We start from the raw sequence: 231685 nt of genomic DNA, 5'->3' as shown, positions 1-231685 counted from the left end.
TAACCCTGTTTAAATACAGTGATCTTTATATCACAGAAAAATACACAAAATAAATATATAAAAAGATAAAGATGAAAAATTATTACACAAATAAAGCTGCAACGATAAGTGACCAAAATTAAGCGCGAAAGACCATGAATTATGATAGTTTTGTGTCATGAAAAATGTTTACATCTCTTTGTGTTTTGGTTAATTGCATTTAATTTTAAACATGATTACATGAGCAATACAATAATTTCATATATAATAGTGTATCTGTAACAACGAGTGTGTTTTTTGTATCAAATACTTTTACTTTATTATTTTAAAAAGCTACATTTGCAGTACAGGCATATATACACCTTGCATAGATAGATAGATAAAACATTTTAGGTGAAGAAGAATAAAAAGTAAGAGTGCAAATTGCATTAATATGTGCTCTATAAATCTAAGAACCAGCTGCAAGAAGGTGTAATACAGAAATATGTGTTTGGCGTATTATGTTTGACATAGCGCAAGCAGTTAATAATGTATAAATTAATTTAACACTGCATCTCTTAATTTTAACTTTCATAATAATTTTAACATTTTCAGATATTCTGGCTTCATTGCTTCAATTAATGGCATTTTCCAGATCAAACAGACCCTCACCTACATAAATCTAAATATTGGAGTGGAGGGCCCACTCCTGAAGACCTTCTATGACTCTGTGGTGGCCTCAGCCATCTTTTACGGTGTGGTCTGCTGGGGTGGCAACATCTCTGCCGGGGACAGGAAGAGACTGAACAGGCTGATCAGAAGGGCCAGCTCTGTTCTAGGATGCCCTCTGGACCCAGTGGAGGTGGTGAGTGACAGGAGAATGGCGGCTAAGCTGTCATCACTGCTGGACAACATCTCCCACCCCATGCAGGAAACTGACAGCACTGAGCCGCTCCTTCAGTGGCAGGCTGCGGCACCCACGGTGTGGGACGGAGAGATTTCGCAGGTCTTTCCTCCCCACTGCTGTCAGACTCCACAACAAAGACTTCAACTGATCAAACACACACATGTGCAATAATACTAAGTGCAATATTCTTTTTCTGACATAGTTGTATTTTTACTCAGTTCTATAAAGCATTTGCATTCTATTTTTATCCTATTGTATATTTTATTCTATTTATTCTACTGTATATAGTATTTTATTTTATTCTATTCTGTACAGTTGTGTACAGTATTTTATTCTTATTGTATTCTAATTTTGCTATATAACTTTTGCACTGTCCACTTCCTGCTGTGACAAAACAAATTTCCCACGTGTGGGACTAATAAAGGTTATCTTATCTTATCTTATATACTAAAGTCTACAGTTAACAGGGATTTTTGCAGACCTTAACCAGCTGTTGCCTGTGGCTCATTGAGGGAAAGCATGGCCTCAACAAGTTGAAACAAGGGAAAGACTTTTATAACTCCTTTAAACGAGCGTGGGAAATGATGCTTGCACTCAGTCAGCTGTGTCATGGATCATGTAGTTACCCATAGCCACGGCGTCCAAATGGAGAAGGCATGCTAAAAATGCACAACACAAGAAATAAATGAGTATGATTTGAACATTTCTGTTTGGTTTCCACTTAGTGGAGGACTCAAGCTTTCAGACACAGCCTGAGGTGTGACTGTTGGCAGCGAATCTAGGAAGAAGAACTGAACAAAATTATTCATTTACCCTCATATTTTATTTTATTTTTAAAAAGTAATATTCTGAATTAAACTGTTAAATATTTATTACTTTTATTATTATTATTTATTTGGAAGCATAGCTGTAAAAAATTAAAATGATTAATTATTTATTTATATTGTTATTCTTTACATTGCCCTTTTAAAAATGTATTTATTTTTAATATACACACTTCAGTGATCTAACTAATTCTAATTTTAACTAAAACAACTAGTTTCCACTTATTAATAAATTTATATACACATTAATGTGCACAATTTATGAGCCACTGCTTATATCCATATATTTTGCTTCCATGGAGCCAGACTGTCTTGTAATTTTTAGAATTAGTTCTCTAGGCTTTCTGGAGGTCTTTCATTTTCCCTTTGGCTGCTTTTTATTTTTAGGGTCTGGGTTGCTAACATAACTACTATGTCATGGTTTGGTGCTGTATTTCAGCCAGTGGTGTTGGGGATCTTTTTAAAACTGATGGAATTATGAATGCAGAAAACTACCATCAGATTTTGATGTCCTCCATGCCATCTATAAAGCATCTGATTGGCAATGGCTTCATTTTGCAATCATCCCAAAACACTGCCCATGCAGTAAAAGTGTACCTGGATAGAAAAACACACAATGCAACTCTATCAGTCATACACTGGCCTCCTGGAAGCACAGACCTCAATTTTACTGAAGGAATAGCAGAGGTTCTGCTTCCTGAGAGTACTGAAAAAACAACACCCTATAGTCAAGGAGCTGCTGGTGTCCTTCTATAGATGGTCTGTTGAGAGTGTATTGACATATTGCATCCCAGTGGGGTTTGTCAGCTGCACTGCTCAAGAAAAGACAGCGCTCCAGAGGGTCATCAGCACAGCACAGAAGATCATCAGCTGTACTCTTCTCTCCTAGAGGAGCTCTAAGGTCCCACTGCCACAGTAAAGCCCACGGCATCCTGAAGGACACATCCCACCCAGCACATCACCTTTTCCAGCTGTTAGCGTCAGGAAGGCAGTACATGATAATAAAAGCTGAAACAAACAGACTGAAAAACAGCACATATCCTGGGATAAAAAACAATAAATTAGCATTTGTATGTCCCCTTTTCACTAACCTGTGCACTCTACAATCTGCACAATCAACTATGACTCAGGTAGATACACACACACACACACACACACACACACACACATACACACACACACACACACATGTATATTTGTACACATTTATATTTTTATACTGTATTTATTAGAAACTCTTATTTTAGTTGTTTTTTTTTTTTTTTGAATGGTCAGAGTGCTTTTGCAATGAATGGGACAGCGTATAATTCTGATGCGCTTTTGGCAGAATCATAATAAAAGATCCAGGTTTTCTGATTAGTGAAGCAGTGTGGCATCATCATGACAAAGAACAGAAGAAAAACCAACCAGCATCCAAAGATGAACTTAGAAAGTCCTTAAAGAAGATTGGGGAACTGTTCCTGCAAACTACTTTAAAAAAAAGTATTAAAAGCTTGCCTAGAGTTCAGATTGTTTAAAGAATTAAGAAGGTCAGATCAAATATCAACTTTTAAGCTTGCAAGAATTGTACAAGCTCTTTTCTCTTGTATGTGATATTTACATGTATGTTTGCAAATGTTTAAAAAAAACACCTGCACCTATTCCCATTTTCTATGGAAAATATAAAGAAATGAGCAGTGGATCCAGACGCTTGCTCAGCACTGAGCACAAGTACTGATAGTAGATTCATAAAAAATAAGTATTTTAGTTACGTTTATATAAAGTATGAAAAATAGTGCTTTTAGAAAGATGTCAGAAATTATGGAAGTGTGTTTTCACCACAGTTTTTTTGATAAGTGATTTTTTTGTTGTTGCCATTTTTAAGTCTAAATTTTGAGTTAAGAACTTTAAATGTCTGAGTTTTTTGTAAGTTTTGAGTTATTTTCTCTACATTTGGAGTTAGTAAGCCCCAGACAACCCTAATCTTAATCACTAACCCTAACTTTGAATTATTAAGTTGAAATGTCGAGATAATAAGATCTTGAGTAATTTTGATGTGGTAAAAAAAAATGTCAGTGGTGAAAAAAAAATGCTTCCATAAAAAATGTATTTTCAGTTTGACCATACCTACCACACAACAACAACAGTCAAGCAGCATTTATTTGACTGACTGAGATGTAAATAAAACTTTATTGTGCCTGACAACTACCTTTCAAAAAAACTGTTTAAGAATGGAGTTTTAAAGAATTATATATAATCATTATTTCAGTTATCTCAGGAAAGTACCACATCCACAGAGGCAAATTTACCCGCTTTAAACTTTTACTCATAATATTTAAGCAAACTGAGCATTACATTAAAACAACTTGCTGTTTAATTATAAAGAGGAAAAAAAAAACCGCTGGCTTTTCAAAGCCCCTCCCTCTTTACGTGCTACCCTGCACGACGCGGTGACGTACAAACTTGACGCGACAGGGGTGGGGCTTATGACTTTGCGAAATGGAGATAGGAGCTCCCGGTGAACACAGTCCTCTGTGTTGGAAGAATTTGTTGCCAAATCGAGCAGAAATATCGACAAACGAAACCAGCAACGTCGACCACAGCCGGCCGGGCGAGACCACAGCAGCCAACGTATGAAAGTAAGCACCTGCTAGCTGGAGTTAGCCCTTCAGCTGGTGTTTGTTTGTTAGCCACCTTGTTGAAAAGTGCAATTAGTCAGGCCAGGAAACTAAACGAAACACGTTGTTATTAAGTCTTCACCTCTTCCAGGTGGCTGCTCATATGTGGTTGTTTTCGATTGTTATCAACCTGGTTCCAGAAATGCCAGCTAAAGCAGAGAAAAACACATTTACGCGGTGTTTCTGGTGGAGAAGTAGCTGTTAAAAGTGTCTGTAACAGTGAAAGGAGGAGAGGTTTTAGATTTAAAGTGATTGTCCATGTTTTGAGACTCTAGCTATGTACATGTACATGTACATCATCCTGGCTTTTTTAAATTGGGTTTTTTTTTTTGCTGAACTCACGCCTCCTGCTTGTGTGTTATTTATAGTTTATTTGCTAGTGCACTTTATAAGAGGAATCAATATTTAAGACTGGCCACAAAACCACCATTACATGGGGAAATTTTTGTAGGCTAAGAAAATTAAGGGTATGTTCTTTGTCACATATTGTCTGAGTTTTGCGTGAAAACCCCCGTGTACATATTGTTTACAATAAGGAAGCACTGATTGGCAAATTCTGAGGTGATATCAATACTAAATTCGACCAATAACCAATTTCGTGGTGGATATTGGTCCTGATATCCAGCTGATATTTGGATGCCGTCATAGTTTACACTTTGTGGTGAGTATCAATACCCTTTTTTAGTTTCTTTGAACTTCCACAAGACTCAAAACACGTGGACACTTTTGGGTGTTATGTCATTTTCAAACTGGTTTTAGGAACTGGTAGAAGAAACCAGTCAGTAAAAGTTAAATTAAAGAATTGGACTGACAGTGGTTTAACCAACTTCCAGTATTTGGTTACTGATAACAGGGAAGCTTGCAAAGCAGGAAACGGACTAAACAACATACTTTCAGGCCTGTGAGGTGTTCTATGAAGCACATTCAACATAGCTGGGGTTTCCTTGTGTCAACAAAAACCTGAAACCCCAGTTGGCGATAACGGGTGTCATGATGGTGATTATCAACGTTATTGGTTAACTCGGGCTGTCTGTTCTCTCACGTAAACAGCAGGGTGTTATTTCTGCACAAATTGGACCGACTGTGTATGGCCTATTAAAAATAAAATAAAATACAAAAGGTAACACTGGTGCTGCAAATTGGTCATGCATTAATTTCTAACATGACAGCTCCACATTGACACTGCAGCTGGTTAAACTGGATCACTTTAAACCTTTAGCTCCAGCACTGCCATGTAGCCTGACAAAGAAGACGTGCAAGTCTCTTTGGTTTCTGATTAGATCAAAGTGAGATCAGTTGTTTTGATTGAAAATTATGGGTGTACTATTATCTGCAGTTCCATCAGTGTAAAATGCACGTGGCAGCTATATTAAGAGCAAGCAGGAAAAGATTTTATGCACTTTCTGCATCAGCAACTGAATAGAAATGCTGCTGTCACATATCTGCACAGCTTCCTTTGGGCTTGTTAGTAAGATGCAGCTCAGCAGATTGCATTTATGTATTCCCTCAGTGGAGAATCTGTATCACTCTTAGATCGTACTGTAAATTAAAAGAATCAGTGAAAATGTGGTGCAGCTCGTTTTAAACCAGTTAATGTATTCATTTCTTTGTCAGGGTAAAAATAGAGCAGAAAACTGTGACTTTAAGCTTACATGTTAATCTCACTTCACACATGCTCCCCTCTGTGGAAGAGTGGCTGCGGGCAACTCGTGGTAAATAGAAGTGTGTGTGTTTGCGAGAGTGACTCAGTTAGGTTGAGCTGCCCAGCTTCTCTTTCAGAGGGTGATTCATGAGCTCATGACGCCACTGGTGAAACTTTCTCAATGTTCAGAAGGTTTTGACACAGCTGATCTGATTGTTTGCTCCTCTCTTTGCAGTGCAGCACTTGGTAGGATGATCAGTAATCACGAAGAAGATGTAAGTACCTTTCCTCTCTCTCTCTTATTCAAATGTTTTAATTTTTAACACAAGTTCTGCTTTTGGTGAACGGTAAAGGGAACTTTTTACACACGTTCACTCCAGCCTTTAGCTAAACTGGAGAACAATAGACTCTACTGATGGGTAAAAGCCTCTGTAAAAAACAAAGTTGCTCAGAAGAGGCCTGTGTCGTGCCAACAGTGTGGTGGTTTCACAATAATGACACAACAGACATGCAAACAGCACTGCTGACACGCTCTGTGTGTCTGTCTTTCAGGAGTTTGTGGCAGTGCGGGTTCAAGATCCCCGCATTCAGAACGAAGGCTCCTGGAACTCCTATGTGGATTATAAAATATTCCTGCATGTGAGTAAGAAAATTAACCAGCAGCAGAAATGTTTGGTCACAGCTTCTGTGGGTGGTAAAAGATTTTCATTCAGGTTAAAGTTTTGGACCCAAAAAAAACCCACCTGAAGAGAACACGCACAGTTCTGGGAGATCACAAGATTTTCTTTCCACACTTTAATTGTTGTAGTGATTATAGTTCAGATAACAGATGAGCATTACAAGTAGTTTTATGTCAGCATACGTCTCCGTTTGACTGTTAACACATTAAAAAAATGAATTGGTGTTTTGATAATCATTTATAAGCAGAAATGTGTAGTTTAAACCAGGTTATATCAACTAATTAAACCAGAGTCATAATTCAAACTGAGTGTGTGTTTAAGCACTGCTGCCTCAGAACAGGAAAGTTGTTGGTTTGAATCCATTGGTCCTTGTTGCCGGTAATAGGTTGTACCCGTTGGGTGTTGGACTTCACTGGACTTCCTTTTTTTCACTAATTCGGATTAAAATTTTATGGAAAGGATTTCTGGGTGTAGCCAAGTTGCAGCTATGAGAATTGGCACCTCCAAGTTTCCACTGCAGGTCAGAGATAAGTTGTTGCTGCAAGTGGCTCCCTTAGAGCTAGGGTTAGGAGCTCGGTCATTTGAGAAGGACTCAGAATATCGCGGATACGCCACCATATTGAAAGGAGCCAGGTAAGGTGGTGCACGGTCTCACTAGGATGCCTCCTGGGTGCTGGTGTCCTATGATGAAGAGGCAAACTCAACACATGCTTGAGTCCTCCCGGAGGGGCCCAGGGGATTTGGAGGTTTTGGCTTCACTGCATGCATGCATGCCTGCATGGATGGGTGGAGTACTGCAAACTAACTGTTTGCAGTGATTACAGTGCAGATAAAATGCAAAAAATACACAGACTTGAATGTTAAATAGTCTGTGACACATAAACACATTTCTCCCTGAAACAACTCACTTGAGGATTTCCTCAAGTGTTTAACAGATAAGAGTATAAAAGAGTCAGGGCTTTACCGCTCCTTTAATGTTTTTTTAGGGGGAAGGAGAGTTGATGTTGTTATGGAGACACCAGCCGTGCCGAGGAATGCTGTTTCAGCAGCAAGGCTTCATGCCTGGGCGGATTTCCTCTGTGTGTCTGTGTTTGTGGGAGCTGAGTCATGATATTGGCTAAAACTATGCAACCTCACATGATCTTACATGGGTTGGTTTGTTGTCGACGTGTTATTGTGTTGCATAGGTGAGACAGTTTCCTCAAAAAGACTTTTTTTAGGACAACAGTTAGCACTTTTATTGCCTCTTACTTCACATTAACTATAAATCTGTCCAACATTTAACTGCTTCAGCTCTCTCTGTGTGTCTAAATCTAACCAGGGGTTTTCCTGCATGTAAACATTTTTGCGACCCACCAGAGAGGTTCTGACTTTCCAACAAACGGAAATCACAAGTGCTGTGCATTTTTCTATAAATGGGGTTTAATTTAAGTAGACGCTTAAAATACTTTCCAAGTGGCTGAAAGTAAAAGCGAATGCACAGATCTCTGTAAATTTAAGTGGACAAAGTGGATTCTTTGTCCTAATTTCATGCAGGCCAGCTGTGCTTACATGTGTAGTCACCATTGTGAACCAGGGAAAACCCCGCTCAACTATTAGTTTTAAGGTCCCAAGGGGTTTCCTGGCTGTTAACTCTGGAAAGTGTGAGGACTTTACATGTGTTAAACACAACCTTTATCTGTAGAAGGCCAATATAGAGGATACATAATGGGGAGATGCATTGTGTATCATAATGCATCTCCCCATTATGTATGGGAAGTACTGCTAAAGATCTGGACTTCTTAAAGATGATCTTTAAGAAGTCCAGATCTTTAGCAGCACTTTTGCTCGCCTGTTGGTTGAAATTTAAAAATTTTAGCCCATTGATTGCCCTCGGCGTTTTATATCAGAATCAGCATACTTTATTATTCCCTAAGGAAATTATGTGGGTTACAGTTGCTCCAGTACAGTAACAGTAACAGACTCGATTATTTAACAATACAATGTTACAGATTTACACATTTAAGAAATAGCACAATATATACAAATCGCTCGATAATAAATATCAAGGACTGACAGAGGTGATTAGAATATACCAGGACACAGGAGTTGGTAGATTGCTTATTAATGAATGAATTAATAATAAATTATTAAGACAAACACATTATTCTTTAACTAATTTGGATTAAAAAAGGACCAAAGTTAAAATATTATTTTACCACAATACCTTTTTTTGTTTTTCTTTTTCATTTTCCATGACCTTTGTAATCCTACCTGCCTCACCAAAGCGTGCTGTGGGATCAGATGTCAGGACCTTGTAGTGCTTCCTTTCTTCTTTCTCTAAACTTGTAGTTTTGACATTGTTTGCTTGTAATTCAATTTTATTTTACATCTTAAAAAGCGTGAATTTGGATTCTATTTGTTATTTCTTAAAAACAAAACAAAACATGGACCTCATTGTTATGTAGACATGACTAGAAAGTGTCACATGTTACTGGAACAAATCAGACATGTGATAACTTCATGAGCTCAGCAGCAGTTTCACCAGCTGAAACATGAGTCACTAAAGTCACAGCATGAGTGTGATCATCAGTAGCATGAGTTTGCTGAAAACCTGGCCTGGTTCATAACCCAGCCACTGGCCAAAAAATACCTGACTCTTTATTATGCTTTTTAGGCTTTTTAGGCAGGAGTAAATGGAATATTTGGGGATTTTCTTTTTCTGTTTTGAAAGAATCTGCATTTCGTGTAGTTTTGAATATTTCTGGCACAGAGAACAACCCCTTCTATTGGCGTCAGGCTATTGTGGCTTTTGATTTTAATTATAATATGAAAAAATCCCTCGGAATATCACCAACTTTCTCATTTTTAATACTTTTATGTTTTTTTTCCTCAGACCAACAGTAAAGCCTTCACAGCCAAGACATCCTGTGTGCGGCGGCGTTACAGTGAGTTTGTGTGGCTCAAGAAGAAGCTGCAGAAGAACGCCGGTTTGGTGTAAGTCAGCTGGTCGAGTTTTGTTCTGTTCTTTGGTCCTCATAGAGATTCAAGATTCAAGAGCTTTATTGTTAATACAGCAGTATACACAGTATACAGTGTACCCAAATTCTGTTTCACCCCAAGCCCCCCACGGTGCATTTATAAGTATATAAAAGATATATCTCCGAGAGATATAAAACTAGAAATTATAAAATAAATAAAGTTCTAAATTTCGGTAAAATTAAGAGATTAAAAAGGTACTAATTACTAACTATACAATACTATAATGATAACTATACAATATTAACTGTACGATAAACAAAGACAGGACAGAGACAATACAAAGTGGAATGTGCAGTGGTATTGAATACCGGGTTCAAGTTATTGTCAGGATATTATAGACGAGACATGACAAAGACAGAGATGAAAGCAGGTCGCCACCCAGGGTTTATTAATCCCAAAATAACAATCAGGCAAAGATGGTTTGATTCAACAGCCTCAGCTTCACAGCTTAAAAGATGGATTAAAAAAAAGATGGATTTCCAGGATGCTTAAAATAAAAATATTTGTGTTGTGCTTTACACAAACCCCCCTTCTCCAATACAAGATGTACAAACCTTAATTAGAGAAATGGACATGGAAACGACGTAGATGACTTATTTGGGACTTTTTCAAAACACAAAAAAGCAAAGTCAAAGTCTGGAGAAACAAAGAACAACAAAACTTAAACATTTTTGTTTAAATGTCTGTTAGTGATCTAAGGCTGTCTTTTACAAAGATGAATTGTGTCTCATCTAGTAGAGGGATCCCTGAACCAGGACTCCATTTAGCTCTGTGAAGCATGTTCCTCCTTTTCTCCGACTGTACACTCACTGGATTTGCATGTTTCCTGTGATCGCCCAAAGCCATGTGTGGCAGGTTAACTGGTGATTCTGATTAGAGGGTTAGGCCTGTGATAGACTGGAGTCCTATCCGGGGTGTACCTGCCTTTTTCTCTGTGATAGCCGGATACGCTTCAGCCAACGTTAGTGGTTAAATGGTTAAGAAAATAAATGGATGTACATTAGCTGCTCTGTGTGGAGCATTTAGCAGCTAAGAGCCAGATATTTACTGAAACAAAATTAAAATGGGACTGAACAGGAAACTCATCTGCTTTAACGTGATTCTACTCCGCTCATTTCCATCTCCGTGTTTTTATTGTTGGACTTTATGAGAGAAGCTTTGTGTGATTCACAGATGTGTCTGAAACATCCTTCTTTAATCTCAGGTTTCTTCAGTGATGACACACAGAACCAACCAGGAAAAAAAAAAAGTGCGACTGAGTGCTTTGGTTCACTGGGATTGCTTATAGAAATAGTGACCTCAAATATGAGGATCCACCTCTGGAACAGTGTTTCTATGACAGATTTAACCTAATAATCTCCACAGACATGGATAATTATTATTATTTATCCTTACAGACCAGTCCCAGATCTTCCAGGGAAATCCTTCTTCTCCTTCAACAATGAGGACTTTTTGGAGAAGAGAAGAAAGGGACTTCAGATTTTCTTGGACAAGTCAGTTCTCCTTCTAAAATCAGTATTTGATCGTCTAAAGAAGCATTTTCTAATCTTGTTCTACCTCTGTCATGTTTTTCTTTTGGTTTTTGTAGAGTGGTGCACATGACCGTCTGTCTGTCCGACAGCCAGCTCCACCTTTTCCTACAGACCCAGCTGCCAGTCGGTCACATCCAGGACTGTGTCCAAGGCCACACCCCTTACTCCGTGACAGATGCCATCCTCACGTATGCCTCGTCCAATCAGGGGCTAGCTCAGGCACAGGAGGACGATTTGATCAAGGAGCCATGTTTGACCATTTCTTACGAATCAATGGAAAGGTATGTGAAAAAGATCGGAACTACCTACAGAGATGATTATGCATACGGGTGTATTGCAAACAGCAACCAATGTCAAAGGCTAAAAACAATGGCTGCAGTACCTCTAATGCCCACTTGAGGCTCACAATCTAATAGACTTCCATGTTAAAACCTGAGAGTAGATATAACATGTCTACATGTTTTCAGCCTCAGGTAATTTCATTCTTCATAGTTTCTCATAGTTTAATATTTAAAGTGTTTAACGTGTATTACAGCTTAAAGTTACAAACTGCTGGTGTTGTGTCATTATTGGAGAATAATGTTCATCGTTTATATAATGTCCATCATTTATATACAGTCTATGACTGTGAACAATAGACTATATGTATATTTACCAACTGAGACATTTGAAGCCTCAACATTAGCATTTAGCAGTTACCTTGTTGTTGTTGTTGTTGTTGTTGCTTTTTAAGCCAGCAGCATCCATATTTGCACAAGAGGATTGAATTTTAAGTTTTCCTAAATAACCGATAAAAATCTAGAATTTCACTTACCAAAAGTCACAAACGTATTAGCTCAATTAACCACAAGGCAGGCAATATTAACAGATCACTTTAAAACTACTCCAAAAGGCACAAATACTACAAATATGGTGGAGAAGGCCAGGTGAAGTCTAGAAGTTTCCAAATCGATGAGTTTTTTTGTATTAGACCATAAATATGTTTTTTTCCTGTAGTAAAGTTGGGCATTTTAACAAGGGGTTCTGTGGTGGACTGACTCATTTGCGGCTAGCCTCAAGTGACCATAAGAGGAACTGCAGTTTTTTTAGCCCTACATGTTGCTGCTTGTTCTTAATTCGGCTGAATGTTGGGGGTTATATAGAGCAGTTTCTTTTTTATCTTGTTTAATACATTAAAAAAAAGATGTAAATTGTTGGGATTGGATGATTGATTTTGTTGATGATTACTTCTCCATTCTGGAGTTTTTGTGCTAAGGTGAGCTAACCAGCGTAGTCTCCATATTCTAGAGCTTTTCCTTACACCTCTCCCCTTTAGTAGCTTTCAGATTGAACGTATCAGCTCCTCATTAAATGTATAAAATGTTTAAACTGAAAAATTTCTAAACCCTTGTCCCCGTTTTCCTCCACAGCCCGGCTCCTCATCAACCTTGCCAGCAACCTAATGAGACCATCAGCTCGGAGCTCGTCTCATGTGGTGACGCTGACCCTCTAGAAGGTTTACTGGAGGTCCATGATCAGCACCACAGGAAGAAATGCTCAGTAAAGATTTCCCAGAAGAGCAACCATCTTGAGGCGGTTCTTGAGGTGGTTCCTGAGGACAGCGGCCTGTCAGAGGCGACCTTTTATCTGGGGGACAGTCCAGAGAGTCTTAGCTCTGCTGAGCAGATCCAGCAGAGGTTACAGACTCCAGTGGAGGTGTACTCGTTCACGGGGATCGGCTTTGAGGACAGCGTGATCGAGGGGGAGATTGTTTTACCTCCAGGTGAAGAAGAAAAGGTGGAGCTGCAGGAGAGTAATGAGGATGCTTATAAAGGAAAAGTCAACTGTGAGCCTGAAAAATGTGATGATTCTGAGAAGATTTTAGATTTTAAGGAAAATAACTGTGATGAACACATTTTAGGAAGTGATGCCAGATCTCAGGAAGCTATGGAAGACATCTGTACTGAGAATCCTGTCATCTCTGAGGTTAATGAGGTTCATGTTCTAGAAGTCAACACCGACGACCAAACAAGTGACAAAGCAGGAGGTAACGAGGAAACGCCGCTCGAGTCAGAAATCAGTGACGAGGCCCACATGGTTAACGGTGTATCTGCGGCGGAACAGGATGGTGATGATCCTGAAGACACACAGGAAGTGGATTTTGCTGGCAACAAAGATGAAAGTGACGAGGGCGACACGGTCAGCTCCTCACTGCCATCTTCCAACGAGAGCATCGTGAAGGTCAGTGACGAGGAAAGCGTTTGTGAGGAGGCTGACGACTCGATCCAGGTTGCAAACGAGTTTGTGAAGACTCCTCCTAAAGACGCCACTCGCTGGTCAGATGTGGAGGCCTCCAGCAGGAACATCATGGACCTGCAGGTGAACGGATATCCTGAGGAAAAACGGCACCTTTCTGCCCAGGAGGACGATGACCTGCAGTACACCCTCAGTGACCTGAGTAAATCTGCAGACCTTAACTCTCCTGTAACTGCAGGAGATCTAACTGAAAATGGAGATTTTAGTATCTTAGCAACCAGCCACGCTCGTGGATTGGGTGACGGTAGATGTACTGAGGAGGAGGCCCCACTCTCATCCTCAGAGGAGACTCAGGAGGTGGAGGTGCATTAGTTAAGAGTCTTCCTCTAATATAGATCCACTGAATCACACCCTCTGTTCCAAACTCTGCCCATCGTACATAGCGTCTTCATATCGTCTTCATATCGTCAGGGTTACGAGACATACCTCACACTCTCAGTCATGTAGGTATAACACTTCCAAAACAGCATGAATCTAACATTAGAATTTGTCTGTTATGGATCTGATTTCCCTCCTGACTGCTTCACTTCTCCATTTGGCTTCAGTGAACAGCAGAAGGTGCTCGAGTTAAGTTTAGGTTCATACTCTGAGCCCTTTCAGTAAGGAAACAGCTGGGGCTGAATTTTGGCAAAAAATATACACCCAAATTAAAGGATAAGTTCACATTCCTTCATGTCTGTATTGAAACTTAGTGGAATTTGTGTTCATACTGACCACCAAGAGACGTTTTCCTGATGTAATTAAAGAAATAAACAACCAAAAATGCTAACATAAGGTCAGGGTTTTTCTTGCATATGAAAAAAATAGTGCCCACTAATTTGGTTTTGGCTTTCTACTAAAGCAAAATCACCAGAACTGTGACTGTCTTTCTTTTTGTAAGTTAAAGCATGTTAACACGGAGTCTTTGCACTGACTTTGTGATCCCTGAGGCCCATTTTGAGCCTAGAAAAACCCTGGAGGGGGTTAACTTGCAAACACAACACTGCTTCCTACAGTGGACAGGTAGAGTGGAAATTCAGCACTTAAAAGATTAATGTGAAAAACCTTTATTTAAATCTCTTTGAAAAAGGGATCTCTAAATTCTTTCAAGACAGACATTGAACAAAGTGAACGTTTCTCTAAATCTAGAGTTCCTCATCACATTTCCTCGTCACAAATGAGACCTAACCGCTCTTTAAATATGCTTCCCTTGCTGTTAAATAGTTGTTATACCCGGCTTGTATTAATTCTTCACAGCTTTCACCGTGCTGGTCACTAACGCATGATGATACTCGGGCTGTGAACAAGCGTAGACGTAGTTCACTCCTCGTACACACGTCTCTGATCATGCGTTAAACTGGTATTTATTACTGAAGGATGAGAGGGGAAACGACTCACTTAAATCAACCTGTGAAATGCACACGGGCTCCTGTTTGAACTTCTGATCTGTAACAATGTGATTCCTGTTTTGTGTTTATAGAGCTTCATGAAGTAGAAATGGATGCCTTGCACCTTTACGGCCATGTCATGGTTTTACACTAAGAGTTTTTACTTATAATTTATACACTCCATTCAGGCAAGATGAGCACAGCTTATTTTTACGAATAGTTTACTCTTCCTCACATGTGTGAGCTTTAACTCCAGCGGGCCTTTTTCCACAGCAGACACCTGTAAAACGCAGGCGTATCAACTGAGATTCATCCGAAAGGAGGACCTGCCCTGCATGAAATGTAGCCATGATTAACACACCTGTGTGTTTTTCTCTCTTTACAACTCAGAGTGTGTCTGAAAATACTCATTACTCTGTATGCACTGGATTTTATGATAGATTTTCCATCTATCTGCATGTAAAGAGTATTAGTGCACGCTACACAATGCACTTAAAATACAGCAGTTTTGTATTTTCTAATTTGTTTTTATTTTAATTTTCTTTCCTTTTCAGCTCAGTTTGTTGATTTCCAGAGTGGGTTTGAAAATGTTTACTTTTACTTCAGTTTTTATTAGCGTCAGTGTTGATTTTAGATTTCTTAAATATTAAAATATAGAGGATATTTGTCATGGGTCAACATTTCAGAATATCAAGACAGGTTTTACAGTACAAACTTTCCCCTTTTGAGGCAGATAGACATCCTAAACCTCAAACAAAACAAAAAATGTACCAGACAAACACTGAAATTAAAGTAATTTTATTTTTATTTTTATTTGTTTCATTTTAATCATCATCATTATCAATATAATTTCAGTTAGTCTTGATTTTATTACAGAGTTTTAGTTAAAACTAACAGTCTTGGGTTAATCATAGAATATGAATATAGAATTTTATTTATATAAATTAATATTTATATTTATTTTACTTAACCTCAATTTAAAGAAAAAAGGAAGCAAACCTAATCTGGAAGCTAAAAATAAATTACAGTAAAAACTAAATAAAAATACAAAAGTACAATAACTCAGTTATCATTAATCAGTTATATCAAAAATTTTAAGCTTACGCCTGTTTGACCACTGTGAAGCGTCCAGTGCGATGGTGCCGTCGTCCTCTGGTGGTAATGAATGAGTTCAGACACATCCTGAATGCCTGCTGTGGAAATTCTGGTCGTCTTGCCTGTAACCTGTCTGCAGCTTGGCAGCAACGTTGTTCCCACAACGCTTCTGCTTCTTTTACGCTGCATTTAAAAGGGACCCGCAGGTTCTATTTGTGAGGTTTCGCACAGAAACCAGACTTTATTTTTAATAAGCTGTTTGCATCAAAGCTGTGGAGGGATTTTAACGTTTCACTGGTTTTGTTCCTGGAAATAACTACAGGGGTTTATTTAGAGTTTTGTTTAAATACAGATGTCGGAGAGTATGAGGGTAATTTGAGTGACTGTATCCATGTACATGTGCACATGATAATTTTATTTTATTTCAATAAAACCTTCTCCTCTTTACTGTCACGTCATTTTATTAAACAGCTTTTAACACGACTCAAGACATTGAAGCAAGCCTGCCACCTAGTGGCTCAAAATAAACAGTTTTAATAATCCCCTTTTATTTACAACAGAAACAAAAGCACACAATATTTTACTTTTAGTATTTCTGAGCAGAGTTTACATTAAAATATTTTACATTACTGTTTTTTATGTCAGTTATGAGGAAATTATTTATAAACTAACAACGTTCTATTTTCAGATTTATCCAGTGGATTGATAAATGTATGCATGCACAGTTCTTAATCACTCAAAGTGCAGCTAATGGTGCTTTTAATTATTGATGTGTCTGTCATTTTATTTGAATTAACACATTCACTGTTTACTTTAGAAAATTCAGAAAAGTGCCAAACAGTGGTTGAGACTTCTTATAAAGATAAAGAAAATGAGAAATCTCACATTTAGGACGATTGATCATTTATCAAAACTGATTAACAGACTAATTACTCCAGCTCCAGTGTGCACTTTGATTTTTTTAAACAGGCTTTTATTAATGGCTTATAGTGTAGAAGAGTAAGTACAGCTGCAGCAGGCTTAGGTGATAATATAATAATTTACATTGGTATAAAAGGGGAATAATTTTGAAATGCCAAAAGCTTATCTGACAGATGTGTCAGGGTAATTCATGGCAGGACGTGCCGGCAGCCGCAGCGCTGTGAAGAAAAAGAAACGCTATCAGAGAAACACGCATTAATAATTCAGTGTTCATTTTAAGCTGCACCTATCTGACTGTATTAGGGAATCATTTTCTTAAATAGGACAACTGACGCTGTAATCATGCCTCTGTTGCATATATTTATCCTCGCCCATTGCCCATTGCAGCACTCGGATTGCTTTATGCAGTACTTCTTCCAGCCAGCAGATGCCATAAATGGCAGGTCAACGACTGCATATACCTCAGTGGCAATCTGGATGAGTACCAGGGGGACCGTTTCTGTGTATTAGGCCACAGTAATGGTCCATAATGCTGATGATAAGAGAGTGCCTCGGTACCTGTTGGAGCTCAGAGGATGTAGGCAGGCTGCAGGAAGTCCTTGGGGACGATGCCCACGGTGCCGTTTAGCTCGCCGACCCACCACCCGTGAATGTTGTACTCCTGGGCCCCAAAAAAAGAAGAAACAGAGCGGTGAGGCTCAAAGAGCATCTAGGAACAGGTAAACGAAGCGGGATCAGGCATAAAACCTGCACTTTGATACTGATACTGATTTGACACACCACTGAACACAAGAGGAGACATTTGAATTATTTTAACACAGAAACTCAGAGAAAAACTATCAGGTTACAAATGCTTAAAGTCAACTCTGGCGCAGGAAATCCAGGCGAGCGTCGATCCCGTCCACAAAGAGCCATGCGCGGCACTCCTAATGGACACTTTTTGTGTATTAGCCTCCAGGGTTTTCATTAAAAAATGAGGCAAACGGTAAACAAGGCTATCGAGACAGCGAGTGTCTACAATAAAACAGCTTTTTTTAACCGCTCCAAAGCCATCGCCACAGCTGGCCCGTTTCCCCAGACTAATTATAACGAGGGTTCATTTCTGTACTGTGATTAAAAAAACAACACAAAAAAGACGGATTATTTCACGTGCATGTTCAGAGAAAATATAAATGCTGGTTGAAGGTGACCGATTAAATCCACTGTGCCTTAAAAAAAAAATCCCATAAACACGAGTTTTTTTTCATTACTTATGATTACAGCATTTATTTACAATTAGGACATTTCAGAAGCGTAATAATGGGGACTTAAAAAAAACAAAAACAAGCTAAGAACAAATAATAAATATCGATCTGAAGGATGTATTGTGACTGAAAGAAAACCATCTGAGTCTTTGTGCAGATAAGAAACCCCAGAAATGCTCTGATTTTTCATCTGCTGAACAGAAAGAAAACATCCTAGAAGAAAAACCCTAAAAATATAATGTAGGCAAATTTATTTGAGGCTAAAATTTGGCTTTAAAAAAATTAATAAATAGAGGTTGAACTTATGCTTTGGTTATCATGGGGGAAATCTACTAGAATCTCTATGAAAACAGGGAATTTTTGTGTATGTGTTTATTTGTAGCTGAAAGAATCGCAGTTAATCAATGAATCAAATGTAAGTAAGTTAATTGATATACACTTATACAGGGAACACAGCAGTTTACACTGCTTCCAGACCTGTACATTGAAATAATGAAGCTTTTCATTCAGTCTGCTTCAAGCATTTAAGGAACATGACTGAACCACTGCATGTTGATCTGATCACAGCAGCTGGGCTATGAGCAGATCTGTACTGGATCAATATTTGGAAAGCGATTGGCTTGGCAGAGGGGGCACAAGCCACCCTGCTGGAGCAGATACCCCAGTGCCACTCATCTCTCCTCTTTTTCAGACCCGACACGATTGTGCGGACAGTTTATCACACACATGCAGACACATATGTAAAATAAATTGGTGGGGTTTTTTCCGCTGAGTGCATGCTTCAGATTCAGGTTCTGGTTCACGCGCACTCTGTTGACATGATGAAAGGCATCGTGTAGGAGGTTTAGCCGATCATCCGGACCTGACACCTCTCTGCAGCCAGAGGAATGAGGCCTGCAGCTAATGAGCGGTGTTTGGACAGCGAGGATGGATGAACCGCTTAGACGGTAATAAACCACAAGGCTCAAGTGTTCTAACAGCACAAACAGGTACCCACAATAAGCAGATTGTCCACCCTGGCCTCATCGTTTTCCCCCTGCAAACCTCTCTGACAGCTCTGACTGGGATGCTCCAGTGTGCTTGGCTCTCTGACAAACTGACAGTTCGCTGTGTCTGAGCTCATAACGAAGGGGAAAGTTAGGGCCGAAATGGCCTTTTTATGCTCCCCATAAGACCGTGCAGGGAAAAGCCCGGTTGCGGAAAGCTGGCTCCGGTTCCCATTCGGAGAACGTGAGGAGAGGAGGAGGAGAGGGCAGACAGACGGACGGTGGGGGGAGGCATCGGAGAGAGGGAGCGAAACAGTTTTTCTCTCCCTTGGGGGCGTCGCAGCACTATTCCACCAACCGTAGTGACAGAGAGTTTTATTTATCTCCGCGGCCCATCTGTGCAGTCGGTCTCAAATTCTCCCTGAGAAAGGTCTTTTGGATTATCAGCGTCGCCATTTTAATACAACTGCTACATCACGGAGTGGGTGCCAATGGCGGTGGAAGTCTGTCAGGCGTGCAGAGTCCATCTTCCTCACACTTGAAATGGGTTCATCCAGAGTACACCTGCTGTAATAGGGACATTCCAAAAGGCTTGCAGACTAAATTATCCAAATGACAAAAACTAGGCTAACACCTCAATGCCCCCACCCCCCAACCCCCACCCTTCTGTTTGTTTTCCTCTGGTTTTTTTGGCTTTCAGGCCGTGAAACTCACAAACGGGGCACAGATAAACGTTTGCTTGGGCTCGCTGCGGGACTAAAATGGAAGATGTTCCCTGTGAGGGGGAGAAATAAGGTTTCCCTGAGGGGTCTGACTTCTGGGAAACGTGTGCTGAGGTGACACGTATCCGAGGCTGTGTTTCCTGCAACCTGGACGCAGATTGAAGGGGGAGGAGAGGTGGTGGTGGTGGTGGGGGGCAAACAGCGCCGTGTCGTGGCGGCTGCGGCGCGTTGACTCGCTGACCTCCCGGTGACTCCTCCACCAAGAGGAGCGGTGGGGTGGCGGTGGGGGAGAACGGGTGTGGGCGGGGCTGGCACTGAGAGTGGGTTGCCATGACAACACCTGCAGTGTACCGGCGCGATCGTTTATTTACCACTCAGGGGGCTGGCTAATGGTGGCATTCTGATAGGCCCATCGCTCACGGCTCCCCGACCCGCAGGACAGATTGACAGCTACCCCGAGCCTCGAAGCGGGGAGAAGGTGAGTCGAGGTTGGCTGGATGTGGCGAGCGAGAGAGACAGACAGAGGGCGATGGGCGAAGGCAGGTGTCGTGTCACGCCACCATTATCCACCTAAACAAAACACATCTTTAATATTCGTGTCAGGTAAGAAAAAAAAATCACCTTTTTCACGTGTAAAAATCTGCACGGATCCTGACCACATGTTTTCCTAACACACACGAAACACACACACACACACACGTGCAATCCCAAATGCATACAAACTAGGGGGAGTGCTAATAAGCCTGACACATGAGGCATCTTTCCTCGGCCACCAGCTGACTGAGGCAGGCCTTGGGCATGATGGAGCGCAGGAAGTCTCTCATTGCCCTGCCGCTGAACCCGCCGCCTGGGTGTTACAATCTCTCCCTCCCGCCCTCCTTCCCCATTTCCAACCCCCTCCTCCACCTCCTCTTTTTCCTCTCTTCCACGTCTCTCCTGTAGCAACCTTTCCGCCTGCATCCTCTCTGTTTTTATTCCCCGCTCTCCTCCACATGCACTGCAGCTCTCTGCAGTTCTTCCATCACTGCTGACCCTAATAAAGAAACATGGACACCTCAGCCAGGCACAAGCACACCATCTGTAACCTGTTATCAGGTTAGCAAGCCCTCCTCGCCGCTCACACAGGTACACTTCACAACTGATAACACCTGAAACTTCAGGGGAGAATGATCTTCTCTCTTTTTTGATGGGGTGGGGAGGCCGAAATCTACTCGGAAACACGGATGATAACTCGGCTTAACCAGAGATGGAAATGGCTACTTGGTGTCCATTTTTTTCCAAGTGGGCTTTTAATTAAATCAGCGAATTGGCTTCAAATTGGAAACATGACAGAGCATGAGAACGTTTGAAAATATCTCAGGGACGATGAGATTTAATAAAAAGAAAACCTACTCGCTCCTTTCTAATGCACGCCTGGGATTACAGATAGCTCCTTAACTTAATAGCAATTTAAAGTGGATTTGTGTATGCCACTGAGTGTCTGTAATGATGGCTGTTTACGCCGCCCCTCATTTATAATAATTAAGCAGAATGGATTGGGGGGTGGGCTGCTCGGACGCTGTTCTGGGCTATTGGCTTGGGCTGAATAATGACCTACTGTAGTTGACCGGGGGATGACCGCTGCCTCCTGCATGACCCCAAACCCCAGACTCACCCCCTGCTACTTTGGGTGGTAAATAGGATGTCTCTGCCTGTCTATAGCGTCTTGGTGTCTATGGCCACAATAGCAGCTAGGGGTCTTTAAATGGCTGTGTGACAGCGAGAAGGAGAAAGAGAGAGGGGGGGGGGGTGGACAGGGTTCACACAAAAGAATAAAGGGATCCCCTCCTCTTTGTCTCCCTGGCTTGACTTTTCCCATCTGATTATTTGACCACTTTTCCTTTTCTTCACTTGCTTTCAGTTGGTGTGACCTGCACGCAGAGGGCCAAAAGAGAACATGAAGGCAACATGACGAAAAGCTGTCCCAGCTAGCAGGGAACAAACATGGAATATATAATTTAAATTGTGAATATCCGAGCTTGAGTTTTACGTGATTATACCCCTCAACAAGTACATCTGTAAGAGCGTAAATCAGCTTTCAGTGGTTGTAAAAGTTTTCATTAAAAAAAGCGACCAAAAACAACCACAAGGTGTCAGTGGTGTCCACGTTCTCATTGTCTCTAACAAGCTGAACACTTTGGCCAAATGTGCAGTGACGCTTTTCTTTGGGAGCCGCACCAGATTGGCTGGCCGGCCGCCCTCTCTCTGGATTTTGGTTGGACGGGATGGAGGAAGAGAGGTGGTGGTGGCGGCAGCAGCAGCAGCAGCAGGGGCAGCACTTGCCAGAGTTTTAAGGACCCTGGATGGGTTTGTGCCATAAATCTCTTCCCACTCCATCCCGCCGTTCTCCATGAGTGCCTGTGGGAATACAGGAATGTGACAGCTGACCTGTAGAGCCCACGTCTTTTGATTGTGGATCCATAAATTAGAGGGCAAGAATGCACCTTATGGCTTTAGAGACAAAGCACTACAGGTACTACATGTGTCAGCGGGAAGTGGAACAATAAATTTAACACATTTTAAATCCTACTACAAATAATATCCCTTTGCATGACGCCGGCGAGGCGATGATGCCGTTACAGCGCTCCTGATGTGGCTGAAACATCTTTGCAATTTAAATCTAAAATTGGAGAGTGTGATACTGCAAAAAAAAAAGAACTGCGCTCACCCGTATTTGTCATCACACACTAAAATGCCAGCGTAAAGCCATAATGTGCATCAGAAAAATGCAAGCTCTCAGAAATGAAATGCCAGAGCAAAAAAAATAAAAAAATAAAAAATCACATGATGGATTTCAGCGTGCGTTTCTACCTCATGTTTCAGCGGGCTGAGCATCGGCGGAGGGCAGAGTTAGGCATCGCTGAAACCAGGCGGCACGGTCTGCGAGATTAATTCTGTTGAACTAATGGGATTCATATGAGTTGTGAGGTTTCTAATTTATTTACTTTGTCAGTGATACACACACACACAGAGCAACACACAAGAAGGAGGAAAAACACAAATACAGTAAAAATGCTCCCACTTTACAGTAAGTGAGAGATCAATAATGATGGATGAGGGCCTTTTATACAATCGGCATGTTCTCCTCAGTTCACAGCCATATGACACCACGCCTGTGGCTATCCCATTCTGCACTTCAGCAGTCAATCACATCGCAGCTTTAAAAATAACAGTTTGTTAGCACCATTGATTTAGCACTTAGAGCGTGTCCTTATTACCTTGTAATTATGGTCAGTGTTGACATAACAGCACAGACAACCAGGCCTCCCACCCTCTGAGAGAATTTATGGGCCCTGGTTTTATTACGGCCATTTCGTGTGGCTGGGTCCCCCGTTAAGCGACGGGCTTGAGTTCTAGCCAAGGGCCCGTATTTCACTCATCGAGGTCAGGGTCCTTAGGAATTCCCCCCGTAAAACTGAATGCCGCTGGGGGTCTGCGTGTACATACAGAAGACACAGGGAAGCCCTCCCCGAGGGCTCGTTAAAATGAATAGGCGATTACAGGCTATAATCCAAATAATGCTATTCATGAAGGGAATGTGATGCTATTAGGACGCAGAATGGGACATGGGTGGAGTCGTGTCGTCACAGTAAACCAAACATTCGGAAGTCGTGCGGGCATCACCTTTAAATAATTTACAATGCTCGCTTGAAGTCCATTAGGAGGTAGTTAGGGCGCTCTCTCGTGGTCCGTCACCGTGTTATGACTCCAGCGTCCAGTTTGACAAAACAAGAGTAATCTCTGTCATTAAGATTGTGAGATACAACAGCAAACTCCTGCCTCCAACCTGGACTTAGTTTGCCTTTAAGGTCTTTGGCGAGGCAGTAATCTGATGCATACAGTGAAAAGTAATAACGGCGAGCGGGGCTGAGGCCATCTGAGGCGGATCTGGAGCCCAGAGCCAGGACCCCTTTGTCTCCCCGAGTACAGTGCTTTTGTCATCGCCGTGAAAAATGGATGTGGCTGTTTTGACATTTCCCCCTATCAAGCAGCACACGCAGACAGACGAGCCTGGCATCTCATTAATCTGCCACTGCCAAAAGAACCGCAATTATAAGTCCATCTTCTGCAAGGGGCATTTTTCACCTGTGCTTTATCTGTTGTTATAAAGAGGAGGCTCATATTCCTTCAACACAAGCTGACATAATTTATACATCAAAATCCAAAACCCTGACCCCTTTGAAAGGATTGTTGCACTGAAATTGTTGCACAAAAAAGGACAAATACTTAAAATTCACCGCCATCTACTGGTGATTAAAGATGCAAGAAATCACGACACTGAATACATAATTTCCTCATCTCTATCTCATAATTACTTACAAAAGAAAAAAAAAGAGTTCCTTCTTCCTGCCTCTCCTCTTCAGATAATTTAGTCTAAACACAGAACATGATGATTCAATTTGAAACCGACCAATAGCAACAGTGTGGAGACAAGTCCCTGCACGCAGCAGAGTAAAAGTAGCCAAATTACAAGCCATCGATTTCCAGTAGGATGTCTTTTTCCTGGTAGATACTCCGCATGTAACTACACGATGGCCATAAAACACAAGGAAATAGATTGAGGGAAAAGAGCTGAGATGCAGGATGGCTTCACCTGCAGTTTCACGTCAGACAGAAAAGGAAGAGCCTCGCATGGCTGCCTACTCAATTAACCCCTGTGATAGAGGCGCCGTAATGAACAACAGCACCATTACGCAGCGCCCGAATGGCACTTCACCCTAGTGGCCCGCGAACAGACAGCACCGCTGTTGGTGCTTCTCTGCTGCACCGAGATGCTAACGGACAAATCTAGATGCTGGAGATATCAGCATGTTCAGAAAGTAAATGAGGACGAGGTGATTACTGGAGTTGATGTTGTTTAACCCTTAAATAATTGCACGTTTTACACGTCTGCATCCTATCCTAAACTACTGTAATTGACCCTGTAATTATATCTACGAGTCAAGCGCGCAACTGGGGACGGATTTCCATTAGGGACGCTCGAGGGGAAAAACAAAGAGTTGTGAGAAAAGCCTAAATAAGCCCTTGGATTATTTTGTGCTGATGGCGATGCTGACCTTGCTGATGATGTAGATGAGATCTCCTCTCTCGAAGGTCAGTTCGTCTGACTCGTCGCCCTGGCAATCCCACAAACCCTGGTAGTAGTTGGAATAATCTGAGGACCAAACTGAAAGGAAGCACAGGGAACACGTTTAAATAGACGCAGGACGTAGATGCAGGGAAACTTTAGGCTGGAATAAATAAGTTACTAGACGGAGGCGGAAACCTTGTTTGCTGCTCTTCTCGTCGCTCTCATCACCTGGATTTCCAAGTTCTTCATCTAAAGAAACAAAAAAAGCAGAACAAGAGCATTTATTACAGGTGCAGAAGTAGGATTACTCATAATCACAATTACTTTGGTCAATGCTGAAATCATGATTTAATCATTCAATTCAATTCAATTCAATTTTATTTATATAGCGCCAAATCACTACAGCAATCGCCTCAAGGCGCTTTATATTGTACAGTAATCAAAGAAAATACTTGTCTTTTTAACCCTCACGTAACAAAAATATGACATTCTTTATTAGTGTATATTATACCTGTATGAATTCCTTTATCTATGAAGACATTTTACAAATTAATTGTAATTAATTCTGTTTTATAAGATTTTTTTTTTTGCTGAAAGAAGTTCAGAGATTGCAGTTCCACCTACTCTTCATGCCACGTTTGTCTGGTTTAGATGGATCTAATTATCAGTAATAATCAGGTAATAGCGTCATATTAACAAAAGCTATATGTGGCTGTATTAGTCTGTATGTAACTAAGTATGTATGTAACATTTGTCTGTTTTAGATGGGATGTATTAGCTGAAACACACACTGTCCAAATATCCCTGAAAGGCTGTCCACATGCATATCTGCACTGGCTGGTGAAACCCCAAGTACTCCGGGTTATCTCTGAATCTTGTTCTAGGCCATTAGCCGTGGAAAACATGACAGTGTAGGGGAAAGTTACACTAAAATCAAAGCTTATAATATTAAAAATCACCAGAGAAGAAACTTCCATTAACAATTACTGTAAAATGGAAAATTGCAGGAGAGGTAGATTACAGAATTACAGTAGCAAACATTTTAAATGAATAAAATATCACAACAGTGCATTAAAATACACGACTGACCCCACTCAGCCACTTGAATTATAACTTCAACCAAAAACTAAATAAATTAATGCAAAACTGAACCAAGTCTTTGCAGAGGCAGATGTGCTGAAAGGCAAAACCAAAGAATCAGTGTTAAACATTTTATATTGCTCAGCTTGTTTTATTAATTGCTTGAAGCCAAAATTGATATTTAAATTAAAAATTCGAGTGTGCAGCCCTACCCAGAACCTAAATATTTTAATTTCAGTGTCTAAAAGAAATAAATTAAATTTTTAATAATAATAAAAGGCATTACCTGCTGGTGGCCTGACTTTAACAACTATAGTTTATAAATAATTTATATTTGTCCCACGTGTTAACGAGAAATGAACAGCAAAGAAATGATGATAGAGGCAGACAAACAGAAAAATTAATAAAGTGGATCATTTGCAAATCCCTGATGAATCTCAGCATGACACAAGCTGTTAATTCTTCTTTAACTAGGATGAACTCTGGCGTGAGGATCAGCCTGTTAAACCACAGGCGGGAAATGTTAAAGAAGAAGAGGTTTTTCTTTAAGCCACGCGGAGGCGGACATGTCATTGACTGCGGGGCGTGGCACCCGGTGGTCTGAGAGGTGACACGGTGATATGCCTGCCCTCTGTCTCCCACATCCATCCTCCACACAAGCCGGCTGACAGCCACGCCACAACCCAGCAACACTATCCACCTTCCAGCACAGGCTGCACCTCTGCTTCCAGGAAGAGCAGGAAACACGACACACACACACACAAACAGACACACACCGTGTGTCCAGCTTGAATGTAAAAAGTTTAGTTTATGTATACATGAGGGATGCCTTTGTCTTTCCCCGTTGCTTTCGTTTCTTCAAACAGATAATCACGGCTTTCTTTAAAAAAAAAAAAAATTAAATAAATTTTTAAAAAGTACAAACTGCCGCACTTTGTTCCTACACCAAATGATCCACATGATAAAAAAATGAGATTTTAAATGTGCTCGCAGCGGGTCCAAACATTTGTTTGGTGCTCTTCGACTGCGAGCATCGTTCCATCGAGAGGCCACCGCTATGGGCCAACGGTTTCTATATCAAAGTGATTTAATTTTCCAGTCAATAAAATCAGTCATCAGCATCAGAGCCAATACCAGCCGCTGCTCTGCATTCTGCCTGCAACTGAGTTTTGCTGCGACAAAACTGACATCGCCTAAAAATGGATGCTGCAGTCAAGGATGCCATTTTGCAAGTTTGCAAGTAGACAGACTTCACTGCCATCAGCACTCAAAACATATCAGAAGGAAACTATCGAATAGGACATTTTGAAACTTCCTTTGCATTCCAATTTAGGGACACAAGTGTCTGGAGGTCCCTTTTAAAACTTTATCGGTAGTAGCATGTTACGACAGTGGTGACAGCGTGAGCTGGGAGCCTGGTGGCTCAGCGGTTAGCACTAACAGGGTTTTCTCCAGGGGCGCCCTTTCTCTCCTGCCTCACAGGAGACAGTTTATCCTCTCCACCCAGGACACTCTTCCTCTCTTCCTGGTTAAAGTCACTAAAATGTTCCTAATCTATTATAACTATTTTAGTGTCTTTACCTTGCAATGTGAACCACCTTGAGGCGACTGTTGTGGTGATTTGGCGCTATATATATAGAATAGAATTGAATTAAAACATTTAAAAAAACTGAGGTTACTGCAACAGCAAGCATGCGAGTAGGCAAAACTTGTAAAATCTCTTATCAGTTCTGCACAGACAAGCCTGAAGAGCCTACGGATCCAAAAGCTGCCTCTGCATAAACATTTTAAGAATTAAATTACTAAACTGAAGCTGAAAAGTGTTCAGACCTGCCACTAACATTAGCACCACGAACACCGGCTGGTGGTTACACGTTGCTCAGGTTGAGTGGTTATACATCAGTTTATTCGGTCGCAGACGGCATTTTCTAAACCAAAGTGCAGCAGAACAGCGCTGGTTTTATGTCGTTTAATAACTTTCATCACACAAAAAGAGAACCATGCCTCCATCTGCTGGAGCTGCAGCCCTGGCCACATTAGAACAAATAACGTGACTAGAAATGAAAAAAACTATTTTTTTTAGAGTCATCTCTGGCTTTTTTGCTTTTATTAGGCAGCAAGAGATGACAGGAAGGTGGGGAGACAGTATCAAACCCGAGCGCCTTGATTAACAAAAGCTACATCTAGCTGTATTAGTCTGTATGTAACAAAGGGTAATCCTCATGCTTTGAAGCTTGGTTTAATCAAATATTACAATAAATATACAAGAATGGTTACAAAACTGTATTATTAAATTATTATTAAGCCATCCTTAAATGTGTTTCCTTATTATTACATTCAGAAAGGAGGTTACGAGATTGTTTCTGTTTGTTCTGCTTTTGTTTTTTTAGCAGGACTACTTGGAGAGGATTTGAGGTGGGTCTTTGCTCAACTGAGAAATTATGACATTAATGATTAACTTCTAGAGTCAGTGGGAATCCAGATTTGGATGTGGTGGTAAAGAAAATGGAAATTTGGGGTCATGCCCTCACAAATGCATCCAACATCAGAAACTAATCCAGATACAGATCTTTCTGGATGCAGGGACTTAATTCATGCCATTGTGCAGAGGCAGTTTTCACCCTCCTTTTGTTTTTGCCTCCTTCTATCCCGAAATATAGATTTCAGTTTCATATTATCTGTTGATGATACCAAGCTAGGTTATTACTGTGGTTTTACCGTAATTATTATCACTCTTAACCCTCTATCATGTTATTTCTAAGCTGTAATATTTTATTGTTCTGTTTTAGATAGTTGCTTTAATTTACTGTTAAACAGCAGTATTTTTAAATCATACACAGCTTTTGCAGCTGTCACAATAATTTGTTTATTTTAAGGTCCGGGGGGAAAAAACCCCTAAAAGTAAACGTGTGCTATATGAAGACATTTTTTACTAATTAGCAATGTAAGGAATAAATGCTTCTATTTGCAGAGATAGAAAGGTTCCTAAATGCAAACATGGCAGCTGATCAGTGAAAATTACTCCCAAATTGAGTTATTGAACAGTCTGTAATCACTGTGTAAAAGCTGAGCAGAGGGAGGTGCAGCATGACTGATAAGCGAAGGGGTGAGAAAGTGAACGAAAGAGCCCGTCATTCGATATGCCATCTGTGGTCAGGGTCGGTACCTCTTCCCAGATGGCTCTGAACGCCGGCGTGACAGTTTGAAGACTGATTCCCCTCTCACCAGTGATTTTGGCAAAGGTAATGTACTCACTGAGTGAAACTGAATCTTGATGTATCTTATCTAATAGAACGAGTGATGGACGACGGCCCTGAGAAGATCGGATCACCCCCTTTTGTCCTTCTTGGGATCTTGTAGCCATGGGACTCTCTCTCACACACACACACACACACACACACACACAGTCATGGGGTCTCGTCGGTCAAACTCTAATTTCTATTAAAGATGTGACATTAAGAGCTTCAGATCTATTTTAAGCTCTGCAAGATGCAGTTTTTACTTCCTTTCATCTAAATTGCTGTTGCCAGGCAATTTTAGCCAAAACTCTTGCTTAGTGGATTGAACTGTGGGCCATTTGTTGCCTGGCAACATTAGCTAATTGGACGGTCTATGACAGAGCATCCGAAACTAGCCAGCTCTCGCTGATTTCAACAACATAACTTGTTCAGAGAGATAAGGAGGGAGCAGATTTGGAGTAGGTGTAAGTGAATCTTCCTCTTCCTGTCCTGCAGCAGCCACCCCGGTGCTGACAAGCTTATTAGTGTTGCTTGATTTAAAATGAGCGATCAGTCTGGAGGAACCTGGCAACACAAATTTCACAGCAGGGAAAGATGGCAGATATTTCATGTTGCAAAAATCCCCCAGGGTTTGAGCGTCTGTCTGACTGAGTATCATGAGGGGTTGTGTGTGTGCGTCACTCCTCTGTTTATTTATCTGCGCAAGTGTATGTCCAACCACATCCTCATACCTGGCAGCTCCTCGTAGATATCTTCTTCCTCGTCATCCTCCTCCCCTATCTCCTGTCCTCTGGCTACTCCTCCTCCCCGGGAGGCCGGGGTCGGCCGAGTCGGGGTTTCGTTGACCACCCCTCGATGTCATCGTAGGTATCCTCGTCCTCCTCCTCCTCCTCCTCGTCATCGACGGGGATGAAGTTGGAGCTGAGATCTACGAGGGAAGGGGAAACAATGTGACAGAAAGTGTTAGCGTCACAGCGTGGCACAAAAGACAGAGACATGCATTAAGGGCTAAAGTAAGAGAAATGTCCGTCACGTCCTCGCTGCACAACGGGGCCGAGACACGTGCCAAACAGCAGCGGTGACAAACACTGGTGCCCCCGACACACGCTGCAAACAGTTATCATGCTCATTAGCTGTTAGCCTTTATATTTTTTTTCAACTGAGCAATAAATTATTGTTAAAACGCCAGAAAAAAAAGCGTTTATAATTTCCATTTTGTCTGACAGCTCAGACCTAGAGGAAAAGGATAAGACACAAAGGGGAAAGCACATTTGAAAGGTCAGATCTAGCAGATGTTAATAAGTTATCGGTTGTTGTTGATTTTCACTTTATAATTTTCCACAATCCAATAAGAAGCCTCTCCCTCTCACATCATCCCCATGGTTCCTGCTTACCATCTGTTTATCATATTCATTCTGGGTTGTCCTACAGATGAAGGCGCATCCCATCTAACTGCATCTTTTGTTGCATTTCATACGCCCCCCCTCTCTCTCTCTTTCTCTGTCCTTGCATTTAAGGCAAAACGTTCTGGAAAGCGTGCCGATGCACTCAGATGAATTTGAAGGTGAAGAGGATAAATAATCATTTGCATGTTCTGTTTTTTTGTAGTAAAAAAAAAAGGGGGGGTGGGAGGAAGTAAGACAAACTGCAGAGTGTCCGTTACTTCCCGCAAATCAGTGGCCCGGCCCGAGCCCATTTTAGAGTAGACGAGGCACGACTGCTCGCTCAGATGGAGGAGCTGTCTCATTGCAGGCGACTGGCCATTGCAACACAGGGTATCAGGTCCTCTGCCGTACACCAGCAGCCAAGCAGAAATCAATGTCACTGGAGGATAACCAGAACATCTACCAATCAATTTCCTGTAAGTTGGAATTCGGTAGGAGGGTTAGGGGAGGAGTGGAGGAGAACCAGAGCTACACGATGGTGCACATGACATGCTGGGTGACATGTCGAATGAGGTGATTCAGGACTCTTGTGTTCGGCCGTGTAGTTAGTGATGGATGGGGCGGTTTTCGTATGAGTCAGAGATGACAAAGAACTCCCTTGCACTTCTGACCTTTCTGCCCCTCGAAAACACAAGAAAACTTTAGTACAAAAGAACATTTTTTAGAACATTTATACTGCTTTAACTGTATTTTCCACTTAACCTATGTGACTTTTAAAAAGCCAAGTCAATTTTATTTATATATAGCAATATATATTTGTCTTATGAATGGGCTATCATTGAACAGTGCAGAGAGAAAAGAGGAAAACAAAGCAGGGAGTGGTTTTCCATAATGAGTCATATGCAATAAGTCAGAAAAAGTAAAAAAAAAAAAAGAAAAAGAGAGAGAGAAGCTGGCTTACCTCTAAGTACAAAATTGATTTGGTCCACCCATTCTCTGGCCTCTTGAGGGCTGCTGGCAGTGAACTGGAAGGAGAGAGCGGCAATAATAATACTGTGATTATCATTTAAACGTGCATTTATGTGCCTGGATTTTTATTCATTTTTATTTCTAGCCATGTAAGAGGAGAGAAACAGAAAGAACAGATATTGCTCTCTTTTAAAAAGCTGTGAAATGTTTAAAAAATCTGAATCTAACTTATTTATTAAAAAATGAAACGACTGGGAAAACAAAAACGCATTCCACGTGTACATTTATCAAACTATGTCACAAAAAACAGATTCAACCCAAACACAGACTGAAAACCAGGCTGAAGCTGGGGCGACATTCTTGAATTCAAACTTAGAAACTTTAAGGTCTGCGCGATAATAACAGGTTAAAAAAAAACCTAAATAGTTTAAATCTCCAAATAAGACAACGTGAGTAAGACTTTAAAGACAGACTACACACAAGGAGAGAAGGGTAATAAGAAACAGGTAATCAGACACTAACGAGGGCAACAAACAAGAACAAAGGAAGGAAGTAAAACTACAGAAAATCACCTGAATATCTAACCTTCAAAATAAAACAGGAAATAAACTGAAAGAGATTTAGAGATGATGTGACCGATGGGAATATAGGAGGCAGAAGAAGGAAAAACAAGAACTGAGGATTACAATAAAAACCTAATAAACAGAACCAGGGATACAACAACCACGGCAATAAAAAAGCAAAAAAACCAAAATTGTATTAGTCTAGATAATCTGATAATGTTTGAGGCAGCTGTGACTTTAATGGTGAATGCCCAATAATTACAGGGTCAGCAGCTCGATACCTGCCCTCATGAGCAGGTCTCAGCGATTGTTTTAGTGGTCTTAGTGTGCGTGAGAGGATGAATGTCAACCTTTTATACAGGTACAGACAATGTGACGCACAGTGACATTTTACAGAAAAATAAACTTTTCAGAAGTTTGTGGGGGACTAAGTATGCTCTGATGACATCATTTCAGTAAAATGTATTTTCACTGCAGTTTAGTTTTAATTCAGAGACCAAATATGTTTAAGCACCCTTTTACAATCCCCAAAATCTCGATAAAGTGCCAAAAGAATGAATCCTAAGACCCAGAAATTACATTAACATTTTGCTCTTCAAGTTTCCTGAACTCAAAAGTCAATGGGGTCTTTTAAACAAGTTATATGATGGTTGATGGTTAGATGTTTAAAACCAGCTGGTTTGGACATGTGCAGAGGAGGAGGAGTGGATATCCTGGACAAAGGATGGTGGTGACATAAAGTCTTTCAACAGCGGGGTAGTTCATCTATAACCTAACGTTAGCATACGATTGCATTTATGGTGCAAAAATTTAAAATAAAGTTGTTTGCTTTATTTAAGCTTATTTATATAACCTTTTCTTTCCCACTGAGATTCTGAAATAATCCAAAAAACTAATGTTAAAATCCAACCAGCTTATTGTCTAAGGAACCAGGGCAATGCTAATTTTTGGACTGGCCTACAAAAACCTTTGCAAAATCTCTGCAGGACTCCATCAAACTATAGTATATATAATTATATATTCTTTTTTTGGAGCCCTAGAAGACGAGTAAAGAACTGCCAGAAGAAATCATGTCAGCTCTTAATGAGACATGATTTTACTGGAGTTTATTTCTTTAATAATAATAATATAGAGATAATACAGACCTGGAAGGGCCGTTTTCCAGGAGCACTGAGCTCAAAACAGGATTTTCTTTTGGAGTCTTTTCTCAGGTTGGTCACCATCTGTACAGTGTAGTCATTGATATAAAATGAACCCTTCTGCTGTTTATCTGTAGGGGGGAGAGGAGAACACGCAGTGGGATGAAATCCAATTTAAAATTATGCAGCTGTGATGTTTCCACATGGTGGCATTTGAAAACAAACCTTTTTCACTCCCAAAGTAGTAGAATATTGAATTGTTCAGGATGCACCATCTCTTCTGCCACTCTGGTCCAAAGAAGCTGTGGTCTAAGGAAAAAACAAAGCAAAAAAAGGAAATTATTCACAGGAAACCAATTTTTTGTGTGTAAACAGATCAAAAAGCGGGACAAATGAAAGAGAGACTGTTGATAGTCTATCTGTTGTCGTACCTTTTCGTTTCTTTTCCAAGTAACCTTGCTTCAGGATGTTGGTGAGCTCATAGGCTGCAACTGGAGGGATATCCTCATCGTCTGTGAGAGCAACCAGACGTGAAACATCTTGTTATGTCTGTCTAAAATCAATTTATAATCACAAATGAAAAAGAAACAGTTCCTCACATCTGAGAAGCTAAAATCTGCGAATTTCTTTCTTGAAAAATGACTTCAAGCTTTGTTAGCATTTTTTTCCAGTGAATCAGCTAATTGACAAAACAACTAATTGTTTACTCACTAACTCCTTATAAGCTACACATAAACTTCCCTTTTTCCCTCAAGGCACTACACACACATCAGAATATAAAGTCTCTAACCCTGTGGATCAAATACATCCCTGCTAGTCTTTAGGAAACTGGGATCAATACTTCTACAGTGCTGCTGAGCACTGCAGTCCATTCATCTGCTCACATTGCATTTTAATGAGAGGAAACTTCCTGTGGGGATTAAAAACCTCTCGTCAGTGTGCAGAGTCAAAATTTAAACATGACAGGATGATAGTTAGGTTATGATCAATTACCTTTGCAATATCAAACTAAAATAAATACTTGAACCCCAAATATCTACTGAGATGATCAGAAATATAACACTAAACGTGCTTCAGAACACGTTTAATTATGTATGTATTATTTTACATAGTTTAACGCATCATTATCACATCATAAAATATCTAGAAAGCTTCTGTTATTTACATTTACAGCATAGATATTGTAAGCATAGTAATTTTGTTGGCTTCAATTTCTGTTGTTGTTGGACTTATAAGGATCAGTCTGTCAATAAAATCCAGATCACTGCACCGTAAGGAGTAAAACTGGTATATTGTTTGAAGTCGGCACTTTCAACACAAGCTGAAATGAAGACTCGGCGAAGCTGTGTCTTGCTCAGGGTCATTTTAAATCAGTCATGTGATTTGGACATTCACTCCAGAGGGTTAAACAACGTTGAGATTTGACTGGCGAGTGAAAAGTGAAAGGCTGTTTTCTCAGATCCTTGAAAAGACTTTATATCTAAATGTGGTTAAAAAGTGTCAGCATGTAGGAAACATGTTTCCATTGAGACATGCACCACACAATGAGATCAATGAGATACCCATTAGAAACACAGTTTATTTGTAGATATATAAATAGTATAGAGAAATTTTATCTGGTAATTTAAGTCTGATCAGAACCACTCAAACAACTATTTAAGTATTTGAAATAATGTTCCTGTTGCAGGTAAAAAACATGACTAACACTGAATAGTAATCTTTTCAGAACAGTGAGGGTAGCTTTAACATTTCTCTTTGTTATAATGCTGCAGTTATATGAGATAAACACTCCACAGCAGGTTGCCTGAAGAGATGCAATTTAAACCAGCTGCTCCATGTTGAAGTTATTGTTGAACCTGTCAGAAGAAAATCAAAGTATTTTCCCATTTTCTAGCCTTTAGCTGTTAGAGAGGAACTTGACCTTACATCGACCTCATAGACCATCCTCCTCCATGTGTTTCAGTGGGAGTACCTGGCTTTTCTACGTGTCAAAAACAAAGCTCAGCTTCCTCTGAGTTCATTAGTCAACGGGGATTGGAGGAGCAGAGGAAGAGAAGGAGCTCCCTTTTTAGTCTGAAACACAGGAACAATTCAAAGACCATTTACACGAGTCAGTGTGACACCCCCATTCAGAGCAGCGATGACAGGGGGAATGCCTGGAGTCCATCCCCCTCAGAGAGGGCCTGTTTAACTGCTGGGAAAAACCAAACATGTCAACCCACAACTGGCTCCTCTGGGTCAAACAAAGAGCATCCCCCAACGTTAGACAAACAGGAACCTCTGTGTCATTCATAAAAATCACCAACAAGGAGAAAACTAAGTGGGCATTAGCCCAGCTGAATGGCCACTCCTGAACTTGTTATTTGCCATCTATTCACAGCGAGTTTCATCTAAACAACTCAGCTCCAGAGAGCGAAATAGAGCTGTTACTGTTTTATTTATTTGTTTATTCATTTTGCTAGGCCAACATCTCTGAGATTTAAGTTCACCACAAACCTTTGTGTGATCTGATAACCCCTCGTGGCTTCGGCTTGTGGTCCTGACAGATGAGCGGGTCATTCCGGAGCTGAGCCCCAGACACCTCACAGCACTAACACGCTCACATATCATCAGGCTGCCTTTGTGGATGGACTGACCGGTGACACTATAAATACAGAGGTGCTAAGGACTGTTTTGTCAAAGAGAACCTGATTCGGTACATCATAACAAACAGCGGTCATTATGCTCCTCCACCTCATCTATCCGCCGGCAGTCCGTCCATTTTTTTTTTCTGGTCCTGCTTCCCTGTTGCGGCCCACTTCTAATCCCCTCATCTGTCTGCTTCCCTCGCTCTTCATTTATCTGCAAAGTCGGCCCGGCTAATAGAGGTGGAGGTGCAAAATCAACACAGGATCACTCTGATCTACTTGAGTCAATAAACATTACAACATTCGTGCATGCTTAACACTTTAACGCCAGGTGACCTGACCTCCACTTGACTGTCCTTTGCATGCATCGTGAACACGGCTGCAAACATCGACTGCGGCGAAACAATAGCTCAAGATTCATCCACAGGGTAGCGGCACAACCTAAACACCTCTCGCTGTCCAATGCCGCTTGATCCCACCCTAAACATAAGCAGACTCTGATTGGTCCTGAGTTAACAATGCCTCCTTTAATGAGAATTACACACTAACACCTCTTTTGGGTTTTTTTAAGAGGATATTCTGAGGTAATGTTATTTGAAAATGTGTAATTTAGGGTGTTAAAAAAACCTACAAAACCATCATGGTGTTTGAGTTTGAGTACAGGCACAGAGAGACACATTAATGCATCTAATTAAGGCCTCATCAAAATCGCAGACAGACGGCACTCTTTCATAAAAATCATAAATTGCGTTATCAATTATTCAGGGCAATGCCATGACTTCATTTTCATCCCTTTTGCGTTTTAATTAGCACCATCCACAGCTTTGGTATTGACATTAATTTGATGGCAATTTATTGATATTCAGCATAACCTATTTAGCTGAGTGCAATTACCAACAAAGAGAAGCAGATAGATGTGGCGTTAGAGTCGCATCCCGTGTTTTGTAAATCAAGGTGAGGAGTTGCTACTGGCCGCACTAACTGAATCTAACGGCTCTCAGCGGTCATCAGTACGAAAAGATCCGAATGTAAGGAGATAATCAATGGAAATTGACCAGAGATATGTGTTTAATTGATTCCGACAAAGGAACGTTTCTATAAGCTAGCCGACCTGCGTGCCGATAAGTGCTCCATTCTGCTGCCTTCCTGAAATCGTGTTAAAACTCAGAGGGGATACATGAATACATAACAATGCATCCAAGCTGCCAGCGGTTTGCCAAAGCCACAATCTCTCATTTGGTTATTCACACTCTCCCAGCATGGTGTTATGAGCTCAGCAGTTGATCCCGCAAGAAAAGGCTGATTTATGTTAGCATGACCAGAGGGAGTTAATGTATTCTCTCATTAAAATCCACTTTAGTTAGGCTGAAAGTCAATCAAAGCCTGGATAGAGAGTGAATCAAAATGAAGGGAAATGGTCGGGTGGGAGGACTAATACGTTACATTAGATCTAACGGTGGTCATAATGCCACAAAGATGCTATGAAAACACAAAAACGCTCTGAAGATGTTGATGGTGCTCCAGAAGATGGAAAGCAAAGCCAGAGGTCCCCTTAGCGCCTCTTCTCTGAGAGTGCTCGGTGGCAGGGAGCGGCGACGGCAGCGGTGGGACTCGGTCCCAGCAGGGAGACGTGTACTTTCAGAGGCTCCACTCTAACCATTACTGTAAAATGGCCGGTTACATGGAGAGAAACGCCGTGAGATGAGGGGAAAAAGCCTTAAATCGGGCAAAATGCTATTCAGTCTTGTTTTTTTGCACATAAAAACATGCCTTACTTTCACGTGGAAGCAGTGTGTTGTAACTGAGAGTGGGATCTAAAAAACGTTTGGAAAGACGTGGAATTAAAAATTAACTGATAATATTTTTCCCTGTCCATCAATACTGCATGCCTGTGATGTCTAATAATGGCTGCCTTATGTGCCTGCTCTGTCTTTATTTAAGTGAGGGTGTGTGTCATGCGTGGGCTTTATTACTGTAGTCCCTCGTGCTGCAGAGGTTTTACTGTACATCTGTGGCTGTTGCATTTCTAATGGGGATTTTCTTTTCTTTCCATTTCTGGTGTATTTGACTGTGTAAGCTCATAACTGTCATCAATGATTAATTATTCATTTATGTCTGATTGTAAATTACTGGCCAATATAATATCATGAAATAGTGAAAAATGCATCTTTGCTGTTATAAACAACCAGTTCATCAATTATTCTACCGTTATTGGCTTGACTGATTGATCAACTTGTTGATTATTTCTTGACTGTAGATTAAACCCTATGACGTATAACATTAAAAGACAGTATTAAAAACGACCAATAAAATCAGGTGGTGTTTTAGCTTTAAATGTGTCCATTAATGAATAATTGTTTGATCGCTAGCTTGTTTGTTTTAAATCCTTTACATCAATCTGTCTGCAACTAACAAACATTGTCAATACTGATTCATTTGTTGATTATTTGTAGATTTTGCATTAATGCTTTGGGTAATATAAAAAAGCTTCTTACGCTGTCCAAAGATGTAATTTTTGGTTTTTTAACTGAGCAATAAAACCAGGTGGTGTTTCCACTTTAAACATGGCAATTATTTATTAATCTTAAAGCAGCTCGTTTGTTTCTTTAATCCTAACGTTAACCTGCCTGAAACTGACAAATATTGTCAATATTGATTCATTTCTGGTCTACATAATGTCATAAAATACTAAAAATATTTCTTATACAGTCCAGCTTTTCTGCTATAAACAACAAATTAATTTATTAATCAATTTCCAGTCACTGGCTCGTTTTTTTCTTTAAATACTGAACATCAGCCTGTCTGCAACTAATAAATATTGCCATTTATGATTAATTTGGTGATTATTTCTTAACTATAGATTTTCAGACTATAAAATGTTGTAAAACAGGGCAAAATACTTCTTATGTTCTTGAAAAATAACAGTTTTGATATTATAACTTAGTGGTAAAAACCAAATGGTGTTTCAATTCTTACATTTGCTCACTGACTTGTTTGTTTTTCGTCGTAAAAAGATTCTCATACTGTTCTGAATTTCAGTTTCCATACCATTATCATTATTATTATAATTATTATTTACCTCAGACAAGACAGTTAATAAAACAAATATCTGATTACTGACTTGCTTCTTTCCTTTAATCTAATTAACCTGCCTATAACTAAAAAAATATTGATTCACTACTACCGACTCATTTGTTGACTGTTTCTTGCTTGTCGGTTATTACCCTATAAAAAAAGTCATAAAAGAGTGAAAAACGTGTTTTATATTGTATAACAATTATAAAATAATGGGTTTTGCTATTATAAATGGCCAATAAAACCAAGTGACATTTCTGCTTTAAATTGAACAGTTAATTAATTAAAATCTGCTCATTGGTTACTGATCATTTCTTTTTGTTTGTAAAATGTATTTCATTACACAAAAATATTCAATTTTGTTACATATTTTTTATAACTGTGTGTATTTTTCTTTTTCATGCCTCAATGCGAGCTCTTTTACTGGTTTCTGCAAATTCATCTACTTGTATTACAATTAAGAATTGGGCATCTGCTTTTAATCCTTAACATCAGCTTCCCTCCACACTAGACTTTTGCTCAAATCTGGTCATTTTTACACCACCCTGATGTGATTTAATACATCTCATCCCTCACAACAAAATAACAGGAGGTACAGAGACAAAAACCTGCCTGAAAATCCCAGAGTTTACTTGTTATTTTGGGGTAAAACATCTGTCAACATTATTATTGGGATTAATACATATCTGTGCAGTGGTGACCCACCTAGAAGCACAGGTGTAAAATAAGGGCAGAAAGTTGTCATATGTTTCCCTTCTCCTCCGCTCAGTCCTTGAGCAAGAGGTGCTTTCACAGCGCCTTACGATGCAAGAGGTATTGCAGTGAATGCAGCATCAGGGGGGCAGGACCTGACCCCCGGGTGAACTCTGCTGATGAGGTGAAACAGAAGGCAGAGAGAGGCTCCCCGGCCCTGAGGGGGCTGCGGGGAGGAATGCTGCTGATTCCACAGACGAAAGGGAACGAGACCGCAACCTCTTCGATACCGTCCTTGATTAGGAAAAAGGATTCACTCGGTGCACCTTCACCCGCCTGGCGCTCAATCTGCGCACACGCCAGGCTAAATTGATACATTTTTCCTCATTACAGTAGGAGGCCTTTGCAGTACATCCCTCCAGCGAGCCGGCCGTCAGAAGGGAGGAGAGAAACTGAGAGGCACTGAGGTTAAGGGCACAGTGTCTTCCCTGCCCTCCTTCCCTCCCCCTGATTTGATTAGGACTTCAGTCATCGATACATAAACCATGTTTAGAACCTCCTAATGCATGTGTTTGAACCAAAGAAAACACACAGTGCATTATATCACAGCTGTATCACCGTCTAATAATACTTAAAAGGATCAGAAATGTATGCAGGAGTGATTAAGGTTTTCTTTTTTTATATGAGTCAGGTCCGAATAAAAAATCTGACTCGAGATCTGAGCGACAGAACAGAATAAAAACTTTTCTGCAAATATTTAATTGCACTTCTTGACTGATTTCGATTCAGGACATTCGCTTAGGCTGCATCTGCAGAGAGTTATCTACTGTTTCTGTTTTTCTGTAACTGAGAACAAAAAAATATATATTTATGTGCCCGTACGCGGGAATAGATGTTAAGTCATTCTTGGTTTTGCTCCACTCCTACATTCAAACATCACGGGCCGGCCACTGTAAAGACACTAAGGGGCTAAATTTACTATGTGACATCGGCTTCCCCCTGGGCAGCCATAAGCAGCGTCTACAGCGACCCTGAATTTCCCTTTTCTAGATTTACTACCACTATTCAAATGCTTAACTGCAGATACAATGATCCTCTAATCGCTGGGGATGGTTTTCAGCTGCTTCGCTGACAGAGACCAAAAAAAAAAAAGAAAAAGAAAGAAACAGTCGTAAGAATATAAATACCAACAATGGAGGAGTTCGGGCCCACAGAGGAGCCTGCGTCTCTGCGATAAAAATGGGATACAGCGCAATCAACGGCAGAGCCTGGAGGGAAAAACACTCACAAAAAAATCAGCACACTTGCCCTCTGAATGTACAGTTATTGCACCTTTAAAATGCTCCTGTGATCGCCGCTTAAATGCTTTAAATGTAATTTTAAAGAAAGGACCACGATTTTAGAGCAATATCTCACACCAATTACCATTTTATATAACGCACTCCTATTTATAGCCACTGCTGTTAAACACCATGTCAATAAATAAAGTTATATTTTACGATTTTCAATCATAAATCACCGGCAAATCCAGCTGGCAACAGGTGTGACGGAAAAAGGATTCTGTGGAGGAAAATAAGGCCGAACGCTCGTTAAAAAACATCTTAATTAAATTTGATTCGGTGACTTATAATTAAAATAAAAATGTTATTTGGTTTAAATTATTTTAGAGGACCAAATTATTGATTGTTCTAGCTCATGTGGATTCATTTAAATCAAAACAACTGTTCACATTAATTAATAATGAAATTAATACTACTATTTATTAATAATGAGCAGGTTTTTCAAACAAAAACTTTTTTTTAGTTTGATTTATCCTTTAAATTTTGTTGATGACAAGCAAAACTTAACTCTGATATATTAATTATGTTTTAGGGTTTCAGTAATTTAGTTTTTCATAAAGAAGAATGACCCATAAATAAAGATTTCTTTTGAAGGATTTTGGCACTTTTTAAGTATTTAAAAAAATGTTTTGCTGAAGAAAACAGCAAATAATAACAAATATATAAAACAAATAATTAAAGTATCATGGCAGCAGCTAAATGATTCAAATTTATTTAAAACATTAAAAGCTTCTTAAAAACAAAGCCAAGTAATTATATAACTATCAACTAGATTTCTTTCTTTTTAAATCATTTACAAACTTTTTAAAACTTCTTTTTTGCTCTTATCTTTTTGGATTTCTTTATAATATTGTAATATTAAGTAAATAAACCAAAAAAGGAAAGAAAAAGACCAAAAAAGGAAATAAAAAGCTGAAACCACGTCAGTCGAGCTTCATTCGCAGGGAAACGGTAAATCAGCCTCCATGACAGTAACTGCCGCGGAAGTCATTTAAAACTAATTTTTTTGACAATATACAAATGAACTCATAAAAAAATAATATAATATAAAACAGTAAGGATGATCATTATTCAGCGAATGTTTTTGCAGTATTGGTCAAGTTTTAAAATAATGTTTGCCCTCAGTTTTTAACTATTTTTCCAAGCGACAACCAAAATTACACTCAGCATATTAAATTACGCAAAACAGCCTAAAACCGTAAAAATTTATGTTTATTTTACATTTCATAAAAAAGTTTTTATTTTAACTGTGATTAGTACTGGAGGGAATTTATATTTTAAAGTTAACCATTTCTATTCGACTCCTGATTTCTTTCAGATGAGCCAACTCACGGGAAAGGCTGCTGTAACTCAGAGGTGAAAAATTACCATTGTAGATAAGCGATCTTAAAACAGCATACAAGCCCACAGCAGCCCTGTCCCACTTGGCACACGCTCAGAGCGGTGACTTCTCCCAGCCGTGTGGAGAGCTCGGAGTAAAGAGGGATGCATCCTCGACATGCTCGGATAACTCCACAAGGGCAAGTTAATGACCTTAAAGTGCTACATTACAGCAACAATTAAACACAAGGATCCCAGAGGCATCGGGAGCCGCCGTGTCACTGTCTGTGTACAGGCCAACACATCTCTCCCATCCCCATTTATTTCCCTAAGAAATCAGCGGGGCCACCTGGGCTTGGCATTGAAACTTCATTCATCTCCAGAAATGGATTCCAGTGGAGGGCAAAATCAAATTCTCATTTGCAAGGAAGGGGGAGAAAGAGAGGGAGTGAATGCAGGAGGTACCTGGGAACGCTAACCTCTGGGTGAACCCGCCGCATCTGATAGTTTTGCTATTTGTCTGTGACATTGACAGCTCTGGGGGAGATTAGGAGCCACCCTGCCCCGGCTTCCCACTTTGCATTCTGCCTATGCGCCTCTTTACAGATGGACTGCTGCACATTTACCTTCGCCTGTTTTCCCTAGGTTTCAGCACGGCGCCGCCGCACTAGAGGCAACGGAGGGATGTAATTATATGCCGTGCGACAATAAAACAAAGCAAATGAGAGGAGAGCTGCATCACGGGGCTTTCAAACCAGGAGGATGCAGAAAACTACACCGTGCGGCTTTTGGTGGTGGTGGTGGGTGTGGGTGGGTGGGGGTGAAGCCGGAGATGAGAGTGATGGATGCCCTTCGGTTAAATACGTCCAAATCCCCCCTTCAAGCCGCTCTCTTCTTGCCAGGCAGCGTGAGTGAGTGTGTGAGAGAGAGTGTACAAGATTAATAGTGTAAACAGCGAGGGAGAGAGGGAAAGAAAGGCAGCCAGGAGAGAGGGAGAAAGAAAAGACTATCAGCATCTGCAGCAGCACAGTAGCCCTCGGGGAATAGCGTGAACTTTTGAACCCTGATGGCGAGCAGTCGCAGCGATGCACAGAGCCTGCGCCTGCCTCGTAATGTGTGTGTGAGTGTGTGTGTGCTTCTAGAAAAGCACACAGACACCAACTGAAGAAGGAGAGGAAAAGAGAGTGACGGAGAACGAGGAGGAAGAGGGGAGGGTCATTAACATATTCCTCGCTTCCTCGCAAACGAGCAGCCGCTACCCAAATGTCACAAAATCCATACGCCGATGAACGTGGTGAGAAATGAATCTCCGGGAGGATATTCTGACGGACAGACACGGCGTGCGGCTACATCCGAAGAAACTCGGTGTGCTCTGAGACGGCGTGGGCGATTATTCACACGCACAGACGGGTCACGGGTTGGCCAAGCAAAGAGGCCAAAGGTCAAAAGTTCAGTGAGTGGGCAGACGGGCCGACAAACCTGCAAGCAGGTCACGTATGCAGACCCGAAATACTTTCCAGGTGGATTTAAAAGAAAGAAGAGAAACTGCTATGAAGCAGCTCAGCAGCCATATTTCAACATTTACCCACAAACCTCCTCCTTCCCTGTGACTTCATTTCGAACACAGACAAGGGCCAGTTGGCACATTAAACATTGCTGATTAACCCCCTAATGGGGCATCAATCCGTCAGCAGGCATCGCTTTTCTTCTACCTCACAAGCCAAGGGACGGAGCAGGGCATGCTGCACCCTCCTCAAACACACTGCACATTACACAGCTTTTTCCAGCTTCGGCCAAACTGACAGAATTCAGATTTAATATTCTATTTACTGGCACCGTGTAATAATGTTGTTACTGTGCACTTGGCTCCTCGTATTCAAATGAGAAATAGGCGACAGCAGCGAGACATAACTTCAAATTGGTTATCCTACCGCATTCTTGTGCCAGTAATTGGTTTAGGAAATTGGGCCAGCGCAGCGATCGCTAACACGAGTCACCTTCCTTCATTCTTAACACTGGCCATAAGAGCACACCTGCGTTTGCAGCCAAAACTATCAGTTCATTAATCAATTTATCGACTGAAAACAGAAGCTCCTCTTGTTCCAGCTTTCCCATTTCAAGGATATGTTGCTTTTCTTCGTCTAACATGACTGTAGACCTGAAAACTTTAGCTGCCTGATCAAAAAAAAGCTAATTCCCTCCTATTTTTTTTCTTTAGAAAACAAGCTGCAGCCCTTCCTGCCTACATTTCAGATTAAATAATCTTAAAATTTAAAATGTTTATTGCCACACCTGAGATAATGCAGGCTGTACAGCACATGATACTAGAATCATCACAATCACAAAGAAGACAAGGGATACGTATCAAAAGCGCCATCTTTTTCCTGCACGCCTCCTGAAACAAAGCTCTTTCTGCAGTGCTCTGTCATCGCAGCAGCTTCCCAGCAAACATCCCCGAGCGCCCAGCGGTGCTCCCCAATCAAAGAAAAACAAACAGGCGATTTCGACTTCGTAAACTTGACCTGCAAACAGCATGACAGGGCTAAAAGCCCCACATCACACACCGTCTCCTGGGGTCTAAGTGAGTGTGTTAAAGAGATTTTTGCACGCCAGAGGGGGAAATTTTGTGCCTATATTTGTTTATGTATGCATAATGTGCTGGAATGGTGTTTGAGCCTCAAACAGCATCGGGAGAGAGAGAGAGAGAGAAGGGTGGAGGGTGCTGAAGCGGGCAGACGTAGATGGGGTGAGGCTGCAGGCGCGGTCAGGTCACCGGTGCGGTCGGCGGGTGAAACTCAGTTCACATTACCATGCAGACAACCCGGGCTAACAATGGAGGCTCCATCTGTTCCTGTCAGCGATTACAAATCTGGTGTCACCCAGTCCGCTGAAGACAACAGGCCACCGCATCTAATCAAACGGCACAGGCTCCTCCTGCGTGTAGAAGCAGCCATCGACTTCACACTCACTCACTCTCTGGTTAGGGAACACAGAGCAGCGAAGGCAGGCAGTCGATTACCACGGATAATACATCCTCCAAGTCACAAAGTCTCCATTGTGTACAGTAGGATTTAAAAAAAAAAAAAAAAAAAGAACGACACAATTAAACTCAAGAGAGAAGACTCAATTTTCTACCTTCCCTTCTCCTTATCGCTACTCTCTGAATCCAACAAAATTATCATTAATTTTCGATTCCTCTGAATGAAAAGAAAGTTCGAATATCATGGTTAACTGTTCCTCCTAAAATGTGGCTGATTTCATTAAGCGCCGGGGCCATTATTTCCCACAAACACTCCCTCTTCCCTCTTGAAACAGACCGCCCGGCAGAGAAGTGTGAACCATTTCTTTCAGCTGGCAGTGAACAGAGAATGAACTATGAACTCCGCATGCCCTTTTACTGAGGACACAGGCCATTCACTATGCTAACATGGTCGCCGTCCCCCAGCAATAAAAGACAGAGCGCTGCAAGGTGGACATTTGTCTTACAAAGTCAAATGTTATGATTATCGATCTGACAGTACAATGTGTGTGCGTTTTTTGGTTTTTTTAAATCAAAGCAAAATACAAACAGGGGATTAAAAAACTGATTACGGCGATTCGGGATAATTGGCTTCTTCTCACATTCAACACAGACAATGGCGTGACTGCGTTTTCGAGCTTTAACAACTATCGCTTTCTGCAGCAACAGACGGCGCCGTTTGTAGTTTGGTGTGTTACAATTATAGCCTTAAGGGAAAATTTTTTTAAGCATTTCATACTTTGATTTTGTTTGTTTCCCACAAAGCAAATGTCCTCTTGTTTATTGTAAAATGAACAATTTCAAAAAATGAATTATCGCGGTCTTATTGTCGGCTATCTTCGCACCATCTGCCGTGATTTGTTTTCTCTATTTTTCCAAAGTTGCCCAGTAAAGGCGACGGTTACTCTTCTGTGAGCAGAAGAGCTCATTAAGCCGTTTCCAAATAAATAAACGGGGGGATTTGTGCTCGACTTCATCCAGCTGGCATTAAATACCGGTATCGCCAAAATGACTGGAAATATTCCTGTTTCTCGACTGGGAATTTCCACATGCGTCCCTGCTTTATCTCAAGAAAGACGCTAAAACAGCAGCGGAGATGGGCACCTGAGGCAGCAGAGGCAATAATGCCCACCTGCGGCATGTCATGTCAAGGGCTATTAGCTGGCACATAGCGTCAGAAATACAAAAACTCTGAATGGGAGGGAGGCGAATCAGAGAAGGGAAGATAGAAAGAAAGATTGATACAGGGAGAGAGGGATGGAACACTCATGGCCCCTCAGGTACAGTGTTGTATTTCAAACCCGGTTGTGGAAGAATAGAGGGGCTCAGCTTCTATCAATCACTGCATTAGCCTGCAGCTACAAAGCCTCCTCTCTGTGTGGGCAGCCTCAACACCTCCCACAGTACACACGTGCAAGGATCGGGAGCTGAGCTGTGGAGCCGCCACTGGAGGGAGCTCTAGGTCACCATTCAGGCTTTTGTGAGCCACCACAGCCCCCCACCCCCAAGCCGTTTTTTTGCACCAGCATCAGGATGGCCTTACCTGCACACTACCAAGGGAGGAAGAGCAGAGGAAGGAGGAGCTAAAGGAGCCTGGCAGAGAGGTAGGACACCAGCAAGAAGGAAAATTTTACACGTGGTCTATTCTGTTCTAATTAAAAAGGCCAAGCGCCAAAATAGAGAAACCTACGCATCCTGTGGTGAGGTGTAGGTGTGTCAGTGAGGATGGCGGGGGATAGTGTCTTAAAATTGCGTTGTTTCCTGTCACAGTTATTATTAAATCATCTTTAAGATTTCACCGTAGCTGTAAGAACGTAGCTTCGGTCTGTTTGTAGGCTGCAAAGCATTTAAACCATCTTTTTTCAAGTACAGTGTGAAAAAGAGCTACAGCTAGTGATTAAACGTCCACGTGATCCGACATAACAAGTACTGTGTTTAAGTGCAACAAGGCATCAGACATGAGAATGAGAGCCTTATAACTATAAACATCATGAAGTGCTGCTCTCTTCCATCTGCTAAATACTGTATATACTGTATTTGTCACTCAGGGTACCAAAATAACAATGGCAGGATAAAGGTGCTCTTAAAGCACTGTTACACACATAAAGTGGTATCATCTGTGTAAACACTACATTTCAGGGGTTTAGCGCGCAGAACTCCAGGCACTATTCATAAGCAATCTCCGTGGGCCATCCGTATCTCTCGTGCATATTTTTTAAATAAACAATTGAGCTGACGGCTATTTACAACAATGTCTAGTGGTCATTAGGCTAGCCTGTAATGAACTGTCCATATGATGCATTCATGCATAGTTTAAAACTCCACACATTTCTCCATACTTTAGTCTACGATTACTTTATGGTTAAATGAGTTTTGCTTTCGGAGGTCAAACCAGATCTTCAAGGCACACCATAATAATTGTAAGTAATGTAATTATCTTGATAATTGTAAAATTTTAATTAATAGTTCAAACCCATTGATGTTTATATAACTGTAACACTGAAACTGCAGCACCTTGTGGTTGAGCAAGCTTAATAATGGTGTGTTGAAATGAATAAGAATAAATTAGATTTATGATATGTGCAATGAAATGACATAACAGCTATTTTCTGTTACCATTTTTTTAAATGATTAAACACGAAAGTTAGAGATACGGCAGTTTAATGGTGGCTGATATAAACTGGGTGATTTAATAATACATGAAAATGTTTCTGAGAGTGTACACAGGTATGTTGGTGTGCTGCCTGATGGTGTGCTTCATTAGAACTGGCAAAGGCTGAATAAACGACCCCATCGCTACACAAGTAAAGTTTGTCAAATCAAGAGGCATTATCATTGTGATATAAATTATATTTCATCAGCCTGAAACCAACAGGCTTGTACAAAAATGCCCTGCTCACCCCATGGCATACCGCCATGAGAACCATTGGTGCAACATACAATAAAGGATAATGCTGCCTGATGTCAGTGCTGCTAAGCTTTCATTTGGAGATGCACCTGCTGCTGCTTTTCTGGCCGTTTCTGAAATTAAGGGCCATCCGTTTCATGGTTTTAACTTGTGCTCGGTCTAACACAGGCTCGCTGTCTTTACCACCTGCTGTTAGCTAAACCCTTCCTAACCTGGAAGTCGTGCAGCTCACTTTTCTTTTGAAAGAAATTTATTAACAACAGACTTTCCTCAGTTTGCTCCCTCTCCTTTCTTCCTTTTCTTTTTTGACGCTTTCTTGAGGAAAGACATGATTCAAGGTGCACATTTGCATTGGCCACATGAAATAAATTAGCTGCGCTGAAAAAGCGAGTCTGAGCAAACTAAACAATTCTACATCGTTTGTAAAGTGAAAGGTAGAAGTGGCAGCAGCCTCAGCAATATTTTTGTAACCAAAGCCACTCGACTGATTCATTCATGCAACAATTACATAGACACACAAAAACAAACTTCTCATTTCAGGCTTGCTATGACTACTCCCAATAGTCCAAATTTCCCCCGAATACCTGTCACAGATTTGGGTGGAAGATATGATAATGTCAATGTTTATGCTAAATATGGTCAGTAGAAGAGGTCGAAGAATGAATTCTGTGGAACGCCTGCACTCATGACAAAGAAGGGCACAACACAGTGACAACTCCTCTTTACCTTTTGTTTAAAGCAACTTATAGCCTTTTAGCAGAAACACAAATAGTCACATCTATGCTCAGGGTGAAATGTAATACTTTGGTGGTTGTTAAAACGCAGACAAAACACCCTCTGTGAAGGTGTTATGTCTTTATACTATGATCTGTGACCTGTAATGTACACATAAAAAGAGTAGAAAATTAAGGGAAATGCAAAATATAAACATTTTGCATTTTTATTGTTTCTTGAAGAAAACAAAAATAACATATTATTATTCAGTGACTTTACTGGTCAGGTCTAGTTTAGATGAACTTGGGCTGTATGTGGCCCATAAACTAAAGTGAACAGTTTTTTGTTGTTGTTTTGTTTTCTTCTTGCCGTGCACAGAGAAACACACACATCTCTCACAAATTTCTGCAGTGCACCTACAATAGCCCACACAAAGGAGGAACCAGCCATCAGGACTGCTGTTAACTTACAGTCACCCACTCCATCTTCCTGGTAGTCAGACACTACTGAGGCGTCGTCTGAAGGGGCCGAGCGACCCAGGCTGGAACTGCGGTTGTCATCGGAGCCTTCATCTTCCCTTAAATCCACTGGTGGTAGTGATAGAGTGAAACAGAGAGATAAAGGAAATGTCACTAAGAGAGACAATTAACAAAAGACTTTATGGCCTCATCTTTAAAAACTACACAGTATGTGATGGAGATTAAGAGATTGTTACTTACATCTTATAGGAAACTCCTCAGGGTTTCTGCAAAACCAAAACAGGTACAAATCATTTTGCAGTGACTTGCAAAGGTTTCTGTGCTTTCATTTTCAGACAGCGTCGCTCCAACATTACTTCTGAAATTCAGTAATTGTTTCTTAGGCAGAAGACCACAAAACCACAAGGATTCTATAGCAGAGCTTGTGTCTCTTATCATGCAGTGCAGGCAGTACTGACTTCCGGAGTAAGCTGTCACCAGTACTTCATACAAGAGGTTCACTATTTTGGGCTCATGCTCAAGAATTAAATCACATTTAATTGTCTCAATCAAGAAAAGTTTATTGCACGAGATCTTTAAAAGCTGTTTTAACAATAAGAGCAAGAATGAAGTCTCGAAGGTGACACCATTAGACTTAATCAGCTCCTTCAAATGTAATCATGCAAACTGTGTTTAAAGCAATTACAGCAACAATTAAGGGTTTTGTGTGGCATTATCAGCTAAAATTAGATAACGGTGTCTTTGAAATTACTTTTAAAAGTAGGTTTCTGGGCCTCAGATTTAGAGCTTCTTCGAAAGGATAAAATCATACCTTGAATGGACGACCCTGAAGTTATTCAGCAGGACCTGTCGTGTCTCTTCTGCAGATTCACTCAGGTTCTCACCATGAAGAATCTCTGTCACAAACAGCTCGCAGTCTGAGGGCAGCAAACCATTTATGTTAAATTAAAGCAACCTTGGCATTGTGCATTTCCTGTATTGTTCTTTAGTCCTCTGTTATGCATGTTGTATAGAACAGAAACTACAGATGTAAATTTGCAGTTTTGCTTCAATCTGACATGTTTACATACTATATTTTTTATCCTTGTGCTAATTAGCATGCACTGTCCCTGTTAAATAACCACGAACATAAAAAATAAAAAAAATTAATTAAGCACTGAGGGTTACGAGTGACTAAAGGGTCGCGATCATGAAGCGTTTACACAGAATAATGCTCTGATGTTTCTATGGTGATGATGAAATTCTGTGTCTTTTCAGATTTTTCTCTATTAAGAAGAAGAACACAACAACTTGAACACCTGTGCACTACAATGCACTCAAACAAAGCAAACCCTGCAGTCTGTGTTAGCGTACCTCCATGATTCTCGAAGTGCGGCCTGCACAACAGAGGCGACCCTCGGGAGCATTTTACGTGGCCCCGGAGCGTAACAAAAAAAAAAAGGAACGCAACAGTTCATGGCATACTGTGATATAACAGCGCAAAATGAAACCGAGGGAGCATTTCTCTGCAATTTCAACACTTTTATTGTAGCCATGATGGCAGATTAAACCTTCCTAACTTTGACAAATACAGCTGGTGTTAAGAAATGCCAAGAGCCATCTCGCATGCGGTTAAACAACAATAAACCAGCACAAAAATGATAATTACCAGCATAAACCACCATCTGATGAACAGACACATTATAAACAATAACTGAAAGTGTTTAATGTGGGAGCCTCAATTACGCTAGCTCCCCAAACTGGCACCCAGACAATAAACTTTAAGAATACTTTCTATCTGGTACTTTCATATCTTTGTTCCTAGTTTATCACTCACACGTCTCGCATCAAGTTTTCTCTTTTATAAAATATTGCTTTACATTTCACAGTCCTCTCTCTGTGCTGAGCTCATGAAGATGGTTGACACATTAAAGGAAAAACCACCACGTGCTGACAGCTTCAGTATGCCTTAAATCTCCACTTTTTAGGAACGCTAAAGGAGGACTGAGCATAGCTCTTTCAAAAAGTCTTTCATCCACTGGTGTTTTAATGGAGGAGAATGCAAACACTGTAACACCAGTCCAAAATCTCACAGGTGTGAGATGGTTGAAATATCATTACTGCAAAGACCACAGCATATGACTCACATCCTTATCAAACCATCCGGTGAGCCTTTAATAACTTCTGATACTGGTAGAGACCACTCCCATCACAATGCAAATCATCACCCAGGAAAAACTTTGCAGTGGTTTTGCTGCGGAAACTCCACATGGAGATTTTTGAGGAACTAAAAAACTATTGACCTGTTAAGTCTGATGTCATTAGCCATTTTCAGGTCCAAATAATTCTTCAGTTCCCCAACTCAAACAAACAGGGAGAAACCACTGAGAGTTTAAACATTGAACTTAATATAAATGATCACTCGGGGTGTTCACACAGGCTTAAAATGCAGACATCCATGAACAAAAGGATTTCCGAGGTTGGCTAAGTTAGCTGGCTAATAGAAAACTAAATATCACTTTGTGAAGTTGGGCTAGCTGACATATGATCCACTACTTGTTGGCTAGCTCAGAGCTATGGTTAGGATAACACAAAGCAGAATTAAGATGTAGACTGAGCATTAAATTTTTCTCAATTAAAGTTGTGGGTCCCTGAAAGCCAGAAACAAACGCCATCACATCGCAGGAAGAACACCCCTAAAATGGATAACATTTCAGCCAGAAGAACGTCTGAGATGATACATCAGTAACACAAGGTTAGTAATTAATATGTCGCTATGGTTTGGATTATTTGGATTACTCATGTAATGCCTGAGAAACTCACTTAACAACTTGTCCAAATCTAGAAATACATTTAGGTTTCTATACATTTTCAATGTTAGGTAATGTGGTAATGTTGATCTCACCTCAATAGGTAACCAACCATCCACAAGGTCAGAGTTGACACTCTGACTGCCTGCTTCTGGCCCCCAGGTTGCATATTTAACAGCAATACTCTAAACAAGACGTGACTCAAACCAAGCCAGCAAAACAATACCACGAGATGCCATCTCTGTCTGGGTCAAGAGTTTAGATATTTCCTTCAACTAGTCACCTGCACCTCAATACTTTATGCTTTCCTTCTACTTTGTTGAAAAATAAAAAGCTACTCTTCCTGTGTCTTGACCTCTAAAATAAAAAAAGGGCAAACACGTAAGGCTATCATATCCCGCTAAAGTAAACTACAAACTTGATTTGATGAGATGGAAACATTACAGAGAAATGTAACACCAATCTTTATGATAATGAAGGCCAGAACAGGTCGGTCAACCTCAATTATCTGATTCAATTTCATTATGCACCCACTCATATTCTACAGAAATGTTCTGGCCCATGCAAATGTTCTTCCAAAAGCCTGTTGGCTGGCTTAGCAGTGCATGCAAATGGAGTAAATGTCACGGCAGCAGTGAAGATCTATGAAAATTGTTAAGATACAGTGTTAAAAGTTCTCTTTAACACTGTGTGCTCAACAGGTGGGAGCTCAACTCTAAAGAGTGCCTACTTAAACTGACTTTAAAGTTAAACCTGTCTATGAGGAAAGAAAGATCTGTTAAATGTAAAAAAAAAAAAAAGGTATTACCATACAGAAGCCTCGTGAAGTCGTCCACATTTGTCCCCATCCCTTTGGTTCACCTATCCAAAAAATAAAACTTCGATTTGATGATTTATCAGACTTATTCAGCTCCTTTAGGCTTTGGGTTTTACTCCACAATGTAGCCTACGTAGCTCCAGTCTCTAACGTACCGTTACAGCTCAATTACACTTAAAAAGGAACCCGGCACAGATACACTGCAGATCAACTCACCACCTGTGGCCTTTTGCACTGAAACTTCCGTGCATGCATCAACATTTGCACAAAACGGGGAGGAGCAGGTGCACAAATGACAACTTCCTCTGCATTCTGGTTTCTCAGCTGAGAGCAAAGAAGCTCTGCCTGACAGTGAGACAAAAAAAAACCCACCGCTGTCTGGCTTATATGGCTCAGTAGGTCATGTACATGAGCTGCTGCCTGCCGGTGTTATTACAAAACTGCATGTGGTAAATGCACAACCACGTCTAGACAAGCAAACTAGAAACGAATGCAAAGTTATTCCACATAAAAATCAACAAATCTGGAAAAGGTTCCCACCTGACCCTCAGAATAAGCATTTATTTTTCAGACTCTAGCACAGGACCATCATGGACCACATACAGCCCAGTTTGATCTTAAGAGGGCCAGGCTAGCAAAACTCTTTTTTCTGAAGACATTTAACCACGCAGTTCAAATAAAAGAGAATGTTTGTGTTAATTCATAGAAAAAAAAAACATTTTCCATGGATCATTTGTAAATAAAGAAATTGCTCAAGTAGAGAGGGTCACTTAATTGTTTATCTGTTACTTAATTACTTTGTTGTAATATGAATGGCTACAGGTGAGGTCTTTATCAGTGGAAACAAATGAAAATACAGTTAAAATTCCAAAGCCCCCCAGTGGGCTAGACTGGAGTCTTTGCCCCAGGTCTTATGTTTGACACCCCTGCTCTAGCATATTTAATGAAACCATGTAAAACTTTACCTTCATATTACAAATATTTTTTGAATTACAGGCCCTCCTAGTGCATCTGGGTTACCAAAATCTGGCACTTTTTAATTTGCCTTATTTTTTCCAGCATTTCTGAGCCCTTACAATAAGTACATTAGATAGGCACTGTTCAGAGCTGAAAAACACATTTAAACTCTGCTAGAAACTACAACTTAACACATTTTTATGCCCACGCCAAGTCTCACAACCTGGTGCAAAATTTATTTATTTTTTCCTACACAAATTTTTTCTACATCAGATATATATCACAGTGTCAGCAGCAAAACCCCTCCATTTTAAGGCCGCTGACGTAAAGGAAACATTGGTAACCTAGATGTTTGATCCATTTTCTGATAATTCACTGGGAAAAACTTTAAATAGTGCATAAAAGTCGAATGTTGATAACCAGCTGATCAAAACCATTTAGTTTGTAATCCTTTTTAATCACATTTTGATAACATGCTCAATTTTCAGCCATGATTCCTTCTGCTATTTTTAACTGTGCTTATTAAATACAAATACTGTGAAGTCTAATATATCTCCATTGCATATTAGGGATAACCACTCTATTTGACATCACACAGAGCCAAGAGTAGAAAAACACTGTACTATTTTAAAAAAAAATGTGGTTAAATTTAAAAAAAAAAAAAAAAAACAGTTAAGAAAACTCAAAATATCAAGGTAACATGATTCAATAACTTGTGTTACACTGCTCTGCAACCTCTGCTGGCCTCTTTCACAGAGGCAGTGAAAGAGTTGTTGGCTCTTGTTGTCCACACCTGATAAGGTAAGAGTAAAGGCTACTTCCTGCCAGACCTGTTTGTGCTCTCAAGAATGCAATTATGCACTTTACTTACTTGGGTTATCTTGTAAATTAAAATAAAATTCACGTTTCTAAAAACTCTGGTGTCAGTCTTAATTTTATGTTGTGGCTTATAGGTATACAGGATTGTAATCGTGATATTTACAGCCCAGAGTATAGCTTGTGTGTACTTTAATCATGATAGGATTTACTGGTATTGACAGTAGCTCTGTAAACCGATTAATTTACCTTAAAAAAATATTTAGGAAAATTGATAATACACACATGAAAAATGTATCATGATATACCTCCACAGTAGCTAAGTTTAATTTAGCTAAATAAAGTCTGGTGACAGTGCCTAGCTAGATCTACGATCACTAAAAGTATATATGGGTTTGCTTTTTGATTAACTGTAGGAAGTATTTAGAAAACCTTGTTGTTGTTACGTCACCTTCACTGCACATCTTGCACAGCTGGAGTCACAGGCCAGAAAATAACCAGCAATTATATTAACTTTTAGATTAACAGTTGAACTAAAACTTAGCACCATTATTCTCATATTGAAAGCAGCTGCTGTTTTATTTGTCTAGCTATCCAAGCAAGTTTTATATTAGCCTAATTTAGCATGCTAGGCTAAATTAAGTTAGCCTAACTTAGCTACAATCGTTGATAGGCGTTTATTAGGAAATAAACGGTCCTTCAATGTTCATCTTCTATCATTTTTCCTGTTAAGGTTATATACTTACCAGTTAATGTGGAAATAAAGGTGGAAAGCTATTTTAAATGTCATTTTATTTGATAGCTATCTTTATGTGAGTCTTCTCCGTGGGTGCCACATTCAAGTACATATGTTTTCCGTTTTTGCTAATGAAGCTGGAAAAAGCTAATCCTGAACTTCCAATGATTTTATAAAAGCGTTTCAGAACTGTATTCTGATAAAGGTGAGCTACAATTCCACGACCTTTAACAGAAAGATATTTTTTTAAGTATTATTTTACTGACCGCTTTTTGTTTTTGTGCAAATGCTGAGTTCAAGTACACCCAGTCTTTCAATCTTTAAAATGGTAAATTTCATTTGTAGCAGGAGAGAGATTTTTCTCAGGATGTAATAACCTAATGGGGATGTCTAATGCTTTCCCTCTAGTAGATATTGTGTTCTGAACCTGTCTCTTTTTTAAAGATGAGAATATAAATATCAACAGGGATGTAGTTAACATATAGCTTTGATTTTGTTGCATTACTGAATCAGAATTTAACTGGTTAAACATTACCTTCAGCATAAATAGCGCATCTTGCCAAACTGGGTATCATAAATTCTCAGTTTCACTGCTTAAATATGACACTTTCATGGGTCTTTGGTTTTGGCTGAAAAACTAATTAGTATATTTATGACAACAAATGAATGCAGCTTCACTAAATTGGCCCCTCACTATCTGACAGGGCCTGGATGAATGGTTTAGATTGCCAGCAGAGGATGACCTGGATTGGACTGGGCTCAGCTGAAATGAGCAGAGTAGGCTGTGGTAGTAGCTATATTAGAAATAGAAATATTGGTGGTTGTTGCTATTGTGTTATTGATCCTCTATTACTGAAAGCGTGTGAGGAAAGTCATCAAATAAGCAAAGCTCAATCAGACACAGCTCACATTGACAGAAAACACGACGTATCAATCAAGCGATGTACAGCTGATGCTATATTTTAAACTATAGAGGTGATTTTTATTATTTCAGATCTTAAACTTGCATTTTTTTAACTCTTAATGCAGCATGTTGACTCTAATTTTAATAGCGATAATTGCAGCTGCGATGGTCTTGTTTTTATTTTTTTTTGACCACCAAACAATGCTTTCACATTTTCACATGTTTTCATGTTGAATGCTGTCTCATGATGGAGTCTTTCCTTGTCACTTCTCTACAAGAACCCGTGGGGTCAGGGTGAGTTGAATCCCATGTCAGGATTGTCCCCACACTGACCTGTGCCTGACTGGCCTTCCAGCAAAAAGCCCCTGTGAAGGTAAGAGGAACTGGGGGTCCCCTCCCCTGGAAAAGAGGTTCCCTCCCCTTGACAGCTCCACAGAGCCCCAGCCACCTGCCTGCTGGGTCAGCCCCATATGAAAAGGGAAGCCCTTTGTAATCCAACGGGGATTACACCACCCAACAATGCACCGCTGAAAGAGCGACAAAAGCCCTGTATCAAACGCCGCCGAGGGGGAGCAAGACTATGATCTCCCACTACTACCAACACTGACTCCTCTGCTGCCTCTCATCTCCCCAAGAGGCTCTCACCCCCTTCAGCATTTGCTGCCTCTGTCCTCCTTCTGCCCTCTCTCATCTCCGGGATCTGGCCTTTTATCAGCGCATTCCTTTTCATTTGCATTGCGGTGTGGGGAGGGACAGCAGGTCTCTCTGATCTGATAGAGCCAGAAGAGAGAGAGTCAGGAGGCTCCTCAGGGCATGGAGGGTGTGTGTTTGAGTGTGTGTGTGTGTGTATCCTGTCCTGCAAACACACAACATTGCATTCTCCAGATAGGCAGTCCAGAGGGGCAAATAAAGAGGCACCCACACCTGTCTGTCGAGCTCTGTTTGTCTTTAGTTTAGAAGAGGAAAAGGAAGTAGTTTAAAAAGAGAGCGACACTCACCTTCAAACAAATTGGCCACAAAAAAGTCACTCCTTCACCTTTCAAAATAGAAGATATCTCAAGATGGTGCACAAATTTAAATGTATTTATTTTTTTTAAAAAGGTGTTTGGCCTGATTCTTGGCGGTCTCTTGTAAATGTTTGTGTTGCTCAAGGAGATAAAAAAAGAGGTAGTTTACTCTTCGGATTTCCTCCGAATCATTGAATTCCCAACCCACCCATTGCTCAAACATATGTCAGTGCAGGGGGGGGCGAAGTTAAAAAAAAAGTGATGATAGATTGAGGACACGAAAGACAGAAGAGAGCAAATGTGCCGCGCTAAATCTACAACCTTCAGTCAGCCTCACATTGACTGACTCGGAGAGTTACCTCAGCTTGTGCTCCAATCAATATTAGCCCTGAGAGCATTGAATAGAAAATCATTCAAATTGTATTATGTTAGGATATATGAGCCGTTTCAAAATATTAATTCAGCATTATTTGAGGTGTCTGTTAACGACAGCAGTTACAGCTAGCAGTGCGTTGACTCGACTGAGTGATTGCACACCTCTATTACATGTGATGTATGAATGTGTGAGCGAGGGACCTATTTTTCATTACCAGGACTTTGTCCCTAGAGGCAGTTGTTAAAGAAGAATCCATGAATTACCCCTCTGGAACAACTGGCCCTTGTCATAAGCGGAGAGGAGAGGGAAAGTGAAGGGGGGAAAAGGGAAGCATAGCACTATTGATAGTGGTGGGATTGAGAGACTGGAAGGACGCCAGAAGAATGTGTCTGCCTTTGCTTGTGATCCGGCAACGCTGCCGCCTCTCCCTCTGTCCAGTTAATTGGAATACAAAGCAGAGCAGGGTCGATGAGAGAGCGGCGGTGAGGAGGAAGAGGAGGAGGAAGGTGGGGGGGGGGGGGGGGGGGGGTAAGCTGCTGTCTGTCTACAGCAACACTCAACCTTCACTGCTCGCTGGGAATTGACTGTGGAACCAGCAAGCGAGACCGACACACTGTCACTGGTAAAATGAACTGTCACCTTGCATTTCTCAGCCTCCTGGCAGCATCGAATTGGCCGCTTTGAACCATGTGACGCGACACTGATTGAGTTCTGGTTTCCCCCCTCCTGGGCTCTAAAGGAAAAGAGCTGGTTTAATTTCAAGTGTACAGGCTCTCCATGCAAAGTATCAGGCAGCGCTTCGTACCTGTGTCTTTACACCAAAGCTTTCTCTTCTTCCTCACCACCCCTCATTATTTCATCGTGCTGCTTCGTTACGCTGCCTCTCAGCTAGTCTTGTTTTTCTTACGGCATATAGTCATGGCGGTCTGACAGGCACACAGAGGAGGAAAACTATTAGGGGTAGCCATTTGGATCCTGGAGGCAATCCCGGGGAGTATTAAGACGTTAACCCTGGCCAAGTCACTTGTCTCTCTCAGTTACCATGCTGATGGAGTGGGGAAAGGATGCAGTCGCAGTGGGACCCGGGAGACGGGAGCTTCAGGTCGGCCAGCGCCTCCAGATCCAATCGAGCCTGACTCAGATGGGGGATGGTTGTCAAGAATCTCTCAGGCTTGGCTATAAAGAGCCTCAGTGCCAAAACAAAGGAAGAAGAGAGCGTGCCACTCATACCCAGGCAGCCCCTCTCCACAAACCTCCAAAAACTGTGAAAGAAATCATGAAAATCAAAAGAATTAGGGGTACAGCAGTACACTGGTACCAACCCATATCTGCTCAGATTGTAAGACGTTCAAAGGTAATCGTTTATCATAGTTTTGTTTCCCTCGTACAACAATGAGGGTATAAACACCAACAAAATTGTTTTAAAAAAGGGAAAAAAACTACTGAATTTCACAGACCAAACAACTAAAATGAATTTTGATAAGAATAAAAAAATATATATGCAAGTTTGGTTTTAATTTCTTTAAACACCTTTTTAAGAAGTGTTTAAAAGTCTGTTTTTCTCATCATTTAAACCCACTTATGTCTGCACATTAAGTGATGTCATAAAAGCATTTCACCTCGGTGTCCAGGAGACGTGCTTCATATCAGTGGTGAAACACTGTGTTAATAATGCACATATAACACTGCTAATAACTGCGTAATTATTATTTTTATCTGCTCTTTCTACAGTTATAGTTCCACCTCCGTAATGCTTTCATTCTCAATTGTTTGCCAAAAAATACAAAACACAGCCAATCTGTCAGATTGCATTGATGCTAAAGATACTGTGACAACACCATTAACTGATACAATCATGAAGTGAAACTTACATATGCAAACAATCTATTAAGCTGCAGATTTTTTTTGAATCAGTAAATTAATAAGTTTTAAGGAAGGATGAGCATAAGAGAGAAACTGCCCCCAAACAGTCCTCATAAACTACTGAGGAGGAGAGGCCCCTCTCAGAGCCGACAGGCAACCAAAAAGATGTTTTATGTGGAGAAAAAGGCTTTTTATAATTTCACATGTCTGCAGAGATGACATGAAATGTCTTATTTTGTGCAGCCAGCAGCACAAAACCTGAACAAATTCATTGTGCTGCCAGGCTGACAGAGAAAGTTAAGAAATTTTAAAACTGAAGATGTTTATATTTATTTCAAATAATAAATAAAAGAAGATTCAGTGCACAGAGCTGTTTCCCCTTAAGTTTCTGATTCCATACACCTATTTTTAGTTCATCCATTTCTTTGGTTAGACATTAATTTATGGTCTCGATCTTAATAAAGGTCAATAGCATTAAAAAAAAAAAAAACACAGGACAGAGATGGAAAATGAGTCCTTGTTTGAACTGTAATTTCTTAGGTTTGATAAATATTCTAAGAAGTTTTCAAGAAACTGAACAGAACCAAATTTCTTTCATCCATTTATTTTGATGTCTGTGTCTTACAGTACAAGAGAAAAATGGTGTTATCCCTCAAAGCTGTGTTTGATATCTTCCCTCTTTGGTATCTTTTGGATGACCAACCCCCGGTTATGCCATGAATACTGTATCTAGTTTTCCTTTGAAGCCCGGGGACCCTGCAGAGTGACATGCGACAGAGGAACTGGTAGAAAACCAAGGAAGTGAGCCTGGCAATAGACTTGTAAAAGAGCCTGCAACAACTGCGAGCAGCATGGGGTACAAACAGCGCTGGGTTGACCTCAAGCAAAGTGCAGGGAGGGGGGCGGGCGTGCCGGCTAAAGACATCTGAGGAAAGAAAAGGAGGCTTTTTTGCTGGAGCTATTAATAGTTTTCGACTATATTTGCGCCTGTAACAGTTTCTTCTTTGTGTTCCTTTTGTGTTCATTAACCATTCTGTGCTCCTCTCCTCTCGCTGTCCTACATTCCCCGGGAGAAGGCGAAGAGGGCTGAGCTGATCCGAAGGTGAAAAACATCCTCCTCCTCCTCCTTTCTCCTCTCCCCCAGCTGAACATCTGTCTCCGTGGTGTTGGCTGCAGCACTGAGTCTGACACCTCCAGATGGAGAGCCCGCTGGGAGCGCTGAGGTATTACCTACAGAGATGGCAGAGATCGCACCTCTGGAATGAAGTCCCACACTTGTTTTCCACACGGTCCCCCTTTTTTGTTGTTGAATCTGTCACTATTCACCTTATCGATTGTCGCCTTCCCAGTCCTTGGCCTTGCGACTCATCTGAAGAGCAGGCTGTTGGTTTGTAAAGAAATGCATGTCACCAAACCTCTCTGCTCCTTTTCTAATTTACAGTAATGGGCCGTATGGTATTTCAACTGTAACTTCTATTCGTAGGACTGTATCAATTTTTAATATAGTTGTGAGAGGACTGCATACTCATGCAGATATATTTCAAATGATTTCCATTTCCTTAAAACTTGCTTTTGAGCAGCCTCGGAGAGATTAAAGTTTGCACAATCTGGAGCACAACCTAAATGACCTACAACCTTATTAGTCTCAATATTAAAAGCAATACCTGCAAAGATCTGAGAGACTTAGAGCGCACTTCTCTGAGCCTCTCTGGTGTCTTGACAGATTGACTCTGCATTCATTTGTGCCTGAACTCTGTGTGAACCTCAGCTTTGGGGAAAGGGGCAGCAACAGGCCAGTGCTGTCGGGGCAGAAACTGTGTGCAAACCTAACACCCAGTGCAAATATTGAAACTGCTGCCCCTTCAACATCACAAGAACGTAGGCGGTCAGGTCCGGCGAGCCTTTGGCTAAAGGTGAAACCAGAGTAAGCACTGAGAGGTTAATTGGTTTCATCATTTTAAAAGAAAGATTGTTACATTTTATAAGATACAAATGAACTTCAGTGACAACCTGTGACAACGTGTGTCCCGGCAGAATTTGGGTAACAAATCGAGCCTGAGACCTGGCTCCCTGGAGTTTGTTGTCATGTTTAGAGCCCCTGGAGGTATTTCGAGGTGAAAAGGTCACTGAGAACCACCCCATGTGCTGTGAAAGATTCCTCTTGTCACATTATGCAAGGGGACCAATAATAGAGGTAAACATACAGGGGGGAAAAAATACGTTTTTCAAGCCACACATAACTTTATTTTACACAGTGAAGCAGAACAAATTCTTTATCAGAATTTAAAGTTTGATTGGACTGAATCAGAATTATCTAGATACTCTTTTTTTTTTTTTTATTACACACACTCACACACACACACACAACAAATACAGCTCTTATTGCATTTTATAGACTTTATTAAACTAAATCGTTTCAACAACTGTTGGAAAATACCCTGTAAATAAATAGTGCAAACGGTAACACTGAGTGCATCAGTGCTCCAACAAACAAAGAAAAAACAGCATGGAGGTGTGTAATAGAAAGATTAAATGACTACAAGCAGACACTGCCTACCCTGTATAGTTCACAAGTCCACAAGCAATTTTCAGTTTTTTTCTGGAATGGTGCAACTTTGGGGAAAATGTGGAAAACTGTGCTCGGGCCTCCAGTCATATTTTTAGTCATGGTTTAGTTTTTCTCTTTTGTCTTTGGGGAGGCTTCAGAGGTGGAAAGTTTCTCCGCTGGTGCCGGGGTGTTGACTAAAACACAGCCCAGTTTCTCCCGTTTCTTCTGCTTCATCCTCCGGTTCTGAAACCAGATTTTCACCTGCGTCTCGTTGAGCTCCAGGCTGGCCGCCACCTCCACCCGCCTTGCCCGCGATAGGTATTTGTTGAAGTGGAACTCCTTCTCCAGCTCGGTCAGCTGCTTGGTGGTGAAGTTAGTGCGGATCACGTTGTGCTGGCCGGGAACACCGAACTCCGACACGACTGCTGTGGAGAGAAGTGGATGAATGGGATGATGGAGGAAAATGAAAGTCGTGGGGCTAAAGAGTGGGGTTTAATGACGATGAAAATGTCAGCATGAACAGAAGACAAATTAGCTGCCAAATCATTTGAGGACAATCTAAAACACTTTGGTCTAATTATATCAGCTGGATGGGGTTTTTTACGCACGGGGAACAGATCCCATTTGGTTTCTAAACTGCATTTCTTAGCTCTGATTTCCTCATAACAGACCTGTTTTGGGAGGATTCCTCTTCACTTTCATCCAGTCGAAAGTTTTCGAAGTTTCCTCCACATGCTCCAAATCCCTTTCCTTACATGGAGGCGGTAATCTTGCGTAAACACTTTCTGAATATTCTTGCTGCCTCTGATCCCCGCTGCCAAAATGCAGATACTGGCCTCCCGGTGCAACCCCAGGCCCACAGCTGTCCCCGGTGTAGGGAGCCATGTTTGTGGTGAGGGGTGAGACTTGTGCGTGGATAAAGCTCCGGTCCTGCTCGGGGGCGAGGCCGTACTGGTGATGTCCGTACTCCAGAGGTGAGCCATACACGGAGTTGCCCGGTCCTGCGAACGGCATGTCCAAGCCTACGTGGTTCTGGTGGTGCAGCGGGAGGCTCGGAGTCTGGTGGGTCGCCGAAGTTGCGACCATTACACGTCCGTCCGGAGCGTAACTATCACTTGTTGCGCAAGAGTTGGAGGATGTATATCCATGGTTTAAGTTGTGGTATCCGGCCTTTGTGCTGAAAATATTTGCTCCCCGGTTGCACACGGGGTAATCTAAGTATGAGTTCATCCTGAACCTGGGCCTGCCGTTTGTTCAGAACTGATCAAGACCGAGCAGTCATTAATCGGTGCTCCCTTTGCCCTAACCTTCTAGGTAGTATGTCAAAGCTGTAAAACTTCCTTCCACCCTCATATCACCTTCCTGACACACCATGTGACCCGCCAAACGCCAATGGCAAGGGACCTACAGCACTCTGTCAAGTCTGCAGGCTCGTCCATCAAACGGCCTCGCATTTACATGACAAATGCTTCAATCAAACTCGCTCATCCATCTGACAGGAAAGCAAACAGGAGGACACATTTTCAGGCCACAGTGTTACAGGAAGAAAAAATGATAAATGAATATGAGAAAAAAAATCATAATAAATAATAATAATAATGATAATAACAAAAAAGTAACTTTTTTCGAGTTATTTTACTCTTGAACAAATAATACAAAATACATTTTCTATTAATTTATGGTCTGCAGCTATTTTAATTGTGATATCATTTGTTTTTCATGCACTTTGTTTAATTCTCTGTTTTAAATGACATGAATGAAGCAAATTTCTATACTGAAAATACACGTTTTGTATCTGCTTAAATAACTGGCTTATTATTAAAACACGCTCGGACTGAGTGAACCCTGCAGACAGACACCGAATCAGGCAAGGGGGGGAAAGGCATTGCAGTGATTCCAGTGATCCATCATGGCTCCTTTTAAAAGATTGACAGCTTGTTTGGCCCATTTCGCCCATAAAAGAACAAAGACACGTTTAAGAACCATATACAGCCTTTTTTTTCGTCCACGGCTTTTCTTTTTCTGCTTAAAAGTTGTTCACACTTACAGGGTAAAATCCCCCAAAGCCTACAAGCTCTACTCTCCTCTTATAAGAGTTAATGTAAGGTTATAAACCTCAGGCGCTAACTAAGCTCTAATTAAAAGAGAGAAATTTGCTCTTGGCTCTCATTTTATTCTGGAGATCAAAACTGATGGAATAAATTATTATTATTATTATTATTATTATTATTATTATTATTATTATGTTGGCTAAATTACAGCAGTTAACCTTTTTAATTTAAGGTCTAAATTATTAAACGAAAAGTTAAAGTCGAAAAGAAAATAACCGAAACTATGTACTTAAAACACACAGCGAATGATTTATAAATACAGATAAAAACAACAACAACATTTGAGACTAATATTCTGATTAATTAGTCAAATAAATAAATAAATAACGCATGCATGGAGATATATCAGTAGTGCGCTTCTTTATAAATCCACACCGTGCGCTACAGGTGGGTCAGTTTGGGAGCTTGCATGATTCTTTCCTGAGGACTGCAGCTCTGTGAGAAATACGAGCCGCTCAGGTCGTTTCCTCGCAGGTTGGGGTTTGGTGTGTGTGAGCTGGTGTGTGTGCTGTACTGCACATCAAACTGCGGGCCGTGCGTGAAGCCTGAAACTGGATATTTAGAGTAGTTTGCCGGGTACGCAGGCTGCTGCTCCTGCTGCTGCTGCTGGGGCCTGAGCGGAGGGGAGGCCGGTTGGTAATCCCCTCCCAGATGGACATAACCCAGGCTCGACAGAGTGGGGCTTCCCGGGGCGGAGGGGGAGGACGAGGGCGAGCAGGAGGAGGTGGTGATGGCTGCAGGGAGGCCCTGACCTCGCTGGTCCTTTTTCTGCTTCATCCTCCGGTTCTGGAACCAGATCTTGATCTGCCTCTCGTGAAGGTTGAGCAGGCCGGCCATCTCCACGCGCCTCGGCCTACACAGGTAGCGGCTGAAGTGGAACTCCTTCTCCAGCTCCACCAGTTGCGCGCTTGTGTACGCGGTGCGCGTTCGCTTGGAGGCCGGGGTCGCGCTGCTTGGACTGTTCTCGTTCACGGGGCAGTCTGTAGAGACAATAACGTGCACGGGAACGTGATCAAATTAGAAGCTTCCCCTTCAATAACTCTTTAAGTTTGCACATCTTTTAGTTTTAGTCGTATGTCTCATTAGCTGACCCTCTTCCTATGATTCCCCCCGATTATAAAAAAAAAAACCCCCAAAGCTTTGCGTAAAACATCAAAAGTAAAAACAGCAAATTAAAGTTTAATCAATAAATAAAATCAACAGCAGAACAGAATAAAGGAGCAGCGCAGAGGACACATAACGTTACTACAGCTTCGCGGTGCCTCTGGTGCTCTGTGCGCAAGTAGTACGCATGTGCTAAAGGGCAAAGTCTGGATGTTCCGAGGCTAAAAATGCATACAGTTAAGGTAATGAGTTTGTGTTAGAAGTCTGCTAGAAGTCTATTTCAAGGATGTTTTTTTTATTATTATTATTTGTGTGTGTGTGTAGACATTTGACTGTCTTATGCCTTTTATTTAAATATTTTGTCTGTCATAAATCACGAAAGTCTCTGATTTAGGCTCAGAGAAACTTTGTTTAAAGTGGAAGATAATTACAAAGAATACAAAGGTGAGTTTAAATGAAGGAGGTCCGTCTATGTCTGTGTGTTTCCTGTTTTAATAAGCAGCATTTCTGCGCTGATGAATCATTCTGTCTGTGTCCTGTTACTCTCGGCTTCGTCTGTCCCCCAAAATCGATTAAATCTGAATATTTTTCTATGTAATAAACATGACATGTGAAATTAAATTATATTGCTTGGTCTGTATTATTCTTAAAATAAATGTCATCCTAAATCCTGAGCCGGGGCCTTCCCCTCGCATGCCTGATTGCAGCTTTAATGCTGAACTGTAGGGAATATACGCTACATTAGGAGCTATGTTGAAGGGAAAATGAGTGGAAACGGCTTCATTTAAAATCCTCTGCTGCTCCTGGTTCATGTCATACAGACCTGCGACTCTCCTCCCGGGTTTCTGATCTGAGTGTCTGGACTCTTTCATCCAGGGGAAAATCTTTCTGCTCATTGCAAACTTTGGGTTTTGCTGCTTTGACCTCCGGGGAAACATGCCATGCTCAGACGCCTCCACTTGCTCCTGAGCGCCCTCAAAGCCGCTCACACCATCCGGAGACTCGCTGAAGAGGTCACGGTGGTGATGGTGATGATGGTGGATGCTGTGTGAAGCGCTGCTGGTTTTCTGCATTTCCATTAAACGTGCACAGGGTCCCCTCCTCCCCCTCCCCCTCCTTTCCTCCCCTCCCTTTTTGACCTTGTGGCGAAGCGCTGGCAGCCAAATGTCACATGGCAGGTTTCCACAGAGCCGAGGGCTTCTTGGCCTGAGAGGATCCAGCAAAGAAAAAAGACGGAGACAGAATCAGGGAGGAGACTAAATGATCCATCTTATCAACTCAATAGTATGCTGACATGAATAGCAAGCCTCTCCAAGCCAGAGAGGCGACGCAGAATGAAGAGTGTGCTGGAGAAAGAAAGAAAAAAAACCACCAAGTGGAGGATAATCCTGTAAAATCTCTGCAGAAATTCAATTATTATCCTCTTGTTCACCCTTTGCAATTAATATGGACCTCAGTGGCCTACAAATCCCTTTTATTGTCATTTAATTATGTAAGTAGCATAAGCAATATATAAGGATTGCAGAGTATTAAAGGGGCAGCTTTATTGGAGGCAGTCTTTTGTTTGATTCAGATTCAGGGAAAGAGAAAAAAAATAATACTAATTGACAGATATAAATAGCTAAAATATAAAACCATATATTAAATACAAATATAGCAAATAACAGTGTTTTTATTCATGCTTTCAGTGGTGCTGCGGGAAATTAAATTAGGCCTATATGACTGCTAATAAATAGCAGCCTTTGTTCAGTTAATGGATAGCCCTGCGTTGGGCATTTTTTAAGGGGAAAAAAATTAAACGTTACATCACAGTTTGCTAAGAAAAACTCATCAATTAAACGCGAAATAAAAGAAAAGTGCTTTGTGCGCCGCGGCTGGTTTATGCGCATCTTCTCGGGCAATTAAATTTAATTCACTTTTCTTCCAAAATTAAAGAGAATGAAATTATTAAAGGCGCAGTTTTAAGGATGAGGAGAGGGAGTGAGCAAGGAAGAGAGGGAGAGAGGGAGAATAAGACTGGAGGCATGCAGCTTTATGAACTCTGGTTGAACCGCGGCTGGAGTCGGGCTCGTAAATCATAAAGACACATAACCCAGTCCGCGGCACAACAGCTCGGCTGCCTTACCTTCACAACCTACATTCATTCCGCTGCTGAAACAATCCTGCACGCAAACAAAACACACCGGCTCCTCTCACCTTTGGAAAACCTCCCGGATTAGTGAATAATCCCAGCAGAAGCACGCGGCTCTCGTGCGTTAAGGTGCACGCGACGTGGCTTTGAGTGGTGAAGGAGTGGACAGTGTTTCTGCAGCTGCAGACCGCCCTGCGTTGCATTTCTGCACACAGGATCAGCGTGTGTGTGTGTGTGGATGTGTGTGTGTCTGTGTCTGTGTGTGCGCGTAAAAAGAAAGCCTTTCTGCTGATCGTGCAGGCTCAGTTTCATGTATGGTAATAGGCCTGCGATAAAGATAAGAAAGGGGATTTTTACGCCTTTCTATATGGCAAATTGACTTCCTCTACGTTTCTACGGCAATTAGAGCAGAATGAAAACCCAGAAACATTAAGATGGCTCAGCAGAGGGCAGGGAGAGCTGAAATATTTTTGGCACTGAAGTCGATTTGAAGTAGATTTAGATAAGGAAAATGGCCTGTTAAGGAGATGCTTCCCACCTCCACCACCACTACTGTCATGCATTAAAAACACCCAAAGGCTACCAGTTTTTAATTTCACCGCGAAGCTTTCGGGGCGCAGAAAAATCACACTTCTATGAACACACAGGCAGTCACGTCTTGTTTAAACAATCCTGGGAAGTCGTCCAGCTGCTGTAACAATAAATTCAGACATCCAGCTCAGGACCGATGCCAGAGATGCTATAAATTACTCAGCCAAAGAAAGCTATCAGTGTTTAGTCTTTATATACCAAATGCATTCTTTGCGTAATGGATCCTTTCTTCCTTAATTTAAAAGAGAGATCAGACAGGTTCATTTCAAAGCACCAAAGTGGAGACAGACCGCGGTCAGCACAGCAGCATCCATTAAAAACGAAAAGAAAAACTTGTAACGAGGCCTGGCTTGTGCTGGCTTTGGTTTTTGGTGACCGCTGCAGCGGATCGATTGGCGGTGCTTTGATCTCTCGTCTTCACGTTTTGCTCGATCTCTTTGATTGGCTCTTGAGGGTAATATTTAACTCAGTGGCGTTAATTAATGCAAATGGACGTCTTTGATCTTTGATGCGTGCCACATAAATGTCTCATGGCAGCGGTGGGCCTTATGTCCAAAAGGTCTGATTTACCTCACGCACACTGGTGCAGTTATTTTGTGCAATCACCGTTGATTAAACTGCTTCCTATATTTGGCCAGAACGCTCTGAGAAACCAGATTTATGCTCCACGAGTCACATTTTACTGATTAAACAAAGACTGAATTAAAATAAACATTAAAAGTGGAATTTAGCAGAAGGAGAAAGAAGCGTGATGTGTTGTTTTTGCTCCAAAACGTTAAAAACATACAGAAGAGATGACATTTCCTGTGCATGCATGCAGTACTACACGGTGATCAGAACCCCCCCCCACCACCACCACGATTTTCCACATTTTGATTGGCTGTAGTTTACCAGGAAATGTGTTGATTCATGCATCCCTGCTGAGAGTCACAGGTGATTGAATGCACTTGAATGAAACATCACACTTGCCCTTCACACCATCAGCTCCATATGATTAGTTTTGGTTTATTTTGTTTAAGTTGAATTTTCTCCTTCTTCTCCAATTCAGGGTCTTGAGCCTATCCCGGCTAAAATCTGGATAGTTAATTATCAAAATTTCAGTCTTGCAAAACATACTCTGTGCCCCCACATGTAGGGTTTTTTGTGGCTTTGGTCAGCGCTGAAAGTCTGCCGAGTACCGTCTGCTTGAACAGCTGTACAGCTCTCCATGTATGCTGATGAATCCCACCAGATGTAGCTTATAGCCCTGGAAGGTTCAACTACAAGCTGCCTTTGTGCTAAGACATTCCCATCAGTCGAAGCTGCAATTTGTGTGGCACTGAATTTCTGAGATTTAGTCCTCAGAAATAAGTGCTTAACAACAAGCATGCAGCTACCCTGCTTAACCCCTTTGTGCTAAAGTGCAAAGTATTACCATCAAAGGTGCCCAAAGTAAGGTCTAACCCTAATGTGTGTCTTTGAGAAAGAAAAGATGATGCCAGTTAGAATTATCGTGTGATTATCAAACAGAATTCCAAAGCCAAAAATCATTCTGATGGCATAGGAAGAATAAAAATACCGGATTATAACTGATGGTGCATTGAAGTGCAAGCATTACTTTAATGTTACACATATGGTTATAGCACAATAAAAAAAAGTTTTTTATTCTGTTAACATATAATAGGAGGCATTAACACAATTATTGTTATTCTGCAAAGTTATCAGAGAAATAATAGCAAATATTTGCTTTTGAAATGTAGTGAAAGTAGACAGAAATACTTGAGTAAAGCACTGCAGGTGCACACAGGTGCACATATAAACATAAATCCTCCTGAGAGCCTATAAAAAGCGCCATAAACACACAAAGAAAAATCAGCAATAAGTGCGCTGTTTAGACAAAAACTGCCCTCTGATATATGAGAGGTGGAGGGTGTGTGTGTGTGTGTGTGTGTGTGTGTGTGTGTGTGTGTGTGTGTGTGTGTGAGCTGGGGGGTGGAGGTGCAGATGGACTGACCTGATAAGTCAGTTTGCACTGAATAAACGCATGCACCATAAATATAAATACAAATAGGTTTGATCCTCGTGGAATGTCGTTATCACTCATGTATGACAACATCCCCGAGCTGCACTTTACGCCCATCACTCGCGATCTTCCTCATCGTCTTCTCTCTCTTCTTCTTCTTCTTCTGTCTGGTGTTTGATGGACACACACACACCCTCCACATACCCCCACCACCTCCACCTCCAGCCGCCCTCCACTCAGTCTGCAGGCCTGCTGACAAATGCAGCGCACTGCAACCGCTCCTGTCAATTAGCTGCAGGAACCACGTGTGCGCAGAGGAGGGGATTTATTGCCCCGAATTAATTCTCTTGAATCGGCGGTGGCAGAGGCTTGATTCCCCACGCAGGCAACATGAGCGAGTCGATAAGCAAACAAATACTCATAAATAACCGTGATTTAAAAATGTTGTTTGGCATCTATAAGCAGTAAACAAACAGCAGATATATATGTATAAGTGTTTGTTTGGGTAATTGTCAACAGCTGCACAGCGCAGGCTGAACAGATGTTACGCAATATATAATGTGTCTTTACAGGAGGATTTTTAAAAATAATGTGCATTAATAAACCTCCTCCTGTCTTCGCATTTGATTCATTGGTTGCCTTTGCTGCTTATAAATGCTAAATATAACCGCGTTACTCCCGAAAACTTTAATCAAACTCACACTGCGAGTGCGTAAAATCCAACTTTGGTGAACTTACTTTTTTCCTTCTCCGGAGCCTCATGCTTTTCCTCACCAGGCCGGGTTCTCCATCCAGTCCGGTCCGTTGGAAATGTTTGTTTGAGGTCCTCCTCCTCACATTTCCCCTTGGCTGCAAACTACAACTCCTCCTCGACTATACGGACAGTGGCAGTGAAAAGGAGACGTGACAAATGATGTGCGGAACAATGCCCACATTGAAGGCTCGTCCGGCAACTTTCCCAGATGTCATATTCTTTACCCTCCACCCTCCCCAACAATGAGGCGCTAAAAGGGAGGAAAGAGGAGAGAAAACAGCCAGCCAAACTGTGCAGAAGGCCTGCAGCTCTAAAGAAAAAAAAAATCACACACACCAGCACAAAATATCAAATATAGCACTCATGTTGCACTGATACACAAACAGAAAGGAATTTTCTTGTCTTCTAGATGAATGTTTTTCTTCCCTTCTAGGTGATGTGTCATCATCTACATACTCCCCAAGATGCGAATTTGTGGCTGCTGCTGTATTTACACAAATTCGGATCTACAGGGTGGATATAGGTGACAGATCCTCCGTCTCTGCGGGCGTTTGGACAAAAGCCTGGAAGAATGAAGTCAGCTAATTTAAAAATCAGATCTAAACACGATCTTTTCACTTTGCGAACCGTGACACGGGATATTTCTGGACATTCAGTTATTTCTAATACAAAAAAACCCCTTCATAAGTTATACTAAAGGCTTCATTAGTGATGAATAAATATTATTGATTTGTTTAAGTCATCAATAAGAAAAAAAATGCCAGATTGTGAAAAATCCCCTGGGTTTATGATGTTTATCCCTATCTCATACTGGAAATCCATGTATGTCATGTATGTAACAGGCTATTAAAGACACATTAAATGCTTTATAGATTTTGATAAGCCATTAACAAGTAATTTATCAAAGGTTGAAGACATGGAGCAGCATGTTAAATGTTAATAAGCCACAAATAAAGAGGATTAATACATGCAGTCTGCAGTTTTTAGTATTAGTAACTTATTAATAAAAGGTTGAAATAAAAAAATGTACTGTACAAATGTTAATAATTCATTAATTACAGGTTAAATAGATAAAGATGAAAATCAGGTTAACAAGCTATTAATAAAAGGCTTCATTTATAAAATATTTAGTTATATGTAATAGTGGAAGTGTTTAAACTACAAGGTCTTCAATTACAAGAAATTTAATACATGCAGTCTGCAATTATTAATGTTACTGACTTACTGATAAAGACTTAATTATCAACAAGTCATTCAGTTTGACAGCCAGATATCCCGTTATTATTTAAAACAACAACAACAACAACAATATGTTTTTATATTTATAAAGGTTGACGCATGTTGCTGGAATTTATGCACAAAAATAAGTCTTAAGTTAAAAGAACTTATAAATGCATTTATAGATAAGAATAGTTTTTAAAAGGAAGTTTGAAAATAAAGTTTATTGCTATTAATGCCAAAAAGGTATTACTGTATGAAAATCTGCAGTTGTAACTGTTTATATCTTGTTGATGAGGTAGGTTAATTTCCAAGAATTGAATTATAAATGCAAATGAGAAATTAATAAGAGGTTTAATATCTCAGCTTTCCAGATTTAAAGAAGGTTATTAGAATTTGCTGAATGCAAATACCTGAAGCTGTTATTAAGTCATGAATAAGATGTTTTCAATTTTTTTTTAAATAATAAAAATTGCAATAATAAGAATATTGAGACAAGCGATGTGATACAACACATTATACATTCAACCGAGTCATTAAAAACAGATATAAAAGTTAATAAGTTATTAATATGGGCTCATAATAACCTGTTCTGGTTGCATATATAAATTAGTCAGAAGTTTGAGCTTTTAAATGATGAACGCCATCATTAGAAGAAGGTTGGACATAACAACTGTTTATGTTACTACATTATTAAAATACTTTTAGTTTAAAAATCTGCAGTTATACACTTTAATATGTTTTTTTTAAAGGGTAAAGTAACAACAATGTCATTAGTAAGGAGTATTAACCACAATACCTGCAGTTATAACTGATTATATGTCATTAATAAAGGTGTTAAACTGCCAAGAATGTGATTATAAATGGAGATGTGCAAACACTTAGAGGTTTAATACATCAGGTATCCAGTTATAAACATAAAAAGGTTATTAAGATTCATTTAAAGCAAACACATGCAGTCATGGATGTGAATAAGTCATTGAAATGGTGTTTTGATAACCCGTTCACCAAGTGACCAAATCTGCACTTATTGATGTTTCAAAGTAACAGTACTAAGCAATAAGTCATAAAAAAGGAGGTAAATCACCAAGAATGCAATTTTTAAATGTATTTGTGATTATATAAGTTAATAAGGAGTATTGACTACAGCACCTGGAGTTATAAGGGTTTCTTTACTCATTAATAAACGTGTTTAACTGCCAAAAATGTGACTATAGATGGAAATGTGCAAATAATAAAGGGTTTGATAAATCAGGTCAGGAGATATAAATGTTAATAAGTTATTAATAAATGGGTTCTGATGGTAGGTCTGCAGTTATACACGCTAACAAGTTGTTAATAAATGGATTTTGTGTCCATAACATCTGCATGGAGTTTCTAAAAAATATCCACTCAGTTCTTATAACCAGCCCGAAGGAGCTTCTACAGCCCTAACACCCAAACGTTATTATTTATGGTTTATAATAAATCTATAAGAGTAACTTAATGATTTATTAACTATTAGCTAGAAAGCCACCAACTCTAAACATTTTTGTAAAATATGCCCACAGAGGTTTGAGTTTGGACAATGTTTTACAGCTGCAGTGACCTCATGGCTGTCTTTCTCTAATAAGAAGTAAGACTTCAACATTACGAGCATTTATAACAGTGATATGACCGAGTGCACGTCACCGTCAGAGGCTACAGAGTCCTTTTCGAGAAACTCAGACACTCAAATCAGAGTAAATACCAAAAGATTACAAAGAGTCCTCCATTAGAAGTTTGAACTCACATCTAGAAATCCTGCAAGGTCATCAACTGACATTAAAGCATCTTAAAATGTGTAACTACATGACACACAGCTGGCTTAGGGCAGTGTTTCCTAATTGAAGGTTATTGTGTGACCCCAGAGGGGTCATAAGGTAAGCATGAGAGGCCATGGGGTTATTAACGGCAGAAGAAGGAAGAAAAAGATAAGTTCTGGTGCGGAAATGTGCTTTTTTCTCTTATTTTGCTGTAAAATGTAAAATAATTTAACACGTTTGAGCTTTAAAAAGTTATTTAAACAAAAAAAACAAAGGAGAAGTTTGATATTAAGAAAGTAATTTTTAAAACACTTTATAAAACCTTATAAAAAGTTTGGGATCTTAACTACGTCACATTTTTAATTAGAAGCAGATAAAAATGGTGCAGTAAAAAAGGCCTTAACACCTTTGGGTTAACATGGAATACAGATTACAGCATAACACAAACTAACTCTAGTACAAAGTACATGAAGTCAGTCTGATTATTTCCTGTCCAGCTAACTTAAAGAAAAATGAACCAAACCTTTTATTTTTTTAAATCAAAAAGCAGCTTCACTCCCAGCTCAGAGAGCGCAGGATTAAATGTGTTTCCCTCCACTCGACCTGATCAAACCGAAAGAGATAACAGATAAACAAAGCTCGTCTTTTTCTCTGTTCTTCTCTGTAACCTACATGCCCCTGATGATAAGAGCTCGAGCTGGAGGCAAAAACCCCAGAAAGAAACCTCATCCATCATCAGCCTGCTCGGTCTGAGGCGCCCTCTGCTGGCACAGCCGCCTCATTACAGACACCTCACGGACACAAACAAACAAACAGCAGCAGCAGTGAAGTCACACACAGCCTGCCAGATGTTGAGCACCCATACAAACAAAAATGTTCAAGGTGGTTTCATGCATTTTATGATTTTGATTAAAATTGTTCACACTGACTGGCTGATTTTAATATTTATGTGCAAAAAAAATACAAACTCCTTACGCTCTCTGTTATTAGTATACAACATTTTTTAAAAATATTTCTATTCGCTGATTTTAAAACCAGACCTGAATATTTGTGCTAAATTCTAAATTCTGTAAATATAAATAGGAGATATATAACTCAGCGTGCATCGCCACATTTTTTAAACTCAGTTTTCTCGCAAACAAAAGCGCAATGTGGAGCTGGATTCTGCTAATTTTACGCAGCTGCTTTGGAGTGATTGAAACCCTGATTATAAACTGTGAAAAATATGAGAAATATAAGCATTAAAGCCTCTTCTCTCCTGTGCAAAAGCACCGCGTTATTGCGCTCCTGAGCCTCGGCGGTGACAGTGCAAAGTCTTCCTCCTGACGCATCTGCGGGCTGCAGTCTCTACCGTCTCCTGACCCAGCGATGATCCCCGCCGCCATGAATTATGCATGAGATCCGGGTACAGATTACCCCTATCAATATGCAATACTCATTACGCTGGCTAAATTGCCACTTAATAGTTATGAATATGTGGAAAATGTCTGGGACCCATATAGCCCACCACTACTTTTTTACTCTTTTTTTTTCTTAAACCTGAAATGAGTTTGGAAATACTTTTGGAAATATTGCGGAAGTCTCTTGCAGTCTTTTGCTTTCCTGCACATAATATCATTATGTTTTATTAGTGGCCGCTAGACAATGCACTCCAGGTCCCACATAGCCTGGCTTTTCTTTATGTAAAGTCAGTGAAGCCTGTGTCCAGCTCGGAGTTGTCCGAGACTTCACCTTTGGCCGCTCGGTGACTTGACAGATTCGGATAAATCACTCCAGGACCTCGCTCAAGTTCGTTTTTGCATGGCAGCTCTATAAAGCCTCTCATTAGCCTTCAGAAGATTTTATTTCCCCTCCTAAAAAAATCAGCTTGTGTTTGAAAAAGAAACTTTGGATTACTTTCGTTTAAGTATGAAAATCTGCCAGTATGTGTCCACGCTGAGCAGAAACAGGGGCCTCTAAATGAGGATGTTCAAACAGCAAAACGTTTAGGATTTTCATAATAAAAGTGACAAATACTCAGTGTTAAAATGTGGCTCTGTGGCTCAAACTCAGAACTAAAATTTGCGCAATTAAATCTTAATATTTAGACTGTTTTTAAATTAACATTTTAGCAGCCACACTCTTTTAATGCGTAACAGTTATTGGAAGTTTTCGCGCAGCAGCTTAAACTAACTAAACATGAGTGGACACCACTTCCTTCCCCAGTCCAGCCTTTGCAGTCCCATCCACGCAGTTAAGCCGTCACTTTCATTCAAGGTTGTGAATTATATAGTACATTGTCTACTCCCCAAAACCATAAAACCAACTTTATGGACCTCACGTGACTTTTCACAGTCTGTAAGTAATATAGGCCTATACAATCTTTGGTAAGGGGGATTTTTACCAACTTCAGCCTTGCCTATATACCTGTAAAGCCAAAGCTTTACTCCCTCTTTTTTTTTTTAAATGGTGGATTTTATCAGCAACATATTTTCCCACATGGCAAACATCTCGCTGCAGAGAGGTAAGTGTTTAAAAAGTCTTCTTTTTCACTGTGTCTGCGCCAAAAACAATGCGTCAAAAATTGACCCGAAATCTTGTTTGTGTGTGTGACATTTTAACAAATCCTTCAGGTTAATCATTAATAAGTTTAATTCGGGTGAAAAGCAACCACACACACACACACACGCACTCACATACACACGCACGCACACACAGAAAAAGTTGCGCATCTCCACTTAAATATGACCTGTCTTTTTTTAAAAAAAGAAAAACCTAATCTGTTTTTATTCTAATCGATGAGACAGTCGAGACACGTTCAAAGCAATTGAGAGAAACTTTATTTTCAAGCGCTATGAGTTCACTTACAAATACAAAAAGCTTATTGGAGAAAAAAGCTTACATCACTGCCTATCCACAGAATAACCCTTTGCACTAAAAATTTATCACATTGACAGGTTGAATACATTTGCATTGCTCATAATTAGTCCTAAACAATAGTAATAATAATAATTATTATAATAATAATAATAACAGATGCACAAAATATCCTAGAGCTACACATTGGCTTGAAAGTTTATGGATCTTGGCCACAAGTTAACCATCAAAATAGCAGTAAAAGTTACACTAAAGCGCTTTGAATGGCCCCCGAAATACATTACATTCAATGAAGAGCAGCATGTGGTTTGGAAACTTCTTCTTTTCTTTTCCTTTTTTTTAAACGTGTGTTTTGTTTTGTTTTTACTGTACAATGAATTTACTCCTGTTAGACCGCGGAGAAGTTACAATAAAGAGCTCAAGTTGAAACACCTTCAAGAGAAAGACAGAAAGAGACAGAAAGAGAGAGGAAAGATGGACAGATACTCCCCAGCCCTGCGATATTTACATCTTATTTTCCACATCTAAGCTACAACAACAGTGAACTAAAAATGGCATTTTAAGACCACAGAATACTTCTTTTTCTATCACAATGGCATGCTGGAAGGTGCTGCGCTTTAAATAGCTTTACAGTACTCATGGATTCTCTTTTTTTAACTTATTATTATGTTTTTCTTTTTTTTCTTTCTTTCTGTTTTTTTTTTTTTTTAACTCCACCAAAAAGTTATTCAGTTGTGGAAGGCGCTCCCTCCCGTTACGAGGCTCATGCTTTTCAGTTTATTGTCCTTCTTCCACTTCATCCTGCGGTTCTGAAACCAGATTTTGATCTGTCTTTCGGAAAGACACAGGGCGTGGGCTATCTCTATCCTCCGCCGTCTGGTTAGGTACCTATTGAAGTGAAACTCTTTCTCCAGCTCTAGCGTCTGGTAGCGGGTGTACGCAGTTCGGGCCCTTTTCCCATCAGGTCCAGTCATATCTACAATTTTACAGAAAATCCAGAAAATTAGCAACCGCACTGCACACCAACAACTACACTTTCTTTTCTGTCTTTTCTCCTTTTTTTAATATGGGGGGGCTTTTCACTGTGATTTAATGGACGGAGAGGGGGGGTCACACAGCATGAAATGGGTGGAAGCATGCAACCAACACGACACATAACACAACACAACAATCAGCCTTCCCTCTGCAGCTCTGGGCCAGCACAGCTCACTACACCCCACACCTCCTCCGGGCTCCAGCGGCATTTAAAGCAAACAACCCCACAAAGATTTTTTTTCTTACTGATTCTGCCCCTAAATTCTTCCTTCCACGCCAGCCTGCGCACTCATGCAACACCTGACAGATTTATGGCACACCGTCAGCGTGACAGCCTTCAAAACTAAATATTAAGAGAGGTGGAAATCTACCATGGCTTATGTGCAGCTTCCGCATCCACGGGAATATTTGTGGCGTTTGGCAGTCGTTTGCTGTGGGAGTGGAGGAGGTGGCGTTGGGCTCCTGGTGCTGTTGCTGCTGCTGCTGCTGCGCCCGCGGTGCCGTGCCGGAGGAGCCTCCGCCGCCTCCGCCGCCGCTGCTGTGCGCGCCCTCCTCGCTCTCGGAGGCGACCGTGGCGTCCTCTATCTCCGTGAAATGAGCGCTGTTGCTTTTGTTGAGGCTGCTGCCGCCCGAGGTCGCGCTCCGGTCAGAGGGAGGAGAGGGGCTTTTTAGTTCCAGCGGCTCCCGGCTGGCTGTGGCGCACGACGGCGGCGGCGGCGGCACCGGGTCTGGAGACGACAGCGAGCAGTTGGGCGTCTGTCTGTAGCGGGCGTCCGCCCCAAATCCCCGGGCATCCTCCCTCACAGCCCCGAAGTGGCCGCCGGTGTTGGTGCGGTTCACGGTTAGGTCCATGCCATTGTAGTTGTAGCCGAAAGACCCGGAGTGCATGGTGCCAGGGTCTCTGAAGGAGCCGCTCACAGCGCCGTTAGTCCCATAATTTAGTAACTGATAGTCGGAGCCATTTGGATAGCGCCCTGAGAACGAGTTTACAAAGTAAGAGCTCATTTGCTTGGATTTTTAAAGCCTCGATTTGTAGATCTTTGTCGCTATAATCCTGTGTGCTTGCACGATTTATGGATGCAATCATGAATTATAAGCAATGAAGCCCTACTGTACTTTGCCAGGTATGCGGCCAAATATGGGAGAGCGTTCGGGAATCACGTGCCTTTGTTGACCAGTCGTAAATCCTCACTGATGACTTCAAGAGGTAATTCATGCTCCATGGTTACAAATGATGACGAAATAATGGTCGTTAGGGCTCCAGTCAATGGTGCCTCCCCGCTGCGCCCCGAGAGCCGCGCAGGCAGAGAGCGCCATCTTCCGGACAGCTGCGGTAGCACCCCGCCGGGACTCGCTGTCAGGGCCCCCGGAGTCATCCATCATTTATGTAACACTCATAACGCAGGCCACAAAAGGCTCAGGTAGCACAAAACAGCGAGCTGTCAGCCACACTCGCGCACTTTACCCAAAAGTATCCAAAAAAGGGAAAAATTTTCACTTCTACGCGCGTTTTATATGATTTTATTGTGGCTTAAGAACCTGAGCAGACGCTGAACCACTACCATTACTACTAAAACTATTAATACCACCGCTACTGCTAGTAATATTCGCACAAATAATAATAATAGACAACCAGAATTTCCAATATACATCAAAAAGCCTTTATTTCTATGTACAATTTCCTAAACAAAATATTGCACACAATATCCAGATGTGCATCGAAGACAACAATAAATAACATGTAACATCTGTACAAATTTCTTTCTTTTCTTTTTTTTAATGGCACAAAACAAGCCTACAGACTATCACAGAGCGACCACAGCCACAGGATGTACAGTTAAAAGGACGAAAACTCCTCTTTTAATGTCAAAATAAAATCAAAATTTAAACAAAGAAAGGAACTCAGTAGGCCTACACGATCATGAGGTAACAACATGAACCAAACACTAAAAATTATTTACATTTTGGTGGATTTTTTTTTAAATTTTTTGATTTTATTTGTTTGTTTTTTTTGCATAGTCCCCTAAATAAACGCACGAGCACACACAGGACAAACAGAGGAGGACCTGGTTTCTGATTTTTAACCTAATGCGGACACAGTCACTGTGCAGATACTGGAATAAACTCTACACGTCTCTAACATGTGATTTGGCAGCACTTTGTATCTACAAAGGAATAATACATTATTTTTTTTATGTCAGGAGTGTGCACATACACACACACACATGCCTTTTATTTTATTTGATTTGAATTTAAGTGTCCTTTTAGCTCTTTTTCTCCGCCTGTTCCTCCTCCTCGGGCGTCTTTGAGGGGTTGAGGAGTTTGTTCTCCTTTTTCCACTTCATCCTGCGGTTCTGAAACCAGATTTTGATCTGTCTCTCCGTCAGGCACAGGGCGTGGGAGATCTCTATCCGGCGCCTCCTGGTCAGGTAGCGGTTAAAGTGGAACTCCTTCTCCAGCTCCAGAGTCTGGTAGCGGGTGTAGGTCTGTCGGCCCCTGCGGCCGCTGCTGCCAAACGGGCCTGCAATGAAAATGAAGTCATGTGTTAATAATTAAATGTTAAGTGCGGGAGGAAAACGCACTCACTGTGTGCAGTGATGCATCCAAATTAAATAATTAAGTAAATACAAATAATAAAATAAAATAAAATCGTTCTGCGCAAAAGTCCGAAAAAAATCAAAATGTATGTTTTTATTTTATATTTTCTCCTTTCTGTAGGTGCAGATTTATCTTGTTTGTTTGTTTTTAAATATATATATACACATATATATGTCATATTACGATAGTAGTCCCATTATATCTCTTAAACTTCCCACATGGCGCCTGTTACAGTAAGCCTTTCAGAAAAGTGTCATTAGTACAGCGCAGTCTCTGTATAATAAATGATGCACTGGCTCTCTTGTGTCATCTAAAGCACGCATTGTGCACGTGCAGTCAGAGCCGGGCTTGTTTTCTCCTTTAATTTGCAGTGAAATTCATATTTTTTTGTTCGTGTTTGGGACGTTAAATCAAGTTTTTTAGCCAAAAAGCGCGTTAAAAAATCCACAAAGGGGCCAAGTGACGCGAGCTGGGAGCTCTTGGGTTGAAGCTCGGGTGGTGTAGGCCCACTGAGTTCGTGCGTGTGCGTGCGTGCGCGCAACTTAGTGTATGTGTATGTGTGCGCGCGGGTATGGAGCCCGTGCCTGTGTTTTGTTGATGATGTAGTAGTAGCCAAAAGCCCCGAAGGCGCACGAATCTCCGCGTGCAATCGCCAAAAAACACAAACTTCCCGCTCGGCTCTGTCTCCGCGCGCTGTGCTGCTCGCAATGACCTGAAAGGCTTTCCACACCTGGCAGGTAGCCTCCTCTAACGGCCGTGGGTACTCACCGGCGGAGCAGGCGTTCATCCTCTGCATCCACGGGTAGATCAGCGTGGACGACTTGTCGTCGATGCTGCTGCTCATGCTGACAGCTTGCTCCGGGCACTCCGCTTTGCGCTGCTGATGCTCCTGAGTGACAAACAGCGGCTGGTCCTCGCGGCTCGAGAAAGCGCACGAGCCCTCCGCGTCCTTGTAGAAAGTCCCGACCGGGTTGTAGTCGCAGGGCGCTCCGCCGCCGGCCCGGCCGTAGATGGCCGCGGCCGCTGCGCCCGTCTGCTGGTAGTAAGACGCCGGGTAAACCTTCTCCTGCATGTTGGCTGCTCCATATGTGGCCGCGTTGGAGTAGTGTCTTAACGGATCGGTGTATCCCGAGGAATAAAGCGGTATCTGACCCAGGAGAGAGTCCTGTCCTCCCGGCAGAGACACGGGAAAAGTTGAGTTAACAAAATAGGAACTCATTGGGTGGACAACGGGGTGTATATACTCCGGAGGAATATGATTTGTTGTCTTTTATAGTCCAAGTGGTTTTGCCATTACTTTATCGGAGATTTGGTTTTTGCTGAAAGGGGGGGTTGTGAGGTGCCACTGAATACAGAGGGGAAGTGTACCATCTGATCAACCTCTGGCCAATCACCGCCGTCTGTGCTTGCACTATTGCACCCATGGGGGGCTCTTGTTGCGCGCAGGAGTCCCCGGTGAATCGAAATGAAGCGCTCGAGCTTGTCGCTCGCGCACACGCTCACACAGATGCGAAGACTCATAGAAATATATTTATACTTTTTTTTAAAAAGCCTAAATATAACCCCTGTTTCATGCAATTCAGCCCACTCTCTCTCCCACACTCTGTCACACACAAACACACGGTGCAAAAAAAGCAAAAAAGCAAAACATTTACGCACAGCCTGAGTCTCGCTCAGCCTCTAACCTTCACTTCAATCTCCTTTAATAATTCACTAAAGCCAACAAAGTCTGGAATAAAACTCTGCTGCCAGTAAACCCTTTAAAACGAGCACTAACTGATCCACATGGACGCAAGAACACTGCGTCAGTGATGCATATATTTCACTCTTCGAAGGTGAGACCTCATCCTGATTCAACTCTGACTGACTGAAGTCCACGAAGACGTGCAGAGAGCAGCGGGGAGGACACGCGCCGGCACTCAGGATCATCATAATCATCATCATCATCATCATCACGTTAACACACCATGATGAAGTGGACAACAATTTCACACTTAGAAAAAAAAACTGGTAAGTATGAAGGGTTGAAAGACGTCTCAGGTGCCTGGAGCCTGCTTTTCGTTTCTTTGTTTTCACCCATGAACTAATTTGTATTTAAGAGCAAACAAGGAGGGAAATTAACGCAACTATTATTAGTCTTTGTGTTTTTCTTCTATGTGCATCATTTAACTCGTATTGATTGATTGTTATAATTAATAAAATACAAATTTTGCTTCCATTCTGAAGCTAAATCGCTTTTCGAAATGTAAAGTTTGCAGAATTTCATTCAAAAAGAAAGGAAAATGCATTTATAATAAATTATTCTATATTGCTTTCTTTTCAGTTAGTTTGCCTTAAAAAAAGCCAATAGCTCTGAATAAAAGCCAGAAAAAAGCAGTTTTTAAAAGTATTCTAACGTGAGTATAAAACGCATAAATTGTATTAGAGCTTCATAGAGGGAGGAAAAATAATAATAATCATTAATGAATAATCCTCCTCTTGTCTTTGATTTTGCGCCCTTGACCCACAGATTTTCTGTTTGCGTCATGTCTGCTTTGAAAACATTTTATATTTCAGTATTTAGATCAGAATTGAGATTAAATCAAATCTTAATCTTTAGCTGGATTGGCGCCTCTCCGCCAGGCCGCAGTCCCTGAAGCCCGGTGCTGGACAGCTGCTGGACATTTGGAGAAACACTGACTAACAAAGAGGCAATCCCGTGTTTTCCCGTCACGTTATGGCCTCAGCAATAAACTCCCAGCATCAAACAGGACGCCGAACAGCCTGCAGAGGCGCCGGAAATAGAAAATAAATCGATAAAAGAGAGCAGCGGTGATTATTGACTCCGCGTTTTGTGCAAAATCAGGACGAGGATGCATCAGAGCGAATATTTCTTTAAAGCAACATCAAAAAATGTGAGGGGGGAAAAAGCAGAAAGGCGAAAAGATACAACTAGGACACGGTGCGCAATATCAGCATAAATCGATTTCTTCTGAATAAAAGCACAAAAATAAATTACAATAATCCGAATAAATCAATCAGCAGAGTGAAAAACGTGTAGCCGGAGATCTTTTTGTTTTTTACCCCCAAGAAAAACATGACTCAGCTGTAGCACAGGCCCTGTACCATCATCATCATCATCATCAAAATCAAGCTTGCCTGGCCTGAAGCCACCTGGTTATACAACACCAGTCGCCAGCAGGCCTCAGACTCGGCAAAAGTGTCTTTTTTCACCATTTTAGGGAAAATATTTGGCGTGTGAAGGAATTGCAGCACCTCAGGGGTTAAACAGAGAGGGCAGCAACTGGTTGTGAATAGCACAAACAGCGCAAGCGGAATAATAAGATGCTTTGGAGAGGGTAATTTCCCTTTCTTAAAGACAGATCTCCCCGTTTCCAGCTTTGTAAACATCAGGCCTGCAGTGACAGTGAAACAGCAGCAGCAGCAGCACCAGCAGGAATATCAGAAACATGGTGCCCTTACCTTTGTTGATAATCCGTCATTTCCAGTGTGGGTGCCACTCCGCAGCAGCTCCTCTTCGCTTCCTGTCAGCCCCACAAAGAAAAAAAATCCCCACTTTGCTTAAGTGATTTCATGAAAGTAATCCCACTATTCCAGGAGTGTGGTGATTCCTCATTTTCACGAACATAAAGCCACACAAGTACAGCCACATTAACGAGGCGCGCACGGCGCAGGAATTGCGCAGAGCCTCCATCGCCTACTTTTTTTTTTTTTTTTTTTTAGGGAGAGGGGGGAATTACGCACGAAACCGCGAGCGGCTGTTCTTACCAACACTCCACACACGCACTGCACATGCAAAGAGCCCAGAAAAAGCTTGTGTTAGTAAGTGTTAAGTGAACGAGCGGTTGGGAAACAGCAGCTGCAATATAACCTCATGGGAAATAAGTTCCCATTCCTGCTGTCCACATGACCCCTCAGCAACCAATCCCCGAGCCAGGCGAGTCGTAAACTTCCAAGGCAAAGTTGTAAATTTTCATAAACAGCGGCCGTTTTTGTGCTTTGGACGCGCTTTCCTCACCGCCATCTTTATTTTCTCCCAAAGAATGAAATGTTTAAATTTTGCGTGAATAGGGTAGAAAAGGATCAAGATGTGGAGGTGTGAGGGTGTTCTGCGGGGAAGGATGCGCTCTCGGTTCTGATCCATCTGGTTCGGGAAAGGTTTGTAGCTTCTTATTGATCGCTAACCATGGCGGTGGTCTTATTCGCGTACCCAAAAATTCAAATCAAATAACAGGAAGTGAATCTGGCTCCAGTCCTTCCTCCTGCGTTTCGTCAAATTTGTCACTTTCAGGAAAAAAATAATCATGTAATCTCCAAACCGCAGACGCGGGTGATTGAGTCTTCTTATTTTTCTAAAATAAAAAGGCTCCAGGCGTGAAGATTATTTGCATTAAGACTATTATAATCTCTCCAAATGCGGGGAAATTCCTTCAGATCAAATTGGCCAAAGATGGGAATGAGCTTAACTGCCATCCTGAGGCGGATTTTAAGGTCAGAAAAACTTGAAACAGCCCAACTTCAGAATTAAACTTTCCCTCGTTTGGGCCTTAAAATTTAAATTTAATTTCATCTTTTTTCTTGTTGTTTCTAATGAGTCATTTCCGATTTGATTTGTTGTTGTTTTTTTAAGTTTTATTTCAGTCGGTATTCTGGTGTTTTTCACTGCCAGAGAGGATTTCCGACATTTATAGACGCAATAAAACCATAAATTCCTGAAATACAAAACATTCTCCCCATCGCTTTCATTTCCCCCCCTCAAAGAGACGGAAAGTCCAATATAATGGCGCTTTTTCATTAAAATGTAAGCTGGGATTTAAACACAAAATGTTAAAACATATGAATTAACGTTTTCATTGCATTAAAGTCTAAAATTTAAAAAACAAACAAACAAACAAAAAAAACCCAACAGTTCCACAGGTATCGTCTTATTTAGGCCATAGTTTAATCCTTTATTAGCTCCTAAATTTACCCCCCAGATTTTAAATTTTTTTGGAAAGATAAATATAATTATAATTAAATAAATTCGTCTGTAGATCCCCGAGTTTCACAGGAGCTCGCAGAAAACAGCTCAGGCGCTTTATAATGCAAGTGGACTCGATATTTATATTTATCAATAATGAAAACACTTCCTCACATTTTAAAATAATATCGGATATTTTCTCAGCGTATTTGATCTTTTTCTCTTTTTTTAGTTTATTGGTGCCTTGCTGTCAGCCAGCTACAAAGAAACCGGATCCAGAGAAGCTGTAAAACTTTATGGCCTCTTATCTGAAAACCGTCAAGACGAAAGGAGGCAATCACCATCAAAAAAAAACTTTAAAACTATTTAGAAAATAATGTGTTAAAGTGTAATCACAGAAAGAATATTTATTAATTTTAAAAAGTCTTATCTTATTTTTTGCAGAAAGTGACAATAAAGACGATTAAACTAAATCACTTGGGGAAAAAAAAGACATTTTATTGATCATCAGCGCAAATAAAGTTATTTTCAATACTTGACTGCACAAACATGAGAGCAGCTGGCTTTTATCCTTAATGTCCCCCAGTGTGAAGCTTTTCAAACTAAATTTAATATTAAATAATGAACCTTTAATAGTTTCAGTTTAGCTGAGCCAGTTTATGTTCATATAAATCAGTGAGTTTATTAGAACCACATTTTTTTTCTTCCAGAGTAAAAGATTTCAATATCATGTTAACCCAGCGTGCTTTTATTTTGGCACTCTGTTTAAAATAATTCATCCTCAGAGCAAAATATTAAACATCTATCTCAGATTTATGCATCAGGTTAGATTTAATGGATAAATCTGAGCACACAGAGTCAGTATTTAAAAAAAAAAGCTGTAATGCTGTTTGGGCTTTGCTGGAGCTCATTCAGTGGCAGGCAGCTGGTTTGCAGGTATAAAAGCTATATACAAACATCAATGTCCATCAAAGGCACCGTGTATTTCTGAATTTTCTCTCTTCAAGGCTTTTTATATAAAAAAAATTATTTTCTCTGTGGAGCAGCTTCAGTGTGAGGTGAGAGCAGCAGGTCTGGACTCGAAGGGGCTTCGTGAGGTCGGCGGTCCCGCTGCCCTCAGTGCCCTTTACCGTGCTGGGTCGCTCTGTGAGGGAAGCCAGGCCTCCGGAGCAGCGGGACGCACGTGGAGATGACGAGCAGGCTGCGCAGGGCGTCGGGGTCGTGGGACACGTCGTTGGTGCATCGAGGGCCTCCTTTGGAGATGTAGTTTATGGTCGGGATGCCGGGACGGGACCGGGCGTCGGTGTAGAAGCTGCTCAGAGAGCCGCTGACTGAAAACAGAAGAAAGAAGAAGAAGTCTGAGACACACACACACACACACACACACACACACAAAAAAAAACCCCCACTCTGAATAGTTAACATATTAAAAAAAAAATCTCTGTATAGATGCTATTACCATTTCCACAAGAGCCCACTGTGTTTTCTGATGTTTTAATTATGTGTGTGGAAATTATTGCAAATGAAATAACACCAACAGATTTTCCTAAAATAATAGCACAGCCTGATTATTTATTCATAAAAATGTTAAAAAAAACAAAATGGGACACAGTAAATAAATGTTTTAATATTTTCATGGTAATTTTAATGGTAGATGGTAATTTTATGTAGATTTAAACACTTCTCCCGTGTATTTTAATTTTTTATGCATTTTTGGTGATTAAAAAAAAATGTATTTCTACATTTTCTTCAAGTGATATTCATGTTTCAGAAAACAGAAAACAGCAGGAGGGGAAAAGACATTAAATTCAGTTTTATTTATATATCTCCAGTGTTACAGTCGTACCAAAGACTCCTTACACTCAGTAAACAGGAAGCAGGATACTGAGAGAAAAGCCTGCAGGAGCTGGCTGTTAGGCTGAAAATGAGCCAGCATTACCTCTCTGTGGCTGACCTGAGATCTCAGTATGTTTACCTGGCCAGGACGCCTGCTGGGGGCTGACGATCCGGCGTATTTCTCCTGCTCTGCCGTGGCTCTTGGACTCGCCGTTCGGGCAGCTGCGGTGTACAGTGGGCCAGAGCAAACGCTGCTGAGTCATGACGGACCCGAGCTGCTGCAAACACAGCGATAAAACGATGCCGTTTAGATTCTGTGCCATAATGATCATTCAGTGCAGCGAATTATCAGTGAGGGTTATGAACTGTTAACCCACTTCATTCATTCTCCTCTGATGACTATTTTGGGCTGTTTATATATTCAAACCACTGCCGAACTGCTGATGCTGATGCTGATGCTGATATGTTTGGATTTCTTCACTTTCAGAGGTAAAAACCATCAAATTTACAAACAACCTGAGCTTTGCATGCCGGGGAAAACGTGTCTTTGACTCATAATCCAGAGCAAAGCCTGAATAAAACTATGTACAAGCAGACATGCAGAGAATAATGGATTAAATCAACTTGTTGCTCAAAAGAACATTAATTATCATGGATTTTAATCAATTATTAATTATTTTAAGAGTAAAAATAAAACATTTTCACTGGTTCAGGCTGCTCATAAATGATAATTTGCTGTTTTTTTTTAATCATATATAATAATAAACTAAAAGTGTTCTTTTTAATATTTTTATACACTGACAAATAAATTAATCTTTAAAATAAAAACTGAAAATAAGCAGTGAAAATAACTGCTGTTGCAGTCCTGGTGAGGAATAAGAAGGTACAAAACAATCATAGAAAATGTTCTTTTTCCTTTAATTCTCTATTAAGACTGAGGAGGAAAGGCTGACCACCTATTAAAGTTCAAAGTTAAAGAGGCAGGGCAGCTGACATGATTAATTTCTTAAGTTAATGAGCACTGATTTAAAATAAAGAAAGAAGAGCAGTGGATTAATTTGGCTGGAGAGTACCTGCACAGGTATGTCCTGCTCTTTAGTCCTTTGAGAAAAATGCGTCAGTGAATCCAACTGAAATAAAAAAAGGAGGATGGCAACTGTCAGTTAATAATACTCACAATAAATGAGAAATATGGTTTATTTTGCATGAACTGGTGGTCAGGTCTTACCTTCCTGTGCTGCCTCTGATGATTTCTCTGCTGCTGGGAGCAGCAGTCGTTTGCTCCCCCTCCCTCTCTGTGGCCCTGCAGCAGCTGCTGGATCTGGCTCACCACCCCGAGCTCCTGCACTAGTTTCTTCCTCTGGTACGGCACGCTGAGCTGCTCGTGGTCGCCTATTAATACCACTTTTTTCTCCTCCTCCCTCTCCTCCACCACCTTCTCCTCCTCCTCCTCCTTATCCAGATGCTCCTGCTCCTCTTCTTGGACCTCTGCAGACTCCGGAGCTGCTGATGGGCCGGACACAGGAGGCTAGGGGGGGAAAAAGAACATTTATATCAAGTAGTTTTTATTGCTTCAGTGTATATACAGGTATTTAAAATATATGAGAATATCGTTGGTTTGCTGCACTGAAAATAAAATCTGTTTATTTAAAACTGAATAAAATGATCAGGAATATTATTTAGATAATCTAAACTGTACTCTGACAGAAAGACCCGGCAGAGTCAAAGCCATTCATCACGGACTGAAGCTGTGTGTCTCCCTCTTGTGGTTACATGTGGGTACTGCATCTTCAAACACAGCCTCACCAATGCTGGGTTGCAGTTAGAAATGGGGGTCGGCGCTGATGGGGCCCTTCGTGGTTTGACTCCTTCCCCTGCAGTCTCCCCCTGCGAGTCTCTCCTCCGGCCTGTCCTGTGGTAGAGCTCCTTCTGCTCCTGCTTCAGACGCAGCTCCTGCAGCTGCTGCCTAAAAGAATAAAAGCACACATTTCAACACCACTTTGACAGTAATTTAAAGTATTTAAACAAATTAAATCACCTTTTTAGCTTTATTATGGTACCATTGTTTTACATGTTTTTTTTTAAAACAGAGGACAAATATTGAGTGTAGAAGAAGAAACTCGGATCCCTTCACGAGTCCATTAATCTTATTTTGAATAAATAAATAAAAACTTAAATTAACTCCAGTGATCACTTCTGTAGAATCACAGGTTAAATCTGATAAATCTCATCCACATTTTCTTTTAACTGAATTATTATTAGTTTGTTTTTCTTTTTCTTTTTTTTTTAAATGCAGAGAACATCTTATTTTGGTTTCCCGTCTTGTATTTTATTTTGAAACTGATTTTTCAGTGTTCACATTTTCCTACTTTCTCCATGATGCACTCTGTTGTCTCTACATTTTAGTTTCCTCATCTTCCATTTCTATTTTATTAAGTAAATAAATAAAAAGACAGGATGTTTGTTTTAGACTTTTAGATTAGTTTTTAGGTGGAATCAGCAATTAGAGTTTTGCTTTTTAGATATACATTCATCGTGCATTTGGTTCCTTTTTATCATGAAATGCAGGAAACAGGAACTTAATTAACACAATCACAGGGGAGGAATAAAAATCCAACACAAAGCACAGGAGACAAAGGATGACTACCAAAATAAAACAGCAAATAACAAAAGAAGGTGAAAGACTCACACAGAGACATAGGGGAGGCTGGAATAGTAACCCAAAATACAAAGAAAGCTGAAGTTGTATCTATCGCAGAGAGATAAACATGGGACTGAGTGTATTAACGATAAACAGAAACCAGAAAACTGCACTAAAAACCTCCACAGACCATGGCATTGCTGTACAAGAACAACTAAACTGTCATGAAGACAAGTGAAGACTGTTTTAGAAAATATCTGAGAAGTCTGCATGAAAGCAAGCATACAGCAGAGCAGATTTAAGCATGTAGGTGGAAACAGGCGGTCGTGGAGATTTCTTCGTCGTGTTCGATCACAGCAGAGAGCAGGATCGAACACAACGACAAACACTTGCCGTTTGAGAAATCATAGTTGTCCAGAATCTCTACTATTTGATCAAACTGCTATCTAAACTGTTGGCTAATCATAGTTAGAAGCAGGAAACGATGTGACACCCAGTTTTTCATGGCAGACACACAGGCCTTTTAATTTAATAATGTGAGAATTACAGGCACATGCAGCGGAGTGTCATCAGCGTCTTAAAGGGAAATTTATTCCATGACTGCACATAATTTGGTGGCAGGATTACGCACTATTAAATTCTGTTTTATTAGGACAGGTTTAAATCCTTCAATTTGTTCAATTATTCCGTAATGTTTGCACATATTAAATCACCCTGAGGCATGTCTGCATGTACAGCTGAGTGTGATCACACTACTGGCAAAGAAGTGACTGGCTACGTATCATTTTCAGGAGCGACGGGAGCAACAAATCAAAACTGAGATGGCCTCAACTTTTTTCAGTTTATTAAAATTAAGCACAGAATTTTTTTTTTTCTTTCATGGATTCATCTGTGCGGGAGGTAAGAGACAGACCCAAATGCTCCTAAGTCAGAGATGTGACCTAAGGAAGGAAGTGCTGAGGACAAAAATACAGAATACACACTAATGTAGAGCAGCGGCGAGGGATTCACAAGGGAGTCGCCAGGGGGAACACATGGGATAAGGCGGACATGGCAAAGAACTGAGTAACACTGAGGACTTACAGACAAACACAGATGAGGTAATTAAGGAGAGAGGAAACAGCTGGGGTAAACAAGACACAGGTGAACAAACTCTAACTAATGCGACAAAGGGAAGCAAAACTACACATAATGCACGTAAGACAAGGGACTAGAAAAATAAAACAGGAAACCTAAAACTGAGACAAACACACAAAAAGATAAAAACAAAGACAACTGACTTCACAAAGCAGACACAAAAGGAGAAAAAACACAGAAGAGACTGAGGGAACAAGAAGGGAACTTATACACCTAAAGCAATCTATAACTAAACAAAAAACACAAGTAATACACTAGGGAACCAAAACAACATTAATAGAAACTAGGACCCAGTTGCATTAATGGTCTCAGAAACAGCTTTGAGCACTTTGTCAATCACTGTGAACATAAGATTACTTTCTCTAGCTGTCTTTCAATTTTGGTGTCATGACAACCTGTTTCTCATTATTCACACTGAACTCTGAAAAACTGGGTTTAAATACTTTGACGCAAGCTACAAAAATATATGAAGCTACATTCTTAAAAGGTTATATTTATGTATATGCAGCCACATTTTTCTTAAAAAGGTCACCAGAGAACCACTTAGGGGCACATTTTAGTCTCATGTTATAAGATTTTCATTTGATTATTTAAAAATTCTTTAAATTAACTTCATCATAGTGAATGAATTGCTATGCATTTTTTTAGGCAACGTTCCAATTAAAATATTTAAAATGTCTATTCCTTTTTCCTTCATTGGAAAAAAAAAACAAAATCACAATTTATCTTTAATTTAGATTTCAGTAAGTAAGCACACTGCGTATTTGAATACTTGTCCAGTGTTTTGTTACCAATCAGCAACCCGATTTGCAAAAATATTAAATTTTTGTATTTAATGCAAGGGTTTGTTTGTTTTTTTTTTTTAATCAGTCAAGCAATTTGTGAAATTACTTCTTGAAACTTAAATACAAAAAAAAAAAAAGATTAATTCCCAGAGCTCATAAAATCTACCAGCAAACAATTCAAAATCACAAAATATTAAGCTTATTATGATTTGGATCTTCACATTACAAAAACCTGATCCAGACTCTTTTTGCATTTTTGATGTAAATTATTAATAAAAATGCATCAGTTGTAAGGAGGAAATATCTTGCTATAATGATTGTAGCCTATGCATCTACGTCTGTATGTAACCTAGTATCTACTGAGCGAGCCAGTCTGAACAAAACATCGTCACACATGGAGCGATTAAAAAGATTTATGATAAATCACAATTATTTACATGTTTCTATTTATTATGTTCATCTTATCATCCCCTGCGAATGTGATGTGATGTTCCCTGATTGCATTTGTTTCACAGTCACCTAAAACATACGTTGCCCATTAGCAATTTAAAGGTCACCAAAATTCGTGTCCACTACAGAATTTGGTTCAACTCACTGTTAAATACTGAATTAAGTATCTGAAAAAGCGCTGCAGGGCTGTTTAAAAATGACCAAAACAGGAGGAATAGTTTATGAATAAACAGCTTTAATTACAGTTTCTTGTTAATCAGATAACTTTTTCTACCACTTGTCACAAGATGAGAAATTATTACCTCACACAGGTTAAGCTAGAAATTTAAGCTTTTTGCGATCTCTGTTGTCTTTTTATGATTAATATTATATATTCTTCTCACTGTACTATCCCTTTAAATAACAGCAGAGATGTTAATTTAGTTCTCCTGTATAAATGTTAGAAGTGCTGCTGTATGAGTAAAAATTATTATTATTACCCAAGTGTCTGTATTTATGTTAAACTGGGCAGAATAATTCAATTCTCCCTGCACTGGAGTGCTCCCTCTGCTTTCTTTTCTATTTTACTTATTTCTTTGTGTCTGTGTGGATGGCTTCAGAAACCGTCTGTGCGTAACTCGCAGCACCTGCTCTTTGCTGAACTGTACTGAGTGTATTGACAGCGTGCTGCAGGTACCTGGCACACTCCTCTCTGGCCTTCGATGCCGCCGTCTCGTGGAAGAGCGAGCTGCTGTGTTTAAAGTACTTGTCGTATTTCTCCCCTCCCTCTCTGGGATAAATCCTCTTGAAGCCTCCCAGGTGTTTGGCCTCGTACCTCTCCATCTGCTTCACCGTGGCTGCCTGGCACTGACGCAGCTCTTCTGACCTGCCCATAAAATACACACACATGGAAACACTAACCTTCACTACAGATGTGTGGTGTGTGTGACCTTGGGAAAACTTCACACCATTTCTCTTCACCGTACCTGACCTCTCTGGAGCGGTGCTGCTCCAGCCTTTCCTTCACCTTGCGTCTCTCCTCTTTAGTAATCTTACGACGATCACAGGCGCTCAGGTTGATGAGAACCAGAGTGTCGTACAGCAAAGCATCCTTCACCTCGCGGTCCAGCTGGGAGTCAGTGGTAAAACTTGGGGAGTGATTCACCTGGACATAAATATATTCAGAAACATACACATTTTCATACATATATATATGCTTAGGTCTAAACAAATATGGTTGAATTCAAGCTAACTTAATCGATTTGCCATTTAAAGTTTACCCAACTTTTTTGTTAATTTAAGATCCATAAAGGGCACAATGCATATGTCGACATCACACCCAGTTGTTGTTCCAAAAATACAAACATACACCTTCTTGTTTTTTTAATTACAGAATTTGACTGTTATCATTTGTTTGGGATCAGATGTGTTTGTCTCATTTATACGTGTCCCGGCATTCATCTGGCTCTTATCTTGGTAAAGAACTACCTTCAGAAGACCAAAGGGAACGTTATTGACTGGCCTGGAAAAAAGCCTTGAATCACACTGAAAATCTGTGAAGTGAACTAAAGACCAAGGTCCGTCCCCAGAAGACAAACAAATCTCAAGAAGCTTGGAGAGTGACCATTGAAGAACGGGCTGGGATTGTTTAGGAGTTGGATGTGAAACTACAACAAACAAATGCGAGCTGCTATCCAGCAAAAAGGACACACAGCCGACTATTAGCATTAAGGTTTAATACTGCAAAGTATTGCAGTGTACAGAGTGTACAGCGGCCTTGAGTGTTTTGAAAGGCGCTTTTAAATAAAATGTATTATTATTATTATTAAAGTAAAACTATGTAAGCATCCAAAATGAAATTAGGATGTTTATAAAAGCTTTTTTACAACTGTTCTTCCTTCACAACTTCCTTGTGCTGTTTAACATTGGGAAATAATTAAAAGAAAAATATATTTTTATTGGGGACTAATAATTCGGTCCCTATCTGTAGATGACAGAAAATAAGGAAAAGCATATTTGAGCTCCACTTGAAATTGTCATAAAAAATCTTTGCGAGAGAATTGGTCATAACTATGTCATAATCTTAATTAAATTAATAGGTAATAAAAATAAATAAAGGCCATTTAGTCAAAAGACCAACTTTTTAAAAAAATATGAGTAGTAAAAAACCCAAAAGCATCCCAATAGACTACTTGAGAGACTGTCCTGATTTGTGGATTAAAACATGTCCATGAATCAGGTTACCAAAGACCCAAAGACAACAAATTAATGTTATATTTAGTACAACACATGCAGAATATTTCCATTAGGCTGATATTTTAGTTAATGGAATAAAGCTTCAGTAAAGACCTGCAGATAGCTGACAGAGAATATAGACCATAATGTTTTTCTAACCTTTCAGTCAAGAATCATACAGCAGGCTTTCCAGAACACGAGAAAGTGAGGCTGAATGACTAATAATCACATTTATGGTTGTTTTACAGTATTGTGTAACTGGTCTGTCACCTCCAGCACCCAGGGTTTGAGCCGGTGATCCAACAGCACGTCGAAGCCCAGTATCTCAAAGCATGCGCTGCCGGTGGTGTGGTTGGGGAAACACGTTTGGTAGTTATGCTTGAGTATGGGATGGGCCGAGATCAGAGTCTTTATGATCACGTCCTCGATGTCGCTCCACATCTTCTCTGTGCTGTAGTTCATGGACTCCAGGAGCTTGTTCAGGGCGGACAGCTTTCTGAACGGAACAACAATAAACATGCAGTCTTTAAAGAGCGTTAGCGATGTACCACATCATGCACCATCTTCAGTGTGAGCAGTATTCACCGTTTGCTCCCAGAATCCTCGTCACGGACAAAGTTCTCACTGTGCTTGTTGATGGAATAGTTGGTGAGATGCATACACACGTCATCCTAACGTTAGAGAGACTAGTTACAATTTATTCAAGTAATTAAACTCACAGGAACAGGTATACAACAATGAATAAAATCAAAATAAAATAAAATATGATACAAAATATAAAAAAAATACAAAACAAAACAAAAATTCCTATCACTAACTTGGGGCTTTTATTCTGAAAATCCTCCATAGATTTACTTCCACAGATGCATGCAGAGACCTAAATAAGTGTGTCTCTATTAGTCAGCCCTGGCACCAGTCAGTCCGTCTTTAACAGTTCTTACCACATTGCTGAGCGTTGGTTCGCTGTACTTTGTGGTGCAGAAGCGAGCCAGCCCCTCCTTGAACATGAAAATGCTGAACGGGTCACATGACGTCACCAGCACGTAGACACGCAGGTCAAACTTGTACCCATCAATGATGAAAGGCTGAAGAGGTCATAAAAAACAGAAAAAGCATCATACACTGTGAGTTTTGTTCCAGGTGTTGCATGTGTTGCACCTGTTTGCTCACCCTGGAGATGTAAACCTGGCAGATCATATGTTCTCCAGGTTTGATGTCTTTACTGGATTTGGTGATGAAGATGCCTTTGCCTTGACAACCCGTGTCAGGCTTACAGATATACGTCTTGTGTTTTTTGGCCCTGGTGTAAGCATGAAAGTCGCTGTAACTGCAGTGAGATGAACACAGATGAGTGAACCTATTATCTTTTTAATGCCTAAATATTAACAACATTGTTTTAGGTGAAAAAACCTCACAGATCTAATGTCACGCACTGGATGAGAAAGAATTATACTAATACTGAAGGATACATAAGAGGTGTTTGAAAAGGTTTGGGGATCCCTTTTAAAATATGTGGAAGATTTAGAGCCAGAATAATAATAAAAAAAACAAAAACTCCTTTTTCTGTTTGTTTTGTTGAATTTGTGCACTAGAGGGTTGTTTTGGTTTTTTTTGTCTTTCTTATTTTTATTTTGTAGTTGTTTTCAAAAATGTGGTAAATAGATTTTTTGGGGGGGAAAAACAGAGTGGAAAGTGCAGACTGACTCTGCAGGAAGGCACCATGTTCTGGGGAAGATGTTGTAGTCTTTGGGAAAGAGCTTCAGCATGCGGTTCATGTTTCTGGCCAGAGAATCCTTGCGGCAGATCTCGTTCATCCCCGGGAAATGGTTTATTTTCTGCAAAGACAGGTTTACACGGCATTACAGGACAGTCACCAACAATATATATTTAACAATCAGTCACCAATTTAAAATCACAAACACTGATCATGGAGTGTTCTGCTTGGAATTTCAGGTCCTGGCATTTATGTTGTTGTTGCTTTCAGACATATTGCTCAGAAATATCAAGAGGAACATGGCAAAGAGCTCACATCTGTGATCTAGACTTCAAATTCCCCCGATCCCAACTGAGCACCAGCAGAACACACCTAAAAGTGTAGCAGATGCAGTAGATGTAGCTCCAGAGCCTGAAAAGTGAACCCTGTGCAGAAGTGCGTTAAACCTGCATTATTTCTAACAGCCAGCAGGGAGTGATGACTCTCACTGCAAACAGACCTCAACCTGAACAGAAATCTATGAGAAGACAGTCCTTGGCTTCATCGCTCTGTGACCTCAGTTAACCATTTTGGGATGGGTTTAAACAAGTGAAAGCTTTCCCAAAAGGAGACAAAACCCAACCACAAAGAAAAACATCTAGAAAATCAAACATGCAGAGTGACCTGCTGCGGTGACCCCCTGTGAATAGAGGAACAACCCAAAGTAGCTTTCCATTCCAATCATAAAGGAAGAAAACGTTAATTATAACTTAACAATCCCAAGTGTGTGAGCTCGTAGGTGTCCATGGCTTTTTGTAACATCTGGTTTAAAAACACCACGCTGTTGATGGTAAAAACACTCAGCTCAAGACTTCACTAAATAGTGGGTGATATCACATCATTTAAACAAGTCTGATACACAGAGATCCCACCCCACAACTGCTACCAACGTCCCAGTGCTAGGCACCAGTGGACAACTCCAGTGGTGTAATATCCATGCTGCAACAGGCCAGAAGTGTTTTGACAACACAAGAGAAACCCAAATAATATTATCGAATAATAATAATAGCATTGAATTACCCAATATGATGGCAAATTGAAGCATGGACTGAAAAAGGACATGTGCATCATCATTTCATTGGTAAAGATATTTAGAAAAATGTCATAGTTTGAAGAAACAGATGAATTTTCCGCTTCACAAATACAATCACACATTTAATTAATAGATAATCATATGAAGCATCAATAATCTTTTCTGATGATGGCAGTGATCGAGGTGTTAGGTCAGTTAGGTCCATTGATTACCTGGTAACGCTTCATGTCCTTAACACGGTCTAGAGACACAGAGCAGTCGGTCCAGAACAGCGTCCAATCTTCACCGTCCATCGCCTCTCTGAGGCCGTATCTACGAGCAGCTCGCCGCACTGTGACGAATCAAACATTTAGCATCTTAACAGCGCTCCACGTGTTTCCCACAGGCAAACAGAGGCCCCTCTCTGCTTGTACAGTGTTTTAAAGTGTATTGTAAAAAAAGCTGTTTTTTTAAATAAAATACATAGAGTGAGACAAACTTTATAAAATTACCGTTATTATTTAGATGTTTTTTTATTCCTGGCAGTTTTAAAAGTAGGATTGGATTATTGGTGATATTTTACTGTGCAGTTATTAGATGCTTTATCCGTTACTGAACCTTTTTGTTTTGTATTGTGTGAATTTGATGTGTTTTACAAAGTCTGTTAAGTAACCATGTGATTACTTCACATTTGGGATTTTATATATTTATTTTATATTGAGCCTTGTGTGACCCCTCAGTTAATCAACCTCCTGAAACCTTTCAGCCATGATTGTTCTGATTGGCTGCCCCTCGTAAATAGCAGATTTGAAGTTTCCCTGCTCACGCTGAGAGGAGGAATATAAAATATGAAACTGAGTGTTTAGAGCTGTCTGAAACTCTAAACACTAAACACTCATTGATGAAATCAGGGTGAAGTTTTGGTGCATTGTGACTTCATTATTTGAAATTTTGCCCTCGCTCAATATGATCATGTATCTCTATAACACAGTATATATGATGAAAATAAGGATTTACAGCAGAGATCCAAATGGAAAAAGCCTTGTCCACATGCTTTTATCTATTTGACATCTGTAGTATTTGTATTCAGCCTTGTCTAGCTATAAACAACTTGAAATTGGACATTTATGATTTAGTAATGTCTAGCAGACATACCACTTTCATATTTGCAGTTGGTGAGGCTGATCCACAGTCATCTGAAAGACAAGAGAGACAGAAAGAGGGACAGACATCTGCTTTGCTGCACAGTTCCTCGTTTTGCTCTCCCGAACGATGAGGATACGTGACAAAAAGAGACCTTAAGAGCCTCCAATACGTGTTATAGAATCTTAACTGACAGGGTGCTTGGCGGTTAATATACCTGCAAAGGGAGATAACAGCAAAAGTACAACCCCAGTTCTGAAGTAGTTGGGATGCTGTGTAAAATGTAAATAAAAACAGAGTGCAATGATTTGCAAGTCTCATAAATCCATATTTTATTCACAATAGAACACTGAAAGCATATCAAATGTGTTATATCTATTCCAAACACTCTCAACGGAAATAAATGACAAACAGTTCAGTAAATGGAAAAAATTATTATTGTGCTATACTTGGCAAGGGAAAAACCCAGAATAAGATTTCAAACTCTTATACTGGCAAAGAGCAAGGGAGAGCTTACATTACTGTGATTAAAAGATTATTATACTCTGGCACAATTAGGGCTTTGCTGTTGCAACTCAAATTACAAAGTAAGATGGAAGGAAGTCTAAGAGCACATTTCTGGGGATATTCTAATTCAAACACAGCTGGGTTATTAAAAAAAGGGATCCAGAATTTAATGGACATAGGTAGCATATGGATTAATCCCATTCATGGATGATACGGTGAACTGTGTTCACAGACAGTATTTTCTGGAAGTGTCCCTGAGCCTGTGTAGCCTGTGTATTTCAATGACAAAACCATGCCTGTTTTTAAGGCAGTGCTGCCTGAGGGCCCAAAGATCACACAGGCATCGAATGTTGATGTTGACCGTAACAATATTCTGATATCTGTATCACAATTTATAGACACGCTTTTTTGAGGTGAGCCTCTCTCTACACCCCAATCATGTTACCACCTGTTTCTATTTAAGCTAATTAGTTGTTAAATGTTTCTTTTTAGCATCACATACTTATATTGAGTTCATGTGAGATTCTTCTAAATTACTGCACACTCAAAACTGTAAGGATCCTAGGTTTTTAGGTGATGTGTTTTATGTTTTTTTGGTTTATTTTTGGATTTTTTCTTGTTCCATGACATGTTGTCTTTTGAGTTTAGTGTTGCTTTCTTTGTGCTTCCAAGTTTTGTTATTTATATTTTCGGTCCTTAGTTTCACTCTTGTGTCGCCCGTTCCTTGTCTTGTATCTGTGAGAAGTCAGTCTTTGTCTCTGTATTTGTTTAACTTTGGTCTGTGTCCACTTTCATGTCAAGGTCATAGTGTGTATCTGTTTATCTTCTTTGTTTAGTTTGTAATACTGGGTTATCCTCATCTGTGATCTCTCTCTGTGGTTTGTCTCTGTGGTTGTCTGTTCTCTCTGTTAGTTGTTTCAGATTAGTCTTGTGTCCTCTTTCAGTCATGTCTCTGCGTTCTGTTACTCTGTTCCTGTGTCAAGTTTGTGCGTCTTGTCTGGGCCTCTGTCTCCGAGTTTGTTATGGTTCATGTCTTATTTTGATAGTCCCTTTTCTCATGTGTCTCTCATCAGTTAGATTCTGTTCAGCCGTGTTCCACAGGTGTTTCCTCTCTGCCCTGATTCCTTCCTGTGCATATATTGTCCATATAATTAATTCCTGTTTAGTCTGAGTTTTGGTGTTTTTGTATTAAAAGCTGTTTTGAGTGCAGTCCTGCCTCTGAGTCTGCACCCTGTCTACACATTAACACATGACAAAAATAAGGAAATTAACATTTAAGTTTAGTTACCAAGTTGACACTTCTTAATTATTACTATTCTCATCTTAAAAACTCATAGGTTCACTATCAACCCATCTAAGGTTGGAAGTGCGATTTGAATAACAGACACACTCTTTTGAAAGAATTTTGTCTGGTTGGAGGAGCCAAAGCAGCCACTTTTACAGAATAGTGAGTTACACCCACTTAACAAAACTTTGAAAAGAATTAACCCAACATTTCAAAGGTATCAATGCAAAGTTTCTCTCTTCTGTTTAATTATAGTCAAAAAATTCATTAAATATTTGCATTCTGGAAAGATTACTCATTTGAGAATATATTTCAGCTTTTTGTTGCCCCCTACCAGCTTTTTTGAGACATGTTGCTGCCATCAAATTCAAAAAACGCTAATATTTTTCTTAAAAATGGCACGTTTTCTCAGTTCAAACACTTGATGTTGAACTGACACTATGTTCTTTTGTGAATAAAATACAGCTTTATGATCTGTGTAGAACATTGCATTTTGCTCGTATTCACATTTTATAGTGTTCAAACTTTTTCAGAATTGTCATCGCACAAATGGATGAGCTCTAGCTGTAAAGTACCTCTTCTTGCTTTTCCTTCTCTGCTTGTTGACGGGCTGCGGCATGCATTTGCAAGCTTCAGGTTGGCTTTCGCTCTCCTCTCCCTCTCCCCGCTGCTCACATTTATATGTGTCGGTGTTTCTTTCTGGGCTGTCCAGAGGTAGAACCATCCTGAATGAGAAACATATGCTCAGCTGACCTGCAAGGCATGCCACAAACCTCATGAAATTGTGACACAAACAGACAAATGATCCATTTTCCAACACTCATATCTCTCATTCTGAATGGTATGTGCCAAACAGCCACACAATGAAATTCAATCAAATAGAACAAACTACATGCTGTAAGTGCACGCGTGGAATCATGTTTCCGTTTCCATCTCTCTCATCAGGTGAGTGCTCTGGCTGTCAGCGTGCTGTCACAGGCCGGCATTCAAGGATTATTGTGGCAGTACGGATACAGAGAGTGGGTAATACTACAGCCACAGTGAGGGGAAATGATCCTAATACCAAGCAGAAGTGCTAAAGTGTGACACTTTTTTACTTTTACTGCTTTTTATAACGTATATTAAAAAGACACATCGTAAGTGGTGTCAGGAAGTAATACATGGACACAAGTGAAAATATCTCAGTCTATTCATTCTTCAGATGTTGTCTTTTATCCCTTCCCCATTTTCCCTGTTGAAGTGACAAACTTATCTTTTTATATTATACAGTTTATCTCCTCAACAACATCCTGCCTTCGACTGGGAGTAGAAAGGCAGCACAAAGCACCATTCGCTGTCTCGATCACCCTGACCATCAAGTTTTTTGACAGGAAACTGTCGAGCCTAAAAGCACTTTTACTAAATGACCACACTGAAATGATCAACAATACACTCTTCCAGATAAACATCACTAAAGTTATTTGTAATTTTATATAAGTAGCAGGTATCACTGCAAGTATAAGCAGAGAGACATGGCACTCAGAGAATCCTGAACTGAAATCTATAGGGGAAATATAATAAAAACAGAGAGGCTGAATAGAAACATAACTTTTAGAGGAAAATTATTTACTACTACTACTAATTTAAAGCAATCAGCAAACATTTTGAATGTTTTTATCAGATCTAAAATAACAATAATAAAGATAATAATAATAATAATAATAATTTAGTTTATTCCTGCTGTACATTTAAAAGGGTTTACACCTTTTAAATTACTCAAAGTTTAGATTTAACCAGACAGTCAAATGTCAAATTCAAACATTAAAAAAAAAACTACAATACATAAAGATTCAAAATATAAGACTAAAATCAGATTGTCGTTTTTATGACTTTAATCACGATTTTGAAACAGTCAGGAAGGTTACAAACTGTTGATAACCTGTTATCTCTGACTTGTTTTTTTCAAGAAAGCCAATGAAAGAAAGCCTTACTACGTTGAACTTGGTTCATAGTACACACCTCTTTTGTCTATAATTAGTCCCTAGTATACAATATACAATTCATTTAGCGTAGATAATTCTATCCTATCAGTGTGGCTTTGTGTGAAATATACAAAGACAATGTACTGGTCTTAACTCGGGTTATTTACATGTTCTTCTGTAAACATCTTTCTGCATTCTGACCTGAACTCAGTCACTGTCACAGCAGCGTCTCAGCCGTTCGCCTCTGACTCTTGTCTGGTGTCTTACAGGGTCAAGGTGAGTTCAAGTCAACTCCTGGTAATGATCGTGACAGAATACTGCGGGTTGGTGGTATTAAAGAGGGACACCAAAGGTACACAGTGGGAGGTTACGGTGCCAGGTAACAGCACTCGGATCCAATGATCTGGATAATCCTGACCCTGAACTGTGAGCTTTACACTGGCTCGAAACACCCCACTGACCTCAGCCCGGATACGGTTACAGCCCCGTGAAGGATTTCTCCAAGGCTCTCCTTCAGTGTTCAACAACAGCAGGTACATAAATAGCACCTTTGTGCCCTCAATCCTCAGCAAACAATGGCATGCTCCAGTAAAGTGGGACTTTAACTGGTAATTATCACTATGCAACATCAGTGTCAGACTAAACTTTGACATGGCACACTGGCACTAAAACCATGCAGCACTAAGCACAGTGTTTAGAGGGGATACACTGTATTGTCGAAACCTTGACACTAATGTAATGCAATGTAAATGAGAAAAAGTATATATAGAAAAAAAAACAAACTTCATATGGATTTTTTCACATATACACATGTACCAGGCTGCAAAAACCTTTCTCAGTTGTATCACATTGTTTAAATAAAGTAAATTCAATGCAGTTCAACTAATAAAAATGCAAAATTAAGTCTATATCCTTTGCACAAGCTAATAAATCCAAGAGGGAAGCCCTGGTGAAGTCCAACACCCACAGTAATGAGTCTGATTTATTTAATCCAAACCAAGCTCTTACTGTGGTGGAACAGAGGCTGAATACCTCACGAAAACTACAACCCACAAAGAGGCATGTGGTTGAATGTCTTTTCCTACAAAACTCACATAGATGGGTTGGGCAAACTCCCATGTGCCCTTAGACAGCCCTGAGAGGATATAGGGCTGAACTGCAATCCTGAATCCAAGGATTGTCCAAGGGACACATGATTCTGTCCATCACCCTGACATAGACCTGAGGCCTTGAGAGTGGCAATCTACCACCCCAGTTTGCCTTTCCTGATTATGATTAGACATATCTTGGCACAATCTGCTGAGTTTTTGTCATTTCTAAGGTGAAGTTTGTGGTTCTGTTGAATGACAACTAATGTTTGGGCTTTTTGCACTCAAAACCTGTTGCTTTTGACTGTTTTCAGTTCTATGTCAGTGTATCTGATAAACTGACAGCTCAATAGTGTCTCATCATCCCTTGATAAAGTTTTTACTTACCTACACTGGTGAAGTCATCGATATTAGAGGGTGTTGCTCCCCCTTTGTCCACACCTCTTTGAATCAGGGATCTCAGCTTCAAGTGCTTCTTAAGACACTGCCACACTCCTCAACAAGCAAACAGGTGAGCCACATCTCTGTACCTCTGGTTAAAACCCCCCCAGCAGATTTGTATCATCAGCTCAGATTGACTTACTTAGTTTGACTCAAGCAGTGGATCTGGTGACCAATTAGAAACAGTGGGGACAAAAAATAAAAAACCCAATCCCTCCTGAAAAGATTAAGAGCTCTTAGTGGGGAGCAAGTGGAGAGGTATAATCCCTGACATTTGTTCGGTGAAATAGGAGAAGTGCTTTTCAACACCTCGACTTGTTAAATTTAAATCTGTGCTGAAAAGAGCTGCGGCAGTGTGTGGTGTAAGTGAACAGGCTGGACATCGATCTTCCTGGCCAAGCTGAAACGAAGCACCTTCAGCCGGAGCATGAAGACAGAAGAGAAGATGTAGGCCAAACATTTGGCAAAGAAGAATAAAAAGTAGAAACACGACACTGTACCTTGCTGCTGAACAGGTCTTAATTAGGCATAACAGGCCTGGACAATAATGATGAGGTGAAAGAGTAGCACAAAATCTGGTGAGGCTACAAGCTGGCATTGATCAGATGCCTTGATTAATCAGTCAATCAACATTAATTAATAATCAGCTGACATCTTACACCTTTCCAGACTCACTTATCTATGTCCTGCCTTTGTTATGATGCTTTAAAGATCTACTGCTAAGCTTCAAGCGACTGAACTGACGAGTCGTGACTGCACACGTTGTTCCAGGTATTTAACTGATATGTGTGTGTGGGAGCCTCATGGGAAATTATAGTTTAATGCAGGGGTGTCGAACTGCTTGTTTGTTTGCCACATGCAGCCAATTTTAGTGGATCAATAAAACCAAAGAAATACATATACATACATTCTGGTCCATACATTTACAATACAAAAAGGATAAAGAGTTCTTCCATTTTCAGTCAGCCTGCTGTTATCACAATGAAAAGCTTTAGGGTGATTCCTTATCAGAAGCGTATTATTTCAGTTTGTCAGTAAAGGGGCCTGCAAAACTAGCAATAACCTACACAACATTCAGTAAAAACCAATGCCCATCCACTGGGCTGGATTTGACCTACGTATCAAATGAGAGTAAGAGTCTCTGGAACAATCTGAAAATCAAATCAAAAAAGCCAGTCACTTCTTTCTAAGTTGCATCTTTTATTTCCTAAACAATTTCTGTACATTTTTCATACAGCTGATTGGTCTTCATATGCTGTTTCCCCACAACACTTGCTTTAGTATGCTGCTCCTGTAAAGCACTTTTGTAATGTGGATTTGATAAGCACTATATATATTTTGACCAAGTACACTCCAAACTCTTTATTGTAACTTTGAGTCGTTTCCTGGTCTCTTTGCAGCTATTTATGATCATTTTGCACTTCCTTTTAGGCTGTCTAATCTTGTTGTGGTTTCTTTTTTAGTTATAATGTGGTTTTAGTCATTTGTGTTCATTTTGCAACTTCTTCAGCTTCTTTTTGTTTCTCTTTGCAGCTACAGATATTTTTGTTTTGCCTCATTACACCAAATTTAACTATTTTGATGTCTTTAATTATCTTTTAAATGCTGCACTGCCACTGATAAATGTCACCTAGATTATACTTGTAGCAAAGAAGCGTGGATCAGGCACAGTAAGGTTTAGAAAGTTTTTTTTTTTTTTTTTTTTGAAGGTTTAGCATGATACAAAGGGCGTAAATTACTTTTTTTTTTTTCAAAAGTAAAAGTATTCAAAAGAAAATGCACTGATAGACTTCAAAGAAATTTTCTTTAAGGTACAGTATTGTATGGTTTCAAGTTTATTCTCTAATTTAAGCTACCCACGGTGTTGAGGTGCTAACCTGAAATGTGAAGATAAGCTCACGCAGAAAGGGGGCACAGGCTGACAGAGCTTGTCTTTTCGGAACCATACTCAAGCCATTTTTAAGCGAAACCGTCTCTAAATTTAAATTTCATTGATAGGTTGCGAGTGTTCCTCCCAGTGCAGTAAAAAATAACCCCAAAACAAGTTTATCTGTGCTTTTAAAATCAAGCAAACGTCAAGCAAAGAAAACTGATCGCACAGCTTGGCGCTAGACGTGTTGTTACTATGGCAACAGAACGCCGACCTCTCCCCAGCTCGAGCGCTTTTACACAAACGGCCAACAACTGTAACAGTAAGCTTTAAAAAGCTTTAAAAAAGGGAAACGAAATGTGAATTTACCGATGGATATGGTATCCTCTTGTTATCCGTGAGTAAGAGCAGGCTTCCGTATTGTTAATGTTGCTGACGTGTCGTGCTCTTGGTCTGGGCTGGGAGGACCGAGGAGCCCTAAAACCTACAAATGTAAACATGAATGAAGTTGAGGAGAAGACGAAGACCCTGTTAAGACTTTTAGCCAATCACAAGTCGTGGGTGTGAGAGTTCTCGTCTCTGATTGGTTGTTTGTTTCACCGATGAGGAAAACTGCATCAACAGGTGCACCACTTATCCCATGCGTGAAATACTGTGAATCTTTGTTTTGTTTTTAATTTTTTATTGCAGCATTCAGAGAAAAGATTTCAGTTACAACACATAATAGAAGATTTTCGGTATAATTCTGATCGTTTTTAAGGTATTCAAAGCAAAAAAAAAAAAAAAAAATCTAGTTGGTTTCAAGCTGGCTTTTGAATTCAAGGATCACGTTAAAATCATTTACAGCACAAAAAAGTTGATTTTGCCATTTGCCCATAATTGGATTTCTTGTAGTTCAGCAGATGTGTAAAAAAGGATTTTGAAGGAGGTGTTATTTTGTAAAAGACAGACATTTCAGTGTGGCAAAAGCAAAAAAGAAAACCCACTGAATTCTAAAAAAGAATGACAAGAGGTAGTTAAAAAAATGTTGGGAGTCTTGCAGGTTTTAAAGTCATAACTACAGAACCAGATGTAACAGAAAAAGAGCCTGGCTCCCTCTTGTGTTTCCATCTCTAGTTGTAGGCAAAGTGTCTCTTAAAATTGGACTACATTTCCCAAGATGCAGCCATCATTAGAACGCCTTCACAGATGATCTGAAACAAGAGGTCCAAGCCTTTGTGCATACTGACTATAAGTTATGTGTCTTACTGTTTCGGTAGTTTTGTGTTTCTAATTTTATTGCATTTTGCCCGTAGTTTTTATTCATCTATCAAAATGACTTTATATCGCCTTTATTCTTACACACCGTTTGACTCACTTAGGCAGCTTTATTGTAATTTCTTTAAGGAGTCTTCAGGAATATTTTTCGAGGTGTGTTGAAGGACATTCAAAGCTCTTCTTTGGATGTTGGCTGCCTGTAGCTCTGTTCTCTGTCAAAATGATCACACACTGCTTCAATAATACTGAGGTCCGGGCACCATGAATCATGGAGGCCAGTCCATGAGTGATGGTGTTTCACTCTGTGTTTTTTCTTTCCTTGTATGGTCTTACTGCACTGGCTGTGTGTCTGGGACCACTGACAATAAAAATAAAACTGTTGCCAATCAGACACTTTCCAGATGGTATTATATGGTGAGTCAAAATTTGACCTTGTTTCTCTGCATTCATAATTCCAACAATGATGACAAGATCCCAACACCACCGCCAAACCATGACAGAGCATCCACCGTGTATTACAAATGGTTGTAGACGTTTACAGTTGTGTCCATTAATTTCAAATATGGATTCATCAAACCTGTCAACACTGAATTTCAGTTCAGTTCTGGTTTAATTTGGCAGGCCTCTGCCCTTCCTCCCACTTTCCCTTTATTAGGCACGACTTCTTGACAGCCATCCTTACACTGAGACCATTTCTGATGAGGATTTGGTAAATAGTAGATGAATCAACTAAAAGGCCAGATAGATCTTTTTTTGTGTAGACCTGCTATGTCTGCTTTTACCCTCCACTTTTCCACTTTCCTCAAATTAAGGGACATACAGAAAACCACAATAAGATATGCCCCTTGTCGATGCACAAGTACTATTTTACACCTGTTAAACTTATCTTTGGTATTTTTCATAGCTAAAACTAAAGAAATGTCAAGAAATGATGTGTTTCTGCTATAGTAACAAAGTGCCTAAAGATACAGTTTAAAAGTGGTTCTTTGCTTAGTTTTCTGTTATGTGTAGACACAACATGGGTTCATCACTTCAGCTACATGCTTCTTACAAGCTTGAATGAGTCACAGGTCAGTGTTAAGTGGGTTAACAAACAAAACATTCCTCTAAATGAGGAATGATCAAGTACGAGGACTGGAGTAAAATCGGGGCAGCCTGGAGGAGGTACAAATTATAAAATATGAAGAACTAAAGGGAAGGGTTTAAACAATGTTTAAAATTTATTGTTTAAATAAATATTATTTTTTTTAAGCACTATTCAGGTCCTCAGGACTAGACAAATATAAAATATAAACATTCATATCTGACATCTACAAAGAGCTTTAAACGTTTTTCTGGGTTTCCCCCCAGGCATGAGGTTTTAAAAGATTGTTTTCAGCTCTTACGTGACATACCCGAAAAAAGCCCCTTCTGCGTCACTGTGAGCTTCGTGTAACGTTTACGTGCTGGCAAAACAAATATCCGACGAGCACGTGAAGGCAGCACTCAGCTGGTAGTTCCCTGAGCAGCAGACGTCGGAGCACGGTACTGACAACTGACAGAAAATATGTGAGTTTCATGTGTTTAGCCTAACATCTGACTGCGATTTTAGTATTATTAGATGAGTTTCTGTTGTAGTTTTTATCTTGTATGCGTGCAAGACGTCGGTTAAGTCCAGGGTGCGGTCTTTTAGGCTGTTTTGCTTTCGATTTCTTTCTACTTTTTTTTTTAATGATCTATCCTGAGTTTACGGCCTTCAAAAGTTCATAAAACATATTTAAGGTCATTGGCTGGCTACGGGGATGTCTTAAAAATAGTACTTAAGTCATTTTAGTTGTAGGAAAGTTGATTTTCAGATCGTTTTTGGAGCGTAAACAGTCAAAGAATAGAACAATGGTAAGTGCGCAAAAGCAAATAAGCAACAACATCAGGAGGAGGCCTGTAACACCGGTGCTTTCTGTTCTGACATCGACAGCTTGCTGCACCTGTTCTCATCTGTCAGGGTCCTGAAATGTTTCATCATCGACCTTTATATGTTTTCTGGCAGACTGCATCTCAGCATGGAGAGCGACACTGCTACAGAGGTAGCAGACCACTCGGCGCGCACCTTCTCCCAGGTGGTGTTCATCGACATCCCTCAGTCATACCCACCGTCCACCCACGTCACCTGCAGCTACAACCTCACTGCGGCCTTCCAGCCCAACCCCAGGGACTGGGTGGGCATCTTTAAGGTGGGCTGGATCAATTAAATCCTCAACTTTTTATAAATGTTAAATCAAAGAATGCCCTTCTTAAGCTTTTCTACCCTTTTCCAGGTGGGGTGGACCACAACAAAGGATTATCATACCTTTGTGTGGGTGGAGCCATGTCTGGATGTAGTTGGGGACCAGACAGTGACAAGGCAAGCTTTCTTTAAGGGTAAGAAATGCTTTCACTTCTGTTTCCAGGTGAATGTGTTTGGCTGTGTTTGTAGTGTACACCCTAGTTGTGTCTTAAATGCAAACAGTTTAGGATTAAATCTGTTTTTCCTGAGTTGCTGTGACAATGATCTGCACAGACAGATATGAGTGTATCCAGGTTTCACCCGAGAGTCATATTTTTCTTTTTGTTTTTTGTCCAGTTAAAATGGCAGAAGTTTAGAGTTCAAACAATCCATCACCAGTTTTTCAGCTTTACAATAAAGTATCCACATATTTTATGCCTCAAAGAGGTGAAAGTACCCAATGTTTTGCACACAAGAAAGTCAATATGTTATATAACCAAAATCTAAGCTTTTAGAGAGCCTTATTTTCATAATAATGAAATTTTTCTTGATATTTGATTTGTTAACTTGTCAATCTGAAACCATTTTTAGCCAGTTTTACAAGAACACGTAAAAATAAATCTATCATTCTGGCATCTTTAGGGTTTTTGAGTTTTTATTCAATATGACATCAAGATCTCGCTATCCGTTTCCTTCAGATTACTACCTGCCGAAAGATGAGATCGAGTTTTACCAGTTCTGCTACGTTGACAGCACCGGTCAGGTGCGAGGAGCCAGCACTCCTTTCTGTTTCCGAAGCCCTGCGGAGCAAAGCCTGGAGAGCAACCCGGACGACGACCTCCTGGTTATCACAACACAGGTAAGTGACTTAAACCTGACATAAAGGAAGCGGCAGGGTAGCCAGGGTGATGTAGTGAGGAGTGATGTGATGTTGAACAAGCTGGAGATGGGCTTCAAGACTCCGATTAGAGGGAATTAAGGATGATGACGTCAAGGAAGAAGATGCATAACTTTTGCAATATTTTTCACTTGGTGAAACCATGGCAGCGTCACCTTGTTGATATGTATGTCAAAGCAAAGCTCAGAGTTACAGATCACACCCAGATGGTGGGCGGAGCTTGATGTTGAAGGACTGGTCTTTGACGTTAATTTGCAAACTGCAGGTCAGGTATGTAAGGCCAAATAAAAGAATAACGCATTTGTCACAAACCCAGCCTCAGAGGTTCACAAGTGCCAGTCCAAAGGCTGGATAAATGGGAGCGTTCAACCAATGTAAAATCTTTGTGAATCTGTCTGCTGTGGGAAACAAAGCTAAAAGTACCTATATTTGGAGTAACTAAACTGTAGGAAGTTTTCTGACATCCAGAAATGATGAAGCTGCAAGGAAAAAACAAAAAACAGGAGACCACCTTAAAACTGTCTTAAAATCTGGAGCTCAGCTTTGTGACTGTACAGCAAATAAAGATGCCTCATATGACACGTTAATGAATCAAAAATGTAAAACGCCATGAAAAAGAAAAAAAAAAAAAGCCTTTTGCCCACCTACACTCGCCACCTTTCAAATTACTTCTTCAAGCTTCAAAGCGCCTTCAAAGCCTCACAAGTGTAAAAGACTCATCTGGAACGCCGTCACACTGACAGAAACCAGCCACAGACGCCCAGATGTGCAGTATGAACGCATGAGAAGTATTTAAACCAGTTCTGTGGCATTTCCTGCTGCAGTAGGTGCTTTGTTGTGATGATGCATATACGAACTCAAAGTGAAAACGGTACAAGCTTTGCTGTCTAAGCTGGTAAAAATAAGTTATACATTCTAATAACAAAGCCTTTAAAAAGACTGTTACGGCCCTAGCAGGGCCTCCTAGCAGGGTCTTCTCCTGAAATTGCTCTGGAGTGGGTGTGGTCTCTCTCCCCCCTGCCTAGGTGCCGTCCGTTTGGTACAGCTGACTCCCATCAGCAGTTAGAGGTACTTAAGGCCAGGGATGGGTGAGCTCTAGGCCAGAACCAAGCCAGGTAATTATAGACTGATAGCTTTAACATCACATATATGTAAAGTTATGGAGAGAATGATAAATTAAAGATTAATGTATTATGTAGAAAGTAGAGGATTTATATCTAAATATCAAAGTGGATTTACTATGGTACTATGGATCCAGTATTGTGTTTGGAGCATGAAGTTAGGAGGGCTCAAATAAATAAAGTGTGTGTGGTGGCAGTGTTTTTCGATGTAGAGAAAGCTTATGATATGATGTGGAGAGAAGATTTGTTAATTAAAAACCTTAAATTGGGTATTAGGGGGCAGATGTATAGGTGGATTTTGGATTTTTTTTAAAGGGTAGGCAAATACAAGTGAGAATTGGAAAGAGTTATTCAGAGAGGTTTTCTGTAGAGAACGGGACTCCTCAGGGGAGCATAGTGAGTCCCTTGTTATTTTCTCTAATGATTCATGTGTTTAATGATATAGAGCGTGGGGTGGGATGTTCACTTTTTGAGGGAGGAATGTAGAATTTATTGTAAAGAAGCTGCAGGAAGCAGTTTGTAAAGTTGATGAGTGGTCATATAAGTGGGGCTTCAAATTTTCAGTTGATAAGACTAAGACAATTATTTTTACAAAGAAAAGGGTTAGTGAGGAAGTTAAGGTGAAGCTATATGGTGTGGAATTAGAAAGAGTGAGGAAGTTTAAGTTTCTGGGTTTGTGGTTGGATGGGAGGGTACCTTAGGGTGCACACATTCAGGAATTGGTGGGTAAGTGTAAAAAAAAGTTTTAAATATTTTGAGGTGTTTAGTTTGGAGGGATTGGGGAGCGAATAGGGAATCCTTGAGGGCCATATACACTGGGTTGGTGAGGTCAATGTTAGATTATGGTTGTGTGGCATATAATTAGGCAGCAGACTCTTGGGAAGTCAGATGTTATTTGGTATCAGGTGTTAAGACTTTGTACAGGGGCATTTAAAACAACTCCTACTGTAGCCTTGCAGGTGGAGATGGGGGGGGGGGGGGGAGATGCCACTAGGATTGAGGAGAGAACATCTTAGATTGAATTATTGGGCAAATTTACGGGGTCAGGGGCAGGATCACCCTACACTAGAAGTAATTATACCTTGCTGGGAGAAAGGAAGGAGGCAATTAAAGAGCTTTGGATGGGTGGTGGGGGGGAAGAGCTGGAGAATTTAATTTGGATCAGTTAGTCATATGTCAACGGGTGCCGTGGCCTGCAATCCCTCCATGGATACTTCCTGAAGCAGCAGTAGTAGATTTTGCATTATTGGACCAGAAGAGTAAGGATAGGTCTAGACCAGGGGTGGGCAATCTCAGTCCACAAGGGCCGGTGTCCCTGCAGGTTTTAGATCTCACCTTGGGTCAACACACCTGAATCACATGATTAGTTCGTTACCAGGCCTCTGGAGAACTTCAGGACATGTTGAGGAGCTAATTTAGCCATTTAAATCAGCTGTGTTGGTTCGAGGACGCATCTAAAACCTGCAGGGACACCGGCCCTCGTGGACTGAGATTGCCCACCCCTGGTCTAGACTCCCATTCAGTTCAGGGTTACATTGAACAGTATATTAGGGGTATGTGCAAGTATATAAGGATGCTTCAAAGAATCCAGCTAGTCAAGTGGGGGTAGCAGTGGTGATTCTGGATTTTATGGTAGAAATTGGGAGGAAGATAAATGATGGCTTGTCTGCGTTTACAGGAGAGATGATAGCAATTCTATTAGTGGTTCAGTGGGTGGAAGAGATCAGGCCATTGAAAGCAATTATTTGTTCAGATTCAAGAGCAGCCTTGGTCAGTCTACAGAGCCGTCATTCAGAAGGTTGATCAGATATTTTAATAGAGATTAAGCAAACTCTTTTCAGAATACATATGATGGGTCTATTAGTAGTGTTTGTATGGGTCCAGGCTCACTATGGGGAAGGGGGAATGAAGAAACAGATAGGTTAGCAAAGGAAGCCACTAATCATAGGATAGTTGATCTGGCGGTGAGTTTTGGTCAAGCGGATTAAGAGTATTATAAAGCTAGAAATGAGGGGTAGATGGCAAAAACAGTGGGAAGAAGAAAGGAAGGGAAGGTGGTTATATAAAATTCAAAGGCGGGTAGGAGAAAGGAGAGCCACAGGAAGGAGTAGGCGAGAGGGGGTGGTGGTGTCAAGAATGAGATTTGGACATACAGGATTGAATTCTACACTATTGTTGATGGGGAAACATAATTCAGGGAAATGTGATTATTGTGGAGAGGAGGATACTTTAGAACATGTTATTTTGCAGTGTTGGAAGTATAAGGTAGAAGGAGACAACTGGTCCAAAGTCTCAGTAACATTAAAATGAAATTGGATCTTATTAAGTTATTGCAAAAGGAGTCTGAGAATAAAAGTTATCAGGCTTTGTTTTAACTTTTTGAGAGAAGGAAGATTGTTTGGAAGGATATGAAGTTGTGTGTGTGCTGCTTGACTATTGCTCTGTGAAGAGGAGTGGGTTTGGTGATTGACCTTTTGTTTTGCTTAATTTTTCAGGGCTTTTGACCAACTACTGAGTTTCGTTGTTTTCTTTTTTTTTTTTTAATGGTGATAGCAGCTTGACCGTCTCTGAGTTTTGTTGGAATGTTAATAAAACCTTTTAATTTACCCATTTTACCTTTTTCTCTCCTTTTTCAACCCGGATACTTTTTGTTGCTTCCCCTCATCCCCTACACATTTTTAGGGGAATGTAACACTTACTTAAATGTGGGGCCAATTGCAGGTCTGACCTAGTACATCTAGAACTGTCATTCTTGGGGTTTTGTATTGCATTGTTGGTTAGTGATCTCATTTGTGTGTTCATATTTTCATGTGTACATATTTTCCTGCTGTTTGAAGGTTTTTCTTGACTTTGTCCACCTCTGTTTTGTCTCTGTATCTCTGTATGTCTTCATTCTACTTCCGGTTTATTTTGATGATTGCTTTCCTCCTGTGAATTGACTTGTCTTTTCCCCCCAATTCTTTGATTTTTTTTTTTTTTTTTTTTTTTTCTATCCCAAATCTCATCTTTGCCTGTCTGAATTCTCGCCTGCGTGAGTGTCTTCCCCACCTTATCTCCACCTGCACCCCTTTCAACCCTGTGTACATTCAGTCTTTATACTTTGTCCGATTCTGTAATATTTTATTCCACCGTTTTTAGTGTCCATGGAGGGTTAGGTCTTTAGTTCTTAGTTTTGCAGCTCCACTGAGCATGATAGATCTCAAACACTATTCGCAGTCACGTGTAAGTGAGCTTCTGAAGATGTTTGTTTTAGCCAAAAAAAATGTATCTGTGATCCCTGAGAGGTCTTTGCTCGCCATTATACTTCTAATACTTCAGAGGGGATAAATGCAGTGCTTGCTTCTGACTTTTGTCTCTCCAACAACACATGAGAGCAGGTTGCAGTGTCTGAAAAGTAAACAGAGCTTTTTATTGACGTTTGTTTGGGGGTTTTTTTTATTTATTTATTTATTTTTTTTCCAGGACCAAGTCGAGCAGAGCTTGCGCGAGAAAGCTGAAATGCAGAAAGAGCTGGATCAGATAAGGGCTGAAAACGAAACCTTAAAGAGTGCTCTGCTGAGGGAGCAGCAGCAAGCTGCCAGCTTAAAGGTCTGCTTATCTCATTTTCCACACCGCCATTTGTCTTGTGCAACAGAGAAAATGGTAAAGTGTAAGCTGAACTTTGGTAAGCTGACTCAATGTTATTGATTCTCACACAGGGGCAGAATGAGCAAAACGAGAAAGAAAAAGCCGAACTGGCCACTGAACTGGATCAAACCAAGCAACAGACTGAAATCCTCAGAAGCTCTTGGCAGCAGCAGCTGAAGGAAAATGACCACTTGAAGGTTTGCCCTCGCTTCACATTTTACATCTAAACTCAGCAGTTCAACATTGGTGTAAAAACTTATGTTTGACGTTAGGAGGAGATGGTGATCCAGATGACAAAGCAGATGGAGATACAGCAGGGTGGCATCACTGAGAGGAGGGAGCGGAGTTCATCGAGAACGAGCGAGGTAAGAGATTCTGTCTCACTGTTAGATGGTCTAAAGTAAGTGAGCTTTGTTAAGTGGGAGCTTTGAACACCACCAATGTTTAGTCCACATATAGCCCAGAACCAATCCACTGTCCAGCTCCCAAAGTGCTGAAAGGAAAATCGCGTTATGCTGGATTTGAAGTGATAAACTGTAATATTTTGTTTGTTGCATTTTTAATATGCTTTGAGTTGTAAAGGAGATTTGATCTCAGTGTGATTTCCTGCTTAATTTAAAAGTAAATAAAGAAGTCTGTAGAACCAGTTTGCTCAATGCAAGCCGTGTTTGCGCAAATTATGTGTGCAAACTAACTTTTTTTTTTTAAACTGCCACACTTCACTCTAATGGCAGATATAAAAAATACAAAATCTTGATACCACAGTCATAGTTTTGTAAAACTGTTTTTCTTCTTCTTTCCTTCTTTCCCATTTTTATCATTTTCAGTCTTAGTTTCACATGTCAAGTGAAACCTTTATCCCCCCCTGATCTGAATCTTACAGTAACGTCGTCCTTGTTTTTACAGGAGAAATACGATCGAGCTGTGCAGAAGATCAACCAGCTTAAAGACGAGCGTGAAAAGCTGAAGGAGGCGATTGAGGCCCAGAGTGAGGAGATCTCCAAGTGAGTCAGTTTCTACTTCAAACCAAAACTTTTAGAACTCGTTGTTTTCTCTGCTTACTGATGCTCAAATCTGTGCGTTTTTAGGCTGAATGCAAAGCTCAGAGAAGGTGAACGGGAGCTGTTTAAAGCAAAGGACGGCATCCAGCTCATCGAGGTAAATCTTTAGTTATCTTTATGTACTGCTGTGCTCATTTTAAATGGGCTGGCCTGAGAGGTCATCCATTCAGATGTCCAGAAAAATACAAAAATATATATGTATATATTTAACTGTATGCTGGCAGGTGGACCTTCAGAGCAGCAGGAAAGAGAAAGAGAGGCTCGCTGCAGAGCTGCAAAGACTGCAGAGCCTCACCTACAACGTGGACAAAATGCAGAGAGAGAACCAGGACTTACAGAGGAGGCTTTCAGTGCAGGAGACTCAGCAGAGCCCTTCGGATGACCTAAAGGTGCGAACAGGTTCAAAAAAAGGGGATCGTAACCTCCTAAAAAAAGTATTTAATTTCATGGCTTAAAGATGTGTCTCCTCCTTAGTTTCAGTGTCAGACTCTTACCAGACAGCTACAGGAGACTCAGGACAAGCTGGCAGCTGAAAAGAGACGTAATGAGTATTTGCAGGCGGAGATGCAACAAATCCGGGATCAGCTGGAGAACGTGTGCAAAGCATTGGATGTCGAAAAACGGAAGAGCAGCAAATTTGAGGTGAATCGATGTGGAATTTCAAGCTTTTAAGATTTAATTCTTATCTGTTTTTTGTTTTGGTTTGTTTGTTTTTTGTTTTTTCCCTAAATCGGAACGAGCAAGAAACATCAGCTGATAGTCATTAAAATAAATATAAATAAATAAATAAAAATAGAAGAAATGCTGAGAAAATTAAATGATGCTATATTTATCATGTGCATATTGACCTCTGAGCTACTGTCCAGAGTGCATGAAATTAAGTGCCTAAACTCATGATATAATATAAAGGTACAGACTAAAAATTCTGCTTATTATTTTTTTAATATTTAGCTGATCTGATACTTTGTGAGAAATATGCAAATATCAAACCCCAAGAGCCCCTGAACTTGACTCCATATGACACCTTTGGATTGGACCTCATTATAGTTCTCAGCAGGTTCGACACAGGCTGGAAATTCTTTAGACTTGAGCTGTTTTAATTCTGCAGTTTGTCTGTTGGACGTTTCTGAAAATTGAATTTGTTTTTCTTTGATTTTTCAGCTGCAAATCCATGAAGTTAATGAAGTGTTGGCAGATAAGAACATCACCATAGAGGAAAGGGAGTCGACCATAAATCAGAAAGACAATCAGATCACACTCCTGACACAAGAGAAGGAGGAGCTTGCTCGAGAAAACCAGGTACACACGATAACACCGGCTCTACTCAGTAGATGTTCAGACTCAGAATCACTTTTAAAAAAATGTTGACACCTCAACTGTGTTTATTTTGCCAGACTCTCAAAGAAAACATTCAGGACCTGCGTAGACTTTACACAGAGCCCCCTACGACTCCTGCAGAACCTTTGTACTTGCCGCCAGATGACAACGCACCACCTCCTTCAACCCACGTTTATGAAACCATAGGTGGGAAATGGTCTCACACATGTACTGTCTAAAACCTTACAAATCTGAAGAACATACTAACTTTAGTATATTAAAAGTATATTTAGCTATTTACACAAACTTTTACCTTGATGTTACAGCCCCTCCAAGTACTGAGGGGCGACTTGGAGTGTGGTTCTTCCCGTTAATTGTCGAGCATTTCCAAGCACTCAAAACGTCATGTGTACAGGACATACCTGCATGAAATCATGAAGCTCTGTTTTGGTTGCAGTTCTTAACAATCTTGCAAAACTGCACTTATTTCATGCCTGTAACGTGCATTCATTTAAAGCTTCGTATCACTGTGTAGGTGAGAAATTCTCCTTTTATGGCGCTAACTGCTTTTCTTCTGTCTCATTGCAGGACCAGAGGACGAGGAGGTGAGTCAAATACTTTTCATTTAAGTTTTTATATTTCAGTCCACACCTACAGAGGCTTTAGTTTAGGATTTATTTATTTCTGATAACCTTGGTGCAGATATCTTAACTAAAGCTGCCACAGAGTGACTCCTGTGGCATCTCTCCCCTCCAAAACACATTAATGAGAAAAGCGCCCCTCCCTGGAATGACTCGGCTGTTTAGGGTTTATTTTTGAAGCGGATTTAAAACCTAATCCGCTCGCTATTCCATTACGACCCCTGATGTGCTGCCGTCTCCATTTCAGTCACTGGTGTGTCGTCACTGCCGCGAGAGCTTCCCCGGTATCACCCAGGACGAACTGGATCAGCACGAGCAGTGTCACCGCGTCTGCCCCTTCTGCACGATGCTCTGCGACGACATGGACCAGGCCACGTTTGAAGATCACGTCTACAGCCATTAGGAGAGACAGCGGCAGCAGCGTGGTTTGAATAAGTCTTAAGAGATGGGTGGTTATAAATTTAAAAGTCACTTCTTGGCTTCAACATGTTGGCCTGCAGACACTGGAAACCTGCCTGTGTTACGTAATCCTTCGCGGCCTGTGTTATTGCATTTAAATATAAAAACTTAAAAGTAGACTGCACAACTTCTATGCTTACATTTAGGCACGTGCACACACAGATATTTAGCTCTGCTGTTGGTATTAACACACAAGGTGTCAAACAAGTCAGTTAAACTAGACTACAGCCAAACGCCTCATTAAAACCTACTTAGGACATGCAAACTTCTGAATGCACGCTTAAAAATTCACACACACGTTATAAAGACACACCCGTGGTGGTTTCACATGAATTTAAAGGCTAGTTAGTGAATAAATCCTAAACATTATGAATATGGGCGATATTTAGGCGCACAAACACTGATGTTCAAGCCCTGCCACATGCAAAACATGTAATGTTTTGCACCACAAATTTGAGTCTACTTCTCCTCCCACTTTTCTTAAGTTTTTCCACAGGCACTGGTTTGGCAAAGAAATTGGAAAGTTGTGTGGAAATTCAAGTTTCTTAATATTATAGGCTTTAACTGTATTGTAACGGTCCTCTAATCAATAATCATAATGTGATGCTTGACTGCTGCAGAAGCCTTGAGGCAGATACCCCGTCTCATTGGTGGTCGCCCTAACATTGTGCTATCAGAGTATGTTGTTTTTGTTCTTTCTCTGAAATCAGGAAAGAATATCAGTCATATATAATGGAAGAAGTATAGTTATGATAAAGACTCCACTATGTCATATTTGCTAAAGAGATGATAGATAAAAATCTGGAAAAAGAACCTTAATTTACCTGGCCTGAACATCATCAGGGCAGGATTTTTAAAAACAAAAACACAAGATGTATCAGTTTTTTGCTCGTTTTTCTTTCCAGCACGAGCAGGATGTGATATAATCTTAAAAAAAAAAAAAAAAAAAAAAAAAAACCCCACTAGCAGTTTAAGATCCCATCTTTGTCTCAAAATCTTAGTAGTCTTTAGTTTAAAACTGACTTTCAATGTGAGAAAGTTTTTACTTTTGAATATAGCCATCAGTGTAATTTTATTAAATGATCCTTGGAGTTGTTGAATATAGCATTTTAGGGAAAGATTTAATATTGAAACTTGATGAAATATTAAATATATTATCCAGAGTTATTAATTTGTCTTTGCACTTATCTGTAAGAGGAAATTATGATCAGTTATAACCAGGTCATTTATTTAACCAGGTTTCTGATGATTTGAACATGTAAACTGATTGGTAACAAGTTTGAGTCAAAAGTCATATCAAGTAATAAATGTAAGTGCATTTTATTGCAGAATAATAAAAAATGTGCAACAAAACAGAATGATCTCATTTATACATTTGGAAGAACTTTCTTCTAATCACCCAAAAACCTTGATATTATAAGCTGAATTCTTCTGCTGTGTGCTGGAGCTCCCTTTCACTGACTCTGTGGTAATATTAGTGCACTCTTTGGAAAGTTTCCCCTCCACACATCCAAAAACTGATCTCAGAGGGAGTCCATGCTGCACGCCAGCTCCAGAGACCCGGCCAACTCCGTCACACGAGCCACCTTCTTCCCACAGGGCACATTTTGTTTACCAACAAGCCTCAGGCTGCTGGTCCAGGGCCTCCCACAGCTTAAGGTGTCATCTGATTGGCCTCCTCCGGTGTGACGTCACGGGAAGTCAGCTCAGAGAAGAGCGCTGGCAGCCAGTACTGTGCCTCTCCAGCTGCCTGAGAGTCCAGCCAAGCCAGGCCTTCCTTGAGCAGGTGATCCTGGAAAAACGACAGAGTGAAACAGTTATTTTAGGCCCCAAATAAAAGAAACGTCCAGAACCTGAGGTTGAAAGAGATGTTGGTGCAAATGGAAAAATACAGCCGATCAGTTTGAAGTACCACAGGATTAAAGGAAGATGAAGAAACAGCCAGTGTCCAGGCTGTGCCCTGCTCCTCACAGACCTTGATATATAATCTCCATCCTGGCTGCTTTCACACAGTTAAAGTGAGCTGATGTGTACTCACCAGCACGTGACACGCTCGCTCCTTCTCCCATTTTAGACTGTCCTTGATCTCACTCACTGTGACGTATCCCTTTTTCTGCAAACAAAAAGAAGACTGCCATTACAGCACCAGAAACAGCCAGGATCTCACCTTTCAGAATAAAAGCCCTTTTCTCAGACAGAAAATCCTCAACATTGTCCTTTTACCTCTCCCTGCTGTGATCCTTAAATACATGGTGGCAATAAAATAAAATTCAGGCTGGAGGTTTATTTTACTGCATCACATTGGCAGACTGCCTTCATGGAAATAAAAATGGGACGACTGTTTTTTTTGTGTTTGTTTGTTTTTTTTAGCCCTGAAATTTGTTTGTCCAAAACAATTGTGTAATGGCATGAAAGTTACACGACCAAAATGTAATAAAGACCTCAGGATCGAGGATAGAGTACAAGAAGTCCTTAGGATGGTGTAAAAACAAGCACTTGATTATTTTTCAAGGCTGCTGATTGCTTTAAGCTGAACTCTGGCTTCGTCTTACCTCAGCCAGCTGAAGAACCACAGTGTGGTCCATGTTGAGCTCAGCCGGGACTGACTGGACCAAGTAAGAACCACCAACGGGAATCATCCCAAACCCATTCCCCATCACCTTCAGTTTCTTTATGGCTCTCACCAAGTCGTCCCTGGGAAGTACATATTCAGGCACACGATTTAAAGTTGATGTCCAGGCATTAAATAATCCCAAAATAAACACCTTTAAGGCATGTTATGTAAATCAATAGCACATGTTTCTATACTACACAACACGTTTGGTTGGTTACACTTACTGGCTCACGTCCTGAGCGTATTTACCGCGTCCTTTCAGTACTCTCTGATGGAGCTCATCCAGAGTAATCAGCCCTGAAAGAAAACACACACATTGGGACTTTATTTAGGGATTTCAGAGCTGGATTATAATTACCGGACTCAGTTCATGATTTGATTTTTCTGCAATTCGCCTCTGATGTCTAAGATATTAATGCCACCAGACTGCTGCAGGTAAATAAAGATGCAGGTTACTGTTGAATAGGAAGGGTCCTAACTGAGTGACCCAGAAGTATCTGCAGCTGTAATAAGAATCCTCTAAATACAAAGAAAAGGTGCTTCTGTGTTTCTTATTTACCGCATTTAGCAAAGGATACACTGAACTAGCCTTTATGAAAGCAGGCCCAACATTATTAAGGAGTCTTATGTAAGTGCAGTCTGATTCTCTCAGTCCTTAAAAATTCTCTTTCAGATATTTCCTTGACCTCATGATGTTTTCCACTGAGGCAGAGGAAAACAGATTTTTGGGGGGGGACTATTCACAGCCACTCTGCATACAAACCTCCATTTCTATGTTTCAGGGCAAGGCACACTTCAATGATCTGCACACCGAGCTCATAGTAGAAGTCACCGACTCCGAGCATCTCAGACCAAAACCCTTTACCAGCTATGGAAAACAAAAAATAAAAACAGCACAGAAAAGGTTATGTCACTTGGATAAGCAGAAGAAAACAGACGTGAAACAGCCTGAAAATTCTCTATGGCCCCCCAAACTTTAACTCCAGCTGTGATCATTTCCTTCTTTGCGATCAGTTTACTTGTCAAAGTTAATTCGTCACTAACAGCTTTAAGTTTACAACCAGGCAGCCACTGCTCCAAGTTTTTTCACTGCAGGTTGCTATATGAAAATGTTGACTTACTAACTCAAACATGTGAGAAAATAACCTTATTACATTAAAATTTTGAAATAATAACCCAAACTTTTTACTTATGGACGCCAAAAAAATGTTTGTCTCAGTGGCAGAAACAGGCTGTGAGAGAAGTGTGTGGGGATTGTCTACAAAGTGAAACACCTCAAATTAAAAAAAAACAGGATACATGTTTACTAATAACTTTGCTCTCATACAGCATGAATTTTTTCCAAATTAAACTTGTAAAGTGAATTAATTTGGGTCTGTGTAGAAAAAGAACACAATTTTCCAAGTTTTGTATCGTGAACTTCACTTTTTTTCCATTCAAATTTACAACTTTGATCTCTAAAGTTCTGACCATATTCTCTGAATGGATCCCCATCCAGTCCCTTATTTATTTGTTTTTTAATGCCACTAATATGCCAAAACATATGCTGATTATATCCCAAATCATTCTCACATGCAAGTGGGTCAACGCCGATGGTGGCACACATTTCCTGAAACTGGACCCTGAACTGTGGGTTCTTGCGGATCTCTTGTTTATGTTTGCTGGCAAATTCTTCCAGGTGGGTCTTGAAAGTTTCCAGCTGCTTGGACATCTAGCAAAAAAGGAAAAAAAATGTTCAGTTGTAAAACTGGGGCTTCAATTGGGACTTATTTTCATAATTTATTGGTACTAATAGCAAATTCCATATTCAAAATATCTTTTAGTCTGTGAAACATTCAAAAATAGCTCGCCACAAGGTCACAGAATCTGAACCAACTACAATACCATCTGATTTTAATGAAACAAAAACTCCAAAACAAAAATATTCAATTAAAAAGGACATATGGCCAAAAAAGCTAAACTTTTCAATGGAAAGAATAGAGACTATTTTTTATTATTATTATATATGTTTTGATTAATCAGTAAGCAAAAGGAGACAATCTAGAATAAATTAAGTGCATTTATTGCTATTTGAGGCCACCAATTTGCATTCAAGGAGTGTGTCAATAAGCCAGTAAGATAAATAAATATACTAAATTTAACACAAGAGTGAAAAGAAATAATCACACAATTTATGGTTTAATTTACGGATAATGGTTTCACTTCGCGAACAAAACTCACAGAAACTCACCTGCACTATTTGATCCTCAGCCAGAACAGTTCCTCTTTCTTTGTATTTGGCCTAAACAAACAACAAAAGTACAAGTGAGATAAGAAAAATGTTGCTCCAGTTTCTACATTCATCATTGGCAGGCGGTTTTAATGTGTGTAAATAAGGGTTAACTGCTCACCAAGTGTATTTAAACAAAGGTTGACATTATTTAGAGATATTTATGATATCTTTGCCCACATTTACCTGCATATTACAAATTAATTCCTGGTATCATCATTACTGAATGATGAAGCAGCAGTAAATGGCTTTTGCAGGTGTATTGTACTAAAATTAAACCACGGCAATAAAAAATATCTGCGGCTCATGTTGGCTTTTAAATACCTCCTGCCAGCTGGAATAAAGATAATACACATATGGCTAATGTGAGGCTCTAACTCCTCTTGAATCACCGCTTTGAGTTACAGCGTTACCTCAGCCAGCTTCTTTTTGGCGATCGCCCCGGCGCCGACACCTCTCCGCATTTTGGTGATGTCTGTCCCAAACTGTCAGAGGAAGGTTAAAACTCGAAACTACGAGGTTATCGCACAAAAATGACTCCTCTGCACAATTTTAAGGTAAAAATCTTGACCTAAGCTAAGCTAATCCTAATTTAACGCATTGTCGCTCATAAATTCTTCCTGATTTCACCTCAAAGAACAAATTTAACTCTTACACCACCGATCTGTAACTCCTGTCGATTTTAAGGGCTGAAAAGTGAAGTTTTCTGTTTTTTTCTGGGATGTTTCACGCTAAATGATTGCAACTGCTTCCATTTTGTTTACAAGGAAGTAAACAGCTGAAGAGTGTACTGAACACTGCCCCCTGGTGTTGGGGAGGATATAGCAGCTTGTTGCCGTTAATCCGTTTAAAGTTATTATGCATATATTATCAAAATTATCCTTATCAGCAAATAATAATTGCTTCTTTGCATCATGAGATCCCTTTATATTATATTTTTGAAGAATTAACTTTCTTTATTAGAAATTCTTATAAATCAAGAATTTCTGGCTGTTACAGCAGACAAAACCTTAAAAATAGCATTAGGAAAATTAAAGGAGCAGCTTTAAAGATATATATATATATATATCTGAACAACATAAAACACAAAATTAAAAAGAAGCTTAATTAAATAACAAAATAATAAAAAAAAAATAAAATAAGGAGCCTAAATAAGTAAAACTCAAAGCAATACAATATAATGATATGTAGAAAGAATACACCGTACAGATTACCAGCTTTATTTCAGGTTCACACACAGATATTTATTTTTAATGAATGATGTTTTAATGAACATAGAAAATAAAATAAATGACATTTAATAAAACAGAAAAAATAAAATTTATTGAATAGAGTGGAAAAAAGAGCAAGTGTCAGGTGACAGGTTTTGCAGTGTAAAGAGTTACAGCATGATATATTAGTAGTGTGTTGATTGATTTAGGACTACAGTTATTTCGAAACGGAGCAACAGTTTTCAGGGTGTTATAGTTATAGTATCTCCAGCATTTCAGGTTCAAAGACTCTGAGAAGTAAAATTCAGTGATTCAGTGATTTTTAGATAATCACTTTATTCATTTATGTGAAGACTGCGTTACACAGATGGAGCCTCTGCACAGGACAAATATTCACAGTTTCACACTAGTAGACCTACAGATTGTCCATCACAGAGTTAAAGATGAAGAAGAGTTGAGATGATGTCTCCACAGTGCCACTGCATCCTGCTGGATCCTGACAACCTGAGAATAGTGTGACAGATTATTTATATTAAAGACAGCAAAGTAAATTGATCTGTCACAAAAATAGAGGGAAAAAGCTGTTTCAAATGTCCCAGAGCCCTGTGCCCTCATGAAGACACGAGGCTCTGGGACATTGAGCCTTATTTATTATAGAATTATGCTTATTTCTAACCAGATATTCAAATTTTCTGTGCCACATCATTTTGAAAAGAACCCAGGAAGTGCCTCTGCACGTGAATAAGTTTAAGCACACCTAAATGTTTCTCCCCTGCTTCTCCTGCAGGCTGAGCTTCAGCAAGTCGTTGTACTGATGTTCCTCTAAATCTTTCCCAGCATCAGTGGGCCTGAGAGAACAGAAAATACCTTTTAATCAAATAAATCTGTTGTTTTGTTCTGCTTTTAATCTGGTGCTTCATTCACTGACTCACTTGGTTTTCTTCTGCCTTTGGCTGAGCAGGAACTTGATAAAGTTTTTCTGCACCATTGAATCCATGATTTTGCTGAATTCGCTGGCGATGGTGGACTCAGCGTACCTCTTCCTCAGGTCCTGCTCGTCTTCGCTGTGAGGCAACAAAGACACAAAAATCATATTATTTCTTTGACCCTCTTATTCCCTCTCCTCACACTCAATACGTGTAGCTGTCAGGTCCTGTCATATCTTAAAGACCTAATAGAAGAAATTTTGGTATCAATCCGATACCAAGTAAATACAGAGTCAGTATTGCTGATACCAGTACCAATACTTTTAACCTATAAAGGCAGCCTTTTTAGGGGAGAGCAGTGTGCCATAATTTATTAAATAAATCATCATCAATTTTTATTTCAATTTTAATTTTAAAGGCCACTATAATTTTTACTTTTCACAACAATTAGTTAATCCCACAAAAACACCTTTCTGCTTGTCATGTACTTTGAAGCTGTTTTTTTAGAGACCTGTAAATCTGCCTGTCTCTAAATCCCTTTGGGTCACCTTCTGTTGTTTAGGTGTGCTGTAGGGTATAAATAAAATAGTCGCGACAGTGAACACAAAAAGGTTCAGACATTTGTCATAATGCGCAGTGAAACAAAGTGTCGATCCTCTCGTGCTAGTATCAGTTCAATACCAGTACTAGCAGTGGTATGGATACCATCGATATTTGGATCGATCTGCCCACCTCTTATAATCCAAACAGAGCTCTTCCCTCTCAGACTGCTGGCTCACTTGTGGTTCCCTGAGTTTCTAAAATCATCTAAACTATTAACCATCGCTGCTTTTAAGACTAGAAATATCCTTTTGATACTTACGTTTAACTTATACCTAGAGATGGATCACATGACTGTGCTTCTGTAGCCGCAGGCTGCTGGAGGACTTCCTGTGATCCACTGAGTGTTTCTTCTCCACTCCCAGCATTTCACTCCCCTTCCATTTATGTCATGACTGTGTATCATTAACGTCTATCTTTGTCTGCTGTAGTTTATGTTTTATCCTCACTGTGCTCTACTTTTTCTACCACCCCACCAACTACCGACGTGTATATATCATCATTCCCACTGCACTTTATGTACTTATAAAAAATCTCAGTGATATGTCTTCTAGTGTATTTTACTCTATATGTATATACAACCATTTGTGCTTAGTAGAAACATACTTATTTTTTCTAATATATCTGCAATTTACTTCCTGATCCTTCTGCTGCTCAATCAAGTGAATTTCCCCAGTTTGGGATACACATTCTTCCTCCCCAGTGTCACCAAGCTCTGCTCACAGGGGATCGCCTGCTTTTCCTCTAATATTGCAGGATCTTTGTCTCACAATATTTTGCCCCTCGAGGTGACGTTTGTTATTGTTATATTTTTTGGTTATTTGTTCAACCTTTTGATTGATAAAGTTAAAGAAAATGATGAAAAGATTCCAGACGTGTAATTCTATCTGACCAAGAGTCAAATCCTCACATCCAAGAAGGAGAAGATTTTCCTTTGGCACATTTGCTTAATAAGCGGCTCAACTAATCATAAAAATTGTAGTTTTAACCAATTAGCCATTTAACTTGTCCACATCAGCCACATTATTACAGTGTACTGTATTATAGCAGCAGAATATGGACCCTGATAGCTTCCTTGTCATATGATTGTTGGGTTTTCTCAGTTTTCCTTGTATTATTGCGAGGTTTTTACCTTACAATACAAAGCACCTTGAGGAAACTGTTTGTGTGATTTCACACTATATAAATAAAACTGAACTGAATTTAATTGAATTATCAAAGATATAATAAAATGTGATATAAAGTACTTATTATTATGTATTTAAGGAGTCACGCTATTATAAATTGTGTTGACCATCTGGGGGGAAAATAGTCAGATAAGCACACGGAGGAAAGTTTGGAAGCCGTTTAAATAATTATATTAAATTCAAGCTCATTATGCAGATAAAGGGACTTCCTGCTGCACTGAGGCAAGGTTTCCAATCTTTTGTGATTGAAGTACCCCCCACAGTAACCCATTTCTACCCCACACTGTCATGTTCAGACTGTATTCATTAACATTTTTAACCCACAAGTCAATTAAAAGTATAAATTCCAATTTAAGGTGTTTTTTTTTTTATCAGAATATTTTCTAACATTTAAGATTTGTCTTCACAGCTGTGACCTGCCATGCACTATATTGTGATAAATAATGTATAAGTGTAAATGTATAAGTCTTTACATTTATTTTCCTCCGCAAACACAAATATATATGAATATTTTTACACAATGATATTTTTTTTCTTTTATTAATCCCAACTTTTACATTTTAAGTCAAGCTAAATATGAGTTTTGCTGTATCTGAACCTCACTCTCCTACAGTCTACAGTTCACCCCAAAGTTTAATTTATAAGCATTCAATGTTATAAAATTCTCTTAAATTAAATATATAAAATACATGCAAGTAAAAAAGTTTTAGAATCATTGGGATTTTGAGCAGCTTTGTCTAATAAATGTTGCTGTTAAATCCGATTATCACTCAGTATGTTCAGGGGAAACAAGCATGTAAAGCATACAGTGAGACTTACGCCATCTCTTCTGGTTTTGCATGCAGGGCTCCCAGCAGGCAGATGATCAGAAGTTTGAACAACAAAGCCTTCATGATGACCTGAAAGCAAAAACAGAGCTTGTTAGAGGAAGGTCCACACTTAGTTCAACAACTTTAAACAAGCTGGAGGAAAGGTGAGCATAATCTGCAGCTCAAACCAAGTGTGTGAGCAGTTACATGAAATCCATTCAAGTATATTTTCTCACCTTTGAATAAAACGTCTTTAAAGCAGGCAGAGGGGAAAACTTTCGGAGAAATTTGTAGACTGCTTACTACGATGTGTTGCTTTCAGAAAATGGGCGTTTATATAGTTTCCACTGAGATAATATGAGCCAAAGCCACAAAAACAGTTTAGTTCCACCACATTAAGTCATTAATGAAACACATACACACACAGGTGACTACTGATAAAGAGAGATGTAATAAACTTTAAATGGGAATTCATTTTACTTTCCTAAAAACTTGGCAACCAACAGAAAATGCATGGGCCATTAAACTAATGAAAAAGTGACAATGTGAAAATTAAAGCTTGTTGAAAATACGCTGAAGATGTTTGACTCATGCTTATCGTAAAATGAGAAACCTCTGCTCTATGACACTTTCTCTAAAGTAATGACACCTACTGCTCGGTTTCATTTAAATTTTGTTTCTATAACGCCAAATCACAAGAACAGTTGCCTCGAGGTGCTTTATATTGTAAGGTAAAGATGCTACAATAATACAGAGCAAACAGAAAAAAACACAAAAATCACACCATTTCCTGTGAGCGAGCGCTTTGGTAACAGTGGGAAGGAAAAACTCCCCTTTAACAGGAAGAAACCTCCAGCAGAATGAGGCTCAGGAAAGAGGCAGCCAACTAGTGCGACCGGTTAAGGGTGAGGGGAGGAAGACAGGACAAAGAAACGCTGTGGAAGAGAGCCAGAGATTAATAATAACTAATGCAGAGTGGTGTAAAAGCTGAATTGTGTAGGTAATCATGTGGGTCAAAAACTCAGGCTTCAGAGTACTCTGAAAGCTCTGTTTTAGACAGTTTTTTCTACTCTTTGCTCTGTATGATGTCTGTTTGCAAAAAGCAGCCTATCTGCTGACAGGAATTTCTTATTTATTATACATATTTGAAACTCGAAGTAATAACCATCTGTTAGAAACAATTTTAAAAATGGTGTTCAACTGTAATCTATATTCATTTTTAAATGTACATTTAAAATGAATTATCTATTATTTTTTTAGTTTTTAACAAAAGACAGTTCTCATGTAAGTCCTTAAAGAACATAGTATAGTGTTTCTATCAGCTCAAATTTGAAAAATAGACGTCCAACCACGGACGTAACACGTTGACCTCTTACGTGACACCAACGTAACACTAGAACACGCCCCTTCAGTCGTTGTTTCCGGTTGCTTCACTCGGTTGCATTTTTTAAATATCCAGGGGGGACGTTTCAGGCAGTTCTAAAGGGAGTAGTTACTCTTTGACTAAACGCACTTCCAAATAATACAGACTTGCCATCTATAACGACTTACTTAAAAATGTTTAACAATGGTCTCGAAATGTCGCCATTTCATTATCTAATGTTGGTTTAATGCGTGTAAAGCGTCGTTGTGCTTTCTCGCGCCCCCTACTGGTGCCCTTCCGATAGAAACATCCAAAACATAAGAAATGGCCATCCAACAAATTACGCATGCGCAGTAGTCAGCGCTTTAAAACAAGTCTTGAGGAGGGAACGTGAAGACAGTTGCAGGTGGACTTGAATAATAGTCGATGTAAGCTGAAAACGCATACAAGCGTGTTGGTAAAAAGCAGGTACGTGTGAATTATGAATATCACAATGCGTACGTTACACCCGGCTCTCTGCGGGCGCGCGGTTTGTCCGTTTAACTAACCGGCTAGCGTTAGCCACCTAGCTAGCTGTTATTGTTTTTTCGTGATTCCGCGAGAACCAAAATGGAGGAGATGGCTGATGCCAGTATCCTACACAGCCACTCCCGAGTCCTTGTTTGAAGCCTGTACACTGAAATGTCGACCCAGGTGCATTATTTATGGGTCAAATTCCCATCAAACGCACGAGTTTGTTACCAAATCAGCGCGTCTGTGTTTGCACTGCTGTGCTAGTATAGCTTAGCTTCAGTTTTCAAACCCGGCGAGCATTTTTTTAAAAAAACATGTGCCCCAAAATCATACACAGTTTAACCGTGTAGTCCTCTTTGATTTGTCCAAGCGTTACAAGCCCGTGTATGTTTTTTACCCCAAGCTTAAAGACTGTGTACTCTATGAAATAAACACACAGGAGGAGCCAGACGGATGAATTTGTCCTTTGTTTTTGCAGGACAGTAGCTTCGAGTTCACATGTGAAGTTGCTGCTAGTTGAATCTCAGGATGAAAAGTCGTCGTTGTGTTCGCCATGACTCTGAGGTCCACGCTGTATCCAAACACGCGATTCAGGCAGCACGCTGATGCCGGGGTCGTCACCATTAGCCCCGTGAACCTCAAGAGGGAGTCCTGCGACTTTGTTATAGATGTTCAAGACGTGCAGAGGGGCGAGATCCCAATCAAATCAAAGGACTTAGACCAGAATTACATGACAAGCAAGGTTGCCCTCGCTGCCACTGTTGCGCAGGTAGTTCAAGGAGACACTAAACCTGTGGGGATATTGTCCCCTGTCAGACCAATGGGGGGTGAGGGAACCCCGGTGAAAGGTAAACCCCTCTCTGTTGACAATATGGAAAACCCTCAGATGGCTGTGAACAATAACTCAAAGGATGCCGGTGCTGATGAAAGTGCGAAAGGGGTTGTACCTGGAGTGCTTGGCACCGCATCCATCGAACTCTCGTCTGAGGGTAAGTGGAGGAACATCAGGAAGACCCCTGCCAACCCTCACACACAAGCCAACTGCCTCCGACAGATTCTCCTCCTCCAGCTGGACCTCATTGAACAACAGCAACAACAGCTCCAGTCCAAGGACAAGGAAATAGATGAGCTCAAAGCAGACAAAGAGACAGTACGTTAAAGTTTTGGCCAGTCTTAATGTGTTTTCTGTCACTTTTTCCTTCTTTATGCTAGAAACGTTGCTTTTTTCCACACTCATGTCTTCCTCCTTTTGCAGCTGCTTGCACGTATTGAGCGAATGGAGCGCCGCCTCCAGCTCACAAGGAAGGACCCACCCCGCGATAAGCGCCTTTTCCAGCCGTTGGAGCCGTGGACCCCTGACAAAGAGGACATGTGGGATCAGGAGCTCGAGAGTCAACAGCCTGACCCAGCCACGTCACTCCCCTTCAGTCGGGGTGGCAAAGGTCAAAAAAGGTACAATAAACGCCAGCAGAGGCAGCATAAGTGTTTGCTCTTGTTCCACATAATAAAGTAAAAAAAAAAATGTTCTGTATAATTTGGTCTGTTCAGACTTTGTCTACGTTATTAAAGGAAAATGAGGTGATATTTTTTTGCATACGAAAGACCAAAAAGATTTTAACCGTCCTCCAAAGGGAAACTGTCATTATTTATTTCCTAAATGTCCAGAAATAATGGAGAAATGGAATTGATACTGTTAGATAAGATGCCGCAGACTTGTTGCCTGAACTGTATGTAGACCACTTGCATTTCCAAAGGCCAATTTCCATTTTATGTCTTTCACTCTTAGGAAATCTTGCTTTGGTGATACAAAAGTGCAAAAATCTCGAGGTAAAAGTGCCAAGTTGAGCCCGCAGAAGCCAGAAATCGAGCCTGGCTCTCCTAATCAGAGAGAGCTACGGAGCACGGAAACCCCAGAGAAGCATGTTCCCGCGAGGGCAGAAAGGGACGGTTTGCTCCCTTGCAAAGAGGAGGCTGAACTGAGCTGCCAGATAGAGGATCTCCCCTTCATGTCGACGACAGAGATGTATCTGTGTTGCTGGAACCAACCTCCTCTGTCCCCCCTGCGTGAGACTTCCCCGAAAAAGGAGGAAGAGGTGGCCAGTGAGTGGACTCCTCATGTAGTACATGATATGCTGATTGTTTGTAAGCCTAACCTATATCCCACCTTCAATCACTTTATCCTTCAAAATGTCCTGAACAAAATATCTATGAATAAACTCTTCTCCCTGCTTCTGTTCACCTCCTAGTCCCATCTTGGAGGGAAAATATAATAGAGCCGCTGAATGAAGACTCCTCCTTTAACCCCCCTGAGGTGAGAGATGCATCTGAAAAGAAACTTGTACCTCCTAAAATGATCTCACATCAGATCCAAATGAGTTTTTAACTCACAATTCACTTCTGTTCCCCTCAAGCCGCTAGACGACAGCGTGTTTTTGAAACGTCACTCAAAGCTCGAGTTGGATGAGAAGAGGAGGAAAAGGTACCGGTGGCTGACTTGGTTTAAAATTTTTAAGAAATACATTTCAGTTCTTGAGTGTTGAGCGGTATGGGTGCTGGAGTAAACTGCAACAACCTGTATTGGATAAATTTTATCTAAATTTTGATTATTAAATAATTTAATTATTGATTATTAGTTTTGATGAGGAGCATTTTCGGAAACTTGGTGTAAACTGAGCCCTGGGTTTAAATATTAAAGACCTGAGTATCAATAAACATCATTGAGGTCTGTTCTGCTCTCATTGTTGAAGAATGCCAAAGTATCCCCCACCCCATTTTAATGAATGAAAGCTGAAGGTGTGATATTATCAGCGATGTCGAGCTTTTAATGCTTATATAAATCAAATTAAATAATGACAATCTGCATACCAAAATATTGATTTTTTTGGGGGGGGGGGGGGGGCATAATTGAGCAGCCCCACTACCACCTGTCTCTCACTCTTTACTTTTCCTGTCATGTAAACGAATCCTGCGTGTTTCTAGATGGGATATCCAGCGAATTAGAGAGCAGCGCATGTTCCAGCGTCTGCAGCAGCGCATGAACAGGAAGAAAATTGTCCAGGAGACCGAGCCGGAGTTGTCGTCCTTCTATCCCGACACCGAAGATGGTACATCTGCATTATTCAGTATTAGAGCAGTGTCATTCTTAAATCAAACCAGGAGATTTTCATTCTTAATTTTAATTCTTAATTCTCTTCCAGTTGAAAGTATAGTGATCACTCCCTTCTTGCCTGTGGTTGCATTTGGTCGGCCTCTGCCTAAACTTTCACAACAGTAAGTTAGAGGTCTTTTGTTTTGGGTTTTTCCTTTATGAATATACAAAATGTTAATAATATCGGTGGATTCTCTTTAAATATGGCCAAAGTTTCCAATAATAAGCTCAGCATATGTACAAGTGCTCTCTGTGAGGTTAAAGCTCGGGCACTACTTTTTCTTTTCCTGCTTTTGGTTCTGTGTCAGTAGGACCATAGATCCTTAATATGTGTGAGCACAGCAGCCCCACTCAACTGCTGTTCAACTCGCCTGTTTGGCTCACGTGGTAACAGAAATTTGTCTCTAACTGAACAAACATCATAGCTAAAATCTTTGTGTAGTCTGAGTTTCATTTAAGACAAAACATCAAATGAAGTGAAGGCCATTTTCACAGTCCACCTCTTCCCCTGCTGTATTTCTTCTGTAATTTATTGCAGGCCTCATTTAAAGTCGGGATAAAATTATTTAGATGGAACCTAATGCAGTCCATATTTTTTATTCTTGGACTCTATTACAGTAGCTTTGATGATTAACAGATACATATCCTTATTTATCTTATACTGGGCCTTGGTGCAGCCTGTCAGTTTGAAACAAGTTCCCTTTGAAACAGGTTAAATAATTATTAAAAACAAAACAAACAAACTATATGAAAATATAATTTATTTCTTTAAAGCTGCTAAAGGACACCACTTACACCACTCCACTGAAAAATGAACAGACACAGAAGGTTTAATATTATTATTCAGTGATCATATGTTGATAAGGCCATTAATCATCTGTTTTATGTGCAATTCACTCACATATCTCATCTTTTCAACATTTAGTTTCTAATAAATACTGCAGTTTTACCACTATATTGTCTGGCCTTCGTAAACAAAAAGTTTGAAGTTTTGGTATACGCCGATGCTTTTATAAGAACCTGAAGCTGTTTTTAATATTAGCATCTGCCATTGTAACTGTGTGTGTAGCATATATATGATATAAAATGAGAAAAAGCAGCAGGGGCATTCCAGTTATTTTCACTCGTCTTCACTCTTGAACTGAAGGTTGACTGTCCGTCGTTTTCCCTCCAGGAACTTTGAGCTGCCTTGGCTGGACGACCGCAGCCGGTGCCGCATTGAGGTTCCCAAGAAACACACGCCTCACCGGACCTGCAGGAAGTGAAGCCCTTAAAAAACAGCAGCAGTGGTGGGAGAAGATGATGATGATGATGCTCCACACCCAGATTAAAAAAAGAAAACAAAAAAATTTGCGGGTGTGGCAGGGAGTCGCGTCACTAGTCACTGTGTGTAACTGTCACTGTTGCTTTTGCTCTCCAGAGTTTTGGAAAAGGATGGGCGATAGCTGCAGGGCAGGGTGTCCTTGATGTTTTCGGTCTCTTAAAAGAGAGGCTGAGCCCTCCATGCCAGAAGATTACAGCCCTCAACTCAGCAGCTGTTCATAATTACACATTTACCAAGAGTTACATGCATGTCCTGATACTTTTTTGGTGGATCTGCACCACAGACATAAAAAAGACCCGTAGACTTAATCAAACAGATGTGGTGTTTCTGTCGTGTTATATGGGTCGGTAGTATTAAGGGACAAGCTGAGGGGCTCTAATCTTTGTGCATACGTGTAGAGGGAACGATTTAAAGCCACTTTGACTGAAAATAGAGCTTCGCGAGCAATGCGGCCGCATCCTTTTCGCTTTGGGTTGTGTCACTGCGCCTGTTCTCCCCGCATCAATGTCGTGCTGTGTATTGCCTATATCGTTCGCACACGACTGCATTAAGATTTTATCGATGTTAGGTGTGATTATTGGGAGTTTTGAGCCAGCATGATTTCATATATATGCATACATATATATATATATATATATATATAAAAGAATCGAGCCAATCCAGTGTAAGGTGAAAAATGTAAACAATCAGCTGATTGGGTTTGAGAACAAAGGCACGGGAAATTATTCGTTTGGTAAACTTGGCGTCGAATCCAGTGACCTGTCCCCTTTTTTTGGTTTTGTTTTTTAATTTTCTTTTGTTTCTGTTAGTTCCTTTTTTATGTGAGATGCATGGACTCTATTTAGCTGTTTCCAAATAATAAAAAATAAAAAGGTATTAGCATGGCTTCGCCCCAAAATGGAGAATAATCTCTGCTCATTGGGCTACAAAAATACTGTCTTGAAAGCATGACCTGTGGCCGCTCAGTTCGGCCGATCCAATAATAAAGTGCAGATTTTTGATCTTGAATTTTCTCTTTTGTTTCCAATATTTAAAAAAAAAAAAACAACAACAAAAAAACGGTTGCGTCCAGTAAATATACGATTTAGGTGTACGCATCAGACTCCTGACGTTCACAGGAGCGGTTTTAGAAAATGAAGCTTTCTAGCTGTAGTTTGTGTGCGCTCTTTAACACGCCGCCAGTTAATCTCTCCCTCTGCGAGTTAATCTCAGTCATAGTCGCAGTGTTTGGTTTCTGGAGGTTTTCCTCTTCGCTGCGTTCACTCAGCCTCTTCTACATTTGATGCAACAGCTTTCTGCAGCTTCAATACTTTCAGCTGCTCAGTGTGCGCCTGCACATGCGGCACATTCTGGAAATACAAAGTCAGTTTTTGTTTTGTTTTGTTTTTCCTGTTGTTTTTCTGTACATAGCTTTCAGAAACAAATGTACATAAAACATCGCTGTTATTTTTTTATTATTTAATGTTGGAAGTGTTGAGTACATCAATATCGTTCTATGATTGTAAGTTGACAAATTGACAGTTTTGAAAGTAAAACATTTTTTTGGAATAAAATGAATATGTCTATCATATGTGGATGTGGTTATTTGATAGGGATGAAGTGGGTACAAATGTACACTAGGAGGTTGTTTATGAAAAATACATAAAGCTATTTTTTCTAAACATAGCACAAAGACTTTAGATTTAACTGTGTACAACTTCAGCCTCATCTCCTTCATCTGTGCCTATGATCCTGATGACTGGAGCAGAGAGGAGGTATAACTGGAAAATTTCCAGGTGTTAACAGGTCATTAACAAGCTCTTCCCATGTAGTTTTGGGCTGTTCGTTTTCATGATCGTCCCACCCCTGGCTGGTCGTTTTACTGCACCAGCAGTGTGGAATCATTGTCATGCTTACAAATGAAGCTGTTCTAGATATTGCATGGATCAAAAAATGACCGTACCTTTCTTAATTCCATCAATTTTCACAAGATCTATAACGCCACTGTCTGAAATTCATCCCCAAACCACCAGAGCCTCCACCGTGTTTCAGAGATGACTGTAGACTCACAGTTGTACCTCACTCTGGACTAAAACTTCAGATATTTAAAATCGCTCTGTAAGATGACCTGCTGATTTTGAGCCCAGTTCTTGTGTAATCTGCCTTTACTCCCTTGGAGTAGATGGATCAACTGAAGGGTCAGATTCATCTCTCAGGTCCGGTGTCAGGTGCATTTTTCCCTTTATCTGCTAGATATTTTTAGGCCTTCCACTTCATCTTTTGTGCGCCACTGGTCCACTTTCCTCATTTTTCTTACAGACACGCTGCACACCATACCCAGATATGCCAGGTTTTCAGCTGGTAGCTCTTTGGGAATCACCTTGTTGGTATAAAATTTTATATCACTCAAACTGTTGTTTCTGGCACTTTGTAGATTCAGCTAAAGAAATGGGAGCAAAGTCTTTGATCTTATGACTGCTAGTAACAAAGTACCTAAATATACAATTTAAAACCGGTTCTTTGTTGTGTGTTTTGTGTAAACACTGAATCAGGAGACTTTTTTTATGCTTGCATGGTTCATAGGTCAGTGTTAAGTGGGTGAACAAAGGAAGAAACATTCCTCTGCATTTGATCAGGTACAAGGACTGGATGGAAAATGAGTGAAAAAGCAGCCAATGTCCAAAGAAAAACTTTAAAAGACATTGAGAAAGTCCTGGAGAACTTGTGCCGAAGAACACTTGAAAAAATACGGGCAATCACCAGTGCTGCCTCTCAATGTCCCAGCAGACACAACTATAGTATCAGTTTCAAAATCCTACATTGCCTTGTTCTCAAGTTATCACATTCATATGATTTTCAGAAAGCTTAATCTGTCCTTGCCATCAAGGTCCAAACTCGTCCAAGATTTGTAGCAGATGCGCCTGTGGTATCAATTTGAAAATCCTAAATTCCTTCTCGAGTTATCGCCTTCACAAATTAAGGTGTCCCAGTAGGCTGACGCACATACCCCATCAGCCTTTTATGGCTGAAATACATATAAAGAAATGATGGGTGGCTCAAGACTTCAGACTTCTTCTCAGTTCTCTAAACTAACTGCACATATTCATAGAATCTGCTAAAAATAACACTCTCATCACACAGCCAGTTATTTAAATCTGGAAAAAATGTTTATTGAATAGAGAAAAAAAAACAGGACAGTTTGTCAAAAATAAACACCACTGACTCTTTATTAACATTTTGGTGAAATAAATCTTGAGTGCCAAGTCAGCTGACCTCACCTTTCTTTCCAAATATAATCTGTAAAATCTGTGAACGTAGCTGGAAAAGATGCCGATATTTCAACTTCCTGCACAGCATCTTCAGGTAAACCCTGACAAACTGCAGATTCCATCTAATGAACAATCAAAAAAGGCTACAAGTGTATTATTATTATGATTATGGTGATACAAACACCAAAACAGCCTCATGTACAAAAAAAAAAAAAAAAAGAAAAACTTCACATCACTCATATAAAATGTCATTTTCTGTGATATTACCAGCTTTCGTTTGGATTTCCTTAAACATTTTTATAATTAGTGTTAATTTAATTTGTGAAAACGTCATGCCTGGAGGAGTTAGTATTTACAGACTGTGACATAAAGTCAGCTTGTGTCATTTGGCGAAGTCGTAAATGAGGCAACAATTTGCCAAACCTATGAAGGATAATGACCCTTTTGCTTTTTTTTTGGGATAAAATACATATTACACATAATGAGAAAACACCTCAAACAGAAAGCCATACACCTTTGTCATAGACCCCAGTTCTGCTGCAACAAACCAGCGTACCGCTGGCTCTACTTCCAATAGAATCTAGACACAGAGATTCGAGTATGTTTGTATTAAAGGCTTCGCCACAGCGCTCAATCTCTCCGAAGGTTATTCAGACGCTCCTCCAGGTCTGCGTCTGCGTCGGCCAGGGCCGCCTGAGGCTCCGCCTTCTTCCCTCCTGCCACCGACAGGCTTCCGCCAGTGCTCGGCAGGGCTAAAATAAACACGGGGCGTTAAAAGAAAATATCCAGAGAGTCAAAGAAAAAAAAACGTAAAAGGGTTTTTTTTCTTACTTGACAGTTCATCGGACAGGTTCAGACCCAGCTCGTCCAGCACTTGGGACACAATGGCATCGCTGTGTAGGAAGCACAGACATGGAGGGTAAATCAGGAAGTCTGCCAGTCGTACTGATATTGGGTGCCAGATAAACTTCTTCTTTAAATGATTTTAAAGAAGACTGTTTAATAAATCATCTAATCAAATCAAAGGACAGCAGGGCCACCAGAAAGGGTATCTCACTACTGTCAATAAAGGTGTAAAAAAAAAACAAAAAAAAAAAATTAAAAAAAAAAAACTTTTTGTTTTTAAATAATAGAATAAAAGAGTGCTCTAGATCTCAAACACACCGATCTGTGATCACATTTAGCTCATATTTGTCTTTTTGCTGTAAGTGTGTTCTATTGTATATCTGTAAGTTTTGTTTCATGCTACCTGTCGGGGCGGGCACTACGGATGTAAATTAGCAGCTAAATTGCTTATTGTAGCTTAATTTTTTACTCAGCTGTGAAAGATGATGGGAAATATGATGAAATTAAAAGATGTAAAGGTTCTACTTCCACATAATTTATCTTATACTTTGATTTAAATGCTGTACTATACTGCTGTTGATATACTAGCACTCTTCTTTTAAACTGTCTATTCCAAATGATATTGTCCAATATTACACATCTCTCGTATTTTATTAGTTTCATTTTTAATGTTTTAAAAATTTAAGAAAGATCACAACTACAGGAGCTTCCTGGCCTTGGAAATCCATGGTCAGGAAGCTCCTGGCACACAGTTTATGTGCTGATGTTAATGCTAGAGGAAGTTTGGAGCTCTACAGTTATGAACTCAGCAGAACGTTGGCAACCTCTAGAACCGCTCTGCAGCTTTATTTTTTGGTTGAGTTGCTATGGTTCCTAAACATTTCCACTTTGCAATAATACCACTCACAGCTGACTTGGTGCCATGCTAGTGTCCTATTACAGTACCACGCTGGAATTCATTGAGCTCTTTGTTTCACAAACATTTTTAAAAATAAATCACATGCCTGGGTGATTGATTTATACACCTGTGGCATTGAGACTGAAAACACCTGAGATCCAAGATTAAGAGACTGAGCAGCTCAGTACTTTGGTCTGATCCTCTTCCGACGCGCTGAGAATCCCTCACCTCTCCTCCTCGTCATCCTCGTCTCCCATGGCATCATCGATGGCGTCGTTCATCATCTCTTCCTTCATGTCCATGATTTCACTCTGTCGCTCAAACTCCATCATGATCTTTTGGATCTGAGGCAGTTTCAGCTGTGGGGATGGGATGAATAAATGAGAGTCTGTCAGCACGTGGAGCAGGGTGCATTACTATTTTTTTTAAAAGCTGGATCACAGAATGTTTGCTGGTTATCAGACGGACCTGTCTGTTCATGGTGGCCATGGCTTTGGTGACGCCTTTCATCGCCTGTGCCATACTGTTGTTTGACTTCAGCGTCTGTATCTTCAGGCTGACTGCCTGAATGTTGGCTTTCATCATGATGAACTTCTTAACGTAGCGCCTAGTGCGCACTAAATCTTTGGCCATGATCTTGACGGCGTCCTGCAAAGATCGAAACGATAAAATCACTGTGAACATTCTTCCGGTACAAACGAACCTCTGCTCACGAGCCCCACGGCCTCACCATTTGTCCCTGTTTGGCCATTTTCTTTATGTCAGCGATGATCTTCTTCTCCTGCTGCTCCAGCTTCATTCGCTCCCGGTCCAGTTCTCGCATGGCTCGGTTGAGTGCCCGCTGATTCTGCCTCAGCATCTCCTCCGGAGTCTTCCTCCTTCCAAACAGGAAATCCATCTGGATGCGGATATAAGCAGAGGATCCAATTTGGTCAAACAAATATCAGTTATGGCTCTTTTTTTATTTTTATTTTTTATTCCTGTGGTCCTCTGGGATCAGTAGCCATATGATGTGGCGATTCAGTAAGAAACAACAGGAACCATTAAAAGTACCCTCTACCTTCAGTTATAAAGTGAGATTAATCTATCTATCTATAGGTTATCTAATATGCCAGTGCCTTTAAATCTTTTTTCTCTGGTTGAAAGTGAACCATTATTCGGTTAATCAATCACTTGATCAACAGTTAACAGTCTTCCACAAAACAAAAAATGTCAAGGATTTCCCTTTTTCTCTGATGATCTTCACTGTCACACATGGAGTTAAAATAAATGAATGTGGGTCAAGGTAACAAAAACAGGTGACAAAAACAAAAGATTAATAAAAATTTTAAATTAGAAGTGAAAAAAAAAAAGATTAAAATGGGAAAAAATAAAAGTAACTAAAATTTTAATAAACGCAAACTGAAATTACAGGAAAATATGGACAATGGAGTCTGTAGCCAGGTGAGGCTTTGTTCCACATTTCCTGAGACCTGAGATGACCACATGACTATGAATCAGCTCCCTTCACAAACTCCTGTGTTTATATTGTGGTGTCTATTTTGATCACCAGTCCCCCCACCCCACCCCCAAGTAAATATATAAATAATTAAAATTAAAAATACTAAAACTTACACCAATAACAGTGGACATTAATGGTTATTTTTAGCCTTAAATACCAGACATCATATCCTGACTCAAACCTGAGCCTGTGCTCACTCCATCGGCTTTCAAACACATTATTAATTATTAAAATCGCTTTTCATCATTACTGTGTCAATAAATTGATAAATGAATGCCTGACATTTGGTCATTTGGACATTTGGTGGATGTGAGAATGCGAGGAGGGGGGTTTCCATTTGAACTTCTCTGCCTTCCGTACAAATAAAACCCACACTCTAAACCAACTTACAGCGACATTTTCTACACATATAAACGTGTTTCTAAAGCCGTCTCAGGCTGTCATGAGCCCCTGTTTACTGGACGGTTACTCAGCAGTCAGTTATGTGACCAAAGGCCTGAAGTCTAAATCCAGCCTTGTTTAGCTCGGTTGTTCTCCCCTTGGATCTCTACCTCTGGCAGGGCGACAAAAACCAAAAGGTAACCCCACCACAGCGTGAGGCCGGTGGTTAAATCTTACCGTGTGCGGCGGAGACGGGGGTCCAGACGGCGAATACGACGGGAAGAGGCGTCAGCTCCGACTTCTGCTCGAAACAAATTTAAACGATTATTTGTTTTCTTTCCTACGCTTCCGTGTTGCTAGACTTTTACTTCCCGGAAATTACGCCATCGCGCACACCCAGGCAGACGTCAGTTTTACCATGGCGTCACATTTGTCACGTGCCTACAATCGACACCGAAAAAGACAGACAGACATTTCAAAATAAAAGCCAGAGAACTCTTTTATACAGTGATAGTTTTTCACCATTTATAATCAAATTATTCTTTATAAACATAAATGTTCTGCTCAATAGCATTTTATGTCGAATATTAAAAATATTAAACGTTATTCAGTTACATACCATTCTATTTGTTAAGCTATTGTTATTTATTTTTTTGCGTTTAACTTAATTCTTAACAAAGGAAGCTGTAACAAGCTGTAACAAAGAAATCTTACAGCTATACAGGGCTGTGAAAAAGCTATTGGCCCCACCCTAATTCTTTCTTTTTGATTTTTGTCTTTTTTAAAATATTTGTCACAGTTGGGAAATTGGGAAATAGAACATATAGAAAAATATACTGATTAAAATTAAAGCAAAGCAAAAGTGCAATAACGATAAAATTATATAAATAAAACCAAATAGATAATACAACAGAAAAGTAATTAAATAACAGTTTAACCATAGAAATAGACATTTAATGACCCGTACGAAAATGAAACTAAATATTACAACAGCAACAAAAGTACATGTCAGACTTGACCCCGTAAGAAAACTGTTATTTATGCGAAATGTATTATTTTAATTCCATACACTTGCAGCTTTGGGTGACGCCTGTCATCAGACTAGCAGTCTAAGGCTTTTATTTTGTAGGGTAAATGACTCCACGTCAGGTCATAATATCCGCTGCTTGCTGAGACTGGATTGCACATGTGCGTAAAGGCTACAAGCATGTGTGCTGAGATAGGAAGTTGGTTCTTTAACTCCTTGTGACAGATTATCAGTGAAGGTCTCTGACACATCTGTGGATTGATGGACTTCTCGGGAAGCTGCGGCTGCTCCTTGTATAAATATGGCTGGATTCATTGCAAATCAGCACAGGTTGCGGCTTGTATTGAACAGAAGATTTAACGCACCTTTATCAGCCTCCCAGGTTGCCTTTTACCACGTAACAGCTTCACACCTGAGCCCAAAGGACAGCAAGGTCAGCCCTGTAGCGAGGGGGCGCTCCAGAGTCCAGCACAAGCCTGCAGAAGGGCAGGAGCATGAGGGGTCAACTCAGAGAAAAGTGTTTAAAAGTGAGATCTCACTGCTGCAGAAGCAGATGAGGGGAGATGACTTCAGAGTGTCACCTGAACTCAGGAAACTGTGCTTGGAAGATTTCCCTGCAGAGAGGGAGAGGCAGGTGAAGCAGAAACCTGCACCTGAGGCCAAATCTAAGGACTGCGAGGTTGTTTTTGGCGTTGCTCCCTGCTTCTTGGCTCTCACTCAGGGAAGGAGGAGGGTCCGTAAGCTGTTTGTAAAAGACGGCGAGGCCTCTCACAGGGCGTCTGTGTTGAAGGTGTGCGAGGAGGCTCATCTGCGAGGAGTTCGAGTCCATCGGGTCAGCAGGAAGGAGCTGGACAAGATGTCCAATGGGGGAGTCCATCAGGGAGTGTGCCTGCTTGCCAGTCCCCTGAGCTACCTCACCGAGGACTCTGCACCCAGCAGGAAAGATGCCCCTCTGTGGCTCGTTCTGGAGAGAATCCAGGACCCCATGAACCTCGGTGCCATCCTGCGCTCTGCTTATTTCCTCGGGGTGGACAGAGTCGCCAGCAGTCTTCGCTACACCTGCCCGCTGTCTCCAGTGGTCAGCAAGGCGAGCTCGGGCATTATGGAGGTGATGGGGGTGTATGGATATGAAAACCTTGCAGAGATGTTGAAGCTGAAGATGGAGCAGGGCTGGCAGGTGGTTGGCACAGTGGGACAGGAAGCAGAAGTGTCTCAGATGCCCATCACCAAGTGTTCAGACTTTAAAATGACCAAACCCACGTTGCTGCTGATGGGAGGAGAGGGAGAAGGACTCTCCAAGGAGCTGCTCTCCACGTGTCAGACACTTCTCACCATCCCAGCGGGCAGGGAGCTGGTGCCTGGCATCGAGTCTCTCAACGTTTCTGTAGCCACAGGCATCCTGCTGCACTCTTTGCTGTCCTCCAGGAGCTCGACCACATGACAGCCACCTCAAATATCCTCCCAAATGAAGATGCAAGGTCACTGACAACACAACCAACCAAAGGAATAAATATTTCAGTGTAATCTTGAGTACAAATTCACAGAAGACCAAACCAGAGCCCTCATACTCTTCTCTGCTGTTGTGTCTAAAAACTACTATTCCTCAGCTGAAAACGGGCCTGAGTAGCATTTGCTGAAAACAAAAAACACAACCCACCTGTTTCAAGAAGTTACATAGCCTTTAAAATAAATACACATTATTTATTTATTGCCTATTTTCAAGATTGATATTGTCAGTGGAAACCAACAGGCTCTGAGCCGAGTCTTACAGATCTGCTCGATGTCTCAAAGTGATTGTTTCCTGGGATTTGTTGACTATGTATTTTCTCTGCTATCTGTTATTTGGCATTGATGTTATTTGATACTTGTTACTTGATATCAATATTTTAAGTCATCTTACTGTGTAATTTGTATCTTCGTACAGCACTTTGGCCAACACTACTGTTGTAATTAAATGTGCTATATAAATAAACTAAACATAGGTAAATGTCCACATTTTCAGACCTTATCCATGTGTGTTTTGATTCAGTATCGGAGTACAGGAGTACGTCCTGGTCGCCCAGCGTCAGGACTGTGTAGTGTCTATTAGTTTTATGTCTTTTGCTCACATTTTAAGGTAGGCTTCAATATACTCAAACATGGATTTGGGTAGGCCAAAGTTTTAAGGTGCAAAATGTCCTCCACATCACATGAAGTATTGTCAGTTTGAGGAACTTTTGATTGCACAACTGAAGCATGAGGACCAAGCGTGACAGCTACACTTTTACTGTGTTTTGCTCCACACAAGGTTTCTTTTATCCCCCTCACAAATGTTGCTGTACTTCTCACAGACCTTTGGTTGTGTGATGATACAGTAAATCTAATTGATTGTGATTTTCTGCTTTTGCAAAAAGCCTCTTCCAGAGGCTTGGATGTTTGAGGGTTTAATGGTTCGGCTGTACCTTCCTGGACAGAGACCTCTGATGTTGTTCCCAGAGACTGTTGGAGCCATGATTCCAGCTCCTGTTACCAGTGGGATGCTTTGATTTTACCTTCCAGTTGTTCCTTAAGCCACTGGGAATTCTTGGTTACCTCATACCCCTTCTTTCTAATGCTACTCTCAGCTGCTATTTCCAAATCTATCACAGTTGCTGTCGTCTGCTCCTTTTCAATAACTGCTATCTCTTATTGGTTGGCCAGCAGCTGCTTGTGTATCCCACAAGATTCTCATCCACCTCAGAGGTGTCTCCCATCGCAACAGATAGGCTCCAACCCCTACCGGCTACCTTAGGTTGGATAAGTGGCTAAGGGAATGGATGGATGGATTGATATTTTTTGGGACTATTCCTCCAAAAATGTGCATATATACAAGTGTCAGCATATAACTTACAGTTAAAGCCAACTGATTTCATATTTCTCTTTATCTGCTGTCTTTTTTCTTCGCCTTACACATTATTTATTGTACACATGTTGACCCTTGACTAAAGAAAAGAAACACCTGTGGAATAAGTGACACCATAATGACTCATGTGCATTTACTGCCCCAGTACACCATGACAATGAGTAGGCATGCACAGTAGGAGGACCTCCTCTAAGTGGAATGCAGCCCTGATTAATAAACCAGTGCTTTTCCTGCTAAGACATGCTGACTGTCCGCTGAGGAAAGAAGACTGCGGAACAAAACCTTGTCCAAAGGTTTTGTTCACAAACCTTTGGACAAGGTTTGTGAACATATGATCACAGCAGCGGGGAATTTATCAGTCACAAGACCATCAGTGACGTGCAGCACTGATACTGGCTGATAAGGTGTCGATCACATCTGCTGCTTTAGTTTATCTCGGAGGCATGAATGAGGGTGACGTCAGAGCTCCGTGCAAGCTCGTCAGGTTCTTCCTCACCAAACTGTAAAACTATTTACTGAAGCCAGGGGCAAATGCACAGTTTTTATTGGTTGTCAGGTTGTAAGTTGATAGTTTTGCTCATCTCCTGTGACAGGCGTGTTCTCATGAGGGGTGTCTTCTTCTTTACTGTCAGGAAAAACAAGCAGTTCTTACACTTCTAAGAATCCTAAAAATAAAGAAAAGACAGTAGGGGATGTCTACATACTTTTGGTCATGTTACTGAGATAAGATCTCCATTCACAACACATGATTTAAAAACACTTTTCTTTTTTTTGTAGAAACTGAAAACTTAAAGTGACATTGAAAAAGTAATTAAAAAAATAAAAGGTTTGTGGAAATCTACTAATTTTTTTGTTTTAACCTTTATAACTAAAACTGCAAATACAAACCAACTTTCATTATCTAGCAAAAAAAAAAAAAAAAAAAAAAAATTGCATTTGAAGAGAATATAATGAAAGCCAGAACAAAACAGATACATAAAAGTTAATTTTTCATATTCTGACTGCTGTAACACAGTAATTTCGTAGATTTTTGTATAAATAAAGTATTTTTTATTATTATTTTAATATAACGGCTTTCATATCAGTTACACACATCAGTGATTTACTCAGGAGGTTCGACTTGTGCCTAGATTATACTTTTCATCAGGTGGTAATTAAATCCCTTTCGGGTTGTGTCAGGAAGAGTGTCTGGTGTAAAATATCTGTCATAACCGCCACATGGAATGACCTGCTGTTGTAGCTCCTTTTAAATAAGGATCAAGGGCGGATCTAGAGAAATTGTCTCAGGGTGGCATGAGGGTGGCATGGAAATCAGATGGGGTGGCAAAATCAAAGCTTTTTTTAAAAAAAAAACAAAAAACAAAACAAAACACATATGCAGGTTTTACATATGGTTAAAATGATTCAAATGCAGTAAGTATACACATGTTATGTAGCCCACATAGTTAAACATTCAGTTACATAAAACATCACTTCAGTTTAACTTTTTGGAAAAAAAAAAATATTACACTGTCATGAACAAAAATTCAAACCTAATTTTTCATGATTTGTTGGGTTAACCCTCTGAGGTCCAAAATATAATTGGCCATTTTTGACTACTTTTGATTTTACATTTGTATTTCACCTTTAAATTGTTTTATTTTATTTTTACCTTGCCTTGCTTGGCATCATTCTTTTCAGCACAACCTCACGTGTCTGAATTTAGTTATTTTTTCATTAAGATACTGTATTAACACAACTGATCTGAAATCACACAAAAAACATAAAATCCTAGTCGTATTTTTTTTTACTGTAAAAACCACAAACATGTTCAGTAAATTATTTTCCCAACTTCGAATGCAAATATAAATTGTACATTTTGAAAACTTATGCATGCATTTTGTAAACAATAAAGTTATATACAACTATTTATCTAAAAATGCAGCGAACACATCGGGTGTTTGTTTTTTAAATTTTGTACAGCCATTTAAAAATACTATTATAACTAAAACGAGAGAACAATCAGGTGTCACAATAAAATGTCCCACAAATTATTTTTGCCAGTACAAAGACAGAGGAGAAAACCACAGGGATAAACCCTGCAGGCCTAAAAACAGGTGTTGTTTCACTTCTCTGGTTTTCCACCTGGAGACAGTTTACATTGCACACTAACTATACCCTAACTCTAATATCTACAAAAAATCTACCCCCCCCCCCCGTTTCTCAAAGCTCTTTCTCTCTCTCTCTCACTCTCACTCCCTCGCTCTGTCTCGCTGCCATCACTATGAGAGTGTCCAAATTCACAGCCTATGAATTTGGACACCCGCCATCACACCCTAAACTTCCTCTTCTTCCTAATCATACGAAACCCACGTGTTGCCATTTCCACCAATAGGAAAGAGGTGGCTATTTTTCCTTCTTTACTGTTTCCTTAGAAGACGCTTTTCTTTTCTTTATTTGCAAAAATGTTCTGTTGTGGACATTGAAAAAAATAATATATATTATAATTTGGCTTTTTAAAAATCTTCTGGGTGTGGAGCTTCTTTATGAAAACTAAAAACCTGACAGGACATCTCGGTCTCCATAGGGTGGCAGTAGCGGAGTAGCAGTACCAGCGGAGGTACCAATCAGCCTGCCTGATGACTGAGGAAGAAGAGCGGAGCACACAATGCACTGCACGGTTGACAAGGGTTGTGTCTCCCTGGTTTTCGCGATAAATCTCCAGTTCAGTACAAACTCTCGAAGAGGCAGCAGTGGAACCGACCTGTTTCTTTCTTTATAACCTACACACTGGATTTAGCGAGGGAAAAAAAGAATTCGGTGACCGGAAACGACGGCGATTGGTCAAGCTTCTCCTAAACATTGGATTACAGAGGCTGCATGAAGGAGCTGCCCAGCCCAACGGGGCTCGGCCGACACCCTCGTTTATGGAAATCGACCCCGAGGCTTTGATGCTTGGGCCTCGGTTTTTTCCCTTTATGATGGAGGTGGAACAACTCAACAGTTTTATGTGAAGGAGAGGGATATTATTTCGTGGATGATTCGTAGAATAAAAACCCGCTTCTGTATTCTTCCTGCTTCCTCTTAAAAAAAATTAGAGATAGTTGGTTGTTGCTAACAGCTGGATTGCCTAACGCTGACTAGCATCCATGCTAATGTTACGTCTTTCTTTTGATGCGACTCAGCCACCACTATCGGCCATCAACAACCCGACAGAAGGAGATTTTGCCCTCTTGGCTCCTGATTATTAGTTATATTCACACTCCACAGCCCGGCTCATCAGTGTTTACAGAAACGTTTTAAGAATAAAGTTGTATTCTTAGTTTGTCGGGCTTATATTATTATAAATTGAATTAGCCGCGTATAGGCTAACTGACGTTCGCTAACAGCAGCATTTACTATTTAAAGTAAAGCAGACAGCTCTTTTTATTCCTCGTGTAAGGCGTAAATTAGAGTAACTGTCAGTATTAAGACGTTCAGTTTCACAGTAATATGCAACGTCTCGTAATAGTCGTTATCAGGCCTGGCTAACTAGCTAATCAATTTGCTACTAATTTTGTCAGCGTGTGCAGAAATTAAGGAAATCGCAAACAGTTTGTTGATTTAATCTGTGCCGAAAACAGCATTATTTTCATTCTGTTACACCTGCGGAGGCAATCTGGCCCTGCTTTGGGTGTAACACAGCCAGACTTGTGTTTTATTGTTTACATGTTTACAACTTGTGTGGTTATCGCTTGGATTTCCTGCTAGCTAGCACGCTAGCTAACGTTAGCCGTCAACGAGACACAATCAGCGATGTCCTGACATTCGCGTTAATGTCGCCGATGTTTTGAATTCCCATGTGGATGTAAGTTTGTTTTCAGATTTCAGAAATGACACTAACATTTCGCCGAGAGAACGGCACTGATGCCAGCAGCACACTGCTGTCAGAGGACGGTAAATAATAGCCACTGGTTTCCATTAACGCCATTTTAACAGAGGTTCTCGGAGAGGGCCTGTGTGGTGGTGTTTTTATTCGCGGTTCGGTACCTTCCACCGGGCCGGGACTTGCATAAAAAGTGCCTTTGGGAGTCTCACCGAAGTTGCGAAAAGGAGGTGGCGTTTGAACATGGAGGGCCCGAGCCGAAACACCGGATTGAGGCAGAGCCGGCGATCCCGTTCCCAGCGCGACAGGGAGCGGCGGAGGAGGCGAGTGAATCTGGCCGAGGAGCGGGCCACATCCCTGTCCTCGGGCTCCGATCGGGAGGCATGTGGGACCAACAGCGTGCTGGGTCCCGGTGGGAGAGAGTGCCGACCAGGGTTTGGCAGACACAGGCCTCCACGCCGGAGGAAGAGAGAGTCTGTGTCCTGCGAGGAAGAAATCATTGATGGCTTCGCTATTGCGAGCTTCATCAGCTTGGAGGCTCTGGAGGTGATTGTCATAATTTGGTGTTTTTCACACCCCACTATCAGCTGTCATTCATATGTACTTTCAGCGTTAGTGTTCGGTGGGGATTTGGCACCCTCCTTTCCTCTAATTTATTAAATAATCACCATCCTCGTAGGTGGTTGCTTTAATTCTCATCTTAATTTAAATCATCCAAAGGTGTGAAGGGCTGCAGATTGAGCCCCTAAAGCGTGACAACAATCCACTCCCCAATCCTCTGATGGGTCCTGGAGAGGCCTCAATTATTCATGATCTAATTTTTAGAGGTGTTGATGAGCTGTAAAGTGGCCTTTTTAGATAAAGCAAGAACAAGAAATACATTAAGAAAAGATAGTTTACCTATTTTCTGAGTTTGTGTTGTCACAAAGATTTTCTTCAGACACTCAAGATTTAAAGTCAGGACGCATATCCATGTCAGTACCTCATATTGAATCCAGTTTTGATTCTAAAGGTCTTAAACCAGTAAATGCAGATAACACTGACTCTCTACCCCCAAGTCACCCCAAAATGCCCATTTTGAGAAGAACAGTCCCTGATATGTATTTGATGGGTTTTCTGGCTCAAAATTAGGCCTTTGTAGGGTGACTACATGCATAAGTGTGACAGATTCCCATATAGTCATAAAAAGTGTCTGTTTCCTGATTCTTCCCTATGTGATAAAAAGCATGTGCCAAAGCTAGATCAAGTTAAACCTAACTTACAAAAAACTGTACTGTTTTGATCCTTTGGTGGAAGACCAATTTTTTTATATGTAGCAAAAAAAGTACATATACATTTTACATTTAATTATTTACAAGATGTTGGCATGTGGTAATTTGTGGATAATCGCTGATAGTAGTTTATTCTGCCTTCGTGCCAATGCTGATGTCATTTGCGTGCGTCTTACATCTGCATCAGTTTGAGGAAGCAAATTATTTGCCAATAGGTCCCGCAGTAAAACTGCCCATTCACACACATACAGCCACACTGTTCTTCTAGGTAACTTCATTTTACAGTCAAATGGACCCATGAAGTATCTGAAACTGCTAACAGAGAAAAAAAGAAAGAGACCTGCCAAAATTTACTGCTCTATACCAATGAAATGTCGTGAGTCCCATTTGTTAAAAAAAAGAAGCCATATCCTGTCTGTAGTTTTTCTGTAAAACATTTTTAAAAAGGGACTTTTCCAAATTAGACCAACAGACTGTGTTAGTTTGCATGAATTTACCTGCAAGTCATGCTGAGTTTATTTGCCTTTTTAAGCGTAATCTAAGTAGTTTTGCTCAAAATGACCCCATGGAAGTGACTAATAACGATTGGTCCGTAGTTAAGGCACACAGTTTGTGTAACTTTACTAATCAACTAACTAATATGTTAGTTTTCTTTTTAATTTTGGCCATTGAAAACACAAATATATTTAAACTTGAATAAAAGTTGGGCCTAAATATAATATAAAATAAAACTCGTTAATGTTTTAAATGTGGGACATACAATGCTGTATGCCAGTCAAATGTTTAAAAAAAAAGAAAAAGATCTCAGGTATAAGGAAATGTATATTTAATGTGGCTCTTGGGTGAAGGAAAATCAGCATAAACTAAACTTTTATAAGTGGGGTTAATTTACTCCAGTTTAAAATGCATTTTTATTTTTCAAATAGCTGAAAATCACATACTGCATAGCCTTTGCGGTAAGCGTAGGTGAACCAGTCATGCTTATTTTTTGCAGTCACTCCTGAAAGACAAGAAATATCCTGCATATGCGTGTCATATCAGAGTTGTGCCTTCTGAAAAACGTGCCTTTGGTGGTGACTAACAGTGATCGGTCCGGATGTAGTTAAGGCAACGAGTCTGTGGGACCATACTTAACAGAAGTCTGCAGATTTTCCTGTATTTTAGGACTCATTATAAATGGTTATTTCTGTCAAACAAGATTGTAAAACATTTGTCAACTTAAAGCAAAATCAACATCAACTTTCAATGTAATTTGATTGATTTGCTCCATTGAACCTTTTCACCATGACTCTCTTTGACCTTTTATATTGTTTGTGACATTCCAGCAACTGGTTAAATTTATCAGCAGTTTTCTCAAAGAGTCATTTTTCCCTGTTTAAATAATTTTGTTGTTGTAATTTGTGAGGGCTGATACTTTCCAGCAGTTCGTCAAAGAAAGGCGACAAGGCTGAATAATGATTGTTTGTAGCGGAGATGCGTTACTTGTGTCACGGCTCCGCTGATTTTTCTTCTCACCGCTGGGGGTATATAAGTAGGGAAGATAAATGGCCAGGAAAATGGGAAACCATGTACACTCCTTACTGTAGATTTTTCTCAGAAAGGTAATGATTAAACTCTTGAGTAATTGTTTAGACTGTAAGTTGTTATATCAGTTTTATTTTTCCTCTATAGAGAAATTTTGGTTGCTCTTAAAGACACATTAAGTTTTAACCAGTTTAACAATTTGTTTCTTTTTCTCAAGCAATTTGGACATTTTTCTTCATTAAATGGTCCAAATATTTCAGTCAAATAAGGTTGTTACCTGTAGTTATTCCTCAAAGACTTATTGTGAGCCAAGAAAAATCTCATACATATTTATTTATTGCATATCAGAGTTTTTATTTACTCAAAATGTGCTGTCGAGGGGTGACTGCATACCTAAATATGATTGGGCCGCATGTAATAAAGAGGGGAAAAAAGTATTACCTTATATTTTTTGACCATTTGGTAAAACTCTGTATGAGTGAGCTGGACACCACAGGTAAAAGACGCCCTTTGAAAGGGAGGTCATGTACAATGCTTCAGTTAAATATATTGTCAAAACAAGCAATATAATTGAGTCCACACACAAACAGCTCCAGTAATATCCTCATGCTGGCTGTGGTTCATTACATCTTTTTTTTTTTCTCTATTTTTATGAACAGCAGAAATTAGGACTTTAATAAGCCTGTAGCTTGCCTTTGGGTCTTTGGCCTCAGGCTTACACATTAATGCTTATTTATCCACATTTAAATCCACATTTTTTTTTTTTCTCCTCCTTACCAGATGGACTGTTCTTTGAAGCCCAGTCAGCGAACTGATATGCTGGGAAGGAGGAACAAGGGGAAGAGAGGGCCGGAGGAGAACGGCGGAGGGCCGCTGTCAGAGCCGGAGGAAGGAGCCCCGCCCAGCAGCTGTTGGAATAATAGTAGAAATAAGAGAAGAAAGATAGAGGTGAAACTGACTTTACTACCATGTTAGATGTCACTGAGATAATTCCTAATCAAACACACCATGTTTATACTTCTGTAGTGGTAATCGCCTGTATATCCTGCTATTGAGAAAATGACCTTGTAAAACAGGTTCACATTCACGCTCTTGCACGAATTTTGACAACACCTATCGTTCAGGCAGTCCAGAGTGATTAATCACATCCGTGAAAGGTTTAGAGCTAACTGAAACTCACTGAAGCTTATTTTATTCCTTTTTTTCCCCCCAGGGGCAACCTTTGGAGACTGGCTATATTGTAAGTTTCTTTTCTGCTAATGTCCAGTGTTTCCCACACAGACTTTATTTGGGCATGCCTCGTTTACTAGACATGAAGCTCTACACAGTATAGCCTGCCATTACTTAAACTGCACATTTTTATTTCTTAGCGTATTTACAGTGTCATAATTATAACATTTATATAAATAATCCGACGTAACCTTTCTCCACTCTGTCCATGAGTGCACTGCTGTAAAGGAAAAGCCTGCGCTTTATTTAGAACACAGTACATATTAAATGTTATGAAAATATCCATTTTATCATTCATGACAAACATTATCCGTATGTCATAGACTTAAAAATCATATGCTCCACATGCTAATAAGGAAACAAAGTAATGTAAAATTTCTGAAACTATTACAATAATACTTGATGGAACAAATAGTGAAGTAAAAAATATAAACGTAAAAAGAAAAAAAAAAAAGTTGTAATCCATGTATTTCTGCTTGCATGCACACAGGCATACGTGGATGTGCAGACTGTGTGCACTGGTGTGTTGCAAAGCATGCCTGGCAGGTTTTAGTTTCCATTAGATTGATCTAATCTCTTCCTATTAAGATCAGTCTAAATAGTTGAACTTGTTAAAACTCAAACTTGAGATATAACTGGAGGCATTTCCCCTGAAAAAAAGGGTTTAGATTAATTGATGAGGACTACTAAAGTAGATATAAATCCCTTTGGGGTTGCATCGGGAAGGCCATTCAGTGTTAAAAACATGCAGAGCTACCTGCTCGGGGGGGGGGCCTTGTGAATAGGGGAGCAGCCAAAAATAGACTTGCACTGAGAGAATGGGATGATTGATTTACATGAGGACAATCCTGCTTGCTCTCATTTAAATCCCTCTGATGTCTAAATCATCATCTGTGACAGCCCCAACTCTAGCTCCTGTCCCTGTAATATGAGAAAGGCAGAAAGGACTTTAAATGCTTGTTGTTTTTTGGGGTTTTTTTTTTTTTTTTGGACACCTGTTATGATGTGACACTATAACAGAAATACAACAGGCAGAGCTGAAGATGCTAAGGGTGACCAGGATGGACAGGATTAGAAACGAGTATATCCGAGGGACAGCTCAGGTTGAGCAGTTTGGAAACCAAAGTTAGAGAGGTGAAGCTGAGGTGGTTTGGACATGTGCAGAGGAGGGATAGTGGATATACTAGACAAGAGCTGCTAGGCAGGAGGGAAAGAGGAAGAGCTCAGAGGAAGTTTATGTAAAGGAGGGGACATACACACAAAGGGTTGGTGTGACAGGAGGATTCAAGGGGTGGATGGAGGCAGATAATCTGCTGTGGCAACCCTTAACAGCAGCAGCCAAAACAAGAAGAATTGTCATTTAGAATGATTAGTGTCTTTATCCTGAGATAACAAGACTTTGGAGTTTGGCTTGAAAGTGAAGCTGGAGTCCATCTGTGGGATGAGAGGCAGTTTATTATCGCTCTGCTATTTATTATCATAACATGTGTATATAATCTAATTTATTTAAGAAAATGTGTGCTCCCCACAAATATGGTTTACTTTTCGAGTCATGTCACTGTGATTTTAAAAAGTTAATTTAAAAACATGGTAAATGAATTAGAAAATGTAAAACTGGGAACATGGTGGGAAATAAAACAAATGACTGTAAAATATGAGGAATCAAGGCAAAAAATAATAAGCAAAAGAATAGAAAAACCCCCACTAGGTTAATATTTTAAAATGTAATTCTGTGGGGAAACACTGATGAAGTTGGTTTACATTCATTGGCTGACGTATTCTAATAAAACATAAATGTTTTCTTCTGCCTTATTTTCCTCTTTCAGTGTGACACAGAGAGTGACACAGGAGACAAGGTGTGTGGTGTTCACCTATATTCTTATCAAGAGTTTCCATGTTTGGTTATGTTTGTGTAGATAAAATTATTATTATTAGAGGGATCCTAGCACAGTCATGTTCTCTTCGGTTGTAATCTTAAGAAATGTGTGTTAATTAAAATGGAGACTCATTCAAATAAAATCTTCCTCTTGTCTTCCCGTGTAGGCCTCCGACAATGACATGGATCCAGTGTTCACAGTCAGCACTAGGAAAGGTTTGAGAAATTTACTATTGCCATTTCTTTCCTGCTGCTTTACATTCAGGAAACGATGAACTGATGTGTCAGTCAGTGGGCTCCCACAGGGCTAAACTTAGATCTTAACAGAAAACGAGTTAAACAGGCTCAATTGTTTTCGTTCTTTTTGTTATTACACAAAGTGGAGCTGATTAAAATCTGCAGATAATGAAATGAGAGAATACAGACATGTGCTGCATAGATATATGGAAACATGAGGTGGAATGAAACGTTAGAAAATATTTTGGAGACCTGGAGAGGGTATAGAAGATGGTATCGTCACTGTCTGAGACTTCTTTTACTTTCCAGCAAAAGTATTGGTAGATTTAAAATAGAACCCACTGGCTTTTTGTTTCATTTACCTCAGTTTATTTTATTAAGATAATAAAATACCATCTTAAATACAAACTAAAGACGAAAAAGAGCCACTGCTACTATGCATTAAAAGGAGCTGCTTAAGGTCGTTTGAGTATCTGACTCAGATAACGCCTCCTAAATGAGGCGTTTTACGCATTCCTGCTGTGGAGGAGACCCAGAAAACGCCTTCTTATCCCCCACCAGAAGAGGTGGAGGAGGTGGCTGGGTGAGGAGGTCTGGGCCTGTCTTAGACTGTTAGACTGAGACTCTGATCCGGACCTGGAAAGGTGATATAAAATGAATGTATGGATAAACCCATCAATGGTTATTCAGTTTTGTTGAATGTATTTACTAATGTATTCACCAAAGGAACAATTCTAAAAACTATTATAAACATAAATTTGTATGCTTTGTAAACCTTTCAGAAGCTTAATGGTCCTGATCAGACTCCTCCACTCCCAGTATCACAATCACAGGTAGAAAGGGCTGTGTCCAAAGTCCTTCTAGAAACAAGTTCAGCCCTTCTGTACATTTATTTAGATGCCTTATTTAAATTAACTTTAATTTAAATGGTCATAAGGATATAATAAATTGCATTTCTGCAACCACTAGTAATCATTTTGTCATAACTTATACTTGCTGTTTAGTTTCATGACATGACTTATTTTGGCAGAGACACCATGCTAATTCTTGTTCTGGACAGGAATTAAAGAAAAGCCAAGAAAACGGTTTTGTTTTTAACCAGTTTTGTTAAATTAACTTGACTAAACTTGGACATAACAGTGTGCACCAACACAGCAAGCAGGACAAACGCCATCTCCCAAAGATGTTCCCATAAATGGCATAGAAATGTTAGAGACGCAGCAAAGATTTTTAATATATGACTGTTTAGTTTCAAACATTTACCCGCCTGTGGCAGACGGCTGATCATCTTTTTTTCTGCTGCATACTCAGATCCAGGTCCATGTTTTTATGGTTAATTGATTAGGTTATTAAAAACTGTGTACCACTCTGTCTTTGACTTCTAAGGAACATGAGGCTAAAACATTGAGATGGCAGTTAGTTTGCAGGAATTCATACTGACAGTGGAGGTGGGGGGAGTGTATTTAATCAGGTTGGAACATTTGCGTCCAAATTTTTTTAACTTTGGGTTTAATCACACTCAAGTTGTCAAGCCAGTTTTGGGTGTTCTGAGGGTGTTTTGCTTTGGAAGACCTTTGTCCTTCCTGTAGGAGTTGAGAAATTGCTGACTGGTTTTCTCGTCTCTCAGTTGTCGATCCCGCCCCTTCAAACATGGGCTCATCTGTGGGCAAAAGCTGCCCATCTCTGCCGGTGCGCTTTGGTGGCGTCTCACGGTTAATGGTGACTCCACGGGTCTCTGGCCTGGAGCGAAGTCAGGAGAAAAGCCTGGAGCCACACTTCCCTGAGCCGGTTTCTTCTTCTACCTCTTCCCCCTTCTTCCCTGGCCTGCCTTCCCACTCCCCGGTCACGGTGCCCCGGTCCAGCCCGGTCAACGGCAGCCGTCACAACAGCAGCCCCCGCTCTCCAAACCCAAGCCCTCTTTGCCTCCTCGAACTCAATCCATCTACAACAGGTATGAAACATACTGAAAACTGAAGCTCAATTTCTTCTTTCATCCCTCTGATGTCATCTTCTACAACTCTTTGGCTCAACTGTTGTGTTGTGTTTGTGTTTTCTCGGCGGCAGCAGCACCCCAGTCAAGCCTCAACCGTCTGCTTCATCTGTTGGGACTTCCTCATCTTCCATTCTTCCCCCAGCTCCTTCCGCCAGTGTTTCTCTGCCCTTCTCAAGGGGCTCAGGATCCTCAGGGCCTCTCCGACCCCCATCCCGAACCAACTCTGGAGCATTGTTCACATCCTCACCTGGCCTTCCTCCGCCTCCACCTCTGCTGCAAGGTACAGCTCACCCAACAGAAGCGGGTACAGCAAAACAGAAATGCTTAATTTCACTGCTGTTAGTCCGTTTCAGTTGTTTATGGGAATGTGATGACTAATGTGTTGCAAAAATAAACCAAACCCAGACTTCCCCAGGCGGTTGTCTGGGTTTGTCTGGGGTGTTGAGGAAGTTGTGTATTGATGAACTGAGATCGGGTCTCATAAGCACAGCATGTGTTGCATAAAGTAGAAGTTGCATGTAAGTATCACTTCAGTAGTTGTAACTCTTTTGTTCATGTATCTGTGAGATTAACTCTAGTTTGTGTTTCCCACACACATACCTGGTTTATTAACCTTTATGAGTATTTGGCAACCATTTTAGGATTTTTTTTTTTCTTTTTAAAATTCATCTGGCAAAAGGAAATCATGAGCAACCAGCTCTTATTTTGAAAGTTGAGCCATGCTTTCGTTCTCATGTTTTCAGCTTTGTTTATGGCCACTGTGTTGGTTGTGGTGCACACCAATTATCATTGTTCTCACAGCTCTGTAACCATTTATACAGACCTGACAGTCTTTTCCTAAACGATGGGTGTCACAACTGAGAGAAAACCTCAACTTCAGTACTGACACAGGAATAGAAGAAGTCAAAACAGGAAGCAGAATGATTAGAGGGTTTTTTTTTGTTTTGTTTTGTTTTTCCCCCCAAAGCTGTTGTTTCAGTATCTCCCCCTCTTATAATCTCTTCGAACTCCTGCCTTGATATAGAATTCAAATGACAGTAAAGACTGACCCACTTGCACACTTGTCTCAGCCTGGTAAAAATTAGCAGTATCATAACACCAAAGCCTGGTGCACGCCTGCATTTTTTTTTTTTTTTTTTTTTTTTTGTCTTGTCACTTTTGGTGTGCCCGACCATTCGTAAGGGCAACTACTGTTGCAGCTTTAATCAATATCTATTAGCTGCTTCCACAAAGAGGGACTCTGTGATATAAGTGCAAACCCTTGAGAAAACCTGGGCTGTAACAAGTGTTTATTTCCACCCATAGTTTTTATCAACAACCTTTATTTTTTTCCTCACATAATCAAGACAAATAACTAAATAAAAACTGAGGCGGGAGAACAAAAACTATGATGGCACAAAAACATGAAATGCAAGATATAAATGTTGCAGAGAGATGAGATCCAATCAGAAGTAATTTGCTTGTGTGGTAAGGTTAGACGTGTACATTTGAGCTGCCCTCAGGAAATCTTTTCAACTAGCGCCCATGCTCCCCGTTTCTCACGAAAACGCAACAAAATGACACATGGACACATTTTGTATTTGATGCTGAGGAAAATAAGACTTTGTAAACTCTATGGAGGAATTCTCACTGTTAAAAACACAGCAAACTTTTACACTTTATATAACTGAATAAACTTTATATTTAGTCTACTATAAGCTTATGACCTTTAGTCCACTGAAACTGAAGAAATTTAGTGTCTTAAATTCTGATTAATTTATATCTTGATGCACAAGCTCACGCAAAATACCCTTAAGAGTCAGCTACGTCGTAGGCTCTACATAGATTCAAGGCAGAAGATTAATAAGCTTGATGAGAACTTGAACTTGCAGATGACTGGTTGGTGTGCGTCTATGCTGAACTTGCAAGCAGCTACAGAGCAGAATAAGGGCTACCTGTGCCAGATGCAGTTGTGGTGGTGTAGTTAGAGTTCTTCTGCTAGATAAGATAATAAATGATGATGATAAACAAAATATTCACAGATCAGAAGATTTACCTCCACACATCCCTTTTAAACATTGTTTGAATTTCTGAACTTGACCGCCAGTGTAAACAGAATTTTATGTTCTTTAATTTATTTTCTTTGCTTTATCCCGTTACCCTCCACTAATTACTGCCTCGTTATTCCAGCAGAGCGTGAGGGCAGGCGCAGCGTCCCCGGGGCTGAAAATAACCCGGCGGGCCGCTCCACTCCAGGAGGCCCAGCAGCGCCGAGCTCCACGCAGGGCTCATCGAGCCGGACGTCTCAGAACCAGACGAGCATCCCGGCGATGGCGTTCCAGTTCCATCAGCACAACCACCAGCACCAACACACACACACGCACCAACACTTCACGCCCTTCCTGGCCCCAGCTACGGCGTCGCCGATGGTGAGAGAGACTCTGCTGTTTTACTCCTGTTTTAAACTCCACTGCAGCTGGAAATTGTTGACCCATCTCAACTGTTTTTGTCTTTTTAGTTCGATAAGTACCCAGGCAAAATGGATGGGCTGTACCGACACACTGTGAGTATCTGGGAATAGCTGTCAGGGCATGGAAACGGGAACTAAAACTGTAGGCGTATTTTGAAAGTTGTGTACCGGCCACTAAACTGTGTTTGTGTTTGTGTCAGATCTACCCAACGTACACGCCGCCCTCAGTGCAGGGTATTCAAATTCCTCCTCCTCCTCCTCCTCCTCCTCCTGGGCATTTCAGCTCATTGCAAGGGGCATTTCAGCCAAAGGTGAGGAAAACTCTCCTTGTGTCTTTGTGTTAGTGTGATTTTTGTCAGGCGACAACTCCCACGTCACTGTTTATTTGAGCTCCCTGCGATGACAATGTCACAGTGTCACAAGCACTAGAGGCATATTTGCCAACAATCCAGTTTTTCCAAGGTTTAAACAAGGAAGCTTATATTTTAAGCTTCCTCGTTTTGTTGTTTCTCCCAGAAACTCCAGCAATTTCGACCAGTAACCTATCACACTAAAGTTGGAATAACTATAATAAATGCATCTGTTTGCCTTAGGGCTCAGTCACACCAGTTCTAGAGGTCTGTGTGAGTGATCCCTTACTGTTTGGAGAGTAGCTTGAAAGCAAGTGCAAACAATTTGGCATCAACTGTACAATTTACAGGTGTCAGGTTTTTGGTGATTCACCCTCTTTTTGACCAGGATCACCCAGAAATCTCCAGCAACCACTGGCCAGATGCACATTTTTGCAGCCAGAGCGTCACCGATAGGTCCCTAGTGTGTGACTGAGTCCTTACGTGTTTTATTTGACAGAATTTGTTTGATAGAATTCAACACTTTCAGCGCAACCTGGGAACCCATAACCTGATTAAAATGGCACGTGTGCAGCTAACCTCTGCACAGGCAGAAGAGTTAGATACTGAATAAACTAGTTCACTGTTGACCCATATATGCAATGTGTTTGATGTGTGCCACGTCCCAGCAGGGAAACGGCAACTTCATCTCCCCATTTGAAACTGGTGGTGGTACAACCGCTAAAATGAATTGTAAATGGATGTTTTGTCATAGCGTAGAGGTGCAGGCAGATGATTTCCTGTAAAGCAAGAAATGTCAAATTTTTGTTATGAAGTAATTAAATTTAAGTGCCTTTGTTTTTGTTTTTAATAATTTTGATTGACATTTTGCTAATTTAGTCACTAAATGGCTGTGGATATCTTCTCCATGCACACAGACTAGCATTCCTGAAGCCTGTTTTTTGGTCATTTTCATCTGTCTACATGTAAATTATGTGTATTTGTTGCCTGTTGAGCTTAACGTGTTTTTTGCAACCATTGCCAAATGTTGATCGTGCACTTGGCAAATCTAAATCTTCATTTTATGAGAAGGAAACAACTTGAACCTTACCAAGGATGTCCAGGTGGTGTTAATGAAGTAAATCCAGTGCACTGTGAATTTGTCTCTCAGCCACTCAAACACTTTTGGTTTTGAACTATATTTAAAAAAAAAACACAAAAAAACCTAGATGTTGGAAAAAAAAAGAAAAAAGAAGAGTTGCAGCCAAATTTTCCACCAAATTAAGCAGGTCTCTGAGCTGAAAAGACAGACCAGACCAGAGCGCAAAAAAATATTCAATTAATGCCTAGAGGCTAGTCGAATGAGCAGCACTCATCTAACAGAATGGGTGCTTTAGTTAACTGTGACTTCCTAAGGCTCTTGCAGTGTCGCTTGGGTTTGACCTGGCTGCAATAGTTAGAGTAAAAATGCATTAATGGTAGCGCTAAGAAAGCAAAGAATAATGCCAGGTGCTTAATAGCTCAGTAGGCTGTGGCTCATGTGTTTGTGCTGTGTCAGTGATAGCCTCTTTGTCCCTCAGGGAACGGGTCCTGATATTCAACGATTTGGGGTTGTGCCTTCCCACCTGCAGCCCAAAGACCCCAGGGTAAGGACACTGCGCTTTACTCTCACGATGGCAAATTTACAGTATAGGCTAGGATGTGCTGCAGCACAGTCACTACAGCAGAAACTACTCCTGAGAAAGAGCAAGATGTGCAGATTAAAAGTGGTTTTACACTTCTCTTCTCTTGTAGCTTACTGAACACTTTGGGACATCAACATTGAAAATCACAAATGTAAGCAGAAACAGATGTTTTTGAATCCCTCTGCTCCTTTCAGTTCTTTAGCCTGCATCACTGTCTCACAGCTTCACGCACTCTTTGCACTAATCTCACTTGTAATCTTGACTGCTACTGGTCTATTTTCTGCTCTTGCACACTCGGTTAGATTTTTCAGACCTAGAAATTATGCTGTGTATGATGTATGCGGTTATTCTTTTCACCGCCTTTCCTTTTTTAAAAATATATACATAACCAAACTTGAGCTGGGCCCCAGATTTTAACTTTATCTCCTGCTGCAAAACCTCAACCTTGTATAGAGGTTAGAAAAGATATTCTTGAATTGCAGGATCTGCCTCTGTGTACAAAGGCTTTAAAGTTGTAGATTCAAGACTTGTAGAATAACACAGTGTTTTTTGTGCTGTGCAGAAACCAGGAAAATGGTGTGCTATGCATGTTCAGGTGGCCTACATGATCCACAACCATCAGAGAAAAGTAAAGGTGAGTGTCTCTTACTGACATCATGTGGGGAGAGATTTAATTGCCGCTATGCAAAAATGACAGTATGAGGTTTAACTCTTCTGCCCTTCATTCAGCTCATGCAGGCTGATCCTCACAAACTGGACTTCCGCAGTTTTTCTGGAGCTGGCGGACTGGGCCCACTGCCCTTACCTCCTGCTCATGACCTGACCAGACCTCCCAGTCTGTTCTCAGCTACAGGTGCATGCCTTTTAATGTTTTGGTGTCCCAGCTGGTAAAATGTAATATATTTATTTATGTCTGTGCACAGATTGTTGCTGTAAATAATGTGCAAGAAGACAAACAGGATTCAGGCTGTCAGTGTCTTTAAAATCTTAATTTTTTGTGGATTTAATGATTAACAAGTACAAATCTGTGCTTTAAACTAGAGTGTGAACATTGCATTTACACATCCAGGCTTCTTCAGTATCCACACAACTGAATTTCTCGTATTCTGCCAAGAAATTTAAAGCTACATCAGACTACATAAACAAAAAGTATAAATCCCAGCAGTCACATCCCTAAGTAAATACTGCTAATACTACAACTTGTTTGCTATTTCAGCTGTGTTGGTGTTTAATGGATTTGAAGCTAGTCAACAAAGTATGTGCAACATCTGCAAGTACTGCACTGGAATTGCACAAGATGGCAAAAAACACAAACAGTGGTGATAAGTCCAAGACAACGAACACTAGAGAGGAAAAAAAACAAATCAAGAAACGTCCCTCAAAAGATTTAAAATGAAAACAACAATCAAAGCTTGGTGCATTTAATTATTTAAAACGAATAAAGCAAAATTTACTAGTTTTCCTAGATAATATCAATGTTGTATTCCTTATTGATAATAAAATTATATTAACAGTATACCATACAAAATGTTAAATGAGTGACATCACTGTTTGCAACCAGAGCAGCAATCAAAAGTTTGTTGTTTTTTTGTTTTTTTTTAATTCAGTTTGGATTCAGTTTGAGAGGAGTTTCCTCTTTTTAGTTTAGTTTTTATTATTTTTTTAAGGTTTAGTTTTAGTTTTGTTTTTTGTAGTTGCGTTATTAGACTATGTCCACACTAGCCCGGATAGATTTGAAAACCGTCCACACTAGCGTTTTCACTCGTTTTCAGAGTTGTGCGTCCACATTGAAACGGCCGTAAACACTTACATTCCAGTCCTGCGCATGTGTGAAACACAAAAAGATTCGGCCTGCCTCATTTCTGTCTGCCGTTTATTTACTTTCCAGCTCGTTGAAACGTCGCGGCAAAAGGTCGAGGAAAAGCACCGAGTTTTTTAAATGGACTGACAATGAGGTGGAGTTGTTGCTCCGAGTAACACAAAAGTACAAAGTTGCAAAAGCGAGTGAGAGTTAAAGAATTTGAAGAAAAGCTATCTGTACAAACTGATATTAATCTTTAATAGGGCTGTCACAATTGAGCGCAAACAAAACAACTGCTGTATAATGCCCTCGGCTATCTTTGTTTAATTGGTCACATGACTGCATCACATGACTAAAATGCGCCATCGTTTTTGACAGTCTGCGTTTTCGAGTGTCCACACCGCGACGGGACAGCTCCGTTTTAAAATGTATGCGTTTTTGAGAGCGTTTTCAAAACGCTGCGTTTTTCCTTGGGGAAAACGCCGTCTCAGCGTGGACGGGAGGCCACGGAGAGAAAACGGTGCGTTTTTGTTTGAAAGCGCATTAGTGTGGACGTAGCCTTAGTAGTTGTTGCTTTAAATTTTATAACTGGGACCAAAAGAGTGAGCTTTAGGATGATGGTGGGAATTCTGTGGTCAGTTTAAGAATACCTCTTCAAACTTATCAGCGAATCAGGGCCAAAGATGTGATCGGTTTCTTCTGGTGTCTCTGATCACTGTTTGACTTTGTGTCTTTCTGTAGCTTTGCTGTTTGGTGTGCGAGTAGCATGTTGAGCTTGATTTGAATATTCTTGACATATTTTTTGTTTTGTTTTATTATCTCTTTCCCTCAGGTCCAGTCAATCCACCCTCGGCTCCTTTCATCTCTCCATCAGCGCCACACTCCTCTTTCCTCGCACCGACTCCACACTTGGGTAAAATCAGCTCAAACTTGAAAGATTTTTATTTTTAACTCATGATGAACAGTAACGTTTTTAATAAATGTTTAGTTGATGAAACCAGGATTTTAGCTTGTTGTTGTAAAACTGTTTAATGGTTGTTTGTTTTAGATCTGTATGGCCGATCTCCGTCCTTCACCCCGCTGGGAGCTCTGGGCTCTGGTGCGTTTGGAGGACTCGGGAGTCCAACACTGGGTCAGTTTTTCAGCATCTCTACGCCTGATGTGCAAAGCTTAAAGGATCAGTTCAGAGTCTTTAAAATCTACCTGAATGTAGCCCTCACATGTCACACGGATGTTGAAGGAGTTCCTGTGGGATTCTTAGTTCTTACTTCCAAATCAAAATTAAAGGTGTAAAAGTACCTCTGGTCCACAGTTTGGCTCAGTCCAGATAAAACTGGACCACAGCTCTGTGTCCTTGTAGTGTGGGAAAAGTGTTTGTTGAATGGTTCACACTTGGTTTAACAACATTTTCTCACGGCCCAATAGAAGCTGCCATTGTCTATGAGGGAAAATGGTCCTTTCAGGTCACGTTTCAGGTCATATTGAATAAAAAAGGAAGTCTATCCAGTCAGATCAACCTTAAAACCCCAACAAGACCAAAGGAGCATTTACTTTTAATTCTCTTAGCAAACTAAAACCCTAAAGCACATAAAGCTATTTGCTCATCGCACACCGTTTTCGAGAGCGTTTTCTTGGATTCCTTTGACGACATGTTGGCCTCTTAAATTAGTTCTTGAGCTAAACTGTTCTGAGCTGTGTTTTGGTCACTGTAATCGTTCCATTTCAACACACAGGCCATTAGGTGATCTCTTCCTAAAGGGTTCAAAATCCACCGTTTGTGCAAACCTCAAACAACACTCCAGCAGTCAGATGAATATAATGAAGTGGATGTCTTCTCCCTGGCTGTTGTGCAACAGGTGCTGTGCGCTGATAACCTGATGAAATTATCAGGAAGTATCTCAGCTCTGTGCCTCGACAGGGAAATGCTGCTTGGGGAAGCATGTAGAGGGGAAACTGCCAAATATCTGTTTGGCTATCTGAGACTACTGAAGATAAATTTGGAAATTCATGTGGATTTTGCCCCCTCGTGTTTTATAGTGTAGTCTCACATTTAATGGCTAATGTAGACAAGTGGGATAATTATAGTCAGCAGCAATTCAGCATATGTGTGACATGTGTGTTAAAACGGGTTTTTAAATATCCAAACTGATCCTTTAAGTCCTGCTTCAGTGTGTGAGCTCTCTTAATGGTGTGTGGAGTGTTTCCACCTGGGTGACTGAGTTTTTGGAGTCTGTGATGATTTAATTTAATTGCTAAAGAAACATCTTAATTGTTTAGTTTAAGGACAGACCAAAACTAGTCTTCACTCACGTAGTGCAGTGAGGGGCTGTCACGATACTTGATGTCAGCTAGAGCAAAAGGCAAAGTCTGGAAGTCTCCCGTTGAAGGATGTGAAGCACTATAGGACAATTGTAGTTTAAAAAAAAGTCACATCATTGCAATTCTATCAGTCACATTGATCTGTAATTTTGCTTAGAGCCTTTCAGGCTCAAAACTGGCCTGATGAGAGCCAACTGTAAATGAAAGCACGACCGGTCTGGATGCTGTTAATGCTGTTAGGTCTAATTTTATTATTCTAACCTTGTGCTATCAGAATATGGGAAAAAAATTCTAATGAAATTCTAACAAGCTTAACAAAATGGCTTAAATAAGTATTAAAATTATATAAAGATCAATAAAATGGAATACAATAAAACACAAATACCTGTATTATATATTATGGTAATAATAAACAAATCTGGAATCAGAATAAATACAATGAAGTAAAACCAGCACGGATTTAAACAAAAATATTAACTAATATTATAGTATAAACATAAAATATTAAAGTTACTTTTACTTTAAAGAACTGAGTGGGTTGGTTGTTTGTTTGTTTGTTTTTTTTAACCTTACTTACCAAATGTCTGTGTATTTTCTTATTTCTGACCGTTTGATTAAAAAAAAAAAAAAAGTATTTTATTCTGAAATAAATGAAACTCCAATTAAAAAAAACCCAAACATTTCTTTTATCCCAACAAATTAAACTTAATTATACTACTGTGTTCTTTTCCCTGTGTGTGTGTATATATATTTAAAAAAAAAAAAAACCCAAAAAACTGAGAACTACCCAAGATGCTTGGCATTTTCTTCTGAGGAAAATAACCGGCAGTATTATTATGTATTTATACATTTCTACATTTTTTTTTTTTTTATTTTTTTTATTTTTTTTTTAAATGGGCTTTAATTTGCTCAAGCCTAAATACTTTTGGTCAATCAAAGTCTAAAAATATCAGGTTAATGCCCAGACAAACAACTTAATAAAGACTCTTTGCTTTAACTACATGTGGCACGGTCGTGGTTGCGTGGTATGTGTGGCCAGTTTTAATTCAATTCAATTTTATTTATACAGCGCCAAATCACAACACCAGTCGCCCCAAGGCGCTTTATATTGTAAACTAGACCCTACAATAACTGACACTAGATCAGCTGTGCAGTGCTGACACTTCAGTCACATTTTGATTTTTGATTTTGAAATGTGACGTTATCGTGCCACCCCTTACTGCAACACGTAACATTAATTTAATCTTTAAATTGTAAAAACATCTGTCTGGGTGCGTTGGGGCGTTTACTGTGCTAGTGAGATGATGATGATGATGAGGAGGAGGAGGAGATGGTTTTGACTTGTTGATTTGCACAACTGCTGGTTCACTCTGATTGGAAGCTTCTCTTTATGTCATAATTGTGTTTTCATGCATATAAGCTTGCGTTTTCTAACCTGAGGTGGCCTCCCCTGCCTAAAGTTTTACTGATTGATTTGATCTGCAGCTGCTACTTCTTTTATATTTACATTTAACAGTCTATCTGCTCCTGTGGTGTGGGTGTTAGGCTAGCCGTTAGCTTCAGTAAAAACAGAAACTGAGGAGGTGGCTGATAAACATTCAGCATAGCCTGACACACTCATAAGAGAGATTTATGATGGTACCTGGTTACCTTCCCTGAAGCCAGTCGGTATAATTTGGGGAACTGAGCTCCTGTAACCCAGCCTCTCATTACTACTCTCTGTCAGTACAGCTTTGAGTGTTGGCCAGGTTTGAATTTTTAACACTCAAAGGTCACAGTTTGGTATTTAACTTAAATTTAGGCTCATTGTTGGTGCAAAAAGTAATGTATTTGGCCAAAATGTAAAGATTGTTAGTATACCCGAGGGGTTGTAAAGTCAGATAAATTAAGGTAAACTTTGAAGAAAGATCCATTTAGAGATGCCCTAAATTAAGTTGACTATTGCTTCAGAGATGCACAAACTTTTTTCAGCATCTGTTTTTGATTAAACTTTATTGTAAGCGTACAAACAGACTGTAGAGAGACACATGGTGACTGGCTGACTGACTCAACCCATATATTGTGTGGATTTGGCTGCAGGAAGGCCAATTAATATTACTGAACACTCTCATATCTATTAGATATTACCACATCTATTATTGAAGCTGTAGAAAATGTAAAAGGGAAAAAAAGCTTGCTGAGACTAGGTATATGACTAAGCTTTACATGTGCTACAGCTGAGTCACTGCCGACTTCTGGCTTCATACAAGATTGGAGAGGGAAAGTTCACACAACTTCCTCTAGTTTAAATCCTTCCTGTCCTGATTGCCCAAAGTGTACCGTCACGGTCCAGAGGAGGTGCAGGAGCCTTGTTCCCTCTCAGACAATGTGAATTAAAATAATTTTAAAAAAAATTTCTGGACATTTTATCCAATGAAACAAAACCTACCCTGGCTTTAAGTAAGAATTTAACTGAAAACCCATCTTATCAGCTTTAGATACCAGACTATTTGGATATTATTTGGTTGGTTTAGAGATTACATCCCCAGCCCTATGTTTTTACTTTCATTACTGGTAGAGGTTTTGGGATGTTAGCCAAAAGTTTAGAGTTTAAACCCTGAGCCGTCCTTTTGCTTCTGAGCAGGGTAAACTTGTCTTCGAGCTCGGGCCGAGGTGTTTGTTATCACCTGATGCTTTTCTCCCCTCTTAATGCTTTTCTTTCCTGTCTCATAGCACAGCTACAGCTCAGCAGTCACTGTCACAGAGACATGCTGTGCTGGGCTTTGTCACTGATATGCAAGTATAAGGTTGGATGCATTAATTTGGGTAACCAGAAAGTCAAGTCCACCATGAACGTATGGATTTCTGTCCAATTGGAAAACAATCAGGGTTTGTTGGGAGGTTGTCCCATCGTTTAGTTGTGTTTGATCAACTAGACAAAGCTGGGAGTGTTAATCAAAGTACCCAGTACTAAACTATATCAATTAAAGGGTTACAAGAGGTTTGATTGTTTAGCAAGGGTCAATTTCTTTTGAAGATTTCCTTTGTATGTGCTGCAGAAGAGGGTGTTGGAGGAAGTTAAGCGTTAAATAACTGGACTTGTTACTGAGAGGTGTTTTTACTGCTTTCAGTTTGAACTGCTACTTTCTAAAATAATATTAGATGCTAACAATAATACTTGGTGTAAAGCATGTGTTTTTACAACCAGTAGATTGTAGGACTAGTGTTATAAAATATTTAATGTGGAAGTCAAAGGTGAAGATTTGCCTTTACGTTAACCTGTAATGTTTTCTAACATCAAAAAAATGTTTCATTTGCAGCCGGCTCTGTCTTTGGTCCTAAAGACTCACCAGCCAGTGTAGTCGGGGGCTTGTCTACCCCAAACCATCATGATCCCTGGAACCGTCTCCACGGTGGCCCGCCTGGATTCTCCGCCGGACCCAGCTGGGCTAAAGGAGCGGATAAGAGGGATGAGAGGGAACGAGTGAAGGAAGGCGAGAGAAGAGACATCCCTCACATCAAGGATGAAAAGGACAGGTATGAAATTAAACTGGTTTTAAGTCAGTGTAGGTTCTAAGTCATCCAGGTCATGGGAATCTTAACTGCTTGAGTGAAGGCAGCTGGACTTCCCTGTGGCTTTATGAAGAGATTTTACCTCTCATCTCAGGGATTTCTTCACTTCTGACAGCTGATGGGGAGTCTCAGGTATTTGGTGCTTATTAGGGGTTGTCACCTTGGAGGTGGTCCTGAGAGTCTTTCATCCTTAAGTAAATTACCAGCCATCTACAAGTCTTGAGATCTATTCTTACATCATTTACTTGATGGCAAGGTTGGCTCGTCGTCTTCATGAAACTAAAAGTTCATTTGTCTTTAACTTAAGCCTTTAAGGCTAATTTATAAATAAAACAATACATTTTTTCTGTATTGTGTGGCATTATTTAGTGTTAATCTCCTCTCTGCAAATAGAATGCAAAAATAATCACTCTGGGCCAGACTAAAAGCATTTTATTCCACAATGAAGCATTACAAAGATTGGACCGCTGCTGGGCTTAACTGTGTTACCCCTGTTGGGTGTAGTAGTTAACCTTTGATGGTAAAGAGGCTGTAAAACTTGAGTTGGTTTAAAGTTGTTGACTTGCAGTAAGATGCCTCAGGGGGATCAATGCAGTGCAAGTACAAAAAGTTACGTCCCCTTCGTTTTCAAAGCTATCCACTGGGCACGATTGGATGGTGGGTCATATGTTGGACTTCCCTGTTCCATCGTGTCCTGCTTGTTTTGTTTGGCTTTCACTCACAAACCCAAACACGTGCCTATGACGTAAGATACAAATGCACAATTAAGTCTTTGACGATGGCTAAAAGATTCATTCATTCATTTTATTTTACATGCATGAATACAGTCATGTTGGAAACCCACAAATATTCGCCTCTAACAACCAACCAAACAACAAACAGTACAGCCGATACCTTGAGTCAAGTTACAGTTGCATATATTGACTTACCAGGAGATCCACAGAGGTTTAACACATTTCCATGCTGCCTTTATTTAAACTACTTTTTAAAAAGAATATGTGTGCTTGACCGTGAGTCGTTGCAGGCCAGCCAGCAGCAGGCACAGAAGGGAACAGAGAGGAAAAGCTTTTATTGAGTGTGTGAATTTACTAAATTACTGAACATGTTTGAGCTTGCATTAAGACCACAGACAGACAGCTGTTTATACAGCGGTGAACACAGCGCCCCTTAACTGTTGAGGTTGTGGGAAGGGAGTCTCTCTTATTGTGTTAGACAAGTTATTTACCTCGAGAAAAGTGTAAACCATTACCAGCAGGTGCAGGGGAAGGAAATAATTATTGATCACCTGCTGAATTTGTAAGTTTGCTCACTCATAAAGAAATAAGCAGCCTCTAATTTTTATGATTGTTTCATTTTAGTGGAGAGAGACAGAAACTTGACCAAAACTCCAGAAAAAACACACTACATAAAAATTAAAAATTGACTTGCATGTCATTGAGTGAAAAAAATATTTGATCTCCAACTACCCAGGCAAAATTCTGGCTCACATAGATTGTAATCCCAGTCAATCGATTACAGATACTCCTGCCCTCATCTTGTTATGTATAAAGCACACGTGTCCACATGTTCAATTTCTTCCATTCCACTATTTGGTAAGAAAATAGTGCTGTCAAGGGATGTCAGGGAAAGATTGTAGTCCTGCAAGAAGCTTGGTGGGAAGGTGGAAACTGTTGGTGCGATTATTCAGAAATAGAAACATAAAATATGTTTGCAACCCAAAACTGCACGGGAGGAGCTTGTTAATGCTCTGAAAGCAGTTGGGACCAGTCGGCAAGAACACCATTGGTAACACACTACACCATGACCCAAAAAGCACCATCCCCATAGTTGAGCACGGAGGTGGAAACGTTATGCTTTGGGGCTGTTTTTTCTGCTAAGGGTATGCGACGATTTCAGCTCACTTAGTGGCCAATGATTGGACCCGTGTACTGTAAAATCTTGGACGAGAACCTCCTTCCCTCAGCTAGAAGACTGAAAATGGGTTTTCCGGAATGACAATGGCCCAAAACGTACCACCAAGGCAGCCAAAGAAGCACATTAAGGTCATGGAGTGGCCTAGCCAGTCTCCAGACCTCAGTCTTACAGAAAAACTGTGGAGGGAGTAGAAGCTTCAGGCAGCAGCCAAGACACCTATTGGATTCAGAGTTTCTGTAAAGAGCAGTGGTCCAAAATTCCTCTTGAGATGTGTGCAGACCTGGTGACAAACTACAAGAAACACCACTGTGCATGGCAACAAGGGTTTCTTCACCAAGCACTAAGTCGTGTTTTGCTTGAGGATTAAATGCTTATTTCACAATCTATAACTTCTGTTGAATGCGTATTTTCTGGACTTTTTTCCGATCTTGTGTCTCCCTCCACTAGAATAAAAGTATCAAAAAATTAGAGACAGTTCATTTCTTTCAAAGTGAGCAAACTTGCTGCAGTGTAACGTTCACAGAACTGGAAACTGAATGAAATTGTAATCTATGTGGAAAACTGGTGTGGCAGGTATTAAGCTCTACTGCTTCAGGCCTCCAGTTTTAATATTAAAAATACAAATATCGGGAGCTTGAATGTTGTTTAAATATCTTCCAGCTGCTTAAAAATCTAGCATGCCCTGAACTTTGTATGCTTTTTGTTTTGCAGAGACAACATGCTGTACGGCCGACCTGTGAGGATATCTCCGGTCGGTCCTTCCTATAAGCCCCGCAGCAGCACCCCAGTCTCACACATCAATGGCCACAGCAGCACCCTGGGGGGGACCATTGGACCTATTGAGGACCTGACACGCAGCTTAAATAGAGACCGAGACCGTGATAGAGACAGAGATGTGGAGAAGAGACCAGTGCTGTCTGCATCTTCAAGGGGGCCTCCTCTTGGATCTTCTTCTTTAGTAGCAGACAGGGACAGGCCGCGGTCTTCCTCATCTTCTGTGCTCACTCCTCCCCCACCTTCTAACCGCTCAGCCCAATCTCCCTTGGACCTGTACCCCCGCTCAGTGGCTCCCACACCGCACAACTCCCACAATGAGCCCTCGCACTCCCAAAGAGACGGTAGCCTTCCCTCTTCCTCCTCTGCTTCCTCTTCTGTTTCTTCATTGTCTCAGACCAAGAAGCCTGATCGGACCTCGACGCCCCAGTCCAAACCTTCCATGCAAATTCAAGTGAAACAGGAGCGGAAGGAGGAGCCAGAGCCCATCCCCATCTCCCACCATCCCCTAGCACCCAGCCACAGCTTTGACCGCCCCAACAGCCATCCTCACCACCCCAGTTCTGGCACCCCTTCTTCTTCCTCTTTATCTCTGACTCCTACTCCAGGTGTCCCTCTCCCACCACCTACTCCAAACCCACCTTCGCACCAACCGATGTCCCTGCTGGAACGCACAAGAACCATTGAAGCATATCTGGGGGGCGCAGTGGGTCCTGGAGGGTTGGTAGTCGGTCCTGGTGGCGAACGTTTTCCCCACGGTCCACCTCAAGGACCATCGCAGGGAGCACATAGCTTCACTTGGGACCCGTGGAGGGAGCAGCAACATCAGCATCGTAGGGAGGCTTTAGCATTTCGGCCAGACCATCACCTAGCCCTGCGACCTGAACATCACCTGGCTCAGCTGATCCGGCATCAGCGCTTTCTTGAGGCAGAAAGGGCCGCTGTAGCCGCGGCAGTGGCGCCCCACCCACAGCCTTCTACCTCTAATGCCTCCTCCTCTGCTGTTCGCCCCGACTTCAGCCTCATGGCGCATCCCTTCGATCGCCATCCTCAGCTCGGACCCCCAGGAGGTGGGCTGATGGACGAGGAGCAGCGGATCCAGATCTTGAGGGAAGACTATCGTAATTTAATGCACCTGCACCTCCCTCCTGGCTCTCACCTGTCCAGCCCCTCTCACGCTGCTACTGCTCCTCACCTGGATCAGCTTCACCCTCTCGCCCACCCTCTCCCTCCGGGAGCTTCTGGTGCTCACCAGCACCACCCGGGATTCTACTCCCGCCTCACCCCGCTCATCCCACCCCACATGGCCAACGGTATCCTGGCAAAGACCACGGCGGGCTTGGTGGGACCTCTTCAGGTGGGGGCGCCGCCTCCGCTCATTCCGTCCGTCACCAATCGGTCGGCCACACCCCCCCGCAGCTCTAGACTTGCAGGTCCAGGTGAGCTGGCAATGTACAGCGCCCACAAAGACGCAGAATCCAGATAGTACAGGGACAACACTGGAGGAGATTAAGGGAAATGTCAGGATCACTGTGCTGCTCTCAACCTGCCCCTTTTCCTCTTGCAGACTACTAAACCCCGACCTTCCAATTACACAACCAAACCACCCCTGCACCCCTCCAAACAATGTTTAAAAAAAACAAAAAAGGAAGGAGGTGATGGTAGGAAGGGGGAAAAGCAAGGCATGGAATAAGCCCAATGGTTCTATCAGTGCAATTTAAAGGTACATGGTTTCTGTGCATCCTTGGTGTATTTTTATTTTATACTGAAAGTTTTCAGAAGAGGCAGAGGACAGCTTTTTCATTTGTCAGGTGAATTATTTTCCATGCTTTTTTTTTTTTTTTTTTTTTTTTTTTTTTTTTTTTTAAAGCAAGCCTTTTCCACGTGGATTTGGAAACAACTTCCAGAGGGGATGAATGTCCAGGGGTTTGTTTGTCCACGGCTTGGTTAATTTATGGGATACTTGAGCTCTCCGCTACATGTATCAACCCTGCTTTTAGGTGTTGTGGGTGAGGGTTTATTTTGGAAATACAGTGGTCCTCTCTTCTGTTTTTGTCGGTGTGTCACTGCACAAAGACAGATTACCGATGAGACCATTTCACGAAGATCATTCAGCATCGTACCTCAGTTTTCTGCTTTACCCCCCAAAAAATCCAACTTCAAACCCCTCAGCTTCAATTTTGACTTTTTTTTCTTTTTTTTTTCGACTTTTTTGTTTTTCTTTGTTGGTTTTCAAAGGATGAATGGCGAAATGAACTGTGCTACACTGTGAACACAGTGTCTTTAGAGCTTCCTGTAAGTGTTTCCCAGTCTCCTCTTGAATATACGAGCAGGACCAGATTATAGTAGTCTAGAGAAATTGCCTTTGTAATTATTATTCTTAACATTAATTATCTTCTATAATAATAAATATATTCACTGTTATGTTATTTGTCATTGTTTTGGGTATCAACCAGTACTCTGTCCCCGGGTAGTAATGTTTCAAATCATGCAGAAAGGCCTGCTTCACAGAAAACTCTTCAGTGCTTGTGAACATTAAAGCCGCATCCATCACAACCTCTGGCCTCTTCAAGGATCTCATCTGTGACTATAATGCTAAGAGAGAGAGAGGTTTGCCTGTGTGTCTCACTGGTTGTGTGTGTTATATCCATTTGGGAGTATGGGAGCCTTGTACATTGAACTGTCGAGTTGTTTCTTCAACAAAAGTAAGTTATATACACGGATAAGTGGGACGTGTGCTGAAGAACTGAAAAGGAAAAAAAACATATAAGGACTGTCAAAAGACAACTAGCAGTGGGTATCCTGAGAGGGAAAAGACTGGGTCGATTATTTTAATATGACCGTTTTATACCTTTCGAACCCCTCCCCTAGAGACCACAAAGAATAATTATTAAATGAATTGTTGTTTACACTGTTGTGTGCGTCTTTTGTCCTGAATCTTTACATACACCTGCTGTACACTTCGTTAGGTAGGAACCACCTCGCCCCCTTTTACCTTCAGAACTGCTTCTTTGTGGCAAAGGTTAATCGAGATAACTATTCCCCTCACCATTACACCCCCACCAGCAGGTGAACAGCAAGACAGCATGGCTCCGTGCTTTTGTTTTCATGCCAAATTCTGATCCCACCATCTGAATGTTGCAGCAGAAGTTCAGATATTTTTCTGACGTCCAATTTTGGTGAGCCTATGTGAACTGTAACCCGTTTCCTGTTGATAACTGACACTAGTGCCACCTGGTGTGGTCTTCTGCTGCTGTAGCCCATCTCCTTCAAGGTTTAATGTGTTATGCGTACCTTGGTTGCAATGTGTGGTTGTTTGAGTTACCGTTGCCTTTCTATCAGTTTAAAGCAGTCTGCCATCAATAAGGCATTTTGACCCAGAGAACTGCTGCTCAGTGCAGCTCTTCATGGTTTACAGTGAATGGTCTAAAGGGATGGTTGTATGGGAAAAACTCCAAGGAGCTCACCAGTTTCCGCAATGCTCAGACCAGTCCATCTGGCACCAACAACCATGCCATCATCACAGTCAAATAATCTTTCTTCATTCAGATGCTTGGTTTGAACTTCAGCAGGCTGTCTCCACAATATCTACATGGCCAAATGCATCAAGCTGCTGCCATGCGATTGGTTGATTAGACATTTGCATTATCGAGCAGTCGGAACAGGTGTATGTAACAAGAAAAATAGCCAGTGATTGTTATTTAAAAGGATACAGGCTACATATTTTTTTTCAATAGGAGAATATAATTAGTGACTTACAGTAATGACATTTAAAATATGAATAAATAAAAAATAACCACTGTTCATCTTTATATACTTTTTGTCAAAGCCACAGGGAGCCACTGGAGATGGTCCAGGTTCACAACCCCCGAACTAAACAATTCATTATTAATGAAGCAATCATGGAAACAATCAGCATATCATCTTAATTTCTCTGAACCTCAGTTGGGGTGGCGAGCGTGGATATGTGCAAAAATGTTTAGTCCTGAATCCCTTGAGCTATGAATTTAAAGGCCAAGAAATGAATAGTCATGGAGGAAAATTGAGAATTTCAGACAGAGGACAGGTTTGTTTATTTTCACTACAGGCTCCTTTTAATTTAGATAATTTGCAGAAACACTTGTACCCCTCAGTGACCAGTGTAGCATTACAGTATATACTTCAAATCAGGTTTAATAGACCTTTTTTTTTCTCTCTTTTGCTTCACAATTCTGTTGTACTTGTATTAAAATACATTTGGAATCATAGGTTTTGGTATTTTTGTTCTACAATTTCACATATGTCACAAAAATATAGTGTTATTGTAATTAAAATACAAATAGTCATAAATGCCCCTCTGCCACGTCCGCGTGTGTTCCACAAACAATAGTATTTATTTACACCTGTTGATAATATTCAAAGGATAATCTGTCCTTAAAAGGCTGTGCTATTGTTATTATAAGGATTAAATAGGTTTTGTGGCTCCATCAGATTTCTTGTTTAAAAATGGCTCACTGTTTTCAAACTCAAATTTGACAAATAATAGCGCAGTATTCTTTAAAGCAAAGAAAACCATCTAATATTTACATAAAGCTTTTAAGAGTAATATTTAGTAACTTGTTTTAGTCCATTTAACAAGTTTCAGGTACATCAAATATAACATGTTATGCATAACATTACTTACAATCACACAGATAATCATTTACACTGAGAGTACATTAAAAACATCTGTATATTAAAAATAGCTGCGATTATATCTTATAAATAATCCAACATTTAAATGACCAAGAAAATGACGAAGTAGCGTTACTTAGTGTAAACAAACCCCGACAGGGAAATTAAAATAGTTTTGCTGTCACGTTGATATAATTCTCTTTACTTTAATGAATAATCCCGCACAAGTCGATTTAACATGCACCATTCCTTCCAAGCAAAACGCAGTATATCAATTAAATTAAATCGTCTTTATATTAATCGCTCACCAACGCCGGTAAATAAACTATCACAAATGTCAGCATTTCAAGTGGCGCGCTTGACGACTTCTCGCGAGATTTTCGTGCGTTCTGTACTTTGTCAGCAGCGGTCCTCCACCATTTCGCTGCGTAAAGTCTCCTCCCCGCGACCGCTACATTCTGCGCCGAAACCCAGTCTCTCCCGGTCCGTAATTTAACTTCTTCCCACAGACCTAGGGGTACCTCGTTGGGTACCGGGAGACAGTTCGGATCACTGGCATTACGGATTGAGTGCGATTTTTCGCGGATGACGACTCCTTCAACGAGAATTTAGTAAAAGAAAATTGGTCGGAAATTTCAGGTAGGTGGGAACTTAAGATGGCGGCCTTGAGAGGGAGGGGGGCGAAGGAGGAAGTAAAGGGGGAGTCAAGGGGGGTTTCAGACAACTGGAAGGCCACAATCAGACTGCGTTTCATTTGCTGGGTTGATTTCTGCGGCGTGCGATTAAATATGTACCTACTACACTGACCTAAAACAAGATAACAAAACATTAGACAGTGACATGGGTTAAATTCGGATGTTAACTACTCTAAAAGAAAAAAGGAATTATAATACCGTCACTTCCGTGCGGTCGTTTCTAAAGAGCGATCCGTGGGGACGTAGTTAGCCCCCTTGAGTCCCCCGTGTAATCATTGCAAAATTTATATGGAACTTTCTAACACTGTTTTTTATACATTTCGTATAGTTAACTAAACGGTATTCGCTGTCTATTTTTAAAACTGAATAATTTAAACCAATTTATTTTCGCAAAAGAGGATTTGACCCCACGCAATGACGTCACGAGTGATTGTCTCCCCCCTCCCTCTGTAGTGCATGCAGAAGCGGCTTTTAATGCGACTTTTCGGATGTTTTGGGGGGATTTTGAGGTCCTCAACGTACAGCAACACATTAAAATGTATCGGCATAAACTGGCTTCTTTGAAGCCTGAGCATTACATAACTGCGGGTGGGATGAGGGGCGCCTGCGCGTCAAATGAACGCACCCTACTAACTAACTCTTCTAGCTGGCTAGTTAGCAGCAGGCTTCCCCCATTTAACTGTTATTGCTGGAGCTAACGTTAGCTAGTTAGCCAACCTGCCAGCGAGCTAACCGGCAACGTTAGGCGTTAACCTTTGAATTGTGTGTTTTATGAAGCTTCTCGAGCTGCAGTTCTCATATGGGTACGGCTCATGTTTCACAGTATCACCGCTGCCACATCACTAGTGAATAAACACAATTTCTTGGTCGTCTTTAACCCCCATGTGGCGACAGGTACTCACAATTTAAAAAAAAGAAAAAAAGAAAAAAGAAAAACAGTCACGAGAGCACGGATTGAATGACTGACCGGAGGCCCGCGCGCTTGGTCGCCGGCTTTTAGCGCGAGAGAGCGCGTGCTGCAGAAATCCTAACATCTTCCTGTGGGCGACTGCAGCAAATCCAACCAGGAGCTGGCTGTTTTTTATTTTATTTATTTATTTTTTTATTACCGCTGCACACACACCAGTCCTAGCAGTAGTTTGCTAGCCTAGCTGTCCGCTCCTTACGTGACATGTTACTCATCATCCCACACATTCATACATCTGTTTACCAACTGAAGCTTCTGCCACAGCTCATTTTTATAGCTGTTAGAGTTGTAAGACCAGTCAGTTTCAGCAATAGAGTTACTAATAGTGAGTTTAAACTGCTTATTTGATTTTAAAAATAAAGTTACCACCCGATTTCTGTTCCTCACTTCCTCAGAATATGTGGAAGGGACCCTAATTTCAGCATCCTGGAAGTAGAAAGCACTGAAGATCTGTGTCTTACACGACAGACAGGTGAGAGGCTCCTGCTTTGCACACACACATCGCTTGAGAAGTGCCTGTAATATCATGTGTAGTAATTATTTGTGACTTGCTAGTGAAGTCAGCAGTGTTTAGACATTTAAATAGACTTCTTTATGTTATTATTTTGTTAGCAAAAACTTATTGTACTTGGTCCCCATGAAAAGAAACCCATCAAACAAAATATAGTGCACAGACTGTGGTTTTTATTTTGATAAATTTAGTCTAAAAAGTAAACACGGATGAGCTGTGCAGCTTATGTTTTTGCATTAAAATTTACCCTGCTTCTTTTAAATGGAATCTAAGGTACTCTGTTATTTAGCTGGTATAAATGCTATTTAGTCTGTGGAGCATCCAGAGATCCTCGTTTTTATTTGTTTATTTTGGTTTTTGGTTTGATGTGTTCATAAATATACATACACAAGAAAGATTTCTTGTGTATGTATATTTATGAACTTTTTAAAGATATGCATACAATTGTGGAAATTTTTTTTCCTGAGAGTTTTGCACATGTGCATTGCAGTTAGACAAATTTTCATTGTGAGATGTGCTGACTTAAAAGAAAAAACATGGGGATAAAAATGTCCTGTTTAAAGAGGGACATGTGGTCGCACTTTCATTTTTACCTGTTAAGGGAGTTATACCAGAGGTGTTCATGAGCCACGTTTGGCCCATTAGCCCAGTTTGACTTGTAAAACCAGTGCTACTAAAGAACATTCACCTGGACAAGTTAACAGAAAGACATCCCTGGATTCAAAATGAGCCAGACGGAGTGTTCAGATCTTTTTTTTTTTTTTTTTTTTAGTCTCCTTACATCATGTGTTTGTTAAAATTGATAAATCATAGTGACAATATAAGATAAAGTTCTGCTTTACTTATCTCAAAAGTGGGGAAATCCCTTTATTGCTGCAAATACAAGCTATAAGCACATAAGTTAAGTAAGTACAATACTATATAGTTCAATAAAATATATCACAGTAAAACAACTACATTAGTAAGTACAAGAACTGAAGTAAAATCAAAATTTGAGTATAAACTTGAATAAAACGATTAAAGCACACTTATATAGAGAGATGTATATTTCTGTGTAAAGCTGGTACCATCATACCACAAAAAATGAGGAGTTTTATTGAAAAATTTGAGTAATTTATGACTTCACTGCAATTCTCACCCTTTACAAACTATCCAGTAGCCGATTGGACCAGTTCATGCCTGACACCCCTGTTAACAGCCTGTGTCTCTCTCCTTGCAGGTGCAGTGTGTAGCCGGGGCAGCACAGAGGAAGGACACTCTGGGGAGGAGGCGGCGCGGCAGCACGCCTCTCCGGCTGTGGATGTGCTGGGTGGCAACCCCCAGGCTGCACAGAATGTGGCTGGGGAGTCCCCTCGGCATGCCCCGCAGCCGGTCGCAGCTGCCCCGCACCCAGTCCCTCCGCTCACCGATCCGTCCACTGTGCCCCTGCTGGAGAGCAACACCCCCACATTCGCCAGCACGGAGAACGTCCCTCCGACCACCTTGCCTGAGACTCTACCAATCGGTGGTAACATCATCTCAGAAGAGAGCACCGTCGGAGTTGCAAGATCTTTGCCAGCGTCCCTCACTGAGGACTGCAGTTCCTCTGCTGAGATGCAAAGGCTTCCAGCTTCCCTTTGTCCTCCTGTCCCCTCACAGATTGACAAAACAGTGCAAGAGCTGCAATACGGGTCACAAACTGATAAAGAGAAAAGCCACTCAAACAGTCAGACGAACCAGCTTCCTAGAGAAGGTGCTGGACTTGTGGTTATTACGGGAACAAAGGAAAAACGGTCCATCACCTTGGAATATAAACCAGAGACTGGAACAAATATGGAACTTGGTAGAAAAGAGCACACAGGTGGGAATATTCTCCCACAACAACCCAAATCTCAGATCTGTTTCACAGCCTCATCTCTTTCTGTCCAAGACGCCACGGAGGGTGGGGCTGTGGAGCAGTCCGACAGGACTCCACCTGTCCAAACAAATCAAAGCAGCCATATACCTCCGTCAGGTGCTGCAGAGCAAGCAGGGAGTCTCCAGGACTCGGCATCGCCTGCACTCCTTCTGTCCTCAGCCGAAAATAGAGAGATTAAACAAACTAACCTGTCAAAAACTCAACCCAAAACTATCAAGGGGATCTCAGCTAATGCTAGAGACGTGCAGAAAGTGGCTTTTTCGGAGTCAGTTAAACACATTGAAACGCAGCCTCATTCAGCTGAATTACTCGAGGCTGTAAAGGCAAGAGAGCTGCTCCCTGGAATATACACTTCGACTGGAAAAGGAAGCTCGGCGTCCAGCTGCGGTCCCCTTGAAGGAGCGCAGGTGGAGAGTAGCACGAGCAAAGAGCAAGGTGACTCGTCAGGCCCCACACTGCTGCAGGAGATTTCCTCAAAACCTTCCACCGGACCTGCTCTGTTTGACACAGGCCTAGTTGTCTCGCTTCAGGCGGGGGAGGTTATAAAAGCTGAAACATCTCACACCTCTGACCAAGTCGCCTCAACAGAGCTCATCGCGGAGATTGTGCATTCTGCCGACACTCAGGAAATTGTGGTTGTCGGGGAGGAGGCTCATATCACCGGGGCCTGGCCCACCGTGCACCTGAATCAGAGTTACCTTCTGCAGCGAGAGGATGGCAGCGTCTGCGAAGCCGCCATCGTCAACGAGCTGACTTCGGAGATCTCTGCCGGAGAGCCGAAGCTGTACACAGGAAGCGTTCAGACGCAGATGGAGCTGGGCTCTCAACCTGTGGAAGTGTACGAGTTTTGCAGTCTGGTGGAGGAGGTTGCAGAGGAGACAGTCTGTGCCAGCAGTGCTGCACAGATGCCTCATTCTCCAGGATATGAGGTGAACTTATTCAACGCTTTACTAGAAAACTCTGAGGACCTCGAAGCATCTATCCACACAGTTGGTGAAAACAACACCATCATAATCTCCCAGCAGCCCTTGCGTTCAACAAGTGATATAAATCAGGCTTGCTCTAGCAGTAATTTATCCATACGAAACACAAGCATGGCCGGAGTTGAACAGCATTTGGTGTTAGATGCTAACCAAGCTGTCGAAGTGGCACACTCAAGTGCGGTTTGTTTAGTTGAAGTAGCGGCCGTTACTGCTGACTCATTCACTGTTGAACAGGCGGACACCAGCGCGCAAATCGGGACACAGGTCGGTGCTGACCAGATGGAGGTGAGCGGTGCTGCTGTGCTTCAGACCGTTGGCCCAAAACAGGAAGCAGAAGTAACAGTTGCTTCGTTATCTCTCTTATCCCCAGTGGTTACTATTACCAGTGGAAACTTGGGGATGCAGGCGCCTGTTGCTGTTACACTTTCTCATATAGGAAACCAACCCTCCCTAAATCAGACCCCAGGAGTCACTGTTGTAAGTGTCGCAAAGCCTGAGGTCTGTGTTTCTGCTCGTGACGGGACCAAAGAAACCCCCGCTGTCACCACAACGGCATCAGTGACTGTTCAGAATGTCGCCATGCCCTCAGTAAGCAAGCCAGAGGCTTTCCGTGCCACTCCTGGGGCTATAAATCCAAAGCTGCTCCTTCTCAAACCGGGAGAAACTCCTCTCCTGAAACACCCACCCTCCATTTCAGTGTCTAAGCAACAGAATGCAGACGGCAAGCTGGCCAATGCCCACGGCTCCTGCTCCTGGTCTGGCACGGTGTCTGAGGAGTGCCTTCCCCAAACAGTCTCCGCTCTTAGCAGCTGCAGCGATCAGACGCAGCGGGCTGTCAATGAATCGTCAGTGGTGGCAGCAGCAGGAGCTTCTGTCAAGCTAGAAAGTGGTAATATTTCTCGTGAACCCGACCCGGCTACACCTGCCACCCCCTCAACGACTACTACAAGCAAACCTGAGGCCTTAACCGTTAGCAGAACTTTATCCCAAGATGTTTCCACAGCAGCCGCTACGCTGCACATTTCGAACATGCTCACAGCTTCAGTCTCAGCATCCACCAGCCCCGGTGACTTCCCCAGCCAAACCGATTCCATCTATGAGGAGGAAGACGGCGAGGACATTGAGCATGACGACCCTGCGGGAGAAACTGAGGTCCAGGAGAGCAACTCGGGACAGGTTAGCAGCCCAGAGGAAGGCAGTGACGACGAACCCGATGGCGAAAAAAGCGAGATGACCACCCCCAGCTCACCACACAAGGTATTTAATCCATTAAAAAAAAAAGGAAACCAAAGAAACCATAGCTTAGACATAGCATTAAGACTCATAGTCATATGAGTTATTGCTTGAATGCCAAGGTATAAGAGGCTTCCACAAAACACGAGCACAACTGAAGCAAAAACGGCTGATAAATGCTAAATTTGCATCCGGACATCTTGTCGCTGTGAATAAGATGAGATGGACTGTTTATTGGGTCTGTTTTGTTCCTTTTATCCGAGTGAGGAGCTTAGGGGTTTCAGTTGAGAGGTTTGCTTCCTAACTGCATTTGACAGAATATTTTTTTTAGTGATGTGCAACACTGTTACTGTTGCTGAAATCATTTTTCTGAGCTGTAATTCAGTCCTGAAGAGACGTGTTAATATTTTATCTTGGCTAAGAACAAAAAGCAGTTTTAGTTATCAAATGGTAATCAGATACGCTGGCATGCTTTTTTACTTTTTTTATTTTAAAAGGACGTCACTCCGCATGTAGTCCATCTTTAATGCAACACGTGTGTGCACGGTGTTCTTATATACAGTGATTCATTTCTTTTAAGTTGGCCGCATGCTAAGCCATGTGTGTTTTCCAGCATGGACAGAGCAGGACAGACAGACAGGCACTGTTTCTTAAGGTAAGTGGTGGTTGTCAGACACCCAGACAGGCTCATTTTAACAGGGCATTCATGAGCACATCCCAGGCAGGAGAATTTTAACTCAAGCAGGCATTTCTTTGACTTTAGCTCTTTTATGATTGCATGAGAAGACGGCTGCCACAGACTCACTCGTGCCAGTTTGACACGCTTCCTAAACACTTAAATGCTCTAATCCATTTCATGCATGATGCTTTTGTCTTAGTGAAGCTTAGGCTTTCACCTTAGTTTGTTTCATTTTCTAAAAATTAATAAAAAAAAAAAAAAATCCTCTTCATCCTTGTCCCCTTCACTCTCAGGTACGCCAGTGGATTGCAGACAGGGTCACCGGGAATTCTTCTCCTGGATCACCCTCCACCTTCTCCTACCCCGGATCCTCATCCACACCCGACTGGTCCACACCACGGCGGGAGAGGTCCTCGCCTCTCCGGGGTCCCCACGGAAAGTTTGTTTCACCTTCCTCTCTCGGTGCCTACAGTTTGTCGTCCTCGCCGCCAGACCAGGGCTCCTCTCAGCGGTCCCGGAGTGAGCGTCACACTGACATGGCAGAGCTGGCTAAACATGTGAGTGAGCATCATTCAGATGTTCAGCATTTCTTCCACACATCCGCGGGACAGTCGACCAGTCTCTGTCTCTCCATCTGTGTTTTTAGCCGTCTTTCTGCTTGTCTAGATAGAGTTTTATCTAATTATATCCATCCATCCATCTATTATCAAGCTCTCTGACTGCCTATTCCTTTGTCTGTCCTTCTGTTTACCTGTCTTTCATCTATCTTCAAATTTCCCAATTCAGTTTTTGTTTTTTCAAACTGCTCTGATAAAATATTTCATCTTTGTAACAGTCCTGCATATGAAAGTTGTTTTTTTTTTTTTTGTTTGTTTGTTTGTTTATCATATTTTAAAGTTTTATATTTCTTCCACGTAATCCAAATAAAATCGTAACTTTTTTTTACTGTAGGTTGTTTCTTGTCCCTCAGTAAATGGTGCCAGGCAGAAATCTTATGAATTGTGTATGAATCACTGCTTCTCAGCCTCTCACTAAATCCTCAAATTGACGAAAGCAGTTGCACATCCGAAGATTATTTGCCTCGTGTCCAATGCCTTTTAACAGGCTGCTCCAGGAGTCTATAATGTAAATAATCAAAACAAATCACTTTGAATGGCACAACATGCATTTTTTAACCTTCTGGAATCTTAAAGGAGAGAAAATTGGACCTTTTTTACTAAAAAGACATTTCAGTTTTGTGAATAGACGCAGCTTTTGATCCATTTCCCTATTTAGCTGTCGGGCAGTTAAGTAGTTAATTGTTATTTTATGTCTGCTTTGAGTCATTTAAGAAAAGCTTAGGAGAAACGCAGCACTTTTTAAAAACTCCCCTGACATCCTTTTGACTTTGATGGTATACTTTACATGATTATGCTGGAGCGTTCTGCTGTGAACAACCTTTAAAAACTGTTGTGTTCAAGTGTTAAATATACAGAGCTCTGTCCTTCGTACTGTTTATTTGCATTACTTTTTGGGAACATCACGGTTTTTAAGAAGAAACAGTCTCAATCGGCTCCTTCTTTTTGTGAAGCAAGTGAAGCTCTGCTGATGAAGGTCACTATATGACAAACAGGACAAGGCAACAAAGTGTGTGAATTTGAAAGCAGGAGAAAAAAGATGGAACATGCGGCAGCCTTGTGACTGTGTGAGACAAAGTGTGAGGTGTGTAGAACAGCTTCTCTGCTGCAGTTTGAGTGCCAGGGAGGGACATTGTTATCGAAAATGTTGCACAGGTGCAGCTCTTTTGAAATTAAACAATCATTTTCTCCGACCGATGAGAGCCATTCACCAGAGTGCCACACTATTTATTTATTTTTTGTTACTGAGACAGATAATTATGAAGTAATGAATCCAGAGTGTACCTAAATGAGAGGTGCAAGGAGAACCTTTTTTAAAAAAAAAAAAAAAAAAAAAAAAAAAAAATGCCAACCCGGAGGCTGGCACCACCATGGTTCCCTCTACACACACCAAGTGGGATTTCTTTTGTTTTTGTTTCAAGGTTTTTTGGTGTTATTGCATAAAACTTTGTTAAAAAATGTTTTGGTCAATTTGTTAAGATAATCTTCACAAATTGATGCCATTAAGTGAAATCCTATAAAGTAAAAGCCATAAACAAACTGCCTTTTGGTCGGCTCTCTTTCCATATAATCTTTCTGTTTCCCTTATAACGCCAAGATAAGGCACTAGTATCTAAAGAGACCTGAAAATGGGGTTCTCAAAGCTTTGATAGACCCATTTCTACCAAGTGAGCCTACATCAAAAGTGGGGACCGCCTCTAACAGTTGCAAGAACTAAGAAAAGGTTCCTCTGGTTTGAAAGGACCTTTGAAGATGCAGTGTAGCAAGAGATCAGTGTTTGGCATTTCTGAATCAGCTAACCCCCACCTTACTGTTTCAGAGCCAGGATTTTACTGACTTTTTGTTCTTCACTTTGTGCTGCAGGAAGCTGACATTGAGCATCGAACACAGGCGCTGAAGCGAGAGGGCTTCTGGTCAATGAAGCGACTCACCCGCCTGACGGAGCCACCGCGGCCAAAGGTTCACTGGGATTACCTGTGTGAGGAGATGCAGTGGCTCTCGGCTGACTTTGCTCAAGAGAGGCGGTGGAAGAGAGGCGTGGCCAGAAAGGTAGGACATGCAAATCATCACAGAGGTTTGCTTGAAGTTTCACACATTCATGATGCTAAGAACAGGGGTGAAAAGTGCGCTCCTGTATTTTTGATGGTGGATGTTGTATATGTTCTAAATGTGTTCTGTTGATTTGTTGTTAGGTGGTGCGGATGGTGATGCGGCACCATGAGGAGCTGAGGCAAAAGGAAGAAAAAGCAAAGCGGGACGAGCATGCTAAAATCAGACGAGTCGCCTCTTCTATCGCAAAGGAAGTCAGGGCTTTTTGGAGCAGCGTAGAGAAGGTACAGATGATTCCCAGAAACCAAGCAAACAGAACATTCTGCTTCTCTGTTCAGCGCCCGTGTTTGTTCGGGTTTATGACAGAAATAACATCCACTTGTCACATGAAGCGCAGTCCTGCTTCCAAAAACGTGGCAGTGTAATGTTCAAGGCTGTAGCTTAATAAAAACTGAAACGAGGTGGGGATCAGGAGGCTTTGGCGCACAGATTCTGAAACTGCAGGTTTCGTTACTCTCCGACCACAATTCACTGAACCAGCAGCAAAAGACCAAACTACGCTTCACCTTTGAAAAACATCGGAATGAATAAATTCCCTCTTACTCTTGCTGTTTTGCTACCACCACGATAAAATTGCACCTCCTGCACAGCTCTATCTCTCAGTGTGCTTTGACACCAATTTACCATCAAACACCTCTATTTTTGGTATTTTTTGTTTGACTGCTACACACCCAGCTACTGTTGTGTACAGTGCTGTCAGCTGCCCCCTGCCCCCCCCCAAAAACGGCCTCTGACAAGAGAGCCTAATTTCTGTTTTTCAGTACTGAAGAAATTTAAACTTTCACACATTATACAAAATTGCAAAATGCTTATCTGTGTCTCCAATAAAATCTTTGTAACTTAATGAATAACAGAAAAGTTTGTTTTTCACTTTCTACTATAGAAATTTCAGTTTTTTTACAACTACAGTTAAATAATACTCTTTAACTCTTTATTGTCATTGCAGAGTCATACATAGTACAATGAAATTGGGAAAACTGCCCCACGTTGGCACTACATACAACACAACACGACACATCATAACAAAGTAACTGAACTTAGTAATAAAATGAAGAATAAGTGTAAATAATAAACCAAAAAAACACTGGACAGTTTGGACACACATTAAAAAAAACAAAAAACATTGAAAATAATTTAAACTAAACTGAAAGTGCACCTTTTCATATGAGCAAAACTCGCTCTGGAAGCCAGCTGAAACTGAAAATAAAACTTCAGAACAAACATATACGATAGAAAATGGCACACAAAGTGATTAGTTTTTATGGGGGGGGGCGACGTGCTTGTTTTTAAATCTGAGTGCAGCCAGACGTTTCAAAGAGCTTGAGTCGGAGCATGTTTACTGCAGAGTTACATCAGCACTTCTTTTAACAACACTCTGGGAACCTTTGGAGGATATCAATTACCTCAGTAGGGGAAAACAACGGGTTTTCTAATCTATGCTCGCTATCTCATGATTTCAGCCGCTCTGCTTGTCCCGTGTCATATTTTCTTTGGTTCAGGACGAGCTTAATATTTTCACTGGTGCGCTTGGGGTCAGTTCAGCACCTGGATCCTTTTTCCTGCTGAGCTATTGTCGTTGTAAAAATGCAGAATGTGGTTTGGTATTTTTTGCTAAAATAAGCAAAGCCTTAATTTACAGTAGATGCATCTTTTTTGTAAAGTAAGATGTCGTTTGCAAACACTTGGAATAAACTCTTGTGAATCTTCCATCATTTTCTGGGATGTTCAACCTTGTTAGTTATGAACTGATCTGGTCCGTGTGTTCTTTAGTTTTGCATTTTTTTTCCAGTGTTGTTTTTCTAATTTAAAAAAACAAAAACAAAAAACCTTTGTGTGATGCTGACATTATTATTTTTATTTTATCTTTTTTAAAATTTTGTTATTTTTGAACTAAATACAGTATGTAAATCCAAGTCATCAAGAATTTCGGCTGAATTTCACCCAGAGTAATCCAACTACACGGCTCTTCTTGATGTTAAAACATGCAGCTGAAACCTTGAATTGAACTTTTGTGTTGTAAACTCAATTAAAATATGAGACCCATTTGAGATTTTATGCCATTTTACCCAGCATCTCAACTTTTCTGCTTATGTGGGGTTTTTCTGTTTGTTTTTTTGTTTACTTTTTTAAAATCATGTGAAATTCCCAGCTGTTCTCACACGCTGTCTTATTTGTTGAACCTGAAGGTGGTACAGTACAAGCAGCAGTCCAGGCTGGAGGAGAAACGGAAGAAGGCGTTGGACCTTCAGCTGGACTTCATTGTTGGCCAGACGGAGAAATACTCGGACCTCCTGAGCAAGTCCCTGGCACCCATCAGGCCTGCTGAGACCGTCGTGTCTCCACAGAAATCCCTGCCTAATCCTGTCGATGAGGATGGTGAGAAGTTTTCCCTTTAAATAAAACCTGCTTCTTATCGTTAGTGCTCACTGCCACCATGTTGCAGACAGCTTTCAGAGCTGATTCACTGGTTCAGACTGGGACGTTGTCATAGCTACACACCATTGAGCGAATCTTCTCAAGCGTTCAGAGGTAAACTGCTTCATAGGAACAAAAAGCGTTCTTCACCGTCAAGGTCGCTACATCTTTGTAAGATTAAACCGCATTTTCTGCGAGCCCTCTCTGACTGATGCACCTCTGCTTGGTTTAACATGATGAGAAGTCAAATATTTGTCACTGCAGTTACTCATTTTTTGGGGGGTGAACCACATCCAGAGCGCTGTACCTAATGCTCTTTGGCAACCGTCAGACTTGAGACTCATCAAACCTGTCAGACTTGTCTGCCGCCAGTATTACCGGTGGCAGCTTATTCCTGAAGCACTGAGGTGAGCAGCAGGGGCTTAATCTGAAGCTGTGCTTCAGTCAGAGGAGGAACAGACGTAGCAGTGGTTCTGATCCCACCTTCATTTCATTACCAAATACGGGTTTGTTGGTGCTAAAGTGCAAACGCAGTCTGCTTAGCTGTGAAGAAGCTCACAGCACTGAGACCAAAACTTAAATTTTCTTTGGGCCTATAGCTGAAGCCTTGCAGTAGCTCCAGCTGTGGCTTTTGTGTGTTAAAATAGGAGACACAAACCAATAAGTACACCTTTTTCTCAGATTTAAGAAGTCTTTAGTTTAAAAAAAAAAATTATATAGGAATGGAGCAACAACAAAAAAAACCCCAGCAGACACAACAAACTGCTGCTCTTAATCAAGACATGGATTTACATCAGCCTATTCTAGAAACTAAAATAACATGTTATATCTCAAACAGTGTGTGCTCATCATACTTTTGCTGTTTCTTTTATCTGTGACAGATAATCTGAAAGATGTCTAATGTAAATAAAATGCTGTCAATCATTTTTATGTTTGTTTGTTTTTTTTAAAGTTAAAATGGCTGCAATTTTTTTTTTTTTTAAACCATTTGACACTTTTATACCTCTGATTTAAACTAAATTTGAACAAACTTTTGTTTTGTGGATTTATAATACTGAAAGTATTTTCTGCAGACTTGTATTTAGATTAGTTAAACATCTGTTGTGATGTTTTGCATGACTAACAGGCTGAAAGTAGCAACATTTACTGCTGCAGAAGCTTCAAAGCAGAGGAAACCGTATAAGTGGGTATGATACACAAATAAAGCCACTGAAAACAAGTATTCCTGTATGAAATATATTTGCTTGAGGGTTTAAAAAAAATAAAATCCTTGTTTCTGTTCGGAAAATGCTTGGACTGCGTGGTTCCCATTCATCAACTATCCTAACGGACCATCTGTAAAATGCAAATAATCCATAAAAACTTCAAAAAGTGTCTCTAAGCGTATATGAGAGGAAATTCAGTCTTTTTCAGTGTGTACGTTTGAGGTGGGGCTTTTTTTCTCGTTTTGACTTTGCAGTTTGTCTATTTAACCGTGTTCTTCAAAATAAAGTCTTTTTCAATACCAAACCCTTTTGTTTTCATGCAGACAGAGACTTTGAGCCTCCCTGTGAAGAGGAGGATGATGAAGAGACCATAGAGGTGGAGGAGCAGCAGGAGGGCAATGATGCTGAGAGCCACCGGAGGGAGATTGAACTGCTGAAGGAAGAGGGCATGCTGCCACTGGACCAGCTGCTCAGCAGCCTCAATCTGCCTCAGGTAGGTCCACAAACCAGAGGGCACTGATTGGTTTGTTTTCTGAAAAGAACAAAAGGACTGCAACCATCCAGAAACAGACTGACTTCACAGATGTTCTCAGTTGAACTCTGTTATCTAAATTTGTGGTTTAAATATTTATATCTGAAAAGTTGAACAGCCTACAATTTGAGCTACTTTGTATATGTTTTGTTCACATTTGAGTAAAAATGAGCTATTAGTAGTTCCGCTTTTTAATCTGTTAGTGGATATACAGACAACTACTAAACAACTAGACTGATTTGAAAAAGACAAACGTTTTAAGAAGTTTCCATGGTTTCCAAGCAAACTTGTGAGTAGCTAATGATGGACCGAGAATAATGATCCACTATGATGATCTTCTCTTTATGTAAAAATGACACTGAATCTTAAACGTACTGTAAGTTAATTTGATTCAGTGTTGGTACAAATTCAGGCAGTTTGGAAACTTTTCCTCCACCAGCAGCTGAAATTATGGACCACGTAAAAAGTGAGCTGAGTCAAGGCGTCCAGTTACACTACCTGAGTTTCTGCTGTTGTTTAAAGACCTGCTGCTTTTATTCTGAGCTGCATCTCATAGTTGAATCTAAAGAGTCATTAAATAAGAAAAAAAGGTAACGGTTAAGATTCAGTGTTTCTCACGTGGGTGATTAATGCAGGTGGACAGCCTCCTCTGTCTTATTTTGAAAGTTCCTGTCCCGTTTTTCCAGACATCCTTAAATTCCACTGTCTTGGAATACAGCTGCCAGCAGTAGTCCTCCTCCTGCTCCGCTGAGTACCTGCAGCAGGTGGAGAGGAGGTTCAAGGACTACGGTTACCTGCTGCAGTCTGAGACTTTGGACTTGGAATATTTGGGGGAGAGCAGCTGATCATATTGCTCACTTACGTGTCACAAACTGCTTGGCCAGTTCAGTATTTTTAGAAAGGAAACATGTGAATTAAATGATTTAATTCATTTAAGAAAGATTCGAAACAGTTGGTAAACACTGACATTATCACCCACATAAACAAGCTGCTGAGCTGTAGCTGTGCATTTGATGTAACAGTAATGTGTTGTATAATTATTCACCTTCATTTTCACTTCAAATTAATTCCAGATGCCGTCATCTCACTGAGGACTTGTTGAGCTTTAGTATTTGTTTTTATAACTCATTACAACTCTAATTATGGGATGATTATACCTGAGTAAACACGCTGACACCCCTGTTAAAACGACGTTAGCTGATAATGTGCAAAAGCTGAAGAAAAGCACATGTTTTTAATACTGACCACAGATGTTTCCATTTCATGTATCACTGAATCACGGTGTTACGCAGGACCAGGGCTCGGACGAAGAATGCTCTGATGAAACGTCTTCATCAGAGGCGGGGGAGGAAGAAGACGGGGAATTCACTGCCAACGAAGAGGATGGTGAGATTGCTCCCAATATAACCTCCATAAAAACAGAATGAGACCTTTTTACTGGATTTTTTTTCTGCTCATTTTTTGTTTATCCAAGTTCATTTTTAATTGTCAAGAATTTGTTTTTCTTCCTCTGTGTTCACAGCTGAGGATGAGGAGGACACGATAGCAGCTCAGGAGAAGGTGGAAGGAAATGTAGATCATGCAGAGGAACTGGATGATTTAGCCAAAGAGGGTGAGGGCTTTATTTTCTACTGGAAGTGGTGCTAATTCATTGCATTGACCTGAGGTTTTATGAAGTGTTTGAAGAGCTTTCTGTCTTTTTAAAGAGGAAAGCAAGCTTGATGACACCTCTGCATTGCTGCTCTCTTTCTGCCTTTTTTAAAATTCTGTACATATGAATGAAATTTCATTCATTACTAGCTGCTCCCTGGTCTTAAAATAAGAGGCTGCAGACCGGATCCTTGACGTGTCTCTGCTTCCCTTCCAGGCGATATGAGCGTGGAGGAGTTGCTGGAGAAGTACAAAGGAGCGTATGCCTCAGACTTTGAGGTCCCGTCTACTTCTGGCTCTAAAGCGAGCTCTGATTCGGAGGTGTCTGGGGATGAGGAGGTGGAGACTGAAGAAGATGAGAGTGATGTGGAAAGTAACACTTCTTCCTCAGGTATTAAACTGCTCATAAAGACCCAAAATAAACTGTTTATCTCCCTCCACTCTGAGTGGAAGTTTTCAGAAAATGTTTTACATCTGTTTCAAGTTTGTTTTGCTGCTTTAATTTATTATTAATTCACTAATTATTTCAAATGTTCTCCTTTCAGATTCACCAGGCGACAGTGCTGAAGATGAGGAGAGTGAGAAGGATGAGGAAGAGAGTGAGGAGGAAGACGAAGAGGAGTGTGGAGATGAGGGGATGGAGGTTTTGCTGAAGGAGGGAGACAGCAGCCCATCTTCCTCTGGCTCACGGCCAAAGAAGGAGATCAGTCACATTGCTGCTACTGCAGAGAGCCTGCAGCCTAAAGGCTACACTTTAGCTACCACAAAGGTCAGTCTTTAAATATTAAAAATATATATTTCAGTCATTTTATCAGATGGAGAAAAGTGTAGATTAAACTTTTCTGTAGATCTGGGTCACAGTTGTTTCATCTTTCTCTACAACTTAAGGTCAAGACCCCCATCCCATTTCTGCTTCACGGCACATTACGAGAGTACCAGCACATTGGACTCGACTGGTTGGTCACCATGTATGAGAAAAAGCTAAATGGCATTTTGGCTGATGAGATGGGCCTCGGCAAGACCATCCAGACTATCGCTCTGCTGGCTCACCTCGCCTGTGAGAAAGGTAACAGACTGGGTCTTCTTATATGTACCGAGTTACGAAACTTTGGTTATTGGAGTGTTATTTGTGATTAATACACTGTCCTGTTTCATTTGGTGTTATTAGGTAACTGGGGCCCTCACCTCATCATCGTCCCCACCAGCGTAATGTTAAACTGGGAGATGGAGCTGAAGCGCTGGTGTCCAGGGTTTAAAATCCTTACGTATTTTGGCAGTCAAAAGGAGAGAAAGCTAAAGAGACAGGTACTCAGTTTGCTGGTTCTGCAGGCGGCTCATTTTCCTTTGTTAGACGAGTGTGATGTGCTGCTTTGTCTGCTCTCATTTACTTTTAGTCTGTCCCTCCTGGCTTTACCGCTGCCATCTGTGATATACTGCAGATTGTTCTTGTCAGTCTTTAACTCCCTGCGTTACTTATCTGCTGAATCGTCTCTTTTATCAATTGTTTGTTTTTAGTTTGCCTGCTCCTTGACTTACTCTTAATCCTTTTGTTTCTCCTTACATGCTTCTGTCTTAATTTTGACTGTGGCTTATTTACAGTGATGTAGATTAGTGTGTATCCCAGGAAAACAGAGGCACTAATCCAACTTTTTTTTTTCTTTTTGAAGTTTGGATATCTGAGGTTTCGGCTGATACAAGCACTGATCAGTCTTACATTAATAAGCTGGGTTTCTCTTTGTGAGAAAGAGATTTGGCAGTCGCTCTTTTATGTGAAAGACAACATTATGCTTGCCTCAGTCAGGTTTCAGAGCAGCCAAAGCATGAAAAACAACCCAGCGCAGGTGTAGGCAACTCCAAGCCTCGAGTGCCGGTGTCCTACAGGTTTTAGATCTAACCCTGTGTCAACACACCTGAATCAAATGATTAGTTCATTACCAGGCCTCTGGAGAACTTCAAGAGATGTTGGGGAGGTCATTTAGCCATTTGAATCAGCTGTGTTGGATCAAGGACACATCTAAAACCTGCAGGACACCAGCACTCGAGGCCTGGAGTTGCTTACGCCTGACCTAGCGCAATAAAGTACATTTTTAAATCAACCAAAATCTTTCTAAAATCCATTAAGTTTAATGAGGAAATCCAACAGAAAATTCTGGGATTCCTAACTTTATCAAACAAAATGTAATAAATTAAAATGTCCAGTAATCTAAATTTACTGGAGTGGTTTTAATTAGTAAAATAATCCAGGGTGGGACCATTAGTACCATGGCCCTCCTAAAATCCAAAGACAGACACGCTAATTGTTGATTGTTGATTCTAAATTGGTCGTAGATGAGGATGTAAGCATAAATGTCCTGTCATAGACTGCTGACCTGTTCAGGTTTTTCTCTACTGCAGCAGATTTAGGCCCCCAAGTTTGATAAGTGGTTAAGATGATGCGTGGAAGTATGGGATAAATAAACTAAAAATCAAAAGACTGTTTATTTTATCCACCTAATTTATTTACATTCTTTAGTTTAGCTTCAACAGTTTGTCTTCATTTTTGATACAAGCCACAACACAAATGTTTCAGTGATTGTTTAAATTTCAGGAGTGCAGACACTGCAGCAGTTTGTCAATTAGTTTCTTGTTCACACTTCTTCCTTTTCCTTTTTAGCACTAAGACTGGGGTATTTATTTATATTTGCCTATATTTAGGGGTAGACTACAGCGAGGCACAAGTTTAAATGCTTACTGGTTACTGTGTTGATGCCAATACGTCACCCGTAACTGCAACACAAGAGACGTTACTGCATATTGTTGTCATTTAGAGTCTGTGCACCTCCTGCCAGAGCAACACCAAGATTGTATTAATCAAGTTAACGACAACTGGTTATGCTAACTTAAAATAAAGAACTAAAAGCTTCCCAACAAGTGTTAAACCTAACATCATACACTGGGGTCTTCTGGTATTTTCAGTTCCATAACTTTATACAGTTATGGATTGATTTGTTTAACTTTTCCCACCGATATGATTCCTGTCTCGGATTGACGCGTTCCTAATTTCCAGCAACTGCTGACATGTTTGACAGATACTGTATAAATCGGAAAACTGAGTGCTGGAAAATAATAAGCCACTCTGTTACACTTTCTCTTCTTAGGGCTGGACAAAGCCAAACGCTTTCCACGTTTGCATCACTTCTTACAAGCTGGTGCTGCAGGATCACCAGGCCTTCAGGCGAAAGTCTTGGCGCTATCTGATCCTCGATGAGGCCCAGAACATCAAGAACTTCAAGTCCCAGCGCTGGCAGAGTCTGCTGAACTTCAACAGGTCAGTGGAGACTGTTCGTGTATGTGGGCCCACATCAGAGAGTGAAATCTGAGGCTCAGTGGATGAGGCATGCCCTCTGGGTTTTTTACACTAAATTTCAAAGTTGTTTTTTTAACCCCCCCCCCAAAAATCAATTTTTTGCATTTTAATGAAAAAAAAAAAAGATTTATAGATATATTTTGGGGGTATTTAGACTCATGGACAGCAAACATGAATATTTGTATGTACAACTTGTGATTCTTATTGAAGAAAATCATCCTCCTTTCTCTATAATGCTTTCAAAGACATGGCGTCACTCAGTACCATTTGACTTTGAATGTATTTGAAATGCACTGAACTGTTAATCTACAGGCCACAGCTGTGTGTAAATATCTTCACATTTAAAAGTGTTTGTTCTTTTCAAAATGATTGTCATCATTTGGCTGGTGGCCGGGGCCAGCTGGTGGTAATTTCTCACTGTTGTGTGGCGATCCAAAGCGCACTGGAGCCTGGCGCTTGTGCACATGAATAGATGCACGCTCTGAGAATGCACACCTTTATACAGGCTGGAGCAATTCGCTCCGATGATACATCAAGATTACAACATCATCAGTATGAGGCTGTTTCACAGTACCGACCGAATAGAGAAATACTTGCACAGCATATAAAAAATGATCAGTTAGAAGTTTGAGAGTGCCTCTCATGTTCAGCATCAAAATGTTGGTTTGTGAGCTTTAAAGCAAATAAAGATGTGCTGCAAGATGCACACTTCAGCGTGGATTGTGCACTAAAAGCTTTTTAAAAATAATCTATAATCTAAATTGATACTCAGCCCCAGTGAGATGAGCGTAGCCATGCCGACGGTGTAACCGCCAAAAATAATTTCTACATGAACCTCGGGATTTCCCAGCAGGACGTGGTGTTATTTACTTCACCTGTCAGTGGCTTTAATGCTGTGACATATTTGGGTTTTAAAAAGAGATTGAATTTATGATTTAGATTATTCCAGCAGACAGAAACACGACTCCAAATAAATGGTTATGTTGTTCTCGTTTGATGGATGCTATAAACTCTTCATGGGGTGATGATTGCATTCTCAGCTTGCTGCACCCATGTGGCTAAAAATGAGTTAAAGCATGTTTGATGTCTTTAGCAGCTGAAAACTCTTTTCCTCTCCGTACTCACCTGAAGCTTGAATGATATGACTTTTTTATTTACATCTCTCCTCGTGTCTGTGCTGATCATAGCCACCGGCGACTGCTGCTGACGGGAACCCCTCTACAGAACAGCCTGATGGAGCTCTGGTCCCTCATGCATTTCCTCATGCCCCACGTCTTCCAGTCCCACCGCGAGTTCAAAGAGTGGTTCTCCAACCCGCTGACGGGAATGATCGAGGGCAGTCAGGAGTACAACGAAGGCCTGGTGAAGAGGCTTCACAAGGTGCTGAGGCCGTTCCTGCTCAGGAGGATCAAGGCTGACGTGGAGAAGCAGATGCCCAAGAAATACGAGCATGTGGTGCGCTGCCGCCTGTCCAAGAGACAGCGATTCCTCTACGATGACTTCATGGCGCAGGCATCGTAAGTTACTGACTCAGCAGGAGGAATTCAAAGTTAATGTAAATTTAGTTTGTGCTTTGAAACGTAGTCACCAAAAGAAGGTGAGAAGTATGTAATTGAAACTTGAAACTGAAAAAAAAAATGTAATTGAATTTGACCCTCAACCATCTGATTCACAGGACCAGGGAAACGCTGGCCAGTGGTCACTTCATGTCTGTGATTAACATCCTCATGCAGCTTCGCAAAGTGTGCAACCATCCCAACCTTTTTGACCCTCGACCCATCCAATCTCCCTTCATCATGCAACCCATTATTTTCCATACAGCCTCTCTGGTGCAGGACGGCCTGGAGGTCTCTCCTTTGAAGGTAAGCCTGAAAACAAAAAGCTTTCATTTGTTCAGAAAGTTGAGCCTGATGGCGTGATTTTCAATCGATTCTAACTTGCTTTTGCATTCTCAGCGCTGCGACGTTTCCATGTTTGACCTTATTGGTTTGGAGAGCCGCGTGTCCCGTTACCAGGCAGATGTCTTCCTGCCACGCTACAAGGTCAGCCGCCAACTAATCCAGGAGATCATGGAGTCCCCCGAACCTCCTCCAAGGCCTAAACCAGTCCGCATGAAAGTCAACAGGTAAAGGGGGAAAAAAAAGAAAAGAAAAATGCAGATTTGGATACTTGCAAATTTACATGTATTTTGGTTTTCTACATTACCTGTGTTACCATACCTGTGACATTTATTACATGATATAATTATTGTACATAAGTGCAGTAGTTCCCATACTTTACGTGTGTCCTCTTTCAGAATGTTCCAGCCACCTCCTAAAGGTGATAATCGACCAGTTCTCCTGATGAACAAACCTACCTGCTCCGTCCCCCCTGCAGCACAGACCCCCAAACCACCTCCAGTCACTGAAGTCACCTCAGCTCCTGCACCCGCTCCTGTAGTTCAGCAGGGTAAGCAAAAAGGAATGAAACACCCTTAAAAAGGTGGAACATAAATTTTGCACGTTTCTCTAATGCATTTTTGTTAAATTTCAGTGGTCTGTTCAATCGCACCCACTCCTCCTCGCCCGTCTCTTCATCCTACCGCTCAAACTGCGGTGAGGTCCAATGCTCCAAAACCGATGCTGACTGTACGGCCTCCCACTGCTCCCTGCACAGCCGCTATCCCAGCTCAGCCGAGTCCAAACCCCAGCAATGTCATGCCCCAGAGGGTCCTGCTTAGTCCAGATATGCAAGCTAGGTTGCCTTGTAAGTACATTTATTTCAGAGCAGATAAGCTGTGATGTTGTTGAAGTATTATCTCATTAAAACTATGAGCCTGGGGACAGTTTCATGAGCTCCTATTCAAAATGTAAAAGTCTCGTCCAATTCTTTCTGTAGATGAGGGATATTTTGAGTGTTTCTTAAGGTGCAGGTGAAAAATAAAGATGGCAGTGCTTAGAAAATCTCAAACACACTTTGCAACTTCTAAATTCTGGATCAACCATTAACACACAAGAAAGGGATTAGTCTACTTTTAGTTACATGAGTCTGTGTGTTCTGTTATTTTTTTGGCCATTCAGTAAGAAAACAAAAGGTATTTTGGGGGATTTTTACTAACTAAATGCAGTACAGGGGTCTGCCCTCTGTCATTCATTCATAATTAAATTAATTTGTGGTAAAGTGAATGAATTATTATTTCTTACCTACATGTCTCTTATTTTTCTTCCTAAGCTGGGGAGGTAGTAAGTATAGCCCAGCTGGCTTCTCTGGCAGGTCGGCCTGTGTCGTCGTGTCAAGGAAGCAAACCCGTCACCTTCCAGCTTCAGGGCAACAAGCTGACTCTGTCTGGGGCACAGATCCACCAAGTTCCAGCAGCTTCCTCACGCCCAGTTCAAGGTTGGTGTCTCCCACTAACTGTGGGGTTTCTAGTTTGCACCGATCAGATTTTATGGTTAGAAAAGGTGTAATATATATGTCATATTGCTGTTTGGGATAGGGGGCTGCTCAAAACAAGTTATATTATCATTTTTACCTACATTTTGATGCCAGGATTACTTCTGAGTCAAAACATTCTGTGCATGTTAATTAACAAGAAAACTTGGGTGCATCATGTAAATGTGCTAAATTTAGCCATACAGGCCCCGGAAGTTTGATAGCATTTATCTATTGTGGTTATAGTTTAAATGGGACCAGGATATCCTTTGACCTCATTTTTATCTGATTTGAAATCAGACTAAAGGTTAAAGATATTATATGTTTTTGGATTTTTGCAGAATCCCACTGTAGCTGGACTGCTTTATATTCAGTTATGCCAAAGTCTTTTAATCCTTCAATCAGAAGATAATCCACATTTGTCTGCTTCATTTAACTGATGACTGTTATTCTCCCGTAATTGTGATTGATTTCTTATTTACATAAATCCCATCCCGTCCCATAATTAGGGAGTAATTAAAGTCCTTATAAGAGTCTGATTCACTGTCACTCTACAGGTAATGTGATAAACCTGGTCCCTGGTGGCGTGCAGCATCACCTCATCAGCCAAGCTGCACAGGTGGCTGTCCAGAGTACAGTCAGCACACACCCTGCAAACAACCCCTCTGCTGCCCCCCCTGCTAATCGCCTGCCACACAACACCACCTCTCAAGGTGTTAAATCCTTCTCCCTCCTCCTTTTATTTTAAATATGAGACTTCCTGCTGGATATGTGTAACCCATATTTCTATATTTAATGTTTTTCAGTGTCCTCAACAATGGTGAGCAGCCCTGGGGTCGTGAAGATCGTTGTGCGTCAGTCAACAGGCAAGGAGGGCGGGCCTGTGCCCACCCTGGCTGTGGCCCCTTCCCCTCGTGTTGCTCCCCAGGCATCCCCTTCCCTGCACACACACGCCAACACGACCCCCATCAGGAACACCGCTCCACTGCAAATTGCCCAGCGCACCCCTGGTCCTGCTACCGCCCACTACACCATAGCTCCTCCCAGAAACCCTAGCTCAGCCCTGAACCAGCCCCAACCCCCTCGACCTGTCCTCAAAGTAGTGCAGCCTCCTCCTCCATCGAGCACAGAACAGCCAGGTGAGAGAACGGGCTTGAGCTGTTATTCTCACTGAGCTGAAATTCATGAAGATTGCATGACAAACCGAGCTGGGTCCAGTTTTTAAGCTTTATTTCTTCTTTCCCCTAACAACCTGCAAGTTAATAAAATTTTATGTATAATGAAACATACATGCAAGAAGGTATTTTTAAGTAATGGAAATAATTGGATTCTAAATCGAATAACACAGAGATGCAAAAGAAGAAGAAATAAAACTGAAACTGACTTTAAAGCAAATCCATATTGAGTTTTTTACGGGAGGCCGTTTTCTCTTCTGTCTTTCTGCAGCTCCAGCTCAGGTGAGCACCTCTTCTTCTGCTCCAAAGACCTCAGCAACACCGCGGGAAAGTAGCAGCAGCAGTCAGACAGCAGTTAGCACTAAGTCAAAGTCCAAAGCCTTCCCTCCACCCAGGAAGGTGCCTCGTCCCGCTCCTCGCTCGCCTTTCTACATGGTAAGCAGTTTGTCCCTTTGGACTTCACCTGTTATATATTTAAAGCATCTGCAATCATTTTTTGAGGTGTTACCCAATACTTCTTCACCTAGTTAAAATAAATGCCCCCCTGTACTGAGACAATCTAATGTCCTGTTATTTTGGAACCATGCATCAGAGCTATGGAGACATGAACTGGGATGTTTCTAAACTGAAAAGATGCATGAAACATCAGTTAAAAAAAACAAACAAACAAACCTTATGTGTGCCAAATCTCAGAGTGATGGAGCTGTAAAGACAAGTTTGATCATAGCATTCAGTCAGCGGGGCTCCGCTCACTAAAATTAAACTACATGATCAAAGAGGTTTCACTGTTACGCACAGGTATGGATTTGACATGTTCCGGCTTGTGATACTGGCTCCGTGAGACTTTTAGAAAAGCTTCCACAAAGAAAATTAAAGGTTCATTATTTTGCTTTTACATCAGGATAAGTTTGTTATACTCATTCTACCGGTAGCTGTCGTAGCCAAGCTGTTCCAACAGGTTGTTGCATTGCAGTAACCGACTTGTAAAAGTGTTTGTGATCCACATAAAGACCTCAAAATGTTTAGATTAAGGCGGTATGGAAACATTAAAAACCATAATCTATCTTTAAATTTTATTGGTTAAATTGAAGCATGTCAATAAATTGTATACATCTCTGATGCCAGTTTACCAGTTTGGCAATTTTTTTTAATTGAAATTCATTCATCACCATTGGCATACAGCAATAAATGATTTGGCCTACCTTGTTTAGTAGACATGGGATGAATATCAGCTGAACAGTGACCACTATCAGGGATTGGGTTACTCAGGATTTTGGCCCTGTTATAAATTTACTACAATAAACTGGTTTTATAGAATAAAATGTCAGGCTCAATAAAACTGGATTTAAGAAAAGCTGACAAAGTGCAGTAAAACACTAGAACAGAAAACGGATGACATTCAGCTCAGTTTCAGGTTGTAAAGTGTCGTGAGAGTACGAGGTTGAAATAAAGTGTCAGCGTTTTTCCTCTCCTGTGGTGCAGACGGTGGTCAAGTTTATCAATGAGCAATAAGTTTGTCATGTGAACTTCAAAGTTGATTTTTTTTTTTCCAGTTTATTTCCGCTGCCCCCAACTGGTTAAGGAAATCAATTACAATCATTTTTTTCTCCATTGTACATTTAAACAAGACTGAGCCTGATATACGAGCATGTTTTTCTTAAATATACTGTCAACGCTGCCCTGATTTCTGTAGCCTCCATTTACCTGTATCTCTTTACCTCAACAGTCGTGGCTTGCAGACTCTGAGAAACAGCAGCACGACAGCCGGCTGGACTTCATCTTTCGAGTCAATGAGCTCCACTGTGGAGCAAAGCCCATGTACGGTCAGGAGGTTCTGGACTTCCTGACTTTCCTGCCCGGTCATCGTCCATCACCTGCTGCCCTGAACCCTCAGGGGGAGTGGGGCCGCTCTGGCCAGAGCAGCTGTCTGTATGCACAGCAGCAAAACAAGCACGACTACTGGTTTCACAGTCACGCTGTAAGAGAGGCCATCCACAGCATCGAAGGACGGCTGGAGCTGCTGAGTGACATCATAGACCGGTACTTAGCTTAACAGTCGTTGGTTATTTGATATTAAAAAGCTTCAGCTAAGGAGAAGGAGATAACTTCTCTGTTTGTTTAGGTACACATTTGCAATTCCTCCAGTGGAGGCTCCACCCATCTCCATGCACTGCTGCCATCCTCCGCCATCTCTGAACCACAAGCAGGCAGTCTTCTCCTCCATGTTATCAGCTGAAGTCACGCCGCTCACTCGCAGCCTCCACCGCGTCCAGTCCTATATGAGGACGCAGTTCCCTGACCTGAGGCTCATACAGTACGACTGTGGTGAGTTCTCAGTGTGTTTTTTGTTTTGTTTTGCAGAAAACCATGGAGCACCTTGTGGCAATCCACACCTACATCAGATACTCCTAATCACAAAATCTGAGGTTTAAATACAAACGGTGTTGACTTGCAGTGGTGACACAAAGCAGGAAAATGCAGGACTGTCTAAGTATCCATTCTCACCTATCAGCCTTTGACAGGATGTTTGATAAGACTGTCATTTACTAAGGTGGGGGTCACCCACAGCTTAGATCCCATTCATCCCTCATCACTGACTCGATCCCAGATGCACACTGACAACAACTTTAGCAAAACTCTCGACTGTACTGCAAAATTGGCACTAAATTTTCTTGAAATAGTATTTGGTTAGTCTTTTTTTTTTTCCACCACCGGGTTTTATGCATAAAAGGCTGCTTCAAAGAGTTTGCTCCATGTGCGATTATTAAATAATTTTATGTTCCTGCAGCTTGTTTTGCTTGCTGGTGGCTCATTTTGTGTCTTCTGTCTCCTGTTTTCAGGTAAGCTTCAGACTCTCCACACTTTGCTGCGAAAGCTGAAGGCGGGAGGCCACAGGGTGCTGATCTTCACTCAGATGACTCGAATGCTGGATGTGCTGGAGCAGTTCCTCAACTACCACGGACACATCTACCTCCGTCTGGATGGCAGCACCCGGGTGGAGCAGAGACAGGTCAGCAGTGATGGTGTTTTGATAACGTAATCTTCACCTGTTCTGCTTCCAGGCAAGAACGAGAAAGCTGTGGTCTGTCTGTGATGCTCATTTCCTCTGTTTGTCTTCTGCACGCCACCACCAGGCGCTCATGGAGCGCTTCAATGCAGATCGACGCATCTTCTGCTTCATTTTGTCAACTCGCAGCGGCGGCGTCGGGGTCAATCTGACCGGGGCCGACACTGTGGTGTTCTACGACAGTGACTGGAACCCCACCATGGATGCTCAGGCTCAGGACCGATGCCACCGAATCGGCCAGACCCGCGACGTCCACATCTACAGGTGACTTTCTTTTTCCCTGCTTTTACTAAAATATAATAATCCTCATATAAAAACTTTCCCAAATCAAAACCCACTCCCTTAACTAAGATTTAAGATGCTTTGTTGTCATTATTTAGCCATATAATGAAATTCCGTGTGGTAGAATCAGTTTCTTGGTAGCTTAAAGTCAGACACAATATTATAAAACACAGACAGACATTGAATAAATAAGCATACACAATAGAGACTGAACTCACAGACAAAACACACAAAGAGAAACAAAAAGCTGAGAGCACAGAGCTGCTGCATTGAACATAAAGAAAGAAATGTCGTCAGCATCTGTTTGACACATACGAGCGTTCATCTTGTTTGACTTAAACTGATGAGCATCTCCTACGTTCTTTGCAGAATTTCAGAAGCAAAAGCAACAAAAAGAGTAGCAATAAAAAACTAAAGAGTTTAAAACGGAATTTGGAGCTCAGTAGTCTCTGAATTTAAAAAATCTGCAGAATCTGGTTAAACGCTTCACACCACCTGGTCATCACCAACCCATCTGGGTGTAGGGGGAGGTTTTATACAACCGATAATCTTTGGCCCAGTGAAAAATAGAAATGTGATTTTAAAAGACTAAATAGTTTTATGTTCCTCCTCAGGTTGATCAGTGAGCGCACGGTGGAGGAGAACATTTTGAAGAAGGCAAACCAGAAGAGGATGCTGGGAGATATGGCTATCGAAGGAGGAAACTTCACCACAGCCTTCTTTAAACAGGTATCGGGTTTACATGGGGCCTTCTTTGTAAAATAAATGCCCTTCAGTCGAGCATTTTCTCTTCTTTCTTCTTTTGTGTCTGGATAAGCTCAGTGATTCATCTGTGCATGATTAATAGTCGAAAGGCGCTCAAACATGTGGGTGGGTGCTTGGTGCATAATTGAATACAGTCACTGGTATCATGTGAAGGGATGTTTTTTCAGTGCTGGATGACAGGGCGAGACCTCATCCCCCTTTTAATTAAATTTGTTCAAACTGTCTTTTATATAAATACCACTTGTGCTTTTTTTTTTTTTTTTTTAAAGTATAATGGAGTTTCTTCTAATTGGTCTTTTTGAGTTTAGTGTGTTGATGACATTAATCAGTTCAAGTGCCTCTTGTTTTCTGTTTCATCAAGCACACATAACCCGTTCTGCCTTTGCTAAATGTGTCCGACTGTCACTTTGTTCCTCAGCAAACCATCAGAGAGCTGTTTGATGTGAATGAGGGGGAGAAGAGGGAGGCGGCGGTGGAGCTGTCGGTGCCCCAGGCTGAGGAGGAGGAAGCCGTCAACAAGCAGAGCACCACCATCCTGGAGCAGGTTAGAAACTTGGTGTAACTGGATATTTACCGCCCACCTTTTGGTGATTACCAGGAACAAAATGTACTTTTACAGCAAGTCTTACATGCAGTATAAACTGAATCAGGTTTTTGCTTAAAAAAATGATTTCCTGTTAAAGGTGATCTTCTTGTGAACTTCTGGACTGTTTCAAGGACTTTTCAAAAATTTAGCGATTCCTTTATTGACATTACTCATTGATTCAATTCTTAATCGATCGACTGGGTTCTCATTGGCTCTGTTTTGACAGCTAAGCAGGAACAAAGAAATTACATTCATTCAAATTAATTGTATACTGTGGGTCAAATGTTTGTTGAGGTATTTCCCGTCTTTGTTGTGATCAGTGTTGAAACTTTGCTCAAAAAAGTAATTATTACACAGAACACTTTTCTCAAAAGTAATGCAGTACATGACTTAATTACACCCAGGAAAATGTAATTCGTTATACTACTTGTTACATTACTTTCACTCTGCGTTCTTGGCTAGCTTAGCGTTAGCATGCTGTCTGGGCAGATTCTTTTAAAGAACCGTTGTTGCGGTTTTTTCTGTCCTGGATATGCAGGTTTCCACTTTACCGTTCATCTCGTCCTTTTGTACAATAAAAGTAAATGTTCAGATCCATGCTCTAGACTGCTTCGCTATTTTCCTCCTCTGATACACAAACTGAAATCAGCTGATTGTGCAAGAACCGGAATTGAACTACTTGGAACTGGTTTTCTACAATAACTGGTTCTCGATTCCCATCCCTAACGGCTCCCAGTTTTGTGGCTTGATCTGACACGAGAACTCCTGTCGTGTTCCTCCTCTACTTGTGCCCTGGCTGTACTTGAACTCTTGATCTCCTCCAGCGTGTCAAAGCCTTGATAATGCACATTTTCAAAAATTTTCTTGCACTGTGCTGTGTGCTGGGACGCACCACAGTTTAGATAATTTCTGCTGACATCCAGGGCTTAAAAATTAAGCCATCTGAGGCTGGCTTTGAAAGCAAGCCATCCTCATATTCATGTAAACATGTATATGAGGATGGCGATGGTGTTAAAATGCCCAAATTTACAGCAGGACTAAACCCATTTATAGACCAGTACAAAAACATTTCTGGACTCTATGGATAGTTTCATCCTTTTCCAACTCTGCAGGAGACGAAATTTAGAATAACTCCTCCATCTGGTCAGGGTGTTGTAGCTGCTATTTTTTCCCCTCCTCCAATTCCATTCACTAACCTGGACCACTGTTTGAAAAGAATACAATAGAATAACTTTGGAGATTCGACCAATTTGACTAGGCTAAGTTATTTGATTTTTAAAACCTGAACTTTATTTCACACCTTGTACGCACACATAATCCAAAAGAGTCAGGAAAAAGTTTTACTCCTGCCACATTTATCATGCTTGTGGACATTTACCTGATTATCTCCATCTGTTTGCTTCAGGCGCTGTGTCGTGCTGAGGATGAGGAGGACATAGTGGCAGCCTCTCAAGCCAAAGCAGAGCAGGTGGCCGAACTGGCGGAGTTCAACGAAAACATACCGCTGGATGACGGAGGGGAGCAGGAGGAAGTGGAGGAGCTCTCTAAAGCAGAGCAGGAAATAGCCGCACTGGTGGAGCAGGTGAGTAAAAAGGCATCGGCTATAAAAATGTATAGTATAATAAAATATTAATGCTCTGCTGAATCTTTGAATTACAGTTTGTTTAAACGCATCTTTTCCTCTGCTTGTCTTTAGCTCACTCCCATTGAACGCTACGCCATGAACTTCCTGGAAGCTTCGTTAGAAGATGTGTGCAAAGAGGAGTTGAAGCAGGCTGAGGTAAAATCACAACTTTCAACTTCAGCTTAATAATTAGTAGTAAATGGCCTGTATTTGTATAGTGCTTTACTTAGTCCCTAAGGACCCCAAAGCGCTTTACATGTTCAGTCATCCACCCATTCACACACTGGTGATAGCAAGCTACATTGTAGCCACAGCTGCCCTGGGGTGCACTGACAGAGGCGAGGCTGCCGGACACTGGCGCCACCGGGCTCTCTGACCACCACCAGTAGGCAACGGGTGACGTGTCTTGCCCAAGAACACAACGACTGAGACTGTCGGAGCTGGGGCTCGAACTGGCAACCTTCCGATTACAAGACGAACTGCCAACTCTTGAGCCACGATCACCACGATAATACTTGAAAGTAATTTAGACAATAAAGGGAAAAGCAGGAACTAGAATATATTTGATTTTGGTTTAAGTCAAACATTTTAACTTGATAAAACTTTAAAAAAAAAATCTTCTCCTCTTGTGTGCTTAGGAACAGGTGGAGGCTGCCAGGAAGGGTCTGGACCAGGCCAAGGAGGAGGGCTTGAAGCTCCACACGTCATCTGATGATGACGAGGATGACTTTTTGTCAACACCAACTTCTGTCGAACCCGCCCATCCAGCTCCAGCCCGCCGTGGTCGTAAACCCAAGGACAAGACCGCCACCTCTACGAGGACTAGCGGCCGACTCCGTGGGGCTTCGCCTGAAACTGAGCCTGAGCCCACGACTCCCAGAGAAGTGCCTGAAAGATCCCGCTCAGGTCTGAGAGGACGAGGAGCTGCCAAAGACACAGGTTCTGTGTCTACGACCCCATACCGCACAGACCACCACAAAACTTCATCATCCACCCGGGTTCAAGATTCCTCCAAATGTTCGAAAGCGTCATCTCCCGCCAGAGATCACCAGAGCGCCAAAACCAGGACTCAACCAAACCGCTCCCATCCCAGCCCAGTGCCTTCCCCTCCTACAGCCTCGCCCCCTGGTGGGAAACAGCAGTGTGCTGGGGAGACGGACAGTAAAATCTCTAAAACGGGGAGGGAGGAGAAGGAGGTGGAGAATGAGAGGAGGGCGTCTGAGTCATCGCTGGAGTCCAGCTGTCCGGCGGATCATCAGACTAAGGACGATGACAGTAAAGACTGCGCCATGTCTCCTCCCTCCACCAGCTCACGGTCGCCTCGCAAGCGGCAGTCAGCGGACGGTGAAGTGCTGCGGGGACTGGTTGAAGATTCACCATCAGCCAAAGTTCTGCGGAAGCTCCCGGGCCGGCTGGTCACAGTGGTGGAAGAGAAGGAGCCACGAAAGAGGCGGCGGCGAGGAAGTGGGACAGGAGGTGGTTGCTCTTCAGAAGAGGCAACGGCGGAGGACAGCGGTGCTGGATTTGTTGACGAGCCAAACAAAGAGGACGCATCGCCGAGCCCAGACAGCAAAACTAAAGAGACTGTTACCAAATCCCCTCTGGACCAAGACGCTACCCCAAGTCCGCCTGTGCACCCTCAGCCTGTCAGAGGCTATCCTCCATATTCCCCTCCTCATCTGTCTCCTGACATGCCAGTGCTGAGGAATCTTCCTGTGCGGCGCAGATTGGAAACCGAATCTCGTATGGCTGCTCAGATGGGAGAGCAGCATCTGGGGAGAGGACGGGGAGTGAACCAGTCCAGGAAAACGGACATGCCACCAGGCAGAGACGCTGCTTCCGCCTCTGCTGCGGAGTCCAGCGTGAACTCTCTCATGCCACCTTTGAAAAGAAAGAGGGGCCGGCCCCCTAAGACTCCCACAAGACTACCTGAACTTGACAACACATCGACCACATCCCCACATCCCATCTCGGCAATTGAGGAAGGAAACCCGCCACTGTCCCCTAAACGTAAGAGGGGTCGTCCCCGAAAGGACTCGACGACCACGCTAGAGACCGTTAATGAGAGCCAGAACTCTGATCTATCAAAAACTGATTCCAGGACAGAACTGACGATCTCAGAGACCCCGCCTCCTGCTGCTATTTTTGAAATGACTCAGTCTTCACAGTCAACCAAAGCTGATCAGACAGACACTAAAACTGAGGCTTTGGCCCCGCCTCCAAATCCAGCCTCTTCAACAAAGTCAGATGAAGTTTCCACACCCGTCTCACTTCCCACTCCACCTGCACCCCAGGTGACCTCACCGATCTCTGAGCCTGCCTCTCCCCAAGTGGTTGCTTCAGCTCCAGCTCCATGTCCAGCCCCAGCACCAGTCCTCTCTTCTTCCACGTATACCTCCACCCCCGTCAGCAACACAGCTTCGTCACCACCTGTCAGCGATGTCTCACCTCCTCCTCCAGGTGTTAAACCAACACCTGTGGTTTCCACAGTTTCAGAGGCTGCTGTTCAACCAGCTGTGGAGGCAACCACCACCACAACCACACCAATTACACACTCCACTCCACCCACTACGTCATCTTCCAAAGCTGTTAAAGACCCCACCCCAACACTCACAACAGCTGCTACCACAGTGTCTGTAACAGTTAGTATTACACCACAAGTCACCACTGCAGTGACATCACCTCCAACTGCTTCTCTTGTGAAGGACTTGCCACAAGCCTCTCTAGCCTCCACCCCCTCCAGTCATCCTGTATCTAGTCTGGATACAGCTTCGCCCAAGCAGACCTCTCAAGCTACAGCTTCGCCCAAGCAGACCTCTCAAGCTACAGCTTCACCCAAGCAGGTCCCTCCAACTACAGCTTCCCCCAAACAGACCTCCCCAGCTCCATCTTTACCCAAGCAGAGCCTTCAAGCTACAGCTTCCCCCAAGCAGACCTCTCCAGCTACAGCTTTGCCTAAACAGGCCCCTGTAGCTCCACCTTCCCCCAAGCAGACCTCCCCAGCTCCACCTTCGCCCAAGCAGACCTCCCCAGCTCCACCTTCGCCCAAGCAGACCTCCCCAGCTCCAGCTACAACTGTGACAGCTCCAGTAAAAACAGCACAAACCAGTATGTTAGACTCAATCCAGAACGTGTCTGACAAGACTTCTACATCACCACCAGTCAAAACAGTGGCACCATCTTCTGGTAATACAGCTCCACCTTCCCCTCCAGCCAAAGCGAAGACAATTGAGACTGCTAACAAAAGCCCGACCGAACAAGCATCACCAACTGCAGAGGTTCAGGAACATGTAGAGCCCGAAAAGCCTTCAGCATCAAGTCCAGTCTGCACACCTCCTCCAACTACACCATCCACAAGTGCTGCTACACCTGCAGAGGCAAAGAAGGCTTCAGCAGCTTCATCAACCCCAGCAGGAGTAACAACACCTTCAACTGCAGCACCCTCCGAAGTCCTCACTTCTTCTTCTTCTGCTCCTCCCAAAACTGCAGAAAAGACTGACAAGACAACACCTCCGGTAACAGCTACAACACCAGCATCACTGTCTGTCACCATAGCTACACCATCACCAGAAAAGTCTACTTCCCTAGGGTCAACAACCACAACCATCACCCCTGCGTCAGTAGCTACAGTCACAGCATCCACAACCAAAACAGCTCCACCCGTGTCCACTACACAAACCTCTGCAGTCACTTCCTCTCAGCTACAAACTTCTTCATCCACAAGTGTTCCTGCACCATCTCAGACCGAGGAAGCCACACCTGCTCCCATATCCGCTCCCTCATCCACTCCCCTCGTTGCACCATCTTTAGAGCCATCAACAGAGAAAGAGTCAGCTTCTAAAAGCGACCAAGAAGAGGTGACAGAAATGGAAACGGATCCTGTGGAGGCTGAAGCTGCGATGAGTAAGGAAGACGACGACAAAAAGTCAGACATTAGCCAGTCTCAGCCTAAAAGAAGAAAGGTGGAGAGTTCCTCTGAGACCAAAGAGTCAGGAAGTCCCCAAGGAGTGGGACGAGAAACAAAAGCCACAACCCCCACTCCGAAAGATGAAGCTAACCCTCGGGAAGAAGAGAAAACTACTGAGGATCAGAAACCTGCCAAACAGAAAAGGTCACTTAGTCGCCAGAGTAGCCAGGAGTCTGCTCGCTCTTCTTCGCCATCGTCTGGGTGCTCTACCTCCACCCTCACCCGCCATGCTCACCACAAGAGGACCTACGAGAACCGACATCCTACCAAGAAGAGGCGAGTGGATCCTACATCAGAGGCAGGGAAGGAGGACAAGGAGGAACAAGGCGAGGAGGAGGAGAAGATAGAAGGGGATAGTGAGACAGACCTTCCCACCACTGCCTCTCGAAGGAGGCGCTCCAGATCTCCTTCCTCTTCCTCCTCCGACTCTGACAGCAGCGACAGCAGGAAGGAGCACCGGCTCACTCGCTCAGCAAAACGCAGGCTCCAAGATCAGGAGAAGGAAAAGTGCACCAAGGACAGAAAGGGAGCCAAACCAGCACGCAGCTCAGACAGAAACACGTCAAACAATGCCAACGCGTCCACGGGAGGAGAGTCGGGCAGCGATACTTCCTCTGTTAGGATCACCAGGAAGTCTGCGGGATCACAGCCGCCACAGGACACTAAAACGCTGTCCAACAGCACGTCCTCGCTGCCTCCTGAGCCAGAGGTTCTAGGGAAAAGGTGCTCAGCACTCAATGCAGCAGCCAAGCTTTTAGCTATGAAAGGCAGGGTGGACACCCCGGGCCACACCCCTCGGAAAGACTCCACCCCTAAAGCTCCTGCGACTTCCACCACTGCCCCTTCGGACAAAAACCAAAAGCCTAAAAGTAAAAGTGTGCCAGCCTCTCCTCAGAGCAACTCTGTGACCAACAACAAAAGCAGCAAACCTTCAACACCCAATCAGCCGAGCCGATCTACATCACGCTCCACCAGACAGTGCCCTGGCTCTCTGGTTCCACCCTTAGAGGTGGAGTATAAGAGGCCTAAACCAGAGGAGAAAGAGAGAGGGAGCAGGAAGTCCTCGAGGAGCAAGGAAGGCGAGGGAGAGACGCGATCGTCGTCACGGGGCCACAGCGCCTGCAGCAGCATGAGCAGCGACGGCGAGGGCGACTGCGGCGGACGCAGCAGCAGAAGCCGCAGCAGCAGCAACAGCAGCCAGCGCACCCTCAGCTCCCAGAACACGGAGCACCGAGGTTCCCGCTCCCGTGCCACTTCCTCCGGCAGCGAACGGGAGAGGGAACGCAGCCCTGAGCGGGCAAAGAGCCGTGACAAAAAGGAGAAGCAACAGCGAGAGAGTCGCAAGGATGGCAGGAGGTCCCAGAAGCTCTCGCAGGATGTGACCAGCAGCTCGGGAACCGAGGGGTCAACGCCAGACAGGGTGCTACGGAGTGTTGCTGCACTCGCTGCGGTGCAGGCCCGGTCACCGGCTGCAAGCACCCGCTCCTCCTCGAGCCAACAGCGTCACAATAAGACATGATTGGAGTGCCAAAGGGGGGAATTAAAAACAAAAACAAAAAACAGAAGCGAGGGCGTGGCAGAGCGTGATACGAGAGCATGGCGTGATCTCCAAGGTTGCTGCTTTGTCTGCACTCTGAGGAAAAACAAGAGCAAACTGAGTGCTGCACAAGCCAGGGACCTCCCCGCCTCTCGGGCCCTCTCCCTTTCTAGTCGGGGCGCGCCAGCTCTGCTTTTCAGCACTGGGGGAAGGCTCAGGGACGCTGGACTGACGGTAAACAGGTGGCGCCGGTGTCGAGCGTCCAGATATGTGGACATGCCGTGGATAAAACTCACCACTTGGACTCAGAGGGGGTGGGGCGTGGGTGGGACAAAAGGTGCAAGTTGTTAGTTCACATTATGTACTGTAATCATTAAAAGACTGGAACACTCAGATGCTCTGTTAAGACGGGGTTAAACGGCGCCCTCTGCTGGGGTTACACATGAAAAGTAATTTGTGTGACATTTAAAAGTCTCGAGTGAGCGGTTGTATTGTAAGTTGAAGGTTTTAGAAAGTTTGGTTTTGAGATTTTCTGTCCTGACTATTGTTTCTCTGTAGTCAGTTGATAAGTTATGCATATTTTATTATTTCTTCCAGGTTATTAGGAAGAGAACAGATCTGTCAATGTGATCTTTGCTGCACTATGCTGGAGCTCGTCTTTTTGCTTGGCCCCTCCTCTCCCCCTCTTTGTTCATTTTTTATTTTTTTTCCATGTCACTTTCTGTTCATCGGATTCGAAAATCCAGCCTTGCATTTCTCTTTTGCACATCTTTAATAACGTGGCCCTCGGCTTTTTTCAGTACACTGTGGTGTTGTGATGCGTTTGTTCAACAACTGAAGTCGATTAATTGGTTCCTGGTACCTGACGATGTTTGTCTCCAGTTTGGAAAATGAGTCACACCACAAAATCCAGCTTTCACTCCCCCAAAACGTCCTAAAGGCAGTTTAAAAAATTACTTGTCACAAAAAGCCAAGTAAATGTCGAGAACTGAATTTAAGAGGGCCTCTGTGGCCAAATGGTTTTGAACCTCAGATTGCCTTGTGAAGCACCTGAAGCAGGGGTGTTAAATTTCTCTTATTCAGTTATTAAAAAACAAATTAATCCAAAAAATGATGTGGGGAAAAATCCAACCCTTACATGAAACATGAAAGGAAAAACACCCGGAGCATCAGTGCTACCGAATTAATGTTTTATTTTTCATCTGAACTTTTTTTTTTTTTTTCTTGTCTCTCTCACATCATCGATTTTGGTTCATGTTTAAAAAAAAAAAAAAGAAAAAAAAGTATACTTGGACAAAATAAAAAAAAAGTGAATAAAATTACTGGTACAGTTTGAGATGACTGTAAATTGTCGAATTACTTTTGAACAAAGGTGATATCTGGTGTGGGGGGCGGGGGGGTAGTTTATGGTGATGGTCTTACTTTGATTTCTGTCTCTTTTTGTTGCATTCCTTTGATCCTTGTAATTCCACATTGTTTTACTTGAAAATTATGGCAATTACAGTTGAATAAAAAGACCAAAAGTTAGTTGAATTTTTTTTTTTTTTTTTTTTTTAATTTCATGAAGATTTGTTTCTGTCTGTGACCAACAAATGGTAAAATGGTAAATGGCCTGTATTTATATAGCGCTTTACTAGTCCCTAAGGACCCCAAAGCGCTTTACATATCCAGTCATCCACCCATTCACACACTGGTGATGGCAAGCTACATTGCAGCCACAGCCACCCTGGGGTGCACTGACAGAGGTGAGGACAAAAGAAAGAAGAGCTGGAGCTCTACGACTGTCTGCTGAGCTTCACCTTCTATTAGTGCGACTTACTGTACTCCAACTCTTAATGGATTATCTTACAAATATGGTTTGCTGTGTAGCAGAAGTCATCCAAGAGGTTATTAGCAGTGTTGGTCAAGTTACTTGAAAAAAGTAATCAGTTACTAATTACTGATTACTTCCCCCAAAAAGTAATCCCGTTACTTTACTGATTACTTATTTTCAAAAGTAATTAATTACTTAGTTAGTTACTTTTTAAAAACACGATTTACAACCTGAATAGGTGATAAAGCGATAGATCTTTCAGCCCAATTCTACTTTTTCTGCATAATTCATCATACAAAACGTAATCAAATGGAAAAGTCTCTTTTTAAAACTTGTTTTATTAGTTTTAATCTTTTAACTTTATGCATCAAGCAAAAATTAAATTATATGCAACATTCTCTGACTGGAAGAAATTTGTTTAACATTTAAACCTATTTTCTGCACATTCCAGCACATAAAATAAAATATTTTTTTGTGTTTACACTCACTCTTTCAAATAGATGCAAGTAAAACACAACAGAAAATAAATAAAATCAAAGACTAGCGGTCCTGTTGCTCTATTTTCACCTGTAAACCAGGACTGGGGTAGGCGGAGGTTTACCCTGGTGCAGGTGTGCTGCAGCGGTCAGTGGAAGAATCCGCGAGTTTCTCTGTGAATTTCACATTACGTCGTAGTACACTCGGTGCTTGCTTGGAAGTTTAGGGGTTTTTTCGCTGTAAAAAGAAGTTTTCTTCCCACGCACAACGGACACTAATGTTTTTGTCACTTTTTATGGAATCAAACTCAAAATAAGGTCAGTACTTCCACGCTTTAAACGCTGCATGCTACACTCTGTCCCGCACTCGATATATTATGATCTGCACACAGCTGTTGTCACGAACGTCGCACTCGCTTACGTCACTGTCATGAGACGTTCTCGCAAAAAATCACGGTTTTAGTAACGCAGTAACGCAGCGTTCCTACGTGAAAGTAACGGTAATCTAATTACCGTTTTTGCAATAGTAATCCCTTACATTACTCGTTACTTGAAAAAAGTAATCAGATTACAAGTAACGCGTTACTGCCCATCTCTGGTTATTAGTGTGTTTATGGATACAATCTTAATGCCTTCACTTCCAAATATCATGACTTCTACCTGCAAAAATGCAGTTGGAGCTAGAAAAAACAGTTGAAGCCAACAAACCAACTCAGCTGAGGTTAAATCCTGAACTGTGAAAAATTGTCAGGAAATTTTACTTATCGAACCCTCTGACCAAAAATATGTATAAATTTGCATATGAGTTTTAATTTATATAACTTTTGCTACATCTGGGTTTTATTTAATTTGAATAAACATTAAAATGAACGAATAATTTTTTGAACTAAGAATAAAGAGGAAATGTCTTTAGTTTTAGTATTTCTGATGAGGTACTGCTGGGTGTGCTTATTGACCAAGACAGAAAAAAATGGAAGACTATTAGTGCCACTGGACAAAATGGGGAGGGGTCTTTTAGATTTGTTTTTCCAGAATGCTGAGAAAATTTTTTTTAAGAACCCCCCTCCCCATTTTTCCCCCCCCCAGTGCCCTGAAACAGCATCTGTATCTGTAACAGAGAATCAACTGCTTTTATGAAGGGCTTCTGTTTTTATTGTAATGCTTTTACTTGTTTTCCTAAATCTTGCCTCTGACATTTGCCCTCCATACTTTCACAGACTAACAGTAAGACCAATGAAAACTAAACCAAAACAAGTAAAACTGAAACTAAACTGAATTAAAAAAACAAAGTTGAAATAGAATAAAAATTAACTAGAGAATATAACTGCCCTCGGCTCACCTGATTCATGACCTCATCTGTAACATTTTTGTGGTGAGTTTATTGGGTCAATCACTAGTTTTAGCTCTTAAATATAAATCAGCTAAAGAGTTTCAGTGTCACAATTACACTGACCTCTCACTGACCTCATGTCTGGTTTCAAATCAGCTTTTTTCAATCATAAAAATGAAATGTTTGGTAAAATACAACATTGGTCTGTGTTAACCTGCATTTTTTTTGTCCCTGTGGTCACAAAGGCAGCAGCTGCTCTCTAACAGAAGAGGAAGGGAGGACACCCTGACTTATTTTTATGAAAACTGCCCACTGGCTTTTTTTTCCTCCCACCAATCAGGATGGAAACACCCCACAGTTGAGTTCAGCAAGCTCGCCAACTTCAAAGATTTCAGGGATGTTTTCCATTTTCCTGTGAGGTGCATTGCTCTTCATAATTATTTCAAACCACTGTACACCCTGTGCATTAAACAGACCATAAAAATGCAAGTTAAGCAGGTATTCCAGACTTTGTCCTCCCCAGCAACGTTTTCCAGTTCTTCCTGGGGATCCCGAGGTGCTTCCAGGCTCCTTTAGAGGGCCAGCTGATAGTTCAAGACATGCTAATCTTAAAAAGATACAAGACAGACTGAGGATAATGGAACATGGTGGTATTTTATTTTAAAAAATCTATATTAAAATAAATGAGCGATGCAAAATTTAAACAGCCATAATTTTACACAGTAGCAGTGTCACTCCCCACCGTCCTCTGCCAGCCTTTTTCACAGCAACCTTTCTGCTTCCGAACGAGGCGTCGCCAAGAAGCCGCCTCTCAGTTTTGGTTCATTTTTCCTTTTTTTTTCTTTTTGAAATGGGTTTCGTTTGTCCCCTTGGTGTATTCTGACTCCAAAATTTAGCAAAAAGACTGCATAATGGGATAAAGCACTGAGAAAAAAACCAAAACCAAAAACATTTAAGTCTAAAATACATCCATCCCTTTTTGTTAATGCACGACGTCACATTTGCAAAGGAGAAGGCACCGTTTCTGAAGACGCGTGTGTTGGTTTAAGCAGGCGCTTGCACAACGTTGAGTCAAAAATACAAACCCGAAGGGCACAGGAAAGGGGAAGCATTGGACCTGTAGTGTTGAGACACCTTATGCAAATGTAAAGAGAAGTGAGGGGGGGGGGGGGGGGGGGGATTTCGCACAAACACACACACACACAAACAAAATCTGTATTTACACTTGTTACATGTATGCAGTATGATTAAAAAAAAACCTTTCAAGTTTTAAAAATCATCTGCATAAATTTTTATCACCAGCAACATCGGTTATGTACAATTATATTAGTCTATTTCCTGTATCCGACTATAAAAGGCCTACATTATAAAATTGTTCTTTAGGTCTCCAATTCATCCAGAAGCATCGACGTTACGACACAGTTTTCCTGAGTACAGTATGACGAGTGCCAGTGTTTGATCAATACTGCTCTGTGCCCCACTCAAGGTCACTTAATTCCTCTTTTTTCTATTTTTTTTTTTTTTTTAAACACAGGAGGGGAAGGATCGACTGGTGTAACAGTCCACAGTGAGTCCTGCTGTTTGTTTTTGCAGAACAGAAACTGACAGAAAACGTGCAGCGCCTGCATCGAGCGCGCAGCACAGATTGTGAGATTAAACAAGAGAGCACATCTCTTCCATACAACAGAAAAACTGGAGAGTAGAACCGTTAGGCGGACAGGAGGGTTAGAGGAATAAAAACAATCAAATTGACTCCGCTCAGCTGTACATCCTGTGAGTTCATGTATATGCATGAATGTGTGGATTTGGGGATATCCATGATGTGCTTCTGCTAACTTGCACCGCAGGGTGTTGCTAGGTGAAGGCAGTGCCCACGGCGATGACGAGGATGAGGATAAGGATGGCCAAACAGATTGCAATCCAGAGTTTTTTCTGCAGTGGGAGATAAGCACACAGGTTAGGGTCATTCCAGGACAGAAAAATCAATCCCCCCACCCCATCATGGTTTCAGAGTGGGACAAATTTAAAGTCTCTGACACACAGACACAAGCACAGCTGCCCCATTTTCTGTGGGACAGATCGCTGGTTATAATGTTACAGCATACGAGAGGTCTCATTTTTACCCCAACATGTGATACCAGGCTTGTTTTCTAGGTAACAAAGGTGTGGTTTGTAAAGTTTTGTTTCCTTTTCTTTCTTTTGTGCATGAGCAACACACATGGTCTTTTTAAAATCACGTCATAAAACCAGAGCTTTCCCAACTAGTCATCATGAGGCTGTGAAGATTAGTTGGTGCCATAAAGTCTGACCAGATGGGGATTTAATTCGAAGAGTCAACACCCAAAGACAAGCTATTGTGTTTTCAGGGCCTGTAACTTGTACAACTTCTGAATGGCTTCAATAAATAAGCTAAAAAAAATCAGCCGATCGTGATCAGGTCAGGGATGGGATGATCTGTTCAAGATTAAAGCCGTTCTCCTGCAAAGGGCTCAACCTCGAGCCAAGATTTATTCGCTTCTATTTAATTTTATTTACATAGCGCCAAATCACATCAACAGTTTCCTTAAAGTGCTTTTTACTGGGGAAAAAAAAATCATCAGTATCCAATAATAAAACCATCCCCTTTGAGCAAGCACTTTGCGACAGTGGGAATGAAAAACTTTTTAACAGGAAGAACCCTGCAGCAGAACCAGGCTCAGGGAGGGTGGCCATCTGCCGCAGTGGGACAAATCTGGATCTTGTTGATCCAGAGGGTCTCATTTTGTGAGCTTAAAGTTGACCTGAAGCTGTTTGATCAGTTTTATTTCTCATGTAAACACTAAAGTTGCTCCATTTCATAACCATAAGCCAAAATTCAGGAGCGTTAAAGCATCCCAGCATTCGAAAGACAGCTAGAAGATGTGCCTGGTATCAAAAAGGAGACCTTCACATGCTGTCGCTTGTTTTGACCAGACACCTGTCCCACATGGTGATATGACCCTTCAAAGTTTACTGAAAAAGCACTTTAAGTTTTCTCCAATGAATTATAAGGAAAAAAAAGGGTCCTGGTGCTTGGCTCTCATCTCTTATCGTGTAGTTAAGAGCTATGAAGGCTTAAAAATGCAGAAAAAATTAACATGATTTAATACAGAAAGAAAAAAAAAAAAACTTCTGTATTTTGGCTGTAGCCATCTTGTTTCTTAAAAACCAGATGTGACAGGTGTGGGTTTGGTCTCGCAGAGGACTCGTCACAGCATTTTTTTATTTGTATTACCTCACATGAGACCCTAATGTGCAAAATTACAAACTGAGAGCAAAAACTCATCAGGAAAGTGTTTGCTCAGGTTATATATTAAAGGCTTTTTCTCTTACAGCCTCACTTCACAGGAGTCGCCCCCTGCTGGCCAAGAAAGCAGCACTGGCTTCACTTATCTCACAGTCTTTTTAATCTTTTTAACGAGAGTCTGATAGAACCAAACAGATGGGATTACCACAATATTTGAGAAGCCTAATTTATTTGCTGTTCTCCTCCATTAGAGCAGTTTCCAGTGTCAATATTTACAAACTCTCCGACTCTGGAGCGTGCTGCCGTTAAGCACACAGAGGCCACTCCTCTGCACGTTTAGCACAGTGATCGAGTTTTAGTGGTGATCCAAACAGCATTTCTCTGCAAGGCAGCATTTTCCAAAGCAGAATAATGAGGAAACTCGTTTCAAGAAGTTTCACCTTGCGTCACTCATATGAATACAGGGCAGAGCGTATTCTCTCATAACAGCACGGAGGAGGAAGAAAAACAAAGCGGATCGGAGCCCTCTCCTTATTTTCCCTGTAACGTACTCATGAAACCAAAAGAGGATACGACTCTCTGCAGCACAAAGTGTCCTTTTATTGTTATGCATCTCTGCTGTTTCTGATTTAGTTTTTAATTTAGGAGATTTTAGGACAACTGCTTAAACTAGGAAAGCTGGTGTATTTATAGAAAAAGGCACTAAGAGAATATTAGGAAAACAGCGAGTCGTGTTTCCATCTCTTCATCAACAGATTCTGGTTTTCCAAATTTAATGATAACCATTAAATTAATTACTGTTTCAATAACAAGCTTAAGGAAGTATTTTCATAAATTTTACACAGACTACACTCAGTGAAACTGTAACTCTGACCTCTAAATTGGAAAATAAGTATTTCTCATCCATTTTTTCTAATGTATTAACGTCAGGGAATGTCTGCATGGACATAACCAACAATCATGCTTGATGACAGTTGGTTAGGCCTCTCCACTCTCATTTCTGTCAGTGTGAAGCTGCTGGGTTCTGTTCACAGATGACAGCAGCTTCACGCCGCTGATGGCCTCTGATCACAGGTCCCACTAAAGGACTTCAGGTCATCATGCCACCCTCACTGAGTCTGATTCTGACATGTGTACATGTAGGGCTCTGGCAGTTGCCCAGTCGATTCACTGCTATGAGCCTGACCAGCTCCTACTCTGTCCTCCACACTGTGAAGATCCTGGAGGAGCAGAAAGGGCTGCAGGTACCGTCTCATGCTACTAGCAGCGAAACAAAACTAGAGGAGGGATAAGGAGAGAGCACGGACTGTAAAACCATTTCCTGTTTGGAAGTCGCCTTGTTGTTGCCTCTCTACTTCACTAGTTGTTGCTTTAATTTGCACCAAAGCAGCTGAAATCATAAACGTTTCTGCTTCCTAACTGGACAGACTGATCCTCCTGAAGTTTACCTTTGTTTTTTATTTTAGAGAAAAGTGAGAACCTGCAGAAACGAGCAAACACCACCTTCATGTGAATGTGGGAAAACAGTCTCTAAGAGGCTTTGCATCGATTTGTATCCTTGTTTAGATTGTGTGTGTACTCGAGCTGCGAGAAAACTTGGCGTCGTGTTTGCTGTGAGTGTAATGAAGTAAAAGTGAAGCTTAGATCGACTGATTAAAAAACTGTCCTTTTCATGATGTCATTCGGGTTTCTCTGTGCGTACCTTGCGTGATTTCTGCTGATACGTGACTGCTTTCTCCAGCTCGCTCGTTGCTTTCTCCACGTAGTCTGAAGACTGCTTGATGTTGTTCTCGATCCTGTCCACCATCTCCCCCTGTGGTGAACAAAAACATCACAATCAAACGCCATCCGCAGCCCAAACCAGCTCCACCGACTTCATCGGCGCTGCGTTACCTGAGCCTCCACCTCCATGGCGAGATACTGGAACATATCGTGCAGCTCTCTGATGCTGCTCTCCAGCTTCAGGATCTCATCGTGCCGGGACTCGATCTCATTCAGAGCCTGCCTCGTAGCTTTAGTATCACTCAGGATCTGAACACCACATATTTATTAGGGGAATCGTGGACAGCAGAACCAGGCACAACTTTTCAGGGGGTCATCTATGAACAGCAGCACAAAGCCTGCAGGATTCTTCGCACGAGCTACTTGAGTTAGACTACAGCACAGCTAAGGGCTGCACAGGATATTCTTACCATATTTGTAGTCCTGTTTAAGCAGTTAGAGAGGCGTTAGAGAGGTATGTGAAAGTTACTAAACCTGCAGCCGCAGAACACCTGCATCTGCTGCAGGGAAGTCTGTGTTGTGGTTTCTCACGCTGAAACACACTCTCCTTTTGTTAACTTCGCACGTACTCACATTTTGGGTGAAAACATCCGTCTGCCCGCTCTCGAGCATCGCATCCAGCTGCTCATCTGTCACGTTGCTGCCAGCTGAAGACAGGAGAAAATCGAATCAGTGCGTTTAGAGGAACGTGCAGGATGAACAGTGAAGCTATTGTTTTGTCCTCGTCTACAGTAATTACAGCGCTCCCATTAGGCTTTGCATCATTCACTCTATACTAGAGTAGCTTTGCATGATTAGCAGTTCAAAATAATCTTTCTTTATCTTAAACTTGAAGGCGTTTTAGCCACTCCCCTTTTAGCCAGCCCTCTTCTGGCTGGCGGGTGGAGCTGGGTGGGTGAGCTTAGAGATAAGAGGTCCCATGTGCTTTAGGTCACTGTAATATCCATACATCAACATTCAGAGCAGTTCAAGGCCTGAGCTTTTTAGGTTGTACCTAAACTGACTTCATTATTTGACAGTTTGGTTTTGTTTAACAGGAACGCCCACCACTGCAGGATATGACAGGAAATTACAGCAGTGCCTTCTAGTCATTCGTGACCACACATGAAGCTGTGCAGAGCTGCTAGCTGAGCACCTTTGACTCATCTTTGGTCAAATCAGCTTCAAGCACCAGCATGGTTTCAGAATTCTTTTAAAGTAAACTTATTATGCTTTTCCTTTATTTCATGTCCTGTTTGAAAGGTGGATGATCAAATTTTAAAATATTGTGATCAGTTTATGTACACGTACTCCCTGTGAGCCAAAAGCTCAGGCTTCAGATTGTGCTTTTCTAGTCTTGGCTCAGTATGATGTTAAAGAGAGGGGATATTTCTAATATGGTCAACCTAAGCACACAAACCCCACCCACCGGCCACCCAACCCTTCTGTGTTTGAGGGGCAGCCAATTAGGAGAAAGTTGGCTTAAAAGGGGGAGGAGCTAAAACTGCGTTTGGTACAGTACAAGATTAAAAAAAAAAAAAGAAATAAAAAAGGATCATTTTGAAATGTGAATCATGCAAAGCTACCCTAGTAGAGGCACTCCTGCACATTAGTGTGAAATATCCATCTCACCCCCTTTAAACATATGTTGTGTCATTTTAGAACAGAAAGTGACAGAAAAAAGAAAATGCCATGGTGTTGTCACCCGACTTTAAACCTCCTGCCGTAGCGGGGAAGTGATCGGTGAAAGTGATTTCCCCAAATGAGACCACAGACCACAAAAATCTGACAAGGTGACAGATATATCTCCTCGGTGCTGCGTGCTACTCACTGATTTTCAGCTGCCTCTGTATTCTTTCCACGTTTCTGTCCCTGTACTGGGCCTGGATGGTGTTACAGTGGCCCATGAGCTCCACAAACTCCTTGGACAAGACGGCGTGCTGGCGAACGAAAAAGGAAGCAGAGTGAAAAAACAAATGTAGTGGTAATTTCCCTCAAAATTTCCCCCAAATCAGCTGTCATTTTCACAATGAGTGGCCATTACAGATAATACCTACAATTTAGTTGCTTTTAAAATGGTTATCAATAACCGAAGTCTAAACTATCAGCAGAGCATTCATTCCACCTTAAGGCTATAAAGCTCATTTTCTTGTTAATTAAACCTCATTAAAACTGATCATACGCCAGTCACATGACCTCGATGGCATGCTGTTTACAGAGAAAATGGAAAGAGAGAGGGGCATTATGTTTTTAGCTAATTACAAAAGAAAGTCTGAGGTGCTACCTGTGTGCGCTGCATCCGAGTATTTATGGGTATGTATTTCCCATCATCCTCTCCCTTCTTGGGCTCAATACCTGTGGAAAGATGGCCATAATTCAAGCCACGCTGAACAAAATAATAAATCTTTTTCCAGCTCCAAGATACTCACTCTTCAGCTTTCTCTGGATTTGACCAGCCAGCGTTTTGATCTCGTCTCGAAGAGTTTGGAGCTCTTTCTTCATATCTGTGCAAAAGATCAAAAACATTAAGTTTAGCAAACAAAACCCTTGAATATGACAACCTGATCGCCACCTCTCCTCTGACAGTTTACTAACATGCTTCTGTCTGCAACTTTCGGCGAACCACTACACTTTATATGTGTGAATGTGTGTGTGAATGGGTGGATGTCTGGATATGTAAAGCGCTTTGGGGTCCTTGGGGACTAGTAAAGCGCTATATAAATACAGGCCATTTACCATTTATATATGACGAGCATTTAAACCCGCTTACGCACCTTCCTTCGGTAGCGCCTCGCCCAGCACAGTTTTCTGTTTGTTCTCGAGGTCAGACACCATCCTTTTGAGTTGCTGGAGCCCCTCGTGAATTTCTTGGACCTGACGATGACAGGGAAAGAATTTTAGGTTTCTTAGGGAACAAAAGAACTATTTTGTTAGCTCAATTTAACTCATATATCAAGCAAACATCATCCTATTCCCTCTGTCGGTCCTTATAGCTAAATGGGTGCAGCTGCCTCTGCTTACTATGAAGGAATGCCAACATAGGTAAGCTTTCTTTGCGTTAGCTGGCTCAATAACACCTAAAGTCCCCCATCAGAGACAATAATGGGTATCACACAGGCTTTCTGCTTCAGGCTCTGACTGCACTCACAAAACAAAGCAATACTGGTGCAGCAAATAATTCAGAGAAGCAGTGCTACAGAAAATTGTTTGTTTTGTGAATTCATGAATTAATATACCATCACATGAAAAAAAGTCCACTTCACGATTCAGCAGCTTGTAGAAAAACCTTTAGCACCCATAACTTGAGGTAATCATTTTCTTGTTTGGAAGCAATTCAACACTGTTTCAGGTCATTGAGGTTAGCAGACATTTGCTTATGCACAGCTCTATTAAAGTCATACCAGTCCTGTAAAGTAATGCATGAATAAATCTGCAGCGTAACCAGATCCCCTCTTAACCCTACGCCGTAACCTGACGTGCACCTCTCAAGAAATATAACTACATGCTGGGTCGATGCAGCCCACAACACGTGGAAGGTTATGGCGTAGGGTTAAGAGGAGGTTCCAGTTATGTCACAAGTTATGACGTAGTTTTCCCACGCATTTGATTAGCAGCACCTGGCTGCTACTTACCCTCTTATTTTCTGCCGAAGCAATAAAGGTTTTTGACGCGACGGCTGCAAGTTAAAGCTGTGAAATTTTAAACTTGATTCATCATAATATTCAGTGAATTCAGGACTAACAATGGACCATGGCTCGATGACAAAGGTGTGGAAACCACTTCAGTCTGTGGCCAAATCAAAGTCAACATTTTAAGACGCCAGCTACAAATTTTGACTTATGGATGGAAAAAGAAAAAAGTTCTTCAGTGAGCGAGCTTCCATGATTGCACCCTGTTTACACTGCTGCTCAGCTTTCCTCAGCATGAAAAACATAACCATACGTACAACATATTCTCAATCAGTGAAAACACGGCATTTCCAGACGATTTTTAACCAAAACACTGAACATAACCTTCTGCAGACCAGGTCATGTGTTCAGTCCAAGTTACTATAGTGATCCAGCCAAGTAAAAAGCCACCTTCATGACAGTTGAAACTGACTTCAGGCTCAGTATGGCTCACTAACCAATTAATCTGCCTTATAACTAGACTATTCATGTTAGTTGAACAACTGCTGATTTTTTTTTTTTTTTAAATAAAACACTTGCATACAGCACCGTTAACCCACTTATTTACGCAGTACAGTTTAAACTGCTCTGACTCCACATCTATTTAACCTGACACTGGATGTCCAGCCTCTGTGGCTCCCTGCCCTTACGTCCTTGTGTCCTCTCCCCAGATAACCTTGGTCCTTATCCTCCAGCTTCTCTCCTCCTGTTGGTGAATGGTGTCACTAACATAAACGTCTTTCTAAAAATTTATAGTGGCAAGAAGGTCAAGTGGATCAGGCTCAGAGGTCTCCTACTTTCCATGTTTTTGCTTTGGACCAAAAAAACCCAAAAAACAATTTCTATCCACGGGCCATCAGGCTGAATCACTGATGAACTGTCGAACATTAATTATTCATAATTGTACATTTGCAATTTTGTAGATTTATATTAACCTGTAAACTGTGTTTTGCTTGTAAACTTTTTGAATCTTGAAATATGAGAATATCTAAGGCATTCCTGAAATATTAGTCACACTTTTTGGACCTTTAAAATACTTTCTAGGGGGAGTTTTCCATACCAAGAATAAGACTCCAAGGACAAAAGGGTGAATATGCATAAAATGAGCAGTTTCTTCAAACCATTTTAAATCAAAACCAAAAAATATTCAAACATATTATTACAGAGGCCTAAGATCAGCGCAGAGAATAGTCACATTTTGTGATATTAGGTGACTAACTCTGGTTCCTTACTCATGACAGTTCGGGTACAAGGAGACTGGGATTTAGCAGACTATGATTTGTTGACAAAACAGGCTAAGAAGCATCAGCAGCAGTCTGTGATATTTAAGCCTCTGCAGTGCATTTTTGTCTCTCTTTTACACAAATGTGATATTCAGAAATGTGCGCAAACTACCACAGTGAATGAGGACAGTGCAGATCATTTGATTTTGGGGGATTTTCCAGGGAGAAGTGCGTGATTTTTCTGCCTTACCTTTTTGAAAAAGGCATCATTTTCCTTCTCTGAGCCTCCAGATTTGCTCATCAGCGCTTTGCCCTCCTCATCGTCATCCGAAGCCTCTGCGGTCTGAAGTCACATTGATTTTAAATAACATAAACAGAAGAAAAACAGTGAGTGCTTTCTCGCTGTCCGAGGATGTGAATCATGAGCCCTGCAGCCCTGCCCTGTCCCGGCCTGCCCTATCCTTTAAGGAGAAAGGACTGAAACGGAAGTTGGAAGTGAAACGTCAATAAAGTCAACTTTTATAAAGAGAAATATCTGCAAAAAAAATCCCACTTTAACCACTTTTTTGATTCCCTCTGCTGGTCTAAGTTGTCCCTGGAGACTCTTTGGTTAACTCGGGTAAAGTAGTGAACTGGGCTAACTTAGCCACGCTAGCAAGCTAGGGCTAATGTTAGCAGTTTACTTTGAAACTCACATTTCCTAATTCTTTGGTCCGGTCCCTCATTTTTCCAAAAGCGAAGGGAAGAAATCAAAAGTAAAAAAACGCTGCACTGAAATAAAGCGAGCCGCTCCCAAAGCGTAATATCCGCAAACTTCACGCCGCCGCTGTCATTCAACTAGTAAACTCCAGCGGCAGCGCCTCTTCTTCTGCGGCCCACTCAACACTCAACTCATCGACTCACTGGCGCCCCCTGTCATAGCAGGAGGAACTGCTGAAAGACTCCAAACGTAGGCTTCCTTTCTTCCCAAATACTCACTACGTAGAATAATCTAGGCATATAAAGATAAATATGTGCGAATATTTATATAGATCAATAAACATATATTGTCCAGATATAGTAGGGATATAAGGGTCGTGACTTTAGGATATTAAGATTAAGGAGGCACAGAAAAAGAAAGAAGAGAATAGATAATTTAGTGGACAAGTGAAGGAAAAGAGGAAAAAATAAACAGGAAAAGCAAACAAAGACGAACAACAATATTTTGGTCATGGGTGTTGTAATGTAATAACATGCAATTGTAGACTTTACAGAAAACAGACCTCAGAACTTATTACAAATTTTAAAATTAAGCCAGTTTTATAGGGCCAGTAATATTGCTCACTTACTCTTGTACTTGCAGATGCTGTTGATATGTCGACATAAGATCTAATGTTATGTTCACTCACTTGTTCTGTACCACCTAGGCACCAAAAGTTACATGTAGGTCATATTGTGGCAGCATTATAAACAGCGTGACTAAATTAAATTTAGAAACACTGATTTGTTCCAATCGGCCTGTAACTACTGTTTAATAGTTTCTACTGACTGGAGAACAGCCGTTGCCTGAGGAATCAAAATCTTTTCCTATAAAAAAAATAGATGAAAAAAGACATTACACACAGAGGCAGAAACAATTCAGTCCATAGTTTGCTTGTTTAAATGCCTAAAAAATTCAGATTTTGCTATAAGTGATGAATTTACAGGTGCAGTCCAAGCAAGTTGAAAGTAAAACCGTCTAAAATCTGCTGTCTCCTGCGTTGGCATGAAAAGTGCAGCCTCTGAATCTGAAGAGTGCTTTCATTCAGATCCAAATTATGTGAAGGTAACTGCACTAGAACAAGAAAATCCTGCTTTACAAATCCTGAAAGACGTTTGAAACTGATCCCTGCTGAAAGTCGGGAGTTACAACATTTTAGTTTAGGTCACAACTCTAATATCTGCTGAAAATCAAGAACTGAAATCTTGGAACAGCCTGCTAGAGCACCAAAATTGGAGTCTGCTGCAGCTCCATGACCACAGTAGACAGTGACCCTCCAAGAGTCTGCAGTGGTGCTTAAACTACCTGCTGGAAACATCTACACAGCCTATGGCACCAACACTGAAGCCCACTGTCTGCAGAAACACCACACGTTCTCCAAACTACTCCACCTCTTCACCCTGAGCTGAGTGACATCACAGTGAAAGAACCACAGGCTGCTTTAGAGCCTGTAAACACGAGCAGTGAATGTTATGTTTCTGAGAACTTCGAATTCAGTCAGACATTGGGCAATGAGGCAGAACAGATAACGGCCCTAGAGGAAAAGCATGCTGCCTTAGTCTTGGAGATAGAGCAGTTGAAAAGGACTGCGTAAAACTCAAAGAGATAAGGCAGAAAAAGCAAGGGTATTTCTTTAAGTAGAAGTTTACAAGAAAGGGGAAGTTGCACACAAATGTTTCCCAAAAAATTGGATCAACTAAAAACAGCTCTCAGCATTTAAAGAGAAAAGAAAAAGAATACTGAGAAATTCTCAGCACTAAGAGGAAACTAACAAACTCCAGGCAGAACTGGCCCAATGTTATGGAAAAATTCTAGTTTATCCTTACATGTAGATTTAGCTGGTTAGAACTTCACTGTATGATTTTGTATAACCTTTGAATGCTCAGATGAAGTATGTGTATGTGTCAGCATGACCTTGTGAAAACTGCTTAGCTTTGCTTAACGATGTTTCACTATGTTATCTGCTAACTGTTTTGCTCAGAAGGATGAAACTCAGGGCCAGCGCCAGGAGCTTCCTGGGAAAAGATAGTGGGAGTTGTCCCCTGTCCAGCCACAGCCCGTGGGACAGAAACCTATTGTAACTAAAAGATACACAGAGTTGTGTGTGGGGGGTATAAAAGAGAAGCTGAGACATCCCAAGGGGAAGAGCTGGCATGACTGTGAACTGTGATGCTAAATGTGTGTTGGCTCTCCTGCGCGCAGTAATAAATAGCTTGATCACAGCTCTTTCCGTGTTGCAGGCTTTACTTACAAAATTCTACAACACCCAACACCAAAGAAACCTTCAAGAACAAAGATCCCTGTGGGAGGAGGACAGGCTCATAGCTGTGCACTGATCAGGACGAGGGCGGCATCTGTAGGAACCTTGAAGCAGAAAGTGAGAGACTGACTCATGATTTGATGAACAGAGTAATGAAGTTTCAGTAATCAAAAAATAATCAGGAAGAAATTCTGCTGGATTTTTAAAAGAACACAAATGATTGCCTTAACTTGACCTCCGCCCCAACAATGAAACTTGTTTATGTTAAGTCAAATTGTAGAGCACTGCTTTCACATTAATTTATCATAAAATCTTAAAACAACTCATAAAATTAAACATTGCTATATCAATAAACCAACTGCGATCATGCAGATGCATTGTTAAGATATGGTTGTTAAACTGAATGAGTTAAATAATCTGCAGCAGCTGGTTCTTTGAGCTGCAGGACTGCTGGTTGTCCACAGGGTGGCACAATCTCCTAACCTAAACACAAATGTTACAGGAAAGCTTTAGTCCAGTGTCTCAAGCTCACCTTTATATATTATTGTCTATTGGAACAATGCAAACATGGAGAAGGACTGAAAATATGGAATTGGTGGAATGTTACTATGCCAGCTGACACAATAAAAAAGGTTATGTGCAGCACATGTGGGATCAGTAGAAAACCAACATCCACAATGAGCTAGAAGGACCTGGCAGCTCAGTGCAATAACATCAGCAGAAGATGGTTACTGTTGAAGCTGGAGATCCAGAGGTTACAGCACACTGGGAACAATGGTGAGCAGTATGGACATAAGGATGAAAGAGACCGGAGGTGGTTGCCAGGACCAAAGTTGCAGGGGGTCCAAAGGTTCCCTCTAGACTATTGGACAGCATACACCAGGGTGGGCAACTCCAGGTCTCAAGGGTTGGTGTCCTGCAGGTTTTAGATGTGTCCTTGATCCAACACATTTGATTTAAATGTCTAAATTACCTCCTCAACATGTCTTGAAGTTCTCCAGAGGCCTGGAAATGAACTAATCATTTGATTCAGGTGTGTTGACGCAGGGTGAGATCTAAAACCTGCAGGACACTGACCCTTGAGGCCTGAAGTTGCCCACCCCTGGCGTACACAGACAGACCCAAACGAGTGACTGGGATAGAACATCTGTGCTGCTTATGTACCGTTAGGAGACACCACCATCAGTGGTTGAGAAGAACTGGGCTAAGGTACTGTAGGACCCTCTGGGAGTTTGAAGGTTCTGCACAGCATCTGAGGTATATGTAAGACTGCACTCTTCTGAATACCTCTGATATGGTGCCTGAAATCTGCTGGAGCTGCTCTCCCAGTTTTGGGGTTACAACTCCTAATGCTCCGATTACTGGGAGCACTGGGACCACTTTGTACTTTACCTTCCTTCTACTCCAGATGTTCCTTCAGCCCTTGGTACAACGTTGTTGTCAAGCTTGTGCTGGATAGTGTATTGACGACATTAACGACTTTGGAACAGTAGTGTCAGCGTTCGAATCTAAGTCAGACATACATCAGCTGCTACCCAAGGAAACGTTCATTAATTTAAAAAAATATAATGATAACTCTATCTTTCTTAAAAATGGCGAGAACAATAGCCACAATGATCAATATTCATTAGAAATAAATGTATCTTTGGCAAATCCAGGAAAACTATAGATGCTTGTCATGGATGTTTGGACATCCTCTGTCAGCATGTTTCAGTCTCGCTGTCTTGCAACTCAGTACGTCCTGGTAAAAGGGCTAAAGTTGCACTCTGGAAAGCTCTCCTGTCTCGATCCTTATTACCTTAAATATAAAAGAAATCAATATACTGCAGCTTTAGATGCAAAAATTAGATTCAGTTCAATTCAGTTCAGAAAAGAAATAAGTGGCTCAGATATTACACCTTAGAATGAACCCAATTTAGCATTGTATGTCTTTAAGGGCGTCCTATTATACTCATTCCTGTCTGCTCTGCTAAAGTAGCTCCGCATGATTAACAGATCTTATTTTAGAGCACGATGTAACTTAAAATAAGCCTTTTGCCTCCTTCCTTTAAGCCAGTGGGTCTCTAATTTTGGTGTGTGGAGAAACGTACAGGTGGAACATGGACACGGGTCCATGAGGTGAAGCTAAGCTGAATGAATATGACTTTTATTTTCAAGAAATTATTTTTTCACAGACTCAGACAAAAGTTTGAGAACCACAAGAGTAGAAAAAGATGTCTAGTGTTTAGAGCGGTCTGAAGCCTGGGATCTGGCTCTGGGATTACTTATTCATAGGTCCTCTGGAACTCATTGCACTCTGTAAAGTCCTCCCATGGGTCTGATTGGACCCTTCGGCAACTCATTTCTGTCCCCCAAGCCACATTTTTGTCATCCCTGCTTTTATCAGTGTGTGTCAGGCTTGGAAGAACACTCAGCCAATGAACTATCCAACATTAACATTATCTTTGTTCCTTGAATTTTTAGTAAAGTTGTCCATTCCTGATACTTGCACAGAAAATGTGACTGTAAAACTAAAAACATTTGATGTATTATTGTTCACAGACACACAGGAAAGGCAGAGATGAGATCATTTCATAAAGAGTATATGCTCACAGAATTCTCAACAACGTCCTTATTTAAGACTTTTATCTTGATTTGAACACATCAAATGCTGAAACAACACCATTAATGAGCTCCCCAGAGCTGCTACAACTGATAGAGTTTTATCTCTCTTATTGTCTTTCTTTCACTCACACATATCTCTGAGGTCATGCCTTTCCCTAAGCCTCCCATCAGAACCAAATCAGAACTACACAGGTAAATGTCTATCAAATCTTCTATTAAATATTGTTTATAACCCCTGACCTCCATCCTCCAGCCTTGTAATTATCTCCACAAGAAACTTTGCAAGAACTAAAGTGATCTCAGAGAGCACTTTTACTTTTGGTGAGCACATAAATTCTGTTTTTAACTGTTTCTTTCAACGTAAGATTGTTGCTACCTTTGTTCCCAGTTACTTTTTAAAAATTGGTTAAGTTTGTAATTTTTTAGAATATTTTAATGGCACATTTTGAAGCGGCTATTTTACTGTTTTGACACATTCACCCTGCACCATGCACTCTTTGCTTTGATTGACTGTCGATCACAAACAGAAGGTTTGAATAGCAGGTGGGTGGGGCTTCTGAGTTCAGAGCTGGTGCTGGATCCCTGAGATCGTTATGTTAGTGATAGCTGCTCTCATACAAAGCGTGAGCTAGAAAAAAACTGAGCATTTAAAGGCTGAAGCCTGAAGTTTTGCCTCATGAGGATTACTTATACACATGTTCACCTCAAACCACCACTGCTGAAAAAATGAAAAAGTGCTCACAGTTTAAAAGAAATTGAAACGTTCTGGGTTTTACCTGGCAGGAGTGGCACCTGGTGTGCTCTTCTGCTGTTGTAGCCCATCTGCTTCAAGGTTCAACGTGTTGTGCGTTCAGAGATGCTCTTCTGCATCCTCCGATTGTA

General features: G+C 41.1%; 15 protein-coding genes and 2 long non-coding RNA genes across 30 annotated transcripts; 8 read left to right on the top strand and 9 right to left on the bottom strand.

The window, feature by feature from the left end:
* The first annotated feature begins 4102 nt into the window (after nt 1-4102).
* On the top strand, nt 4103-15102 carry snx11 (sorting nexin 11). Of its 2 annotated transcripts, none has more exons than XM_025909996.1 (7): nt 4103-4307; nt 6229-6263; nt 6541-6627; nt 9544-9644; nt 11087-11182; nt 11278-11502; nt 12631-15102. In XM_025909996.1, the coding sequence occupies exons 2-7, from the start codon at nt 6240-6242 to the stop codon at nt 13826-13828; spliced, it is 1731 nt and encodes a 576-aa protein (XP_025765781.1). In that variant the 5' UTR covers nt 4103-4307; nt 6229-6239; the 3' UTR covers nt 13829-15102. The 2 variants fall into 2 exon arrangements, with proteins under 2 accessions (XP_025765781.1, XP_005453810.1); XM_005453753.4 differs by having other exon boundaries at nt 4104-4307; nt 6224-6263.
* A 1402-nt stretch (nt 15103-16504) lies between these two features.
* Nucleotides 16505-55755, bottom strand: skap1 (src kinase associated phosphoprotein 1). The gene is given in 16 exon segments (XM_025909997.1): nt 16505-17117; nt 17458-17560; nt 24948-25057; nt 25157-25210; nt 30012-30128; nt 30131-30208; nt 31627-31690; nt 33343-33467; nt 33562-33645; nt 33768-33848; nt 49503-49619; nt 49752-49777; nt 50323-50428; nt 53109-53161; nt 53273-53462; nt 55637-55755. Coding segments are annotated over 13 exon segments (1095 nt in total). The 5' UTR covers nt 53149-53161; nt 53273-53462; nt 55637-55755; the 3' UTR covers nt 16505-17117; nt 17458-17467.
* Nucleotides 54815-61768, top strand: LOC109203175 (uncharacterized). 3 transcript variants are annotated; one of them, XR_003221449.1, is made up of 4 exons: nt 55730-55831; nt 56331-56403; nt 56809-56903; nt 60853-61768. It is a non-coding gene; the product is annotated as an uncharacterized LOC109203175 (long non-coding RNA). The 3 variants fall into 3 exon arrangements; XR_003221451.1 differs by lacking the exons at nt 55730-55831; nt 56331-56403 and adding an exon at nt 54815-54875; XR_003221450.1 differs by lacking the exon at nt 56331-56403 and having other exon boundaries at nt 55722-55831.
* Nucleotides 61769-61968: 200 nt separating this feature from the next.
* On the bottom strand, nt 61969-64495 carry hoxb1b (homeobox B1b). 2 transcript variants are annotated; one of them, XM_005453747.4, is made up of 2 exons: nt 62996-64495; nt 61969-62746 (listed from the first exon to the last, which is right to left on the bottom strand). In XM_005453747.4, exons 1-2 carry the CDS (start codon nt 63552-63554, stop codon nt 62448-62450), a joined length of 858 nt encoding a protein of 285 aa, XP_005453804.1. In that variant the 5' UTR covers nt 63555-64495; the 3' UTR covers nt 61969-62447. The 2 variants fall into 2 exon arrangements, with proteins under 2 accessions (XP_005453804.1, XP_003448697.1); XM_003448649.5 differs by having other exon boundaries at nt 61970-62749; nt 62996-64491.
* A 60-nt stretch (nt 64496-64555) lies between these two features.
* Nucleotides 64556-84045, bottom strand: LOC100703175 (homeobox protein Hox-D3). 3 transcript variants are annotated; one of them, XM_019362311.2, is made up of 3 exons: nt 83971-84045; nt 66363-66745; nt 64556-65415 (listed from the first exon to the last, which is right to left on the bottom strand). In XM_019362311.2, exons 1-3 carry the CDS (start codon nt 83988-83990, stop codon nt 64817-64819), a joined length of 1002 nt encoding a protein of 333 aa, XP_019217856.1. In that variant the 5' UTR covers nt 83991-84045; the 3' UTR covers nt 64556-64816. The 3 variants fall into 3 exon arrangements, with proteins under 3 accessions (XP_019217856.1, XP_019217858.1, XP_019217857.1); XM_019362313.2 differs by lacking the exon at nt 83971-84045 and adding an exon at nt 67736-71455 and having other exon boundaries at nt 64567-65415; XM_019362312.2 differs by lacking the exon at nt 83971-84045 and adding an exon at nt 71002-71455 and having other exon boundaries at nt 64567-65415.
* On the bottom strand, nt 77469-79383 carry hoxb5b (homeobox B5b). Its single transcript, XM_003448647.5, has 2 exons — nt 78282-79383; nt 77469-77851 (listed from the first exon to the last, which is right to left on the bottom strand). The coding sequence occupies exons 1-2, from the start codon at nt 78913-78915 to the stop codon at nt 77604-77606; spliced, it is 882 nt and encodes a 293-aa protein (XP_003448695.1). The 5' UTR covers nt 78916-79383; the 3' UTR covers nt 77469-77603.
* On the bottom strand, nt 79558-82050 carry hoxb6b (homeobox B6b). Its single transcript, XM_003448646.5, has 2 exons — nt 81277-82050; nt 79558-80431 (listed from the first exon to the last, which is right to left on the bottom strand). The coding sequence occupies exons 1-2, from the start codon at nt 81725-81727 to the stop codon at nt 80175-80177; spliced, it is 708 nt and encodes a 235-aa protein (XP_003448694.1). The 5' UTR covers nt 81728-82050; the 3' UTR covers nt 79558-80174.
* A 1900-nt stretch (nt 84046-85945) lies between the features above and the next one.
* ttll6 (tubulin tyrosine ligase-like family, member 6) lies at nt 85946-106180 on the bottom strand. Of its 3 annotated transcripts, XM_013273418.3 has the most exons (18): nt 104222-104344; nt 103864-104135; nt 103668-103775; nt 100807-100956; nt 98452-98492; nt 97530-97648; nt 96236-96366; nt 95702-95858; nt 95473-95616; nt 95117-95202; nt 94802-95027; nt 93283-93461; nt 92994-93182; nt 89111-89270; nt 88533-88832; nt 88378-88434; nt 87444-87582; nt 85946-86799 (listed from the first exon to the last, which is right to left on the bottom strand). In XM_013273418.3, exons 6-18 carry the CDS (start codon nt 97608-97610, stop codon nt 86585-86587), a joined length of 2064 nt encoding a protein of 687 aa, XP_013128872.1. In that variant the 5' UTR covers nt 97611-97648; nt 98452-98492; nt 100807-100956; nt 103668-103775; nt 103864-104135; nt 104222-104344; the 3' UTR covers nt 85946-86584. The 3 variants fall into 3 exon arrangements, with proteins under 3 accessions (XP_013128872.1, XP_013128870.1, XP_013128869.1); XM_013273416.3 differs by lacking the exons at nt 103668-103775; nt 103864-104135; nt 104222-104344 and adding an exon at nt 105961-106180 and having other exon boundaries at nt 96251-96366; nt 98452-98489; XM_013273415.3 differs by lacking the exons at nt 103668-103775; nt 103864-104135; nt 104222-104344 and adding an exon at nt 105961-106178 and having other exon boundaries at nt 98452-98489.
* Nucleotides 104388-118589, top strand: calcoco2 (calcium binding and coiled-coil domain 2). 3 transcript variants are annotated; one of them, XM_005453749.4, is made up of 15 exons: nt 104388-104492; nt 108875-109058; nt 109143-109245; nt 109789-109949; nt 114572-114697; nt 114808-114933; nt 115009-115101; nt 115643-115740; nt 115825-115894; nt 116022-116186; nt 116272-116439; nt 116959-117096; nt 117192-117321; nt 117703-117719; nt 118003-118589. In XM_005453749.4, exons 2-15 carry the CDS (start codon nt 108888-108890, stop codon nt 118156-118158), a joined length of 1722 nt encoding a protein of 573 aa, XP_005453806.1. In that variant the 5' UTR covers nt 104388-104492; nt 108875-108887; the 3' UTR covers nt 118159-118589. The 3 variants fall into 3 exon arrangements, with proteins under 3 accessions (XP_005453806.1, XP_005453808.1, XP_005453807.1); XM_005453751.4 differs by lacking the exon at nt 104388-104492 and adding an exon at nt 108241-108396; XM_005453750.4 differs by lacking the exon at nt 104388-104492 and adding an exon at nt 108275-108372.
* Nucleotides 118296-123886, bottom strand: snf8 (SNF8 subunit of ESCRT-II). The gene is made up of 9 exons (XM_005453752.3): nt 123753-123886; nt 123511-123582; nt 123059-123109; nt 122401-122539; nt 121592-121696; nt 121053-121125; nt 120767-120908; nt 120253-120327; nt 118296-120006 (listed from the first exon to the last, which is right to left on the bottom strand). Exons 2-9 carry the CDS (start codon nt 123559-123561, stop codon nt 119869-119871), a joined length of 774 nt encoding a protein of 257 aa, XP_005453809.1. The 5' UTR covers nt 123562-123582; nt 123753-123886; the 3' UTR covers nt 118296-119868.
* Nucleotides 123887-129302: 5416 nt separating this feature from the next.
* Nucleotides 129303-135746, top strand: msl1b (MSL complex subunit 1b). 2 transcript variants are annotated; one of them, XM_003448720.5, is made up of 9 exons: nt 129303-129661; nt 130185-130856; nt 130962-131158; nt 131493-131806; nt 131953-132017; nt 132118-132185; nt 132686-132810; nt 132904-132976; nt 134029-135746. In XM_003448720.5, the coding sequence occupies exons 2-9, from the start codon at nt 130260-130262 to the stop codon at nt 134117-134119; spliced, it is 1530 nt and encodes a 509-aa protein (XP_003448768.1). In that variant the 5' UTR covers nt 129303-129661; nt 130185-130259; the 3' UTR covers nt 134120-135746. The 2 variants fall into 2 exon arrangements, with proteins under 2 accessions (XP_003448768.1, XP_005453803.1); XM_005453746.4 differs by having other exon boundaries at nt 131493-131848.
* Nucleotides 135747-137302: 1556 nt separating this feature from the next.
* Nucleotides 137303-141449, bottom strand: chmp2a (charged multivesicular body protein 2A). Its single transcript, XM_003448644.5, has 6 exons — nt 141290-141449; nt 139901-140068; nt 139639-139818; nt 139399-139529; nt 138258-138319; nt 137303-138178 (listed from the first exon to the last, which is right to left on the bottom strand). The coding sequence occupies exons 2-6, from the start codon at nt 140066-140068 to the stop codon at nt 138057-138059; spliced, it is 663 nt and encodes a 220-aa protein (XP_003448692.1). The 5' UTR covers nt 141290-141449; the 3' UTR covers nt 137303-138056.
* A 749-nt stretch (nt 141450-142198) lies between these two features.
* Nucleotides 142199-144080, top strand: mrm1 (mitochondrial rRNA methyltransferase 1 homolog (S. cerevisiae)). The gene has a single exon (XM_005453745.4). It carries the CDS (start codon nt 142381-142383, stop codon nt 143518-143520), a length of 1140 nt encoding a protein of 379 aa, XP_005453802.1. The 5' UTR covers nt 142199-142380; the 3' UTR covers nt 143521-144080.
* A 3474-nt stretch (nt 144081-147554) lies between these two features.
* Nucleotides 147555-174667, top strand: fbrs (fibrosin). Its single transcript, XM_025909995.1, is given in 19 exon segments — nt 147555-149350; nt 152380-152547; nt 152813-152839; nt 154656-154685; nt 154873-154921; nt 156570-156755; nt 156758-156893; nt 157007-157215; nt 159105-159343; nt 159433-159477; nt 159585-159695; nt 161294-161359; nt 161508-161549; nt 161961-162032; nt 162128-162251; nt 164032-164112; nt 164248-164331; nt 168818-169034; nt 171696-174667. Coding segments are annotated over 19 exon segments (3738 nt in total). The 5' UTR covers nt 147555-149047; the 3' UTR covers nt 173245-174667.
* Nucleotides 174668-176479: 1812 nt separating this feature from the next.
* srcap (Snf2-related CREBBP activator protein) lies at nt 176480-213191 on the top strand. 3 transcript variants are annotated; one of them, XM_025909993.1, is made up of 34 exons: nt 176481-177050; nt 178469-178545; nt 179804-182721; nt 183311-183352; nt 183670-183933; nt 185857-186042; nt 186186-186326; nt 188289-188478; nt 190046-190215; nt 191547-191640; nt 191777-191866; nt 192122-192295; nt 192450-192673; nt 192793-192970; nt 193073-193209; nt 195042-195211; nt 196438-196767; nt 196926-197112; nt 197206-197375; nt 197547-197698; nt 197783-197995; nt 198461-198625; nt 199219-199374; nt 199468-199800; nt 200108-200271; nt 201563-201876; nt 201959-202161; nt 202677-202846; nt 202971-203167; nt 203800-203914; nt 204369-204494; nt 205942-206118; nt 206233-206316; nt 206799-213191. In XM_025909993.1, the coding sequence occupies exons 3-34, from the start codon at nt 180178-180180 to the stop codon at nt 211644-211646; spliced, it is 12708 nt and encodes a 4235-aa protein (XP_025765778.1). In that variant the 5' UTR covers nt 176481-177050; nt 178469-178545; nt 179804-180177; the 3' UTR covers nt 211647-213191. The 3 variants fall into 3 exon arrangements, with proteins under 3 accessions (XP_025765779.1, XP_025765778.1, XP_005453801.1); XM_025909994.1 differs by lacking the exon at nt 199219-199374 and having other exon boundaries at nt 176480-177050; XM_005453744.4 differs by lacking the exon at nt 183311-183352 and having other exon boundaries at nt 176482-177050.
* A 1031-nt stretch (nt 213192-214222) lies between these two features.
* LOC112847688 (uncharacterized) lies at nt 214223-216204 on the top strand. Its single transcript, XR_003221406.1, has 2 exons — nt 214223-214271; nt 215529-216204. It is a non-coding gene; the product is annotated as an uncharacterized LOC112847688 (long non-coding RNA).
* Nucleotides 216205-216484: 280 nt separating this feature from the next.
* stx4 (syntaxin 4) lies at nt 216485-226108 on the bottom strand. The gene is made up of 10 exons (XM_003448643.5): nt 225896-226108; nt 225451-225543; nt 223084-223183; nt 222739-222813; nt 222594-222664; nt 222141-222249; nt 220904-220977; nt 220442-220579; nt 220251-220361; nt 216485-217215 (listed from the first exon to the last, which is right to left on the bottom strand). Exons 1-10 carry the CDS (start codon nt 225923-225925, stop codon nt 217138-217140), a joined length of 879 nt encoding a protein of 292 aa, XP_003448691.1. The 5' UTR covers nt 225926-226108; the 3' UTR covers nt 216485-217137.
* Between the last annotated feature and the right edge of the window lie 5577 nt (nt 226109-231685).

This window comes from Oreochromis niloticus, linkage group LG8, assembly GCF_001858045.2.
Source record: "Oreochromis niloticus isolate F11D_XX linkage group LG8, O_niloticus_UMD_NMBU, whole genome shotgun sequence".
Taxonomy (NCBI): Eukaryota; Metazoa; Chordata; class Actinopteri; order Cichliformes; family Cichlidae; genus Oreochromis; species Oreochromis niloticus.
The sequence above is the reverse complement of the archived record's forward strand: the minus strand, read 5'-3'. Positions and strand labels throughout refer to the sequence as shown.

Excerpts from the sequence above, each read along its gene's own strand:
- hoxb1b (XM_003448649.5), bottom strand. The coding sequence starts at position 63,554 with ATGAACTCATACTTAGATTACCCCGTGTGCAACCGGGGAGCAAATATT. Across the intron at positions 62,750-62,995 it reads GAGGAATCCTCCCAAAACAG|CAGTCGTGTCGGAGTTCGGT; the intron begins GTCTGTTATGAG and ends TTCTCTCCACAG.
- srcap (XM_025909993.1), top strand. The coding sequence starts at position 180,178 with ATGCAAAGGCTTCCAGCTTCCCTTTGTCCTCCTGTCCCCTCACAGATT. Across the intron at positions 183,353-183,669 it reads GACAGGCACTGTTTCTTAAG|GTACGCCAGTGGATTGCAGA; the intron begins GTAAGTGGTGGT and ends CTTCACTCTCAG. Across the intron at positions 197,376-197,546 it reads GTCCGCATGAAAGTCAACAG|AATGTTCCAGCCACCTCCTA; the intron begins GTAAAGGGGGAA and ends GTCCTCTTTCAG.
- mrm1 (XM_005453745.4), top strand. The coding sequence starts at position 142,381 with ATGGCTGGATTCATTGCAAATCAGCACAGGTTGCGGCTTGTATTGAAC.
- hoxb6b (XM_003448646.5), bottom strand. The coding sequence starts at position 81,727 with ATGAGTTCCTATTTTGTTAACTCAACTTTTCCCGTGTCTCTGCCGGGA. Across the intron at positions 80,432-81,276 it reads GATGAACGCCTGCTCCGCCG|GCCCGTTTGGCAGCAGCGGC; the intron begins GTGAGTACCCAC and ends TTTTCATTGCAG.
- calcoco2 (XM_005453749.4), top strand. The coding sequence starts at position 108,888 with ATGGAGAGCGACACTGCTACAGAGGTAGCAGACCACTCGGCGCGCACC. Across the intron at positions 109,246-109,788 it reads AAGGCAAGCTTTCTTTAAGG|ATTACTACCTGCCGAAAGAT; the intron begins GTAAGAAATGCT and ends CGTTTCCTTCAG. Across the intron at positions 115,741-115,824 it reads CAGAGTGAGGAGATCTCCAA|GCTGAATGCAAAGCTCAGAG; the intron begins GTGAGTCAGTTT and ends GTGCGTTTTTAG.
- stx4 (XM_003448643.5), bottom strand. The coding sequence starts at position 225,925 with ATGAGGGACCGGACCAAAGAATTAGGAAAT. Across the intron at positions 220,580-220,903 it reads CGGATGTTTTCACCCAAAAT|ATCCTGAGTGATACTAAAGC; the intron begins GTGAGTACGTGC and ends TGTGGTGTTCAG. Across the intron at positions 220,362-220,441 it reads CCATGGAGGTGGAGGCTCAG|GGGGAGATGGTGGACAGGAT; the intron begins GTAACGCAGCGC and ends TGTTCACCACAG.
- snx11 (XM_025909996.1), top strand. The coding sequence starts at position 6,240 with ATGATCAGTAATCACGAAGAAGAT. Across the intron at positions 6,264-6,540 it reads TCAGTAATCACGAAGAAGAT|GAGTTTGTGGCAGTGCGGGT; the intron begins GTAAGTACCTTT and ends TCTGTCTTTCAG. Across the intron at positions 11,183-11,277 it reads CTTCAGATTTTCTTGGACAA|AGTGGTGCACATGACCGTCT; the intron begins GTCAGTTCTCCT and ends TGGTTTTTGTAG.
- msl1b (XM_005453746.4), top strand. The coding sequence starts at position 130,260 with ATGACTCTGAGGTCCACGCTGTATCCAAACACGCGATTCAGGCAGCAC. Across the intron at positions 131,849-131,952 it reads ACATGATATGCTGATTGTTT|TCCCATCTTGGAGGGAAAAT; the intron begins GTAAGCCTAACC and ends TTCACCTCCTAG. Across the intron at positions 132,977-134,028 it reads CTGCCTAAACTTTCACAACA|GAACTTTGAGCTGCCTTGGC; the intron begins GTAAGTTAGAGG and ends TTTTCCCTCCAG.
- LOC100703175 (XM_019362311.2), bottom strand. The coding sequence starts at position 83,990 with ATGACGGATTATCAACAAAG. Across the intron at positions 66,746-83,970 it reads ATGACGGATTATCAACAAAG|GCCAAGAAGCCCTCGGCTCT; the intron begins GTAAGGGCACCA and ends GGATCCTCTCAG. Across the intron at positions 65,416-66,362 it reads ACCCGGGAGGAGAGTCGCAG|ACTGCCCCGTGAACGAGAAC; the intron begins GTCTGTATGACA and ends TTGTCTCTACAG.
- hoxb5b (XM_003448647.5), bottom strand. The coding sequence starts at position 78,915 with ATGAGCTCTTACTTTGTAAACTCGTTCTCAGGGCGCTATCCAAATGGC. Across the intron at positions 77,852-78,281 it reads GAAGCTGCACATAAGCCATG|ATATGACTGGACCTGATGGG; the intron begins GTAGATTTCCAC and ends GTAAAATTGTAG.
- ttll6 (XM_013273415.3), bottom strand. The coding sequence starts at position 106,091 with ATGTTTACATTTGTAGGTTTTAGGGCTCCTCGGTCCTCCCAGCCCAGA. Across the intron at positions 96,367-97,529 it reads AGGACATGAAGCGTTACCAG|AAAATAAACCATTTCCCGGG; the intron begins GTAATCAATGGA and ends CTGTCTTTGCAG. Across the intron at positions 95,859-96,235 it reads ACATGGTGCCTTCCTGCAGA|TTACAGCGACTTTCATGCTT; the intron begins GTCAGTCTGCAC and ends ATCTCACTGCAG.
- chmp2a (XM_003448644.5), bottom strand. The coding sequence starts at position 140,068 with ATGGATTTCCTGTTTGGAAGGAGGAAGACTCCGGAGGAGATGCTGAGG. Across the intron at positions 139,819-139,900 it reads TGGCCAAACAGGGACAAATG|GACGCCGTCAAGATCATGGC; the intron begins GTGAGGCCGTGG and ends CGATCTTTGCAG. Across the intron at positions 139,530-139,638 it reads TGGCCACCATGAACAGACAG|CTGAAACTGCCTCAGATCCA; the intron begins GTCCGTCTGATA and ends CCATCCCCACAG.
- snf8 (XM_005453752.3), bottom strand. The coding sequence starts at position 123,561 with ATGCGGAGAGGTGTCGGCGCCGGGGCGATCGCCAAAAAGAAGCTGGCT. Across the intron at positions 121,126-121,591 it reads CCTGAAACATAGAAATGGAG|GGCTGATTACTCTGGATGAG; the intron begins GTTTGTATGCAG and ends GTTTTCTTTCAG. Across the intron at positions 120,007-120,252 it reads AGCGAGCGTGTCACGTGCTG|GATCACCTGCTCAAGGAAGG; the intron begins GTGAGTACACAT and ends TCGTTTTTCCAG.